Consider the following 288,358-nt stretch of genomic DNA (forward strand, 5'->3'; position numbering starts at 1 on the left):
AAATGTATCTTGTACAAAATGTAGAAACACACACTACAGCATGATTTATTTATTTATTCGATCTGACAAAGATTCTGCTTCATGTGTAGAGATCTATCAAAATAAACCACATTTCTCCAAAACTGATTATACTGTAAAAGAAAAAAGAAATGCAGTGTACTGTGCAGAACTACATTCAAAGATGATTATTACAGTGAAAAGCACTTAGACATGACTCTTAGTTCAAAGCAAAAGATTAAAATACTGCATTATTAATACTGTTCTTCATGCTGTGCTTCCTGCTGTAATGTTTTAAACAAACATTAAGTGTCAAGCTTTAAAGAAAACAGAAAAGCAAAGAAATGCATCATCTTGAGGCTACGACAGATTTATGATGTGACAGTTTGTTTTTACCAGTAACTACTTCATTGTTAACGGTCTGAGACTGTTTTCATTCAGGGTCACGTACAGCTGAAGCAAAACTGCTGGAGTTTGAAAGTTGAAACATGGTTTGCTAATAAATGATCAAACATTGTGAAAGAAGTCTCTCTTTATAACTGGACCTATATAAGTAGATCTCAGTGTTTCAGAGAACATGCAGTGAAATGAGTCACACTACCAAATTATAACACAATTTATATGTTGTTCTACTTGTGTATTTATGTGATACAGGATTTGTACAATTTACTTTTTAGTATTTGTGATTGTATCTAACTTTTGTATTTATGGTTGTTATTCCCATTTCCATAATTCCATTTTACTTACAGTAAAAGTACTGCAGTATTATGAGTGATGTAGTATGTAGTATTACAGTAAAAGTACTGCAGTAATATGAGTGATGTAGTATGTAGTATTACAGTAAAAGTACTGCAGTAATATGAGTGATGTAGTATGTAGTATTACAGTAAAAGTACTGCAGTATTATGAGTGATGTAGTATGCAGTATTACAGTAAAGTAGTGGTTTGGTCCTCTGACTGATATATTATTATTATGACATCATTAGATTAATAATAGTGAAGCATCAGTGTTAGAGCAGCATGTTACTGTTACTGTAGTTTAGTCCAGTGGTTCCCAACCTAGGGGTTGGTCCCCTTTAAAGGTCAGCAGATAAATGTGAGAGATGATTAATGGGAGAGGAAAGAATTGTATTTACATAGCACCAAATCACAACAAAACTTATATCAAGCACTTTGCACATAGAGCAGGTATCGACTGTACTCTTTAATCTCATTCCCCCATGAGCAGCACTTGGTGACAGCAACAAGGAAAAACTACTGGAATCAGAAGTATGATGTAGAAGTGTAATTGTTGCCCAGGAATAGTTTCAAAGTGTTGACTCTTGAATCTGATATAATATCTGATCTGTGGTTGCTGACTGAAATGCAAGTTGTGAATTTCATCAATGGGCTCCATTTAGTTCCATCTTGTACCTACAGTGTGTTTACACTGGAACACTCACAGATGAAACTGATACCGACTCTAAACATACTGTTCCAATATGAATGTTATATGTTGTGATGACCCCTGGTGTCATCTTCGTTTGGGCTTGTTATTTACCTGTCTGCTCTGTTTCTGCTGGTGGTCGTTCAACCGGTGACACCTAAGGGCCGACAGGGTTGCTGAGTTGTTAAAGTCTGAGCTGCAGCTGCAGCAGTTTCTCTCCTTCCTCTGCCTGCTTTTCCCCTCAGGTAGCAGTTTGGTTTAGTTATGTTGTCTTAGTTTTGTTTTGCTTTACTTTCTTGTACCCTACAACACACAAACACATCTTACACTCATGCACACCATACACCACTGATGCTACGGATATTCACACCCTATGGCCCATATAATAATTGAATTAGTTCATTTGGTTTAATTTGGGTCTAATATCTTTGGTTTAAACTTAGACATGGTGTGTCACTTTAAACTATTATATCTCATTTGAAGTAATTAGATGGAATGTCATGTTTTAGTCTTTGCATATTCTGTTTTTAATAATGTTATTGTTTCCACTGAAAAATGAAAGCATTGATGAACTGTCCGCATAATACATCCTAACTTTGCGGGCGTTTTGTATTGTGAAGTCAGGATTTGATGTTGACGAGAATAAGCTAGTGTGAGTTGACAGTGTCTGTTGTTTCCTCTGACTCATCTCCTCAGAGCCAGTGCAGCTCCACTCCTCCTCAGCCACGCAGGAGATGAGCTGCGCTGCATGACAGGCCGCTCGGCACAGTCAGAACTCAGCCCCTCATAAAGACCATTAGCGCAATGTTGCTTTGACGCTAGAATTACACTAGTGTTGTATTTGACAGCAGCACTACTATGCTGCAGCAGGGTTACTATCAGAGAGCCTAGAGCTGCTGCTGTATTATGTATTAATAAAGATTTTCCGGTTTGTGCAGATGTGGAATGAATTTTCCCCAAAATCATAACTACAGTTTGGATTAACAGTTTGTATTAAAGGTAGTCGTATTACCTTGCAACATGCAGAAGGCAGTGCTGCCTCCTCCCACTGCACACTCTGCAGTCATGTACAGCAGCAACATGTAGGTGATACTGGGGGGTTAAGCTGTGGTTTGACTGAACAGTGGAATGTGAGGAGGGCTGCTAGTGTGTGCAGGAGTGTGTTTTTTAAATAATAACCACAGCTGAGTTCTCTCTGATGCATCCCCTGCAGGGAAGCTGCTCCACTCGCAGCATTACAAAGTAATTCAATTATTTTCATCAGGTCCTGCGCCTGCAGCACCAGCCTAACAGCAGCATCGCAGCATTCAATTATGTGTGAAACAATGCTATTTTGATTGATTCTATGGTGCTTGCTCCCTGGTAAATGAATAAGTCAACACTCATTTCAGTGAACACTCTGCTATCTCCCTAAACTTTCAGACTCTTCATTTGAACCAGTGTTACAAGTTATTGTTCACAAATTTCTATTCTTATGATTTACATTTACAGTTCAACAGTTGGAACATTTTTGTTTTTCTTCTGACTTTTCATTCAGAATACTAAAATCCAAATAGTTTTTATTGTACATATGTTGTGTATCAGTTAGTTTTTAACATTTTGGTTTTGACACAGGGCCCAAGACATGGACACAAAATTAGGATTGATGCCGAACCCTCTTCACGTGTAAATTCCCCTGCAATTTTGCCATTACTGCCGTTGTTGCAGTAATTGCAGTTTTGCCAGAAGAAAGACATAAGTTGACTTGTTTGTCCATTCACAGCCAACAAGTCCTCCAACCATGTCATTCCATTACAAAACAACCTGTGCAATCTATCTTACAGTGCTACGGCTTGCTGTACATTTTTAAGTTAAAACGTTTCCAGAAAAAATTGCTAGTCAAGTTGCCTTTGACTTAGCATGTCTAGATATCTTATGGCTGGGATAACAGAATCTGTACAGAATCACATCTTCGGTTTTGACTGAAACAAATGTCTCAACAAATGGATGGATTACTGAAGTTTGGTCCAGACATTCATGTTCCCCACAGGATGAAATGTAATAATGTAATAATGATTTTATGACTTTTTATCTAGCGCCTTCATCAGGTCAAATTTTTAAGTTCAATACTTACTGATTTATGACCAAACACCTTCAAAGCTAATGTTGAAGCTAATCAGTAGCTCTACTGTGCTTAGTGTTAAATGCAAGCGTTAGGAAGCTAACATTTAGTGAAACTCAGATGGTAACCATATTAAACATTATACAACCAAAAAAATCAGCATGTTAGCATTGTCACTGTAAGCATGTAAGTATGCTCATATTAGCATTTAGCTCAAAGCACCACTGTGCATAAGTATATCCTCACAGAACTGATAGCATGGCTGTAGGCTCTGTGTTGCTATAATCCTTTTCTATTGTGCCACACTTCCACTAAACGTTCCACTTTCATCCCTTTTGAATTTGGTGAGCTTCAGTTTCAATGTGACACATCATCCTCAGTTTAAACTTTATAGTTTCCTACTGGCAATAGTATATAACTGTATAATGATAGTGGCCCTAGTACCTGCTAGTCAAGCTTGTAGTCTTGTTAAAAATGGATGTATGGCGTAACTTCTACTCTAATAATAATTTTAGTACCACTATTTACTGTATGTTCTCTTTCAGTAAGATCAAAGAGACCATTAAGGGAAAAGAGCTGACACATCAAGAAGTTTGTGCTCCTTAATTAGTGGAAGTAGTTTGAAACATTTGCTTTGCCTGTCACTTAATATAACAGTCCAATCAGCATCCACTCTCTGCATTTCTCCTTTTCCCACTGATGGGTTTGTAGGATTTAGTTCCTCTCTTTGATCCAGCACTGTGTCTTCCTACCAGTAGATGAGAAGTAAAGGCAAGCAAAGGAAGAAGGCCCTCACAGTCATATCTTTTTCCTCTCTAAGGACTTGGCACTCTAAGGACGTGGTTCTCACATTAATAAAGGAACACAAGAAGATTATATGTGTCAGAGGCAAGAGGAATTGAGATATCGCTAAAGAGTTGTTGCTGTTGTTACATAGCAAACTGGTGTTGTAGGGGCTAAAAATACTGCCAGACTTCCTCAGTGTCTGCCTAATGTCAGAGTGAGACCATATCTAAGTGTTGTGCTTTATTTTAACTGCTGATTGTTTGGCCACAAAATGCTCAGGCTCCACTTGGACATCTCACTCCTCAGTATCCACAAAGCCTTGTTTCAAACTATCAAATGATGTGCACATTCCTCTACTGTTTACCTCTCTAAAGTTTCAGCACTCCCATAGGAATTACAGTACAATCCAGTGATTATGTGGCTTGTATTCATTGCTCATTGCGTGACTGCACATCATCACTGCTGACTGCAGGCTGATCAGGGAGTGAAATCCAGTGGACGTTGCGTAGTCGCAACAGTCAAACGCAATCTGACATATCGGCATGAGCATCTATGAACGGGTGAACCTAGTCTGTGTAAATGACAATGCATACACTCATGTATCACATCACACAGTCGGTTGTGCTGTAATGCCTGACTATGAATATCAGGACACTGTTTGGGTCTCGCAGAAGGAACAAAGAAATGCACCGTTGCAACTACTGTATGCTCTGAAAAGAGAGATTATAGTTCAGCTGATGTACAAGCAAAAATTCAAATACTGTAATAAATGAGTATTACTTAAATCATCCTTCACTTTAAGCTGTACATCTTTGCTCCTCCATGTCCCCATGTAAGTGAAGGGGTTTCAGTTTATATTTCCACCTGTTCAGCAGTTTTATAGCTCTTTTCGCAGTTTGCTCAGCTTGTAGAAGCAAGGCGAAAAGGGAAGCTATTAAAGATGCTTGAGAATTGAGTTTATTCTTATAAGAGAAGAGGAGTGTGCATGGGAGTTCTCTGATTCACAATACAACTGATTGAAAGCTGTGTTCTAATTCAAGCATCTTCCATTTGTATTTGGGTGAGATTTTGACCTTATGTGATAGCACTCAAACACAGTTTCGCTTTCATTCACAAGTTACAAAGAGTTCACAACACTGACACTACAACACTGCTGAACCCAGCTCACTGTTAAAGGTAGGTCTGCACTGGATTCACAAGTTACTGCTGGTTTTGGATGGATTGGGTTGCTAATATGTGCAATCTCTGTTTTAAATGAATGGACTGCATTTATATAGCGCATTTCTAGTCTTTCAACTACTCAAAGCAATTTTATACCACAAGCCACATTCACCAATTCACACACTGATGGTGCCACAACAGTGGCACAGCCTTCATAAGCAATTTGGGGTTTTAGTGTCTTGCCCAAGGAAACTTCAACATGTGGACTAAGAGCCAGGAATCGAACCACAAATCTTCCATTTAGTGGACATCCACTAAATGATGAAGGAGGTATCCTTCATCAACAAAGAGAAGACAAGGCCGCCATTGCCATTGCTGCAGTTCTCCAACTCCTTCACCTATCCTCATAAGTGAAATAGTTGACCCACCACCATCATCCTGACAATCTCAAAATTTGCAGTTTGTGGTGTTACCACACTCCAGCAAAGTCCCCAGAAAGCCTTCTTCAAAAACCTCAGACTGGACTGTAGCCACACAGACAACAAAGCAAAGCTTTTTAACAATCTCATTTTAGCCTAATCATGCACATCCCAAAAACACTCCTCTTGTTAAAGGGACAGTACAACTATATTCTCCAGCTCAAGACAACAAAAAGTGCAGCAACAAAAGCACAGATATGGATGATCAGCCAGACCAAATAGCACCTCAGAAACCACCTCCCATCAATATTTTACACTTCAGATGGAGCACCTACCACCAGAATTCCACCCACTGCTAGCTACTTCCAGCAACCACAGTGGCTGGCCTTAGCTGGGACCTGTGGCACCAGGATGCCAGTGCCCACTGCTGCCTACTTCTAGCAACTGCAGCAGCATTTTGCTTTAGCCTGGACTCCTTGCACTGGTATGCTAGGATGGTCTCCCAATTCCACCAGTCCCAGCAGCTCTGCAGCTCATTGGCACCAGGGTACCAACTCCCAGCTTTGCACCATAGCCCTTGCAGGAGCAAGTTCCCTCTGCACTTAACTCCAGTCTTCCCTTTCAAACCATTGCAGCCAAGAAGGCAAATGCTGATTTCACCTTATCACCGCTAATCCTTACATTATTCATCCTAATACTTTCATGTCCAGTCCCTCGAGTTCCCACAAATTTACATAAACAAATCATCAATAGTAATCACTGTGATTGTGTACTCCTTCTCATGCCTTCCCTCCACCATAGATTCCTTAAAGGACATGAAGGATGCCTCCACCTGAAAGTCACATCTTCATGGCCTGGCCCTTACATGCTCCCTATGTGGCATCTCATCCAGTCACTTTCTGCTTCATTCCACACTGATCCACATCAAAAATCAGTTTCAGTTTCTGCCTCTTCTTCAATCTCTCACTTGTCATCAGCAGCCCCACCAGCACCAATACCTCCAAAGCTAGCATCATCTACACCATCTGTCATCTTTCCCAAAACCAACAGCAGGCCATCATGTAAAAAGAGGTCACACCATATGCAACGACTTCACCAATGCTGGATGCAGGATGTGTTCGTTTCTCGTTTCAGAAGTTCAGAAGCTTGGCCCCTCATGCAGATACCTGCAATACACCAGTTCCTCCATATTCAGCACTGACGTTCAACTTGTAAATCATGCTCTAATACCCTTGATCTTCGACTCAGCCCATTACCCTTAACCCTCTCATCCTACTGGACAGCTTAGAAAAGTTTCCATTACTTTCATAACCAGCATAACATAACCTTCCTATTGTTTGATCTTATCACCTTGACTTCTTTCATTACCTATGTCATGATGGCTATTAAAACTCATACCATCAAAGTTTATAATCAGCTTCCTCTCCAAACCAGTAACCGGCAGACTGGGCTTGGCCTCCAGCCATCCTCGGATAACCTCGAAGGATTCCAATGTAAGATCTTAGATCTGCTCAGTCTCAGCTTAAATAACTGAAGGTTTTAGGGGTCTGTTGTTACCAAGCTGCTACAATGGATTCCTTACAAAGCTTCCCTACAACACAGCCAGCAAGTGGATTAACTATATATATCAATATATATCTATTCTGTAATAAATCATTGAAACACATCTTGTTGTGGTTCTGGCTAGTGAATTGAAGCTAATGTAGCAAAGTTTCAGTATCATGGCCACATCTCAACTGCACTTCTGGCGTTCCTATAAATATCCATCTAGCCCTCTCCTCCTCTCTCACTCTAGTATAATGAATACAGTATATGAATATAATCTGTTTAATCTGTACAAAGATGATGTGTAATACAACATGTTGTGGTATCACCGTGGTTACCACATATCTACAACTGGTTGTTTTTATACTTACATTTTTTTTTTGTAAACAAACCTGTGAGAATAGCTGCATGTAACTGATGTTTCATACTAATATTTCATAAAGTTCCTGCAGTGGAAAGGAGCTAAATGAGGCTATATGAAAACAACAAAGCAGACCTGTGTTGGGTCTTTGTGGGATTAGGTTCATGGCTGCTGAGAGAAGCCTCACACAGTATCAAAATACAAAGTAATACTCTGGGCTCACATGTAAATGAAATCAAGAAGCAGAGAGAAGAGCAAAGAGCAGATAACACATAATAATCATCCTGTGCAGGCTGACAACTGTTTAATCCAGAACTGAGGAGAGCACATATGGGAATTACTGATAGTGTCATCTTGGGACTACAGAGGCAGCTTTACCAGAAGAAGTTCTCTTTTTTTAAACAGGAGCACACAGTGATGGGAACAACTTTCTAATGAAATGATTATGACTTTAAAGATTATTATTGGTTGTAGGGTTTACATGTCAACAGCATCAGCTGCAATTTAGGAAAAGTGACTTTCACTGAACGAGCACAAGGTCAGAACTACAACGAGATTTGTGAATTATAGGAAAAAACAGACAAATAAAACTCTGAACCTTACCCTTAAACAGAGTAACAGTAGCACAATTGGAGACAAGTTATAAAGTCGAGTATCTCAAATGCTTCAACGTTAAAAATATATAATATATATCATAAAGAAAATAACAAGAGTTAAGATGAAAAAGCCTGTTTTAAAAGAGTCTAGGTTCTGTGCTGCTCTCAGATGGTTAGGAATGCTTTTCCACAAGCGTGGTGCAACAGAACAGAAGGTTCTGTCTCCCATGGTGCAGAGTTTGATACTGGGGGCCCAGAAGAGCAAGCTGCTGGCAGATCTAAGGGTGCAGGTGGAGGTTTGTGGTATGATTAGTTCCTGTAGGTAGGGATGCGCAAGTCTGTCGATCGGGTTGTATGTGAGTAGCAGGACTTTGTAGTCAACCTTGACAGAGACAGCAATGAACAGAATTGGTGTTATGTGTTTATGTTTTTGCACTTATCAGGATGTTGGCTGCACTGTTCTAAATGCACTGGAGTTTCTCGATGCTCCTGCCAGGGATCATTGTGAAGAGCACAGAGCAGCAGTCATGAGGAGATAAAGGTACGGGCTAGTTTCTCTGTGTATGACAGGGTTAGGCTGTACTTTGAACAAATAAAAAACACCAGTCCTCCCATTCATTTGAATGAGGGTAGTGTGTTTTGGCTGCAGAGGTTTTGGCTGCAGGGACACCACACTGGCCTACAGCAAGAAAGTTGATCCAGTCAACTTCTGGAGAAATGCAACCTGATGTCATGCTGCAGTGACCAATCACAGCCAGCAATCAGGCTGATCAGAAATGTACAAAGACATTACTAGGAGGACAGGAGGACATTTCTCTTTGTTTGATAATGACTTTGATGTCAGCTCTGACTCATTTTTAAAAAGACAAGAGAAAGACAAAGAGAGCAGATGTGGTCAAGAGAGCTACCGAGTGAATAAAGGAGCAGCAGCAACAAGAATGTCAGTGAATCCGATCAATAAAACATTATTTTCTGATTGTTTCACAGCAGTTACATTCTAGAGAACAAATAAATATGACCTTAGAGAGGGGCAGAGTTTTTTTGAGTTGGTAGAAAAAGGTTTTACACAGATGTCTTACATGGTCAAAAGGGTATAACCTAACAACCAGACTAGTGAATGAGGAGGACATGGCTGGAACAAAAGTTGAGAGCTCTATAGAAGTATAGTGTGATCCACAGTGTCAAATGCAGGGCTCAGGTCCAAGGAGAATCAGAAGAGAAAGGGACCCTACATCATCTGCCATCAGCAGGTCATTAGCTGTTTCAGTGCTGTGTGCAGAACCAAAATCTGACAGAAATTTTTCAAATAGGTTGTTGTGTTTATGGTGGTTCTGAAGCTCAGAAGCAACCACCTCCTCCAACACCTGGGACAGGAAATGGAGGTTGGAGATAGGCCTGCACCTTGCAAGAACTTCTGGGTCCAGGGTGTACTTTTTGAAGAGAGGGTGGATGACTGCGACCTTGAGGGAAGACGGAACACTATCGATTTGAAGGGAGGGGTTGACGATTTGGGTAATAAGGGGGCTCAGAATTGGGATGTATGATTTGAGCAGAACTATGGGAATGGGATTTCAATGATGTCCATAAGATTTCACAAATGAGCTGGACATACCAGCAGATGTTGTTTACCTTGGATCTGAAAATGTCATTGAAGATGTTATATTCCTCTTCTGTAGCTTCAACTGGGGAAGGTGCATGTGGCTCCAGGAGAAGATTCATGGTGTAAAAAGGTGCTTAGGGTTGCCAGGATTGTTATTATTTAGGTTGAACTACAACTGTGACTGAATATCTTTAAGGGACTTCGAGTAAGTCCTCTGATGTTCACAGAAGGCCACTTTGGCAACGTTCCAGCGGACGTCCATCTGTTGGTGAACCAGGGAGCAGAGTGTGAAAATCTGACACTGCTCAGAGATTTATTGAGGAGCTCCACTGGTTCATCCACTGATGCAGAAGCTGGACAGGTGAAGTGTTGGAGGTGTGTGGTCATAACGGCTGAGACAATGCTTTTCCAGTTTCAGAAAAGCACCTGACACTTAGGTTTAGAAGGAGGCAACAGGAACATCAAATCCATTGAGACCACCCAGATCATAGACCTATTGGTTATTGATGGGGGTGGAATCAGAGATAACCAGGTCAAATGTTTGCCCCCTAGTGTGGGTAGGGGGCATCACCATATTGCTACACGACACTCAGGAACTCTACTGTAAAATGACAGGGGCGGTTGTTGACATGTATATTCATATCACCTGACAATGACAATATTGGTTGACATGGAGCAGAGTGAGGTGAGGAGGTCAAGAAGATGAGAAAAGATGAGATTGGTTTGGGGGGGGTAGATGAGAAGTACTTTCATGGAGTATGGCAAGTCATTCAATAGAAGAAACATTAGGCATTGTCAGGAGAGACTTTTTCCATGTAACTATACACAAGAGGGCAGGCCTCATTAAGCACAGGGTAGCCCCCTGGTGTATGCCAGGTTTCAGTAAGGCACATGAAATCCAGTCTCTCCTCCTCCTCCTCATCCATGTGGCCGGATTTATTGGTAACAGATTGTATATTATATATTTCTATGGTGGCAGGAGAAAGAGCTGAGGATGGCAGTATATGCAAAATGGACAGTACAGTGTGATCCACTCCATATTTTGCATCTGGCCTGGTATAGGGTAGTCTATGATGTCTTCAACAATGATGTCCAAGTTTGTTTTGCTTCCACATTTAATTTTGAAACCACGGTGCAAGCCACTATTGATGTAACAAGGTCTGTTTCTTAAAATCCCAAAGTCTTGGCAGCAGGTTAAAAGCCCTTTCTGGGGTGTAATTGAAAAGCTGCGTAAACTCTGTAGCTGCGGGGCGGTGTAGGACATCATAATTAAAGTGGCTGATAAAAGCAAAATCCAAAACAAACCACATGGTTTTGGCAGAGTGGCGGCGTTGGTAACAGCCACAGTCTGGAGATCATTACAGCAAAATGAGGGGAGCTCGAATTGAAGTAAAAATCCCTGTCACTAGAGCCTGTCCATGACAGCCCAGCTCAGATAACAGGGACCCCAGCAGAGCAGGTAGGTAGCACTTTACGTTGATTAATCCAAAAAGTGCCAGTTTGATAGAATGTATTCCAATTCAGGGAGTGATCAAAACACACACAAGGAAACCTGAAAAGCTTGAGTTAAAATGCAAGAAAGCGTTTTACATCAATTGTAATTTGGGAAAGAGGAATGACAGCCAGTGTGCAACATCATTTCCTCAGGATGCAGAGTACCCTCATACACTAGGAAAGTTCATGTTTTCCTTGACAGTCTTCTGCATCTACTTTGGGTAAATACCAGTTGCTATTACATACTATTTTGACCCAGTTCTCTATGTGGTCAGGTTAAAATATTCAGTCATCTACAGGACACACTATATATATTATTTACTAAGTCTGTTGGAAATTACCAACAGTGGCGCAAACTTTTGCCTCCAAAGCCACAGCCCATATGCCACAATTTTTGTAAATGAGCACAGGCCCTGTTTATCTGATCTACATAGTATAGGGTGCAAATGAAAGCATTGTCCACTGCTAAATTGTTGGAATATTAGTAACACATTTTCATCAAGATGAAGGCAGTGAGGAAATTTGAGTTCAAGTTGCTGATGTTAACAGTTCAACAACAACATGTTATGATAAATCAGCTAAACATTTAAACTCATTTGACAAGAATATTTAAGATAATATGAAGGCTTATTTAACTACAGCTGGTTGCTTCGATCATATTGGGCTGGACTGAAGCTGCTTGGAGCCATTAAAAGTCAGGAAAATTAGGCAGGAAGGATCTGAGGGAAACAAAAGTTAAAATAAAGTTGGTGACCTTTAACAAATCTTTAGTAAATGTGCACCACTGTCAACAGTTTTCAAATATTTCTTCAGTAGAAAGGAGGTGCAGTAAAAATAGTGAGATTTGTGGATTTCTCAGTGTAATTGGGACATTGCTTTTGGAATGACATTGTTGCTGAGTTAGTCAAATGTAGTTTTTCAGTGTTTTGAGTAGCATAAACAGAAATCCATTCATCTCCATTATGTGAGGGTTGATGCATTCTGTATATCTCAGAAAGATATTTCAAAACCTTGGCACATAAAACCAGAGCTTCTCCGTGGCTACATACAAAAATGTCTGTTTGCAATTTGGTTGAAGTGACCCTTTAAGGTTAGGTTGAGGTTTTGGCCTTTGATTGATTCCACACAGTCAACAATCTTTTTTAACACACTGTGGTGTAATAATGGTGCTCAATTTAGTGTAAATAGAATCTTGCACACACACACACACACACACACACACACACACACACACACACACACACACACACACACACACACACACACACACACACACACACACACTTGTGGCTACCTCCTCTTTCCCTCAAGTATTTCTTTTGTAGTTGGCTCCAGATTGGTCTGATGTCAACGACGTACACTTAATATGCTGATGAAGATTGTTGGAACTGGGGGAAAATTATTTTCTTTCAAGCTCTCATGCTATCTTTATATGATCCATCCAAAATTGATAGTCTTATGTAAGGTGGGTGAGGGAGAGACTGCATGGCGCAGAGATAAAGTGTGGCTTGGAGGGCAAACTGGAGAGAGATCCAGCTTGATTATTCTGTTTGAATAGCAGAGAGACTGCCTCTCCTCTCCCCTCACCTCCCCCCGTCCTGCCTTGGCAGCTCCGGAGCAGATTCATGACTGCAACCCTGAGATGAGTGGTAAACAAGTCAGGGAATCTGGGGAGCTCCTCATTGCCTTTTCACACTGGCCACACACACACACACACACACACACACACACACACACACACACACACACACACACACACACACACACACACACACACACACACAAACTACAGCCTATAAATGGACAGACATTCTCAGCTGTAAACATCAACTCCAGCTCACCAGTTGCAAACATAAACACAGATCAGCACATAATCTTCCCATTAATAAAACTTCCACATGTTATGAAGAGCTCGATGTTTGTAGCCAGACCCAGAAGAGCTGTTCTGTCACAGGATACTGATCTGTAAGAGGCTAGTATCAGCTAGTGTATGACTATACAAATGAAGGTCACACACACACACACAGATTCCCACACATAATGTAGGAATGCAGCAAATTAATAATCCAGCACAGAGCTGCTTTCAGACCAGAATGTTAAAGGGTCGGTTCACCCAAATTACAGTACTGACTTGCCATAAAAATGGCTCCATTTTATTTTTCCATGATATATATATTTGATATATCATCCAAACCAGTTTAATGGAGTTTGGGTTTGTATTACTTTATATATTCATTTGTATTAATTCAGCCGTAACATCTCAGGAAGAATGTCCCAGTTACTCTGGATTATCTACAGATCCCTCTACTACAAAGACGAAAAACTAAGGGCGTACTCACACTAGGTAATCGTACCGTGCCCAAGCACGTTAGCCCCTTAAAATCTGGATTAGTTGGTTAGTGTGAGTGCAAGTGTACCGTGCTTGAGTACGGTACACTTCCCTGGTACGGTACGGTTGGAAGAGGTGTGCTTGAGCATGGTACACTTGGTCATGCATGCGCAGTAGGGATAAATATTTTTCGCGAATATAAGACATTTTAAATCCCGGGAAAAGAAGCCAATTTTCCCAGGGAATCCTGGGAAATCTACGATTTTTAAAATCAACACTAGCTGAGCCCTGGTCATTTAGTGCAACACTAAATGCAACGTGGAGACATTATGCATATATGGGTTCCCAATCAAACCATTTTTTGTGTATTATTTTATCATTATTAAGGCAAAAGAACTCAATTTATGTCCATCAACATTATAATGAAAAGACTAAAGGCTTAATATTAGTTTGCATCCAGCGTGCTGCGTGGACTTCATTACATCTGCTGCACCGCTGCTACCACAATTATGAAATGCTAAGTTTATTATCTGTGACTGTGACCTTCATAAAAGTCATATTTTACTAATCTGCATTATATAAACTAACGAAGTTCATTAAAGTCATCTGGCGACTTCTAAGTCATTAAACTAAGTCTTACTTTTACTGGAGTAAAGAGTTGAATCAGGACGTCTGCTTTTACACTAGTATGTAGTACTGCATACTACACAGGCATGACTCAGAAGAACAAGCTTGCACTTTTTAATCATAGTGTGTTGTGTTAATTGATCGGCTGTGTTGTGTTTTACCGGCACACAGCACGCTAACACACACCTGTTCATGTTTTATGAGAGTAAACTGTCTATATGTTTTTGCGCAATGTGTCGGAGGCAACCGTGCTTGAGTACGGTACGGTTGGGATAATGTGAGTGCAGGCTAGCGGGGGACAGGGGAGGGGGGACATCCGTGCTTCAGCACGGTACGGAACAACTGGCCCTAGTGTGAGTGCGCCCTCAGACTAAACATTTTAAACTTACACAACTAACGGAACCAAAATGATGTATCGCAACAATTTTATTTATATTTGACAGAAACAGAAATTTGAAGATTGTTAGAGAAAATATGGTCTTCACTGTTTTTCAGTGTATAATATAAAAAGTGAGTGATTATAAAATACATATGAAATATGTTGGTAGTACATTCATGATGATTAACTTAAAAACCGTGTAAAGTGAATTCAGACATTTTCTTCTAAACACATTAAATAGGTCATAAATGTATTTCTAAAAAAGGTGTAAAAAGCATTTCAACCATTTAGATTTGAATTGTGGAGCTAGGCTTCACAAACTGTTTCAACATTTCTGTGTCTGGATTTAATGGGCGGGTCTGAAAATCTGTGATTTAGCATAAACCCGCCCCTGCTGCTGTAGAGGTATAAATACATTCAGCGCACACTACTACTACTACAGTCTACAGTTAGCCAGTTAGCTGAGTTAGCCGCTGAGCTAACCGTCACGCTAGCAGCCGAGTTAGTCACCGAGCTAGCAGCTGAGTTAGCAGCAGAAAGCTCTCAGGCCTATTGTCCATGTTTCTGGTAGAGGTGGTGACTTTGATTGACAGGTGACACTTGCTGGGGGGCGGGGCTTCAGTGGATTCAGCGGCCACTCCCACAGCGTTTGGGAGCAGAGAAAGAGGCTGATTTTTGAACTTTGAAGCCTAATTTCATGTATTTGGCGATTTTTTTAATCATTCAAATTTGGCAGGGTGGTTAACAACACACTTTTCTGTGGTATGTCAAACTCAGAACAAATATTTATTTTTACTTTACACAGACTTTAAGCTTAACTTTATCTTTCAATCTTTTTGAAAGAAAATAGTTTGGTTTTACAGCTCAGTTAGAGACTAGCTGGTGAACATAGTGGAGCATTCAGCAGCTAATGAAACATCTTTCTCAGGAGTTGGTGGAGATCAAATAGAGCTAAAAGCGTGAATATTGGGGTTAGATTCATCAGTTGAACACAATCATGACTCCAAATGAATGCTGATGTTGTTTTGTGTCTCTGTGTGTATGTATGAACAAGAATTTTTTATTACGTGATAATATGTCGAGATTGTGCTTACAGTCTTTGCTTTGCCCCAGAGTTGCCAAAAAATAAATGAGTGCAGTTTTGCAGTGCTGAATGTAACAGCTGGTCAAACTGGACACTTGTTGCATAAATAATTGGTGTAGTGAAGGATAATGTACACACGGAATGACAGGCTCATAGGTTTAATTACTTGGATTTGTTTATTAAAATCTGCTAGATGGATGAACTAGTAAACCTTTTTTGTCTGTCTACAATTTGAAGCTCCACAGTGAGAATTTAATATTTATATAATATTAGCAGTTTTTAGCAGCTCATGTAAAGGGAAAATCTCACCAGATTTGTAAATCAGCAGACACACACATATATCAAAACCATTAGGATTTGAAATGAGGTCAGATATTGCTATTTATCTACACTAGAGGTCTTTAGTCTGTCTCAGAGTGCATTTTATCCCCTTGCAGCCCAGCGCCCTTGTAGACTTGACCTGATGATGAGCAGGTCCCAGTAGGTACAACCGAAGCCCTCAAAGGCCGACTTCTCAAGTCCAGTGGGTGGACATTTGGATTCAGCCTGAGGATGTGGAGGAAGGGCCATTTTTTAGGTTGCTCAGCAACCAGTGATTGGACAGGACTAATGATTGTGTCAGCTCCCTGAAACAAAGGGCAGATACACAGAACACACACACACACACACACACACACACACACACACACACACACAGGATGTAACAGGACTAATTGGGATCAGGGACATCATGGGGTGAAAAGTTTGGACAATTTTAAGGGTCTGTGACTGACAGGGATATAACATATTATAACAGTTATTTTTTTATGAACATATCATCATGAATAGACATTAATGGTAATTAATTATTTACAATTAAACATTAAAATAAAGCTTTATTTGTATGGAGAATGTTGCATGCATGTCTACACAGTGTTATATTATCACAGCTCAATGTCAGTAAATATTGTTCAGTTAGTATTGGACTACAAGAGAGTTGCAAACCTTAACAGGTAGAGGTGTGGTTACACAAATTGTGCATGGTTGGAGGGACCTGTGTGTGGTGGTGGGGTTATATCAATGTGATATCTTTTCATGGGGCCCCTGATTGGGAAACTTGAGACGGGTCAAAAGTGTCAGGATATGAGGATTATGTAAGGGTTAATGGTAGAGTGCGTGACCTCAGTAAATTTGGCAATCTACACTACTTATTGTATGTAACTGAATATACTGGTCTGAGGTTGCCACTAATGGAAAGGTCAGGAGGTCATTCATAAATCTTCAATATATATATATTTATACATATATATACACCGTCACCTATAAAGTTGTTTTTTACCTCTTTCCATGAAATGATTGTGACAATGTGATTCATTCTTGACAGATAAAGTGTATATCTTCCCAAAACTGTATTAATCAATCTCTTCCAAACATATCACAATGAAAATTTAAATAGGAATAAACAGAGGATTGTGTCTGAAAACAAAATTATTCCAACTTCATGGGCGACAGTGTATACATATACATATAGATAGATACATAGATAGATGGATAGATGGATATATATATTTATTTCAATCAGGAGAGACAAGTGAAGTGAAGATATTTATTGTAAATATGTAATGAACAAAATCTTAGTAATGACAAAGTCTTTGGCGCTTGAACCCCATGAGGAATCATCTCTGAACGGCTGCATATATATCTAGATCTCCCATGAAGTCCAGACACTGGTGATGGTGATTGCTGATGAGACTGAAGAGAAGATGGCAGATGGGAATAGACTGCAGATCCTGTAGAGAATGGCGGAGATGTGGAGGTGGTGGGGCGCAGGAACAGCTGTATGACAGGACTGAAGCAAAGAGAGAGAGGCACATTTAAACGGACCGCTACAGGATGATAGGCTAAGGCTGAAGTGTGGCGATTTGCTATTGGTTGCTGAGATTGACAGGTGACTAGCAACAATTGAGATAACACCCTAGACATGGAAATCTAGGTAATAGATGAGCATGCTTGAAGAAGGCAGAAGTTACCAGTTATGCCTGTATGTTTTATATATATAAATATATATTAAACATATATATAAAACAAACCCCTGAAGCAGCAGAAAAATTGGAATTACTTTTCTTTTCGGCCATATGTTTGACACCTCTGATCTAAAGTAACAGGAACATTGTTTCAGGAGATGTTACTGTTGATTTTTTCAAGTTTAGTCTTTAAATGCTACCAAAAATTTGATTCCATTCCAGTAGATTGTTTGCAGACAGAAATCCGAGACAATGTCAAAACCTGATCACATGAGACCAAAGCAATCTGCATGACTGGATACAGCCAGGAGGAGCAATAATGGGGTGGGGGAGTATTTTGTTGTATGGGTGAACCAAATCTTTCAACTTCATACCTGAGGCTCCTTTCAGGTTGCCAAGTATGACTCCTGTGGTTTTACAGATTTGCTGGGTGGAGAAGGAGGAAGCAGAACAGACAGTTTAAGCGCTTCAGTAATTCCAACATTCCAGTTGACAACTTGTGACAGTTTTGTCTTGGTTTGGTGTTTCGCATTCTGATTGGAAAAAAACACCCAATTCACTTCTCTCTAACAAGCACACATGCACACACACGCACACACTTCTGCGTGGCCATCATACAGAATCTTAAAAGATCTCCTCAGAGAGTCACACACATTCTTTATCCGGAAGATTGAAAACTTTACAACAGTGCAGAGTCCACAGGAAGAGAGAAGCATTGTGGTTCCAGACGATGTGTAAGCAAGGACAATCTTCATGTTGTTATCTGTGTGTGACTGTAAGAGCTCAGTCATCTTCTGGAGGCTGAACTATCAGTAGTATCAGACTCAGGGGAATGATGTATCTGCTGTGTGGAAGACAGCTCTACTGATAAAGTCCAACATGAGTTTGTCAAATGTTCAGTAAGAAGTATTTACATTTCATAGCACAGCTAGAGACATACGTGAACTGATTTTACAATCCTATGACAAAATACCATGCACACCATCTTACAGTGTTAGCATGAACCAGAGTCTGTGTAATGATGATCAGTTTAACCCTCCTTTTAAAAACAGTCTTGGCACATTGAATTAAGCTCTGCAAGTGCAAGTTGAGCCAAGTTTTAGGATTTTAAATGAGTAATTGTTGCACTGCTTTAATTAGATCATAAATCCTGGGAGGCTTCTTTTTTTTTGTTTACATTCCATTTTATGACAAACTAATGGCTGTTAAAATACATGTAATAATACCACTAATGTTAAACATTAAAGTTTTGTACAGGGTGGAGTGAAAAACTAAATCCTCATGACGTATGTCTATTGATTTAAGTTCATTCTTTAAACCAAAACAGTCTTTTAAGGTAATATAAAAAATGACAATTTGAGCATCTGTATTTCATTGTGATTATATTGTTTAGTCAAGAGGTCAGAAATGGACTCTGAACTGCAGGAACAAAGATGTTTCTGTCAGAGTACACATGTATCATATGAACCATAGTACAAACCTGTAATATTCAGGAGATACATGCCTCTTATTTATTCAGTTTTTGTTTTAATGTACATAAAGATGTCTCCATGATACACATGTATGATATATGTAAATCATTTATTCAGTTTTCTTTTCATTTTCTTTTCATTTCTCTTAATTTTTTGTCCATTGATCTTTTTACTATTCATATGTTTGGATGCATCTGTTATTTTATCATTTAACCCTCCTGTTGTCCTCGAGTTAAGGTAGGAAGGAAGGGAGGAAGAAGGAAGGAAAGTAGGAAGGAAATGAGGAAGAAGGAAGGCAAGGAGGGAGGGAGGGAGGAAGGAAGGAGGTAAGGAAGGAAGGAAGGAAAGGAAGGAAGGAAGGACAGAGGAAATAAGGAAGGAGGAAGGGAGAAAGGAAAAGACGAAGGGAGGAAGGAAGGAAAGAAGGACAGAGGAAAGAAGGAAGGGAGGAAGGTGGGGGGTGGAAAGAAAGAGAGAAGGAGGAAGGGAGGAAGGAAAGAAGGAGGGAGGAAGGAAAGAAGGAAGGGAGGAAAGAGAGAGGAAGGAAATAAAGAGATAAGGAGGGATGGAGGAAGGACAGAATGAAGGAAGAAAGGGGATGAGGAAGGAAAGAAGGAAGGGAGGAAAGAGAGAGGAAGGAAAGAAAGAGAGAAGGAGGGAGGGAGGGAGGACAGACGGAAGGAAGGAAGGGAGGAAAGAAGGAACAGTCAAAACAGACGGGGTCAATTTGACCCGGGAGGACGACACAAAGGTTAAATAACTGTGTGTGTTCTGTGGATCTGCACTGAAACCTACAGTAAATATATCAAGCTGTAAAATTGTTGTCCATTTCTGCCAACAAGTACACACACTGAGGAGATAAGGAGGCAGAAGGTTAAAGTTTATCTCCTGAATGTCAACAGCGACTGGTCTGGACTAAACAGACTCAGCCCTTCATTTGACCACATGTGATGCCAACATCACAGATACTATCAACTTAATAATATATAATATATATATACTACCATTATACATTCTCTATTGGATGTGGGAGCACACACTGGGGTAAAAAGGTTGTTTTGAAGATTGTAAATGTCATGCAAATTTAATCAAAGTTTTTCCAGAGTACTGCATGAAATTCACAAAATCAAAAGCATATGTAATATTGCAAATATTCTACACATCACACACAAAGGGTCCATAGAAACCTAATGTTAACAAACTGTTTATTTGGTCTTGTGCAAAATGACTTCTTCAGTTTGCTTTATAGGAGAAAAGTAATTATTTATGGGTTTTCCATAAATTAGTTGTCTTTGTTCTTAGATTTGGATCATAAATCATCCACAAACCCCATTTGGCTTTGCCTGCATGCCACATGTTACATACTGTAGTAGCAAGCCTTTGGAAAACAGCTGATCAGTGGCAGGTGGTATGGCTGATGATTTGGCCAAATTCACTGCTGAGGAGTTGTGCTTGGGTGAACAGGAAGAAGGTGAACCAATGGTTGTGTAGCTATGCCACCGATATTCAGGCCAAACTGTAAATCCACCATGGGGCACCTTGTACTTGTTGGCAAAGTCATGACAGTATCTTTCCCAGTTGGATTCATCCATACCATGTGAGAGATGAGGTACTGTTTCTCCATTGTTTGCTATGCTGTTGGTGCATATGTGCTGTGTCCCAAATGCACACTACAAACTAACTGTATAAACCATATATTATTATTATTATTATTATTATTAAATTATATGATTAATTCATGGTATACTGTTTTGCAGTTAGTATACAATAAACCAACAAACTTCTTTGTGCATTCTGGGAAAAGAGTGTCCATCAACTGATGCTGATAAATCAGCAGCTTCTAAAATGCATACATACTGTTTTGAGTATACTTAAAGATCCTCTCCAGATACGTTATAAATGTATAAAAATACTCTGCTTGGTAAATTAATTTGTGTCTGATTTTTTTTTCTCCCAAAAAGCCCTATTGCCTCATTAAAATCCTTAAAATTACACCTCTTTATCTCCCTCATTAAAAATATGTAAACATTTTAACTGCTGGGCACAAGACGTCTCATGAGATGGACTCCCAGCTGGACCTGAACCAACACTAGTCTGAACCCAGCCGCAACCAAGAAACAGCAGCAGTCCAGAGGTTGAGCACCACCTCTGCCTGAGGTTCTTACACCACACTGCAAAAAGCCAGCGACACAGAGACAGAGGGACCCCTGAAAGTTACCATGCGCTTCCCATAACAGCAGAGCATGCTTACGGGGCACAGAGTGTAAAGGTACACCTCCTCCCCCGTGGGCGGAAAAGCTCCATCAAATTCCTAAACAATGCTGCTTGAGGCCGAAGATTGCGCAATAATTTTATAGTGCTTTTATTATGGTGATCTTTTAGCATGTGTTTTTCCCATTGGTGTATGTATGTGTTGTGTGCAAGGTTATGGGATATGTGCAATACTGTTATGTAATAGTTGTTGGGATGGTATGGCTGGTGATGTAATGTTTGTTATCTTTGTGGCTGACAAGACAAATTTCCCTAAGCAGGACAATAAAGTCTATTGTATTGTACTGTATTGTATTGTATTTCAGACAAATGACCCTAGACCTGAATGAGTAGGTAATGAGCATGACCACTATCGAATGAGCCCTGCAGGAAATCTAAGATACCCTGTTTAAAGCAAAGTACAGTCACATCTGTAACTCAACAACATTGTAACATGTAAGAAATATACAGTCCAGACCACTTTCAGCTAGTGACTCAAAACATTGGGGGGGGCAAAAAGATAACCAACCCATGGTGTCATGTCATACCATACTAAAAAAAAATCTATGTACCCAACAAAATACATTTTTCTCATAGATGGATTCTGTCATTTTAGGTAGTTCTCATCCTGCTGATGTTTGTTCAAGTGCTCATTTTTCTGATAAGTTTGTTTTAATTCGTTTTTTATTATAAACCTCCATCAAACAGTGGGACAACTGAGGGACACTGTGCAGTCTCTGGTTCCAAATGATGTCACACAAGCAAGATGGCAGCTCCAGCAAAGAAGATATGTTGGCTTCACTTTTGCTTAGCAGTATGAAGTAAAGACCATTGACCGTCTTTATATACAGTGAATTGCACCTTGAGCCTTGAGCTGACAGCTTCTTCATCGTACCATAGACTGGATATAGCTGAGACTTACACTGACAATAATTCATTTTAGGAATTTCACTTGCAAGTGTCACATTTAACACTTGTAACTCAATAACTTACACTTTGACATTTCATCTCCTTTCCTACGTGAACATAGAGGAATGTCAGTGTCTGGGAGTCTAATCATTATTACAATTACATTTGTACAACAAATGTATGTTGACATGGGATTATAGAATCGTGCCATGTCATAATGTACTTGCATTAGGATTAAAGTAAATAAATAGATTGTTTTTATGTAATAAAGTATTATGTTACAAGCTAGTCTCAGTCTGTTTTTGGATGTAATAGCTGAAGCTTTGCATAACTGAAGGTGAATATGTTAAAGGAAATAAAGGTGTACCTAAAAACTGAGAAACATGGAGAATCATGTTCTTTATAATGGTTAATAACCTTCAGCTTCTTCAGGTTGAATTAACAGTTCAACCCAACCTCTGTTTCACACACACAATGATGTGAAATGACCAAAACCTCTAACACACAATGTAGTGATGGCATGTAATGTGTTAAAAGAACTCGCCTGCAGGTCAAAATAAAAACAGATAGAGAACATAATGGATGTAGTATTAGTATTATAGTTGCAGAAGCCAGATGTTTCCTTAATCTCTGATAACATATCATGGTCATTTAATTTACAGTCAATATATATTATATATTATTATATATTACATACCGGTCCCTTGTTATAAAATTCCTTCTTGGATTTCTTTCATAGCTTTCTATACAGTTTGCATCCATCTTTCCTTTCCAACTTTTCCAACTATTCCTTCTGCTTCAGCAGTTTTTTCCATGCTGATTCACACTCCATTCAAACCTTAAAATGTTTCACATCTTTCATATATCGGGAGTTTTAGACCCTTTCCTACTTTTCCAAATCATTCATACACCTTCAGTTTCTTCCTCCGAATTAAAGCCGGCAATCCAGTTTACCATCAGCCTTTCAATAACCAGCATTCACAGCACAATTTCTTCGGAAACTGTATTTTCTAGTTTTAATTTCAACTGTAAAAAAAAAAAAAAAAAAAAAGTAAAGGTACACCTTTAATTATTTTAACATCTTCAACTTCAGTTAAGCAAAGCTTCAGCTTTTACATCCAAAAACATTTGAATAAATAAAAAATAACATACATTTTGAAAAATGTAATTGTAATAATAATTAGGCTGTAATCTTTTCTCTCCCAGACACTCTATGTTGGAAATCCATAATAACAAAACTGCTCTTTTGTTGCCTCTGAGGAAAGAAGCTGGAGCAGTCAGTCATCTCTGAAAGAGAATGTGAAGCCAGTTTTTGAAGACCTGAAAAATAACAGCTAATGTCAAATCAAGCTCACTCAGTTATCCGTAGAGGATGAACGGGGTGAGCAGTGTGCTGGCTGCATTTTAGAGTATGTGCTGTATTACAGTGTGACGTGGTAAAAGAACAGCTGACTAGTGACATGCGGAGAGTAAATATGTTATCTGTTTGAAAACTCTTTTACCAGTGATAGAAGAAGTGAATGTTGCAGCCATTGTTTCATTTATTAAAAAAAACACAAAAAACAATCATTTAAAGCAGAAGAATAAGTCTGGCATTATTCTGTTTCTCCTATTGTCAACAATTCCCATGAAAAGACCAAATCCAACAATGTCTTTAAAAAGTCAGGCAGCAGGACGGTGTGTGTGTGGGATTGAGTCAAAATAAACTACAATGTGTGTGTTCATGGTAATGAAGGTACATGATGGCTCATTGATGTCTTTTTAATAGTTTTGGATAACAGTGGAGGTGTGTGACACAGAGGAATGAGCTTTACAAGGTTTTGATACACACACAATACTTGTTGGTACATCAATCGATCACTGTTGGTTTGGCTCTGCAATGATAAGAGGATAGAATACTGCCAGCCTTCTCCTTTAAAGTGACAATACATACAAAAAAATGACAATAAATAGTGTTGCACACCAAGCTTCTAAGGAGTTTATATCCACAATCCATGAATGTTTTAATGTTTTTGTTATTGACACAGACATTCCCTCTGGTTTGTACCTCAGTGTGTGTGTCATTCCCATCTTGGAAAATAAGAGAAGCTCAACCCTTAAACAGTCCAGAGACACTTCAATAGAACACACACATCTGAAAGGTTTCACTGCAGCTGCAGTCTGTATCCAAAATCACAGGATCTGGAATGTGTAAGAAATGAATCCACATTGATCAAATCTATGTAATGAATGCCATGTTGCTGTAGGTTGTTTTCTTCACTGCAGGTGGTGCTGTCCTTATATGTAACAGCTCTGGTCTGAGGGTCATATGCAGGGTTAGGGTTTCAAGTTTTGAGGCACTGCATAAAGTTTGGAAAGAGGGAGAAATGATTTAAGGGCAACCGAGGTAACAAAGAAAAGCTCTTGTTAATGTTCATAGACAATGTCAGACGCAGTGACAAGTGAAGCTCTTCAAGGACATGAAACGCTGGCTGAGCCATCAGTACAAAGGAAAAGCTACTCTGTTAGAAAATATCTGGTTCTTTGATCAAAAGTCAAAGTCACCTACGACTGTTGAATTGCATTTCAGTCAAAACATGCAATCTACAAGCTTCAAATTCTTCCGTGTACATCTAACCCTGAATAGAAACTACACCGATAGCACAAGCTCCAGCTTCAGTCCGCTCACAGGTCAGTTTTGGATAACGTTGTGTAATTGCAACAACTCTGATTTGGGCCTCTGGCTGGCTTCTTCTTCACAGCAACAGCAGCTGAGCCTCCTGGGTATTGTAGTATTTACAGCTAGTCACAATGTCATATTGAGGAGAAAACGCTTTTGATATTCACTGAGAGGGCACTTATTTGATTCATTTAAGTACACCGGTCTGCCAGTGTATCAACCTTTATTGAACAAGTTACAATAAACATCCACCTGAGTGGAACCTGAGTCAAACCAAGAACATTGAAGTAATGCTGCCTTGTAACCATTCAGCTACCAGAGTGCTCCATCTGCTGTATTGTATTAGAGATACTTGAACAATTATACCTATAACATTATATGACTCAATATATGGATGACAAAAAGCTCCCTTATTCTTTTCCATTGCTTTCTATGTCATTAGTAAATTATTAGCTCAGTGGAAACAGAAAATCTTTGTGGTTTATTTAATGAATGTATTATAAATCTGGAAGCATTTTGGACATCATGTACAGTGTATTCAAATACCCCATCAATTAATATGAGCTTAATTCAACTATAACTCTTGAAAGTCATTGTAAGATGATTTCTACGGTACCAAAGAGAAGATTTAAAGAGTCCTCTCATACAGGCCAATGAGACCGTGCCTATGAGAGTGACTGCAGTAAAAAAAACTATTACAACCAGCTTTAAGCAACATTTATCCTGCCCTCATTGCCTCTCATACACTAATTGCATAGCTCAGTTGGGTGACATCTCATCCTTTCACCCTCAAGCAATGAATTTAATGTCCCTTGGAACTCACATTATGAATGTTGCATATAAAGTCAGTGAAGACACGCTGAAAGCTGAGGCTGTGGTGCACTCAGTCAAGACTAGTTACTTTTATCCATAATATATTCATGATGAGCTGCAGTCATCGCTCGTTTGACACTCACAGCGAGGTACGAGATATACTGGAGCATTTAAAGGACCATGCTGCTGGTTTACATCATTTTAAACCTTTTCACTACAAATCATGTTCAATGCAAACCAAGCAAGTATACCATAACTCTGTATTTTGTATATCTACTAAATGGTTTTACCAAATACATTCAATACAACTATAATGGTTGCGTGCATTGATTCCAGAGACTGAGGTCAGAGGAGGACGGTGGTTTTTTGTTGAATTTTGCTAAATGAAACTTGTCCTGTCTCGTGCTTCATGCAAGCATTTACCTCTTTAATATTTAACAAAGACCACCATCTTTCCCTTAAATTAAACAAGTGCTTACAGAGCCATACAAATTTGAATCATGTTTTAGTTGACACAGCGGATATACTGTATATATAGGTAATCAAATAAAATGTGTTGTAGACATTATTTTGAAAAACATTTGGGAAACCTTGCATATGTTTCATAAAAATGTTTCCTTATTACATTGATAAAAAATCATAAACCAGACTGTAATGACTTTCTTTCAGAATGTATTTGCTTTAGTAGCAGTAGTATAATGTGGTCATCATTTTTAAGAGACAGGGTTGATCAAATGCACCTCTTCTCCTTTTTCATAAGTTTCAGTTTAATTTAGTCTCCAAAATCTCTGAAAATGTTTCCTCCTAACTGTCCAACTATCAACATCCAGATAACAGAAGGGAATGTTAGCTTGTAAGGCTGCACTAACCGAGTGATTGGTGGAGCTGAAAAACTAAAATGACCACATCTTTCACCACACATTTTTCAGGGAAAGAAACATTTCATATAATTATTTACTAGGGACAATTTGTGGTTATAAAATCCTCATAAAAAGAGGCTTCAACATCAATCAAAGATAAGGCCATAGAAGACAGCACTCTTTCTAGCATAAATCCAAATACAACCAAAACCTGTTTTCTAATAATGATTGGTCCTACAAGTTAAGAGCGTTTCTACAAATGCTATTAAATGTCTCTTAAAACAGTACTTTACAGCAAGTGCATGCTCTTAAGAGCCTCAAGTTTTGTTATATCAAATGTCACTTAACAAAGAACACCAGTGTTCATGATAAAAGTAGCCTATACAGTAGACATATCAATAAATAAGTCAAAGCATGGTCCACACACGTATGCAAACACTTCAAGCTACATAGGATCAGTTCCATGTGTCGATGCATGTGTCAGCCTTAAGATGGGAAACTGTTTATAGAACTCAATATGAATTTAAATAGGGTTTATGCATTAAATGATGCAATTGAATTTGTACTTTAATACAATACTCAATGTGGAAATGGTTCTTGGTCACTGTAACAATTTCTTCTCCCAAAACTGATGTTCCAGCTGTTTAAAGATGGAGGACTAAATCCACTGCCCTCGTTCTTTGCAAAAAATACATTTGATATGCAGCTAAAATGAGGTTATGGCAGTTACAGTTAGCTAAATTGTGTAGGTATCTTCCAAATGTAATGTCTCTTTAGACGCTTTTTGTTTTCCTGGAATGTTGTTTCTCACCAAGCTGCAACAGATTGATACACTGTCATTACTAGTCTTCACATAGTCAGTGTTTTAATGCCACGACATGAAGTGCTGTGTAGCTGCCTCACATCATGTAGGTTTATGTAGTTGAATGACCTCACATAAGTCCCACAATGATCCACCCAACTTCAACCTTAGCTGAGGTCTAATCAGAGTGATTGGAAACACCTGTGAGCCTATGTCCTATAGTCAACAGCATTGTTCATACTTTTGGTAGACCACTCTTATCTTATGCATATATCCAATTTCATCATGTTGTATTTGCTACAGTCATTTCAATAATAGGAAATAGCAACAGTTTCCATTTTTATTTGTATGTTTTTAATGTATGTATATGTATCTATTTATTTATCCCATGTGATGGAATGAGCCCAAACTTCACATACATTATGCCTGTTTTTACTGTTCTCAGTTACATTCTTGTTCTTGCAACTGTACGTTCAGATTGGTTAATAGTAGTGAAGTCTGTATTATATCACCACACTATAATAACTTTGACAAGTTGATTTCCATACAATGGTGACATCAATCAAATCAAATGGCTGCTGGAAGGTTGGAAAACACATTAGAAACCATAAAACACCCACACAGGTGTTTGAGAAATGTCAGCAGTAAAGTACACCTGATTTGTAGGGTGATGATTTGTATGGGCTACAACATGACAAACACTGATGCGACGCTTTCAATTTGTTGAAATGGATTTGGATGTTGTCTTAACGTCTCCTGATGAATGGGTTGAAATTACAACCCTCAGACGACGTGCTAATAATTACCCTGCTCTTACCTCATTTTGCAGATGCCACTGTTTTACTAATCCCTGCCTGCCAAATACTCATGCACTGGGTATATTAGCTAATGGACAGCATCTTGAATAAATAGAACCATTCATTACTCTTTTTCCTAGTTTTGCTCTATTTTGGTAGGCAGTGTGGTGAAAGGAACAGATCAGCTGAGAAGATGGAACAAGAGCTGATGCCAAGCACAAAAGCTGTGAATTATTAACCCTGATTTTTCATATCTGCACCTCTGTGCCCTCTTACAGCCATGTAATCTTCTACCTTCCTGTGCCTTTGCCACAGAGGGCAGGAGGTCCTGCCTGCTAGGTTTACGAGTTGTTAGAAACCCAGGAGCCATCCTGTAAATGACCTATTAAATGAAAAGAGATTGTGAGGGACTGCATACCTGCCCGGAAGGAACCATAAAATCTAATAAGAAGGGTAAAATTTGGGGCATGCAGGAGGCTCTACTGAGGATAATTGCAGCTGAGGAATTTATCCTTGCCACTCCATCCCATCCCTGCTCAGGACCCCTTCAAAATACTGAGCTGGCAGTGTAAGCAGGAGAGGGGGAAAAAATTCCATTTCCCAAATTTTCATTCACCAGGCGATAAAATGAACATGGCCTCGCTGGTCCAGCTGGATGTGTTCAGCCTGAGGAATATGGATGAAATGCTAAGTCTATTCAGGGTGAGGGATGGGGTCGTCAGCAGCGAGCGAGGAGAGTTGATTATATGTTGCATACATATACAACCAGGTGCCATTACCTTGACAGCATGAATAAATGAGACTGCAGCAAACAAGAGGTGCTTTTGCTTTGCCTTATATTTGCAACACAGGCATGGCAATGTTGTTTTAATGCGATGGTCGACACAGGGCAAGACACAGCCAGTGATTGTTCTCTAGGACCACTCATATTGCTTGGTATACATTTAGAACACAAAGTGTCACACAAGGCATACACAACAGGCAGCACAGACAGAAAGAAAATCAGAGTAATACTGTTGGTTCAGACATGGAGGGTCGCCTCTGCACATCTGCAAGTAGAGTAAAAGGAGAAGGAGGAGGGGGAGGAGCAGATGGGTGGTGGGAGTGGGGTGAGGCACAGGACTCTGATTCATATTCTCTTCCCTCTATGACACACACCCAGCTGTATGCAGTAACACTGATCGCCTCACTAAATCTAACCGGGGCTACAGCCGCGCCTCGTCTGCACAATCCATTCTGTCCATTTGACCAAACAGGCAGTGAGGGAAGCAGGAGGGAGCAGGGGGAGGGGAAGTGTGTGTGTGTGTGTGTGTGTGTGTGTGTGTGTGTGTGTGTGTGTGTGTGCGTGCGTGTGTGTGTGTGTGTGTGTGCGTGTGTGTATGTGTGTGTGTGTGTGTGTGTGTGTGGGCGGGGGAGGACCCTCCTCATAAATACTGGGTGCATTCTGAAAGGAGACGATCAACAGGAGACCAGAGGGAGGGGAAGGTCTAACACTGCCTCAACCAGGAGAAAGACAACAAACAGAAACAGTTAAAGGATCGTTCCGCTTCATTACAAATTGGGTGTCATTGGCACGGTTTTAGCCATCCTTCCTATTAGTAATAACAACATTGTAATCAGTTAATTGCTGCAGTGTGGGAACATGGTGACATCACAAATTTGGACAGTTTTGATAGTGACAGAGGAAACACTCGTTCCTCTGATTTGGATACAGGCAATATTACCTCACGTGCATTTACTGCTATGCCATCAATTTGCATGGGAGTTGTACTATGTTAATGTAATGTACTGTGTTTTAGAGTTTTATAGGGTTTTTTAAGAGTTTTAGTGTTTTTTTATGAAAAAATAGTTTTGTGCATTTTAAAATGGTTTGTGTCCACATATTTTTATCATATATCTGCATATGAATAAAATATCAGTGCTCCAGGGATAAATGAACCATGTTGACATTCTCAGCTTTAGTAATGTCAAAAGAAAGGGAATAAAATAATAAAAAGATCATATTAATAGATTGAGTCACTCCTACTGTTATTCTGTGTCTTTTATTGAGGATAATCTAGTGCTAAGATTTGGAACTACCACTGGAGTCAGTGTGAGTTAAGCTATATTTGATCTATACATTCTGGCAGATTGTCAGCATGAAAAGTCCTGCTGAATGAACTATTAGCACTGTGTTCATGCATGTACAGAAAATGTTCACTGATTAGTGGAGCACTGAAGCAAAGCGTTCTGCAGTTATGAGGAGCGTCTTTTTTACACAGACTTCTGTATTTTAATGTGATCACAACATTTCAAATAGTGTAAATCACTGTGCCTAACATGATGTCATCATGTCATTATGAAGGTTGTTAAATGGATGACACCTGAGTGTGCCATCACTTATGGTCACTGAGTCACACAATGTCCAGGAGTTAAGTCCAGCCACTGATCTACAGAACATGTATCTGTGCCACACAGCTCTGAACTACACTTGATCTTAATTTATCCACACAGTATCCATATGTGGTGTTTGTTTTATCCTTATAAATGATGTATGTAAATAATACATTGAGCAAACCAGAACTAAATTATGCTTAATGTAAATTACCTCAATAATGAATTCAAACATAGTTCAAACATTGTGTGTATTTAGTTACTTGTCCCTGTGCTGTTGTGTGCTGGAGTCCTGCAGGCTGGGAGGAGGTGTGCTGATAAGGGTCTTTATCAAACATAAAGCCCAGGGCCCACGGTCTGTGTAATCTGTCCATAAGAAAACAAAGGTGAACTGCAAACTGACGACTCAAACTGTCCCTTTTAAACCCAGTTTAAGCATAAACTTTAGAGACAGACAGTTGCAGCAATGTCACTGTGTTCCCAGTTGTCAGAAATGAACTGATACAGTAGATCTGATGGCCAAAGCTCTGAAAATAAGACCCAAGCTGAAATAAACTGGAATTATCTTATGACTAGAATTACTTCCTCTACAGATAAAACCAACATAGACATTGCTCTGCATAAGTATTAAGATGTAACATACTGTATATCACTACCATGCATTGCATTTGGAGTATGGGACCTCAGCTGAGGAAAAAGTCCCGTTTTTATATACTATTTGCATTTGTCAAGAGCTGTTAGCACTTTATGGGCTCAGGAGTCCAGGTAGTTTGATTCAAAATTGTTTGCACAGTGAAAACAATTCCCCATCCTCCTGCGTCCATCTATCTCTCCTCCGCTGAGTTGAACACACTGTGTCCTGGAAAACAGGCAAACCCTTTTTGGCATCGAGATATGAGTTGATTTCTCGCATTGCTGCCAACCCAACCTGCAGAGGTAAACAGTCTGTCAAATTGCTTCGCTCATCTGTGACAGTGTAGGGTCTGTGTTTTGTTCCTCTCCTTCAATTATATAAAACATCTGCCAAATCCACCCGAGCAAAGAGCATAACCACTGTGTATCAGTATTCCACTGAAGATTGAGAACAGGCTCAAGTTTTGAAAGATCCTTGCAGAGAAATACTGTAGCTCCAAATGGTTCGAGGATCGGTTTCTGGAAGACAAACTGAATTTAAAACCAAAAACATAGTGCCGTTATAGAATCCAGGGGAAGTATCATTACTCCTTGGTTGTCATTGTGTCTGTATCCAGGAGTATCCTCGGGACTGTGAAGCTGAAGCAGCCGTCACTGGAAAGGCCCCGAGCCAAAACTCTTATCCCACTGAGAACACTGCTGCTCTAACCGGTCCAGCAGTTTGTCCACTGAGTCCTCTTTGTTCTCCAGTTTCAGGTACCGTCTCCCGCTGCCCAGGTCTAGCCGAGGCCAGCTTCGATGTGTCTGCTCCTCCGCTGCATCCACAACCTGCCCAGGAATGTTCACACAGACCTGTGAACCAGGCTCTCTCCTTGAGACTGCTGATTGATTTGTTTGACCCTCCTGTCTGGGAATGTGGAAGCCTTCCTCCAGACACACTGAAGTTTGGGCTACGTAAGGTTTAGTCCTGTAGCTCATACTGTGGCAGCGCCTTGGCTGAGCAGCTGGGATGTCCACCTCATCCACCTCCAAGGTGGACATAGAGCTGGCAGACACCAGGCAGTTATTGTGATTGATGAGTGGGGCAGGCTGGGGGTTGAAGCTGGCACTGCCCCCGTGCTCAGCACCAGACTGTGTGTTAAAGTCTGTCTGACTGGAGTTACATGAGTTGGTGTGGATGGAGTTACATGAGTTAGTGTGGTTGGAAGGTGGAACCTCTGACTCCTGGTGATGCAGGGCCTCTGTCTGGACGACAGCTTGTTGGTAGATGCCCTCCACACTGTCCTCCTGCTGTCTGGTCTGCAGCAGGGGCTCAGAGCAGGTCAGCTGCTGCAGACAAAGTATGTTGAGGTGGGCAGCTGGCAGACTGCTCACCCACTGGTAGTGTTTGGCCATGGAGTTGGCTACTGCTATTTCTTTAAGGTCCGCTGAGGGCACAGCAGCAGACACAGAGCAGATAACACTGCGCATCTGAGCCAGCAGCATCTGAGTCTCTCTGTCCCTGTTCTCGTACAGGACTGTATTGGCACAGATGAGGATGAAGAGTCCGACCCCCATGATAACGGGACCGAGCAGCTTCATCCGCTCACTATGGATGAGGCTGGCTGTGGACAGAAGGCCCTTGGCACCAAGACTCCAGCCTGCAGGCTGTGACTCCCCCCCAGCGGCTCCCAGGATAGATGACCTTGATATCCGGTATGGCCAGTATCCTGCCACAGCCAGAGCAGTGCCAACAACCACCACAATCACCCCCAGCACCAGGAAGGCTCCTGGCATGGAGCGGATACGAAGCTTGCCTTGAACAACACCATCTTTCTTCTTTCTGCTTCGTAAGGTGAAGCGAGACTTCCGCCTGCGGGAGGGTGACGATGGTGAACCACCTTGGGTCTTCATGGCACCAATCAGTCCAGAGCTGTGGCTCCTGGTCACACCCTGTCAGAAGGCTGTGGGAGTGGAGAAGTTAATGAATAGGAGTTAATATAAAAATAATAATGTACGCATTACATCCACTCATTCACTCATCAATAATTTCTTTTTTTATTCAATAATAATCTATTTCCAATGAAATGAGTCACCAGTAAACCAATCTTGAATATATTTGAAGGAATGGTACAGAATCACATTTATTAGCTTTCTTTCAGAGAGTGAGATGTTCAGATGGATATCAGTGTTGTGTGTGTGTGTGTGTGTGTGTGTGTGTGTGTGTGTGTGTGTGTGTGTGTGTGTGTGTGTGTGTGTGTGTGTTCAGTATGGAGCTGTAGCTCCTCAGGTTATTACACTTCAACACAATTTCACCTGTGTGACAGAATCACCTCAATTTAGAAACTCTGTTTAAATCACATCTACCATGAGATGCAGTCCACAGACAGACCTGTTATACAGTATGTATATATACACTAGTATACTGTATGTCATACACCACACTGCCTTTGTTTCATTTATGTATTCATTTGAATGTAAGTGTGTACCTTCTCCTGTAACAAGCCTTATGTTCACTTGTGTGAAACATAGGGTAGACAGGTATCCCAGCATGCATTTCACAACAAACAGTGACGATGGGAGTTACCGAACAGCCAAACCCACAACTGTTATTTGATTTGCAGCTGTTAGCTACTGAGATGAGCGGCTGGTTGATACAGTAATATATTCAGTAATCACTTTTGGAAGACAAACTTTGTCTGAGAGTTTAAATCTGTTGCAGTCAGATTGGTGAGTCTGAAGATAAAGTTCAGGTTCATACTTCATAATGAGTAATGATATCTATTATAGCGCTATTATTACAAAAATGAATGATGAAAGAACATTAATGAATTTTACATAATGTAAAAGTTTGATTTTCACATATTATTATTATTATTCATATATACATGGACAGCATACTTAAAATTTAAATCTTCATTTCTCACCTAAAAATTCTCAAAACTACATTTGGTTGGCAACACATTGTTAAAGATGATTCTTCTCTCAGAACTTCTCACATGCTTTCATTTCAATACATTTTAAAATGATCCAATATTTCGGCAAAGATCAAATATTTATCTGGTGACCATTTGGAGGGGCCTGACCCCTAGGTTGGGAACCACTGGACTAAACTAGCTAACTGTATATGAAGCAGTTTATATTAGCTCACTGATACACATATACTGATGCTTCAGTCTTATTACTGTAATTCAATTGAATAATATAACAGAGTGTCTATTTGCACCCCTGGTACAAATAGCCTCGGCCACACAGCTGAGCTATTTGCACCCTAGACGTGCAACAACGTGAAAACGTGGTGGACATTCATCTTCCACGCCAACAGAAAAAGGCGAATTTAGAAAGGTTTCATCTCTAATGTTTGTTCTAAAGACATTTCTGGCGGGAAAGTTGTATTTCACTTTCCTCAGTGAATGCATACAAGCGTCAGTTTGTCAGTTAGACATTATTTGTCGCCAATATCTATCTTCTGTATTAGCAAACATGTGGGCTGTCACATTAGTCATTAGTTCAGGAGACTCTGGTTTGAGTCTTTTTGCAGCAGCAGTTATTTATTGATAATGTTTTCAGCGGAAAAAATTTGCTGCATTTTCATTCTTCATTTTCACTTGTTAAGTAAATGCATACAACCCGAAAATATCTGAATTTACAACCTTCAGTTTGTTATATGATGGAAATAAAATTTTGACAGATCTATGGTTGCCATGGATACCAAATACATTTTCAGACTTCTGAAGTCTCAGGCCGTGAGACACGCATTTCAAGCTGCTCTCACGCTCACACGCCACACCTGACATTTCTCACGCCGAGAAGTGATAGATCTCACCGGACACAAATGATTATATGATATACAGAAGAGAACAGCGACGTATATTTATCCTGCTGTCCCGGTGGGATACGGGAGTCTTCCGCAGATCTCCAGACGCTCCCATCCGACAGCATGCACTCCTGTACTGGGGTGCAAATAGCATACATTGATATTTGCACCAAGACAGGTGCAAAAAGCCTTTGCCATAATATAATAATATAATTGATCTAGAATATGTTGATATAGTGGTATTGGTACTTTTACTTAAATAACAGATCTGAAAACGTCTGCCACCACTGGTTGCAAAATAACACTTGTATAAAATGATAATAGTGATACATCAATCATCACTGTTTGTTGCAAAATACATGTTGGTGTCTACCACAAGGTCACATGCACAAGTCAGCTCCAGAGCATCACAGATGAAATAGGGCAAAGCAAGAACTGATGACATTTCACAAGAACATAAGAACAGACAGGAGCGCAGATTTAATAAAGGACTTTTGTGATAGAGATGAGAGCGACTTGGAAATGGCTATGTTACATCTTACAGCCTCCACAGCTCTGACATAGAAGCACATATCTGGCTTTAGTGTACATACTAGTAAAAACTTTCTTTCAGAAATGCATGTTATCTGTCATCATGATGGAGACATTACACCTCAGTGGATGTCTGGAATCCAGCCTTATTTTACACACTTAAAGCTTACTTTAGTCAGTGGTTGTTTACCACACACCACACATATAACATTAATCAATGCTGAAAATAATTAGGGTAAAACTTCTCCTGCTGTTCCAAACCTTCCATGTCTGTGGGGAGCTTGTAAATTCAGCAAGATACAAGCAAAAGCTGAGAAACACTTGCACATGTGCTGTTCTTCTTGAGTGCCCACATGGTCATAAACAAAGTGGAAAGAAATGGAAAAACTGCTTCAAACGCTTTCACTGCAATTACTGTACGGTCCTGAGCACGTTACCACAAGTGTAAAGTAAGTTCTCACCATGCTGTCTAACAAATAGCTCACTGCTAACTTATTTCTCCTTGTGTAAATATTCATGCACAGATGGGACCAGGCCTCATCACACTTCTTTGCACTCCCAGGGTTGAATGGAGATCAGCTGTCCAGCTCCCTGGGTTCAAAACAGAACACTGGCTGTTTTTTGGTGTCATGAAATATCATATGGGACACTACAAATTGAGAGATGGTACAACTGTCTTTAATTAAATAATTTCTTTGACTAAGCCGAGAGAAATGACAGTATCAGCAGTTATTGCCTGTGCCCCAAAATGACATCAGCACCCACACAGCTGTAGAGATGATGACAAAAGAGGAAGTCAGGCAACGTTATTATGTAATGATAAAGTGAGTGCAGGGAGCAGGTCGTCGGGGTTGGATGGATCGGTTAACAAAACATTGGATTTTAATATGAAAGACCACTGTTTGTTTCCTGTTTCTAACCACAAGTCAAACAATAACCATAGTGTTCCTAACAGAGGAAGAATGTATTTTGTCATTTGATTTGGAGGACTTGTTTCATTTAACTCAAATTTGTTATGAATAGAAACGTAATGAAAACAGTACAATGAATTATGTAGATGGTGAAAAAAAGCTTTTCCTTATGCAGCCAGTGTTGGGTTGAGTGTGTTTCAAATAGTTTTGACACCAGTGCCAATACAATACCAGGAGCGTGACTTACATTCACCAGGTGAACAGAAATCTGACTCCAAATGAATGATAATATTAACTCTGTGTGTAAATAAATGTGTTTTGAGAAACTACACTTTTTTTTAAATATTTGTCCACGAATAAAACTGGCTTTCTAACACCTCCACTGATCACTGAGGACCTGTTTTAAGCTCTTAAAGATGAATAAATCAATCTTAAATCAAGATTATTTTCCCAAACAAACAGTTCAATTTAAAATGACAAAGGTTTAACATGTATCAGAATTCATTCAAATCATTTTGGATGTCCCTCTATGCCCTTGGAAACAGAATAAGCATAATTAATATATTAAAAAGCCATACTGAAATTCACTTTGTACAGAGTCTAATGACTGAGCAGGAGCATGAATAGAATACCATCAAGTACTTACTCAAAGTCTGACTGAATTCTGACCTATGTGTTGGTCAGAGTCTTTCTTCCTTATTCTTTGATACAAACTGATTTATAATTCACTTTACTGTAAACCCCCATATTTAGCATTTATCATCAGTATGTTAACAGCAGCTATAAGCACAGTCAACCTGTGTATAGACATAATGAATGACAATAGAAGATAACACAGTTGTTATAATACATAATATATCCTCATAGGACACTGTACATAGACACATAAAGTGTCCTTATATCTGCTTAGAACTACATTATAGTGAGTTATAAACGATGTATTAAATAAGTGTCAATTTAAAGTAAAGTGTTACCAGTTCATTTCATTAGAGTGGGAATAAAGAAGAAAATTGTTCTTGTTTAACCTAACCTGTTAAACTAATGAACACAGCCTGATCCCCCCCCCCCCCCCCCCCCCCCCCATTGATTGACATATGGGCTACTGTTACAACAAGCATTGCTGCTGTTTGCACCGTTTTATATTCCATATTGCACTTTATTACCCTTATAGAATATCAATGTTTCATTTATGTCTTAAATTGTTTGTAATTGTCTTAAATGTTCTTATGGCTCAGGGAGTGCTTTATAAATCTTGTTATATTGTTGTCTGGCCCTCAATGTAATGAAAATAAAGCTACTAACTAACTACGTTGTGTTCTATAATGGTAAAGTAAATAACTGGGTTTAGGACTATTGGTCAGACAAAGCGTGAACATCACCTTGGAGTGTGGGACTCTATGATGGCCATTTTTTTGCAATTTTCAGTTGACATTTTGTGGACCAAATAATAAAAAAGAGAAAACGATGGGCAGACTGGTCCATAATAAAACAATCACTGTAGTGGCAGCACCTCACGTTACACTGTAAAGCTGCTTGTGAGCTGAATGTCAGGTATCATATTATCTCCTGTTACAATCACACAGAACACACTGCATTATTCCTGCAACAGCTCATCGTGTGTATCAGGACTCAGACTGCAGTAACACACACAGAGAGGCTGATTCACTGTGGATTGTAATCACCAGCTCTGACACAAGTTTCTGTTGGCAGAAGCACAGCGGGACTGTACCTGAGTGTAAACACACATCTGATCCTCAAGATATTCTGATGAACTCATCCAGTCGCAGAGGAATCCTGGGCTTTGTGCGTGTGCGTGTGTGCGTGTGCGTGATGGAAACACTTGGATTCAATCTAAACTCGACCGAAGCATCACAGGCTACTGTTCATGTGGAAGCTGGACTGCAGCCAGATCACTCCGGGGAAGCTACAAGTTGTGCCTGATGATGGGAGCAGACAAAGTATATGGAGATAACAACACCGTGTGATAAGCTTCCAGCAGGGTGTGGAGGGGTGGAACCATGCCAACAACAAAAAATCATTTTCTCTAATGCCAGTGCAGCAACGCGCCGTTATTTAGTAGAGCATGAAGCAGAGAGCTGAATGAATGTTGCTATAATAAAAGCAGCATGAACCTTCTCCAGTCCACAGAATAAAAGAGGTTATTTACCTTACTGACTGACCAGCTACACACAGACAGGAATGTGTCTAACTGACCGTGCTGCTGCATTCCTCCACTTCCACACACCAGTGACAGTCAGCACACAGCAGCTCACTGAAACACGCTGTCATTTATTAAACATAAAGTCATAATCATAACCCCCGATCATTCTATCCAGCTGTTTGTGACTACAGCACAACCCTCCACACACTCCTGTCAGCTAACTTCTCATCCAGCAGCTGGTCACTTCTGGAAACTTGCCTGTATTTCTCGGATCCTGTTGTAGCTTGTTCATATTTTGAGGACACGTGAGATCCTGATCATTTGGGATGACTTGTCCCAGCAGGGTGGTACAAAATCCAACTGCGATCCCCTTTATCCGACAGACAAGACAGGAGAAGAACAGAGCGCAGTTCCACACAACTCCTCCGGGACGTCTGACACTAAGTTCATCTCATCATGAAGTGAGTGAAATCCAGCAGAGCTCAGCCCGCAGCCCGCAGCCCGCATCCCGCATCCTCACGCAGCTCTGTAGTGTGTCTGCAGCCGCTTCAGCTGCAAAGACGCCGTGAGCAGCAACCGACCCCTCCCATTCACAATACAGGCTGCGATTTTCAAAATAAAGTACTCACAGGGCCCACACACACAAGAAGAGGACAACAATGTCCACATTCCTGGAAAAGTCAGAACATTTTTGAAATGATGTTAACTGAACTCAGTGGTGGAAACAGGATCTGGCACCAAATTGAAGATCTGTAGGCCTAAATAGCCTATACTAATTATGTAGACTTTTCACATTTTGTTAATTACACTTAAAGGACAGATTCAAAGTTTTTCACAGTGTGTATAAAGATAACAGTCAGGAGCCCAAATGAACATCAATACCTGTTTTTCTTGCTGTAACTATTCTTCCTGACTATTAGAAGATCCCTTCATAATGTTCATAGTGTTTTTAGTGCCAAAGTCTTTTTGTTACTATACTTCCACCACAGCTCAACAGGGAAACACTAAGAGGGAATTTGATGCTAAAAAGACTGTAAATGTGTCAGATATCACTTGATATGACTAACTCACACTGATGAAGCTCAATAGAAGCTGATCATCTACTTTTAAATGACTGTGTGGACACACTGTGGAATTTCATCACTTGAAAGCACACGTGAAGGAGATCTTTTGTGAACCTATCCTTTAATACACTATTACACCTCAGTAGTAGTAGTGCAATTCTAAGGGAGTTATACTTTAATTGAGTATTTAAGTTGTGTAATGTATTCCTCTAATTCACCACATTTCACAGGGAAATATTGTTTGTTCCTCACTAGCTACATATAGTGATGTGTGCAGATTAAGAGTTTACACCTAGAATAGATACAATTGGCTCCACCTGGTCAAGAAGGTTTACCAGTTATTGAATTAAACAGCCAATAGCAATGCAATATTTTAAAATAACTGGAAATGATCAAATTAAGACATTTGGTCAAATAATATTCCATAACAGTTGTCACATGGTATTGTGCACTAACAAGATATTAACTAAACTATAAATGTTGGATAAAGAAACCTCCACTTTGTCCTACATGAAAGTATTTATGTCAGCTGAGAGAGAGAATACTCTTGAATTGTCTGAGGAAGACACATCACATTTATAGAGAGGAGTAAGCCAGACATCCGTGTTAAGAGGAAACATCTCTTAACAGTAGAATAAAGGGGATCACAGTCAGAAGAATGGAGGGACTCTCATACACACTTCAACAGTGTCTGCTGTTTGTTTACAGAGGATGGATAGTTCATTCAGACTTTAGCTCTCGGTATGTCTTGTATTTGATTCCCTTCAGTCTACTTCTCAGTAGGCACTGATATATTCTGTCACCTCCATCACTTGCACCAGCTTAGAGTTCTTGACATTCTGATGAGTCACTGTGAGTAATTTAACAGTTTATCAGCATATTAAATCCATGCTTCATCTTACATAAGAATTCTTTTCTCTTACTACAGCCTGTGTGACAGAAGACATCAGTACAGTAGAGACACTTTAAGGCAAAACTTGTATCCATACAAAAAGCAGATGAGAAGTAAGCTTCAGATACTCTATGCATCAAGTGGGACATCATAATTAGGGGCTAAAAAGATGAAGTGTTTCCTCTACAGTTGGCTGCAGATATACAGATGGGACAAATTAAGGAAAAATCTGAATAAAAGAGTGTATAAGCATATTAAATGCAGACACTTCTGTGCAGCAACGCTCAATGAATGATTAGTGAGTATTAAAATGATGTGAATAAAATGTCACCACATTTCAACCCAGAACACCTATATGGAAGATTTTGGATCAACTTGCAAGACACCAGTCCACCACCATCTCCACAAGAACAATGATATAATATAAACTGTGACCTTCAAATGTGTTCAGTGATGTCTGTGATTGTCACTGATGCTATATGTCCTGTTATATCTGACTGTCTTTGTTTTTCTTTATATCTGCTGTACTTTGGTCTTTCTTGCAAAGGATATCTCGAGCTCAGTGAGATTACCTTATGGAATAAAGCTTGTATATATATGTATATGAGGGAATATATTGTAGTGAAATGGTGTTCATTCCTCCAATAGAATTACACAAACTGGGCAAGGAGCACTTGAAGCTGTTCTGGAGGCTCGTGCATAATAAACACGTGTACTTTTGTTATTTTACTGATACATTTTTTTACATTTATTCATACACATACCTAACCCTTACATATTGTTTGGGTCAATTTTGACCAGTTTTGACATTAGACAGCTGTAAAAACACCACAAATCTCTTTTACTCTGAAATTTGATGACTTTTTCTGAAGTGGCCCAAAATGCACAAAGATGTAAATATTATAAAATATTATACTTTTGTATAGGTGCTACACATTTTTGTCCATTGAGGCTGTTCTGGGTCAAATTTGAGCCGTACTATCTATTGACATGTGTTTATGTTAAATGAATAGTTAATAGTTTTAATCATTCTTTTTATGATGTAGCAGTGAAGACTGATGGCTCTAATGGTTATACAATAAATTCCACAGTTCCATAAAGTTCTTGTCATTTTCACTTTACATAAAATACATTTACATCATTATTGCTATGTTATATTTTCATGTCTTAGGTAAAATGGGACATGATGATATTGTGTGATAGTGGTGCAAAAATGAGTGGTGTAAAAGCTTCAAAATACACTCTCTCTGCTCTCTGAAACATGAATCATTTAATCACACATTTATTGATCAGTCAGATCCACTATTGATGCTTTCTAAACACATCTGTGATTTAAAATTGGGCATAGACACTTTTTATGAGGAGATTCTTAGACAACATACTGCAAGGGTGTAGAATATGAACAGTATGTAAGGGTTAAATAACATTTTTCAAGAAGGACTCGTACTTATCACATTTTTAAGTTGTTGTATTGCTTTTGCTGAAGTCTCAAAAATGTAGTTTGTCCTGAGGGTGCTATGTATGATTATTGTCTGACCTGACTCAGATTGCATCTAAACTCTCCCAAGTTCCTAAAACCTCACTAATTCACCATAAAATAAAACGATGACCTCAATGTCCACATTTTTGGCTACAGTTGAACATGTTCACAGCTGGTTGTTCAGCTTGAGATGATGGCATAGTTCAGTAGGAATCCCATTTGGTTTTCCTTTTCTGCCTCTTATCTTATTCAGCCACCAAAGGTCCACATCCTGACAGTGTCAGTACAACTTTACACTGTCAGTGAAACGGTGACCCTTTGCAATTGATCCTGTGTATCATCTAATTTTGTACTATTTTTGTGTTTCGGGGCTCATGCTCTTCATCTCTGTGTTATTTAATATGAGGAGTCTCTGGAAAGGATTTGATACAAACATCTGACTCCTTTTACATTTAGCCTTCATATATAATTTGATATAATATACTGATAGTTATAAGGTGAATAAAAAACAAACAACTATGAACAGTTTAACATTCACACTGACTGTTTTCAGTAAACTAACTCTGTTTAGCTTCTCAACTTATGTGTTGCTAATGTATGAAAACAACTAATACCAAAGAGTCAGCAGAAACAGAGAAGGCCTTTGTCTCCATCTATGGATGAAATAACTTTATTACAGACTAACTGGATTTAAAGTAATTCAATCATTACCTGTTTTCATCTATGCTGTCCACATCTGATGGTTAAAAAAACAAACAAACAAAAGAATTAAAGTCCAATCCAAATGTTATTGAACACACTTAGCTTTGTGTGGATATTTAGATCCAGACTGTAGATCTAGCTGGATGTTTCTGGAGGGAGGAATGTGGAGCAGCCAGAAAAAAAACCCCACTGAAAACTCTACATAGCCAAAGTCTCTATTCATTTGTCCAGAAGGGAAGAAGCTCTCTAAGTGTTCTCATGGCAAGACCTTTTTAATTATGCTAAGTTTGGGATGATTTAGATTAGAGCAGACATTTATTGACTATGTGCTCAGAACAATGAAAATCTGTTCAGCAGCTTCTTCAGCAGAGTGCAGCAAAAAATAACAGCAAAGTTAAACATTTCAGATTTTTACTATTTTATTCTGTTGTTCACAACATATAACATACAGTACCCTTTCCTACCTCGTTACACCAACAAATTGAAAATTGATCTCATTCATGTAGATGCAGCTGTGAAAGCAGTGTGATTGTCAGCTTGTTGGTTTCAGCCACAGCCTCCCCCGCCGTGTTCTCAGAACTGCTGTTCAGACATTCAGAAAGCTTCAGAAACCTGCCCCCTACATACATTTCCAGTGTTGGATTATGGGCTTGGGTTGTCCCACCATTGCTGTAACTTTCTAAAACTGACAATCTGGAATGTACATCTGCATCAGGCCAGTTTCGGTCAGCTGTGTGGATGTGAGAAAGGAGCCAATGTCTGAATTTGTCTATGCTCTCTTTCTTCCATCCTTTACACAACTGGTTCTGTCACTGTTTATTTTAACTACTGAATTTAATGTAGTTCTGTTATGATTTGCAATGTGGACCCAAATGCAGACACAGGCCAGAATTGAGATGTATGAAAAAAAGGCTTTATTGCCAGGGAAGCAGAGAATGGAGGTGAATGTAACAGGGATGAAACAGGCTGAGGCAGAGGACAGCAGGGCAGAGATGACTGAAAGAGTATGGTGAGGGCTGGCAAAGTGGATTAGGTGGTAGTGGGTTGGAGAGCAGGAGAGCAGGCATGTGGTCTAGCAGGTGAGTGGTAGACCAGGAACACTGGAGAGTGAAACAGCAGTTAGCACAAATCCAAAACTTGGAAATGTAACTAGAATGCAAGTGAGATGGCTGAAGTGTAAGCTACCACTGATGTAGGAAAGACAGTCTGGCAAAGAAGAGAAAGAGAAAGAGAGAGAGAGAGAGACAGACAGACAGACAGACAGACGGACGGACGGACGGACAGACAGACAGACAGACAGACAGACAGACAGACAGACAGACAGACAGACAGACAGATAGGGAAGGGGGAAACACTTGAGTATCTTCTGGCACAGTCACGGTATTCCCCGCCCCTCTCAACAGGTGCCTCCAGGCCACCCACCAGGTTTGTCAGAGTGCTCACAGTGAGTCCCATACCAGGGATGAGTTTAGGTTGAGCCAGCACTGCTCCTCAGAGCCAGACCCATCCCAAATGACAAGTTATTGGAACACACTGCCACAGCAGCGCACGTCCAACAGCCGCCGGACAGTAGAAGCAGGAGAGCCGTGTACAGTCTGGGCAGGGCTGACTCTGCCCCTAAAGTCCTAAACTCAACTGAAATCTCAGCTACACTGTGGGAACCCTGATGAATTGACAAAAGATGCTGACTGACATCTCTACCCCTGACAGGGTGATCAAAAAGTTATCATAAGAAGAAGAAATGGAAGGTGAGTTATCCCAAACTGCTGCCCCCAACGCTTTAGCCCCCTCTGTAGGTAGTCCTAGTGTAAACTACTTCAGACATCTGTGGAGTATGTCAGAGGCTGCTGCTCAAACACAAGGAAACAAAAAGGAGATGCACATCCCCAGATCTCCATCGCTACACTCTGGTGCAGGCGTATGAAACTCTCTTGGCAGGAACATATCAGAGGGTTGAGTGGGAGCTTCTCCAAAATCTAATGTGTTGGACTTTGTCTCCCAATGTAAAGAGCATTTGCATTGTACATCTTCAGTGGCAATAGAAGCTCTCTCCTTCTCCCAGAGGAGTATGGATCAGTAGTTTGACAAGAAAGAGGTTGAAAGGCAGTTTCAACCTGGTCATCAAGTTCTGGTCCAACTGCCAATTTCTGGCTCAGCTTTTACTGCAGGTCTTTATGTTGTGGAAAGTAAAGTGTCTGACACAGATTTTGTTATCCATAGACCTGAGTGCAGAGTAGCTGCCCAGGGGAGAGCGGGAAAACACTCCTGAGACTGCTGCTCCTGAAAATATAAAAGATGAAGGACAAAATGGAGTAGATTGTAAAGCTGGTCTGGAAAAACCTAGAGAGGTCATAGTGCAACCAATGAGTCTGGTATGATCAATCAGCAAGATAGCTGTCCTTCTCCTCCTCTCCACCACTAAGAACAAATTGCAGACAAAGTAACAAGGTCCTTATGCTGTCACCAGTAACCTGAGAGCCACCATATGAAATCTCAAACCTGTCACATTGAACCCTGAACTAAAAATCCAGATCGAACTCCAGTCCAGTATCCCCCTCGAGGCTTCCAAGTTTTCATTACTCCTCAGGGCTTCTGGCAATTAACAAAGATGCCTTTTGGCCTGCAGGTGGCACCTGAAACCTTTCAGAGGCTCATAAGTCATGGTACTGACTCTACAGCAATGGTCTCCAACCCTGCTCCTGGAGAGCTTCTGTCCTGCATATTTTAGGTAACTCCTCTCTCTAACACACCTGATTCTAATAATGAACTCGTTATCAAGCCCGTTGACAAGCTTCAGCTGCTTGATAACAAGTTAGGCAGTAGGCAGCAGCACCAGCATAAGGTTTGCTACAGGTGTGAAGGGGAGCAGCACAGGGCTGGGGACTGTAGGTTCATTAAAGAAATCTGTCACAAGTGTGGTAAAGTTGGCCATATTCAGAAAGTGTGTAGGTTCAAAGACCCAGCCAGTAATTCAAAGGCTAGAGGGGGGGGGAGTTCACTCAGGAAAGCAGGGGAGAACACAGGGAGCAAATTATGTCAGACAGGGGAAAGATGAAAAAGATGGCGTTGATACAGATGAAGTCATGTTCACACTGTACAAAATAGATGAACTTGATAAACCAGCAGAGGAGCCATTTGTAGAGACATTTACAGTTAATGAGACAGACACACAGTTTGAGATGGACTCAAGGTGTGGGGTAACAGTAATAAACCACTTGGTGTTCAAAACCTTAGGGGGGAAGGAGGCACCAAAGTTACGCCCATGTCGAGTGAGACTCAGAACATACACAGGCCATAGAGTAAAAGTCTTGGGAGCAGCTGTGGTTAAGGTGCAGCACAAAGGGCTAGTACAAGACTTACCTGTGGTAGTTGTAGCGGGTTCAGGCCCCAGTCTGGTAGGCAGGTACTGGATTAGGAGGCTAGGTTTACAGTGGAGATCAGCACCCCAGGTCCATCACATCCAGGAGGAGACCTCAGAGGAGGTATAGGGGAGACCAGAATCCCAAATCCATTATCTGGGAGAAGTGACATTGGAAGATTTACTGGGGGAGTATGGGGAGGTTTTCAAAGATGAACTTGGGAGATTCAAAGGCCCCCCAGCAAAAATATATGTGGACAAAGAAGCAGCCCCCAGGTTTTTTAAAGCCCGGCCCGTCCCATATGCCATGAGAGGAAGTTGAGGAGGAGCTCAACCGTCTCCTCGCCCAAGAGATCATTGAACCTGTTAAACATGCTGAGTGGGCAGCGCCTGTGGTCCCGGTGCTGAAACCCGATGACACCGCAAGACTGTGCAGAGATTACAAACTGACGGTAAATCAGATCTCAAAGCTTGAACAGTACCCGATTCCCAGAATTGAGGACTTGTTTGCCACGCTTTCAGGTGGACAGAAATTCACAAAATTAGATCTGAGTCACGCTTATCACCAGATTCCCTTGAAGGAGGAAGCAAAGAAGTACGTGACCTTAAATACCCATACAGGTTTGTTCACATACAGAGTGCTACCTTTTGGAGTTTCATCAAGCCCAGCGATATTCCAACGGACCATGGAGGGACTGCTGCAGGGCATTCCTCGTGTGACCATCTTCCTGGATGACATCCTCCTCACAGGGAAAGACGAGCACCTGCAGACTCTGGCCATGGTGCTTAAACGGCTACAGGAAGCCGGTCTCAGACTAAAGAGGGCCAAGTGCTTATTCATGAATGAGGAAGTGATGTTTCTTGGTCATAAAGTGGATGCAATAGGGCTGCACCCAGTCCATGAGAAGGTTGCGAGCAATCAAAGAGGCACCCACACCTTCAAATGTAACAGAGTTGAAGGCATACTTAGGACTGTTAAACTATTATAACAAGTTTCTGCCAAATCTGTCAACTGTCCTCTCCCCAGTGCACAAACTGTTACAAAAAGAGACAAAATGGCAGTGGGGAGAGGCACAACAAGCTGATTTTGAAAGATCAAAAGAAATGATGCAGTCTGCTGAAGTGCTTGTTCATTACAACCCAGAGAAAGACATTGTGCTGTCATGTGACGCATCACCCTATGTAGTAGGTGCCGTACTGTCCCATCACATGCCAGATGGAACGGAGAGACCCAGAGGATTCACCTCACGAACATTGAACCCAGCTGAGAAGAACTATTCACAACTAGATAAGGAAGGACTAGCAGTGATGTTTGGAATAAAACGTTTCCATAAGTACATTTATGGACGGAAATTCACAATAGTGAGAGATCACAAGCCCTTGTTGTCACTTTTCAGTGAGATGCGAGCCGTACCACAGATGGCCTCACCCTGAATCCAACGATGGGCGGTAACCTTGAGAGCCTATGAATACACAATAGTGTATAAAGAAGGGAAGTATCACTGCAATGCAGATGCCCTGAGCCGCCTTCCTTTACCGGAGGAAGCGGAAGTTGAGAGGCTGGAAGAGAGGGTTAAAAGGGGAGGAGTTTGCCCCATATGAGGTGAGGAAACATGAACTCAGTATCCAGAATGGATGTGTGTTATGGGGCTGGAGAGTGATTGTGCCAAAACCAGGCTGAGAAAAAGTTATGAGACAGCTTCATGAATGCCACCCAGGAGTGTCCAGAATGAAAGCACTGGCTAGGAGTTATGTGTCGTGGCCAAAGTTGGACAAAGAGTTGGAGGATATGGTCAAGGGCTGTACAACATGTCAAGAGCACCGTAATATCCCTGCACCAGCTCCATTACACCCCTGGGAGTGGCCGGACAAACCGTGGAGCCGTCTCCATGTAGATTATGCCGGACCATTTATGGAAAAGAAAAAAAATTTCAGCCCATTGATGCACATTCAAAATGGATGGACGTGTATCCAGTGAACTCTGCCACTTCAGCCACTACAATTGAATGTCTGCGTACCAGTTTCAGTAATCATGGACTGACTGAGTTGTTGGTGTCTGATAATGGCACTTGTTTCACCAGCACAGAGTTCAAAGACTTTCTGAGTAAAAATGGTATCCGTCATGTGACCTTTGCACCCTACCACGCTGCCAGTAACGGGTTAGCAGAGAGAGGGGTACAAAACATTCAAGAGAATGATGAAAAAATGTCCAGAGGGCACACTCACAGCTAAGGTAGCCAGAGTGTTATTTAGCTACAGAGTGACTCCTCACACCACTACAGAACTATCCCCAGCAGAGTTGCTTCTAGGAAGGAAGCTACGTTTCACACTCGATTCAATCCATCCAGACCTGAGCAGGAAAGTGAAGGAAAGACAAGAAAGACAGATAAATGATCACAACAAAAGGGCGAAAGAACGCTGGTTCAAAACAGGAGACTCAGTGCTGACCCAGAACTTCAGTCTAGAAGTTGAACAACAACAGAAGAATGCAACACCAACCAACAAGCTGCTGCTATTCAGCTAAGTCAGGCCAACGAAAAAAACGAAGCATGGCTGGAAGCTGAGCAGGTGGTACTCAGTGGTGACAAGTTGGAGGAGCCAGCAGCTACGGAAGCTGTTGAGACAGAACGAAAAACTGTAACAAATACAACTCCAGTAAGGAGACAGTCAAGAAGAGAAACTAAGTTGCCCAGTTACCTTAAAGACTTTCAGTTGAAGAGAGAGACTGATTAACACTGTTGTGGGAAATTGGACAGAGTAAAACAGTTATAATGTTGCGGAGATATGTATAGAAAATGCTTAAGGGGGAAGGGATGTTGTAACTGTGTAATTGAAATACTATGTAGATGTCTGACAGTCCACTAGGTGGCGTTGGCTCGAGTTGTTACCTGTTGGGTAGTCCGACAGATAATAGAAGAAGAATAATTCATACTGAAGACTGTGGAGAAATGTGGTAAGTGAGAGATGTAGTTGTGTTCGTCAGGAATAAAATAAACCTCCATTGTTCAGTAAGAAGCCTCCCGTTGAGTTACTACAGTGTGTAAATGTGTAATGTGTAAATATAAACACCTTCCACAAATACAAAAAAAAGATTTGTATACTCACAAAAATATTTTGCAAATATAAAACGAATCTGCAAATACACAAACAAATTCCACAAATAAAAAAAAATATCTGTGAATACATTAAATGAATTTACAAATAAATGAAAAGCATTTGTGAATATCTTCCAACATTTACAACTTTCAAACAGACATTTGTGAACTCAGTTTTTATTTGTGGATCTCAGTTCTACGCTTGTGGATTTGCTTTTTACACACACACACAGAGTTTTGAAACAAACTTTCCGACGGTCCAAACGAAAATCCACTCGTATCACTCGGCCATTTTCGGATAGCAAGTGATCGCCTACTGATGACGTCATTTCCGCATTTCAAAGTAAGAGCACGCAGTCTTTCTATGCGCGTTTTTTGTTTTTTAAACAATCAGCGATAAGTATGAGTATGAAAGGCTCCAGGATGCTTGTGGGCCTGCTTCAGCTCTCTAAAGCGGTGGCTTGGCTGCTTCTTCAGTTAACAGTTATCAACACTACTAATAAGATGTGAAGTGCTTTGTGACTTTTACTCATCTGAAAGAATAAATGAAACATATAAAGGATGAGGTTGATAACTGCTAACTGACTGACAGACAGACCCATATTTTAGCACTTCAGAAAGGAACCACTACAGAAAATGAAAACAGTCTGTAGTCTAAAGACAGATCTCCAGTCTGCCAGACTACATGTTTTATGTAACCTGGCAGATGAACAGGGAGCTCCAGCTCGGTGGAAAAGGGGTAATGGAGGGAAGGAACTTTGTTCATTTGCATAAACTACCCATATTGTAATGATATAGTGCTGGTTGAAAATTGGCAAAATTCTCCTTTAAATGTTAAAGTTTGTCTAGACCTGATCGATAAGTGCCTTGAGATGACTTTTGTTGTGAATATAAATATTTGTGTTGTTAGTTTTCTTTTGCTCAGTGTCCCAAACTATAATCAAGAATTTGGAATTTAGGGATTTTATTTTAACGGCCACTGTTATTCAGTAACTGAATCATTCATGAATAGATAAAATGTTTATTATGATCAATTTGGATCAAGATTTTGATGATATTAGTCATTTTCACACTACTATAAAAATCATTTTGTGCACAGGAACATTACTAAGTGTTGATCATGATCCAGCTAACTGTGAATAATGTTTATCTGAAGGCTTGCTGTTCTGGAAGCAGATCAACTTAAAGCCAGCTTTGAAGAACAGAACAATCACATCATGCTGACTCCATTTTTGTCTGAAGAATAAATAAAAGCCTGGAAACAAAGTGATATTTAGCACAGCTGATTTTCTGCCAGCAGTTAATAGTACTGAAGCTTAGAGCATATTTCACTTACCATAAAACTAAACACTGCCACATTATTCAACACTTCTGTGATGATGAGAATTGTGCTCATTAATACATTAAATCTCCAACTGAAAATGTTTGCTTTTATTTTTTTAAATGTTCTGTAGCAAAAGACATCAGCAGGAACAGAATGAATTCACTGAAAGCAACACACACTGCAGCAGTTCTCACCAATGATTCATTTCATTAGAAAAAATGCATATTATCAGAACAGCTGTTAGATGTTATAATCATATTGTACACAGGTGGATTTTGATGGCAGCGCAGTGTATTAGGGTGTACTGTACCAACAGCCAGGGGTGTCATGCATAGGCTGTTTAACACTGACACAATTCATTATGTACAACATACACTTTATTTGTGTCTCTTAACATTTTGGGACCATGTGTGCAATAAGTTTTCTCACTTAAACATATTTCCATTTTGTTTCAGTGTGTTTTGTACATTCATAAATCAAAAATGTATTTAAAAAATCTCTGAGGAAGGTAATTACATAAAAATGTCAACACTTTCATTTGCTGCTCCCTGGTCTTGTGTACACCAGCAGTACACTTCTACAGGTTTACACTTGAAGAACAATGACCATAACTTAGTTCCTTTACGTTCTTAAAAAAATAATCCATACTGTCAGACTTTGAGCAGACAGCTGTAAACAGAGTTCAGTTTCAGCAGTAAATAGGTTCTGGTAGACTTGATGTGATACATTCCTGTTCTGTGGAGAACTCTGCTGGCTGCCAGTGACACTCTATCATAGCGTCATACAGTTCCTCACTGAGCTCCATGTATTTCCTGTTGGCTTCCACCACGTCCAGCTCGGGAGTGGGATCTGCAACACAGGACAGCTGGTTAATAATAATATCTGAGTCATTACAGGTTAAGATGCTGGTGCCTCTGTTTCATCTCTCTACTGTCTGAAAGAAGGTACAAAATACTTTAAAAAATAAGAAAGTCAGTAGTGTTACATGTTGGCTTGCATGTTTTCGCCTATAAACTACCAGGCGTGTGTAGTCTATAGTAGTTCTAGTTTCAACATTTTTTCACAGCATGAGCTTTGAGGTTGATTTCCTAAATTCCAGACACACACATTTCAATGTGCGATGAAACGAGGTCACAAAGACAACACCTTTTTGAGATGCATCATAAGGAACATTTCACCACTTGTTTCCACTAAAGTTATATTGTGTGTGTGTGATAATGCAGGAGAAAACAAGGACTGTTAAAACTCTTGATTGAAATGCTCCACTAAAAGGCACTGCCCCCCCCAAAACCACTGCTTTGTTGAGCTAAGTGGATTTTTTTTTTTTTAAATGAACCATGTGAAAAGAAACATGTGAATTAGATCCTCTAATTATTGTCCAGCAGCTCACTTTCTAACTCTTGAGAATAATCTTAAGAGTTTCCAAACAGTCCTAACTTACCACTGCGTTATTATGCCACAATATGTATGGAATATGTCTGACAAGGAAAAAAAGCAGCTGCAACTTGGACATACGTCACTTTTTACTCTCCAAGTTGTTTTTATACTGACACTGCTGCAGAGTGAAAATCCCTCTAAAACATCCTCCTCAAAATATTCAGCAGTGAGGTGTTTCACATTTCTGATTTTCCTTTAAAGCAATAGGAGATGTAGTAGTATATCTAATGTTGTAATCACATTCTTAGATGTGCATTCTTTGCTAAATTGTCTTTGTTGTATTTAGTTCAGCGCTGACATTCGGAATGCTTTGGTAGCTGAGTGGTGACTGCACATGCCGCTGCCGTAGCAGCAACCCCCCTCTCTCTTTCTCTCTCTGTCGGCCTCTATGCCATGGTACTTTCAAAAGAAACGAAAAAAAATGAAGCTTTAAAACATTTTTTTTTTAAATTAAAAAAAACATCCAAATCAAAACACCTTGACTCTAGTCAATTAATTACAAATAGAATCAACAGATAAGTCAGAAGTGAAAATAACAGAAACATCCCCCAATCCCCATACACACCTTCAACTCCATCTTCTGCCACAGCTTCAGTTTCCTAAAAAGAGAAGAACATGGTTGAATGATCCACGTCTGCTAATAATGATCAATGATGATCAATGATCAACTGTGGCTGCTTACCTGTGGCGGGGGATACTGTGAGTAATCATACTGCTGATAGTTGTAGCCATAGCCTCCAGTCTGGTCGTAGCCCCAGGAGGGGTAATAACCAGGATATCCCTGCTGCTGGTACTGGTTGTACTGGTCGTAGTTGGGTCTGTACCCAGAGTTCGACTGCCACGACTTCTGCTCTGACTGCTGCTGCTGTCTGTTCCTTAAACTCCAGAGGGGGACACACACTGTTAAACTCTAGCAGCCATGAGGCTTCAGGCTGCAGGTAGACATGACTTCAAGAGGAACTCACTTGTTAGCAGCCAGGCTCAGTCTCAGAGGTTTACCACCCAGTCCCACAGCACCCTGACACTCCTCCAACGCCCGCTTCTGCAGCCGCTCATCTGGGAACTGAACAAAGCCACAGCCCCTGCACACACACTCATAAGGGTGAGATCTAAGAACACACTTCACTTGGATAACTAACAGATTTTCTCCATATTGTGTGCTGACATGTTGAAACACTCACTTGGAGTTGCCCATGCTGTCCAGCACTACTTTTCCACCCCGACAGGAAGGGTAGCGGTTATAGAAGAACTCATAAAGCATCCCATCATCCACCTCTGGAGTTAGATCTCCCACAAACAGAGAATACATCTGCCTACAACAACAGAGGAGAAGACATGTGTTGTGTAAATAAAAGAGGGGAGCAGTGAATTTAGTTGGATACCCTGCCGCACCGCTCACTGAACTCACCCGCTGTCTTGTTTCCCAAAAGTGGCTCGGTTTAACTTGAATCTTGTGGGCTGCGACAAAGAGAGACATTTAAATCAACACCATTTCACAGGAGTCTTCAGATGAGAAGTTAAATGTATCTACTGTGAATAATAAGTGCTCTTCATACTGGATTGGCTCCTGGTAGTGCTTTTCCATTGATTTTGCGGAGACACCTCTCAGCTGTAGCCTCATCCGTCATCTCCACGAAACAATAACCCAGAGCCCCCCTGGGTGATGACACACTGTTTAATGTCAGAATACAGTCACTTCAAAATGAATAGCTTTTTGTGAACGTGTTACTCACCCTGTCATCTTGTTGCGTATGATCCTCACGTTGACCACCTGCTCCCCCATGGTGGAAAAGGATCTGGTGATGAACTTCTCATCCATGTAAGCCTCCAGCTACAGAGCAGCAGAACAACAGCATTGAGTCAGACTGGGAGTCTACAGGGTGAGCTCATAATCTGGTTTGGGTTGGAAAGATCTAAATAGAACCTGGTCTGTGAAATAACCCGTTTCCTGTTTTCACTAAGATTACCTGTTTCACAAATAGGGTTGTACAGGGGCGGAACATTTCCAATACATTTCCAGAAAGTTTCTGGAAACTTTCCATGGGAAGATAAAGCTGGGGAATTTGGGAAATATTCCAAGGTGGAAACTTGTCATGGGAATTTTGGGAATATATGGGAATACATGGGAATTAATTTAATTTGGGGTAATTTATACAAACTGTATAAACTGTATACACACATAAATATAAACATTTCATTTTGTCATAAACTACTTAAAAAAAAACAACAACATTTTGACTGATTTATTTGTGATAAGAACTTTAATCAATTCTTTCATTGAACAACAAAAACATGAATGTTGACTAAAATAAACATATTCCCTATGATCCCACCCCCCCAAAAAAAGTCCCATTCAAAATGTAAAATGAAAGGAACCCCCTTCCCTACCAAAACAGTCCCATGTGATGGAAGAATGTACAGTGCATGTAGGGGATAGTAATGTGTTATGTGCATCGGACTGAGGAAAAGAAGAGATATTCAACTGGATTTGCATTAAATGTGGTTGTTTTAACTAAGAAAAAAACATTTTGTAGCATAATCTAACTACATTTAAGTTCCCTGTTATAGGCTAACATACAATTTAGTAGATTTCCAGTTTATTTCTGTTAATTCCCATATATTCTGATTAATTCCCATATATTCTGATAAATTCCCATGCAAAGTTTCCAACTTAGAAAATTCCCAGAATTTTGCAACCCTCATCACAAACATCTTCAGAGTGTCTATGTCAATCTAGTCCAGGTTTGACTTATCTAAGAACACTGGGGTTTAATGTAGACCTGGTCTACTGGGGTCAAGATGGAGGCAAAAACTGTGACATCACCTTTTTTCCCTTTTCACAAGTTTCCTTTGACCAGAGGTCAGTGTTTAGATTCAATCATGGGACACTTTTTTCATCTTTGTGCAAAGGCAATGTGGTGAGACAGGTCTCAGGCTATTAAAGGACTGTAACTAATGATTAGTTTCATTATAGTTCCAACTGCTGATTCTTTTTTACTTGAATAAGTTGATTGGTTGGTTATGTAAAATAATCAGAAAATAATGATAATAATGATAAATAACATACACTGAACAAATATAATTACACTCATTCACTCTGCACCAGCTCACATCTAATGTAACACCTTAACTCCTACAGTTACACACATTTAAACACATTTTAGGACTGTGTAATCATTTGTTTCATTATTTCTATTAATTAATTACAGAATATAAATGATAGATGAAATTGTTCCTTTAAAGACTGTATCCAAAAGCAAAAGTCATTATTTTCATTAGTAAGTGAGGAACAACAGAAATAGAGCAGCTTATGTTAACACAAGTTTAACAAACATAGTTTTTGATGTAAACTATTAAAGCGACTAAACCAACTTTCTTCAGGAGCCAAATGTTTGTGCTGCAGGGCCATACTGAGCCCACGGGCCTCCCATTGACCTCCTATTGTGTTAGATCAGTTAGAGCTGCTAGTTAATAACACACTGCAGAGCAGAGCAGCGTCACATGACTGTTCACACTGCAGCTCAATGAGAGCTACATGTTACATCAGTGATACACTAACTAGCAGTAGCTCACTCTGTATAAAGTCTGATATAACTAAACATGTAATGTTAAAGTGAGACTTCTCTACAGAGAGTTGTAGTGTCATTCATACAGCGTTGTTAGGACAGCTCAGTGTGTTCACATTAAATGATTTATCACCGTAAAAACTAGACAATAACTCACGTTCCCCATCCATAACGTGCTCATGGTGTCGCAGTAGATGTGTAGATTCCAAACACAATTTATAAAGCAGAGTAAACTTTAAATTAAGTAGAACTTTCAGATCTCCACATGCTAGCTAGCAGAGTAGCTCAGGAAACTACACTAACATTACGTGCTTACGTCACTAAAACGAGAGCCTAACGTTCTTCTTATTTCCGTTTTTTGACGGGTTGCAAAATCAACTTATACCGCCACCTACTGTACCGGAGTTATATTACATGATTCTGGAAAATAAATGTTTGCCTATAATAATGACGTTTGTATATTAATACATAAATGGCTGCTTGTGAAAATTCGCTGTGCATATGCTAAGTGATGTAAGGGCAATACATTAATTGTATTCTTATTGGAAATGGAGGTATGATAAAATGATGAATTGGTACAATTTTCCAGTTTTTTTAAAGTATCCTAACAGAAAACATACAGATGTTTAAATCTCCTTTTGTGGACAAACTAATAAAACTCTTATTCATCTATTAATCTGTGCTTCACAGAACTATAAACTCTTCATATTGTTGTCATGTTTAATTACTGGGCTCTCTGCTTTATTACTGATACACATTCTCTTACAAATGATTTAAACAATTACAGATTTGTATAGCATTCCATTAGATATATAAAACTAAACCACTTTGACGACAAATTAACTGATTTCCATCTGTGTGTGTCCCTTTTTATTATGACCTGATTTGCATCCTCTATTTTTTTATTTTCATTCATTATCATTTATTCTGTTTTCAGCTCATAATGGACAAATGTGTCTTTTTAGCTTTATTTACTGTGGGAGGCCAGAGCCAAGAGCTTGCTCAAAAATACAGACTTGCATTTGTCATCCTTTATTTGTTAAGTGAACGATTTATTGTATAGCCCTGTATGATGGTTTAAATGCTGTCTAAAAACATTGGACTCAGCCTATAAAATAATCACCATGTGTGTAAACTCTCACCAGAATTCCCAGAGACAACACAGAGGAATGACCTCAGTGGCAGTTCCGGCCCTGGTTGTGGACCTGATACAGCATGCACATGCACTGTGAACGTTCCATATTAAAAAAAAAAAAAAAAAAAAAAGTGACCAAAAAGGAAAAAAAAACATTATGTGTGTGTGTTCACTGGAGTTTATTGACAATTACAGAAACCACTGGTAGAAGTCTGGTTCTGGAAGGAGAGCATTGAAGACTGCTGAGGAGAAACACAAGATCATTTACATGTTCCACCACAAACTAAATAACTGACTCTGGCTTCATACCACTGTTAGGACTGATAGAATGTTCTTTATAACTTTAAAATGATACATTTATACCTTTACAATCCCAATGTTCCTAATATATGACACTAGAGGGGAACCTACACACATAAAAACACCAACATCAGCTGTACTGGACGAAGTTGTAACATCATTTGCAAGACACACATGTGTTTCACAGCTGGAATATTGTTTTCCTTTTTAAATCATTAACATGTGCATTGCATTCAAAACAGGGCCGTAGACAGGATTTTATAAATACTGAGGTTGTGATTGGAAGGCCCCCCTCTAATGTCCCACTCCCTCTCAGGAACACTTAAAAAAATGGATTCTTATTATTTGGATTTTTCATGTTTCCCTTTTAGGTTCCCCAAATCCCCCACCAAAAAAAATGATCAAAAGCACGACCTCAGTGTCATCACTGGAAGCTACGACCCTGGTTCCAAATGTAAGTAGTGTGTTGTTAAAGCATAGATACGTTTGCAAATCATGTTATACCTCACACACATCATTCTACACATGTTTTTTATGTCACAGTAACATGCCGTTGGCTCCATTCTTGATTACGGTTACAAGCAAAACAGATGCAAAAACTGTAGTATAGATATAATGAGCACACTCAAAAATAAACTGAAGTATACTGCATGACTGTGGAACCTTCAGGTTACTTTAAACCTGCAGCTTCACCAACATGATGGAAAGGAAACATCTGATCTTTGACTGTATCGTCTCTTTCACCCTGTTTCATAACATAAAGAGTAGAATGCATTTTTAAAACATACTTCAAATAAGGTGCCGCTGACTGTCACTGCTTGTCCAGATACAACCATCAGTTCCACCCCCAAATTATATTACATCTATAAATACAAATATCCTTTTCAAATGTACAGGCATTACAAGGATATGTTCATGAGACAGATTTCACCTACACTGTACAGTTACAGTTACAGTTACATGTGGGCATGAAAAGTAATTATTGATGTTGTGAATAAGCAATTTGACAAAAACAAGTCTTAATTCAAGCTCCCCTTGCTATCAACCCCATGACATCTGAGATAATAAATCAATTTACTAATAAAATCATGAGATTCATCCGAAAACTGTTGTTGTTGTTGTTGTTGTTGTTGTTGTTGTTGTTGTACTGGAGTGCATTATATTGAAAAATGTCCCTAATATTTTGCTCCCCTCATGTATGTTAATATTGTAGGGATGACTTTTGATGCTTTCACAAAATATTTACACAATGAGAGTTTGATAAATAATCATCAGTAATGTGGATATAATGAAAAATTGGGTAAAGGCAAATAATAGAACAGCTACAACAGTCTGGTAAGTTCAGAAAATTACATCATTTTACTGTAACGCCGCCTTTAAAACCAGGAAAAGACAACAGTTCTGTCTTATCACGATATTACCATATCCACATTCTAAGACGATATCTAGTCACATATCAAAATATCCATTTAATTTCAATATCTTAACCAGCCCTAATGGAGTGGACAAAATATTAGGAACACTTTTCAATATAATGCAATCCTGTACCAGCACCATCACCCACTAAGACCTCAATAATAATCACAAAGTAGAATTATCACCTTTCTGACAATGTCAACAATAACTGAAAATGTATAAGCTTGTAAAAGTAGAATTGATGGCAGAGCTGTTGTATTGGATTGAATTAGATAACACAGGTCTTCTAAATGAAGTGGCCAGGAAGGTTTCATGTCTTGTTCACACATTATTTCATCTTGTGTTTAATTGATCCTATTTCCACAAGTTATTACTTTGTTCAGTTTTTGTTCCCGAGTTATAATATACACAATACCTTGTTTCCAAAAGTTGTCTTTTTCATACAAGTTATCTTTATTTGTGTGCATTTCATCTAATATCTTCTTATTTGTCAGACGATGTTATATAGTTAAGATAGACGTTGTCCATCAAAGATCCAACATAGTGTTTGAAAAGCTAACAATGATCAGAGTACATTTAGATAAATGCTTCACTAAATTAACAAGAGTTTAATCCTCATTTACTCACTCACTCATTGGCTTGTGCTACTTGGTATGACCTGATACACCAGAGACTGAAAACTAACACCACACAACCTGAATGCAGCTGAAAGTCAAATCATAAACAGTACAAGAAGGCATGATGAGTGATTCCCCTTAACAAAAAAAAAAACTAAACTAAAATCACCATGAGAGGAGGAAGGTGTTTAAAGCCCAACCAGATCTGAAATGATCATAGGAAAGGTTCAACATGTCCGTGCCCTCTGCACTGAGGGGCAGGGGTCAGAGTAAGGCAGTGATCCAAGAGTGGATTTGGACTCATTTTCTTCTAGACTGGAGCAACTTTATCCTCAAAAACCTCTGTGAGAAAACAGAACCCAACTGAAAGCCCTGATGAACAGATGCATGGTGGACTACAGAACTCCAGAGCCTCTGTGGTTGCTGAGTTTTTAGGTCTGAAATCCCAATTTAATGAAACATTATTTTGAAATCTCATAATTTTAACATAGATATTTTTTTTTGTGCTTCTGTAGATTTTGAAAGGATGCTGACTGAATGATCTTGTAGATATATGGTGGAGGTTTCTGCCACAACCTACTTCCAAGGTGCACGGAGGAGGAAAGAAGCATGTAGTATAGCAGGCCAATGCCTTTCAGTGAAGCAATACTTCACTGAAGCTGGAGCTTTGACTTTCTTCTGATAATTACACATTTAAAAAGTCCTGATGATCACAAAACTGTAACCACAAAACTAATTAATGACCATAAAAATAATGACAATCTTTGATAGGATGGATGCAGCTGTACACATTATTGTGAGTCAACTAAATGAGCGGATTTCTTATATTATTGGGAAAAAGTTACCAGCTCCTAACAGCTGCTGCTGCAGCAGTAAATGACAGTTGGTTACTTGCCACTAATTGGTTAAAGCAAAACTAAACTAAATTAAAGCTGCAAGCAGTGATGAACGAGCCCTCGCTCCCCCGCCCCAAATTTTCCGCAATCAATATCATTCACACTCAATTTTGTGGCCATTTTTCTATCAGTAGGGCTGTTTCCACTGCAGGAACTTTGTCCTTCAGGGATGGTTCCTGCTATGGAGACATGTGCCAACGGTGAGGGCCCCGTAAAATTACCCCAATCTTCCAGAACTTTTTACAGGGGTAAAACGAGTCCCTGCCTTTGGGTTTGTACCGTGTGCGGCCCAAAAATTCCTGGGTGAGGCTTGAGGTTGACTTGGTGCTGATTGGGTATACTCAAAGTGGGATGTGACAGAAATGTCAACAGAAAATGCCAAAAATAATCACCATTTTTAAAAACCCAGCAGAAGAAGAGTAGTAATAGAAGATGGAGATGGACAAGAAGATGTATGATAAGTGGACTGATGATGAGTTGCAGGCCCTGTTGGCATACTACGGCACCAAGGAGATTCAGAGGGGTTTTGAGTCCTCACGGCAAACTGTCGCACAACGATTACACGACAATGGAAACTGTAGCAGAATGATTAGGTCACCTCCAGAGTCTGGTGGGTCTTATCAAAGTCCTACTCTGCAATGGAGACACAACGGCTGTAAAGTTCCCACCTCCTAAATTTTACCCAGAACTTCCTTAATGGAAACTGGACTACTCTTTTATAAATGTATTTAAGTAGCTATGCAGAGGGAATCCCATTCTAATCCCACCTACAAAGCTCCAATTGGTCAATTGTTTCCCAAACCACTGAACACACTGTCAATGAGCACCACACTGGACCTGTTTTAATCACTGAACATATCAGAGACATGTGTGGTGGAAGCAACCACAGACCCTCAATACATCATCGACACATCAATATGCAGGCAGATCATCTCATAGTTCTCCAAAGTGCAAAAAAACAAAACATGATGGTGAAGAAAGCACTACGCCCCTGCTACAACAGAATCATCATGCATACTCTCCCAAGTTAGATTCATAGGAAGACATATTATTCACTCTAACTCCACCTGTTACATACAGATTAGCCAAATATTTATACTTCAAACGAATGTTTGTAAGGCCTGGTACATTCATATTCATAATCTACATGTACATACTATAGAGAGAGCTCCATTCATCAGTTAGACACAGTACAGACAGTATATGGTTCAATATGCGCATGTTTAAATGCCACATCTGACTGAGACTGTTTACGGTTCATTGACATTAATTAATCATCAGTTTGGGATGGATACAATTACAGTAAGTTTATTTAAAGCTGCACTAATCAATATATTTAAATGAATGAATCTAATGACTGTGTGTAATGTGAAAAGGGTCATTCATGGTGTCCAACTAACAGAGCACCATCACCCAACTGGTTTTTAAGCCTCTTTAAGGTCATTGTTTTGGTTTGCAAATGTGCTCTCATCAACTCTGTCTCCAGCAGCGGCAGCGGCAGCGGCAGCGGCAGCGGCAGCGGCAGCGGCAGCGGCAGCGGCAGCGGCAGCGGCAGCGGCAGCGGCAGCGGCAGCGGCAGCGGCAGCAGCTCTGATACACACACTGAACACAATCTGCTCAGCATCCAACACACAAAGTTAGAGACTAGCTGAGATAGATCTTTTCCTCAGGCATTGATGGAGACCAAAATAAAACGATGAATGGGATGATAATGTTGCTCTGTGTTTGCTAACATGTTCTCAATATCAACTTCAATATGTTCCTGTTGCCTCCCTGTAGCCAATTCAATTAATTAATGCAGCTTTAACTAGAAGATGTGTAACAAAGAAGAACAGAAAGATACTTTAAACGAATAGGATCATTAGCAGTAGAGTATAAAAATTACAATTGTTGTGGAAACTGTAAAACGCTGTAACAGTTGCGTTAAGTGACATCACTGAACCTCACACTGACAACACCAACGCAGAGATACAGTCTGAGGAATGTGGGAAATTAAATGTAAACCTTGTGCAGGAGTGTGTGCGAGTGAAACATGTCGCAGACAAATGAACCAAAAACTGTTTGAAGCCTGGGGGAGGTATGGAGGCAGCAGATCAGTCTTAGAGTCCAGACCTGGAGAAGAAGATGGTGAAGATGACGAGGTATATGAGCCTGCTGGGCCCAGCTGCTCCTCACACACACATACACGATATTCAGTCCATCTTCTCCTTGTGAACCAGTTTTGGGGCGTCCACAAAGTCTTGGCCGTTAAACAGGATGATGGTGGCTGTAATGGTACTGGCGGCCCCCCAGAACATCACGTAAGCCAGAGTCTCCGTCCATGTGTCACCTGGAGGACAACAAACACTCAGTGACTCAGAGGCAGCATATACACTCACATCAAGGCCAACAATTCCAACAGAGGACAGTCTTTAGAGACACAAGCAGCTTTTTCACCACTTTTTTCTGCTGTCATCTCAATCCTTTGATTTGGCAATGCCCATGTTTACTGGTGGAAACTGCAAATAGGTCTAAACCAGAGGTAGGCAAATAGCGGCCCGTGGACCAAATTCAGCCCTGCAGCAAATATATTTGGCCCTCCGATGAAAATTCTGACTTTCATAGTTCATGTCAAAACTTAAACATCATTTTTCACAAATCTAAACGTAACAAAATAAACATAAGGCTCCTTTTAATCCCAATTATTGTCATATATCATGTTACATCTAATCCTGCCCCGACCCCAGCAGAGACATTCAAACTGTCATACTATCTTAAGTCCAATAAACCTTCCAGAAATCAAAGTTTAATACGTGAATTCAACAACTTTTAGCAGTGGAAGAGAAATGCTGTGTTGATGCTAGTTTCCCCTTTAGTGTGTTGTAAATCTGATTTATTCTTGAATGAATTAGAAGAAATAAACATATAAACCTGCATTTCCACTGCATCGATTAACATGCATGCTTCTCATGCATGCTTGTGTTTCACTCACAGTTTATGAATGTAACTATGACCAGAAGCATCTTCTAAGCCTTCAGCTCCATATTCTTCAGTTTTATGAGTGTAGTTTCATAAATGTACTGCCAAAATGTGACCTACACAGCAGCACTGTGGCTGAATAAACCCACAGATCACTGATGGAGGACTCACGCTGCTTTAACTACATCTCCTGTGTAGACTCATAGCAAGGCTTGCTGGAACTGACTCTCACACTTCCCTCATTTGTCATAATTTGCTTGGAAATTTTAATGGAACTAAATCCATCCAAACTGTCCTGGCATTGTTATAAAAGTCAAAGAGTCATCATTCTCTAAATTGGCAACTGTTAAGATTGTATACATGAAATAATCTAAACTAAATCTTTAGGAATTTAATATTGACCAAATTTAGGAAAATAAGAGCTGCTTTGTTAAAAAAAACATAGATCCTGAGTGTAGATGGATGAAAAGAGAAGAACTTACCAGCCATGAGAAGACATACGATGCACATGGAAAACGCCACCAGCATAATGATGGGCAGCTGCAAAAAGAACAGATTCCAATGATTATACTGACAGTCTAATTCACTGCTGCTGCTGCTGGGAACAGAGAAAACATCACCATACTGACCGTGAGGAACTTCCAGTCCTTCTGCACACGAAGAGGAGTGGGTCCTTCGGACTCATCGACAGCAAAGTTACCCAGAAACAGGTCAATGGAATCCTAAAACACACAAAAGCACACTGACTCATGGAGCCGGTACCACAAAGCAAGTTCAACTTAGTCTGGCTCTCTCTGGGTGATCTGCTTCACTGAGCCTAACACTGCAGATCCTGGAAAACCAGCATCATGAAGTCTGTTAACTTTGGGTTTTCCTTTCCAGTTATGAGCACATTCACATGAAAAGGTGGAGCTCTTTATACCTCACTTTTAAAGCTCTTAATGGTCAGGCTCCATCATATCTTAAAGAGCTTATAGTACCTTATGTACCTACTAGAACACTGTGCTCCCAGCATGCAGGCCTACTTGTGGTTCATAGTATCTCTAAAAGTAGAATGGGAGGCAGAGCCTTCAGTTATCAGGCTCCTCTCCTGTGGAACCATCTCCCAGATTCGGTCCGGAGGGCAGACACCCTCTCTATGTTAAAGAGTAGGCTTAAAACTTTCCTTTTTGATAAAGCTTATAGTTAGCCAGCTCCTAGTTTATACTGCTATAGGCTTAGACTGCCCAGGGGACTCCCATGATGCACTGAGCTCCTCTCTCCTCCTCTCTCTCTCTATCCATCCATCTATATCCAATAACATTCATGTATTATTAATGCATTCAGTAACCTACACTTCTTCCCCGGAGTTGTCTGTGCTTTCTCGTCTCACAGGTAATCTGGGCCTGTAGACGTCCGGATGACAGATTCCAGTCCCGGACCTTCTAGCTTCAATGTTTATTTTCTATGTGCTTCTCTCTCTCTCCTATTCTTCCTCTCTCTCCTCTCTACCCCAACCGGTCGAGGCAGATGTTCTCCCACTTTGAGCCTGGTTCTGGTTCTGAGGTTTCTTCCTGTTAAAAGGGAGTTTTTTCTTGCCATTGTCACTAAGTGCTGCTCATGTGGGAATGTTGGGTCTCTTTAAAATTAAACCTGAAGAGTTCGGTTTAGAACCTGCTCTATGTGTAAAGTGCCTTGAGATAATTTTGTTGTGATTTGGCGCTATACAAATAAAGATTGATTGATTGATTGATTGAACAAAAGAACCATTAGTGCAGTATTTAATATGAAATGAGATTCAGTTATAGTGGCAGCAAAAAGTGACCAGGTTAACCAGAATAAAAATTAACTACCTAATCTGGCTTTGTGGTTGTTATACATGGCAGCATATGCATATGGATGAGTAAAGATAGAGATACATGAAATGTATCCTTGTCTTAGGTCCGAGGCATGCTCTACTCAAGTATGCAAATGTCAGATCGATTTCACACACAGTTGTGTCCTGAGTGTGTCACCTGAAAAGCTATAGAACATCTGTGTTTTCAGAAGTACACATTCCTCCAGAGATGCCATGTTTGTTTACTACTATGGTCATTGAAACAGTCTGATGATCTTTTACTAGCCTATATTGCCTCCCAGAGAAATGAAACTGATCCCTTCCACCTGTGCACAATGAGTATGTTCATGGGGGTTGTATTTTTGTGTTGGCTGGGCCATATGTGTACTGGAGCATGTTTATGGCCTCAATCTCCAAAAGATTAGGATGCAACTTGATCACTTGAAGTGCTCTGTTATAAAGAAATGTGTAGTTATTAAATCAGGTGATATCTTGTCTTCTTTGCTGCTAAATCCAACAAAAGGTTTATGATGTTTAAGGCACCTTTAGATGTGTGATCATGTAACTTTAGTGCATTTCACACTGTTTGAAATGGGGCTTATAGCTTCTGTATTTGTACATGATCAATATTAGGCTGTCAGCAGCAGTCACATTATGAGAATTTGGTCCTGCATTTCTGACACTATATTTCTGAATTTTGCAACAGGTTGTCCTTGGTCTCTAAAGCTCCAAATCGGTCATAAGTGGATGTTGTTCTGCACTGATTACCAAAGATTTCACCACGTTTCTCTCCCACTTGTAAAATTTCGTCTCAGACCACCCAAAATCACACCGAGTGATTGGGTCAGAGCTGTCTGAGCACACTGTGATGGAGTTTTAAATGATGACGTAGCTAAAACAACTCCTGTCATGGACATCATACTTGTCTGAAGCCATCAGAGAAGTTGTTTTTGTAATAGCGGATCATGGAGTTCCAGCCATCCATCAGCAGCCCCCACCGGGTCCTCTTCCCCGTCCTGAAGGAGGAGACATGAACTTTAATAAAATAACAGCCATGATAATAATATTCACAATAATAAGACTGGAGGGGAAGTACAGAAGATAACATGTCAGTTGACTGATGTGTGGTGTGAGGTGTTACAGTACCTTGTGAAGTCTGTTTTCAAGGCTCCAGTTCCTGCGTACTGCACAGCGCATGCATTGGCATTGTCAGCCCATGCTGGTTAGAGAGCACACACAGAAGAGTGAGGACACAGTTGCTGCTAGGGCTGGGCGATATGGATAAAATCAAATATCACAATATTTTTGACCTAATACCTCGATATTGATATCGCAACAATATTGTAGGGATGACTGTATGTGCTTTCACAAAATATTTACACAATGCGAGTTTTGATAAATAATCATCAGTAATGTGGATATAATGACTAAGTGGGTAAAAGGCAAATAATGGCGCTTTTCCACTACACGGTTCCAGCACGACTCGACTCGTTTTTTTTGCGCTTCCACTAGGGATAGTACCTGGTACCTGGTACTTTTTTAGTACCTGCTCTGGTGAGGTTCCAAGCGAGCCAAGCCGGTACTAAATGTGACAGACTGCCGGCCACTGATTGGTCAGAAGAGTTGTCGCTGGAAGAGTCATGAGCCATGACTCATGAGTTGAGAATCAAACCGTCAGCGTTACAGCCATACGGCTCAATTTTCTTGCTTTGTGTGTGATAAAAAGCCTCATACAGCAGCAAGTTCACCACTGCCTCAATGTCCTCCATTGTTTATGTGTTTTGTGTCGCGTATAAAACAAAGTCAAGGCAGTTTCGCGGAGCCGTGCTATGACGACCCCTCCCACATTGAGAAGTTACCTTTTTGTAATGGAAAAGGTCGTTCCTGGAACCGTACTGAGTCGAGTCGAGCAGTGCTAGAACTGTATAGTGGAAAAGCGCCATAATAGAACAGCTAGAACAATCTGGTAAGTTCAGAAAATTACATCATTTTACTGTAACGCCACCTTTAAAACCAGGAAAAAACGACTGTTATGCCATATAATGATATTACAATATGCCAAACCAGCCAGTCAGTTAAACCTAGGGAGGGCAGAATAATAACAAAGTGGGTAAAAGGCAATTTACAGCACAGCTAGAACACTAGTTAAAAACACCTATGCTATATCACGATATTACGATATCCAAATTCTAAGACAATATCTAGTCTCATATCACAATATCGATATAATATCGATGTATTGCCCAGCCCTAGTTGCTGCAGTTACTAATCACACAACACACGCTAACAGTCAACAATACAGCAATATTACCGTTCTTGTAGATCTTTTCAAAGTCAGCCTGCTCTTCAACCCGCTGCCCCACATTCAGAACCCCCATCCTCTGTGGACACACAGGGAGAAACACACGGCTCAGTACAGGTCTGCCTTGTCAATATGAGCACAACGTGGAAATCCATCCTTGGATGCTTCCCATAGAAAAGTTCAGTGAAGCAGCTTTATTGGAGGTGGGAAGTACAACATGTGTTTGTGTGGGTGAGCTGCAGTGTGTCTCATTATGTGTGTACCTGCAGCTGAGACTGTAGGGAGCGTCGGGCCAACAGGCTCTGGATGACGTTGGTCCTGTCCAGGCAGTCCATGCAGTTACTGCGGAACACTCCTTTCTGCTGGACCAGCGACTTCCCCTCAGAGTTCACCATGAAGAAACTACAGACACACACAGACATAGAGACAGAGAGAGAACAGATTTGACTTGTCCTTCATTAGGCCTAGACTGGGGATTTCCCATGATGCACTGAGCTCCTCTCTGCTCCTGTCCCTCTCCATCTCTACGCATTGATGTCCCATTAAAGCATGTTATTAAGTTAGTATCTTCCCTGTAGTTTTGTGCTTTCATGTCTGGCAAGTATCTCTGGATCTGTTGAGAACCACTTGCTGCCCCTGTGGTCCTGCTTGACACCCACTGCTACTAGTATTATTATATCTATTATATCTATATATATCTATTACTATTCTTCTTATTGTTTATATTGCTATTGCTGTTCATTTCTGTGTTTCTCTCACTCTCTCACTCCTCTCTCTCTTTCTCTCTCAACCAAACCGATCAAGGCAGATGGTTGCACACCTAGAGTCTGGTTCTGCTCGATATTTCTTCCCTTTAAAGGAGAGTTTCTCCTTGCTGCTGCTGGGTCTCTGTAGATTAAAGAGTACAGTCCAAACCTGCTCCATGTGAGAAGTTCCCTCAGATAACTCCTGTTGTGATTTGGTGCTATATAAATCAAACTGATGTGACCTGACTTCATGGTATACAACTAGATATCAGCCTGAGTGCAGCAGCCGGTGAAGTTACCTGTAATCATCCTGTGTGTCAGCGACATCATCCACCAGGATCTGGAGACGGTCCCATCTCATGTGGCTGCACTCTTTGTGGAAGTCGAAGGCGATGTAACTGAGGATAGAAGAGACAATATGACAAAAGTGTTTTACAACTCTCATTTGTAAACTGGGTCAAATTTGACCCTGAACAGTATGTAAGGGTTAGGTGGATTAATAAAATGTCGCCCAAAAATAGATACGACACAGTGAATGTAAAACTCAGGAGGATACTGAGTGACACTTACTGCAGCATTCCATTGTTCATACCAGACACCATCTTGGCAAAGGCCTGTTCTAGTGGCTTTTCTGAGCCCTTCTGATTCACCTGTAAAAAAGAATACACACATTGGCTTCAATTGTTTTTGCTTGCATTTGCTTTTAGAAGAATCATGTAAAAAAGGAGTCTTACCAGGTTCAGAATGGTTTGCTTCCCATAGATGAGGAGCTGAGATTCAAAATGCCTCTGGAAACCATCCAACTGTACAATTTGTAAGAGTGGTTAGTATCATAACGGTCACTGTTAAAACAAGCACACAGAAACTAGAAAGATGCTCTTACGTGATTGATGGTTTTGCTGATTATGGGTTTGGGTTTGTATTTGAGGTTGGGCCTCTGACTCCAGTAAAAAGGCATGGACCCTCGTGTCTATGGGACCAGAAAACATGTTATTTCTTACACTTCTCAAACTTAGATACATCTGAAGCCACTGCACAGAGAAGAGCAGAAGCCGGGTATACATTGAAATTTGTGCCAGCTCTCATAATCACCTGTACAAACGAAGCCTTTGCTCCCTCATACAAAACAATCTGCTCAGTCTCCACAAAGTTAGCAGCGTGGCCTTCAGAGTCGATGCCTGTGGGGCAGACAGAAGAGCAAATATTTCATATTTTTATTTGATCAATATAATGCAACAAATAATGCATCTTTAGAATTGTTCATTCATTTTCAGTCAATCAAGTAATCAATTAATCAACTCATTGTTTTAGCACTTAGTTCAAATCCCTGAATCTTAATAAAACAAACTGAATGAAACTATTCCAACACGCCCACACCCAACTTCAAACTTACATTGACACAATGGGGATGGTGTTGAATTGTTAGTAAAGCAGGCACCAGGTTTAAAATGTATCTTTCTGGTTATACTGCATCAACTTTGATGCTGTTTTAAACTGTCAGTCATGACCATGTTATAGTAGTGAAATGCTAAATCTGTGGAATGCTCTTTTAGGAAATAACCTTTAGATGCTATGCTGTTGAAGCTTGACCTGATGTGGACCAAAGGTACCAAAGACATTTGTGTTTGGTTCCTCTTCTTCTCTCAGGTTGGGTTTAGTATAATAATTGAAAACACTACAACATTATCCTCCTTTTCTGTCAGCAGTGAGGGAGTGGACGTAAAGGGTATTTTTAAATGTAACCACAGATACAGTACACTGTTCATCAGAGCTAGAGATATCAATCTTGACTCACACACCACCACAGAAACTGTCTGTGAAGCCTGAGTAACTCCAGACTGCTTTGTGCAGTTAGAGAAGCGACTGTTTTCTTTACCTCTGACGTAGTATCTGACACCAGCCCGGAAGCAGCTTCTCCTGGATATGAGGATCCACTCAAAGATCTTCCCATTTATACGGCATGGCTTCATGACAATGACTGGACCAGGTGGGTCAAGGAAATCATTTCCTCAAGAGTTTAACCAAAGCACAAGAGTGAGAATTATCATATTGTATCTTTTAAAAGGCAACTTTTAACATGCTTTAACTTATTAAAATGGTTGCTGTTGTTTTCATGCTTCTTTGCACAATTGTCAGTTGTTGTATGTTTTTTATGTTGTGTAATGTTGGTGTATGTTTTTAATGTCGTCATCATATGGTGTGTATTGTTTGTATTTTTAATGTATTGGACAAAGTCGAAGACAAATATCCACTAAGGTGAACAATAAAGTCAATTCAATTCAATTCAGTTCAGTTCAAGGATACAGCCATGGACAACAGGTAGCGCAAACTTGTGAAGCTGTGGAAAAATAGAGACAGTTAATGTAAGATAAACAGAATAATAACACCAATATTAATAATAGTAATAATAATAATAATAATAAGTACAAAAAGCATGACTGATACATAAAAGAAGCAAGATGCTTGAACAGTTGACAGTTCTATATGTTTACCTCTGGCTGTGCAGCCAGTTCTCTCAGCAGATTTCCATTCCACATAAACCTCTGATCCGCCTGAAAATAACAATATGACTGATTCATCAACAGGTTATCATCAGTGGAAGAGGCAACACACATGTAGTGGTCACTCAGATATTAAGAAGTTACCGACAAAAAATTCATAAGGTCTTCTGTAAGGCAGAATATTAGATCCCTCACCCTCTCCAGCAGCGTCATCTCCTGGAAGTCAGGGCTGGTGTTGGCCAGCCGCTGCAGTGAGTGTGTCAGGTCGTAGTCAGTGCAGAAGTAGAAGCCGTCTGTAGTCAGCACATTGTTAATCATGGACAGGAAGGTCTTATTCTCTTGAGACTAGAGAAGGACGGGAAAAAAAACAGCCTTTTGAGTTGTCTGGAAAAGTCATGACAATGCACTTTACAGAATACCAGGAACTGCACACTCATATGTTGTACTGTTGTGTTAATGATACACAGATCCAACTTTTCCCACAACATTCTGATGCAAAAGAGGTAAATACTTTGAATACGTTTTGCATGTAAAATATGTTTTCATTTAAAGAAAACAAACACACATTTCTCTGTGTTCTACTTTGTTCCCTTTCATTAATACTTTGTTCTTTTTTTATATTCTTCCTCTTCTCATTTATAACCATTGTGTATGCACAGTGTGGGGCCTGAAAGAGGCGTACACTACTTCTCATGAAAAAGTTGTTATCTATAAAACAACCTTGTGCAAACCTGTATGTAAACTCTGACCTATGCATACAAACATTTTGGAGACAGGGAACACTGGTGAAGCAGATGGTGAGGTGTTGAATTGAAGCCAGATTGTTTAATAATCCTCACACATTTCATTTAACTTCATATCAAACTTTTCTAACTAACAAAGATCCACAATATCATAAACACTGATACCAGCAGTGTTAGCTGGACTTGCACTGTACATTTTATTGGCACCACGTCTTTCGATACCAGCACACTCCATATTTGTTTACCATCATTTTAAGCTACTACCTCTAGTGACTCCTCGTACAGCTGCTCATGATTTCAATGTTACTGATATTCTAAGTGTAATATCTTAAATATTATAATTGTGATTTATATGTTTTATTATTGTCCTTTTTATTTTCATTAGTTTTTTTATTGTATTTATTTTGTACTTTTACAATTATTTTATTTAAAATATGGAAATATAGGCTTCTCATTTTAAGACTCACAGATCTAGTGCTAATCAGCTAGCCGCAGCTGATAACATCTGGTAACCAGTTGTCATTTCAGCAGAGAAAACTGATGATTGAAGAAGCTGTTTGAACACAAATTGTTTCAAAGATGACAATGATGAGGCATTCTTTTTTTCTTTTAAAAAAAAAAAGATTTTGTTTGGCATAGAAGCCTTTATCTGACAGTAGAGAGACAGGAAATTACGGGACAGAGAGGGGGGTGTGACATACAGAAAGGTCCGCCGGCCGGGACTCGAACCGGGGTCGGCTGCGTATATGGCAGTGCTCTTAACCTCTTGACCACCTGCGCGCCTGTTGTATCTGAATGAGCTGAATGCTTTCTGAGCTTTGTGCATCTCTGCTGGGTTAATAGGATCAGACTGCTAAGCCTGATGTGACACCTCCATCCTTTTCTTTGACTGATTCCATCTGCTTTCTTACATTCTTCTCACTTGATCAGATCTTTACCTTCCTGGTTTACCAGTGACTGAACTTCTAGACTAGTTTGTATTTGCTGCTAGTGTATAAAATGATTGAAAATGGATTGTTTCCATGATATTTCTACTCAGCATGATTCATACAGTTTCCAGTAAAGGCTCTTTGAATTAGTGTACCATGAATTGAGGCAGCAGCAGATTAATAATGCACTGTCTACTTCACTGAAATCAGATAGCAGTGTGGTTACAAACAAAGATCTTGAAACATGAGGTTTCACTCAGAGCCACTGGACGCCAGTCACACACACACACACACACACACACACAGTCTAAAGTTCCACTCAACAGTACTGAGCATGACAGTCTTATCTATGAGCCTATTAGACTGGAGCAGTGGCCTGATAGTATGTATAACCAACCTTTGACTAACATTTTTTACTCTGTCAGAGTCTTGGGAGGTTTTGTTATTATAGTTCATTTTTTATACATCTGAACTTGAACTTGAACTTGCATTACTAAGTGTAACTTACACAAGCCAGCTGATTGAGTCTACCCTCTGTGCAGTCAGTTTACACTGTGTTCATATGAGAAAACACCTTGAGGCCAGATGGCTTGAGGTCAATCCATCCAGTTCAACAGACACAGCAGACATGTTAACCAGCAGGAAGAGCACCAGTGGAACTGATAACATTAACAATTACTGTTTTCTTCAAGTGTCAGAGGAAGCCATACTGGTGAAGCATCATGCACCACACCTGGGTCAGAAATTTGGAAAAACTACTTCAAAGCAGTATTCAGAGCCAAGTGTATCCTACAATCCAGTTGTTGGCATTACTGTGTCTATAGGTTCAAAATATCATATCATTAAAATAATAGTCTTTCATGTACAGTAAACCTGTGTGTTTCTCCATCCCTCCATTGAACTGCTTTATAGTGCTGTGTTTCTCCTCTCACCTCGTGAACGTTTGTTTTATTTGTAATGTACTGTTATCTGATTGTAACTGTAACACTGTTTGGTTTGTTAAGACAAAGTGTGCCATGTACATGTTCCAGTCAGCTCTGATAGGTCTCATATTCTTGTGGTCTGAACAGCTACTTTAGCATTGTGGGACAAATACTGTAAGTGTGGACATTAGGATGGACCCAATGTGTGCTGTGAACAAGGTCTATATCACCACTGACCCACATACACAGTTGGCCCAACCTCACTGTAGACACAAAATAAAGACAGCTGTTGCCATGGCAACCTGCTACAGTGAGGTCCCTGAAAGGAACTTGTCAATATAGATATGTAACAGTGATAGCTGCTCAGAGCCTGTAGCAAAGAGATATGTTGCTTTGGTTTGGGCAAGCAGAAAAATCAGAGAGAAACAACTGTCTGACCAATCACAAGCTGACATCAGTCAAATCAATATCCCTGTAATACATTCATCACACGATTCTGACTTTCTTCTGTATCCATCATTTAATTTTAACTTCTGTTATGATTTGGCATTATATAAATAAAAATGGATTGATTGATCATTTTCTGTTTTTTTGTTGCTACATTTCCTCACTGGCTCCTTGTTGCATGTAGGAGCCAGTTCAGAATTCTCATTCTTACTTACAGAGCATTGCATGGTCAGACTACATATGTGGCTGGTGTTGTTTTACCCTACCCCCATTCATCAGCTCACTCTCTTAGGTCAAATATGCTAACGACTGCACTAATATGCTGTCTGTCCCATGCACCTGCCTACATACTACTGTCGGTATAGTTTTAAAAAATTATGATACCACTACCAATCCAAGTACCCTTAAAGTGATACTAATACCAACTGAGTACTTCATTAGATACCTATTCCACATTTAGGTCTTTGTCTTTTATCAGGTGTAACAGGTGTGTAGTGTAGACACACTTCAGAGCGTTTAGGTGGTATCTTGGCTGCTGAACTGCTAAGCGTGCTAACTCAAATTCACCACGACTTCACCACCACAGACAGGTTGTATTTCGGTCGATACCTTAAAAGTATTGGGTACTGATACCCATACCTACTAAACACCCATCATGATGGAGCTTTTTGAGGTGTAGCCCCTCATCTATGGAATGCTCTGCCTGCACCCTCACAGTCTGCTGATTCTGTAGATTCATTTAAAAAGCAAACTTAACACCTGCAGCATTCTATATTTTTTATTATGTATCGTGCTTTTCATTGTGCATTGTGTGTTTCAGTTTAACACTTTTTAATCATATGTCTTTGGTGTTCTCTTCATCTACTGTGTTTTCTTTCTTTTTTGTATGTTGTTATATAGCTTGTGACCATACTACTATCTTGTAAAGCACTTTGCGGCTAATGTTTATGATAAGTGCTACAGTGTTTAAATCAAATGTACTTACTTCTTTATAAGGAACAAGGCAACATTTAAAAAACACTCGTCTTCATGAACAGATCAAAATGAATATAAAACTCTGTGTCTGGTACAGAGACAGGTGTAGGAGGTGTTTAGATTTGCTGACCTGGATCTCAGACAGATGCAGCACGGTCTTCTTGTAAGAGATGATGTCAAAGTCCACTGCCTTCCACACAGCATGACCCATGAGGCTGCCCACGTTCCTCTTCCTGGTGATGACGATCAGGTACATCCCTGTGTGGTGTGGAGAGGTCAGTCACAGCTGCTGTCTGTTACACTGTTCCACTGTTCCATGCTTTAACACTGCAGTACCTACCTGCTACCATACGGATGGTTCCCATGATGCCACAGATAGGCCTGGTGACCGCTGAGGGAGGAACATCCTTTTTCCCTGACAAAACAAAAAAAACACAATTCAAGCTGGATTCTCCACTTCCTGCTGTGTCCTTTAACTGAAATATCAATATTCCACATGAACTGAAACCACATTTATTCCTTCTTTTCTAGTCAAATATAGTGTCGCTGTGTTATTTAAATGTATTGTTTGTAGTTTAGTATCATTAAAAGGGGAAATATCAGAGAGGAGTGTGTTGGTGTCTGTGTTTGATTGACAGCAGGTTTGGTGTAACACTATAGAATGACAGACAAAGTAAACTAAGTGTATCTACATGTCATGGATATAGTGTTGTTAGCAGTGGTGTTAAAGAGTAAGAACCATACCAGCATCGAAGGACTCAGAAAACATAGGATTGCATACACACATCTTCTTTGTAGTGTCAATGGTGCAAAGTCATGGTCAAGGTTTTCTACCTGTGAGGGTCATCTCATTGGAGACCCTGTCAATTGCCAGGACAGCATCAGCCCCCTCATCACAGGCCTCGATGAAGAACTTCTCTGGGGTTGTGTGCCTGGGAGAGAACGAAGGAGTTACAGTTTTAATTAGGGCCCAAGCAATACTGGATTCTTGGGTCCGATGCCGATATTAGGGAGTAAAAAAATTCCGATATTGATATATTGGACGATGTGCTTACATATACATAAACACATATTTATTGCAGTGATCCCTCAAATTTGGTTACCAAACACTTTCGACAAAGATATGTAATAGAGGAATGATGTTTTACAGTTTAAGAATAAATGTAATAATGTAACTGTAAACTTCACTTGGAATTTAATATGTATATATTAAACATGAATTAAGAAAAGGGATCAAATATACATAAAGTGAAGTCTATATATCTTTACACACATATATATCGGTACATATCAGACAGCATAAACAACACTACCAATATATCATTGGTAGGCCAATATCGGCCGATAATATTGGTTGATCGATATAATGGTTGGGTTCCAGCTCTGATCCCAGACTGTGCCACAGATACAGCTTTGTGAAGTTACTCTTCTCCAGCTGTGAGAGCAGCTGGCAGCAAACAGAGCGAGAGGTCAAATGATGCAATGAGCGTTACATCACTGCGTCTGCTTTGTTAGACAAAGTTCCACCATTTGCAAACTGTTGAGTGTGATAGGAATAAAATATGGACAATATAGATAAACTCTCAAATACGGTCTTGGCCATTAATCCTCCTCAAATGCATAGAGACTAAGACCTGTAATATTTATTTCTTCATGTGTTAGATCATATTTGAATAAGAACCGCACCTGTATTCTGATGTGTTCCTAGCTTTATTTGCTTTTAATTCAAGCTCAATAGTTCCTCCATGTTTACATGTTGTCTTGCTGACTTGAAAATAATTCCCTCCCAACTATTTCTCTTTTAATACACAAATACTTCCTGTTGCCTCCACTTTGCAGGTTTTTAAAAAGGACCTTTTAAGCTGCCCTGAATGATACTCAGCACTTCCTGCACAGATGAAAGACCTCAAGAGGCTCAATCTGATGATATCTCCCTTTCCTAGAAATCACTGTAGTACATCTGCAGGAAGTTTTACTGATAGTAACTTGACAAGGATCCAAAAAACAGCAAAGTACAATTTAATTAGTGAATGAAAACAGTAAATGTATTAAAGGACAAGTTCACCATTTTTAAAGTGTTTTTCTAAACCAGCAGCCAGGTGTTCATATGAACAGTGAAGAGGTTTTCCTCTCTGTAATCATTCCATTATTTACACAATGACACACACACACACACACACACACACACACACACACACACACACACACACACACACACACACACACACACACACACACACACACACACACACACACACACACACACACACACACACACACACACACACACACACACACACACACACACACACACACACAGAGAAAATAAAGAGTACATGGTGGCAGAACACCTGGAAATGGACAGACTGACAGTGTTCCCTTGTCATGAAAGAGAGGTGGAGACAGAATGTCACCTTTATTATATAGTATTTAATATGATTGATGATATTTGTATAATATTGCATATGTATCACTAATCATCTGTCAAAATACATTTTCTGTACTGCTTTGGCAATATAGATTTCTGATCTGTCCTATCAGTGAAGCTTATTTAAATCTGAAGTTGAATTTGAGAAGAGGAGAAAGAGAGAAGGACGGGAGGGGGTAGTAGAGAGAGTGGTATTGGAGGGGGGGGTGCTTACTTCTTAAGCATCAATGACATATGTGTCTTTATAAATAGAGAGCTTGTTCCTCTTCTTATCTGCCATATTTCCTGCTGTACTGAAAGGCTCGTTATTTACACTTGTGCTCAGAGGTGTACAGAGGTGCACAGAGGTGTACAGAGGTGCACAGAGGTGTACAGAGGTGTACAGAGGTGTACAGAGGTGCACAGAGGTGCACAGAAGTGGATGTTGATATGTGTAAGTAGGACCTGAGTTGTCTGAACCCTTTGTCTTCCATGTAGACAGTGGCTGGTGATTAAAGGCATATAAATTCCATTATTTTAGCTAATATTTCTTTGGGTTTGAGTTGCTAAATGGTCCTGCTCTCTCTCTCTCTGCTTTAGTGCTAGCTAGCTTTACCTTCGAAAGTCTGATGAGGTTTGTGTGTTGAATGTTTTTCCTCCATGAGGTGTTTTCTTAGAACACACCTTGTTGTTTTGCACCTGATAAAACTGCCAGACCAATGAATTCATTTTAGCAGCATGTGGATAAACTGACTTGTATGTTTTGTGTCATGTGATCAGCTCTTCTGACATGCCTTTATACAGGCCGCTGATCAAACTATTCAGAACAAATGTCGGCCAATAATGATTGGTGGCTGATCAATTGGAGCACCCATAGGTAACAGTACAGGTCACCCTCATCAGTGACATTTGCTCCTGGCTTGTATGAGCACCTTCAGGTTCATCGTGATGTCCAAGAGCTCACTTCTTCCAGCAGCTGTTTTAAACTGACTTCAAACTGCTCCAAGCTGAGACATGCTCCTCAAACACAACAACACTCCCAGAATCCTCCTCTGTGATGAGCACACAGCTACAAAGCTACCACACCTGTTAACACTTCAACAACTCCTGATGGGATTACAGAGGATCAAAATACAACACCACTATGTGATGTTTCATAGCAAATGAAGATGTAGGCACACAGACAACTGTTTAACTCAGCCTATGAAACACAACACAACTCAAGCAAGTACAGAAATGTCCCTGTTGCCTCGGGTGGATTTCATGTAATCACCTGAGCCCCAGTATAACTCCAGCTGGGGACCTTTTTTCATGCTCTCCTCTTCATCTTTCTCCATAGTTCCTTTCTGTGTCTCTTTCAAACTATTGACCAGTTGAGTTGTAACTAAAGGTTATTTTCACTATCCATACATCTGTCAATTATTGATTAATCGCTTGGCCCATAAAATGTCATAAAAGTCCAAGATGACATCCTCAAATGTCTTGTTTTGTCCTGACTAACAGTCCACAAATAAAAGATGTTCATTTAATGTCACAGAGGACTAAAGAAACCAGGAAATCACATTTAAGAAGCTGGAATCTGAGAATAGTTACATTTTCTTTAACCCTTACATACTGTTCATATTCTACACCCTTGCAGTATGTTGTCTAAGAATCTCCTCATAAAAAGTGTCTATACCCAATTTTAAATCACAGATGTGTTTAGAAAGCATCAATAGTGGATCTGACTGATCAATAAATGTGTGATTAAATGATTCATGTTTCAGAGAGCAGAGAGAGTGTATTTTTTTAGCTTTTACACCACTCATTTTTGCACCACTATCACACAATATCATGTCCTATTTGACCTAAGACATGAAAATATATCATAGCAATAATGATGTAAATGTATTTAATGTAAAGTGAAAATGACAAGAACTTTATGGAACTGTGGGGCTTATTGTAGAACCATTAGAGCCATCAGTCTTCACTGCTACATCATAAAAAGAATGATTAAAACTATTAACTATTCATTTAACATAAACACATTTCAATAGATAGTACGGCTCAAATTTGACCCAGAACAGACTCAATGGACAAACATTGTAGCACCTATACAAAAGTATAATATTTTAAAATATTTTCATTTTAGTGCATTTTGGGCCACTTTAAGAAAAGTCATCAAATTTCAGAGTAAAAGACATTTGGGGTGTTTTTACAGCTGTCTAATGTCAAATCGGGCCAAATATGACCCGAATAGTATGTAAGGGTTAAAAAAAGAAGACTCAAACCGATCAATTATCAAAATAGTTAGTGAATAATTTAGTAGTCGGCAACCAATCGATTCATTGTCTAATCGTTGCAGGTCTAGAAAAAAGGTAAAATGTACAAGATGTCATTACAAAGCAAGCACGGAAAAAATGTAAGGTCATCTGAGAGAATGTATTGATTATTAAGCGTTAGCAGGTGTGGCAGCAGCTTTCCTTCATTCACTATGTTACATGGAGCAGACATCATGGCAGCAGCTTGAGTAACACTCAGCTTTAAATCCCTGCGGCAGAAAAATGTGACCTCCTGTTTGGAGCTCAGGGTGATGTAGGGAAACACTCAGCTGCTGTTGCAACACAGCCACACAGACATGCTATTGTTGCTCATAATCTAGACCACACCAAAACTGCCTGTGATACATCAACACACAATGTACCATTACTGAGTAGTACAACTGTTAAAGAGCCACACTTAAGTTTAGGACGTTTTAACCCATTTACTACAAACTGTGTGCACTTTACATTACTTATTATTTTCCAGAGTATGCTTAAATGTCTCCAACTTTTGGTTCATCCAACATTTAAAGAAACAACTGGGTTTAATGTATCTGTCTGTGGAGACCTGAAATGTTCTTAAATTCATCACAGTAATCAGTTGTGTCAGTGCAGGGTGATTGAAAAACTTCATATGCAACATAGGGCTGGGTGATATGGGCAGAATCAAATATCACAATATTTTTGACCAAACACCTCGATATAAATATTTTGACAATATTGTAGAGATAACTATCAATGCTTTCACTATTTACACACTGTTTACACACACTTTCACTATTTACACACTGAGATTTATGATAAATAATCATCAGTAATGTGGATATAATGACTAAGTGGATGAAGGCAGACAATAGAACAGTCTCTAATAATCCTGAGTATCTATGAGATGTAACTGTAAGTGTATTCTACTGAACTATCACAATCTGGACCATGACAGTCCAGTAGAATACACATACAGTTACATCTGTAATGTGTACTCAGGATTATTGAACTATTTTCCATGTAAAATAATTAAATAATCCTTCACTTACTCCAACCTGCAGAAAGATTATTCTAGAGCGCAAGTTCCACCCAGAACCTGTGAGCAGCATGTTACTGTTGTAGCTGCTGGAGGTGAAGCTATATTTATATACAGATAGACCATAAATCAGCATTAAACAGCTGTCAGCAGCTGTCTTGACTTTTTGAAAGGTTATTTTTCTATTTCACTGAACCAACTAAACTGTTTCAGTGATGGAGATATAGACTATCTTTAGTTCTGTTTCTCACATCTCTCACACATGCTCACTCATAATTTCCTACGCTGTCATTATCTGTAGATGTCAATTAAATATCAGCTGGTCGTATTTATCCAATAGCACAGCAACACCTTCATTGTCAGTGTATATCCCTCTCTGTCTGTAGTGCTTTCATGCTGCTGTTATTCTTGCCCCTCCATCTCTCCATCACTGCCAGTCTTCACAGATTCATCAATCTCATCAGCCACCACACCACCAGTGTCTGGACTCCACGGGGGGGATTTATTTTAGTGCTGCTCAGGACTGATGTCTCCCCAAAATCTCCCTGTAGAGTCTCTGTGCCACAGACTTTTGACAAGACTAATCGTCAATTATCAATCATCAATCTGTACAATGAATAATTATCTTTGCTTCAAACACTTGTCTCTCCTGACTGAAATAGTTTTGGACAATCAGGACCAAACTGTTATTTTCTACTTAAACACATTGAATTGTGACCCCTAAGCAAAGGCACACACCAAACCTTGAACTGTGTGTACCGTCGCCCTCTCAGTACATATTGCTTTTAAGCAGGGTTTCAGGCAGAGCTGTTGCTAAATAAATCAATCCTATGACCACATTATGTCTTCATATGTTAAATAGTCATTCATTTTTTAGATCCTGTTTTCCATACATTTAATTTCAGGCATAATGGTCTAAACGTTTCAAAGCATCTCGGCGATGCCAGAAGTGCGTTCAAGTGAAGAAATACAAAACCCCATTATTTAAAACTTATGTTTTAGTGCTTAGAAGTGACTGTAGAAACATACAGAATCAGTCTTACAAACACCCATGTGAACGTTTATATAACAGGATCACTGCATCCTTTAGAGAGAGAGAGTGTGTGTGAGGAGCTCTCTCCATCCTAACACACTGTCAAAACCCTGAAGCTCCACAGTCACAGGACAGGTGGTGTGAAGAACTGGTTCAACTGGGTAGTTCACACTTAAATGAATTCCAGTGTGTTTACCAGGGTGTGTCTGCAGGAGTACAGGGCGCTGCCAACTTTCATAAAAGTTATAGCTAACGTTTAATTACACCAAGTCAGTGTTGTCTTGAATGAGTCTTAATGAGAGTAAACTTAACACCTTACGTTTCAAAAATGGTCGTCATAAAACAACAGTGATATTGTAACCCTGCATAGAGCTGACGACAGTTCCTTTCTAGCATGATAAAGCTGACGTCAAACCCATAAACAATTAACCCTCTATTGCTAGCTAACTAACTTACTGCCACCATGTTAGCACTAACCGGCTCAACTCCTCATTTCGGCTTTAAGTGAGCAGAGACATAAACACCGTGTACAGTGTCTACATAATGATGCAATAAAGACATATTCTTCATATGAATGAGTGTGGAGTGAAACTTGACTGGTTGCTGCTGCTCCAGCCGCTGTGTCATCTAACAGTTAGCTCATCGTTGCTTCTTAACTCCAGCTCCTGTTTCTCTCTCTACCTTAACGCTGCCTCCTGTTTAGACTTACAAATGACAAGACGGCTTTGGAAAAACGATTAACTATATTATATGTACTTACAAATTGTATCTCTCGTAGGCGGTCGCCATCTTCGCTCGGTCTACCTGACCTCAGTGACGGCAGCAGAGTGTGTTGAGGTTGCCAGATAGAAGTTAGAGAACTGGTTTAAAAGCAGTGGAGCTTCAAATGCAGCTTTTCTTTCCAACCTGGCAACCATGAAAGGCGTGACGCTGCCTGCTATTTGTTGTTCGGTCCGGTGGTTTAGTGCTTCCGTGTGTGTTTGGAATATGGCTATTATCCAGGATTTTTTATTTGTTTCAAATTAGATGCGAGAGATCTCTCAGAAGATATCGCACAGGTGTTTTCTGTTTATTACATTTAGTGAAACAATTTGTTCCTTCTTTCTCCACACAGAAACCCAAACTTCATGTCTTCATTTCCCACTTAAATCCTGACTAACTAGACATACTTATATTCAAATCTTTGAAAACTCGACTTTCATGTAATGAATGAATACGATTTTGTAGTATTTATTATCTGTAAATATTATGTGTTTAATTTTGTTTATGTTTGCTTCTTCTTTTTTTTTAAATCTTGATTTCTTTATTGATGAATTATGATCTGAACATACACTGTATGTAACAATTGCTTTGTTACTATTGCTGGTAAAACTGTTGTAAATGTCATTGTGTAAATAAAGTTTAAATAAAATAAATAACTACGCAACTACGCCACCCATCGTTTGCTTGTGGTAAGTTCAAGTACCCTTAAAATAATTGAATAAAAACGAACGTGGAATATACATATTAAAGACAATTGTTTGTTTGAAAGTGTTGCAATACTTTCCTTGTCTTGTATGTATATTTAATTGGTGGTATTTACTGTATTTGGAACACAGTTTGTGATACAGTGGTTGATGTTGGTGTGCGTCAGAAACAGGCAGTAGTTAGGACACACCTGAAGCACGCGGTGCATTAGAGGAGGACCCTGGTATATAAACCATGGACAGACTCGTGTTCAGTCTCTGTGTGGCGCCTCACTCTGTAGAAGGAGACAATCATCGACCTGCTGCCATTTTTAATGACTTCTAATACCTCGTGGGCTATAGTAGAAGGTAAATTGAATGTATGTTGAATTGAGTCAGTGTGCGTGTAATGGGACGAACAGCAGTAGTGCTAACCTTAGCATGTGGTTTGGCGCTCAGACTGCGCTGTAATGGAGGAAACCTGACGTGTGTGTGTCCATTTTCTTCGCTCCACAGAGAGTAGAATGAGGCCCCATGAGTCTGCTGCGCCAAGAGAGTCCTGGAGAAGCAGATTCAGACACAGCTGAACAAAGTGAGTTATTAAACTGTGAGGAAACTAGCAGTTTTCAAAAACGGCACAACGGTTTGATTAGATGCATCTTTAAATATGAGTTTTTAATAGAGCTGGACAATGCTATAATCTTTAACCACATTATAATTTCTTAGAATAGAAAAAATGTATAAACTAACTTAGGTCAGTCTAGTTCAAACTGACTGCATGACACAGATTGGGTACCAAAATGCCTTCATTACAACATTAATAGAAATAAAATTGAACAAACGGGTCTAGATATGTATGTGTAATTGTACAATTTTTAAAAACTGAATATTTAACACCCTTCGATAATCGTTTGTTTGTATATGTGCAGTTTACTTTCAGATTTAAGTGAATTAACACCAATTTATCTATTGAAGTGTAACTTGGCTGTGTAATGAGAATAACCCACCCCTGTGTTTCAGGATCACACATGGGCACAGCTGCTACCTCAGACCCTTGGATCACTGAGAGGACATGTGGTCTTATGCACTGGGTGCTGCTCTCCTACCATGCATGGCTGCATTTGGAGCTGCAGCCATGACTTTAATAGTGAGTGTTGTGTGATTGGATGCAACTGAAATGTTAACAGTATGCTACAATGATGATTTACTAGACTAGAGTCTCTGATTATACCATGAAGCTCTTTCACAGTGCACTGAACCTGCAACATGCATACATACTGATTATCAATACAGGCTGAAAAGATGGAAGTTGGAACCTATTGTGATGTTGTTTTTGTCCTCATCAGGTGTGTGTAGCGGGATGACTGGAGACAAACTGAGCATTTGGCGCTACAGTCATGACTTGAAGGTGAGTGTTTTGCGATTGCAACTGAAATGTTAACGGAATGCTACAATGATGATTCACTAGACTAGAGTCTCTGATATACCATGAAGCTCTTTCACAGTGCACTGAACCTGCAGCATGCATACATACTGATTCATACAGAATGAAAAGACGGAACCTGTAACATTATGTTTTTGTCCTCCTCAGGTGTGTGTAGCAGGGTGACTGGATACACACGGAGCTTTTGGAGCTGCAGCGATGACTTGATGGTAGGTGTGTGTGATGGGATGCAACTGAAAGTTTGTCAGTATGCTACAATGATGATTCACTAGACTAGAGTCTCTGATTATACCATGAAGCTCTTTCACAGTGCACTGAACATGCATATTACTGATTCTTAATACTGGCTGAAAAGATCCTGTTGTAACACGTTTTTGTCCTCATCAGGTGTGTGACGTGGGATGACTAGAGACGCAATGCTCTAAGTAAGTCCTGAACTCATAATCAGCTGTTCCGTCTCATGTGGAATGATGATTCATAGACTAGAGTCTCTGAACAAAGCATGAAGATGTCTTCACAGTGCACTGACCACACAGAGATCACAACAGTACTCTTGTATGTTTTAATCCACTTAATGCAGACTGTCTTCAGCATGTATTGCTGGAGAGCATCTTTTATTTCACATCAATTAAACAATCCATCTTAGCCCCTTATTCCCTGGTGTGTAGCTGATTAGTGCTGCCTCATGTACAGTTGAAGGGCATGACTTATTCCTTAAACTCTACATAACCAACCTCCTTCCATAATGTGAAGTCTAACTATTAAATGGGCTAAAACATTCGAAAGCCTGTGTGGTTCCTGAACTGTGGTGTTTTGTCATGTGGTGATATTGATATCATTTTGTCTTGTAGCTCCTGTGCACACTGACAGAAGCGGCCTCAGTCCTATAGCTGTAAGTATGAAGTCATCTGCATCTCTAAAGTGTCCCAAATATACACTTTAATACTGGTAGCCATCGCCCAGCTACCTCCACAGAGGAATATATTCCATAAGAATAAGGCTTTGATGTCTGAGTTTGGTCGATGATGAGTCATGTTTTCGGTTCGACTGATGTTAACTGAAGTTTTACTCGCAGCGCACTGAGACCCTCAGTAAGAGCTTCTGTGGAAGAACTTGTAGAACTTTCAGATTACTGATGGACTCTGAATTTTCTTTGTCAGGTGTGACTGTGCCAGGCCAAGCTGGATGACACTGAGAATGCAATGAATCACCCAGGTTGGTATTGACATGTGACAGTTGGCTGAATGGAGTTTCCTCACAGAACTCCTGTTTGTTAGACTGAGTGACGCTGAGATGTTAACCTGAAGATTCAATGTCTCCTCACAGGTGCTGAGTCAGGACTACAAGCTTCCAACTTTACAAAGTCATCCAGGAAATTAAAGCGTTTCTAACTTGGAGGCAGGATTTATTTTTAATGTCAGCCTCTGAAAAAAGACTCTTGCTTTCATGAACTGTTCTTTTGCTCTTGAAAGCTTTTCCCCACCTATTAAATGTTTTTACACTCATGAAAATGTATTTATGGAAATAAATTAATGGTTGACAACACTGAGTGAGTTTTTATTGATAGCATTTGTTTACAATAAAATACCAGGTGGTCTATGTGAGTGTGGATGTTGTACAGTGTTACAGGTGAATGGGACTTTGGGGTTGTGTCTAATGTAATTGTAAGCAGCTGGTTACATGTAGTAAAGGTTATGGTGAGTAAAGTGAATGAAACTTTAGGTTAGTTCCATTTGAAGTTTTAACTTGCAGTACATATTCTCAGATCAGGTTTTCAAAGTCTGAGACTGAGGGCCTACCTTCAGACTGAGACAGCCCCACCCTTTGGTCTAGGATCGGTTTTTCATTTCTGGATTCCATTGGGTTATCACTCGTTTTGATCTCAGACACTTACTGGCCTATTCTTGTTTGACATAACTCCATACTACACACAATTCTGTCTGAGGGCATGTATTAGTTTGACTCTGGGAAAGAAGGAAAAACTATCACCAAAACTTATCTATACCTGAATCACACTTGCCAAAAAAAAATACTCTGATTTGTAGAAATGTGTAAAACTGGCTTGACCTGAGCCAGTTGCTTCTTACAGAGCATCAATATGAATCCAGATGTGCTTTCACTTTGTTTTTGTTTTTTTGAATGATTTTAAAGACTGTTCAAATTAAGTAAAGGCTCAGATTACTGATTCCACTAGTTAGGTGTATTTCACTATGGTAAAGTTGTATGTGTCTAACATGATCAGGAACGGGTTGGTGTACGGTTATTAAATCCTTCACTTGCAGCTAAAGCAGTACAGTCAGTATGAGGCCGATTAGATGACTATAAAATGACTTGTACACGTGGCTAGATGTAACTATGAGTCCAACAGCTGAACCATATGTTCACACACTAGAGGCCTGTACTGTAGTAATGCCACTGACGTCAATTAAAGACTATACACGTAAGTTTAAGAATAAGGTCAGTACTAGTGAACTTTACAGCTACATTATACATCGACAGTGATTCGAATATTACACACATACAAATGATCAGCCATGGTTTTATTTTGAAGGTTGGAATTGAACCGGTAGTCTGTCTTCTTTGTTCTTGTGTTTAGGTAAACGTTTCAGGAACCTGTAAGGAGGACCTCTCATTGCTACTCTGCGGGCTAACAGTCTCACAGCTGGCTGAGGCTGGAAGTGGACTTATATTCAGATGTAAGGTATGAAATATCATTGTGAGCTTTTTACACGGGGACCCGAACTTCCAGAACCCGGTCTGTGTGTGGAGTTAACATTATCTTACGCTAACAAGGAGAGCTAGCCGCAGGCTGACTAACAGTAGCTAACGTTAAGAAGCTGAGCATACAGACCTCTATATTATCATTATTATTAGAGTAGTCACCATACCTTAAAGATACATGTATTATCTTAATGATGTAGTTAACGTTAAATAGGCTGTCTAGTGATAAGCTGCAGGTTAGCTCTGATAACTAATAGACTGTGACAGCAGCTAACTCTGTGATGTTGACGTGGAAGTAGAAAGATGTCATTCTGAAACTAACTGTCATGTGTTTCCTTTTGTTTTCAGTGGGAACAGTAAAGCAGAGAGACTGACGAAACTCTGAAAAAGTTCGACAAGTTTGTGAAGCAGCAACGATAGCTAGCTGACGGCATTAAGTTGAAGCTTTGCCCTTGGTCAACTCTCTTCTCTTACTTTAGCTAGCCTGTGCTAACTGCTCAACGACGCTACCTAATGTTAAATGAGTGAAAGTAACAGAGGTAGCACCAGATGTTGCCAAGCTAATCCAAAGACATGTAGACCAGAGACATGTCTTATCACTGCTGTCATTTCATTTAGGGAGTTGTGAGTAATGTAAGGGGGGGTCACCCCTTGTTCCTGTTGATCTGCTGTAACACACCCACAGGTGTGTCTGTGGCCTCATGACTGATTTTGCCCTGGCCTGAATCTTTGTGAACAAGTATTACAACTTGAGTGAGCTGGCAGTGCATGCATGCTTTCCCACTGAGCTCACTAAGGCAGAGGAGCTGAGAAGTGACTGTGATTTTAATTCAACTGCAAAGAAGCCTGGTGAGAAACCATGACAGCTGTGGTAGGCAAAGCGTGGGGGTGGGTGCGATCCTGGGGGGGCGGGAGCATTCACTCAGAGGAAACCACCACAGCGATAGCCCAGAGCCAGAAGCCCAGTGGCATTAGTTTGGGCTTCAGAGGGTGGAGTTCTTGGATCTGGGGAGGGCAGAAACGGCAAAGTGACCAAAGCAGTCCAGTAGAGGAGTACTGGGAGGCACAGGAGAAGCTTCAGCCCATGGAAATCGATGATCTTGGTGCAGGGAAGCAGGAGAGAAAGGCAAACACACAACAGATTCCTAGATGGTGGAATAAATATCTTCCAACTGCCTACCTGTCCTGGCCAATACAAACGGAGCCAAGCAGACTAATACGAAGGAAACGTGATGGTCGCAGTGGAGATGTTTGGGATCGTGATGTTGATGGGGACTATTCAGACTACGGAACGCCTCCTCCATCACCTACGCCTCCCTCTCCTCTGACATCTCCTTTTCGATTCTTTGCAGAAAGCTGGAAGCTGGAAGTTGTACCAGAGCACTACGACATCTGCTTCAACTTCTTGCGCCATCTGTTTGACCTGTTTGTAGTGGGCTTCCTGTGGACTGTGTCCCCTCCCACCAAGCTGGTCCTGGAGGTTTTGGGGGTCCAGGGGGCACTGAGGCTGTGGTTCCATGGTATGGCCATGTTCTTTGTCTCCACAGTAGGAATGGCAGGATTACTCTGGCTGATCCAGGAGTATCTCCCTCAGTTTGCTTTGATCTATGGCATCGTGCAGGCGCTGGTGATCTCTGTGAGTGTGAAACAGAGTGTGTTGCTCGGAATGGAGGAAGAGAAAGAAGAAAAGGGAGAGGAGGACGAGGACGCACGTGAAGCGAATGACAGTAAAGAGAATCTTGTGTCTGCAAAGGACAAGATAAAGACAAGTTAAAGTTTAGGTAAGCTCTTTATTCATATGATTTAATGTTACATTCTGCTGCCTGCTAAAAGCAACCAAAGTCTGTATTCATGTTTTGTTTCTATGACAACATAAGTTGAGTGAACATACACTCCCACATGAAAAAAACTTAAGAACATTATCTCATTATGACAAACTGCAGAGCAGAAGTACAGAGAGCTGAAGCTGTAGATCAGTGACTTTAACCAAGATCTCAATCAGTTATTTTATTATGATATCATAAATGATCAGAAGGTTTTTCCAATAGCCCATGGGGACATCTTTAGTTGCTTTATTTATCCAATCAACAGTCCAAAAACTTAAAGCTTTTTATTTGGAGAGCTGGTTCGACTTTGTAAATTAAAAATAACTTAAATGATTTATCAGTGAATTTACCAAGTAGTATCCAAAACGTCTCCCATCAAATGATACCTGCAATCTATCCTTTTTGCACCCAGAGCTAGAAAATATGACTATTTGTATGGATTTGCTCACAGCCAATCAAAGCAAGCATTCTTTGATTTAAAGCAACATGTGATTGGCCCACTGCCACATTAGCTGTAGCCCGAGTTGAGTTAGCACGCTTAGTAGTTCAGCAGCCAAGATACCACCTAAACGCTCTAAAGTCTGTCTATACTACACACCTGTTACACCTGATAAAAGACACAGACCTAAATGTGGAATAGGTATATAATGAAGTACTCAGTTGGTATCAGTATCACTTTAAGGGTACTTGGATTGGTACTGGTATCATCATTTAAAAAAAAAATAAAATACCAGCCCTACTGTTGATCAACTCACTGACTCCTCTTTGCTGCTGTAGTCTGTATCCATGTCTAGACTTTAGTTGAAGTGAGGTAAAGCTCTTTAATCTGCAGGATACATAATGAAGCTGGAGGAGCTCTGTAGGCTCTTCATCACCATACACATAAAGCTCTGCACCCACAGTTACTATAATACAATAACCAATATTTCAAGTATCTGCATGTCTTTAAAATCCTGCTGTTTTCTTGATTGTGTCCATAAGAGATTTGATGTAAATTAGAGGTAGATGGAATCAGGTTGCAGATGTTCAGTATGTGTGCACATGTGTCAGCTTTACACAGTTTGATGTGAAATGTTCTGCTTTTGTTTATCTTGGTCACAGTTCTCTACAAAAGAAAAAACACATTTAAGGGAGCCCAAACAATATAGTTTTATAAGGTAAGGTACACTTTAGTGATTCCCCTTAGAGGACATTCAGAATTGACAAACAGTAGTCTTGTAATGGTGAAGTGATTATAAAAATAAAATATACAATAAACAATCTCTAAAATAATCTGTTATGATATAAATCTACAATATACATACATTCCTGATTCTATAAACAAGTGTGCAATGTTCCTGGGATTAAACAGTAAGGACAGCATCAGTCTTATTAGTGGGAGTTACTGGGAGCTGTGCTGTTCTACAGTCTGATGGCTGATGGTATGAAAGAGAATTACTATCGGCTACTATCGAGCTAAACAGAAATGTGAATACATTTAAGGTATATTTTACATTTTGAAATAGAGTTTGTGATAAGTCAGCTGTTTACAGTCTGTCTGTGAGGACTGTTGGACATCAGAGGACAGCAGCTCATTACAGTACTTAAGTGGAGTGTTTCCTGTTTGTGCTGCTTTACTACACTGCACACATTGTACTCTTCACTCTACAGCTACAATGAAGAGAGGATGTTATCGATTAGTTTCAATCTATTGAATTATTCACTCTGAGTCATTCAAGAGAAAAATGTCCAAATTCTTTGCTTCAAGTTCCAGCTTCTCAAATGTGAATCAGTCTTTATTTATATAGCGCCAAATCACTACAAAAGTCATCTCAAGGCACTTATGATCAGTATGTTTAAGTTGTGGGTAGAATGAGACATTTGAGGATCTTTGGCTTTGAGAAATAAACATTTTATAAACCATTTAATGAAGTAAAGAATTGTTAGTTGCAGCCCTGATTTACGGCTACACTTACAACTTCCATTTAATATGATTATAGACTGAACTACTCGACACTATATACATTCATCTAAAAGCTCTTTGTTAGCCAGCCCTGTGCAATTCTGTATATCCAGTTGATCTGAAGAGCTTTTCCACTTCATCTCATTCATCTTATGAGTGAAGAAGTGACAGTGACATTTGCAATCAGGGGTTAACTTTGTGCTGAGGGCATGGTTGACATTTGTGTGACTGACAGGGTTGTGGTGATGTGGAGGTTAGACACACAGCACACTGTGACATGGACATTCTGGTACAACATGTGGCTTTGCATGTCAGGACACGTTAAAGTCCTTAGTAACAACCATTTGAGTGCAGGGATGACCTGATATGATAAAGTGGTTTAATGTGTGGCTTTTTAAAATAATCTAATGTGAGCTGCTCTCCCCCCTGGAACACAGTGAGGCTTTCTTGAAGCTGGTCTGATGGTGTAACCGTAGAGAAAGAAGTGTGACATTCTGTGAGTGGTGTGAAGCTGCTGAACCACTGACAGAGGAGAAGCATTCCTCTGAGAGACACACATAATTCAGTTGATTTGCCTTTGGCCTCTGATATCTCACATCTTCCTGCTTCCACACACAAATCCAGCATTAGTCACATATTAGTCACATATCAGAGATAATCAACATTCCATCCATACATGTGGAAGGTTACTGGTTTTTATACCATATCATTGTCACTTTTCAATCAAGTATAGATCAAAATGAGCATTCGATTTCAATCAGAATCAAAAGAAAGATGTTGTTGTCCCTGTATTTATTCTCTCCACCCCCGCCAACCTGCATCCGGTGTGCATCTGAAGGGAAAACAAATCCTCCTGCTTCCCTGAAGTCTCCAGTGTGGAAACATTTATCCTTTCCTGTGAGCTGTGTAAACAACAAAGCTGACATGGATAGAAAGACTTCAGTTTATAGTCTATGCTACTTTGGTAAAGTTGGAAATAAATAACAAAAAATAAAAGTTAAAAAAACACATTTTAACTTCCTGGATCAATATCTCATAAGTAAAACAACTCTTCTTTACTACTGTAATAGTAGACAATGAACTACAACTTGATTTACAACTTGATCTCTATGTACAACTGGCTGAGAGATGAGTGTGCAGGGACAAAGTGCAACACAACTTCAGTCATTATTCAATTATGAAAAAAATAAACATTTAAAATGATTTTTTTAAAAATGTTTTAATTCAGTCCATTATGATGAAATGTTTTCCATTATTATGAAATACTTTTTGGTTTTATGAAGTTTAATTGTAGATGGAAAAACAGCATTCTGAAAGATGGCTGTTCTAATATGAACTGTTATTGTACAAACAAGCAAGATTCAATTATTTCATAATAATGGACTGTTTTATTATTTAAAATGGTTATTTATTTCATAATATCTCATTTGATAATTGAATAATGAATAATGTTGTAAAGTACACTCTGCTTTCTAGTGGCTCTTCTTTTTGTTTTTGTATTTAAACACTTTGTTCTCATCTGACTACTGAAAGAAGTTATTGTTATTACACTAAATAATCTGACCATGTGACCTTTAGTGTGTTACATTTCACACACTATCTTTTCAAAGAAATGTAAATGACAGCTGTTGTCAGGGCATCAAACCAATAGTCTGTTGATCTGAATCAAGACACAGTCATCTAACAGCTGTCAGTGCTGATCAACAAATGTTTAAATCCAATCAAATCCTCACCCTAAAACTGAAACACTAATAGAGACTCATAACACACCCACTAACTCATTATTTTTATTATCAACAAATCTGCTGATTATTTTCAGTCACGATTAGAAAGCATAGGAGACTGTTTTCTTACTAAACACACACATATTCAGTTGATTGTAATGTTCCAACAACAGCAGCCAGTTCTGAGTTGATAAGAAACAGCTGTTAAATGATCACATCAACTGATCATTGCAGCTCTACTTGTATTTGAACAGAAGACTTAAACAATAGAATGAATAGAGAGAAGTAACTGTATGAGTTGAAGTGATGTGTGTGTCTGGAAGAGATGCAGATGTTGGCTTTGTTCTGTTTTCAAGCCAATAATGTTTGTTAAACTATAGAATGATGACACTGTCTTTTCTTTCCTTTTCTATTTTGCACTGTATTCTAACATATAGGCAGATATATATTTACACACTGACTGGTCACAAACCAGTTTGTCCAGATGATGTCAACCACTCTATATTCTCTCTGTATGCTCACTTTCACTCTGTTTGGAAGTGAAAGTGAGCGTGTCTGAAATGTTGCTGATATCATCATCTTCTATTTCTTGGTTGAGCAGGAAGTGCATCTGCAGGCTTTGATAGATCACCTTTGTTTTCTCTGCTGAATATGTTTTTGGAGGTTTGTTTCCAACATGCCTGATCTGTCATATTGTATTTGATAAAACTGGGTTTTGACCACATCCATGATAAAACCCTGCAGGCAAACTGTGGCAGTGTACAGAGTTTAAATGGTAAATGGACTGCGCTGATGTAGCACTTCTCTAGTATACCAAGCACTCAAAGTGCTTTACAACACACACACACACACACACACACACACACACACACACACACACACACACACACACACACACACACACACACAGCCGTATGAGTCAGTGAGGTTTATTTGTGTCCATGTGGTTTAGTTTAAATTTAAAGGGTTAAAATGTGAAAATAAACGTATGAATAACTTGCACACATTCTTTTTTTGTGGACCCAGCATCAAATTTCTGCTTTTAATCCATTTTGAGAGAATATCTTACTATTATGTCTAAGTGGTGTAACCATAAAAACTTTTTGTAAACAAAAAAAAAAAATTCAACTTGCTTAAAAACACTAAATTGACAATAAAACACCATATCAACTAGTTTGGCATGATCTTACATTATAATTTTTATATTAAATAAAGGTAATGGAATACAATTGTTCTAAATATTACATTTCATCTGGAGAAGAATGGAGATCAGGAACATCTTTTAAAATGAAGTTATTATTTGAATAAGTCCACTTAAATACACTGTAGGTGATAAAATATGTAATATGTATCATTCTTTTGTGGTTGCACCATTTGACATTTTCAGGAGCATTGAGTCTTACTTTTGGTTAAAAATGGTGCAAATGTCATTTCAAATGATATAAAACCAACAAAAATACTAAATGTACATTTTAACAAACCTGATGCTGCTTTTAAAACTAGTTTTAACTGATTTTTAATTGCTCATCTTGCCAACACTTAACACACACACACATACACACACACACACACACACACACACACACACACACACACACACACACACACACACACACACAGGGTTTAGTATTTTGTCACTTTGAAATGCAGACTTTAGGAGCCGGGGATTGGACCACCAACCCTCTAATAGGTGGATGACCTGCGCTACCTTCTGTCCTGAGCCACAGTTTAAATGTTCAAAAGTATGTTTGTGTGTAGTGTTTAGGTGACTCCAGAATGTGTACTCTGCTGTAGTTTAGTTTAGCATTGATAAATCTAATTTGAGTCCACACTGATGAGCTGATTACTAAGCATGTTTTCTCCTCCACAGGTGGTGAACTGTTGCTCTCTCTTCAGGAATCCAGCTGCAGGTCATGACATCACTGCAGCAGGACACACAGACACTGTTTTGACTCCACCACTCTGTTCTGCAGCGTGACTACAGAACTCTATTGCATATTCATTAGCAACTCCTACAAGTTGTACTTCTGTCACTTTATGTTCAACACTATTGATCTGCATTATATATATATATATACATCTTTCCTACTCGATCTTACTGTTCTGTTCCTAATGATAGTTCAGTATGGAAAGTAAAGTACAGTAATACTATAATCAGGGTGAGAAATAATGGGGACCCAAACAATCAGGAAATGATCCTGTTTACATGTTATATTCTCTCATGATAAACCATGAGACAACTGTTCCTCTGAGAAATACACAATAAACTTGGCCCCAGATAACCAAAGACAGAATGAGCAGAAAATAAGCATTCAGAAGGAGGCAATAAGTGCAAAACATTAAAAACCACTTCATCAAATCAACTAAATCATCTGTAGAATTCAAAGAAAACATTGTAAGAGGACAGAAGAGGCTTCAGATAGGCTTGCAGCCAGTGATCAGACAATCCTTAGTACCACAAATCCCATTATATTGCTCCTGATAGCTCCAGCTATATAAGAAATGATCTATAAATAAACAAAATATTCAGCCTGTGAATAGTGTTCATGTTAGAAAGTAATGTACCATGTATGTGAGCATGTTGTCAGATGAAGTCATGTTAACCTTTTTTTTGTGGGGCAACCCTGTATGGTTTTGATGGAGCCTCTGTGTGGTGTCCCCATTGAAATGAATGAGAGGTGTGCAGACTTACTGTGATTAATGACACCACAGTAAAGTAACCACTGTGCTTTACTGAAGCAAACTGCTCCCACATGAATGAGCATAGTGATGGTTCAGGTGTTGCTTCTGGCCATGAGTCCAGTCCAAAGGGAGGTGAAGAGTTAGACTCTGAAGTACACACTGTATTAAGTGAATTTTGGAATCTTAAGTTTTATCTACATAAAGTGCAATTCTTCTTAAAGGCTGAAGTGTCTTAGAGGCATGCTCATCTTTTAATTCAACTAAAGCTTATATGTTGGACGAATTCAAGTTTCCTGTTTCTTAGTTCTTGAATGTGTCCATCAGACAGGAAATGTTCAACTTGAAACTGTTAATATATCACACAGTGGACCACTACACACTCTGATGCACTGTGTTTGGAAACAGAAGCACTTATTCCAGCACTGTGTCATCCCCTAGTTTTGTACAATATTATAAAATGCAATATAGCTCCCATACACTGTCTGCAGTCTGTGATTGCTCCAATTAATATTGTTACAGTGGGGTCCACAAGTCTGAGAGCACTGTTCAATTCAAGTGGATGGACTTTTGGACACCACTGTATGTAACCCACATCAGACCTGTGACATCACCTTCCTCTCCAGGGCAGAGAGGTGGAAGGAGAGATGAGCAAGCAGCAACCAGCACTGCTATCATTTAAGACATCTGTCAATCAAGCACACACACACACACACACACACACTACAAAATATGCTGTTCTAGAAGCCATAACTCTAGCAGCAGCAGCAGCTCTCTAATTGAACCTGTGTATTTTAGGCTTCTTTTTTAGGACAGTGGCTTCAGCAGTGATGGTTACAGCTTGTTCTCAAGTATGACTCATCATTTGTTCTGGTGAAACAGTTTTGTACTATATATATATATTTTCACATATTGAAGTGAAGCTAGCAGCCGTGTCTGACCTGTGGAATGGAAGAGGCCTTTCCTGCAAACCTCCCCACGTAAAGTTGCATTAAGATTCTTCAAATATGAACATGATGATATTGTTGTTTGTCTGTTTTGATGTATTGTTGACACATAATACCAGCAGCACATTCTGATGTGTTCTCTGTACGAACCTTTTGTTTTTTTTGCCTTATGTCATTTTTTTGTGCCACGATAAAACATGTTTGACACTTTATTCTTACTGTAGGCCTCTCGCTCTCCCTCTCTCTCTTTTTTCCACTAGGACTCATTTTGGTGGAATTCTCCTTTTAGACCCAGAGGCACAAATTCAGAAGACCAAACATGTTGTTTGGTTTTAGCATGCAGTAGCCTGTTTTGCACTCCACACTCTCTTTGTATGTAACCACACTTGACTTGCATCAGATTTATTCTCTATAGCATGTGTTCAGAAATATATGAACCTTCAGTTTGCTTCTCTGTCACAGCCTGTGAGATGTAGACATCAGTGGCTGATCACATTCAAATGAAATCACTTGAAATGCCATTTTCCATTCATGTGCACATGATGTTTTACGACATTAGAATTAACAATAGAATGAATTCTGGTAGTAATGATTCACTTTCAAACATGCGAGTCAGTTTGATTGTAGGATTTGATTTTATTACTGGCAGCCAAACAATGTAGAAACTATCTTGGGCTTTTTTTTTTGTTTTGAACCAGATTTCTATGAACAGTCCCAAAAAAAGTCTTTGTTGCCTTTATTCATTGTTTGCTTAAACAGAGCTTTAATGGCAGTGCTATTGATAATCCCACATAAGGGAGCTATTTTTATATAAGCAGCCTAACAAGTGCTGGATCACTGTTGCTACACACACTCCTGTCCTGCTTCCTTAAATAAGGACGGAGCACACAGATACCCGAGGTGTAATTAGAACTGGGAAGAAGTAAAGGAAGGAAGGAAGGAAGTATCTGCTGTGACCTTTCACTGTACTTCTCGTTTATGGCTACTTAAAACCCAACAACTACACTGAGGTTGTAATGTCCCCACTGGCTCAATAAAATGGATTCTCTTTTATTAATCTGTCTGAGTTTTGATTTCCTGCACATTTGCCTGTTTTTTTACACTGAATGAAAAAGAATGTGGTTCTCATGTTATTTGTTGAGGGAGACCTCTGGAAACACTGTGACTCCAGTCAGTCAGGGATATCACAGTGTCACATGTTTCCATTATGTAAGGGTGTGTGTGTGTGTGTGTAGATGTATATGTATGTATGAATGAAGTATCATAATAAAATCATATTGCTTACAGTTTAACAACTAAATTGGCAAATAAGTAACAAAATCAACATTACAAGGTAATTAAACTAGCACACGGCCATAAATGGTGGCTAGAAAAACATTTTTTAGTTAACGCCATAATATGGAAAGTGATTGTGAAGTATCAAGAATATTGAGTAGTTATGTTGTCCACACACACACACACACACACACACACACACACACACACACACACACACACACACACACACACACACACACACAAGAGGAAACAACACACAGCTTAGCTGAAGTGACTGACCAGCAGTGGAACGCTGACTGATTGGGTCTTGCCTAATTACCAATTAAAGGACAGGTTCACAATTTTTCAAGCTTGTGTTAAAGCAGCAGTCAGGTGATCATATGAACAGTGAAGAGTTTTTCCTCTCTGTAATCATTCCTCCTGTTCATACTGACTATTAAAAGATCTCCTTCACATGTGCTTTCAATGTAAAGTGATGGAAGACAAAATCCACAGTGTGTCCACACAGTCATTATAAAGTAGATGATCAGCTTCTATTGAGCTTCATCAGTGTGAGTTAGTCATATCAAGTGATATCTGACACATTTACAGTCTTTTTAGCATCAGATTCCCTCTTAGTGTTTCCCTGTTGAGCTGTGGTGGAAGTATAGTAACAAAAAGACTTTGACACTAAAAACACTGTAACGTTGAAACATAGAAGATGAAGATTTGACTCATTTGGACACTTTTTCTTTTTTATAAAAAGAGCCCAGGAGCAGCCATGGTGATAAAAATAACCAGTTAGTACTCTTTCGTTCCTCCCAGGCTCCTTATATTTTTGAGTGTAGGGGGACTTTAAATAGATCCTAAATTGAAAGTGGTCTCTGGGGAGCTGGCAGCTTCAGGCTGGTCTGTGCTACCAGGTCACTAATGTACAACACACATAAAGCAGTTTAATCACAGTTCAAAACTTTATTTTCACATTAAATCTGCTCTCATTATGCTTAATAGTATATACAGAAAGGTGCATTACCAGTACAAGAACAATGTACATATGTAACAATGTAAATGTGTGTCAACAATACAGAAAATGGTGGCTTAACTGAACTGTTAATGAAGTGTAATCTACAGTACTGACACATATCAAACATGAAACTGTTGAGGATGAGGATGATTGATTCTGTTTCAGGTGAGTTTTGGTCATAGCTGAGACATGAGTACAAAGCCTGAGCCAGCAGTCATGCACCTTCACCTCTTCTCTCCTCTGATCCAGATCCAGTGTAATGTCTGGTCAGTAATGGACTCACCTCACAGCAAGAACACACACATCAGTCACTCTGCAGAGCACAGCAGGAAAAGCACAAACACTCACTGTCTTTGAAAAGAGTTCACAGAGTCGAACTGTAGATTTTTTATTTTTATTTTTTATGACCGACATGCAGCTGAATTAATGAGCACCTTTGGGTGCTTCATCCAATGAGATCAGTGAATGTGTGCATGTGAACAGGAATGAACTTTTCTTATTCGTCCAATCACCTTCCACTCTCACTTCCCTCATATGTAGGATTGTCCACAGTGGAATCTATTTATCTAAAAACCCAAATCAATCAAGCAAATGAAAGCCACAGTGACAGCAGAGGATTTAGAGGTTCAAAATAAAAACACTCATTCTGCTATTGAGCTTTTTTTTTTTTTAAATGTATTTATCTAATGCTGTCAGAAAGAATTGACCAAATGTGTAGTGATTAGAGCAGACTGAAAGTGACAGCTCTACCTGTTTGAAAGGTTTAAAAGGAGAAGCTTTGGGTGAGGGAGAGAGGTCTTTAACCCAGAACCCCATTCTTCATACACAGTTGATCTAATCCAGGTTTACATGTTAACTAGATTTAATGATCTTATTACTATTCATCATTTTTCCCTTTTGCTCATATTGCTATATTATTTTTGTCCTCCACTAGAATGTTGAAGGTATTTGTATTTGAGAAAGATCGAGCCTTGAACTTGATCTTACTTCATTACTTTTACTCTTAACATCTCCGGTTTTACTCACTTTATTCTATAGTGATTTATTTTATTCATTCTTTTTATATATAATCTTTTATTAGCTATTTATTGTATTCATTTTATTTTATTTTTTTTTTACATTTTTGTGATGTTTCCTCATTGCAGATTCTTGACAGTTATGTTAGCATTAAAGTTGTTGACTGACTGATTGATTGATTGATTGATTGATTGATTGATTGAACATTTGAACTCATCACCATCACATCAACAGATACATTCAGCCAACTGCATGTATGAAGAACTGGGCCCAGTGCTGTGGACTGTATATATGTAATACTGAGTACATTATAGTGATGCTGCCTGACAGCATGTGTAGTAATAATGTAATTACACTCACAGCGGGCATCACACAGGTTAGCATTAGCTGTAAACCAGTCCACTCTATTCTCATTCTCACACATGTTGTGTAATGACATTGTTACTACACACACTGTGATCAGCTGCATGCCAAGTATGAGCAAGTTAGGCTTAAGACTGGCAAATAAATTAAAACAAATAAAAACATTGCTGTATTATATACAATTATGTCAAAAGCAGAATACACAGTTGGACATTTTATGTCTCCATCGCCATCTCTTCAAAGCTCCTTACACAAACACACACACACACACTGCTGTATGCTGTCCTCCACACACACACACATACACATACACCTACACACACCTACACCGTGCTGCTGGAGAGAGCCATGACACTACATGTTCATCTGGAACTACACACATGGAGTCTGAGCAGATATTTGTAGTGTTGTCATGTTTCAGCCACTTTATGATAAATCACACACACTGAACACGACCCTGCTGCTGACTCATCCTCACTATTCACTGCTTTACTGCTTTTAATATCAGCCATTGGTTTGCAGTTAACAACAGTATGAAAATCACACTTTCACACTACACATGCTTGAAGATGTTGATGGAAGCAGTCAGCAGTCATGTATATGTGACTTATGATAAAACTTCATCTCCAACATCCACAGCTGCTGTCACCCTGTAAAGTAGGTCAGCTGACACAATGTCAGGAGACAGTTTCAATTAAGCTAATTTTATAATCCATTACACTCAGCTTTTTTTCCCTCCATCATGGTGACATCAATATGCAGCCGACACGTGTACAATCTGTGTTTTGACACATCTAAGTTAATTTATTTATAATATGAAATAGTGTCCACATCAGTGCTCATTTTTCCTGCCTTCCAGCCAGACACGGCTTGCTTCACTTTGTTTTGTTGTTGTTGAAGCTGAGTCGTCATTTGTGCTCATGCAGATGTACGCTCACACTGAAGAAACAGAATAAAACATTAATCAGTGTTGATTTTGATGATTAAAAGAGCGGGTCACTTCATCAAGTTCATCTGGTAATATACTGACATACATGTGAAACTATACAGCCTGACTGAAACTGGATTTTTAAAAAGGCTTTTCAATGCTCTGAACATTGACTGCTTCACTGCTTCTAAACAGTAGTTTACTGAGATGCTGATATATGTGCAGTAAGCTGCAGCTGTAATAGAAATAATCCTTAGTTGAAACCCTTATTGCATCACCACAAAACAACTCTGACAACAATCAAAGCAAACAGGATTTTCACCAAAGTCTAACCAGCTGACTGATTTTCATTACATGATGAACAGAATGAAAACTAATGGCTGCCTGGAAGGAAAGAAAGCATTACAGCATGTCTTTGGACGCAGCCATCTATGAAGTGAGTGATTTATAGTAGAAGGGCTAAAAGATGTAAAAACACTGGTATGGCCCTTTAAATGCTCTTTCAGCATTTTTGATAGAGGCTGATGATGGAGAGATGCACAATGAGCTTCTAGCTGTTATTTTATAGATGGCAGTCGGCACATAGAGCCTGCTTTTAGCTGTTGAAAGAGGAACACCATGTCCAATTAGGCTAATTCAATAATCCATGTTGCTTTGTGTTTTGTGCAGAGGCTGTAATCCTGCTCCAGCAGAGTGTGTGTGTGTGTGTGTGTGTGTGTGTGTGTGTGTGTGTGTGTGTGTGTGTGTGTGTGTGTGTGTGTGTGGAACACAGCATTAGGTCAGTCTGTACCTCAGTGATGGAACTAATCTAAAAAACAGAGTGCAGGTTTGTACTGTGTCATTGTCATGGTGAGAAACCCCCCCCCCTCCCACAATCAGCCTGCAGTGCTCATTAGTGGGTGTGTGACCCTCCAGAGTTTGGGGGCTCTGTGGTCCCCCCGCCCCCCCTCTGTCCAAGATCTCTCCTGCCGTGACCCAGGATGCAGTGAGCGCTGCCACACCCTTCATCGTCGTCGTCTCCCTCGCTTTCAGAGGACGATTCTCCGAACTGCCGCGGCTTCTCATAAATACAGCAGCCTGAAACACAACATGCTGGATTAGACTGGATCCTGTAGCGAGTCCTCGTTCTCTGTGTGAAAATCAAAAAATCATCTTCTCACATTTGCTCAGAAATAGTAGCTGAAGGGAGCCTTTGATAAAAATAGCTTCTTGGTGTCTGATTGTATAAATCAGGCTGAGCAGCAGCAAGATGAAAAGGCTCAGATGGGAAACAGGAAGCTTATTAACATGTTCATGAGCAGAAATATGGAAGAACATCAGGGTCATATTTTACAGGTCTGTCATTCTTAATAATGGAATAAATAACATGGTAAAACAATCTGAATGTGATCCTGATTGGGTTTTTCTCTGTATACACTGCCTGTATATACAGACCTATGTGCTCTCATTAACACTCTCTAAAAGACACTAGTGAAACTCTGCCCCTACTTTCTGTTTAATTACTACAAAATGACATCATTCTTTTCAGGATAACTTCTTGATAATCAAATTCTGAGGTGAGATGATCATGTGGTCTGATTCCTCTTCCATAAAACATCATAAGAATAAGTCTGGTGTTATTCCACATTTTTAATCCCATAAAAAGACCAAACCCCACACTGTCTATATCTCAATACTGACTGATCAGCTGATCTCAGCACATTAGTTCCTCTTAAAATGTAAATCTCTACAAACAGTTTGATTTCATACATGTGTGAACTGTTCAGTAAATTCCTTAAACGGCTGCTCACTGTGGTTTTGTATCAAATGTTACTCAAACGGGAGGAAATAGTGCATTTGTTAGGAACTGTTTTCAGTGGCAGATGAATCCACATTTGAGTGTATGTGGCAGCAGGATGGTGTGTTTGGGATTGAGTCAAAATAAACTGCAGTGTGTGTGTTCATGGTAATGAAGCAACATGTCACCTAACAACAGAGCTGTATGACACAGAAAAGAAGATGCTGTGATATAGACACAGATCAGAACCCTGCACACTGTAGAAACAGCCGTCCTGCAGGTTCACTGCGTGTCACACAGTGCCAGATGAGTCTCATATATATATATATATATATATATATATATTTAAAAAGAATGCACATCTGTACACCATACTGACTCTGATTGGGTTTTTTTCCATCTTATGAAAAAAAATGATTGGTTGGTTTTGGAAGTGGATTGTTTCAGCATTTCTAACCCTGGCAGGATTTTGACTCATTTTGGCCTCAGAGCTTAAAGCGGGTTGTTGTTGGACGTGTCTCACAGTGAGATCTGGGACAACTGTGATGGACTGATGATTGAAAATTTCACGTTTATTTCAGAACTGTCGTATTTCTTGTGAATACAGTGTGTGGAGGCCTTCAGGGCTGAGCAGAGAATTAGACAACTATCTGATGAGATTTAATAATCAGATGTGTATCAGCAGCTTCATAGTGTCTACTGACACATCTACTCACACTTTGAAGACCTCCTCCCCAGGTGCTCGTTGTCCACTGTGTCACTGGACCACTCCACCTTCTTCTCAGTCTTCCTCTTCCTCAGTTTGATTGTCAGGCTGCGTCCCTCCTGCAACATGTCAGGACTGATGTGAGACACTGAGTTTCAAACGTAGATGAGCTCTGCTGCATCACATTCTCCTCTACAAGTACTGCATGTCAGGAAGTACACACTCCTAAGTAGGGCTGGGTATCATGGCCAATTTCCTAAATCGATTCGATTTCGATTCATAAGGTTCTGAATCGATTAATCACGATTCGATTCGATTCGATTCAATCTGCTCTTAAATAATGAAAATGGCTCAACTGTGTTACAAAATACAAATGCACTTTATTTTTTCTCTTCACATTAAACAACAGGTTTTAAGTGCAAACTTGTAAATTGGACAGTTTAAACTTGAGCTGTAAACAAAACTGTCTCAAGTCTCAAAAGTGCAATTTTGAAATTAGAAAGGAATTGCAAGTGAAAGTGTTTGAACTACAACATTCCATCACTGCAAATTGCATTAAGGCATTGTTTATTAAAGTAACCCCTGACGTTGTATATCTGTTTGTTTCCCTATGTTCATATTACTACTGCTGTTTCAAAACATATTGTTTCTGTAAATGATGCCAACCAATAAAGCTTTATAAAAAAAAACTTCATGGGGAAAATTCGATCTCATGCCCTATGAATCGATAATGCAACATTTAAATGAAATCGATCCAAAATCGATTAAATCGATTTTTTTTACCCAGCCCTACTTTTAAGTAAATGCACATACACAGTATAACTTCACTTAAACTGCACAGTGTGGTATAAAGTTGTAAATGCTAAATTATGTCAAGTCACTCATGAATCATCTGGAACATGTGCTGTCATAACATTCTGTCATCAGTACACCATTAAGTCCTTACAAGGCTAACCGCTATAAGTGGATATGTACAGATTAGTGGTAAATAATGGACTATAAGCCTCAAGTATGTGAACACCTGAACATTAGAAAAACATGATCATTTTTCTGTTGCTATAACAACCTCCACTCTTGTGCTTTCAGGCTTACCATCAGATGTTGGCACCTGTCTGCAGTGAGCTCCAACACTGATGATAATGACATGATGAGGCTGAGGTCAGCAAAGCAGCCAGTTTAATGATCAGGTTCACTGTCATATAGAAACACTGCTCACACATCAGCTAGTCTGATGTGCCTGCTAACACACACACACACACACACACACACACACACACACACACACACACACACACACACACACACACACACACACACACACACACTGTGAAATAACATCAACCAGTCAGTTTGGTGTATTCTGGCTTTCAGATGTGATGCCCCTTCTTATGTCACTTGGGGCTTCATTGAACCTGTACCTCCCTATACATGCCTCTATCTAAGTCTGCACACACTGAATGTCCTGAGGTCCGCCAAGTGCTAGCTGGGCCCCCGTTAAACTAAACTAAGCTTAATTAAGCTGAGGACTGACTGGTCCTGTGTGTTTGCTGCACCCCTCATGGGCACCACTACATTTTCTCCTGCAGCCATGTTTCTGTGGGGTTCACGCTCAACAGTTGCCACAGTAACCAGCACACCCTGCGGAAGAGGAGGGTGATGTGGTGGGACTCAAACCGGCTGTTCTGAACAGGGTTGTTTAAACAGGATGAGAGCCGTGGGGCTTCATCCTTGTTCTATTCTGACTGAAGCATGTCATTTTATTAAGACCTCAGGGAGGTCAGTCTCAATCCATCAATCAATCTTTATTTATATAGCACCAAATCACAACAATATTCATCTCAAGGCACTTTACACATAGAGCAGGTCTAAACTGCATTCTTTGATTTAATTTAAAGAGACCCAACATTCCCACATGAGCAGCACTTGGTGACAGCAACAAGGAAAAACTCCCCTTTAATGGGAAGAAAGCTCAGACAGAACAGAGCTCTCTAGGTGGGTGACCATCTGCCATTCTTACAGGAAAAAGTTTGAATATGGCTCCTTTAAGGAAAACCGCCCCAGATCAAAAGTATGTGCACACCTCAGATCAAGAGCTATATAGAGTAATATAGTGTATTAGATGCATGGTTAAATATAAAATATATATGATTTAAAACTGGGTGTGACTGTGTTAAATGCTATTGATGTTCTTATTGCTGTAATGCCTGGCAGGTGAGCTGAGGAATAACTCGTTTGTGTCTGGACCCAAAACTGTATGTGAAGCCACCACAGAGAGCAGCAGGCCCCTCAGAGGAGACCTTCTCAGAGGAGACCCTCTCAGATGAGACCCTCTCAGATGAGACCCTCTCAGAGGAGACCCTCTCAGGTGAGACCTTCTCAGAGGAGAACTTCTCAGATGAGACCCTCTCAGAGGAGACCCTCTCAGAGGAGACCTTCTCAGATGAGACCCTCTCAGAGGAGAACTTCTCAGATGAGACCTTCTCAGATGAGACCCTCTCAGAGGAGACCCTCTCAGGTGAGACCTTCTCAGAGGAGAACTTCTCAGATGAGATCTTCTCAGATGAGACCCTCTCAGAGGAGACCCTCTCAGGTGAGACCTTCTCAGAGGAGAACTTCTCAGATGAGACCCTCTCAGAGGAGACCCTCTCAGAGGAGACCTTCTCAGATGAGACCCTCTCAGAGGAGAACTTCTCAGATGAGACCTTCTCAGATGAGACCCTCTCAGAGGAGAACTTCTCAGTGCATCATCACAAAACAGCTACTGTTATACCATCTGCACTTAGCTAACCTCCAAACCAGCACTGTCCCTCTTAAGGAGCTTAAGTAGTGTTAATTCATTACACCCACATATCATTTCAGACTAATGATAACAGCTCCTACGGCAGAAACCCTTTTCTACTAATCCTACAGGAATGCTAGAAGAAAAGGTTTAAGGATTTGTTTTCAGACTTATTGCAAATCTGTTTTTTCCTGTTGGTTCCAATTAAATCTTCCACTAAACCTCAGAATTCTTACACATTTCTAAAAAAAAAAAATCCTGGAAGACTTTTTAAAACCCTTTAAAAGAAAATATGTTTGGTTCTTTTGGAGTTTTCACATTCCTACTGCAAACCTGTGCTTTCTTTTCTATTGATCTTACATATGTTTTAAACATCTTATAAGACTTTTATTAATTTTTTACAAGAATTAGCAACAGGACACTTATTCCTTATTTATAATCTAACTTGGTTCCACTGATCAGAATGAAACATCTCCTTCATTTTAGAACAGATGCATATACGTTAGTGGCTGTTAATAACTGTGAACCAAATTGAAGAGTCTTTCCTAAAACCTTCTGATTATAGTCGATTTCTTTGATTAGTTAAAGATGATTAGATCCTACTGTTTAATAGATTTCACTAGAGGCTGAACATTAGAACTATTTAATACTAACAATAAATGAAGCAGGCTTAAAGACAGCGCGGCCTTCATGTAACTGTAAGCTACAGTAAGAGTGAACAAACATGTCCTCTAGCAGCTCTGTGCGTGTGTGTGTGTGTGTGCGTGTGTGTGTATTTTACCTGCTGGGGCGGCGGCGGGGTGCTCGTCTCAACAGTCTCCGTTATCGTCTCACTTGACGTCCCGGGAACCTCCGCCATCCCTGCAGCTGCCTTGCTAACGCTAACGTTAGCTAGCTCTTAAGATGTAATAGAAGCGGAGTCAACCGTCAGCGAACCACTGCGTCTTTAATAAAGCCTTATATGATCTACAGTAACCGAGCCCGGCTCTTTACAGCACCAACTGAGAGTAAAGTGAAGGCTGTAGGCCAGAGGGATGAGAGATGTTCAGCACTGTGATGAGATGTGTCCAACACAAAGTCAAGCTGCAACACGAGTTAGACTGACACAAAACGGAAATGGGATATTTTCACCTCAAAACGAATATCAGCTGTGTGAATCGTAGTGTCGCACAAACTAAAAAAAGATGACGTTTAATCACAGTGTTGTATCATAGCACCATGTGTGCGATGACAGGCACGTCAGATATTAATGTAGCAGTTTGTGGGTAACGTTTTTTTTTTTTTTCCATAAGTGGTTTTATTTTGAAATGTAAAAAAAGGAAGCTTTATTTCTTTTTCAGTTTAGCTTGACCGCTTTGGCGTTGAGGGGAAGATATTTCCAGTAGGACCACGATCATTTCCTGTTGTCCTATAAGTTACTATGGTCCGTCAACAAACAGTATCCTCACGCCGAGAATACATGAAAGTATAAGATAGTAACAACATCACCACACATGGTATTAATTTTGTATCAGGTTAGAAAATGATGTAGCGTTAACACGTCATTAACAACATTACAGAAATGCACTTTGTCAAGGTGTGCCTGGAAGAAGCAGCAGGAAGGTCGTGTCTGTCATGTCACAGCAGTGTGTACTTAGAGCACAGTGAGTAAACCTGTTCACTGTTACATTATTATAGCAGATATAGAACATATTAACGTGTAGCTCATTTATTAGCTTCATTGACACTGCTGACTTCATGTCATATATGATGCCCCTGTGTGTGTGTGTGTGTGTGTGTGTGTGTGTGTGTGTGTGTGTGTGTGTGTGTGTGTGTGTGTGTGTGTGTGTGTGTGTGTGTGTTCCTGCTGTAGTGGCTTATTGAGGATGTGGAGGGCAGGTCGTGTCCTGAGTGGGAAGTTGCCAGGGAGACTCTACTCCAGCAAACCTCCAAAACCTTCATCCTCCTCCTCCTCCTCCTCATCATCATCATCGCTGTCAAACTCTCCTCTGCGGCCTCAGGCAGAGAAACACAGGCGGAGAAAAGAGAGAGAGAGGGCCATACTGTCAGGTCAACACAATGTGAGTTCATGTATTCATATCTGTGTGTATGTGTTGCTTTATGTCTAATTTCCATGCAACATAGTCCAGACACACATTTACCAAAACCACAAATACAGAAGAGAAGAACTTGTTCTTGTAGCTCATTTTTATGTGTCTGCAGTTTTTATTTCAGCTGTGATGTTTCTGTTTTCAGACCAGTGAAGAGGACAGTGTGAAATGGAGCGAGAAACAGAGGATAGAGTATACTGCTCAAACACCTGCTGGGACAAAGAAAGGTGAATGACTTCCCATTATTGGTTTTGTTCTCTTCCAGCACCAGCTTGTGTATCTGTTGTCTCTCTCTGCACACTGGGTAAAGTATTTGGGTTTTCCTTTTGCAGACACCAGCCTGCCGTTCCCGTCCTCGTACAGCCCAGAGTACGTAGAGCCCAGCTGGTATCAGTGGTGGGAGAAGGAAGGAATGTTCAGCCCCGAACAGCATGTGAGACATTTTAAACAGAACAATACTGATATAAAACTACAACTGTTTCTCAGATGAAGCTGTCTCAAATGATAGATTAGGAAATAACTGTTGACCAGCCGCCACTCTCATCAAAAAATTAAAATATCCAGAAAGCTCAGTCACTGTATAGCATATTTTATAACTAGTAAACTCACTGAGCTTCATGCAAGGAGAACTTGTATGACCTTGTATGAACTGTGATTATGTGATTTAAGAACATTTGTGGAGTTAAACAATTTTACATACTCCAAATTTTTGTTAACAAATTCAGATCTGTCATATGAGTCATAAACAGACAGTCTGACTTTCTCCACAAAGGAAAAATACCAATTTGACCAGAAATCATGATATCTTCATCTAAATGAATTTGGAGTTTAGTCGTAGCTGTAAAAAGTATAACATCACCTACTGTAGGCTGTAAATATTCTCTAATATCTCTGTGACAGTCACATGACTGCCTCTCATATTAGTCACGTGCTTTACTTTAGAAAGATGAGTTTCCCTCTTTATTTTTGACACAGAACAGTTGCTCTGATTGATTTATATTTCCCTTTTCTTTTTTTAAAGATTTATTTTGGGCTTTAGCCTTTATTGAGACAGTACTTTGCAAACAGGGTGACAGGAATCAGTGAGTGAGAGAGAGGAATGATCTGCAGCATAGGTCTCTGACCCGATTCAAACCGGGGACGCTGCAATTTTGTGGCATGCACTCTACCCACTCAACCACCAGGACACTGATTCATATTTTTTTAATTGTTTCAGCTTCGCTGCTTATCAATGTGTCTGCTGAATTCTGACCAGGAACTGACCGATACTAGATTTTTGTCTATACCGATATTAGGGAGTAAACAAATTCCAATATCGATATACTGGCCAATAATAAATGTGGCGTATATATCTTAAAAAAAAAAAAAATCGGCACATATCGAGCGGCATAAACACCGAAACTGATATATCTGTGATAGGCCAATATCGGCTGATAATATCGGTCAACCAATATATCGTCGGGCTCTAATTTTGACAGCAGGACTTGAAGGTCTGTATTGTCAAATTCTTCTTTTTAGTCTTAGGGAAGGTTTTTGTGAATAAAATTCCTCCACATATGGAGTGGATCATGCAGCCTTATATGGACATTTTAGGGATGTTGATTATGCTAATGATCAAAGCTCAGGAATGTTCACCTCCTCATGAACAGGTGCACTGAAACCAGACATTTACGACACGTTTGTGCAGTTAATAGTTTGTTTAGTCTCACTTGGAATATTTATATGAGCAAACTTCACAGAAAAGACTATGTAAAGGTACTTGCTTTAGGCCAAGTCTTCTTTAATTTAAAAATGAATATGCAAACAACCCCAGTGACAGAAATAAACCAAACACAAACACATACATAATCATGAGCCCAAGAAAAAATGAGGTTTTCAGTTGTGAAAGTTGGGGCAGAGCATCATGCTTCCACACAACAGGAACAAAAGAACTACCAGCACTGTCAGCACATCTGGATCTCAGCAGTCAGTCAGAGTGAAATCAGCCTTGTGTTAAAACACTACAGGAGACTGTCACTCTCTGAAGTGACACAGTGAAAGAGCCCTGTGTACTGTTTGAATGCTGGTTACAGCTCAGAAACCTATCAGAGAGCCTATCAGAGAGCCTATCAGAGAGCCTATCAGAGAGCCTATCAGAGAGCCTATCAGAGAGCCTATCAGAGAGCCTATCAGAGAGCCTATCCATCAGTTTCATTCAGTTCAGTGTAGCAGTTAAGAATGGAGAGAGAGAGAGAGATTCACTTTACTAGTTTGAAGCTGAAGAATGACTTCACTAATAACCAATAGTATTAATATATTATTAATATTAATGTTTATATTATTATCTGACATTAACATTCAAACCTATAGGTATGTATTGCATTCAAAAGATTAATAAGCTCTGTTTTCCTGAATTACAGGAAACAGGAAAAATATTCAGGGAAAAACAGGGAAATGGCCTTGTTAATTCAGAAAAACTGAAAAAATATTTAGGAAAACAGGAAGAATGATCCCGTTAATTTAGAAAAACAGGAACAATTATCCACAAAAACAGGGAAATGATCTCTATTCAGAAAAACAGAAGAAATATTCAGGGAAACAGGAAAAATAATCTTATCAATTCAGAAAAACTGAAAATATTATTCAGAAAAACAGGAAAATGATCATATAATTCAGAAAATGATGCATTATTTTTTGAATGCAATATGCTTCTGTACAAATCATATAAATCTCAGTCCATTTTTTAGTTTTATCTTCTCAATAAGAAAGTACATTTCCCAGCATTCAGTCAAACCATTTTCACAGCTTTACCTATAGAATCAATATGAAAGTAATGTCTTGATGATACATTTATTCATCCCACAGAGGGGGAAATGAATCATTACAGCAGCTCAAATAAGCTCTTAATAAGGTTTAAATATATGCTTCTGCTTCCACTGAGCACATGAATGATTATTAATAATTAACATCATTAACATTTTTATACTGTTTAGAAATGCATTGCAGACAAATCTATTGATGCCAAACTGTACATATAAAAAAAAAAGAAAAGATTTACATCAAGAAAATATGTGCAGCCATTTAGTTCTTTGCATGTTTGTAACAGCTGCTAACACCTTCTTTTAATACAATTGCAGCTTTTTTAGTCAGTTTTTACATATGATGACGATTTTTTGGAGTGTCTGATATAAAGTGTGTGACGTCTGAGTTGTTCTATGTGTTCAGGAGACGTTATCTCACGCTGTGGATCGGACCTTTTCCCTGTGTATCCCTCCACCAAATGTGACTGGTACTCTGCACCTGGGCCACGCTCTGACTGTAGCTGTAGAAGATGCTCTGGTTCGATGGTAACTGCCAACAACACATGCAGCATTCTGTGGGAAACGGGCTGTTTGAGAGGGCTTGTCTGCTGATGGAGCAGTAATATAAAGCATGTTTTGTGTCATCTATCAGGAGAAGGATGCAGGGCCACAGAGTGCTGTGGGTTCCTGGATGTGACCATGCAGGTATCGCCACACAGGTACCACAGTGATATCTAGTGGTGAAGTTGCAGATTACAACCAACAGAATACCCCTCATCCGCAACCCTTCCCTATACTACCGTTCCAAGTGTTTAGGAGAATCTACAGTAGCTGTGAAACTCACAAAAACCATGTGACATGTGTTTGTGTTAGACGGTGGTGGAGAGGATGCTACTGAGGGACAAAGGGAAGCGCAGACAGGATTTCACCAGAGAAGAGTTTCTACAGGAGGTGTGGAAATGGAAGAACGAGTGAGTCTTCACATCCATCCTCCATATCACTGCTCTATGATGTGTGTGTGTATTACTATATTTATATTAAATGCTTTTGTTTGTGTGTGTGTGTGGCAGGAAGGGAGGAGAGATCTATCACCAGCTGAGGAGGCTCGGAGCTTCTTTGGACTGGAGCAGAGCCTGTTTCACCATGGATCCAGTAAGACAGCAGGCCCATGTGTTACTCACTCAGTTTTAGCTTATATATTCAAAAAATGCAGTCTGCTTCAGATCCCCCCCCCCAGTCACACATCTGACAGATAGTTGCTCCAGCATCTTTCTATCATTACCTGTGTCAACATCACACACTGTCAGCCATGTTTCTCAGTGGTGTCTCTGTCTCTGGTAACTGTGACACAACTACTTCATTTTTTTCAAATTATAACTCCTAATCAGTTACATATGTAACGATGGTTCTGTAGAATTGTGAATGACAGTGTAATGAAGCCTAACATTGTGTTAATGTTGTTTGCTTGTTCCTTCAGGGTTTCAGCAGGGCTGTAACTGAAGCGTTTGTCAGGCTGTGTGACTCTGGTCTGATCTATCGTTCAGAAGGAATGGTCAACTGGAGCTGTGCTCTGGAATCTGCCATCTCTGACATTGAGGTAATCCAGTATTACATTTACACTACTATACACTATATGGAATGGGAGGACAGAATAATGGGTACATTATATAGAAGACATTCAACTTTGAAATAATTGTAATAACTGTCATGTGACACTGTGTATTATCATCTGACATACCAATAGGTCTGTCATGATAAATACATTTGTTGGACGATATATTGTCTCAGAAATAATCATGATAAACAATAATATTGATCATTTTATACCACTGATATAATGATAATGTAATAGTGTAATAATGTAAGGGGGATGGGAGGTACTTGTGTTAAAACACAGAGTGCCATTATGGTTGGGGACATAGGTTATTTACCTTTAATTCTTCTACAGTCTCCACTCAGAACGTACACAGTGAGGAATGGAGGACACTACTAGTTTAGTCAATGTGACATGAATAGCCTCTTAGCTGCTAATGTGAAGTGTGACAATACTGAGGTCAACAAATGATCAAGGTCATGTCCATGTATCATATGATAAGTCCATTATACACATGATGATGTTGATAATTATCTTATTGTACAATAAGTCCATAAAGTAACTATTTTGACAGGCCTACCTGCCAATGGTAAGAACTTACTTTCTAACTTTAGCTAACTTAAAGCTAACCAAAGTGTTCATTTCTGAATATTAGTCCATTAAATATAGCTTTTAAAATTACCATCCAGATTTTTATAATTTCACTGATCTATAGAAAGACATTTCAATGTCAAATTCTAAAGGAATCCATCATCAACACAGATTTTGTAATACACTCAAAAACTGCCAGGATTTAATATCACTGAAAAAAACACATTTTGAAATAAATTCCTTTTGAAGGCTTAACTCAAAGTCTCTTTACTAGCTTTTCACAGAACCTTCAACTTCATGGGCTTCATAAATACAGACACTGGTCTGAAGCCCTTTTTTCAGTCAGAACAGGATCCTTCAGTTCACTGTTTCATAGCTGCTAGTAAAACAGTAGAGAATCCTATTTAAATGTGTGCATTTGTTGTCAGGTTGACTCAAAGGAGCTGTCTGGACCGACCATGTTGTCTGTTCCTGGTTATGAACAGCAGGTGGAGTTTGGAACAATGCTCACCTTTGCGTACCCTTTAGAAGGCTGCAGTGAGTACTACTGTCAGTCTGGAAATGTGAAACATATTCTGCTTTGCCTCTTTCTGTTTTTGTGTGTGTTTATTTTGTGAGGTTTTCTCTTACTCCCACTGTTCAGATGGAGAGGTGGCCGTGTCCACCACCCGTCCTGAGACTATGCTGGGAGATGTAGCTGTAGCTGTTCACCCTGACGACCCTCGATACCAGGCCAGTCATTGATTTTTGAATATCTCTGAATCCAGATCCAGAGAGGTGTGCAGCTGGTCAGAGAGTAGGATTATTGGCAAATATTATATAATAACACTATCAGGTCTGCCTTTTAAATATGAAGCTACAGCCAGCAAGGGGTGTGCTTAGTTGAGCATAAAAACTGGACAGGAGGAAACAGCTGCTCTGGCTCTGTCCACAGCTAAAGAGGTTTGCCTGCCAGCATCTCTAATGAACACATTATAACTCTTTTAATCTGTACACAAACCAAAATATTAATAATAATAATAACTGTATTTATATTAGAGCCTGACCAATATATCTATCAACCAATATTATCAGCCAATGTTGACCTATCACAGATATATCGGTATCAGCAAATATGTTGTCAGATATGTGCCAATATTTTTTTATTTTTTTATTACATTTTTTAAAGTTATATAAGCAGCATTTTCTATATATCTTATCATTTTACTTAATTCAAGTTTAATATGTGTGTGTTTCTTTGAACTAATTAGGTAATTATAATTATTTAATTGTTAAACTGTAAAATATCACAGCCTCCATTACATATCTTTGTCACAAGTGTTTGATAATCACATTTGAGGGCTCATTGCTAAAAAATGTGTGTTTATGTATATATTCTGTACATATAACATTATCAGCCAATATATCGATATCATAATGTTTTTGCTCCCTAATATCGATATCTGCATCGGCCCCTAAAATCCAGTATCAGTCGGGCAAGTAAAACATTGAAATAGCAAAACGCATAGTCCTGACATGGAAAACAAGCAGCTATGATAAAAAGTACAGGCAATCAAGATTATAATACATCATATCATAAAACAGTAAGACCAACAAAAGACAAAACCATGAAATAGAGTTAAAATATAGAATTAAAAACATAAAAAAGGATGAGGAATACATTCAGTAAAAAAAGTGAAAGAACAACACGTTGTGGGGTCAGGTACTGCACTGTTTCTTGGTCAGGAGCAGTGACTCCTTAAAGTCTCAGCTTGTTTCCTGGTGTCCACACTGTGATGATCCGGCTACTATTTACTGTCTGAATAGGAGAGTGGTTATTGATGTTGTCATCTGTAACTGCTGGCAAAACAGCAAAACATAGTATTTCTCCAAATGTCAGGACTGTTAATGCATTGTTTTTCTTTTTTGGAGATGTAAAAAGAAATGTACTCACACACTCACCAAGCACTTTATTAGGAACACCAGTGCAATCTAATGTAATCTAATACAGCAACTCTTCCATAAATTCTACTTTTACAAAGCTCATACATGTTCAGTTTTTGTTGACATCATCAGAAATGTGACAAATCTTTGTTCTGTTTATTAATTAGGGTAGTGGGTTGTGGTGTACACTGGGGGGGGGGGCCTCATGTGATCTGCCTGTAGTGCTTTAATGCAAACAGCTGTAAACCTCATTTTGATCATATAGGGGATATGACATAAGAAACCTGGTTATTCATAGCCCTGTATACACGATCCACAGTATCCTGGTTCCTACTGGACAACTGCAGATAACATATCCAGGTCCATCTGAAACCAGGATATGATGTGTCACATTAACAGGTGTGTGTGTGTGTAAACACACTCAAACACAAAGAGCTCTTTGTTGCTCTTGTACTCACGCCCATCAGTAATGTCATGTGGTTCTACATCACTGCAGCAGAGTGACAAGTGAGACCTCTGGAGGTCAGGTACAACAAGATTTAATATCTTTAAAGTCTTTAATACAGGGGTGTCAAACATATGGCCCGCATGCCAGAACCGGCCCACCATGGGGTCCAATCTGACCCACAGGATAACTTTGCAAGGTATAAAAATTGCATAAAAGTAACTTCAATTTTTCTGTTGCTTCAGAGGTTTTTCTCACACTGACCAGGTTACAATTCTCTGAAAAAACAATGAATACATATTTATGAGTGGTTATGCAATGATTATACTGGTGTGGCCCTTGAGATCAAACTAGGCCCTCTATGAGGCCCTTGAACTAAAATGAGTTTGAAACCCCTGCCTTAAAGGATAATCACAACCGTATAAATGATACAGCAATATGTTTGATGGTTAATAAATGTACCCTGTTATACATGTCATCATATTACTCAGTCCTGCAATACGTCAAACAAAGGTACTAGAATACAACAGGACATTTGTTAAAATACCTTTGCTCATATGTTCCCACTTTTTGATGTAATCTGTGTTGCCAATTTGATCCAGGCTGTTCATGGGAAGCAGTGCCTTCACCCCTTCACTAACAGACTGCTGCCCATCATCACTGATACAATGGTGGACATGGAGTTAGGAACAGGTGACAGCAACACTTGTGTCTTCTCTGAGCATTAGAAGCCTCACAGCATGTTAACCTCAGACATACTGTATTGTGTTATACATTTCCTGAGAGTGAGTGCTGTTGTTTTCATGTTTTCTCTGTTTGTGATTTCAGGTGCAGTGAAGGTGACTCCTGCTCATGACCACTCTGACTTTCTGCTGTCACAGAGACACTCACTGCCACGTCTCACTGTGATTGGAGAAGATGGGATGATGACTCCACTGTGTGGACACTGGCTGGAGGTGCATGAACACCGCTGTCATTATCTAGAAACTCTGTATTGTCATATCAAGTGTGGGATGGAGTTTTTCTGGACATGTCAGCTATCTTTGGTTACAGCTGACAAAAGCCACACTGCACCTTCAATCAATCAATCAATCAATCTTTATTTATAAAGCGCCAAATCACAACAAAAGTCATCTCAAGTCACTTTCCACATAGAGCAGGTCTAAACCTTACTCGTCACCTTGTAAAACATACTGTTGTAAGTGGTCAGTGATGGAAAATGCAGGCTTGATGTAGCTTCATCAAAGCTGTTGTTAACATTCTGTGTCTCTTCATGTCTTTTAAGGGAGTGAAGCGTTTTGATGCCAGACAGCTGGTCACAGACGCTCTGGCTGAGAGGAAGCTGCTCAGAGACAAGAAGGATCACGCCATGACTTTACCCATCTGCAGGTAGAGGAACACACATTTAACCTGCATTTTAAATCTTTGTTAATGTTCATACAGAGGGTTCTTTTGTTGTGCAGCTATCATTCATCTTGTAAACACAAACAGCTTCTTCTCTAAAGGCAGCACAGGATAACTTTAAAAAACTGAACTCCAATACCCAGAAATGCTATATTTGATATGATTTCAGTCAACTGTACACAAACCAGTCTATCCAATAAGTACCATGCTATAATGTACTAATATGAGGTCTCTCTTTCTTCTCTCCTTCCACACTGTCTCAGCCGCTCGGGCGATATCATCGAGCCTCTTCTAAAGAAGCAGTGGTTCGTCCACTGTCAGGAAATGGCTCAAAAAGCTGTACAGGTAAGTGTGAGATATCTCGTCAGACACAGTGAATATAGTAACTGAGTGATATCATCTCCTCCTTGAACGCTGTGACAACATTTATTAAAGTGTAACTCGTTCTGTCTCTGTCAGGCTGTGGAGGATGGACAGCTGGAAATCATCCCTCACTATTACAGCAAGACATGGAAGAACTGGCTGTCCAACATCAGGTAGACTGCCCTGAACTCTGACTTGGATAACCTTCATGTGTTTGAACAATGGTGTGAGGAGAAACAATGGCAGTGTGTGTTGTCATTAGTGGTGTGATATGTTTGCAAAATGACACCATTTTGATGATGAAGGAGTCCTTGTTTCATCGTGTGGGTTGTCAACAATGTACCTCTTGTTGCTCCGCAGTGATTGGTGTATTTCCAGGCAGCTTTGGTGGGGTCATCAGATCCCTGCTTACAGAGTGGAGCTTGCTAATTCCACTGACAAACAAGAGGTTGATCCCCTGTGGATATTCATGTCTTCACAATAATACTGACACGTTGAATGTCATGTGTCAGTTAGTATCAGTGTTCCAGACAGTGGTGTAACATGCAGTGTGTGTGTGTGTGTGTGTGTGTGTGTGTGTGTGTGTGTGTTGTTTGTGTGTTGTTTGTGGTAGGAGCACTGGGTTTGGGGAAGGAGTGAGGATGAGGCCCGACAGAGAGCTGCTGTCAAATATGGAGTGAAGCCAGAGGACATCAGTCTGACTCAGGGTGACTCACCTCCATCAGCTGTCATTGACCCACTGATCACAGTGTTTGATCACACAGCTACATGGATTAAATTCATTCATTTTACTATTTAAACCTACTTTAAACCTGAACTACAACTTACAAGCTTCTGCTGCTACTACTTGTGTTAATGCTACTGCCACTACTAATTCTACTCACACTGCTTCTACTGCTAGTGTTACTGCTATACTACTTCTGCTACTTCAGTTGTTAGTGGTCTTGCTACTTTAAAGTCTGTGTAAAGCAATAAGAAAAATGTGCTCTGAGTTTATCACACCACAGAAATATGTTATTAACCACCCAGTTGAATTTGAAACATTAAAACAGCATAAATAAAAAAAGGAAATGAACATAAATCAGCAAACAGGACTTGAAACAGGTTTTTATTTTTATGAGTACACACAGTATATAGCAGTATATAAAATAAGGTTTCAAAGTCGTGGAAAAATAAGCTTTGAAATGCTGGAGGTGTGTGTCTGCTAAAAGCCCAAATGAACAGCCTCTGAGTTAATGCTCAAGCCAAACTCTGGTAAAGAAATACAAAATTTAAAATAGGCTTTATTTTTTGGTGTAAGGCAGGCAACATGGATATCTAAAAAAATTAAGAAATATGGGAGCCACTGTTTAATTCAGCACATATATTTTGTAGGTACAGGTAAAAATATAACTTAAATGAATAAGCGATTCATCACCAGTCAGCATTATGTTAAATTCAAAACCCATTCACCAGTAACATGGACTATCCAAAAGGGAATCTCAGTTATCTCCAATGAAAGTAGATTGTTCTATACACAGACTTTAACTGCTACTGCTACTACTCCTGCTGTTAGTACCACTGCTGCTTGAACTGTTTCTGTTACTACTTCTGCTGCTAGTGGTATGGTTACTATACTTGGTACCAGAAGATCTGGCAGCAAATATAACAGCTGCTATATTTGCCGTTATATCTACTACTGCTACTAGTACCATTTTTAGTGCTGGTGCTACTTCTTTTGGCACTGTTATAACTACTGCTGCTTCTACTGGTGCCACTGCCATGTTTCTACTTAGTAGTACAGACAGTGAAGTATGTGATATGTGGTTTAGAATCTATGTAATCAGTGTAGCTCATTTTACTAAACAGCTAGATAACAAACTAGATGAAAGCTTCCCTCTACATTTATAGTTTTATCATTGCCATGCCAGTTATGTAAATGTATAGATTTGTTTCTGAATGATGTACATGTCTATCCTCCTTGTGTCAGACTCTGATGTTCTGGATACATGGTTCTCCTCTGGGCTGTTTCCATTTGCCATGCTGGGCTGGCCTCAGCAGGTACTACACTGCCTCCAGCAGCACACAGTCCTCAATACACAGCCCTGTCCACCTCTTAATATACTGTAATCACAACCTCTGTTCCCACAGACCACAGACCTCCAGCGCTTCTACCCCAACAACATCCTGGAGACAGGAAGTGACCTAATCTTCTTCTGGGTGGCAAGGATGGTGATGCTGGGCACAGAGCTGACTGGCCAGCTGCCATTTAAACAGGTACTGTTAGGTAGATAACGAGAAATCCAAAAATAAAACAGTATTATAGATTACAAACCTTAATGATGAATCACAATTTGAACCCATCCTGTTTTTCTATCACTCCTTCCTGTTCCCCTCATGCCTCTCAGGTTCTGCTTCACTCTTTGGTGAGAGATAAACACGGCAGGAAAATGAGTAAATCTCTGGGAAACGTCATTGATCCTTTAGATGTTATACACGGAGTCTCTTTGGAGGTATGTGCAGTGTATTGTAATATATCATATCCTATGTGATCTCTTCTATCCTGTCACATGTGTGAAAGAGAGACTGCATATTTAACGATTGTCAGAAACTGAATGCTTTATCATGCTTGTACCTAAAAAATCCATCTCTCTGTTTTGTGCTGTAAAGCAGTTTTACATTTTAAAGTATGAGTCTGGCAGTGTTCTGTGTTTGTCTTAATGTCAAAAAAACATGAAATAGGAACAGGAACAGGACATTTGTCAGCAGACAGCAGCCTGAGACATTACACCAAACAACCCACATAACAGAACCTCCTGCTGTAGTCTCCTTCTAATCTAGGCAAGACATGTTTATATTATAGCACATTCCAACAACAAGGCAAAGTGATTCATATAGAACACTAAAGGCATCAAGACAGAATATAATAGCAACACAAGACAATTTAAAAATACATTTAAATGCGATAAAAAAGTGTTAAAGAGTTTAAGTGTATGTATGTAGTTTTCAGGACCTGTGGAAAGACACAGTGAGAAGAGATGATCTGTGGCAGAATATCAAGGCAGGCAGCAAGAGGAGGATTTCAGATCTTGTATTATGTCCTCCATGTTTTTATAGTTGATTAGATAAAATTGTGTCATAGTGCTTGAACTGATTTTGAGTGGACACAGGGACACATACCGGAATTGAATCAGTGAGCAGGAGGCACATTCATTGCACATCGGTGGCACGAATCTAACTCGCAAACATAGACTGCAAGTGTCAGTTCAATTTGCAGGTTAGATAGCTAATTAGATTGTCAGATGTAGCACTTTGAACAGCTTCAAACTGACCTGCACACATCAACACCAGTCAGTTTAGATCAGGGGGATTCAATAACAATTCACTGAGGTCCAATTTGTGTTCCTCCTGAACATCATAATGTTTGTGTTATTTTTCAGTAGCTTGAAGTAGCATTGTAGTTCCATCAGTATCTGTGTCTAGTGACTAGATTGTAGACTGTCAAATAAATACAATGGAATTCATTTATTAGTATTTATACTGAACTTGTGGGATTCAAATAAATAATAAAATATATAAAATAAAATAAAATAAATAGAATAAGATAAACAAAATATTTCTTATATCAAATAAAGATGGCATTTTAAAATAAAGCTTTTGATTGTGTTTCTTAAATAAAGTGCTTATACACATGAACTCATTCCTCCATGTGTCTCTCACTGACAGTCGAGTCTTTCCGTGTGTCTGAATGCACGGATTTGATTGGCTAATTAGCATCACATGAGAAGATTGGCTATGCACAGTGGTCCGTCGCTCCACTTTTACCGTAATAGCTGGAGAAGCTGCTCCCATTAAATTAGAAAACGCTCACACAAAATTGAACAATCCTCAATATTTCATCAGTTACAGGTCCAGGTCCAGATAGGACGGCGTCTGGGTCTGGATCCGGATCCGGACCACAGTCCACCTATTTGTGACCTCTAGTTTAGATGCTATCTGCCATTGGCATGTAGACTAATGTTACCACCAGTTTGTTAACATTGCTACAGATCTTTATTTAGTTAATTCATTTTAATACCATATATAGAATGCAAAAAGAATTGGTGCTCTGTGCATTTTCTTCTTTTAATAATTAAAACAATATTAACAATAAATGTATGTAATTCTTTGACATGATATGACTGATTGTGATTTCAGCTGGACACCAATCTTGGTCCCATGAAATTTGTTGACAATAAGAATATTATAAAATTACACCAGTCTTTTTATTTTAGATTTTACGTCACCTTTAAAACCTGCTTTACAAGATTCACCTGATTGACATCTCCCCTCTTTTCAACCAATAATGAGGTTGCTAGGTGATGAAATGTACAGTCCAGCTGACAGTAGTAAGTTGGATCCATCAGTCCATTTTCTTTTCCCTCCAGAGGCTTCAAGAGAAAGTGAAGGAGGGAAACCTCGACCCTAGGGAGCAGATGGTTGCCATGGAAGCACAGGTCAGCTCCCCTCTTTCCTATCTCTGTTTCTTTCTGGCAGACTGAGCGTGCCCATTACTTCCTCTCTTATCTGTGTGCTCCATCTGCTTCCCCACAGAGGAAAGACTTCCCCAAGGGAATCCCTCAGTGTGGGACTGACGCTCTGAGATTTGCCCTTTGCTCTCACAAGATGCAGGGTGAGTGACTCGCATCTCTGCTCGCTTTATCTGACTCAGACGACCATTTGTCAGTCAATGAATGTGTGGCGCTGTGTGAATGGGAAACACTGTGAAGCAGGAAAAGAGGATGTGGTGCAGTGTTACCTTAAGATGAGGCGACAGGGTTACTGCAGTCACTGCAGTGAAAAAGTTATCAGTGATACAGATTGGGGTTTTTTTCATATTGCTTGTCGCTCACTGGTTGCTCTTCCAGTTTTAGAGGTGGACTGCACTGTCTCTCCATCCTGTGTGCTGCAAAGGAATGCAGCACCTGCACTGCAAGGATGCTACAATTTCTCCTTCTTCCATGAAGTACTTTCTATACAACACATGCTATGCTTGAAATGTAGGACATGTCTGTTGGCATTAGTACTGAACAGTTTGGTCCATAACCCTACTGTAGCCTAATTACTGGAAGGACGTAGAGACCAACTGATGAACAGACTGACATGGCTATCATTAAAGGTATATTCTGCAGTATTTTGCTAAAAAAGTAATCCCTCAATCATCACTTATGACCCACTGGAAGTGTGTTACGATGTATTTATCAGTAGAGACTCTACCCTCTGCTTGATAAGATAAGATATTCCTTTATTAGTCCAACAATGGAGAAATGTACAGTATTACAGCATCAAAGTGGACAGTAAAAATATAAGAACATCAATAAAAAAGAATAAGAACAATAAATATCAATCAATCTTTATTTGTATAGCGCCAAATCTTGAGCAAACACTTAGCGAATGGCAAGAAAAAACTCCCTTTTAACAGGAAGAAACTTCAGACAGAACCAGGCTCAAAGTGGGAGAACATCTGCCTCGACCGGTTGGGGTAGAGAGGAGAGAGAGGAAGAATAGGAGAGAGAGAGAAGCACATAGAAAATAAACATTGAAGCTAGAAGGTCCCGGGACTGGAATCTGTCATCCGGACGTCTACAGGCCCAGATTGCCTGTGAGATGAGAAAGCACAGACAACTCCGGGGAAGAAGTTTAGGTTATTGATGCATTAATAATACATGAATGTTAATGGATATAGATGGATGGATAGAGAGAGAGAGGAGGAGAGAGGAGCTCAGTGCATCATGGAGGTAGGAGTCCCCCGGCAGTCTAAGCCTATAGCAGCATAAACTAGGAGCTGGCTAACTATAAGCTTTATCAAAAAGGAAAGTTTTAAGCCTACTCTTAAAAGTAGAGAGGGTGTCTGCCCTCCGGACCGAATCTGGGAGATGGTTCCACAGGAGAGGAGCCTGATAACTGAAGGCTCTGCCTCACATTCTACTTTTAGAGATACTAAATAATGAGCAGAAAAGCAATAAAAAAAACAATAGAAGTAAAAATCTAATAAAAATAATCGTGACATTATGTAGAGAGACAGCAGACAGGATGAAGCTCTGCATCACTGCATAAAGCAAGAAATCATTAGAATGACTCTACACTTGGAGGGTATATTGCTGGGGGAAAAGGGTTGAGTGTTGAATGTGGTGCAATAGTACATGTGATGTGTTTAATATTAACCAACTCTATATATACTCTCTTTATATATATAATACACTGCCACTCCTCTTAGCACAGGGGCAGGATGGAACTTGAGGGCTGTGCTGACTGACTCCAGCATGTCAGGGAGACAGCAGACGAGTCAGACAAATAGATAACAGAGCTTCTAATCAGGAATGGACGGTCTGAGTCGCTGTCTAGACACAAATTGTAGTGTTAGCAGCACATTTATCAGATCAGCAGTGAGTGACTACACAGGAGGCGTTCAGGTACATGGTTGAGCATAGGTCACCTGCTTTCCGGAAGCGCTCAGAGCCCAATACACAATTTTTTTCCCCCAACATTATATTTATTGAAAGTTTTTCAAGATAAGTAAGCTTACATCACATACATACATACACATTATATCAACATCTACAAACTGAACCAACATTACAAAGAACATCTTCTCAGACAAATACAATTATAGATATGAAGGACAATTAGGGTTTCTTTTCCTTTCTCAATATCAGCACAAATTAAACTATCACGTACATCAGTTTTATCCACTCTCTACATCCTCTGTTGGATCTAAACTTTTTATAAATACAGTAAAAGATTCCCATATTTTTTCAAACAAACCTCGCCTCCCTTTTTGTATGTATGTTATTTTTTCAAGAGGAAAGGTGAAGAGCATTTGCCTGGCCCAAAAAGTAATACGTTGTAAAATGTTTTTTTCCAAAACATTGCAATTGATCTCTTAGCATGCAGAAGACAAATATTTATCAGCGTTCTCTTAAAGAACCTCCTAAAATAAAGAAACCAGGGTCCATATGAATATCCTTTGATGTAATCTTCTGTATTACTCTTTTAACCTCCCTCCAAAAAGAACTTACTGTACAACATTGCCAAACACAATGAAAAAACGAACATTTTACACATAAATCTGGAATGTTACCATCATATTTATTTACTATATTTTACTGGCGTAGTATACGCCAGTAAAATTGTCTTCATTAACCATTTGTATGGTTAATGTCCTCATTAACCATTTATATTGTAGCAATCTTAATCTGGAGTTAATTGTTTGGGTGTGGGCCTTAGTACAGATTGATTCCCAATCTTTTAGTGAAATATCCAATTCCAGGTCTTCCCTCCATGCATTTCTTTTGTAATCAGTGTTCTCGGATGAATTGGATAATAACAAATTATATAATTCCGAAATGGCACCTTTACTTAGGCTTTAGATGTCAATATAAGTTTGATGTGAAGGGTTTAGTTAGGAGACCATCTTGACTCTTTCTAATAAAGCTTCTGAGTTGAAGGAACTTTAAAAAGTATTTTTTTTATCTATATCATACTTTACCTACCTACATACCTTATTTCTTCAAATGACATCATATTGTCTGATTACTGTATTTAATCCTGTAAAATGCAGCAAATACTTGTACTGGCAGATCAAAACCAGTTTATCTCGTATACTCTGAGACGTGGTGATTGTGAAGCGCCAGTACAGACAAAGCATGAATGTTTGGAGCAAACATGCCCACTCAAAAATAAATGATCTAAGAGCCCAATATTATCAACTACTTTATTTTAGGATGCATTTATTTTATTTTTAAATGCAGCCCTGATTTTACTTGAAATGAGAAAAAAACAAACATTTATTCACTAGTACTTATTATTCACTTATTAACATCTGTGTATAATAGAATTCGTTCATGTTGTTGGTGTATATATTCATTCATACCTCACATCAGCTGTATTCATTTGACTATGTGTTAAAGTAGTGGCTGGAGGTCAAGCACACTGTTTCAAACAGGCAGGTGTTGAACAGACACTGCACTAGTTCACACTAGATGTAGCAGTGCAGCACCTGGCTGCAGGCTGTGTGGAGGAGCTGTGTGGAGGAGCTGTGTGGAGGAGCTGTGTGGAAGAGCTGTGTGGAGGAGCTGTGTGGAGGAGCTGTGTGGGCGCTGAGGAACATAACCACTGTGAAACTATCAGAAAATATTCTTCTTTTTTTTATTCACTCTCTACCTCACTCAATTCAATTCAGTTCAATTCAGATAAACTTCATTGACATGTCAGATTAGAAATCTATATTGCCAAAGCAGTACAGAAGATTACTAACATTAACAGATGATTACAGGTAAATATACAATATGCAAATATCAACAAACATCAAATACAAATACTGTCTTTCTCATTGAACCAGGGAGGAGGAACCAATTTGAATGCTGTTTGTTTACCTACACCAACCAAAATGTTTCAATATTTAACCCAAAGAGGAAGAAAAAAGAGAGTCATAGAGAGGTAGAGGACCCAATGAATCATACAAACTCTCAGTCAGACTGTCTCTCCTCAAAGCATTAGTAATATTATACAGTAGTGCATTGATTCTGTAGAAGCATGCTGTTCACCTTATCAGTGTACTTAACTCAGCACTCTTTTTTCTGCCTCTTCATCAGGAGAAGACATCAGTCTGTCCATCTCTCAGGTCCTGAGCTGCAGACACTTCTGTAATAAAATGTGGCAGACACTGAGATTCACACTGGGAGTGTTGGGTGACAGCACAACAGCAGTGGGAGCACTGGAGGAGGTACAACAAAGAAACTGAGAAAATAGGTCTTGTTACGTTCAGTATGTAGTTGTACTGTTGTCTAGTGATCAGTGATCTTTACAGCCATCAGATATTAGAACATCTTTTCAGAGGTTAATACAGTTTCCACAAACAAAGAATAACATCAGTGATAAAGACCTGCCAGCCTCTACAGTAAAGGCCAGTGTGTCACTGGGGCGTGTTTGGCCAGAAATCTGCTGAATTGCTCCACCACACAAAAAGAGATGACTTTGTGGCACATAACAGGAAGACAGAACTGTTGATCCTGCACAAAGGACAGAGTTTAACTTGTGGCTGTAATAGATGGTGGAAGGAAGGAGAGGAGAGCTGAACAAATAATGTTGAATACTGTACAGAAAATGTTTCTCATTGTAACCAACAAATAAAATAGTGTATCAAGGATTTTAATCAGCACTGACACATGAAACCCATAAATCACAATTTGTTTGACTGTGGTGAATTGAAGTTTAAAGGAATAGTTCAGCATTTTGGGGGAAAACAGTGGCAAGTCCATTTTATTTGTATCGCCCTATATCACAAATCACATTAGCTTTAGGGGGCTTTACAGTCTGTACAGCAATATAACATCTTCTGTTCCTAGAAACTCAATTTGAATAATGAAACAACTCAAACAAGTCATTTAACAGGGATAAAATGGAAGGGAGACGTGCAATAGATGTGAGTACAGAATAGAAGGAAATACAGCATGGACAAACAGGATGAATAAAAGCAGAGCGGTCCCAGGATGGATGGATGATGATTCAGCAAAGAGACGCCTGAGAGGAAAGAGAGAACAAGGAGGAGAGAGGGAGAAAAGAGAGGAGAGCACAGAGCTTGGACGCTCATGTGCTTGTGGACAACAAACAGAAACACTGTACTTGTTTTTTTTCCAAGAGTAAGATTAGAGGATTGATATAATCACATGTCTGTTAAAGGAGAATAAGCAGTATAAAGTCTTTTTGTGGCTCCAGAGAGAGCTGTGTGACTCAACTGATTTCACTTACATCAGCCCTGGTTGGACACATGTGGAACAGCCAGTCTGATCATATCCAAAGTTCAAAAATACACCTAATAACATCTGTAATGCTAATGAATCATGTCTGTTTGTTTTAATCTGTACATTAAATGTAAAAATGACAATGTGTGGATTTACATGCTGGATGATTATGTCAAAAAGTCTCTGTATACATAGCAAAATAAATACATACAGTAGCACAGTAATACATACATACAAGTTAAATGAAATACACACACACACACACACACACACACACACACACACCCACACACACACACACACACACAGACACACACAGACACACACAGACACACACACACACACAGTCAGTATGATGACGATGCCAGTAGTTTCCGTCAGAGAAGAAGATCACCACCACACCAGCAGTAAAACAGGTTTTTTCTTTCTCTCTCCTCTTGCAGACGACTCCTCTGAGCAGCATGGACCGCTGGGTTTGCTCCAGACTCTACAGCACAGTGGCACAGTGTGAGCACAGCTTTGAAGCCTACGAGCTGCACACTGTCACATCTGCCCTGTACTCCTTCTGGGTCCACAGCCTGTGTGATGTTTACTTGGTGAGGAGAGGAAGTCATTCATTCATTCAACTTTATTGTCCACATTGTGGAAAGTTGCCTTTGGCTTCACCACAATCAACATGATTTACAAAGCAGTCAAAAACAGCACACTGGGAGAGGTTGGAGTCTTTAAATTCACGACAACCAACATCCATTACACAATTAGGGCAATATTAAAAATAAATTAAAATCAATAAATAGATTAAAATAAATGGAGTTGTAAGATGTGCTATATATCTAATTTTTTCAATGCTTTCTTTATTGATTATTTAAAACTGAGACCAAACACACCATATAACATCCTCCATAACAGTCTCAGCAATTAAAAATAATAATTTAATGTAATAGTAAAGAAGAGTTATAGTCCATATGCCTCATAAACCTTTTATGTATGGGCACACCTACTTCCACCCATACATACACATACACTCATATAAAACAATATGCACATACTCATTCACACTTGCACCTATAAAGAGTGTATCAACATCATTTAGTAGTTAGTATTCCTAAAATGCTCCTAATTAACCATACAAGTACTAATATATATACAATTAATACACATATGTACACCCATACCTACACTTTTATACACACATTTATACATATATACATACATTCAAATATATATAAATTCAGCATTAAAAAAACTATTATTGCTATGTATCTATTCATTTAATAACTGAATTGTACTTGGGATGAATGATCTCTTGTATATATTTGTGTTGGCTCGTGGTCTTCCTGAGGAGAGCACTTCACATTGTTAGTACAGTGGATGACAGGTCATGTATTATGTCAAGAGCTTTCTGTTTAGTACTTGCCTGTGATTCTACTGGCTATATTAACCACTGTTGTCAGTTTCCCTTTACATTTAACATCAAACTGTCCGTACTACCACGCAGCCATGTTAAAACACTAAATACTTTCCACCAGATTGTTGTACAACATTTCAAGAATATTCTGGCTCACCCTGAAGTCACTGAGCTACCAGTAGGTGTTTAAAACATAATCTGTGTTATATAAAATCCTAAACTGACTATCAATAGAAGGGAGCCCTGTGATTGTTAAAAGGTTGACATGAGTCTGAATGTCTTATTTACTGGATATGAAAGTTATAAATACATATTTCACATGGCATTCTGACTACAATTTGAAGTCACTGAAGCCCAGATTAGACATTTAGACATAGGATCTTTGTAGTTGCATTGATCTTCTTACTGCTCAGTCTAAAAAAATAGGGTGATATGTTTACCTGTGTTATTCATGGAAACAGGTAGAACCAATCACAGGGCTTCAAAGATTGATGTAAACAGATTAACCTAAATAAGAGCAGAGAGGTTGAGTTGAGCTGACAATGAAAATATATAATTGCCTGTTTGTCATTTTGTTTCTCTCTGTGTGTGTGTGTGTGTTGTAGGAGTGTGTGAAGCCTGTGCTGGTGCAGCAGGATGACACAGAGCACAGTAGCAGAGGCAGGCAGGTAGCCAGCAGCAGCGTCCTCTATCACTGCGTGTCTGTGTCTCTGGCCCTTCTCTCCCCCTTCATGCCCTTCCTCACTGAGGAGCTGTGGCAGAGACTCCAGCCATTCAGACCTGGAGCTGCAGCCCCAATGAGCCTGTGTCTCCAGCCATACCCCCGCTCCTCTCAACTGGTACCTCCACAACCACATCACCACACTTACATATGAACACATTTACACAGGGGCTTAACCTTATCTGAAAAAACAACACAATCCTGATATTCTGGGGCTATTTCCTACATATATTTAAAAAAGTATAACCTATTAAAAGGTCAGTTCACCCAAATTACAAAAGAAGAAAAATATGTTCTCACTTCTTCTCTATTGGTATGTAGTCCCACATATAGTTTTGGTCTTATTTGTCCAGATTGCCTCTAAGATTTCTGTGTTCAACACAGTACAACAGAGATCAATGCGATTTCATTTGTGCTTCAAAAAAGATTACATTTCAAAAACTCATTTTAACCCTTACATACTGTTCAGGGTCTAATGTGACCCAGCTTTACATTTGAAAGACGAAATCACACCTTAAAAATTTTAGCTAGAAATGTGATAACTTTTCCTAATGTGACCCAGATTATAGAAAAATGGAAATATTTTAACTTGTGAAAAAAAAAGTTGTGCAGCTGATACACATTTATGTCGAGTGTTCGCATCATATTTTTTTTTAATTCTAAAACTACCATTCAAAAATACTGTTTATTCACATTTAATATTATTAATTGAAATCATTATGTTCTCCTGTGTAAATGAACATTGGACCAATATACAGTGTGATTGTGAATGCTTATTCTGCATCAACAAAAAGCGTAAAAACTGAAGAATAAACTCTCTCTGCTCTCTGAAAGCATCATTAAGAAATACTCACACATTCATTATTGATTGATAAGGTATTCATGAATGATATGTGGTTCAGAAATGATGCACAGAGAGTCATTATTCAGGGGATATTGTGAAATGCCAGAATATGAACAGTATGTAAGGGTTAAAGAGGTATTGTGTATGTGAGACTGTAATCACCCCTGCTCATTTTCAAATATATGCTGATGGAGGCAGTCAACAGCAGCACTGACCTACTGGAGGAGATCTCTCCATCTGTGACTGTCCACTGCTGACAACCATTCAAACGACAGAAATCCTTTTCACATTTCATCCTGTAGCTTTTAACTCTCCGGCTGTCTGTTACTGAGGTTTTCACCACGGTGGACGTGTTCTGCACATTTACAGTTGTTTGCATGATTAAAGTTAAAAAACAAGTTGTTTTTTAACCCTTTATCCAGCACAGTTCAGCCACCATCTGACACAAGCCGGTTTCGCTCCTGTTAGCTCACTTTGTCATTTTCTGGAAGTTTCATTTCGGCCAATTTCTGGCAGCTAAAGAGACAACATCAACAAACCATGAAACAAACTCCAGTAGAACTTCTCATTCTTTACTCAATATGTCAGCTTCTTTTTTTTATATATATCATTTAGATTTTTATTGGTTGCCAGAGATTTTACAATATAGCTTCATGACAATTTTTACAGTTTTACGTCACAGCACCAACAGCTGACTAAGGGCTGGTAACAGTCAAAAAAGAAATAATTGAATGAAAATGAATAACAAATTAAAAAAATAAATAAATAATAACGCCGACATGAAACATAGACCAAAATTTGATAGCACCCAGGTTTAAATCAATTTCCATCAGAGTCATCATCAATCAGAAGTCTCCATTATCAAGAAGAGTCTTTTACTTTTCCTGTCCTTTACAGTCTCAGAGCTTCTTTGTCCACTTGAATTGCAAATATAGAGGAAAATTAATAAAAACAATGGGTAATATAAAATACACCAAACACAGGAGAATATAATGAAATTCCTGATATTCAATATCCTTTCCCATTAGTCAGATTATGTAGGTGTTAACTTCTGGTAGCAACCTTAACTATATACAACACAGATCAAAACATCTGGGAGGAATGGTAATATGTAAGTTATACACATGTATCTCATGTAAAGTCTTGTCTTTGGAGGCAGATAAAGTCAATCCACCTTGACCATATATTAATACATTTATCTTGGTGTATTCTGATGGAATATGTTAATTTCTCCATTATATATATTTGATGGACTATGTCTATCCAGTCTTTAATCAAGGAGGCTTGGGGCTTTGATATGTCTATATGTGTTTTTAAATACATTGTTACATGTTCAAGAATGAATCTGATCTGACAGCAACCATGTTCTGTTTATAGACTGATATGACCACAAAAATATATGTTGTATGATATATATATATATATATATGAGAGACCGAGACGTTTTTACTAAAACTAACACCAGTAGGCAAGGCAGTTTTTGATTGCACAAACAAAAGTCTGAAATTTTGTTCTGTGTGGTATTAAAAAGGTTTTAAAAGTCTTTCTCTATAGCAGTGCTTCTCAAAGTGGGGTCCTTGAGTGGGTTAGGGTTAGGGAAGTCCCCAGCAGAAAGGGGAATCATTTATTTTCACTATAATTCAATGTAATTTATGCCTATCTGGTCATGAGTGTATACACTTTCTGTGATAAAAGATGGGAGACCCTGAGAAGTATTATGTTACCAATTGGGGGTCCGTGGTCTAATTAGTGTCAGTTTAGGGGTCCTTGATGTGTACAAACCAATGCTGTCTACTGAACCACAGTCTGTCTGTGATGTTGCTGTTTATTCAGGTGTATTTTGTATTGGACATTTAGATACAACATAAACCTGGATTAGAAGTGATATACTGCTCAGCTATACAGACAAACACATGGTTCCTGACCACACCTGACATCACCTGCTGCTTTTTACACCTTTAAATGTTCTTTTTTTTGGCTTGATGTTTTAGCTGATCTGTGCTTTTTATTTTTACCGCTCCATCCTGCCAGGCACACTGGCATTTCCCTGAAGAGGAAAGGGATTTCTTACTGGTCCAGGAAGTGATCCGTGTGGCCCGCTCTCTGAGAGCTCAGTGTGGTATGACCAAAGAAAAACCTGCCAGTAAGTCATTGACTGTTATATAACCTACAACCAGTGTTTAAAACAAAAACACTGCCAGTTGGTTATTAAAGTTATGCTTGATACAAAAGCCAAATGGATTAGCCTTATTGATAAATGAATAAATGCATGGCTAATTAAAATGTTCATGTGTTTCAGTGTGGGCCGTGTGTTCACCCAGCCAGGCTCAGACCCTCCTTCACTTTGGCTCTGCAGTTTGGACTTTAAGTCGAATCTCCAGCCTCCATATCTACTGTCCTCAGGCAGGAGAAGGTGTCCTCTCTGTCTCCTCCACTCCTCCACCTGAAGGAAGCCTTGTTGGTGTGGTGGACCACACATGTCAGCTGCACCTTCATGTTCAGGTATGTATCATACACATCTTTCTGCTGCAGCATCATTTCCAGGTAGACAGGACTGCCAACATTATTTGATCTAACTCAGAATTTATGTTCATGTGATGTATGACTCAACTCAAATTAAAATGAAAAGTCACATGTATCATTACTGAAGCTGAAAGCTAAAAATGAAAACTCAGATTAGAATGATATGGAATGAGGGTCTGTGGGAGTATACAACACCTTATTATTGTCACTTGTGTCAGGACTTCCTGCATTTTTTATGTGTCGAGCCTATTTCATGAAGGTGATAAGGACATTGATCCTGTATCATCCAGTATTTATGAAATGATTTCCTCTCCCAGAATGGAATGAGAGTTGACAAACAGATCGCTCAGCTCACTCAGCGCAGAGTCAAGCTTCTTCCCAAACTGGAGGAGATCCTCTGCAGAATGCAGTCACCACACTACATGAGCAAGGTCCCAGCTCAGGTCAGGCAGCAGATGGACAGTAAGGTGAGCATTGAGCAGTAAGGTGCAGGGGAACCTTCCTCAACTGATGAGTATCATCACACTTTTTAATAGGTTCTTCTTGATCTGAACCAGTGGAAAGGTGTGATTCACATGAGTTCAGTAGAAGTAAGGTGTAAATTGATATTTGTTGTTGGGACTACAGCACATCAGTAGTTTTAACTCCACTGTTAGCATTTACTACAGTGTGTGTGTGTGTGTGTGTGTGTGTGTGTGTGTGTGTGTGTGTGTGTGTGTGTGTGTGTGTGTGTGTGTGTGTGTGTGTGTGTGTGTGTGTGTGTGTGTGTGTGTGTGTGTGTGTGTGTGTGTGAGAGAGAGAGAGAGAGAGTATTGAATGTCTTCATTATTGATTTAATTGTAACCATTTCTGAGTTGTATATGTCGGAGATTCTTACTTATATTGAATTTTCTCGTGCCGGAAAATGAGGCTTCAACGGACTTATGGAATTGCACAAAAAAAGGACTGAAACAACACCACCAAATCCATCTAGGCTGTCTATTGTATGATATTTAGATGTCAACATGTTCTGTGTATTTCTGATTTTGAATCCTTCTTCTCGTGTCTGTGTTCAGATGTCAGCCGTGCAGCAGGAACTGAAGAACATTGAGGATCAGCTGAAGTTGCTGCAAGAGACACAAACAACAGAGTAAATACAAGCAGGAGGTGTTAGAGTAACTGTGAGGACTGCTGGACATCAGAACCACACCTGATGATAATAACTGAACACTTGATGAACTGTTAATGTTGTCTGAGCAGAGAATCATTGTTGTAGGAATTACATATTGCAGCACATCACTGTCACTGCAGGATTTTAATGTATAATGAATAACTCAGAAGGATTTGTAGAGGTTGCAGACGTCCATGGAAAGGGAAATCAATGCATTGTACTAGTGCACAGGTGGAATAATGGAAGTTTTCAGCAGTCTGTTGGTTTCTCCTGATCATGTAGTGGTTGTGTCATTTCTCTTAAAAATCCTCCATATTGTTACCTGTATTTAATATGAATGTGTTTTCTCAAACAGATGTTACTTTGTTGTGACTAAAAATTTGAAAGGACGGAGGAATCTGGGTTTTTTGCTTTAATACTCAACATGTATGTAGAAAACTCAGTGTCAGTCTGTTGGCACTTATTACTTCTGTTTAAAAAAATAATTTGTCAGTTATATTTAATAATTTAAATTGATACAATTAGCTTTATTCACATGATTGAACAATGCCTGCTACAGTTTTTTATGGTTTTTTTTTAAAGGAGCACACCACCAATTTCACAGTTCTCATTAAAATAAAAAGTTGTCATGTGAAATACTATCCAGTCTCTGAAAACATCTGTACTGTTATATATAATATATATATAATATCAGACCTTCCATAACACTGGAGGAAGATATTGAATACAGTGTACAAAAGATAAGAGTTCAATATTACACAACATCAGGACTTTTAGTTTAGTTTAAGGTTGTCACAAGTTCATTTAGAGTATGGAGACAGTAATAAAGCCCTTCTGTGGTTCTTCATGTGGTGTTCTCAGTGCAAGAAAATATTGGACTTGGGCAGCAAACCAGGGTGTAGATTTATTTTATTTATTTTTTTAAATACATTGTTACATTCTGTCAAATGTAACAATCAAGATATAGAAACTGTGAATGCACTGACAATAATTATGTTTGTGTTGGAAAAATACAATGATGTAATTAAAGTAAAGATGTAAGTCTCAGAAGAGGATTAGGGCAGGTGAAAGTTTTATTTAAATTCTGAATTTAAGTCTGGCTTTACAATGAATCAATTCAGAATTCGGACTTTATTCCCAGAATTTGGACTTTAAACTCAGATTCTGAGAATCAAGTCAGAATTGTTGGTACCTGTAAGGAATCTCAGATATGTGGCTTTAAACTCAGAACTCAAATTTGACATGTGGCCCTAATTCTCTTCCGTAGGTTCAGCTGCGATTTAACGTTTTGAAACAAGATTTTACCAGCTGAAAACTACAGGATCAGACAGCCTGAGAGTTATTCTTTATACATCCTTGCAGATGACAGGTTGAGCCATTTTCAACCCATAACATGCTGATTTAGCAGAAAAAATATGTTGAAGTCTGCCGTTATAATTGTTAATATATTGTTAAATAGATTTTTGTATGGATACCCTGCAGCCCTGTCTTCCTTTATGTGCAAGAGAAGCAAGAATTTCAGTGAATGTAATTCTGAGGTGAAAATAAAATTCTTTGGTGTCTGTGTGAATCTGAAGTTGGTGGGCTGTAAGAGACTCAGGATGAATATATAGTAAATTAACTTGTGCACACAAGATAATAACTCATTCACACAAGATAAACAAGGTTTAAACTATTTATAATTGAATATTTTATTGGAAGCCAAAAAAACTGACATTGACTCACATTCCATTCGAAGTTATGTCCAGCTCTCTAAAGATATTTTTAAATGTAATTGTTTTAACCACAGTAAAGAACATGGTGTGATATTTCTAAATCCATTGGCCACATAAATCATCTTTCTAACCAACTATTTTATTTTATTTTTGACCTTACCAGGGAAAGATGTTTTTGTTCATGTACATGTATGTTATGGAAATCGATTAAAAAGAATATCTTATCTTTCATTATTATTATTTCTTTTACGTTGTGTTAATAATACTGTAGCAGTAAAGTGCAGTCAATTATTATTATTGTTAAATCTGCACAGCAGTGTGAGGTTAAGTAGTAGCAAATCAATTGCAAAAAAAGTATATAAGAATATATATATATTCACATGATTACAGGAGAAGAATTCGGTTTGGCTCGGCTCAAATCGGTTCTTAACGATTCAATAATCCGGAAGTGCACAGTGGTGTAGTGGTGTTCATACATCACAGGACTGTAGAAGGCTGTGGAGCCAGCTGACAGACAGACACCCTGACACCGTGGATACACACACACAGACAGCTCGCTGCTCCTGCGGGACAACAGAGCAGAGCCGCGGGGAGAATGGGACACAGAGGTGGAGGTGCAGGCTGTGCACCAACACCGGGATGTGCTGGCAGTGTGACACTAGCTAACGTTAGCTAGCTAACCAAGTAGCCGATCAGTGCTGCAGCTGGAGGTGAGCCTTGTTCCGTTTCAACATGAACCGACTCGCCCTGAAAGGCGTGTGAGAGGTGAGTGATTCCATCTGCTCCATCCTCTCATCACTGCGGCGTCTCAATGACAATACAGCCGCTGGTGCTGTTCGGCGTTAGCCAGCATGCTAACGGCATGTCAGCAGAAGGGGTTAGCTTGCTGTGCTGTGTGGACTTTGTTTATAATAAAGACAGACATGGCGGAACACTGACTCTATCCCTGCTGCATGTAACCTACACCGTGTCCTGTGTGCTAACTTATTAGCTTATTAGCTTGAAAGAAGTATGTGAAGCTAACAGCTGGCTTGATGTGAACACAGCTGCAGCGCTGCTGAGCTGCTGCTGGCAACGTGGACACTTGATGAGCTGAAAGAGGAGAGCGTTAGTATTCAGTGTTAGCTAACTCAGTCCTAGTCGCCTTCCTCTGTGCAGTCATGTGGAGCATTAGCTGGATGGTACACTGGTGCCGCAGGCTCTTCTGTCCTACCAGTCAGCTCCACGTTGTCTGTCGGAGGGAGGAGGGGGTTAAAGAAGAACAGTTTCAGCTGGTACAGTTTGTGTGAAGAGCAACAGTTCCCTCCCTGCTCACATTCAGCCTCCTCTTCTCTACAAAGTCTAACTCGCTGCGGTATTGTAAAGGAGCTATGACAGATCTGTAGGCTGCTCCGAGGTCAGGTATGCTTAGTTTGACACTTTCTGTTCTCTAGCAGTTACATTTCTCCTCTTAATCTCTTTAGACATCTTATTTTCTAATGTTCCTGACATGTCTGTACTCACTGCAGGGACTTCAACTAGTCTGTGTCTGACTCATTTCATTTCCTCATTTTATTACTTTTTTGTATTATTTTAAATGATGTATTGCTGCCCAGTGTTTTTGTGTGTTTCTGTGTAAGTTTGTAAGTGTGCGTGTGTGTTTTCAGTATGAAGACAACACTTTAGATCAGCTGCAAGTCTGCCACAAAATGTTCGTTCCCCTTTTTATTGACTTTACAGGACATTCCCTTTTTTTCTTTCTCTGTGAGTGTGAAGCTGAAACAATTAGCTGATTCATCACTCAGAAGTCAATTATTTGGTAACGATTTTGATGATAAGTTAAAGTTTAAATTCAATTCCAGAACAATCTGGTTTCAGTTCCTCAAATGTGAATAATGTTCAGGTTCATCTGTGATAATGAACTGAATGACTGTGGGACAAGACATTTAAATATTTTAACATTGTGATAATTAAAATAATAGATGGCTACCACAGATTTTTGTGACATGATTTATATCAATCCTCTTTTCTTAGAATGAAAGTGGGGAAACTTGTTTTTCAGGATATAAAGAACAATTTACAGCTTCAGTGTGCAACATGAAGTTTGGTGTAACCAGCAATACACAAAGCCAGACTTAAAGAAAGATGGAATTTTAAGCTCAATTGACAGGATACTGTAGCTGACTATAACGGGCCTGTAAAAGGTGAAAATATTACAGAGAACCTTGTGTTTGAAACCGGTTTCTTAAAGTTTTTTCAATATCAGGAAAATCCTTAAAGAAATAAAAGCGGTGATCGTGCTGTATGAAGCGTGTGTAGATGTGGATTCTTTTTGGATAGATCTAGAACCTGAATAGACCCTTAACCCTAACCCTCTGTCACTGCTCAAACATGTAACGTGTCTCTGTACTTTAAACCCTTTACAAACAAATGATGGGGTGAGTTGGTGCGTGCGTGTGTGTGCGTGTGCGTGTGTGTGTGTGTGTGTGTGTGTGTGTAACATGAAACACAGGAGGGCAGGGCATCTTTTGAATGTTATGGTAATGAGGAGATGAACAGGTCTGACATGTTACAGAGGTGAGTTAGTCCTCTCATGGAGCAGTGCAGCATGGCCACAGATCCATTACTGATCACAGTGTGTGTTCCTTCTACTCAAACATCTATCCTTACAAGATTATCCTGTGTCTATATTTATCAGCACTAATTGGTTTAGGCTTTTCTAATGCTGAGGAGGTCCTGTGGAGGAGTTAATGTGACCTTCATCCTCCTCACTCAGAATGTCTTTACCATCACACACACTCTCTGTTGACACTCAGTACTAGTTGTATTTGAGTGGAGAGCTCAGTGTAAGCATTTCAACATTTGTACAGGAGCCTATTTGTTTGTTCATGGGAAATTGGACTTTGACTGTACAGCAGTTTAATTTAAAGGGTCATTTCGATATTCAGATATTTCTGCCTTTTCCCTGTGTGTGTGTGTGTGTGTGTGTGTGTGTGTGTGTGTGTGTGTGTGTGTGTGTGTGTGTGTGTGTGTGTGTGTGTGTGTGTGTGTGTGTGTGTGTGTGTGTGTGTGTGTGTGTGTGTGTGTGTGTGTGTGTGTGTGTGTGTGTGTGTGTGTGTGTGTGTGTGTGTGTCACCCTGTACTGCAGATTAACTGGGGCTTGATTTTGAAATGACACTAAAGTTGAGATTTCACCTTTGATTTTCTTTGCTCAGTAAAGTCCAGTCAGCATGTTTGGTACCAGAGTTAAATCAGATGTCATCAAGATGTGCTATCACTATTAATAATCTAATGATGTCATAATAATAATATATCAGTCAGAGGACCAAACCACTACTTTTACTGTAATACTGCATACTACATCACTCATAATACTGTAGTACTTTTACTGTAATACTGCATACTACATCACTCATAATACTGCAGTACTTTTACTGTAATACTGCATACTACATCACTCATAATACTGCAGTACTTTACTGTAATACTGCATACTACATCACTATAATACTGCAGTACTTTACTGTAATACTGCATACTACATCACTCATAATACTGCAGTACTTTACTGTAATACTGCATACTACATCACTCATAATACTGCAGTACTTTTACTGTAATACTGCATACTACATCACTCATAATACTGCAGTACTTTTACTGTAATACTGCATACTACATCACTCATAATACTGCAGTACTTTAACGTCAATAAAGGATGTGAATACTGTTTCCAGCCACTGGATTAACATGAATCTGTGGGAAAATGTTCACTGATGTATGTGTGATGAAAGCAGACTTAGACTGATCAGGCAGCCTGTGGGATTCACATAGTGTCACTCAGCTGTGACATGATACAGATGTATACACTTCACCCTTAACAGAGAGAGCTGTAAAGCCTGTTTGATATTTATAATCTATACATTACAGAGTGATTAGTATAATTCATGATGTGAGAGATTGCAGTATGCTGTTACTGTGTAGTCATGTGTGGGGCTGCTGGGTAATGCTTGACTTCACCATGCAAATGCAGGAATTTTCCATCATACATCAGAACAAGAAAATGAGTTAAATCAGAAGTGTGTTGAATGAGTTTCCTACTGTGTGTATTTGAGCAGTTCTCTAATACAAAGTGAGTGAAAAGTAATGAAAACACACAGTAACTATCATCCTGTAATGTGCTACAAAATACCTCTTTCTGTTTTCCCCAACTAACAATGCTCTTATCAGTGGTATTTGTGACAGAAGATAAATCATGGTCATTGAAGCAATCTCAGCTGTTATTTTAAGAGAAAAAGAGTTCAGCTCTTTCTCATGATAAGTAAGAATGGTTTGTATGGAGCAGGAAGCCTCTCTTGAACTTTGACATGTTTGTTCACATGAGTTATTGAGTAAATTGCTGAAGATCACATGAAGAAGAGCAGGACATCCTGTCAGATAAAGTGACAGTTAGGGTTAGTGAGCCTCCAGAAATACCATGTCACTGTGCTGATGTGGCATCTAACAGTGCTGACTCCATCTGTGTGATAAACTGATTGCTTCTTGGTCTCTGTGATGGAAAAAATTCCATGTTGATCCTTCTCAAACCTCACAGGAACATTAATAGAAGGAGCTGCAACGCCTGTTTGATATTTACACGTCTAGTCAAGTTATGTCCTCCAAGGCTTTGCTTTAATTTATTGGTTCTTCAGTTTGATCAGTTATTACATGTATTTGTCATGACGGAGAAGAGATACTGTCACTCCATATAAAGAGCAGTGGAAACTTTAACGTGGATGTTGAAGAAGCAGGTCTATAGACAGTAGAATGTATGTATACCATCTCCTTCACAACATGTTACCCTTCTTAACTCTACTTGACAGTGTCTAGTGTCTCTTTGCTTGAAGCACCTAATGATACATGACTGATTGAGCAGATGATGAACATCACAAACACGTATTATCACAGCGGGACTGAAGCCCTTCAACATGTCAAACACAAACTACTCAACTGAAACGTAGAAGATAAGATATTACTTTATTAGTCCCATCATGGGGAAATGTACAGTATTGTCAATAAAAACAGTAAAGAGCAATAAATAATAAGTAAGTAACAATAGTAGTAAAAAAAAACAATATAGTAAATAATAGTAACATTATGTACATGTGTACTTGAGAAATGAGATGGGAGCCTGATCAGAGCTCAGGGCTGTAAATGTGAATTATTTTCATTATTTGTTTTTTCTGTTGAGGTGATGAATCATTTTGTCTTGAACATTGTGAAAAAACAGCCATCACAGTTTCCCAGAACTAGAGATTTTGCCCAATCAACACAATCTACTCATCATCCATCCACTTTTACAAAAACGTCCTCAGAGTCACATCTGTTGCATTAAAAGCATCTCTGTGAGAGAGGTGCAGCATCTAAAGCAGCACACACTTTTTCATGCTATAAACATGTGCAACATATGTCAGAAGGTCATAACCTAGTTGGTGCTTTTACTGATGGTGGGAGAGAAGTTATTCACATGTGTAGTTCATGTGAAGGTTGTGTACAGCACATGTCTGAATGTCTGAAAGGGCCTTTTGTTTCTGCTTCATCATTTCAATGTTGAGATGAGCTGCATTCATTCTGCTGATTTATTTGTTTTTCCTGCTTTGTTTTCAGGATGATGGCTGAAGGATAACATCCAAGGAGTCACGTTCCCTCAACCCAAAGTGACCCCGCTCTCCCCCCTCTTTTTTTTTCTTTCATCTGCACGTCTGCAACCCCTTGCTGAACTTCTGCGAGTCCCGTCTCCACTCACTGGCCCATCTGTATGGGATTTCATGGAGTTGATGCATTCCACAGTAAGATCATGTAAATTGATTTTAAATTGGCCAGTCCTCTTCCTCCTGACACCCTCCTGACCACAAGGCAGGATGATTGTAGAATTTTTAATAATGTGATTGGATATTAACTTCCTGTCCGTCTAACATTTTGACCTGGATCCGTAGAATTCTCACTCTGCTTCTATCTTTTTTTCCCTTTTCCTTTTCCACAACCCCATCCCTTTCTAGTGTCTTTGGGCCATGGTTCGAAAGAAAGGTTCTCTTATACTATGTGGTGCTTTCCTGTTTGTCGCCTGGAATGCTTTGCTGCTTCTTTATCTTTGGGGTCGACCTCCAATCGGCCGCCTTGGGGAAGGCGGTGGAGCTGAACCAGGAGGAAAGGAGGAGTGGGGAGTGGGCAGAGGAAAAGGGAGCAGCGTCAACCTGGCCGGGGAGGTGATTCGGCTGGCAGAGGAAGTCGAAATTCAGCTTGAGACTCAGAAAAAGCTGCTGAAGCAGATTGAAAGTCACAGGGCGGTGTGGGCTCGGCAGAAAGATGTTGGAAAAAGAGAAACGGACTATACAAAAGAAGTCAAAGTAGAGGTCGTCCACCAGCCACCGAAGCCTCCACTTCCTCTAAAAGACAAAGTGGACGACAGGGACCAATCTGAAGACAAACATACAGAACAGAAGCTTGTCCCCACAGCTGCTCCCAACATTAAATTAGAACAAAACCAGGCCAATGAAATCAAGGAGGAAGTTGTTGACAACAGTGAATTAGTGACTTCAGCTGCAAGTCCACAAGTTGTCATTCCTATTCTAGTCATCGCCTGTGATAGAGTGACGGTAAAACGGAGCCTCGACAGACTCATACAGTACCGTCCCTCTCCAGAACTCTACCCAATCATAGTCAGCCAGGACTGTGGCCACGCCGAGACAGCTCGTGTGATTGGCTCCTACGGCGACCAAGTGACTCACATAAGCCAACCGGACTTGTCGGACATCAGAGTCCGGCCAGAGCACAGGAAGTTCCAGGGCTACTACAAAATCTCTCGACACTACCGCTGGGCACTCAACCAAGTGTTCAACACCTTCTCCCAATCCACTGTGGTCATAGTGGAGGATGACCTGGAGGTGAGCGCTCTCATCACATCCACACATGACAGGAGTCATTATCATACCTGATGGCTGGCTGATTGTGGCATTTTGGTATGACTGGGTAGTTAGACAGTAGAGGAAACATTGGATAAGAAAGGGACATGGTTCCTCAGATGGACTTGACTTTGTGTTACAATGTATTTCATGGTGTTTTTCATTTCTAGGACTAATACAAAATCAAGTTACAATCCAGGCACTCACTGAGAGAGAGGGGTGGGGGGGTGGGGGGTAGGTGTTTGCAGGGCTGTTGAACTAAATGGAAATGGTAAATGGACTGTATTTATATAGCACTTTTCTAGTCTTTATGACTTTTACACGTACCACCAATCTTACAATTGGTGGAAGACCGCTCTACCTCCTGAGCCACAGCTGTCCTTAATCTAACAGCAACTCTAAAGCTAAAAAGTGTTATCTTGGTTGGTTTTTTTTTATCTGTAAAAGAACAGAAATTAGGAAAAAATTCCTGGGTGGGGATGGATGTGATGTCAACAAAAAGTGACAAAATTAGCACCATTTTTAAAAAGCCAGCAGAAGAAGAGTAGTAGAAGATGGAGATGGACAAGAAGATGTATGTTGACCTCCTCATTGTTGTTATGGTCATGCTTTTGATGCATCGACTCAAAACTCAAAACTGTCGCACAATGATTCTGCGTCAATGGAAACTGTAGCAGAATGATTAGGTCATCTCCAGAGTCCGGTGGGTCCTACTCTGCAATGGAGACACAACAGCTGACAGCACGTTCCTGTAAAGTTCCCACCTCCTAGAAACAGGATTATTGTTAAGCTTCTAACCATGTCCTCACCCCAGCTCTGTACTGAACACAGACATCTGCTCATCTCACTGCCATAGGGATTTAAGTGTATTTCCCAAACTGTGTGAGCCTCTGCACTGAGTAACACATTGTAAAAAGATGCATTGGTTGTTATGGCTGCACCGTTCCAACAAATGGAAATGTCATAGATGTCTTGTGCTTTAATTGGTGAAAGTCTGTGGGTTTAACGGTGCCTATACACACAGCATATGTTTGTAATTATGGTCCCACTGGTAGGTCTGGCAGGTTTGAGGAGAGTAGATAGCCTTTCAATAGTAAAAGTGTAATTATAGATTCCTTTCAAATGTGGGTTAATGATGATGAGCTGGTCCCACTGGTTTCATATTTGTCCCAAGTATTCATCACTGAACTTCTTAAACGTGCAGCCACAGCTTATTCAACTTAACACTCTGCAGTATCCATCTCTAGACTGGAGAGCCACTGTACATATGTACATCATATTTTAAAATCATGCAGGATGTTTTGATCACAGCAGAAATTTTGACCAATACTTGGGAGAGAAAACAGAAGAGATTGTGAATGAACAGCTGTAACCCCAGTTAGCATGTTGAGACTGGCACATTGAAGTTATTATTGGATTATCTGTGATAGCACAGAAAACCTGTATGTGTGAATCTGTGAAACTCCTTCCAGCTTTTAGAAGTGGATGAGAAAACATTTGGCTGGTTAAAAAGTGCCACAGCAGCAGGAAAAAAACGTTCAGGATATTCAGAGTGTCTTTGACTTCAACCCACAGCATGATGGAGAAAGTGTGCCCTGTAAATCTGCAGTTATGTTTCCAGTGAGAGGAGGAAGTCTGAGTTTGCTGACACTATGTAATTGTTTTCCACTGGTTTCCTCTCTTGTCACTCACAATTCAGGGACTAGTTCCCCTAGTTTGGTTTAGTTCATTTAACCTCTTATACCCTATAAGACCTAGTATGTGTTTCAGATGTTTTAGATATTTTTTTAAACTTCTAATTTCCATTATGCAATCAATCAATCTTTATTTATATAGCAACAAATCACAACAAAAGTCATCTCAAGGCACTTTACACATAGAGCAGGGTTTAGACTGTACTATTTAATTTAAAGAGACCTAACATTCCCTCATGAGCAGCACTTGGCGACAGCAGCAAGAAAAATGTATTTTGACTAATATTGCAATATGATGTGATATAAGAGGGAATTATCATTGTTGTATCAAAAGTTGTTTTCTTAAGTAACAAATACTTAAACTCCTGTGATTTGATGATGATTTGATTGAAATTACATGGTCACGCCATAAAACTCTCTTTTAAAAAGGTTAGTTTTATAGGAGATTTTTTACTGTAGCACCTGAAGAGTAACTTGACACTCCCTGAAAATCGTGTTTTTGCTGACCTCCAATGGTCTTACTCGCTAACCTTGCTGCACTGATGTACACGTGTACTCCAGGACATGGTGACATGACTCTCGGGTGTGGTTACAGGTACAACAAAGCAAACAGATGTAGTGAAACACAGTTGAGGTTCTCTCTAAAGGAAGTAAGGCAGGTTAAACATGGTTTCTAAATAGAACAAGTTTTATTTACATGCATTCTGTCAACGTCCTTACTTGCATTACATTCATTTACTTCTATGAATAAAGGGTCAGAGAACCATTCACCAGGTAAAATTGATAAATTAGCAGCCAGGTTGCAGAGTAGCCAACCAGCGCATCAGGCTGGTTGATTGGTTCACTCCACGTTCCTACATGTATGTGTAGCCTGGCGAAGCATAATTCCATCCTGTGTGGCAGTGTATGAATGTGTGTGTGAATGTGACATGTAGTGTAAAAGTGCTTTGAATGGTCATAACATTAGAAAAGCACTATATAAGTACAGTCTATTTAGCATTTATCCTCACCCATATTGTTATCTATCCATGCAGTGAGTTCTGAGGTATCTGCTAGTATTGGACTGACTATTGTGTGCTGAGCTTGCACTAATTCTTCCGCCCTGTTTGTACTCTGTTCCTCTTCTATGTTTAGGTGGCACCAGACTTCTTTGAGTATTTTCGAGCCCTGTACCCAATCCTACACTCTGACCCGACCTTGTGGTGTGTTTCGGCCTGGAACGATAACGGCAGAGATGCCTTGGTGGATCCATCCAAAGCCGAGCTGCTCTACAGGACAGACTTTTTCCCCGGTCTGGGCTGGATGCTGCTGAAGGAGGTGTGGGACGAACTGGAACCCAAATGGCCCTCTGCATTCTGGGACGACTGGATGCGTCAACCAGAACAGCGCAAGGAACGTTCCTGCATCCGGCCTGAAATCTCCCGGACTATCACCTTTGGCCGAAAAGGCGTCAGTTTAGGTCAATTCTTTGACCAGTACCTTCGCTATATTAAGCTAAACACTGAATTTGTGCCTTTTACCAAACAGGATTTGTCTTACCTGCTAAAAGAGAAGTATGATGACACGTTTATCAAAGAGGTTTACAGTGCCCCTCTGGTGAAGATTGAGGACCTGCAACAGGGGGGGAGCTTAAAAGGAGCCGGTCCATACCGGGTGCAGTATTCTAGCCGCGACAGTTTTAAAGTCTTTGCTCGAAATCTCGGGGTGATGGATGACTTGAAATCTGGAGTCCCTCGTACAGGTTACAGGGGCGTCGTCAGTTTCTTGCACCGGGGTCGAAGGGTGTTCCTGGCTCTACCAGAGGGTTCAATGAAGTATGACATCAGCTGGAGCTGAGAGACTGATTCAGACTCTACAATGTGAATGGTGTTGAAGAGGGGAGAGAGCCTTACACAGAGGAACACCCTCTCAGACCAAAGAGTATTATCTGACACAAAGGATCATGAAGGAATTAGAGCAGCACAGACGGGGCTGCACATCAGTGGAGCTGGGAGATCAAGGAGTGTTGAACCAGGCCTGTTTGTCAGGAAGCTTCTAAAATCGGGTGCTTATTCAGGATCAGCAAGTTCAACAGCCACATGGACTTCACAAAGAGTTCAAACTTTTATGAAAGGAAAATTCCAACCCTAAACACTGTTTAAAAACAACTACTGGCAATGTGCCTTGCTTTCTGGGCCCATTTTGTTTGGTGTGTTTTTTACTCCTGTGAATAACTGGCCAAATGTAGAGTTCACATCATGTCCAGACATATTCAGCAGCTGTAAATGATGGTAACAGAAAATGATGACAATGGTTTCAGTGTCAGTGATAATGCACTGGAGGCCAAGCAGCAGCACAGTGGTCATGTCTTGAACTTGGGGGAAGAACATTGCTAAATGTTTAAAAAAAAAAAAGAAAGAAGATGATCCAAGATTTTTACACACCGCAATATTTTTTTCAATGTTAGGCATAAAAAAAAAAATCTCAAGTTGAAATTGAACCAACTCTTGAGATCATGTTACTGTTTAAGTCTATAAAACTAATCAGAAGCAGAGTTGCGTGCAAAGGAAAACTAAAAGCTTCTACAAAGTTTTAGGTGGTAAACAAAGGCCATATTCAGTGCTGAACAGTCATTACATGATGATAGAGGCCTGATGGTTACCATTAACAATGAAAGGCTTCTTCACCAATGATACAGAGAGAAAGAATTACAGAAGAAGACGGAACACCCCTGTCTCCACCTACAGCAGTCCTGATCCAGGACCATCAAACTCCGTATCACAGTCCTGCTTTGATATGTGCTGGAACTTGAACAGTCCCTGAGCAGCTCATACACAGCAAGAATATTGAAAATGTACACACAACAAATGATGAGACAGATGCAAATTAACCAGAAACATGATTTAGTCAAACCAAAAAAAGGTCTCATTTATTGAAGTCAGTACAAGCCATGTAACATCAAATATAGAACAGGAAGTCTTTTCCACTGTCTGACTGGAGTGCTCACGGCTATTTGAAAGAGATTACCACTTTAGTATTAATGTAACATATGATCTGGCCACTAGTGGCAGCACTGAGCGAGGATGACATCTCTTACATTCTCTAATGAATTTCATGAGCTGCTCAATGACACAAATGACAGTCCTGGATCAGTGCCACGCCTACCGTAGCATCATAAGAACACTTGTATTCCCACAGATCTTGAAGTACATAAAGACCCCAAAAAGAAAGTAATACTATGATACAATAATCCTGAGAGTGTATATGTGTAAGTGTGTGAGAATCAAGGGTGGAGTTTTTCTTGAATTACCAGCACTGCTGTCCTTAGATCAGTTTCTGAACATGGCCTTGAAAGCAGTGTGTTGACGCCACACAACACTAAAAAAGCAGAGAGATGATTCTCACTGATGGTCTCAGTCTGCTTCAAACGCTCTCGTTTGTCTTGTCCAACCATGTCTAAATGCCAAAGTGCTTGTAGCTGTTCCAAGTGTCTTTGAAGTCCAGCACAATGAATTGATAACAGTGCACACTTTGTCTCTCCTAAAAGGCATCGATATGATGGTTGAAGGAACGTTTCCCCTCTGCTCTCTGAGGGTTAAAGAAACAGCGTTTCCATCACACCGTGCACTGTGGCTCAACATGGTTTCTAAATGTGAAGGAAAATGTGTCTATATGAAGGATAAATCTATAATGTGGAAGGCTATTTTGAAGTTATTACTGTTGTGAACTTGAAGTTCTAACATGTTTGCCCACCTGCATCGGAGAGTCAAACTAAGTCTGATTTGACTGATGATCACCCTGAAGGCCTGTTACAGGGAAGATGTAATTACATGACATCCAAACCATGGTTTGGTCAGCTTAGGTTTGTTGAAAAACCAATGATTGTCTAATAGTTTCTATTTGTTTCTGCAATGAGAAGGCAGGCGAGTGGCTAGAGAAATGATTATCACTGTACTGTATTTAGCTTTGGGAGATTATCCACGAGATTGATTGATTGATTGATTGATTCCCATGTCTGTATGGTGATGTGTAAAACCACTGCCTGATGTGTTTATAACTTTAATACATTATAAATAAAATCAACTATTTTGATATTTGTCCACATGCTGAAGGGCTCACTTTCATTGACAGCAGTTATTTACAGTTGTTATACTAATGTGATAGAAATGTAGAATTGTTCTTTTCCTGTTTATCATTCATTCTGAATGAAGAATCCAGCCACTGTGTGATTAACGGTGAGTTTGTAGGTGACAGAGTTTTACTTTGGCACCAACACTTCTTCCACATCCTTGAAGATTTGAAAAGTAGCAGAGTCAGCCTCCCTCTCATGTCCTGGTGTATCTTTCTCATCTGTGGTAGCAGCTCCTGATTTTCTGACATTCTCACACTAACCATGACACAGAGATGTTATTTGGACCTCAGCAAGGAGTTTGACTCATGGGCACCTGGGTGTTTCCACACGCAGGTGGAGCCTCGGGGCATATTCTAGCTGCTTTGCTCTGGTCTGAATCAGTGGAGTAGTTGGTTTCTTTTAACACAGAAAAAATTCACGAGAACCACAATGCATCATTAAAAGCCACATGAGAATGTTTACCTCATACTTGGTTTCTAGTCCAGGTTGGACCTCGATTCACTCTCTGGCTCTAACTGCTAACTGTTAGCAAGTGTTGATTTCTTTGATCCACATCCCAGCATGCAAAGCACACCAGAACTAAATGAGTGCTGTTGCCAGTTACAGAGCGTTTGTAGTGGGGACAGACAGATGGAGGTCAGGTCATGTTTCCACCACAAATAAACTGCTTTACAATTAGTTTGTGACCAGACTGAGACCACTTACTCTAAAAGGTCTGTTCGTGGTGGTTTTGGTCTGCACTCAAACATGAGTGCTGTGTTCACATCCATCCAAATAGATCATACCTGCGAGACAAACCCAGCAAAGTCTGGTGCAACCGGTCTAAAAAAAGGCATGTTGAAAATCTCCTAGTGCCACATGTCCAATGACTGGACCATCACTGAGTCCCCTGGAGTGTAGCCAGATGGGGCAGTCAGGATCCAAGGGGAAAGCAGGCCAGTTGAAAAGTGCCAAATATAAAAAATCTAATTCAAACAAATTAAAATGAAAACTGTTGCAATACAGTCTGGTTAGTGATTTTAAAGTGAAATAAAATTCAATGTGATTATTAGGCCAGTAACAGATGACCTCAGAGAACTGTTGGTACTGTTACTGTGATTGTAACCTTTAGTATTGTTTTTCCATCTACAGTATCGTGTTAAATCTAAAACGCCTCCATAAATGGACTGTATTTATATGGCGCTTTTTTAATGTACAGGTCACCCATTCACACACCATAGGTACAGCCATCGGGAGTAATCTGGGGTGAGGCGTCTTGCCCAAGGACACATCAACACATGGACTAGAGGAGCCAGGAATCAAACCGCTGCTTTTCCGATTGGTGGACGACTGCTCTACCTCCTGAGCCACAGCCACCGTACATGACCTATAAGGTGATTTGGCGTCATGACTATCTGCTCAGCATGGCTCGCTAGTTTCATTCACTTTACAGAAAACTAGAGCACGGCCTGTTAAACTTGCAAACTGTATTTTAACAAATCTTTACTGATCAGATGATCATACAGTGGTTTGAATTTGAGATAAATGACAACTGTAAGAGGCACTACTGAGTGTTAGCTGGTGGAGATACTATGTTTTGGCTGGGAAAGGTTTACCCAGTCAGATTAGACAGAATAAAACCTAAAGGAAAAAAACACTGTGCTTGTGTGTCCTGTAAAGTGAGCTGTGATCAACAGTGATCTCTCTGCTTCCTCTCTGTTCATCCTGTTTGAGTCCTGCTCTGCTTCCTGTTTCACAACCATGTTGAAGATAGCTGTTCCAACGTCTTTCATCTATATGAGAAGCAACAGCAATACCAGTAAATACACGTATGGTGGGAAATATTTCAGTATGTGTCATAAAGACGTTCTCAGTCAGGAGCGCTTTGTATCTTCCAAGCTTATCAACACTTCCACTTTATAAGACTGGTGATCTTCTATAAACTAACCTGCTACCACAAATACTCATTATAGTATTACATGTGTATTCATCCACAGTTGAAAGTAGTCTCTAACCAATGCACTATTTTCTACTGTTTTAGTGATGTTAGCTTAGAAACACAGCAGCCAGCTGTTATAGAAAATTCAACTTTTTTTCAATTAAATTATATTCATGAGCCTTTTTTCATTGTGTCCACTAAAGTATACATATCTGCTCTGTAAAGAACTTCCTGTGGTCTCCTTCGAGAAAAAAAAAAAATCAGAAAGCAAAAAGGAGAAATGTGTATTTTAAATCCATTGGCTCCTAGTTTTACATTCACTCCATGAAATCCTATAAATCTTTACATCAAGCCATAAAGACCATGACATGCACGCTCCTCTAGCCATCTGAGACAAAAGGGAACATTCTGATATTCTCCACACCTTTCTTCTTCCCTTTAATAATAAAAAACTATTAAAAATATATTTCGAAAACATGCTGACGGTATGTTTGACTAAAAAAGGATGAATACATGTGTTTTCAGTTATTCAGGGCTTCATGGGGCTTGTGTCTGAGACTCACAGGCAGAGTGAGAGGTGGATTAACACACTGTTTGTGGTGAGTATAATATAGAACACACAGGTAGATGAAGGATAAGAAACCAGATTTATTTCTCCACACAGCAGTGAACAGTGTTTAGTCATCGTCTCTACTGTCCTGTGGTATCAAGTCAACTTATCTCATCTAGAAAAGCAGGTCTCCCTCATGAAGCTCAATATCAAAATGAAATATCCATTGACAAATACTGACATTAGAAACTCAAAACAAACTATTTAATAATCAAACAGTCTGTGATGTCCCCACAGAGGGAGCTGTACCACTGCTCAACTTCTTTCATTCTTTCAACAAAGCAAATGTGACAGGATAGGAAAAGATCTGCTAACATGCCCACTATATATATATATATATATATATAAAGAGTCTGCATCTACCATCAACATGACCACATCCAGGAGCATCTGGTTCATCTATCGTGCTGGTTCAACTGCAGGGACACACACACACAAGCACAGACACACACACACAGACACACACACACACACACACACACACACACACACACACACACACACACACACACACACACACACACACACACACACACACACACACACACACACACACACACACACACACGGGAGGTTAGTGGTCGGGTATATTTGAATGTATGCAAACCTGACTGGATGAATGGACACTCACTGTAAGAAGAAATGTCTATCTCGTCTGGCAGCTCGTCGATGTTCACCTCGAAGCGGTCCTGGACGTCGTTGAGCGTGCGGGCGTCGCCCTCATCAGACACAAAGGTGATAGCCAGGCCCTTTGTGCCAAACCTGCCTGCTCGGGCCACCTGCCAACAACACACTGCTTACTTCTACCTGCTCACCAGTGTGGGTGAGGACATGTGACACATTACATTTTTACCCTGTGAAGAGGCTCAGACATCAGCCGTTTGTTGTTGAGCTGGTTAACATTGAATCTCTTCATGTGATTTGTTGACAATGAGTAACACAGAGAATATCATTTATCAGCCTTATTCTTCTTACTTTCAATGTGCAAAAGATTATTCATAAGTCCACAGCTGATACCAATTTCATCTGGAAAAACAGAAGGATTCTAGAGCCAAGTTTTTATGGATATTCTCTCCAGAGAGCAATATATCTGCTTTATCTGGTATGACTAAATATGGCTTACAAAGTCAGTGTGAACACAGCCTCACCCTGTGTAGGTAAGTGTCAGAGTCTTCTGGCATGTCATAATTAAAGGCAATGTTGACTCTCTCGATGTCCATCCCCCGTCCAAACAGGTTGGTAGCCACCAGGATTCTCCTCTGAAAGTCTTTGAACTGCTGGTAGCGAGACAAACTGAAGACACAGAGAAGAGGAGAGAAGAGTGAAGCATGGTGAGTTTCCATATGAGTGGACAATAAAAATGTCTATTCTAAAAAAACTGAGCACACCGCTGAGTAATATCACTACAATGATCTTATTTCTAATTAAAAACAAGCAGATAAAATATACTAGATTGAAAATACAGGCCTGAAAGTACAAACTTCCAATTAAGACTACTTTCCTGAAAAAGGTTCTAAAAGAGCCTTTGTACACCACAACTGTCTCAGCTTTGGGCTGGCTTGTGTTTAATACAACACAGCTTCATATGGTAAAAAAAAGTGCCTGTAATGCCTGATCACAACACACATAACAGATTTAATCACTTTTTAATATATGAATTGTAAGAATGCATAAACCGGACTGTTCATTACAGATGAAGCAGCGTGGTCATTCTACTAACAGGATCTCACAGAAACTCTCATGATCAAACAGGATTTCAGAAAAAACACACAGAGGCAGACTGTCATCGTCAGCGTTTGTACTTGTGTGTGTTATGTTTTGCACCTAAAAATAAAAAAATGTGGTGAAGTCACGGCGGAGAAGATGGAATCTGCACAGCTTAAACATTTTGCAGTGCAAGATGGAGGTGGAGGCTGGATGGAGGCTCGCTCTCATTGGCTATGGAGGGTTTCTCTGTTCCATCACTGTTCCTTTCACACTACACATATATCAAACATGTCGGATATTTAGGATTGGGAATCAAGAAGACTCAAATCCAGTTGGTAACATCAGGATTATGTCTGTTAACTCCTCACACTGCAGATAATCGGTTCAGACCAGTCTTAAATCAGGACCACCAACACAATTGACAGGAGGGGTGAATCAGACCTAAAACCTGCCCAATTATCCTCTAGTGAGACTTCATCAAGATAGGAGAGGGTACAAGATGATCAGCAGGCTACTGAAGAAGCCAAACGCAGTTGCAGCAGTGGTTATGAGGTAGAGAAAGACCTGTACTACCAATAACAGAAGGAAAAGGACCATACACACAATTCACTATTTACACAACTTAGCATTGAACAATAGACGAAAAAACACTTCTGTCTTAACAGAGAGTGTGAAGCACATTGCATGAAGTTAACATCCATCTCCAAACCTCTCCAAAAAGTAAACAGTTGCTCATGAAAGGGCACAAAAAGAGCAGATTAAACTCTACTAAAGTACATGAAAAGAAGCCTCATGAATGTTAGCAGCACATTCTTTGTTTAGCTGAAACCAAAATAAATTAGTTTAGGATTCCAAAATGTTGTAATGGAGCTCAGGATTCCTTAATGAGAGCTGCTTTACTACAAACAATTGCATCTTCAGGTCCGGGTCTTGATGAACGGGGCCATGTGTGCCACTGCTGTCACCTCTCCTATTATTTTCAATGTTTATTGTCACTGTGCCTATCTCTCCTTCTCTCTCTATCCTCTTTCTTTCTCCCTCTTCTCCTTCTCTCCCTCTCCCATCTCTGTTAATTAAAGACATGTCATTTGAGGTTTTTGTGCTCAGTCTGTGTGCTGCATTGTGGAGGAAAGCCTGAACCACTAGAAACATTAAGCTCTGTATTTCTTCCCTAAAAACAAATCAAACTGTACTAAATGGAAAGTATTTGTAATTACGTAATATGTTAGTGATTCTGACCAGGGCTGTACTCAGTTTGTTATATTCTGTGTATTGTCATGTGAACTGAGGCAGAGATTGGTGCACTGCAACAAGAGGAATTCAGTTCCCTCACCTTCACACCACTGTTCTTAATAACAGATTCCATCATCAGTTATTACCATAGTTTGTGTAGTGATTATAAGTGACGTCAGAAAGACATTTGCTACTGAGTGGTTATAGTAAAACAACAGAAACTATTCACACAAAGTCAGGCTGAAGTAAACTAAATGGTAACTCAGTGTGATTATCAGTAGAGCCAGACCGATATATGAGTCAGCCAATATTATGGGCTGATATTGGCCTATCACAGATATATCGGTATAGACGTATGTTGTTCAATATGTACGATTTTTTTTTTAACGCTATATAGGCAGTGTTTTATGTAAATTTGATCCTATTTCTTAATTCAAGTTTAATACATTCATGTGTTTGTTGTTTTATTATTTATAGGGATTTATAATGATTACATTCCCAGTGAAGTTTACAGTTTCAGTGCCCTGTGTCAGTGAGTAGAGTCTCACTCAGAAACCGGGGGAAACTCTGAAAGGAAGAGGTCTGGCAGAGCCAAAGCCACAACAGAGTCAGAAGACGAGTTGCAACAGCTTGCGTGATAGACGGCTCACAGGACAACAGCTTCAAGCTTCATAGTGGTCGTAGTAAGCAAGTCTCAGTTTCTACTGTGAAGAGAAAAATTCCAGTTGCAGGTTTGACAGGTGGAGTTGCAGCTAGAAAGCCATTTCTAAGATGTCATAAGAAAAAGAGACTTGCCTGGGCCATGAAACACCACCAATGGACTACTGAAGACTGGAAGAAGCTGTTATGGACTGATGAATCAACATTTAAAATATTCTGTTCATTACGCAGGAGTTTTGTACGGAGTAGAAAGGATGGTTCCTCAGTGTGTGACATTAACTGTTAAACATGGAGTAGAAAGGATGGTTCCTCAGTGTGTGACATTAACTGTTAAACATGGAGTAGAAAGGATGGTTCCTCAGTGTGTGACATTAACTGTTAAACATGGAGTAGAAAGGATGGTTCCTCAGTGTGTGATATTAACTGTTAAACATGGAGTAGAAAGGATGGTTCCTCAGTGTGTGACATTAACTGTTAAACATGGAGTAGAAAGGATTGTTCCTCAGTGTGTGACATTAACTGTTAAACATGGAGGAGGAAGGATGGTTCCTCAGTGTGTGACATTAACTGTTAAACATGGAGGAGGAAGGATGGTTCCTCAGTGTGTGACATTAACTGTTAAACATGGAGGAGGAAGCATGATGGTCTGGGGCTGTTTTTCTGGATCCAGGGTCGGCTACCACAGCATTCTGCAGCGATGCCATGCAGTACCCTCTGGTATGCTCGTGGTTGGTCAGGGGTTCATCCTACAGAAAGATAATGACCCAAAACATAAGTCCAAGCTATGCCAGAACTACCTTGGGGAAAAAGACCAAGATGGTGAGCTTGAAAAGATTTTTTCAATAAAAAACTGGAAAAATTGGGGTGTTCTAAAACATTTGACCGGTAGTGTAGATATTCTGTATGTATAAGATTATCAGCTGATATATTGATATCAGATTTTGTTTTTATTCCCTAATATCGGTATCAGCACTGGCCCCAAAAATCTAGTATGGGTCAGGCCCTAATTATCAGTATTATTGTGATGGTTCAGGTACCGTTCCTCCTGAGGCATCCCTCTGTGGATGGCGATGGCAGGGAAGTTCTGCTCCACCAGCAGCTGAGCCAGAGCTACACACCGCTGCACCGACTTCACAAAGATCACCACCTGTACAACACAGTAACACACACATTCAGCTGCTGTCAGCACTTCTATTCTCCACCTGCACATCCACATTAGATAAATGAAGGCCTCAGTGCGTGTAAGATGGTTTAGCTGTGTCTGAAACATCCTCTCTGATGTGGAGAGGGGCAGGGATGTATCTCAGAAGAGACAATCCAACAACCATGCCCATTTCATACAGTGATTGGGCAGGTGTGTGATGATGAGAAAGTACTGTTACTCTTTCTTCAAATCACTACTGCTCAGTGGTGTGCAGTCAGGGGCAGCAAGGCTAGCACTGCTAGCCCTGCTGTCAAAAATGTATTTTTTCAGTTTTTTCCATAATTAAAAGGTCATTCTGAAATGTATCTGTCACAACAAGCCTTTTAGGGAGTTGTTTTTACCATATCGATAACCCAAAAGGAGATCAGGAAGCCAGCACTTACGAGTAAAAATTGTTTATGCTTCCAGGAAATCGAATCTTGGCTGAACACGTCGGGTCAGGTTGACCTGCCACACACACACTAACGAATGATGCCCACACGCAAAACAGTAGTATCAAAGTGTTTGGAATGGCGTAGGTCGCTGCTGTCTTTCACTGTTTTGGTTGTTCTACTATTGTCACCGGTTCGTTGGTGTCTGTTGTGTTTGCTGCATCATCAATAAAGTCCCAGTTGGCTGTTGACGGCTTCTGTTCTCAGTCTCTCATCTTTAGGGTTACTGAAGTTAAGTAATCAAGTAATAATCTTACATATTGGCGTCACGAACAGGAGAAAACTAATATAACAATTATTTTCGGTTAATCTGGTGATTATGATATTGATTCATTCATATTTCATTCAGTCTACCAAATGTGAAAAAAATGTCATTTACGATGTGAAAAGCTTGTTTTTGTCTGACCAACTGTCCAAAAACCTGCAATACATATTCAATTTACTTTCATGTGCATTAAGAGAAGCCGCAAATCCTCACATCTGAGCAGCTGTAACCAGAAACATTTGGTACTTGTGCATGAAAAATGATTGAGACATATGAAACAGACTATCTGCACAAATGTAATGACTTTTAAGACCTTTTTATTTCTCTTCAAGGAAAAAATAAAACCACTGCAGCCACAAAAGAATACTTAAACAGTTATGAGTTTTCATTGATAAAGGCAAGAAATACGAAACACAATAACAAACTTATTTCTGATACAATAATGATAAGCACAACAGTGATCCGAGTGTCAGGTGCCAGGTGATGACGATGTCATCAATCGCACCGCTACAAGACTTCAAAGACATGCAAAAGAGCAGAAAGCTGTAGCAGGAGCCGTGGCTGCATGCTCGTCATGTTGGAAACATCAAATAAAAGCGTCAGTATCATGAACAGAGAGAGAGAGTGTCAGTACCTGGTTGAACTCCAGAGCGTCCAGAAGGTCAAAGAGCTTTCTGTTTTTCTCATTGTCCTTCAGCTTGACGTAGTACTGCTGCAGACCATGCAGGGTCAGTTTGGTTTCGTCATCAACAAAGATTTCCATCGGCTGGAGCAGGCAGGAGTTGTACAGGGTTAGGACGGGGGGGGGGGGGGGGGGGGGGGGGGGGGGGGTTGAAGGGGGGGTGTTGGAATAAGGGAATGTGGAAGTGGAGTTTATTAAAGCAGCTCAGACAGAATGTGGCAGTGTGAGGGGAGAGACTGGCAGAATTATACAACAGTTTGAAGGGTTGGGATACAGAGGGGAGGCGAGGAAATGTATCAATAAGGAAAGCATCATGTGACAGAGAGAGGAGGTAGAAAGAGGAGACAGAGAGAGGAGGTAGAGAGAGGAGACAGAGAGAGAAGGTAGAGAGAGCAGACAGAGAGGAGGCAGAGAGAGGAGACAGAGAAAGGAGGTAGAGAGAGGAGACAGAAAGAGGAGACAGAAAGAGGAGACAGAGAGGAGACAGAAAGAGGAGGTAGAGAGAGGAGACAGAGAGAGGAGGCAGAGAGAGGAGGCAGCAAGAGGAGGTAGAAAGAGGAGGTAGAAAGAGGAGGTAGAAGGAGGAGGCAGAGAGAGGAGGCAGAGAGAGGAGACAGAGAGGAGACAGAAAGAGGAGGTAGAGAGAGGAGGCAGAGAGAGGAGACAGAGAGGAGACAGAAAGAGGAGGTAGAAAGAGCAGACAGAGAGAGGAGGTAGAGGGAGGAGACAGAAAGAGGAGACAGAGAGGAGACAGAAAGAGGAGGTAGAGGGAGGAGACAGAAAGAGGAGACAGAGAGAGGAGACAGAGAGAGGAGGCAGCGAGAGGAGGTAGAAAGAGGAGGTAGAGAGAGGAGGTAGAAAGAGGAGGTAGAAAGAGGAGGTAGAGAGAGGAGGCAGAGAGAGGAGGTAGAGAGAGGAGACAGAGAGGAGACAGAAAGAGGAGACAGAGAGAGGAGGTAGAGAGAGGAGACAGAGAAAGGTTACAGAGAGAGGAGGCAGCGAGAGGAGGTAGAAAGAGGAGGTAGAAAGAGGAGGTAGAGAGAGGAGGCAGAGAGAGGAGACAGAGAGGAGACAGAAAGAGGAGGTAGAGAGTCTCCACTCCCTCCGCAGACTCAGGAAAGCTCAACAGACTGGTCAAGACAGCCAGCAAAATCATCGGTGCCCCCCTCCCCTGCCTGATGGAGCTATACCAGCAACGCTGCATCAGCAGAGCCACCTCCATCATCATGGACACACTCCATCCCTCCCACCACATCTTCTCCCTTTTGCCATCAGGGAGAAGATACAGAAGCATCAGCAGCAAAACCAGCAGGAAGCTGAACAGCTTCTTTCCCCAGGCTGTAAGGCTTACTAATGGACTGTCCCCTCTCCCCATATACACAACCACACACACTCTAATCCTTGACAGCTAGTCACCTGTCAGGTCAAGAGACTGAACGCACTACCTGCACTTTTGTGAGAATGGACTATTTCAACTAGTGATTTTCTTTTTAGTGTTTTTATTCCTATTTATTATTGTTATTAGGATGTTGATTATTCTGTTGATGTTTTTACATACCACACATATGCACAGGTTGTAAGCAGAGCAATCCCCAACTCTTCACCTGAGATATGAGCATACACCAGATGCTCAGTGAGCTCTACACAACCATAGTCCAGGTCTAAACCCTCTGGAACAACTGCACCGTGAAACATGGAACGAAAATCCTCTTATGTGCCACCTACATTCCCCCAAATGAATCCCCATATTTTAAAGAGGACATGTTCTCCATCATGGAGGAAGAAATTAACCACTTCCAGGCTTATGGTCACATTGTAGTTTGTGGAGACCTGAATGCCAGGACAGGCCGAGAACCAGACACCCTGAGCACCCAGGTGGACAAACACCTACCAGGAGATAGAAACATCCTCTTTTTTTCCCTACTTTTTTAGTACCTGCTCTGGTGAGGTTCCAAGCGAGCCAAGCCGATTAAATGTGACGTCACCAGACTGCCGGCCACTGATTGGTCAGAAGAGTTGTCGCTGGAAGCGTCATGAGCCGTCCCACACAAGAATCAAACCCGGCATTTTTAAATACCGGCAGCAGCGTTACCATAGTTACAGCCATACGGCTCAATTTTCTTGCTTTGTGTGAGACAAAAAGCCTCATACAGCAGCAAGTACACCACTGCCTCAATGTCCTCCATTGTTTATGTGTTTTGTGTCGCGTATAAAACGAAGTCACGGCAGTTTCGTGGAGCTGTGCTATGACGACCCCGCCCACGTTGAGTAGGTACTTTTTTGTAATGGAAAAGGTCTGTTCTGGAACCGTACCGAGGCGAGGCGAGTCGTGCTGGAACTGTGTAGTTCGCCATAACACCCCTATCAGACCACAGCAAAATCACACTTTATTTGAACAGATCAACACGCAATCTGGAGGTATCACAGCAAACCACATTACACCCTATTAAAACATGCTACAAATGGAAAGAAAATAGTGCAGAAATATACCAAAACGCTTTTGGGCAACACCAAGTACAAGTAATTTTAGACAAATTTCTGGAAAAAGCAATCCAACATAACATTGAGGGTTTACACAAGGCCGTAGAATAAGATACTTGACCTTGCAGCATCCCTATAAAACCTAAAGGCCTCAAACAGAAAAGCCAAAAACAACAAAAAACATGACAAATGGTTTGACAATGAATGTAAAAATCTCAGAAAGACATTAAGGAACCTATCAAACCAAAAACACAGAGACAACCACAACACACGCCTTCACTATCATGAAACATTAAAACTGTATAAAAACACAGTAAGGAAAAAAAGAGACCAACATGTTAGAAACCAGCTACACACCATTGAAGAATCCATAAAAACAAATAAATTCTGGGAAAACTGGAACACTCTAAATAAACAAAAACATGAGGATCTTCCCATTCAAAATGGAGATGTATGGGTAAACCACTTCACCAATCTATTTGGCCCAATAGAGAAAAATGAACAGCAAAAACACATACAAGATAAACTAGAAAGCTTAGAGTCAACCATAAAAGACTACCAGAAACCACTAGACTCCCCAATTACACTAAAAGAACTACAGGACAAAATAAAATCAATTGAAACCAAGAAAGCCTGTGGGGTCGATGGCATCTTAAATGAAATGATAAAGTTCACAGACCTCAAATTCCAATTGGCCATATTAAAACTCCTTAACACTGTCCTTAGCACTGGGATTTTCCCCAATATTTGGAACCTAGGACTGATAACACCACTCCACAAAAGTGTCGACAAACTTGACCCCAATAACTGCTGTGGAATCTGTGTCAACAGCAACCTCGGGAAAATCCTGTGTATGATCATCAACCACAGACTCCTTCATTTCCTCACTGAGAATAATGTCCTGAGCAAATCCCAAATTGGTTTCCTACCAAATTATCGCACAACAGACCATATTTTTACCCTCAGCACCCTGATTGACAACCAAATAAACACAAATAAAGGCAAATTATTCTCCTGTTTTGTTGATTTCAAAAAGGTATTTGATTCTATTTGGCACGAGGGTCTGTTGTACAAGCTTTTGGAAAGTGGGGTTGGAGGAAAAACACATGACATCATAAATTCAATGTACACAAACAACAAGTGCGCCATTAAGATTGGCAAAAAAAAACACAGACTTCTTCCCCCAAAGATAGGGATGCAGTTTGAGCCCAACCCTCTTCAACATATACATTAATGAATTGGCAAAGTCACTAGAGCAGTCTGTAGCACCTGGTATCACTCTAGTAGACACATAAATCAAATACCTACTGTTCGCAGATGACCTGGGGGGTATTCCAGAAAGCGGGTTATGTGAAAACTCAGAGTAAATTAACCCTGAGATGAGGGAAACTCCGTGTTATCCGTTCCAGAAAGAGAGGTAACTGAAACTCTGAGTCAGTCACCATGGTAACTGACTCTGTGAACATAACCTGATCGCTGGCAGGTTTTCTGTAAGAAACCCTGAGTTTCTACCTGTCTCCTCCCACCTGAAGCAAGCTGACAGACATGGGTTGTCCGTTTCTTCGCAATCCGATAGATATCGAGGCAGAATTAATTAGCAATGCCTTATGTCGGGAGATGTACTCAGGGCTCAATTGGATGTGCTTTCATTCTGAGATGAATATCTGTTAGAACGGTATCATGTTCATTACACTCAATCCTTTCTTAACATTGTCCGGCCATATCTGCCTTCTTATTAAGTATTTTATTTAATATTCATGTACACATCGTCACATGTTAGTCTTATAATCAATGACTCCAATATGTATTATATGTAAAATTGTGTTAAATAAAAGTGTTAAAATAGTGTAAAATGTTAATCTACTAAGCAGGATATTAGATGAGAGGACATATGTGTTAAGCAGCTTTCAGTTGGGGGTTTAAATTACTACATGTTGAAGTAGAAACTGAATTAATATTGACTTTGTTTAATAGCCTACGTCAACTATGAATAAAATCAAAGCGAGGTACAATCATAGCCCAGCAAAATGTGCCTTACTTTTCTGAATTATGTTTTTTTATTTTATTTTTAGCTGCTTCCAAATACGTTACACCACTTTTTCACTTGTATGCAACAATTTTAAGTGAGGTAAGTTAAGTCAGTGGAGTGGTGCATTAAAACTGAAGCATTGACTCAGCAATTTTCTCCCATGCTGCTTCTCTCTCCTTAGCGTCTGCAGCAGTGTTACTTTTTGTGAAATATATGATCATATTCGCCACAGGCCTGCAGGGGGAGCTCCAGTTACAGTGAGGTGACGTAACTCGAGCTTTTTTTCTCAGTAGTTGCCATGGTGAATCAAGGTATCGGGGCACCATTGATGATGGCTTTGTATAGTGGTCGCGCACGCGCTAAACTCAAGGTTAACATACTCAGAGTTGATTGAACTAATTCAGATCAGCTGTTCTGGAACCGGATACTCAGAGTTTCCCATCTCAGAGTAAGTCAACTCAGAGTTCTGGGTTAGACTCAGAGTTTGTTGAACCTCCTACCTGGAATACCCCCCAGGTGTTGCTGTCTCCCACTAAAGAAGGATTACAACAACACCTTGATCTTCTGCACAACTTCTCCCAAACCTGGGCCTTAACAGTGAACCTGACCAAGACAAAAATTATGATATTCGAAAAAGGACCCAGCCTCCACCACCACAAATACAAACTCTTCCAAGATAAGACGGCATTAGAACAGACAAAAAACTACATCTACCTCAGCCTAAACATCAGCACGACAGGTAAATTCAACAAAGCTGTGAACGACCTGAGAGACAAGGCGAGACTTTACGCTTTTTACGCCATCAAAAAGAACATCAAATTAGACATACCAATTCAAATCTGGCTCAAAATGGACAGCGTAATAGAACCCATTTCTCTTTACGGTTGCGAGGTCTGGGGTCCACCTGCCAACCAAGATTTTACGAAATGGGATAAACACCAAATTGAGACTCTGCATGCAGAATTCTGCAAATCCATCCTCCGTGTCCAACGGAAAACACCGAACAATGCATGCAGAGCAGAATTAGGACGATACCCACTAATCATCAAAATTCAAAAGAGAGCAATTCAATTTTATGATCACCTTAAAGAAAGTGACCACAATACGCTCCATAAAAAAGCCCTGACCCAGAGAGAGACTGTAGAGAGATGCCCCCTCAGCCAACTGGTTCTGGGACTCCGCCCACAAACACAAGCAGAGCCACCAAACAGAAATCCCATCAGACTAAACCAAATTATAAGAATAATAAAATACACTGTGGCAGAATACCTGAGCACTGTGACCGATCCAAAGCTCAGGAAATCATTGACTATGTACAGACTCAGTGAGCAGAAAGGCCGCCACAGACAGACCCGGCTCCCCAGAGAAGACAGACTGTTCATCCACTGCACACAACACCAGGTGGAGACCGAGCTGCACTTTCTTACCACCTGCCAACTGTACCAAGACATCAGAGACGCGTACTTCCCACAAATCACAAACATCCACGAACAATTTGAGACCTTAAACAACAACAGAAAGCTTCCATACCTGCTGGGTGAAGTACAGCAATGTGCAAACATAGCAGCCAGATTTATAAACTGCTGTGACCACAGAAGGACGTCCAGCAGGTAGGAAGGACAGACCTAGACCATCTCCTCCTGCTGGACAGTCCCTAACCCTAACCCTGTAAGTCATTTACTTTGTATATATGTTCTTTTTCTTAAGCCTTTGTACAGTGAAAGCACAATTTTCCAATTTAATTATAATTATTTTATTCCTGTATTTTCTCTTTAGACATTTATCTACTGTTTAGTTTTTTTTTTTGCTTTATGTCACACTTGTTTTGGCAATGTAAACTTATGTTTCCCATGCCAATAAAGCGCTGTTGAATTGAATTGAATTGAGAGGAGACACAGAGAGGGAAGGTTGTGGGCTAGTTAACACACACACACACACACACACACACACACACACACACACACACACACACACACACACACACACACACACACACACACACACACACACAAAAATCTAACAGCCAACATCCAAAAGACACAACAGATGAGATCACCCTGCACTGTTTAGAAGATGAATATGACAACAGATCCACTCTGTTCCTCACTAAACTAAACTACACATCCTGATCTGTGGCTGCTCCCACTAAAAGTCCCAGTCCATCTATCCAGGTTCACAGCAGACACACATCCATCATTCATGTCTCAAGTAAGAACAGAGCAACTCATCCCATCAATACAACAAACTAACTGAAATGAATTGCTTCTTCTATTCCACAACACCAAATCCAGACACATACTCCACTCTGCCATTCTGAGTGAAGTCAACCACTTTCTGCCATCTATGCGTTCCTAAACCTACAAATGTTTAAGGGACTATTTTCAGAGACAAGAAGGTTTTTGTGTGACTAATCCTGCAGCAGAGACACTGATGCTCCCACATGAGTAACAACAGAAACTAACTGCTACTAACACATTCTGTTGTGTGTTTTCATATTAACTTAAAAACAGCATGTATTTATGGTTTCTGCCAGTGACAACAGAACAAGCTCAAAAACTATTAGACCATACAAAACTGTTATTCTTAACATATTAGAACAGCTGCCTGTTTACACATGAGGCAGATAAAGAGCAACATGATCATTCATCTAGAGTCATGTTTCTGTCCACCTGTTGAATGTTTTTGCTCTCTAGCAACTCCTGAGGTAAATATCTGACTCTTTAGCTGCTAAATGCTCCACTATGTTCACCAGTTAGTCTACAGCAGGGGTGTCAAACATACGGCCCGTGGGCCAGAACCAGCTTGCCAAAGGGTCCAATCTGGCCAACTGGATAACTTTTGCAAAGTATGAAAATTGCAGAAAAATAATTCAAAATGTTCTGCTGCTTCAGACATTTTTACATCCTGACCAGAATATAATTCAACACAATACATTTAACAGCTGTAAAAACAGCCCTGAAATCTAAGGACTTTTCCTTAAAGTCCGTGTAAAGTAAGAATAAATATATGTTCTGAGTTTGACATACCACAGAAAAGTGTGTTGTTAACCACCCTGCCAAATATGAATGATTAAAAAAATCGCCAAATATATGAAATTAGGCTTCAAAGTTATGTAAAAATCAACCTTTTTCTCTGCTCCCAAACGCTGTGGGAGTGCCGGCCAAGTCCGCTGAAGCCCCGCCCCCTAGCAAGTGTCACCTGTCAATCAAAGTCACCACGTCTACCAGAAACATGGGCACTAGGTCTGAGAGCTTTCTACTGCTGCTAACTCAGCTGCTAGCTCGACGGCTAACTCGGCGGCTAACTCAGCTAACTGGCTAACTGTAGACTGTAGTAGTAGTAGTGTGCGCTGAATGTATTTATACCTCTACAGCAGCAGGGCGGGTTTATGCTAAATCAGATTTTCAGACCCGCCCATTAAATCCAGACACAGAAATGTTGAAACAGTTTGTGAAGCCTAGCTCCACAATTCAAATCTAATTGGTTGAAATGCTTTTTACACCTTTTTAGAAATACATTTATGACCTATTTAATGTGTTTAGAAGAAAATGTCTGAATTCACTTTACATGGTCTTTAAGTGGTCCAAAATGCACAAAAATGAAAATATTTTAAAATGTTATACTTTTGTGTATAGGTGCTACACATTTTTGGCTTTTTGTTAAATTAATAGTTAATAGTTTTAATAAAACTGTTGTTATAAATAGCCAAAACTTTTTATGTTTTATGGTGATCTTGTAATTTTCTGTTTGAATAAAATACATTTAAATCATTATTGCTGTTATATTTTTATGTCTATTGTAAAATAGGACATGATATTGTGTGATAGCAGTAGTGTTAAACCACACTCTACTCTCCAAATGTTATCAAGCAGCTTCTATACAAAATAGTCTGAAAAAACAGACATAATATTGTTGAAACTGTTCCTTTTTCACAGTAAACAGATGGTTTATTATAGTAAAGATATAATACATATATATATAATATATGAATAAATAATAATGAATAATTATAAATAATATTATTTATAAGTTATAATGGAATGGTTTTACTGGTTCGGCCCACTTGAGATCAAATTGGGCTTCATGTGACCCTTGAACTAAAATGAGTTTGACACCTCTGGTCTGCAGCTAACTGTGTGTGCTGTTTGGTGCTGAGCAGGTAGTGTACACTGACTTTATCAGAGCTCTGTCACTGACACCATACTGATGACTGAACTAAAATAGTAACATTTCAGGATAAAAAGCTTAAATATCTGCTGTGGAGCAGAGAGGACGTGCAGAGTTGATCATTTTCTGAAGGTTCATCACTACGATCAACACCTAAAGAAATCTGATCTATTGTTAATGTCAAACTTTTCCCTTCCCACACAGTCATTGTTGCTCAGTCCTCGTCATTTTTAAAATATCTGGGGAGGGAGGAAGCTATCTGAGTGTGTAGTAAATCCTGTCTGTCAGTTCAGAGATGAAGACTAAATGTTTGCTTTTCTTTGACTGTATTATTTCATTAATGCTACCGGCTGGCCCTGTTCATTCTGTCTTTCAGATCTATAAACTACACTATATTTTAAGTGAGTAATGTTTTTTGTATATGATATTTTTCATCAGTGGGGGCTGACAGTGCTGAACATACAGAGCAGCAGGTCTTCTAACCAGCTTTGCATCATGATGAATTTAGTCTCCTGAGCCTGTATTTATCAAAGTGCTACAACTCTAATTTTACTTGAATAAAACGTCACTAACAATTAATTTCTTCTACTTGCAAACTGAGAAAAAATTACCTCCTGATAATTGAGCTCAGACCCTGTGACAGATGTTGTGGAATGAAAACAAAGCATTAGTCATGATGAGCAATGTGTGTGATACAGAACAGGGTGTTTTTAGCTGCCTAGTTGCTGCCTTTTTCCACTTCTTGTGCTCGTCATGGTAACACTGGTTTTATCTACAACATCTTTCCATATATGTTCTTTTCTGTTTTTATCCAGTGGTACTACATTCATTTTATTGTTTGATTTCTCTGTTTCTTATTGTTTTGTTTTGAGTTTCTTTTGGGGAAAATGTAGACAAAGACTGTTTTAAGACTCAACAATAGGATTGTATTGGTTGTGTGAATCCTTGAGTCTGAGCATACATGGGATTAATCATGTGATGACTTTTTTGGAAATGATAATAGAGGAAAATAAAGACTGCAATTGGTATATTTCCAATAAATGAATAAACTGCTGCAGCAGATCAGCTGAGCATTCAAACATGTGAAATCTCTCTTCAGACAAAAATGAAGAGTTTTTCTTTTTCGATGACATTGCAGTTTTCTTATGATTACCACTAAATGACAGACTTCTGTCAGGGAACGTCTTGGAAATGATTAGAGACAATCTGTAAATGAAAGGTCTGAGTAATTATCTCAAGAATAATGAAGGTTAAGAGTGTTTGTCAGAGCTTTGATAAATATAGGCTTTGTGTTTGGAGATGGGCTCATGGTTGCATCTTGCACTGTGGCTACCAAAGAGGTAAAACTGCAGCCCATTAAAAAATCCAAAGCTTAAAACTAAAGGAGTGTAGTGATGCCAGATCAGACTAAAGTGCCAATTTGTAAAGCAAATGGTCAATAATAAGATTTGAGCTTAAAACTACAGTATGCAACATGTCTTAACATTAAAACACAACTGAAGCAAAGACAGGAGATTTATATTGATGTAACACTACCAGACTGTGTATGCCTGTGATTCTCTGCTGGCTTGGCACTATCATTTGAATAACTGTGAGTGTGTGGACTCTTTGACACTGGCATGTAGCTCTGTGACCTCTGTGATGCTGATTAACCTGTTTTTTAAGCAGCTTCACTGTCACTACTTCTCTGTCTGTGGTGGCTTCAGACTTAATGCTGCCTAACTCTAGACAACAAGTTGCATATTGTAGCTTTAAGTCTAGTGAGCAGCATGTTTACAGGCTGTGTCAGAGGCACAGCAGTAAAGAGCTCTGACACGACAGCGCATGGGGTTAGATTTGTCTCCCCACACCGGCCCCCCCACGCACTGAAGGGGCTGCTCGGAGTTAAACTTCTTTCTTGCTTGTAACTTGGATTCATGGAGGTTGTAGGACAACATGGACTCTGAGGCCTGCCGCTCCAGCAGGCGTGGCACAACAGGGGGAGGAGTAGTGGAGGTGTGGAGGGAGCAAGAGGAGGCATGGTGGATGCGAGTGGAGAGACGTATTTACATCTTGCATGAACTTTCTGCAGACAGGACGGATCTCTTTGCTCAGGGTGGCGCTGAACATCATCACCTGCTTCTCATGGGGAGTCATACGGAAGATCTCCTGGACGTCTCTGCGCATGTCTGAAGAAGAGAATAGTGACTTACATCAGTATCAGTAGAAATCATGTCACCTAGACAGTAGATGTTGAGACTGATATTTCAGACTGTATGTGGTTTCATCCACTGGACTGTTTGTTTTTGCTTTCTGTCAATTAGTAAGATGCAAGGGAGTTAAAGGGGATCAAAATGTGAAAAAACAGGGGTCAAGATGTAGCTCATTGAATCAATGTCAATGATTAGCAACAACACTGATTTTGATACATTATTATGCTTTTTTTGTGCAATGTCAGATTTTTAAAAAATCCCTCTGGGTTCCTTTGGGACAAAAATGTCCCCATTAAAACAACATTTTTTGATACCCCTTCAAAAATATGACTCTTTCATGCATTCCTGTGTTCTGGGCTGTCATTGTGGAGCCCCAGCTTCAAAATTAGGTAGGTAGCAGGTAGCTAGGGGGAACAATAAAGTTTCCTACCTACCTACCTACGAGCAGGACTAGGGAACACGGCATAACACATGTATGTCCCGTAGTCAAAATACAGTTAAATTATGTTTATATCTGGTGAAAAAAGGCTCTAAAATGACAGCCCAGAGCACAGGAATGGATGAAACAGTCATATTTTGGCAGGGGGGGACAACAAATGTAGTGTTAATGGGGACATTTTTGAGTCTTAGAGGAACAATTTTGTCTATACAGTGTATTATAGACCTATTACAAGTGATTAATGTCCTTAGTGAGGTACAAAGGGTTAAGAACAGGCGGGGAGTTCCGGTCCACTGAGCGGAGGCCAACGCGGAAGTAACTTAAAACTGCATTCTATCAAAAGGCCACCAGGGGTCGACCGTTTTAGTGTCAAAAGGACTTCCGTCTCTATACAAGTCAATGGAGAATTCACCAACTTCTCACTTGATTTCTAACCTCAGTAAACGTTTTCAATATGTGTTTATGGTCTCGCTAGTTTAAAGCCTTCTTCAATGCAGTATGATGTTCATTTGTGAAATTTTGCCCTCACTGATTTTATATTTTTCTCCGGAGTTTTGTGGTTATAGTTAGTCGTAACAGCTAACTTGGTTAGCATCACCAAGTTGCCGGTGTAGACTGTGGTAGATCCAGCCCTCGCAACCTCCCCCGCTCCGTCCTCTTGCTCCTCCTGATGCCCATATAAGTAGAATCCATGTTTTTATTTTTCCCGGCATGCACCTGAAATTTTCAAGATGGCACTGCTCAGATCCGAAACTATTGGCCTCCGAGGTGACGTCACGGATGTTACGTCCATTTCTTATATACAGTCTATGGTCAAGAAGAATAAACTGTACATAATTACACACTCTTAACTAAATAGTAAAAAGTAAATCAGACTGCAATTGTAAAATTCAGAGGTATAAAGTGGGATTTTGGATAGTCATACACCACCAAATATAATGGTGCATCATCAGCAACTTGGATCATTTTATCCCAATTCAGTGTAAATTGTTTTGGAGTGGATTATTCCTTTAAATATGAGGCTGTGTATTTACTGACCGAGCTGCTCCAGCATTTTGTCACACTCATCCAGGATGAAATGTTTAATGTGACGCAGGTTGAGAGTCTTGTTGCGTGTCAGTGCCAGGATCCGGCCCGGTGTTCCAACCACAATGTGAGGAGAGTCCTTCTTCAGCACCTCTTCATCTTTCTTTATGGACAGCCCTCCAAAAAACACTGCCACCTGCAGGCAAAGACACACACACACACAGTTTATCAAGACACAGGGACAGACAATCATCATTTGGACTGCTGAGAACAATCAGCTCACACTGTTTACCTTGACAGTGGGCATGTACTTGGAGAATCTCTCATACTCCTTGCTGATCTGAAAGGCCAGCTCTCTGGTATGACACATTACCAACACCGACACCTGCAGCAAAACAATGACACTCACAATTACAAAATCCCCTCATGGCTTCTGTGACTGTAATCTAATGTAATATGTGTCACGACTGATGGGTTTTAATTTTAATAGCCCGACACAAACATTTCCTGCCTGTATTTGCTAATTCAAGACAGCTGGTACATCACACTGAGCAGGTTTTACAGTCTGTCACACAAAGCTTCAATCATTCATTCCACCATTTATTTTCAGTCATTTTAAATCAACATCTCCAATACTGTGGTCTGCATATAACATATATAAAATGATATTATAATGAGATGTGGTTAAAAGCATTACATTATAACTGTCCTCTGCTATTGGCTGTTTAAACTTGCACAACTATGTCGTACACGTTTCCATGGTAACTAGCTTATTTAAACTGATCTTTCTGTATTTGTCTGTATTTTCTGGTCTGTGATTGTATAAAATCCTGATTGGAGTGTAGTTAAGTAGTTAACGTCTTTTTCTCCACTGGCTTCATGTTTGAACTGAAGATTGAATTCTTCAAACACATTCTTGACTCACATTCAGTGTGATACTGTACGTAGATTAAAAGAGTGCTCCACTGATTTAGCATTGCACTCTCACATAATGTCAGACTCACAATGGGACAGTTAAAAAAGTGTCAAACTAGCATCAGAAGAATAGTGTGGCGGTCTTTCTATGGGTTTCGGCCGCCTTCCTTAGTTAAGAGGAGACCTGCAGTCCTGACGCGCTCCAATATAACAATCACTGCATGGCTTGGATCGAACAGAGGTTTTATTATACTGTAGATGGTGCAGTGTCCACAACAAAACATAAGCCCAATTAGGAGATAATGAAAAAAAGAGAGCGGTCCAAAAACAATACACCTGTCCCTCGCTCCTCTATATGTCATTTCCTGGGAGGATGACCTCATCATATAAACATTTACACAGTTAAACTAAAACATAAACTTAGAGCCATTAATTATTTAATTGTCCATAATGCCATATTATTAAACATAACAATAATCAAACTAAATATGCAGAAATGGCTCTAATAAATAGTCTTATTTATTTTATGCAATCTTCTTCCTTGTCTAATCTTGTTGCCTACATTACAAACAAAGCAACGTGACCCACCACAGTTCAGTCAGACATTCAGGTGTGTTATGCTTGCCTCAAAGTACTTGGGGGGCTCTTCCATACCATCAGCCATCAGACTGTACAACACCACAGCTCCCAGTACCTCCCACTCACACTAATGTATTGTCACTATGTATTGTTTATTGTACAGTATATAGTGTTTGGAGATTGTTTTATTGTTTTTATCACTTTTCAAGAATACTGTTGTGTCAATTTTGAATTTCCTCCAGGGGGATCAATAAAGTGACCCTACCTACCTACCTAGTGACTAATGCATCCGGGAGCAGCTAGCCTCCAGCAGAGATGTTAACCTCACTTCTGTCTTACTCCACACCACCACATTTTTTGTCATTTTCAAACTTGTAGTGTCTTTTCTCTAACACATGCAGTAGTTCTCCCCAACACCTGTAAACACACACTGATGTGAAAAATAGGTGGAGTTCCCCCTTAAACCTGAACCCAACCAGTTTCCTGATAACAGGTCATGAAATGTAATGGTATATATGGTTCAATATGATGCTGTGCTACAGTATGGATGGAACTTAGTGGGTATCAGTCAGCAGGGAGGGTTACCTGTCCTGTGACTGGCTCCAGCTGCTGCAGAGTAGCCAGAACAAACACTGCAGTCTTTCCCATGCCCGACTTTGCCTGACAGAGCACATCCATACCCAGGATGGCCTGAGGGATGCATTCATGCTGAACTGCAAGAGAAGTACATCCAATAACTTTCTCCATTAACGTCAATCTTTTTCTTTATCAGGAAAATCTCAAGCAAGACATCTAAGTTTGTTTTAACTTGTACATTTATCCCAGACATTCCTAAAATACTTTCTTTTTCTTTTTAAACTTTTAAAAAGTGCAAATCCATGCCTCACAGATGACTCACCCTCAGACGGATGCTCAAACCCACAGTCCACTATGGCTCTGAGCAGCTCTGGTTTCAGCAGGAAGTCTCTGAATCCAGAAGAGTGAATGGACACATAGGAGCCCTTCACTCCTTCCTTCCTCATGGACATGTCACCTGTGCCCCCGACATCCCCGACCCCCGCAGCCTCCACCTCGTCATCCTCATAGTCCAACAGCTCGTTGTCTACGTCGTTCTCAGTCATCTCGACACAGCTGCAAAACAAAAAAAAATGCTTTTTAAAAGGAGCTATTTATGTTTGATGTTAGATGTTAGATTTTAGAGGGCTTCAACTTTTCTCACATTTGTAGTTTTTCAAGAGCAGAGGTAACTTTCACAGTGTTACTTATTTGCTATAAGAAAATCCTGTGTGTGTGTTTTGTTTTTGTTGTTGTTGTTTTGTTTTTTTTTGGGGGGGGGGGTATTTTTATTAATTTACTGATTTAAAAAAATAATAATTATAAAATCAAGAAAACAACACAGGACAAAATGAAAAGGATATCCCGCTTCTTAATAACCGCTTCACAAACATACACATGAAAATGAGCTTTTGCTCATTTTATCACATTTACATCACATTGATGTTCATTCATTTGTGCTGTCCCTGATTTAAGTAAGCAGCAAGAAAAAAAAGGCAAAAGTTCACTGTCATAAGCTGTGTTTCCTCATCTAAAGGCATATTGTTTTGGTAATATAGTTGCATGCAATAGCACTTCAGTTTTTTGCAACATGGCAATAAAATGCAGATTTCACAAATATTTTTCTTTTTTTATTTATTTATAGAGATCTTCAACCAGTTAGGAAAAACGAGCTTCATAAAATTATGGTTATTTTTTAGAAGACATTTATTTGTGCCTTTTTCTTTGTAAAATGCAGAATAGTTTGAACTCTTCTAGTCTTGGAAATGTGTTCAAATTATCTATATCTATATGAGAAAGTGGGACTGATGTGAAAATCCATTTATATAGCAGAAATGTCAGAAAGAGCTGTCCCATTCTGACAGCGTATGTGAGACTGAACAGAGGTGTTTATGAGATGATGGTGGTGTCTCAGGTTCATTTATTTGAATAGTAAATCCTGCGGCTGTGGCTGTGACATCCATCACTTGGATCACATGTGTTCACAACAATAAAAGTACACTGGCCTCCTACATCACAGCGCTGTCACAGTTCTATACATGGATTTAAAGTATGAGGAATGGTTGTAGAATTCTGCCTTATGTTCATGTGATCGTATTATGTATGTAGGCGCTCCTCTCCAATATCACTGTTGCTATAAAGACACACGGTCATTGGTTTAGTGACTAACGTTACATATCAAACACACTTAAAGTGTATAATATTAAATATTCTGGCATCTTTCCTTTCATTAAATGACAGGTAACAAACCATATAGACTACACTCTCTAACAGTAACTTTAACGTTCCCTGTCTGACGGTGACTCAGTGTGACAGTAGATGTTTTTACGTGAATACATGTACGTTAATGTTCTGTGTATAGAAAACATTTCAACAGCTAGCTGCACTTAGCTCCGCGGCTAACAAACCACTCAACAGTTCACGCTCTAGAGCAATAAACAGTTTACATTTTAACTTGATACGTGTGGCTGATATATTGCTGCATGTAGTACTGCTGCTGCTGCTGCTTTGCAATGACTGGAAGCACTACATACCTTAGACTAGAGACAGAGACAGTGAAGCAACGCGTCTGTTCAAAACACAGCGTATGCATGCAACGTCATCAGCATGCGACAGGTGATAAACAGAAGACTCGGTAGTGTCCATCCTTTTCTGCGCTAGTGACGAACACGTTTTTGTATGAAAACTGCTTATATTTGTAGGTAGTAACGTTATTCACACATCAAACAGGTGAGTGAGTACATTTTGGTCCAAAACTTAATGTCTAATGATGCCGTTTTTCCTTTGAATCACGTGCTGAAGTGTCTACTGTTCGTTAACTCAGATTACACGTTACTCGTTAAATTCCACACGCTGTCCCGTTAACTATTTAATGTTAGTTGGAAATCAAGTCCTTAAGTGTAACTTTTAAAACTCAAGCCGTGAAGGAGACGTAAACAAAAATGCAGCCACCAAACTAGAAACACGTGTACAGCTGCCAGAAGTGATCAAAGAAGGAAACTTTTCATACAGGCTAGTGTAGTTCAGTGCTTTACAGTTAGTTGATTGACAAGTTGATAATAAGACAGAACAAGTGACAACATAAAGAAAAAGAAAGAACAAATTAAAAGACAAAAATTGAGAGGAATGCGTGCAAGAGAAAATAAGAGAGATAAAAATGTAAATAAAATAAGTAAAGGAAGAGAGAATAAGAGAAAGGGTTTATTCAAACTTAGAGTAAAATAAAAGATGTAGTTAAATAAAAACTGGACTAAAACTGTGTTTCAAAAGAAGAGATTAGCTATACCACAATGAAGAAAATATTCAATTACCAAGCGAACTTCCAAAAAAAAATCTTACTTAAGTAAAAGTTGTCAGCAAAATACTCATTATATAAAATGAGTGTTGTATTTATCATACATTTATATATTTGAGTATTAAAGCTGATTCATTAATGTGTGCATGTATGAGGCATTTTGATGTTGTCAACTAAAGTAGACCATATTATACTGCTGAATAGTCTGTCTGGTCTGTAACAATGCACATTTTATGAACTGATCATATGTTTTATGTATAAAGTATTGATCTGAAAGGTAACAAGTAACTATAGCAGTGGAATAACTGCAGTGGAATAGAAAGTACAATATTTCCCTTTTGAAATGTAGTGATATGATAAGATATTCCTTTATTAGTCCCACAGTGATGAACATTTACATTAGTAGTGGGCTGGAAGTATAAAGTTGCTCAAAATTGGAAATAATCAAGTAAAGTCCAAGTACCTCAAAATGATATTTAATTACAGTACTTTAGTAAATGTACTTTGTTAGTTTCCACCACTGCGGTTAGTTTTTCTGCTACAGTGCAGTAATGAAGCTGCTTGTCTTTACACAGTGATGTCATGTTTTGGTGCTGATCCCAACTTCTGCCCAGAGTGTGGGAACGTCCTTCCTCTCCCAGGGATACAGGAAACCGTCTGCTGCCCTCGCTGCTCCTTTTGCATCCCTGTAGCAGGTAAAAGCTCTCTGCTGTAGCTAAGCTCTGTATGCATCTGACCTCCTCAATCACACACAGAGTCAGATATTACATTCTAATCCTTTACACCCCATGTAAGTGTCTCTGTAGCATAGAAACCTCCACACTGCACTGATTCCAATCTAACCAGCTTAATACCATGATAGGGAAACATGTTCCTCTTCACCTTTTGAAATGAAGCTTCCTAGAGGCCTTCTGTAGAATTTCAACAACATTTTATTTGAGTTGTAGTCGAGCAAATGTATTTTATTTCTTACTCCCACTGGTATCTATCCATGCAGGTAGTTTTGGTTTGTAGTTGAGATTTGTATCTGTCTCTAGGTTTTTTACCACCACCACAGTACAGTAGATGTGGATGATGGAGTTTTGTCTGTGCTATTCACAGCACTGAACAATTAAAAAAAAAAAAATCCTTTAAAGAACTTAAATGGTAAAGTTTACTTCCTGAAACAATGTTCATGTTCCTTTTGATAACCAACAGACCTCACTGTGAGCTGTTATTATCAGAAAAATAATCCTATGAAAATGTATGACTTCATACATCATGTCTGATATCTGCACATATCTCTGACATACATACATGTATGTGTTTTACTGTCCAGAGTTCTCAGGCCAGGAAATTCGCTCTACAGTCACCTTTAACCCAGTGGAACAGTCATTGATGGCTCTGGAGGATGAGGAGGACTCAGAACTGAAGGGACCTGTGGTAAGATGTGCTTTCACTGTACAAAGGCTTAAGAAAAAGAAAATATATACAAAGTAAATGACTTAGAGGGTTATGGTTAGGGACTGTCCAGCAGGAGGAGATGGTCTAGGTCTGTCCTTCCTACCTGCTGGACGTCCTTCTATGGTCACAGCAGTTTATAAATCTGGCTGCTATGTTTGCACATTGCTGTACTGTGTGTGTGTGTGTGTGTGTGTGTGTGTGTGTGATGGTGATGGTAATGGTAATGGTAATGGTAACAACTGTACACTGTGTTAATGTTGTCTGTGATGGTTGCTCTCACAGATCGACAGACGCTGCTCTCGCTGCAATAAAGAGGGAATGATTTACCACACCAGACAGATGAGATCTGCAGACGAAGGCCAGACTGTCTTCTTCACATGTATACACTGCAGGTGATCAATATCAACAGATGATTCTCACGTCTGGTGCTACTGTGTGATCTTGTGCTGATCATTTTGATTTTGGTGTTACAGGTATCAAGAGAAGGAGGACTCATAAGTGGACATCTCACTCAGATTCTCCATTCCTCTCTATGCGTCTGCTTTCCTGTTATCCACTGTTGCTTTCAGTTGGTTGGATGTCTTCTCAACAAACTGATTGTAAATATAAATTACAATTAGAGCAAACAGCATCACCTTCAGCTCTGGTTTATCTAATGCAGCTGTGCATTGCAGGACATCTCAGTGACTGTCTGAATTTACAGTTTGAAAAGAATCGTCACTCAAGATCCACTTACTAGCTTTCTATGGAGCTCTCCTTTGATGCATCTTATGGTCTTCATCAGTGGAAGGAGTTTGCCCAGTTGACATGGAGATAGGCTGCTGAGGAACACCATGATTCTGATTCCAATGTCAAGAATTAACTTTAGCACAAAGTAAAATTAGTTTACTTCAAAAATGATGTTTCTACAGCTATAGTTGTTTTAATAAAATGTTCATGTGAAATAAACACCACTCTTTTTTTTTTTGGCACTTCAGACAGCATCGTTGACATATCAGCATTTTCTAGAATTGATATGGCTGATATGTTAGCAAACAGTCCTCTGTTTCCACATCCAGCAGACAGAGCAACATTATCATTATTTGAAGTCATGTTTGTGTCCACTTGAGTCCAATATTAACTCTCCTTTAAAGGTAAGGTATGGTCAACTTTATTGATTCCCGTAGGGCGATATTCAAAATTGACACAACAGTAGTCTTGTAATGGTGAAGTGATCAAAAAATAAAACAAAATTATATAAACAATTTCTAAAATACTATATTCAATAAACAAATAAATAATCTGCAATTATATAAATTCCTGATTCTATAAACAAGTTTGCAATGTTCCTGGGGTTAAACAGTAAGGACAGCCTCAGTCTTATTAGTCTTATGGGAGTTACTGGGAGCTGTGCTGTTCTACAGTCTGATGGTTGATGGTATGAAAGAGTTCCTCCTGTTGAGCACCTTTGATCACACCTGGCGAAAGCAATGCAGAGAAATGACTCCCTGTCTGTGTCTGAGTCTTCACAGATGAATTCATTTACATTTAGTGGCTCAATGGTTCCAAGTTTGTGTTTGTAAGTGAAAATAGCAGCATTGTCTTCAGTCTTTACCCAGAGAGAGCAAGTGTGGGTCATGACTTAGGATGAGTGCTGTTTTAGACATGAAGATATAACATTGGCTGCAAGGTATGTTCTTATAATAACCAGTAAGAAACAGGAGAGATACTGTATGCATATCATCAGGGCAGACCTAGAGTCATCTCAGCCATTGGTAACGCTTTAGATTACAGGAGTTCAGGCAACATAGTGTTACTATTCCTAGTTTACAGTCTCATTATTGTAATGATGGTGTGCCAGTTCGGTATACATTTGTTACGTACCTGTACAGCACAGACGGTTAAAACAAACCATGTAGAATTAAGGAAAAAGAGGGACAGTAGGTATTTTGTATGTAACAGTACCCATTCTAATATTACAGTGTACATATAAATTACAGCATTACTGAGCAACACAGCTAATGTCATGACAGACATTGGGTCTCCAGCATCTGCTTTGGCCAATGTATGGAAAGCTAGGTATGGTAAGGTAAAGTAAGGTCTCTTTATTGATCCCCCAGTGAGACATTCAAAATTGACACAACGGTGGCCCCTTGATGATGAAAGTAAATAAAATACTACATACAATAAACAATCTCTGTGTAAATCTACAATATATGAGATCAGAGATTTCTGCTCCCTGTTCTCCATAACAACAGTGAACAGCATCCTGTGTGTCAGTCCACATCAACAAGACTCCTGTATATGTTGTGAGTAGGTGTACTTTACATACACAGTGACATATAGGCCACAGTAGGACTACAATGTGTTCCTGACAATACTCCTTTCCCTGGACTTCTGTTTGTTCCAAGGTAAAAACACAAATGTAGTAATGTAAGTTGGCCAAACCTAAAAAGGAAATGCTTTTCCCTTTGTGTCATTGTCTGTACCCTCCAGAGTCATTTTCAAATAAGTCACAGTAGATGTATAAAGTTCTACAGAGCTCTGTCCCCAAACTTCCAATGTGGAGTCACTAACGGTGAACACATCTCGGGGTTTGATTTGAGATCAGTTGTGCTGATCAGTTACTTGGATGTGCACTGAGGAGGCAGTGCAAGGAAAAGATAGAAACCTGGCAAAAATGTTGCTCATAGGCTGACCTGACAATCAGGAAAAGTGATTGTTTCAGACTGTCCAAGAAATGTATTCATACCTGCTGAGAGTTAAAGGAAATATTTCTGGAAAAGGTTAATAATTTACAGGAAACATTATTCTGACCAGTAACTGAACTGTTTAAATGTGAAACATCTGGGAAAAAGAATGTTTATAAACATGTCTGAACAGTCTTTATGTACCTGTGTTACCAGATCTAAAGACTCAATAAAAAGAAACATTTAAAAGCAGAAATAGGAGAGATAGAAATAAGAAAGAAATACAGAATTTGAGCAGAATGATGAGATAGTCCCATTAAAGGAGATCAAACATGTAGTTTTGAATTGAGAATGAACCGTACCAGGAAAATATCAAGTGTGTTCCACTCTGTTAGAGCATGCTAGTGATGCTGCATTAAAGGTTTCATCAGAATCATATACAGGATGCCAGCTACAAGGAATTCATTAAGATTACAAGATCAGTGAATGCTGTGGAACCACACAAAGGTAAAGCTTTTTTTAGTTGATCCCGAGATGAGAGCTGGTAGAGGTTTGCATCTTGACTTTCAAATGTGATATTGCTCCTTCATCATTCTCTGCTATGACTGATGGTATCTATGCATCTATTGATGTAGATGCAGGGGAGATATTTGCAAATTAGACAGAAATCTCAATGAAAAAGAGAGAAAAGTATAAAGCTCTGGTAGCAACCTTCTAGAGGTCACAATGTTTAATACATTTCCACAAACAGGGTTTATCCCATAGGGAGCAGGACAGGTATAAACCTGGAGTGCATCCAAACTAAAAAACACTAGATAAGGTAATGACTGACCTGACCATGGAGCTGTAGAGGAGTTTAAAACCAGCTGAGCTTTTGAAGGAGAGGCAGTTATTACTGAATTGTGCTCCGTGGCTGGCTTAGTTCAGACTGAAATATCTGGCACTATTGTTATTGTTATGGAATTTGGTACATAGCCCTGTCACAATAATTATCAACTTATCATACAATAACATACTTATCAACATCATCATGTGTATAATGGACTTATCATATGATACATGGACATGACCATGATCATTTGTTGACCTCAGTATTGCCACAATTCACATTAGCAGCTAAGAGGCTATTCATGTCACATTGGCTAAACTAGTAGTGTCCTCCATTCCTCACTGTGTACGTCCTGAGTGGAGACTGTAGAAGAATTAAAGGTAAATAACTCAAAACAACTGTCTTACAGTTTGATTCTCTTTACAATAAACATCGCAGCCTCACAGAGCTGCTAGTAGAGGTGTTCAAAATATACTAATGAGTCTATAACACTGAATACTCAAAGTCATTTTCACTGATTGAGTCACAACTCAACATTGATGTACAGTACGTTACTTCATGGCAAAAAATAATAATACTGCGAGATGGTGAAAACCACTAGAAATGATCATAATGTAATAACTCAGTTTAACAGTTTAAACCAGCCATATGAACATAATGCTGGAGACAGAACTAGTGAGACTGACACACAGTGATTGCTATCAGATGATTTTGAATGGGAGGAATTGGAATGGATCAGGTAGATGAACAGAGCAGCTTTGAAAGCAGTAAGAACTGATGAGATCAGTTATGGATTATGGATGAAGGTCTGTGGGTCAGCTTTGAGGATTGCTGTGCTTTAACACACAACCAGTGTATCAGCCTGGATTTAAACCAATACCAGTTAAAAAAGGAAATAAATAAAAAGTACCCCACAAAAAATTAAGAAAAATTTAAGAAAAACTCATGAGAACAAAGTTTTTCCTTTGCTTTTTTTAATTTGGAAATTGCTTAAGAACATTGTCATTGCAATTCTATTAATACAAATATAAAACATCGAAGGACACCATTAACAAAGTTGAAGGAGAGTTTCTGGTTGTTTCATTTACACGATGAACCATAATAATGATGATTATATTTACAATGTGATATTTCATTTCAGTGATTTTCTGTATAGCAAAACATCTAAAATGATGGAATATTGCTTTTAACATTTAACCAACTATGTGGATTCTGCTAAAACTGTAATGCAATGGAACATAGAGAAAAAAATGCTTAGTAGTTTGTGGCTCTTAAGATTTCAGCAGTTGGATAATTTTAAAATGATTTTTAGATTATACTTAGAAGGAACTGGGTTTCTTAAATATTCTTAATACTTATTTGTTCAATTTAATTTTTCCAATTCAATTTTATATGTGTAATACTGAATCACAACAGAAGTTATCTCAAAGCACTTTTCACATAGATCGGGTCTAGACTGTACTCTTTATCTAAAGATTCCCCCATGAGCAGCACTTGATAGAGAATGTTGTCTGTTCCTGAAGACTGTATTATATATTATTACTCTTATTATATTATTATTATTATATATTATATTATTATAGTAAAAAGCTCCAGAACAAATGAGTAAGTGGACTGTGAGTGGAGGTTGTTTTAACAGCTGCTGTTTCCAACACCAATAATACACTGTGAAGCTCAGTTACACTAAAAATGTTTTACCAGTCATTTTGTTGGTCATCAAGCAGCAGTCCAATTTATTAACCCTGCAATAATAGAGATGCATTTGAATGAAAGACAGTATTTTTGTATCAGCTGCATCAATGGAAGTGGAGGCACTTTATATATAATTCAGTACACACTAAAAGGTATATCACATAACTTTTTTCTCTCATACCAATGTTCATTAAAATATTATTAATTGACGTAATTGTAATAATTATGTTAGTCTCTCTCTCTTAATATTTATTCATTTCATAAATCCACACTCATGTCAGCAGGTGGCAGTACTCCGCTCTTTAAGCTGTACAACGACCACCATTGACAGCTGAAGAAGGACACGACCAATAAGGACCCGCTAATTAAGGTCAGGTGACATGGCTGCGTAGAAGAACATGTAGGGAAACAACCGGATAACAACAATGGTGTTAATATTGTAATATAGGGTGCTATAAACTAATATAATAGCCAGGAGTTCGTCGATACTTTATATCCGTCTTTCGGTAAATAAAAGGTTTAATATAAATATGTTAATTCTAATCTCATTTCAACCAGTGTGGCTTCTGTGCTGGCTGTGATATAACTGCTGTGGGAGTGAACATCGTTTCTGAATAATGTTCCACTCCGAAATACACGTTTTAATTTGAGCTTTGTTTTAAACGTTACTGTCCGATACTGCCATGATACTGCATTAATACTGCATTAATACTGCCATATGTTCTAACAGCATCGTTTACTTTTCACAGACTTCCTGTCTGTGTGTTCAGGAATAACCAAAGCAAGACTAAATGGTTAGTTTATCCTATTTTCAAGCAGGATCTGGTGGGAGCTTTGGGGTGTGTCATCGGTTAATCAGGTGCATCTCATATAATTCCTCTTTGTTTGTGTAGATGATGAAACTGCGTGTCCAGCTGCACTGTAAGAATCTGCATGAATACCTGAGAGAGCTCAGTCCTGAGATTTTGGACAGACTCTTCAACCATCCAGCAACCTGTCTGGCTGTCTACAGGTAAGACAGACTTCAACACATGCTCATGGATGTTCTGTTGTTGTGGGCGTATAAGTCCAGAGATGACTGGATGATAACTTAATATGTGATCTCTGCAGGGAGCTCCCCGATCTGGCCAAGAATTATGTGATGCGCATGCTGTTCCTGGAGCAGCCTCTCCCACAGGCTGCAGTGGCATTATGGGTGAAAAAAGACAGTCAAAAGTGAGTCACTTTCTTTCTCATGTAAAGCAAAGGCATCATTTGTCTCTTTATTTGCATCGACATGAGTTTGCTACTGATCTTTATAATTGAAGGATGGGTTCAGTCACGTGTCCATATGAATTATTCCTCCTGTTCATACTGACTATTAAAAGATCTCCTTCATAATGTACTTACAATGTAAGTGATGGAGGACAAGATCTTCTAATGGTCAGTATGAACAGGAGAAATAATAACAGCAAGAAAATCATATTTCAATGTTCATTTGGGCACAAATGATGACATTATTGAAAAACCCATCCTTTATTGCATATTTTATCACATGTTGTTACTATGAAGGCAGACAGTCTCTTGAAAGGTGGGGGCAGCAGAGACTGTCATCCACTCAATAACAATTGACTTTACATTGAAACAGAAAACATGAAGCCAGTTACAGTGGAGCTACTCCACACTTTGCCTATGTTAGACTGACTGAAACTACCCAGACCTGCAGTATGAGACAAGTTCCACCCATAAGACATGATAGAGCATCCAGGCATCCAGTGTCTGGATCTTAAGTTATCAGAGAAACAAGCTGAGCAGCTCAGCTCTTTTTTGGTACTTTTTTAGTACCTGCTCTGGTGAGGTTCCAAGCGAGCCAAGCCGATACTAAAATGTGACGTTGACACACTGCTGGCCGCTGATTGGTCAGAAGAGTTGTCGCTGGAAGCTTCATGAGCCGTCCCACACAAGAATCAAACCCGGCATTTTTAAATACCAGCAGCAGCGTTACAACCATAGTTACAGCCATACGGTGTTACCATAGTTACAGCTATACGGCTCAATTTTCTTGCTTTGTGTGAGACAAAAAGCCTCATACAGCAGCAAGTACACCACTGCCTCAATGTCCTCCATTGTTTATGTGTTTGTGTCGCGTATAAAACGAAGTCACTATGACGACCCCGCCCACGTTGAGTAGGTACTTTTTTGTAATGGAATAGGTCGTTACTGGAACCGTACAGAGGCGAGGCGAGTCGTGCTGGAACTGTGTAGTGGAAAAGTGCCAAAAGTGGGAGAACATCTGCCTCGACTAGGAGCTGGTCCAGGACAAGCCTGGTCAGCCCTAACTATAAGCTTTATCAAAAAGGAAAGTGTTAAGCCTACTCTTAAAAGTAGAGAGGGTGTCTGCCCCCCGGACCCAATCTGGGACATGGTTCCACAGGAGAGGAGCCTGATAACTGAAGGCTCTGCCTCCCATTCTACTTTTAGAGATACTAGGAACCACAAGTAGGTCTGCATGCTGGGAGCACAGTGTTCTAGTAGGTACATAAGGTACTATGAGCTCTATGATGGAGCCTGACCATTGAGAGCTTTGAACGTGAGGAGAAGGATTTTAAATTCAATTCTGATTTATCCTGACCAACAGTCCACAGCCCAAATATATTCAGTTTACAGTCATAGAGGTCTGAAGAAACAGGAAAATGTAATCCATTTTGGAATAAGGCTGTAACATAACAAAATGTGGAGGAAGTGAAGGGGTGTGAATACTTTCCGGATGCGCTGTGTGTGTGTGTGTGTGTATACTGTATATACACAGTCCCCTCCAAAAGTATTGGATCAGTGAGGTCAATTCCTTTATTTTTGCTGTAGACTGAAAACATTTGGGTTTGACATCAAAAGATGAATATGAGACAAGAGATCAACATCTCAGCTTTTATATCCAGGTATTTACATCTAGATCTGATACACAACTTAAAAGATAGCATTATTTGTAACGGAACACCACATTTTTAGGTGAGCAAAAGTATCACCAAACTTTTGCATTCTTTTTTTGTGATGCTTTTCCGGGCTTTCACCACATCCTCTTTCGGTTGTTGTTTGTTTTGGGGGGTTACTCCCTTCAGTCTCCTCCTTTAGCAGGTAAGGTATATATATATATATATATATATTGAGTGGATATATGTGTATATATATATATATATATGTATATATATATATATAAAGCATAGCACAAAATGTAAAGAAGTGTGTGTTTGGTAGATTATTTCTTTGTTGTAACAATGCTTCTTGGCAATAAATTTTATACCATTGGAAAGCCTGTTTATTTCCCTTTTTAAATAGTGCCTCATTTGTAAGGAACATTTGTGGGATGAGCAGCAGAGCTGAGTCAACGTGGTTGTGTTGGTCACTCTGGCATGAACCGCACACCCAAGCTGATTCCACAAGATTTGACACATTTTTCATGGATGAAACACACATACTCAGCTCTGCTGCTCATCCCACAGATGCATGTTCCTTACAAATGTGGCTCCATTTAAAAGGGAAATAAACAGGCTTTCCAATGATATAAGATTGCCAAGGAGCATTGTTAAAACAAAGAAATACTCTACCAAACACATATTTCCTTACTTTTTGTGCTATGTTTATATACATTTTATATATTAATCTTCATTTTTGCACTTAGTATAGTAGAAATGAACTTGCTGTGGAGATCATATCCATCCAGACCCTGTTCTTCCCAATGTTGACCATATTGTATAGATGACATATGTGACATAAGCTCTATCCACATAGTTTAATGTATTGTTGGTCTGAGACAGTTTTTCATATGTTAGTGTCAGTGATATTTTAGATAACAGAGTGCTTTTATCTGATAATGCCTCTGAGTTGTGTGTGTTGTCCTACACACTGTTGGCTGTTCAGACCACCTGATTCGACAGCACTGCAATTCTTGCATCTGTGTTTTGAGTCTTATCTTGGTTTTGATCAGATTTGTACGGTGGCCACTAAGGACAAAACACATACAAAAGCACAAACATGAAATGCTACAAGATACTAAAACTTTTTTCATAAGGTTTGTGCTTTCACTTACTATGTCTTTTGTCCTTTTGGACAACCATAGATCTTGGGATATGACATGACATGATTAAAACAGCAGCATGTGTGACATGATTCCTTAATATCTCAAACACAGAACCAACTTAAACAGCATCGAGGAGAGAGTAGAACAGTCAATGAAATGTCTTCAGCAGCAGTTAGCAGCTTTTTACAACCTTTTCATTGGGGGAAAATGGGGGACTACACATTTCAGAGTGATAACCAATTCAGTTTATTTGTTTCTTTTTCTTGGTTTCCACCTGCAGGGACCATGATGAATGTGTCTCAGTGTTGGCAGGACTCCGCCTTTGGCACATTCAGCAGCTGCAGGGTGGTCTACAGGGATACATTTTAAATCCAGTGTTCAAAGACAACCTGAGGATAGCACTGCTCGGCGGGTAGGTCTACTCCCAGTGAACACACCGTTTAATCATAGGACTGCAGCACTCCTCTTACACTGTGTGTTCAGAGATTGTTCATTTCACAATGAAAATCCAGATATTGTGTGCACACCTTTATGTCAGCGATAATTCCACTGAGCTTTAATTTGTACAAAACCAAATACTGCTGTGTTTACTATCTTCCAGTTCTTCTTTCTCAGCCTTTGTCAGCAATGACCTGCTTGGAGTTCCAAGTGAATCTGACATGTTAAAGGATATGTTCACATTTATTCAAGTCTGTCCTCAAACCACTGTACACTACCTGCACCAAACAAACACACACACACACACACACACACACACACACACACACACACACACACACACACACACACACACACACACACACACACACACACACACACACACACACACACACACACACAATCAGAGACTAGTTGGTGAACATAGTGGAGTGTGTAAGGTAAAGAGCCAGCTGTTTCTCTCAGTAGTTGGTGGAGACTAAAACAGAGTTTAAAGAGAGTGAACATTCACCAGGTAAACATGAACATTTTCATGTTGTGTTCTCAGTTTGTTCTGCTGCCTCCAAGAGGCCATCCATGGATTAGCTTCCTTTTTCAACAAGTAAACATCTGATATTGTCAATTGTCATGTTGTCAATTGTCCAGTCCACTGCTTGGTTACTTTTTATGTGTGACTGAATTATTCATTCTAATTTCCATCTTCATCATTATGATTACTTATTTTTTGGCTCATATATTACAAGCTCTTTGTCCCGTACTGTTACATATACACATATACAGTCGTGCCCAAAACTTTTGAGACTGACACAAATTTAGTTTTTCACAAAGTTTGCTGCTTCAGTTTTTATGGTGACAATATGCATTGACTTGAGATTGTTATGAAGAGTGATCAAATGAATTGCAATTAATTGCAAAGTCATTGAAAATGAACTTAATCACAAAAACCCCATTTCCACTTTTACCCCTGCTACAAACTGACTTTTGCTTTATGCCCCTGTCATAAAGCAAAAGGGATAACTAAGTGAGTCGGGGGAACAAAACAATGAATTTTTGGGTTCATGGCCAGGAAACTCCCCAGATCTTAATACCATTGAGAACCTGTGGTCAATCCTCAAAAAGCAGGTTAACAAACAAAAACCCAAAAATTGTGATAAACTCTTTGCACTGATTATGCAAGAAGGAGTTGCCATCAGTCAGGATTTGGCCCAGAAGCTGATATCCAGCATGCCAGCCTTGAAAAATAAGGGTCAACTCTGTAAATATTGACTCTTGATGTATTTGTCAATAAAAGCCTTTGAAACTTATGAAATTCTTACTGTGTAATAGTACTTCAGTGTACCATAGAGACATCTGACAAACATATTAAAAAACACTGAAGCAGCAAACTTCGTGAAAACCAAAATTGTGTCAGTCTCAAAACCTTTGGCCATGACTGTACATATTCATTAAGAATAGCCTGCTATAACCTTTGTCTATGTGAGTAGCTGCAGGGCTACATGACTTCATTACAGATTTAACACAAATTTTCATTGTTTCCTATTTCAGTTACACACTACTGATATTCACAGAAATTTAAAAATGAACCATTTTTACCTTTTACAATGAGTAATTAAGTCAAATTAAGGTGAAATATTGTGAGTCATTAAGAGAAATATGGCATTTTAATTTCATCTAATTTTATTCTCAGCCAGGAAGACTTGACACTTGTTTGATGCACAGATGAATGTCCTTACTTAAAGGTATAATATGTTACTTTTCAGCAGAAGCTGGCATAAATTGACTGATTATCCAGTTTTTTTTTTATGATACAATTTTATAGATCTTGGTTGTTGTTAACTATATCTTATAACTGTGTGTAAGGATTTTAGACATCCAGTGTCTGGATCTTAAGTTATCAGAGAAACAAGCTGAGCAGCTCAGCTCATTCATCCTGTGGATGTAACAAACACTGAAATTAAATGCGAAACTGCTTTATTCAGTGTGTTTACTGATTTGAATTACTGGGAGGACTGATGATTCGGGTCCAGATAAAAACCTCTTGAACAACTATCACTGAAGGTTCCTTACTGGGAGAAACCGACTACGATGAAGACAAGAACAGCCATGATCTTGTGTTACTTTATGTCATCAAACTCTCTCTTTTATTGTTTTGAAGAAGAGACAGAAAATTAAATATTGTGCATTTAAGTGTCTTTCTAAAAGATTTCACTTCTGTGACCACCCATAGGGGCAAAGCATGGGCAGATGAGGGCAGCTCTCTGGGTCCTGACCGCCACGCCCGGGACATCGAGAGCCTGGACCGCTACGCCATGGAACGCTGGGAGGTCATCCTGCACTTCATGGTGGGCTCTCCCAGTGCTGCTGTGAGTCAGGACCTGGCTCAGCTGCTGGTTCAAGCAGGACTCATGAAAAGGTCTGTAACAGCAACAGTAAAGAGCACTAATGAGTTTGTTTTTACCATGTAATATAAATTATCTTGGTCATAATTCTTTAATGACCATGTCCAAGGAGATGAGTTTAGGTCTGCCCAAAAAAGTCACTAGATTTGTCACTAGCTGCTTAAAAAAAAAAAAGCATGTTGTTTTTAAAGTCACCAAATCTAGTGATAAAATGGCTAAATTTGAAACAGTGGAACAAACACACTGTTTATTTTGCTTGTGTGTTTTTGGCTGTTGAAAGGCTAAAAGAAAGACACCATGCATTCTCCAGACTCTTTGTGTCTGTCTTGTAACTGATGCTACATTCAGATTGGACAAGTACAATTTAAAGTTGGGGTAAAGTGAACCGTCAATACAGTTAAGAAAGAACTTTTCAATGTTAACAAGATTGCTGAGTCATCATGTGTCATAAATGTCAGTGAAACATCAATGGATGCCAGCTTCACGTTTTAACTTAAATTACATCCCTGATGGCAATATCCACCCAAAGATCAGGCTGCACCACAGCACCTCCCCATTAATGAAGACAAACCCATTGCTGCAGCCTGTGCATGAACAGAATCCATGTAGGGCTGGATACATAATAAAAATGAATATGGACAGGGTATGTATAGGCTGACTAAGATTTTCATGAAGATCTCAGATTATAACTACCTCATGTGGTCCTTCCATCTTCCCTGTTTGTCAGTGAGTCCGGGGAGGCACCCTACATCACCTCAGCTGGTTTCCAGTTCCTGCTGCTGGACACAGCCTCCCAGCTGTGGTACTTCACCCTACAGTATCTCAAAACTGCTCAGGTACCTGTGCATCATCTATTCTGACCTGGTTAGATTTAAAGATGTTAGGAAGGAGTAAAGTAATGTTATCAGCTACGTGCCATTGACGCTCTAGATCAGTGGTCTCCAACTCTGCTCCTGGAGAGCTACTGCCCTGCATGTTTTAGGAATCTCCCCACTCTAACACACCTGATTGTAATTATTTAGGACAAAGCAACAGTGAACTGTATAAAACATGCAGTATGTGGATACTCATTCTCTGCAGTTATGCAGCGACAGTTAAATGAATCTGCTCCTTTTTGTTCTTTCAGCTCTGAATAACCAATAATTTAGAAAATGAAAAGTAGAAAATGAAAAAGGCCTAATATGGGAACTATATTTCCAGCTGACCCCTTCAGCGTTAATTCTCCTCTCCTGATGAGGCCCATTTAAATGTAATCATTCAGTCACGCTCCACTTCCAGCAAAGACAGGACATGAATGTAGAGGAAGAATCCATAGAGCTCTGAAATACTGTGGAATGTACATTAAAAGTATACACTTGCACAATGGCACAAATTATATCATTATATCAGATATCAGTGTCATTATCCATTTGTGAAGCTTAAATGTGCCACAGAGGTTTTCATTCACCAACCATTTCTGTTGTCAGTTGACAAGCAGCTAGGACCAGAACTGCCACTGAGGTGGTTATGACCTATATTTGGAGGGACGTTTGGGTTTTTTTGGAGTGGTGGACAGTCTATATTTCAGAATAACACTTGGAATCATCATCATTGAATCAACAGCTTTTTTCTAAACTGTTGAGCCGCCCTGAAACCCTGAACTCCTCCCAACACCCTCACACACACACTGGGACTAAGCACAATATATATGGCTCTACTGTTACACTGTAATATTTACATATCTATATATTTAGTTATCTGTAATACATTTATATATTTATTTTCATGTATGTTGCTGGGATCAGGATGCGAAACGAAGGATTGTCTATTATGTGCAATGACAATTAAGTATATCTAATCTATCTACAGTGACTATAAAAAGTATTCACCCCCTTGGATGTTTTACGCTTTTGTTTTATAAATGGAATCATGGTCAGTATATGAATTTACAAAAAACAACTCTTTAATGGCAAAGTGAAAGCAGATTTCTACAAAGTAATGTCAATTCATTAAAAATGTATAATGTAAATGAAGTGATTGTATAAATATTCACCCCCTTTAAAGTGACTGATCTAATTCACAAATAGTGAAAGAGAGATCACCTGAGTACAGTGAATGTGTCTCAAGTGATTGTAGTATAAAGACACCTGTGTCTGGAAGGTCCAGTCACTGGTTAATCAGTACTCTGACTACTATGATTACACCATGAAGACAAAACAAACCTCTAAGAAACTCCAAGAAAAGGTTATTGAAAAGTAGAAGTGAGGGGATGGATACAAAAACATTTCCAAGTCACAGAACATCCCCTGGGGTTGAGTTAAATCCATCATTAAGAAATGGAAGGAGTATGGCACATGTGTAAATCTGAAAGCAGGCCGTCCTCACAAACTGAGTGACCATGCAAGAAGGAGACTGGTGAGGGAGGCCACCAACACACCTATGACTACTCTGAAAGAGTTCAAAGCTTCAGCAGCTGAGATGGGAAACAGGGAGAGAGAGAGAAGAGAATGACCTGCAGCATACAGTAGGTCTCTGGCCGGATTCAAACCAGGGACGCTGCGATTATTTGGCATGCACTCCAACCACTCAACCACTCAACCACTAGGGTGCTCCAAACTCAGATTCAATCTTGACTAGACTTCACCCAAAGGCATGTGGGAGACTCCAAGGTCAACTGGAAGAAGGTTCTCTGGTCTGATGAGACCAAAATGGAGCTTTTTGGCATCAGACTGCACATGACCACAAACACACCATCCCCACTGTGAAGCATGGTGGTGGCAGCATCATGCTGTGGGGATGCTTTGCAGCAGCAGGCCCTAGAAGGCTTGTAAAGGTAGAGAGTAAAATGAATACAGCAAAATATAGAGACATCCTGGAGGACAATCTGATTCAGTCTGAAGAGAGCTATTACTTGGGAGAAGATTTATTTTCCAGCAAGACGATGACCTGAAGCAGTGAAAGCTACACAGAAATGGAGAAGAAAAAATGCCAAAAATGCAATTATGTTGACCATGATTCCATTTATAAAAGCAATAAAAAGGGGAAACATCCAAGGGTGTGAATACTAGGCACTGTATATGATATGTAGAGGTAAAATCGGCAAAACTGGCAAAAGTGCCGTGTTGGAGACTGTGAGGCTCTTTTGATGTAAAACCCCTCCCAGACAGAGATGGTTGGTGGACTCGATGTCAGGTATAACTGTGGACAGCTTCAACTGCCTTGGAGTTAACGTAACAAAGAACTTTACAGACCTATTCAAGGAAAACTGATACTACAAACCAAACCATATCTGGCTAATTGGAGTGCTTCTTTCATCTCACTCAGAGGCAGAGTTAATGTGATTAAGATGGCTATGTTCCCAAAGTATTTTTATCTGTTCCAATGTTTGTAAAAGTACCTATTTCAAAAAGCTAGACTTAATAGTAACATCATATATCAAACAGCCACTTTTGCGTATAGATTACCTGCAAAGAACAAAGCAGGATTGAGTTATAGCACTTACTAATCAATTCTATTGTTGCACAGACAATGTAATGATTTTTTTTTTGCTCAAGCAATTCAAAAACCAACACAGCTTAGTAGTCAGCAGTGCAGTGTAGTTAAAGCATTTCAGCAGTCAGCAATCCCACCGCAGTTTATTCAGAAATCACATTCATTAGTTAGTTTCTAAAGTTTAAACAGAGACAGTGTTGTCAGCTGTGGAAATGTACTTTATATACTTACTTTATCAAGAGCTGCTAGAGCACAGATCATTCCATCCCACCTGAATGTTTGTATCCTTTTATCCAGTCTTTATCAGTGACCTTCATTTGTTTGTGATAGCTTAGATGTGAAACTGGCACATTGTCTGAATACCTGGATTTATGGTATGTTTATATCTATCATATGTTTCTTGCAGTCCAGAGGGATGGAACTGGTGGAGATCTTATCATTCTTATTCCAGCTCAGTTTCTCAACTCTGGGCAGAGTGAGTAAAGTGTGTGTGTGTCTGTGTGTCTGTGTGTGTGTGTGTGTGTGTGTGTGTGTGTGTGTGTGTGTGTGTGTCTGTGTCTGTGTGTGTGTGTGTGTGTCTGTGTGTGTGTGTCTGTGTGTGTCTGTGTCTGTGTCTGTGTGTGTCCTTAAAAGAAACAGTGTCACTATGCTTTGGTCTGAGGTTTTGAAATCCTTCCTCAGTATAACTTTTCTTTGTTGTGATTGATGTGTGTGCATCAGGACTACTCAGTGGAGGGTATGAGTGAGTCATTACTCACCTTCCTGCAGCATCTGCGGGAGTTTGGACTGGTCTTCCAGAGGAAGGTAAGGCTGAGGCCGAGAGGAAAGATTCAATAACACTTTAAATATTATCATCCCCACTTCTGTATCACCTCCTTAAGATGAGAAGAAACTGTAATGACCCTCATGGGAAAGCTGTGTCACTGCAGCAGCATTAGTGCTGGTTTACAACAGGCCGTACTTTTAATCACTGTTAGAACATTTTAAAAAAAAAAACAAAGAATCACTAAATTCAAATAAGGGATTATATGTAGAGCCTGACCAATATATCAGACAGCCGATATTATCAGCCGATTTTGGCCTATCACAGATATATCATTATCGGTGTTAACGCTGTCCGATATGTGCCGTTATTTTTTCAAAGATATAGAGGCCACATTTTATGTATATTTATCCCTTTTTCCTATTAAATTCCCAGTGAAGTTTACAGTTTCAGTTCACTGATGTCATTTTAGTTATTCTTAAACTGTATAATATCACCAATGTCTCCATTACATATCTTGTGTTTATGTATATATTCTATAACATTATCGGCTGATAAATTGGTATTGGAATTTTTTTATTTCCTAATATCGGTATCAGTAACGGCCCCAAAAATCCAATATGGGTTGGGCTCTATTTATATGTATTTATTCATATAGATTTATCCATGTCAGTGTATATATCAGAGGTAAGAAACTGCAGTTTAGAAATATCTGTTTACTGTATGTTTGAGTTAAGCATGAAAGTCCATTCTTGACCTATGTATAACATTTTAAAGTGACTGTAATCCATATTTTTAAAAGAACAATGTCAGAGTCGTGGCTTGTAGTAATGAATCTATAGACACTCAGTGACTGTGCAGCTTCCCAATGCTTACAGAGCTTTATAGTGAGTTTCATAGCCAACAATGCATTTAGCTTTAACATAGCTATTGTTACTGGTCAATCCACAGACACACACAGAGCACTTCTTATGGTGACTGATAACTGACAGCCAAATGTAAAAGACAAACAGGCTTACAAAATGCAAGTGTAATGAGGCAAAGACATGAGTCTGTTTAGGTGATATATAAATTCTTCTGTCTTCTATCATCAGAGGAAATCGAGGCGGTACTACCCCACCAGACTGGCCATCACTCTGGCTGCAGGAGTCACTACCAACTCCTCCTCTTCCTCCTCCTCCTCTTCCTCCTCTTCTTCTAACATGGGTTCCACTCCTGGTACTGGAGATGCTGGTTTCATTGTGGTAGAAACCAATTATCGTATCTACGCCTACACAAGTATGTGTGAACACTGGAAGCAGTCTGTGCTATATGTTAACATTAATAAATACATTTTATCCTTGTTCACATGAGAGCTGAGGAGGCTGGCAGACTCGTCAGCAGCTGGCTGTTGCTCATTCTTGTCTGTTCTGATGAAGATCATTTGAAATATACTACACTACACAGCTGTACAGTCTTAGCATAAAGACTGGAAGCAGGAGGAAACCGCTAGCCTGCTTCTGTTAAAAAAGTACACCAACCAACATCTCTAAAGCACACTATCATGTATCCAATGTTTCTCAATGAATACAATCATATTTTCATGTCAAAAAAAGCTTCATGTTGCACATTTTGAACATATGAAAATATTAAGTTGGCAGTATCTGAACAAGCCTTCACTGACCTGTTTGTGTGTTTCTTCCAGGCTCAGAACTTCAGATCGCTCTGGTGGCTCTCTTCAGTGAAATGTTGTATCGCTTCCCAAATGTAGTAGTTGCTCAGGTCACAAGAGAGTCAGTCCAGCAGGCCATCGCCAACGGCATCACTGCACAACAGGTAGTCAGCTGCTGCACACACTGCACATGTATGGGACATAAGCTGCACCAGGACATCACGTTATAGCCACCTCTTATTAATATTCTACTGAATAATACAAAATAAATGTTTTCTCACTGCACAGTTCAGTAACACACTGCAGTCTCGTCGTTAATAATATTTAATCTAATTTGACCAAATTCCCTCATAATAATTACACAAAGGGGCACACAACCAAACATATGAAAGCAGCAGCCAGATATAACACATAAAGACCATAGTGCCACTTCTAGATTCATGATATGTCTATTTACAAAAGATAAAGTCACACATGGTTAGAAACTGAAAGGACAGCAAGGCACTGTACTGACATCAGACTGTCAGACAGTCTTTGTAATGTTATACTGAGAAAAAACATCAACTCACTGTTGAGTAGTCCACAGTTGAGTTCTGATGGATAAGTACAAGGTTAAAGTAATGAATAATAGAGAAATGATTGTAGTTATTGTATGATAATTATTGTAAAAGACAAGGCTCACTGTAAAATGACTAAACTCCAGCAGAATATATTATACAGGGAATAAAAAAGTGTAGTGTTCTGGATTTAACATTTTATTTCAGCATATTTCATTTAGATGTGTCGTTATGTTTTTATTTTAGTTTTACATTCAGTCATTGAATAATATGACCCATGTCCTGGAAAGCACCACACAGAAGTCATAATCCATCAATTTCTCTTTCTACTAAACACTGTCTTTATCACCAAAATAACCTATGTTAGCTAAGTAAGTCATTTCTGAAAAGTTTCAGCATTTTTAATAGCTCCATTCTCATTGGTACCTGCAAACACCTACATGTTCTCCCAGGTAACTGTTGATGTCCTAAAATATTCATATTTGTAGACACAATAACAAAATCAGGGGCATTCTCGTGTACACCAAATCTGTATATAGGCACACATGTACACTATGTTCACTTTACTGTATGATTTAGTTTAGTAGAAGCAGTGAGGTGAGATCTACTTTGCATTAACTTCACTGAATTGATTCCATTGAACTGGTATAACAAGGTAAACAACGTTAGTTATGACATATTCATTCATTCAGCACAGCGAGCAAGCTGCTTATACATATGTGACCACAGCTACAGCTACACTAGTACAGCTGTGTGTTCTACTTATTCAGTTAACAGCAATAAACATACAATCAGTTTGTAAGTTTATTTGTTTCTAAGCTCCATGACATCCCAACAAAGGAACCATGCTGCCCCTCACTAAATCCTGGTTTGCAAAATGTTCCCCTTGTGATGCAAAAAAAAGTGGAAAAAAACGTCCTTCATTGTTCATTGCTGATATATTTATTTATTTATCTGTGATGGTTTTAGTGTTTTAAAATACGTGTTCAATAGACGTGGCACATATTTGTTTCATATCATATGGAATATTTTATTAGTTTTCTGGTATAGTTAGTAATCCACTCTAATATAATAATTTTTTTTTCCTTTTTCAGATTATCCACTTCCTGAGAACCAGAGCACACCCTGTCATGCTCAGACAGGTACATGAAATCCATCCTTTCTTTTCACTCTGTTAATTCTTATTATTCAAATATTTTATTGAATTTTCAGTTACATTGATTATGAATAACAAACATCACCATTACAAACATTATGTTATATATACACAACCACATAAACAAAACAGAAGAAAAAAACAAAAAACAACAAAAAAAAGAAGCAAAAAACATTACCTATTACTTCTACATAGAATGGGACGGGGGGGGGGGGGGGGGGGGTTAAGGTTATGGTTATCCTGTGCAGGCGTAGAGAATTCTTTGAAATAGTCCATAAATGGCTGCCAGACATTTCTAAAATGTCTTAGTACAGTCTTGAGAGGAGTATCTCAATTTCTCTAGCTTTAAATAGGCTAGTACAACCGTGTTAGAGCCTTAGGGCTTCTCCAATTAAGAAGAATTAATTTCCTGGCGAGGAGTGTGACAATAGCAACCACATTTGCTTGATTCGTTGAAAGTGTAACCAAAATGCACCAAATCTTTCCATAATTGGATTGGGGCTGATCCTTTTCTTACAAACACAAGAGATGCCATCAAAGATAGACAGCCAGAAAGAGCTCAACCTCGAGCACGACCAAAACATGTGGCTGAGGGTCACTCTGTTAATTCTAACAATCATGACTTGTTGGCCTGTCATGGGTGTGCAGTGTCTTCATCCTTCATGTGTTCGCTGCAGACCCCAGTGCTGCCTTCAACCATAACAGATCAGATCCGACTGTGGGAGCTGGAGAGAGATCGACTGCAGTTCACAGAAGGTGAGTGAGCTTATTTATCTGTTTTAATAAGATTCTAAAAAAACATAGCTTTATGTTATAGCCAGTGTTGTATGTGTGAAACAGTGTCAAGTAATATGGAAGCAAATAGCTGAAAGAAAACTTAATAGAGAGCTGAAGCTGTGTGAGGTGTGTGAAGAGCTGCTGTGAACTGATTGAATTCATTCGTCCTGCCTGAAGGTTATGACTGACAGATGCTGGCTCAGACTCGGTCAATAGAGCTAAGCTGTAACCATGCTGTTGTACACTGTAATAAAGAGGATGAGTATTGATGTTTTGCTGGCCTTCAACTTCATTTCTCACCTGTCTGATGATATCTGCAGGAGTGCTCTATAACCAGTTCCTCTCCCAGGCTGACTTTGAGGTGCTGCGAGACAGAGCTCAGGTTTGGATTTTGTTTCTTATCTTCATAATTGAATAATATGATATTCTATGATGATGATTTTTAGATCATTGTACATTCTGCTGCCAGTTTTACACCCTGTTAATTCTACAATAGTGTATTTTATTCATAGATTTCCAAGGATCACAGTAGTCGTTTCTCATGTTTTTACAAACTTACATTACTGAAATAAATGATAAGCTATATGGCCAATAGCACATAATGTACAAGAGTACAACACCTCCATTGTGGCCCAAACACGATGAAAAGTCAAAAAAGCTTTTGCACAATCTTTCTTTTTATGAACTTACACATGTGCTCTGACTGTACCTGGATGCACTTGATTTAAAACTTTCTCATCCAAATACTAATATAAGCACATCAATAAGTCACGCTGTAGCACTGGGTGGTATGTTCATTATGAAGAGTTTGGTCATGTTAGTTTGTTTAGAAACCAGAGAGTAGTTCTGTGTAAGGCAGACGCCACTGAGCATGTGCAGGAATGCAACTTTTGAGTTATTACTAAATAGTACACTGTACATTTCTCAAAGACTTTTAGTACTGCTGTCAGTACTACTGATCCTGCAACAAACTAATGAGACCTAACTCTTCATGATAAAGGAACATCGTTTTTCGTTCTCTTCCTTTGGTACCTATTTCATGAATTCACTGTGAGTGAAGTGTCTGTTGTGTCAGTAGCATGTGGTTGTGGTGCAGGGTCTGGACTGTCTGGTGTGGCAGGATGTGGCTCACAGGACGATGGTGGTGACACCACAGGGACACAGCGAGGTCAAGAGGTTCTGGAAACGACAGAAGTCTCACACATAACTAGAGGATGAGGAGACACAAGTGATGACATCACACCTAATGAAGCCAGCACTTCCTGCTGCACAGAAAGTTGAGAGGACATAGTTTTTTTGTATTTTTCATAAAAGGTTGACTTCCATGTATTTTGGATTAAAGGATTATATGAAGAAAACCTCTGTTCATGTTTGAATCATTGTGTATTTGCAGATAAACAGATAATGATTGCATGTCTTAAATACATCATTAAGGACTAGATATGGATTTTGATGATAATATTCTTTCTATCTGTTTCAGGCTAAGTGGAGATTTCATTGATTGTCTAAGGAAACTGGAAAATGTTACAAATGGGTCACTTTACAGTAGCACTACAAAAAGGGAAATATTTCTGAACTTTGTTCATGTTTTGATTGGATTAGATGGTTTTCAGTCCATCTGAAGTTGAAACATTTTACTCTGCTGTAGAGGAGAGTATCTGACCAATGCAGTGGTTTCTTTTTACCCTCAGTCAAGGATGCTCATCAACTTCAAACCACATTTCCACTGTCACACACCATCCACCTAGCATTACTGAGTGAGTGAATAACTTATGTGATCACAGCCCCAGCTGAAGGGCCTGTCATAAAGAAGAACTGGTGATCAGGGTGCAGTAATTCAGCAGATCTTGCACAGTCCAGGACAATACTAATAATCTGTGGCCAGTATTAACAGCACATATGAATTTATCATGGCAACATTGGTATGTTGGCCAATAAAAAAATAAAATACATGTAAAAAATATTAATTGGCACAGTCATATTTGAACACAAATCCAGCATCAGCAAGGCTCCATTTGAAAACCATACAGCTCATGTTGGATACAAAATAGTGACCAGGCTACCTGATATTACACCTGATGGAGAAATGTAAAGTGTATAAACCAAAGAGCCTGTTTGGTTTACACTGTACAATAACTGGCTCAACAGGGTAAATCTATTCAATGCTAACAAAAATGAAACAGAGAAACATTAGTTAAACAAAATGTATTTATTTGGTTTTTGGTGTATTGGAATGTGATCAGGGAAGGAGAGAAGGAATCTGATCAGTCTGTGTAACACTTATCACTTACATTTTCAAGTTCCTGTGTATTTTTTGTTTGTAAGATCAGGGTATAATAAATAAATAAAGAGTTTCCTATTTATGGAGTGTTAGATTGAAAGAACAACAAAAATGGGAGTACTCATTGAAATATTAACTGATATCTGTTTACACCATCTATTCACGAGCAGGCCCCACTTAAACTGGGTGGAATGCCTGCTTGGACTGATAGAGTTAAAGGTCTGTATGTATGTGTCCAATTAATTTTCCAAAAAGAATGCACAGAGAAATAAATGACAATTAGGCAAACATCTAAAGGAAATCAAAAAATATGCTACATTTATTTTAATTACATTTGACTTAGGAACACTGCCTCAACTGAAATGTCTTCAGAAGTTTCACTCCTTATTACAATTGTTATAAACTCACTTAGATTCAGTCAGCAGCTGCTTCAAATCACTGTCTGGAAAAAGTGAATCCAAACCATTTTTTATAAAAAAAAAAAATAAAAAAAATAGATTTGGGGCTTTTGAGAAAACATTCAGGGCTGCAGCCCAAGAAGCCACCTTCTAGCTCCACCCCTGACTGGGTGCATAGAAATATTTATTGTGACCTGTTGGTAGTTGAACAGATTCAACCATCACTTCTATAATTTGCACACATCTCTCCTAATTGCAATCTTTACAGTCCTGCTGTCTGTTTTCTGCTAAATTCTACATCCTTCAATAGACCAGTAACTGGCCTTCTCAGCTTCACCTAACTGGAATGTTCCATCTCAGGTTACCACAGGTTGAGTTACATTAATACTACTCTTTCAAAACATAAACAACATAAGTAACAATTTCTGTTACTGCTGACATCTGTTTCCTGTGCTTAAACACACACACACACACACACACACACACACACACACACACACACACACACACACACACACACACACACACACACACACAAAGCTATGAGTGGACCAAATTATACAGAATGTAATTTACTACAAAACAGTTTTATTCTTCCTACCTCAACTTGACAGAGTAGTGACTCACTACTGAGTACAGCTAATGATGCACACATGTTGCAGCTACTTATGATTAAGCAGATGTTCTGCCCCACTATCACAACTCTCATAAAGGCCAGGACTGAAGCCCTTTAATAAAACACCTGTACTACATCCATGCAAAAGTTACAGGACGGAAACCAACACAAACACCAGACTAAAATCAGTGATTAACACCAGCGATGTTGGAACCATAGACTAGTGAAAGGGTAGAGAGCAACCTTTCCACAAGCTGCGGTAAGTAGCTTTTAAACTTATTGCATGATTTTCATCAGTGATGGTGTTTTCCTAATTGTCAAATATCTATTTTTTTCTGATTACTCAATGACTTCTTGTCGAGGTTGGCTCAAATGGGTTTTTTTTCTCCATGGCAACTTGAGGAACTGGCTGCTGTACCCAAAACCATGAGATGATCAAGTTGTGTAGTCAGCATGTTGATGATCTTCTAGAAACATACATTTATAGATTTGATGTTGTCTTTTATGGTTAAGTACCTATGATTTTAATTTCTCCTTTTCTTTTCCTTTAACTTATTTCTGTGGGGATCATTGTATTTTGTTTTAATGCTTTGGTGCTGATTATTTATATGTGCTTTTGCTGTGTTTTGTTCATAAATGTGCAGTCACTGTATGTAAGCATTTTTTTTAAAGTGCTATATGAATATATATAGGCTACTAATATTTGTTCATATTGCACTTGTTATTATTATATTATTGGGGCAACACACAGATTTAATGTGTAGTTCAATGCCTTATAAGTTTTCCACAACTTCCTCTTCTTCCTTAAATGAATATTGGCTTTATGTAAGGCACATTTATTTATAGCACATTTAAACAAAAAGGCAATTTAAAGTGCTTTACATTATAAAAAATAAAATTAAACTAAAATAGAATAAGACAGATAAAACAAGAGAATAAAAAGTTGCAGTGCAGTATATTAACCCTAAAATTTGGATTTAATAAAAAGCAGTCGCAAACAAATACGTCTTCAGCTGTGATTTAAAAGTTTCCTGTCATATTGTAATCTTGAGATCTCTTGTATTCTATGCAATCATCTGGATTCTTTTCATTTTGCAACATACAGTACAATTATTACTAGTTATTATGAGGGACTCTCAAGGAGTTTTGTCTCATTTGTGGGGGAGAACTTACTGTTTAGGGCCCCAAAAAGACTTGGACTGGCCCTGGTAACAATAACAAGCATTCAGTTTAATGGATCGAATTTAAATAAATACATAAAACTGTCAGAAAAAAACTAAAGAAATAGAATTACACAAGTTGTCAGCGGATTAAAAAAAACAAAAACCAAACCAGAGTGAGGAAGAGTTGATGAGGACTCTGTTGTCATGTGCAGTCTGGATATAGCAGCCGGCTACTATTAGCACAACAGTGGTGTCTGCACTGCAGGCACAGCGGGGCATTTTAACGCCTCAATATCTGCTTTCACAGCAGCACTTCTCCTGTGCCACAGACGCTGACGTTATACTGACCGGGAAACCTAACAAAACTAAAACGGGAAACTAACCACAGGCCGTAAATGGAGCCAGGGACCTCGCGTGAATGCCTGACCGGCGCGGGGTGCCCTGAACCGACCGGTCCGCGGGAGGAGACCCCGGGGGAAGAGGCTAAATGTGGAGAGGGGAGCACCGTGATGTTAAAGCGAAGAGGAGGAGACGAACAAGACTCTGCGGAGGAGGTGAAAGCTGAGTGTGAGGATGATGGAGATGCTGGGATCAAGATTCAAGCCGGAGATGAAGAGGACGGAGGCAAATACGAGGAGGAGTTGGACCCTAGAATTCAGGCATGATGCAACATTTCAATGATTTTAATAACGTTAACCTGTTATCTTTAGACACATTCGACAGTTTTAAATGGTTATATACCACATTCCCTAAACTTAGATGAAATAAACATGTTTATGTATTGCACCAAGTCTGCTCCTTCCACAGACTGGTACCCGGGATGATCAGCAGCATCACTGGGCTGCAACTATCCTCCAACTGAACACATCATTGTCTTATTTCTAATATGTGCCCAGCCTCTCTTTTCCTTTTTTGCTTACAATACAGATCATATTTCCTCTATGTTACCAGGAAGAGCTGGAGCACCTCAACCAAGCCAGCGATGAGATCAACAAGCTGGAGCTGCAGCTGGATGTGAGAAAGTTGTTTATGTTTATATGAGCTGTCACCCAATACTGGCTATTCACCTCTCATTTCAGAGTGTGGTGACAGGGCTAGCTGAACATGATTGTGTGTGTGTGTGTGTGTGTGTGTGTGTGTGTGTGTGTGTGTGTGTGTGTGTGTGTGTGTGTGTGTGTGCGTGCGTGCGTGTGTGTGTGTGTGTTCCCTTCAGGATGCCAGGTCCAGCTACAGGAGGATCCTCACTGATTCTGCCAGGAAGTTGAATGCTCAGGGCTCCCAGCTTGGTGCCTGCATTGAGAAAGCGAGGCCGTACTATGAAGCCCGTAGACTTGCCAAAGAGGTGAGTGTGTCTTTGTAACTTCATGCCACTCTGCTGTGTATGTGCTTGAATTAGAATAAAGGAGATCTGTATTTGGAGCCTGTGTGTCATGCTGAAACCTGTGTGGATAATAATGTGATCCCAGCTTGTACAGATACGTGTGGGCATGTTTCACAGGTGGCAGGAACACGGTTCAGTGGGTGATTTGGTCAGCTTGCTTCATGAGATGTTCCCTCCACAAACAAAAAAATAGTTCATTCCAGGGTATATGTATTGTACTATAGTTTAACAATTATTCCTTGTCTAAAGACCACTGTATATATTACAGTTTACAAACCCACTTCCTGCTTCACCTTTGACTGAGTTTTTTGCACCATTTCAGATGTGTCTACTTTCAATTTGACCTCCAGATGAAGTGGTATAGATCATCTAAATTAATTCCTGACAGCGTTTCTGACATTATCATTATTATTATTAATTATTAAATATTTAATATTTTTGAGCTGTATGCCAATATTTGAGATATTTAAAAAAAAGTTTTTGGTGGATGCACACATCCAGAAGAGGAATAAAGCAGGTGCTGGACCAAACAACAAATAAGAAACAAGTTCTTATGTGCGATGGATCTATTTATCATGTGGATTGATATGTGTAAAAACATTTAAATGAGGAATATCTTGTTTAGAATATAGAGGCGCCTCTATTTTTGAGAAAGGAAAAAAAAGAGATATTATGACGGATGCTCTACTATTGAGTCCCATCGATATCTTTTTTACATTAAGATATAATATTAACAAATATTTTTGATTGAAAAATGTAATTGTGTTCCCATAAATTTGTTAAGGAATTATGACCAATAAGTGTAGTGAACAGAACATTTTACAAAAATGAAGGTCTGTGTTCTCAGGTGGACAGACTATGTAATGGAGACACTGTTTCTAAATGATATCAAACATATCTTTGATATTTCTGTACTGATGTGTTTTTATTTATTAGCTGACACTGATACCAATTTATCGGAAATCAAAATATCCCCCCAGCTGTTTAATCCGTTAATCTAAATACAACTGAATTTAAATCAACCCAAGATTCCAACTTGAAAAACTATTTCAAAATTCCAAAAATAAATCCTCATGTTCATTTGTGGATCAGAAGTTAAACTTGTTTTTATTAACAGTATACCTGTGTGTGATATGAAAGGAGTCGATGATGTCCCTCACATCTCCACAGAACTTCTTCACGTTTTTGAGCTCATTGTTTTGGTTCTACAACCGGTTTTATTCAGCATCATGGCTCTCAGGTTTAAAAAGTCTCAAACTAACACTCCTAGATGTAACCCGAACCACACACATCAGGTGATCAATGCAGTCTGTCAAATACATGCAAAAAAAAGTGTTTTAATCAATTGTTATGCATTATTATAGTTAACTTTGATTTATATAGCGTCTTTCATGAAACCCGAGCTTTACATAGAAATATCATAAAAGGAAAAACTGAGAAATGACAGTTATTAAAGGCAAAAGGCTTTATTGAACAGCTGGGTTTGAGAAGTTTTTTAAAAGTGGATTTCTGCTGGGAGAGAGTTCCAGAGTTTGGGGGCCGGCTCAGAGAAGGCTCTATTAAAGTTTGCAGGCTGGTGTAGGGGAGGGATGTAGGACTTGACTGGGAGTCAGTGAAGGTGGATGAGGGTCGGGGGTGATGTGCTGCCAGGGCTTGTTGTATGTGTTGTGGTTAATGCGCTGAATGCATTATAAATTATGCATACAAATCATTAAATACAATGCACTGAATTCATTATTAAGAAGCCTTTTAATATAAAAATGATATTAAATTGAGTACTTGACATTTTTATATAAAGCATAGCAAAAAAATAAGCTGTTCGGCATTGGCAGAGAAGATTTGACACATTTTTCATGGGTGCAGCCTACATACTCAGCTCTGATGCTCATCCCACAAATGTATGTTCCTTACAAATGTGGCTCCATTTAAAAGGGAAATAAACAGGTTTTCCAACGGTATAAGATTTATTACAAGGGTCATTTATGTACATGTCCTCATTTAATCCATGTTACTAATATTGCCACTTCTTTCTCTCCATAGTTATCCGTAATAAATGTAGTACACTGGAACAAAACCAAAGAGTTGTGTAAATAACAGAACTCATGTTTATTCTACAAAGTCATTCTAAATAGCCTGGACAAAATGATTGGTACTCCTTTTAGAAGTTGTAAGAAATAATTGATTTGTAGTGTTTAATTTGTTTGAATTAGTATCACAGGAGGGACAGCAGCTGGATTTGGTTGCAAGAGGAAAATTGGCCCGAGATTGAATAGAAGGATTGCTCAAATGGTCAAGAAAGAACCAAGGAAACATCCGAACAGATTTTAAAAAAAAAAAAAAAAAAAAAAAAAGATACAAATATTTTCATCCATATCTTTATTTATGAATATTACATTCCATTTCTGCTAAGTCGGTTCTGCTGGATGCCACTAAATACTACACATTGCACCTTTAATGAAACTGAATTATTTATGTAAAACTTTTAACCCTTGAAGGAACAGGACATTAGTCGCAGTCATGTTTAATCAACATGATGAGGAGTCATTTGAAAGTGTAATTGAACTAATGAAAATTGCATGGAGAAAGAGCAGAGGTCTAATTGAAAGCAATAACGCAAATAATAAATAACTAATTTGAACTGTAAAGCAGTGAAGTCATTTGCAGTTTAAAAAACTATTTAGTATCACATCAAAGGTGTTCATATGTGGATTTGGACAGTGTTTGAATGTGTTGTATCATACAAACTACCTCATTTGAAGACTCCATAGCCCAAAAACTGTTCACAGTGATGCAGTCATCAATCTTTAAACAGCAACCTGATGTTTTTTTGGTATCCTCCTCCATCCATCCATCCATGCAGGGATTCCTGCTGCGTCCTCATGCAGACAGTCCACCAGTCCCTCCCATGTGATTAGAGTAACCTTGACTTTAACAGCCTCCTCCAAAACCACTACAGATGCACCTCTCTCTCTCCAGGCTCTGACAGAACTCACTGAGCTGCGTGTCTAGAATGACTTTGTTTATAAATCATTAGAACTCGAGGGAGTTCCTAAACATATAAATATTCTAGCAAACAACCTTAAAACTATGTACGAAGAAGAGATAGCACAATTAAAAAGTGGAAGCTAATAACAATAACATATAGCTTACATATAGAGACAAACAACCAGTCACGTTCACACTCACACCTACAGGGAATTTAGAATCTCCAGTGAACTTAACCTGCATGTTTTTGGTCAGTGGGAGGAAGCTGGAGTAGACACACTGGCACGAGGAGAACATACAAACTCCACACAAAAGAAAATGATCCCAGACTTAAAAAATCAATATTGTCATTTTCACAACTTTATTTATTTTATTCCATCTTGGTATAAAAATGAAATCACTTCAGTGCACCACCCTATAGGTGTGTGACCCTGCACACAAACGGTGTATGCTGCACTACACACATACACCAGCCTTTGCCACATTTGTCTCAAAAAATCGATGGAAAATCCTGTTAAAATGATTGTTTTACTTTTACTTCTAGTCAGTAGAGTGGCAAAATGATATGAGAGAGAGAGAGAGAGAGAGAGAGAGAGAGAGAGAGAGAGAGAGAGAGACGGAGAGAGAGAGAGACGGAGAGAGAGAGAGAGAGAGAGAGAGATCTTCACCTGCAGTTCATTGTCACAGAGAGTCATCGTGACAGAGAAACAACACCTACATGTGAAATGAATTGAACTGCTTGTGAATAGTTGATTATGAAATCTAAATTCTAGACTAAATAAGTGACATTGAAAAATTGTTCTTTTGTATTTTTTAATATTTTATAGAAATATATTCATTCATTATTCTATGTGCTATTACTAGATTATTAAAGACTTACTCCCACCAAAAAAATCTTGTCTTGCGTGTATTTAAGGCATGTAATATGACAGGACAGAGGTCTGATCATTGCAGTTCAGGGTCAGTTGCTCTGTTGAATTGCTCTGCTTTACGTTTAGTGCCTGAATGATCTAATGTGAAGAACCTGACTCGATTTTTTTTGACATAACTTGAATATTTTTTTACCACAATTTGACTGATTTAATGATAAATGATTAATTAAGTCCCATAACCTGAGTTACCTTGAATTACCTTCTAGACATTTCAACATGAAGTAATGAATAATATTTTAATTTCACAGTTATGTGAAACACAGCTGCAGTTGGTGAAGGATCAAGGACCTATAGCACAATTAACAATAAATAGAGCAAAACAATAAAATGTTACTACAGAATTGAAATCTTAAACCCACCTCAACCCACCTACAGAGATGTGCAAAAAGCATCCTCAGAGACCCAACCCAGGCCCATCCCAGCAGGCACAAACAGACCCAGAAGCAGTTTTTCCCTCAGGTGGTGGACTGCCTTTTGAAGTTCTAAGCTCTTAGGAAATACAATGCAAAATGCAAACTAGTGCAATATTCTCTTTATTTTTCTATTTTTCTATAACTGAATTATTAAAAGAATCACTATTTTATATGACAGTGATTATTTATTCTGACTATTTAAAGCAATTATTTATTTTAGGACACATTGATTTTAAGACATTATTTTAAGAGGTCAGGATGTTGCTATATGGAATACTGCTGAACTAAGTTTCGTTGTATTGTTTTATCAGTGCAATGATAATAAAATCTATTCTATATTAAAATTTTTGGTGTGTATTAAAATTCATAAGGACTTGATATGTCTTGATGCAGTTGGTTGTGTGATTGGTTGAATAGTTTTCATTTAGCTGCCTCTGTGTGCTTCCTCCTCCAGGCCCAACAAGAGACCCAGAAGGCTGCTCTGAGGTATGAGAGGGCCGTGTCCATGCACACTGCTGCCAGAGAGATGGTGTATGTGGCGGAGCAGGGCCTTCTGGCTGACAAGAACACCATGGACCCAACCTGGCAGGAGATGCTCAACCATGCCACGTCCAAGGTAAACACCTGCTGCTGGAACCTTGATTTCTACAAAGGGAACGTGGAAATATATTAGATTCTCTGAGGAGGGAAGGGAGCATGTGGAACTATTTTAGCTCGTCACAGATTTATCAGTGTCGATGTATGTGTGAATAAGTAACACTAAATGTCAGCACAGGATTACCATATGTGATGATTTAAAGACAGTGTCCATTACATAGTTCGGCTCACACATTAGTTTGAAAAATCTCTATTTTGTGTCTGAAATAACTGAAATGGTTGTTAAGATTTACTGTAGTTTAATGTTTAATATCGTTATTGTTTGTTAGATTTTATAGCAGGTATCAATAGAGGTTAACAGTGGCCGCCCACTTTTTTAACAGCTCTGGTTTAGGAAGTGAATTTCCCATTCGTTGACATTCCAGAAAATCCTCATTAAGCACATAAAGAGTTTGAGCCTGTAACTTAGCCAACCAGCTATGAGATGAACTGTGACCATAAAACATTGATTTGGAGCAAAAATAAGGAAAATGAAAAAAAGGCCATGGTAAAAGTCTGTATACATACAGTAATTATGCTTCCAATAACCCACTGCAATTGATACCTTTACCAACAACTTCCACCCTTATGATACTTAAGCATGCTTCTTATTGAATTTAACTATTGTCATTATTATAGTGTTTATATTGTTTGTGTGTGTGTGTGTGTGTGTGTGTGTGTGTGTGTATATAGTGTGTGTGTATATAGTGTTTGGTATAGTATAGTATAGTATAGTATAGATTAGTATAGTATAGTACAGTATGGTGTATAGGGTTGTCGACATGATCGATGCTTCGTTCCTGACTGCAATCACTGATCGGGTATACATCAATGCCGGTTTCATGGATTCTACACAAGTGTATCAGTGAAGAAGTGGTGGATCAGATACATAAGGTAATAACATTACTCATTTTTAATAAATGTAAATTTGTGATCCCGTTGCATTCACATAGCTAATATTACATGAGTTAGTCACAGCTGCATAGGATAACCAGCTAGCTAGATACATTAGTAACTAGGGGTGTAACGGTAGACAAAGTGCACAGTTTGATGAGTGCCTTGGTTTTGGGGTCATGGTTTGGTACATTTTTGGTACAGCTGAAAAAAAAGAAAAGGTAGAAATAACATTTTGGTCTTTTATTTAAAAAATGTAAGCATCTAACAATTGCTGATTGTCCAAAACTATTTCAGTCAGGAGAAACAAGTGTATGAAGCAAAGATAATTATTCATTGTACAGATTGATGATTGACTAATTGACGATTAGTCTTGTCAAAAGTCTGTGGCACAGAGACTCTACAGGGAGATTTTGGGGAGACATCAGTCCTGAGCAGCAATGAAATAAATCCCCCTGTGGAGTCCAGACACTGGTGGTGTGGTGGCTGATGAGATTGATGAAGTGATGAATCTGTGAAGGTGGAGGGGCAAGAATAACAGCAGCATGAAAGCATTAAAGACAGAGAGGGAGAAAAACATATTTAAAAAGACAAGATGCCAATGTTGCTTTGCTATTAGATAAATATGACCAGCTGATGTGAACAGCTGATGCTCAGTTGACATCTACAGATAATGACAGCGAAGGAAATGATGAGTGAAAACATGTGAGAGATGTGAGAAACAGAACTATAGACTTCTGCATGCAAAGATCTTCCTGACAGAACGTTCACTATGTCATTATCAAACTATTTCCAGTCTATTGTTTATACAACTGCATGCACCAAACTGTAATGTCTGTACTGTGATGGTTCAGGACAAATACATTATATCATATATTTTGCATGTTGGATGTAAGTACAATATTTCCCTTTTAAAGCAAGGTGAAGTGTAGGTATAAATTACAAGTCCATTAAACAAGTTTTCATCTATGGTATTTATGGTTCTGTTCCTGTTCTCAAATGAAGAAAAATGTGAGCATAATCATATAAATGCCAAAATGTGTATTAACTACGGAGCCCGTAAAGGATCATGCAATATATTTTTTTATGTTGACAGAATCGAGCGCACGTTTTATTAACTCGTGCTAACGTTTTATTAAATTGTGGCCACAATATAGCTATAACGTGCGCACGAAATACTAATTTGTGGCCACGAAATAGGTATAACGTGCGCACGAAATACTAATTAATAATATTAATATCATTCCTGGACAGCTGGGTAAGCAAATGGAGCGCACCTTCTCTAGAACCTGCAATAGCCTACGTCCGGACCAAATTCTGTTCAGTTTCAGCTTGAAATGATCTTAAAAAGCTTTTTTCACTGATGATCTCCTTTGAAAGTAGCATCATGTGTGTCAGACTCTCAGCTGAGGGAACACATAGGTTATATGAACCGCAGCGTTTAATGATGCAGTTACAGTAGCGCTCACTGTATGTATCACGTTGCCAAGGGAACCTATCAGCCTATCAGTGATCAGAATCTAGTTTGTATTGATTTGCAGGTTGTTGTTGCTCTGACTGAACTACTGAATGTGTCTGTAGTGTTCTCTGGACATCACAGAAGATTAAAAGTTCACTAAATTATTGATCAGTCTGATGAAATGTGCTCTAATTTTTATAAACCATTATGTTAACACTTTGATGATCTTTATGCTTGGTCCTGATTTGCTGAAGTCAGTTTTACACTGCTATATTACAGCTAATAGAACCCTGATTAGAAAATTGCGCAATCCTTTATTACCACAGATAATATCTGATCAATAAAAATCATTCCATTTGATTTGCCAAAGACTAAAGTGATTTCATAGGACAGTGTCAGAGCTTGAGCTTAATGTTTAAATCAGCTGCATCAAGTTTAAAGTTTCAGAGCTCTACAATGTGCAGCTGTCACCAGAAATACGGGAGGCATTGAGAGTGCACCGAGCACCCAGGAATGATATTAATATTAACATTATTAACTAGTATTTCGTGCGTACGTTATACCTATTTCGTGACCACGAAATAAGTAGTAAGCTATAACGTGCGCACGCATTAGTATCTCGTTGGCACGAATTAGTACTTCATGCGCACGTTATAGCTATATTGTGGCCACAATTACATTTTTTTACCGTGATCCTTTACGGGCTCTGTAATTAACAAAATGTATATTAAATAATAAAATATTAAAAACATTTCCAGGTTATCTACAATGAAGCAGGCTAATCCCTTCCTCAGTCATTTCTCAGCATACCTGAAAACAGTGATGCCAATGAAAACTGTTATGTTAAAAATGAAAGCTTTTATATTGTATTCCCTACAGTAGTGTTGTAACCGCTGGTGTGTTTAATTCATTCCAGTTTAATTTTCACTGCAAACAAAAAACTAAATGCACACCACATATTTTAAAAGCTCTTTTGTTACAGAACCGTAACACCCAACCTATTTCTTTTCCCTGAATGTTAGCACCTGTTTGTCTTTTGAGTTAAAACCTCAATATGATGATGGGTTACTTTGACTAATAGCATTTGGATGGTGGCAGATTATCCTTCCACTTTGTCTTAAATGGCTTAATACTCAATTTTTATTGTTATCAGCTGTTAAATAGCGAGACATGTAATTTGCTATACTATCATTACTATACTTATCATGCCTACCCGCTATACAGTAGACCATATATATAATCATCATTTTCTTCTTTCAGGTGTGCAGACGGGAGGTCCGGTGACAGAAGCATCTTCTTTTCTTCATTGGCCATACAAGGAGATTTAAAGAGTCCATCATTTATCATACTGGCTGGAAGGTAGAATCTCTGTCACTTGATGACCAGATCATTCCCATGAAGTTCCATCATATAGTAACTACACTAATGTGGATCTTGCTTAGTTCTTCCAGTGCAGCTCCACTTGTGTGAGGAAGGTTATATTTACAGTCATCCATGTTCTCCAAGAGTGGTGGACATTGTGCCAGAAGGAGTCAGTGTGAACATCCCACCATTTTTGCAACATGGCAGGTGGACAAATGAGATTAAACTTATTAAAGACATTGCATCGACCAGGATCCAAGTTGAAATGGAAAATGCCCGTTTGAAAGGATATAAAATTTCATTCCTCACACCTTGCATTTTTGTCCCTAATTTAACTTCCCCTTTGATCTTTTTTTTTATACAATGTACAAAATGAAGCACAGCATTAGTTCATGCAAGACATGGAAGTCATACTCCCCAGCTGTAATCAGCTGACAGCCAATGATTGAATCAGCATACCTTATCAGTCACACACCAATCACAACCATTCTCACCACAAGGCAGTCTATTTAAATAAGACTCCCACCTACACTGGTTTTGCTACACCAACACTCATTCTGCTGCTGGCAAAGCTTGCCTCCACCTTTCTGGTTCAGGGTCCCATCATGGCTCTAGGATCAATCTGCAATTCATGTCTTGTTTTCGGCCCACTCTGCAGGGTAGTTTTGCATTGCGCTCCCTGTTTTTAGCTCAGCATGCTGCTGGCTAATCCCGAGAGTATCTTAGAGTGGAGCCTTCAGAGTCAAGTAAAACTGTATTACCATTTGTTACAATAAATGGTTTGATCTATGACGAGAGTGTTCCTGGCTGAATTTTGTTTAAATGTTAGTAGTGTGGCTATTCTTTTCTTTAGGGATTACAGGTTGTGCCTTTCAAATAATGATACCACAACAGTTATTCTTGTACATACAGCTGAAAGGCCTTGCCAGTTTTTCTGCCTTCTCAAGATGTGGTGCAGGTGTATTTACTTGAATGTACTGGCCTCCCCTTTCAGTGCAACAGGTCTGAATTACTGCTCACCTGGTTAACAATTAGCATGCGGTATAAGAACTGTGATCAAATCATTAATAATAATAATGATACTCATTCAGAAACATTAAAGTATGTAAATGAGAACAGCTAAATTATAAGTTAGACACAGTCTGAGTGACTGCAAGGTTTAACCAGCTGACACTCAGCAGACTAACTGGGCATCACTGTCACATCCTCACCACATGTCGGCAGTGATGCACAGATTTGCTGACTAAAAGAAGAATGAGAGGAACCACGCAGGGTTACGCCACACCAGAGTTGCGGTTAACAGTATGATGGTGAAATTTAACACTGCGGTCAAGTGAGCCGGCGTTCGTCTTTTCGTGGTCAAACCAGCCGCACCAACATTTCAAGTGCGCTCGTATTCCATAATGTATGGCAAATGCACGTAGTTCACGGATACGGAGCGAGTTTTCAAAATAAGACATCGGTTATTCCAAGGCATAAAAAACAGACATGCCAATGTGATAGGCCACATAGTCTAGAATTTATTGATTTAAAATGCTAATTATTTTATTATGAAAAGGCTTGATGCTTTCATACCAATTTTGCACCTCAAGACTATGTTTACTCTCACTGACTTAGTATCAAACATGTATCATTTGAGAGGAATTCATCCTCAAAGTTCCTTCTTTTGCATTGGAAAACGGCACTATGTGCAATATTTACTTTACTGTAAAATCCCTTTGATCCATAATTTCTGACAAAGGTTAATACACTTGACCCCAGGACCATCCTGACTGTTCACTCACTCAGTATCAAGCATATTTACTGTATCATTTTTGAGAAATTCTGCCTCAAAGTTCTTTCTTTTGCATTGAAAAAAGGCCTCATGCTCTATATTTACTCTACTGTAAAATCCCTTTGATCCATAATTTCTGAAAAAGGTTAATACTATTGACCCCAGGGCCATCCTAACTGTTCACTCACTCAGTATCAAGCATATTTACTGTATCATTTTTGAAAAATTCAGCCTCAAAGTTACTTCTTTTGCATTGGAAAAAGGCACTATGTGCAATATTTACTCTACTGTAAAATCCCGTTGATCCATAATTTCTGACAAAGGTTAATACAATTGATCTCAGGACCATCCTGACTGTTCACTCACTCAGTATCAAGCATATTTACTGTATCATTTTTGAGAAATTCAGCTTCAAATTTCCTTTCTTTGCATTGAAAAAAGGCACTATGTGCAATCATGCCTCATGCTCTATATTTATTCTACTGTAAAAACCCTTTGATCCATAATTTCTGACAAAGGTTAATACACATGATCTCAGGACCATCCTGACTGTTCACTCACTCAGTATCAAGCATATTTACTGTATCATTTTTGAGAAATTCAGCTTCAAATTTCCTTTCTTTGCATTGAAAAAAGGCACTATGTGCAATCATGCCTCATGCTCTATATTTATTCTACTGTAAAATCCATTTGATCCATAATTTCTGACAAAGGTTAATACACATGATCTCATGACCATCCTGACTGTTCACTCACTCAGTATCAAGCATATTTACTGTATCATTTTTGAGAAATTCAGCTTTAAAGTTACTTCTTTTGCATTGAAAAAAGGCCTTATGCTCTATATTTACGCTACTGTAAAATCCCTTTGATCAATAATTTCTGAAAAAGGTTAATACTATTGACCCCAGGGCCATCCTGACTGTTCACTCACTCAGTATCAAGCATATTTACTGTATCATTTTTGAGAAATTCAGCTTCAAAAGTCCTTCTTTTGCATTGAAAAAAGGCACTATGTGCAATCATGCCTCATGCTCTATATTTGTTCTACTGTAAAATCCCTTTGATCCATAATTTCTGAAAAAGGTTAATACACTTGACCCCAGGACTATCCTAACTGTTCACTCACTCTGTATCAAGCATATTTACTGTATCATTTTTGAGAAATTCAGCCTCAAAGTTCATTTTTTTGCATTGGAAAACGGCACTATGTGCTATATTTACTCTACTGTAAAATCCCTTTGATCCATAATTTCTGACAAAGGTTAATACAATTGATCTCAGGACCATTCTGACTGTTCACTCACTCAGTTTCAAATATATTTACTGTATCATTTTTGAGAAATTCACCCTCAAAAGTCCTTCTTTTGCATTGAAAAAAGTTACTATGTGCAATCATGCCTCATGCTCTATATTTATTCTACTGTAAAATCCATTTGATCCATAATTTCTGACAAAGGTTAATACACCTGACCCCAGGACCATCCTGACTGTTCACTCACTCAGTATCAAGCATATTTACTGTATCATTTTTGAGAAATTCAGCTTCAAAAGTCCTTCTTTTGCATTGAAAAAAGGCACTATGTGCAATCATGCCTCATGCTCTATATTTGTTCTACTGTAAAATCCCTTTGATCCATAATTTCTGAAAAAGGTTAATACACTTGACCCCAGGACTATCCTAACTGTTCACTCACTCTGTATCAAGCATATTTACTGTATCATTTTTGAGAAATTCAGCCTCAAAGTTCATTTTTTTGCATTGGAAAACGGCACTATGTGCTATATTTACTCTACTGTAAAATCCCTTTGATCCATAATTTCTGACAAAGGTTAATACAATTGATCTCAGGACCATTCTGACTGTTCACTCACTCAGTTTCAAATATATTTACTGTATCATTTTTGAGAAATTCACCCTCAAAAGTCCTTCTTTTGCATTGAAAAAAGGCACTATGTGCAATCATGCCTCATGCTCTATATTTATTCTACTGTAAAATCCATTTGATCCATAATTTCTGAAAAAGGTTAATACAATTGATCTCAGGACCATCCTGACTGTTCACTCACTCAGTTTCAAATATATTTACTGTATCACTTTTGAGAAATTCACCCTCAAAGTTCCTTTTTTTGCATTGAAAAAGGCACTATGTGAAATATTTACTCTACTGTAAAATCCATTTGATCAAAAATTTCTGACAAAGGTTTATACACTTGACCTAACCCTCACTCCTTTAACCCATATATCACTTACATGCAATATTGTGTGTATTTCTTTTGATCATTTTGAGTAAATAAAAATCCCCATTTCCCCTGCTAATTTCCGTGTGTTCTCTCTATGCCCTTGTCAGATTGCAAACGTCAGCCAGGTATGCAAGAACTGATTCCATATCAAACACTGTCACTGTAGCTTTGACAATGCTCTTGATGCTTCTAAAATAATTGTGTTCTATTTTTCAAGAATGCCAAATTAAAAGTCAAAACAGAAATTTTGACTGATTGACTAGCTTAGTGAATTTATTTATAGTTACTGTAGATTAAAATTAATACTGTTAATGGTGATGCCTTTACGCAATAAAAATACAAACAGTAAGCTACTGACTATCTTGAATATGTTTTTTGTTTAAGTCCGTCCACAACTCATATGAGCAACATGTTGCATCAGGTCCCACCACCTCATTTAGCACAGTCAGCACAGAAAATCATACAATGGGCAAAAACATATTCAAGATAGTCAGTAGCTTACTGTTTGTATTTTTATTGCGTAAAGGCATCACCATTAACAGTATTAATTTTAATCTACAGTAACTATAAATAAATTCACTAAGCTAGTCAATCAGTCAAAATTTCTGTTTTGACTTTTAATTTGGCATTCTTGAAAAATAGAACACAATTATTTTAGAAGCATCAAGAGCATTGTCAAAGCTACAGTGACAGTGTTTGATATGGAATCAGTTCTTGCATACCTGGCTGACGTTTGCAATCTGACAAGGGCATAGAGAGAACACACGGAAATTAGCAGGGGAAATGGGGATTTTTATTTACTCAAAATGATCAAAAGAAATACACACAATATTGCATGTAAGTGATATATGGGTTAAAGGAGTGAGGGTTAGGTCAAGTGTATAAACCTTTGTCAGAAATTTTTGATCAAATGGATTTTACAGTAGAGTAAATATTTCACATAGTGCCTTTTTCAATGCAAAAAAAGGAACTTTGAGGGTGAATTTCTCAAAAGTGATACAGTAAATATATTTGAAACTGAGTGAGTGAACAGTCAGGATGGTCCTGAGATCAATTGTATTAACCTTTTTCAGAAATTATGGATCAAATGGATTTTACAGTAGAATAAATATAGAGCATGAGGCATGATTGCACATAGTGCCTTTTTTCAATGCAAAAGAAGGACTTTTGAGGGTGAATTTCTCAAAAATGATACAGTAAATATATTTGAAACTGAGTGAGTGAACAGTCAGGATGGTCCTGAGATCAATTGTATTAACCTTTTTCAGAAATTATGGATCAAAGGGATTTTACAGTAGAGTAAATATTGCACATAGGGCCTTTTTCCAATGCAAAAGAAAGAACTTTGAAGCTGAATTTCTCAAAAGTGATACAGTAAATATATATGAAACTGAGTGAGTGAACAGTCAGGATGGTCCTGAGATCAATTGTATTAACCTTTGTCAGAAATTATGGATCAAAGGGATTTTACAGTAAAGTAAATATTGCACATAGTGCCTTTTTCCAATGCAAAAGAAGTAACTTTGAGGCTGAATTTCTCAAAAATGATACAGTAAATATGCTTGATACTGACTGAGTGAACAGTTAGGATAGCCCTGGGGTCAATAGTATTAACCTTTTTCAGAAATTATGGATCAAAGGGATTTTACAGTAGCGTAAATATAGAGCATAAGGCCTTTTTTCAATGCAAAAGAAGTAACTTTGAAGCTGAACTTCTCAAAAATGATACAGTAAATATGCTTGATACTGAGTGAGTGAACAGTTAGGATGGTCCTGAGATCATGTGTATTAACCTTTGTCAGAAATTATGGATCAAATGGATTTTACAGTAGAATAAATATAGAGCATGAGGCATGATTGCACATAGTGCCTTTTTTCAATGCAAAAGAAGGACTTTTGAGGCAGAATTTCTCAAAAATGATACAGTAAATATGCTTGATACAGAGTGAGTGAACAGTTAGGATAGCCTGGGGTCAAGTGTATTAACCTTTTTCAGAAATTATGGATCAAAGGGATTTTACAGTAGAACAAATATAGAGCATGAGGCATGATTGCACATAGTGCCTTTTTTCAATGCAAAAGAAGGACTTTTGAGGCAGAATTTCTCAAAAATGATACAGTAAATATATTTGAAACTGAGTGAGTGAACAGTCAGGATGGTCCTGAGATCAATTGTATTAACCTTTGTCAGAAATTATGGATCAAAGGGATTTTACAGTAGAGTAAATATTGCACATAGTGCCTTTTTCCAATGCAAAAGAAGTAACTTTGAGGCTGAATTTCTCAAAAATGATACAGTAAATATGCTTGATACAGAGTGAGTGAACAGTTAGGATAGTCCTGGGGTCAAGTGTATTAACCTTTTTCAGAAATTATGGATCAAAGGGATTTTACAGTAGAACAAATATAGAGCATGAGGCATGATTGCACATAGTGCCTTTTTTCAATGCAAAAGAAGGACTTTTGAGGCAGAATTTCTCAAAAATGATACAGTAAATATATTTGAAACTGAGTGAGTGAACAGTCAGGATGGTCCTGAGATCAATTGTATTAACCTTTGTCAGAAATTATGGATCAAAGGGATTTTACAGTAGAGTAAATATTGCACATAGTGCCTTTTTCCAATGCAAAAGAAGTAACTTTGAGGCTGAATTTCTCAAAAATGATACAGTAAATATGCTTGATACTGACTGAGTGAACAGTTAGGATGGCCCTGGGGTCAATAGTATTAACCTTTTTCAGAAATTATGGATTAAAGGGATTTTACAGTAGAGTAAATATTGCACATAGTGCCTTTTTTCAATGCAAAGAAAGGAACTTTGAAGCTGAATTTCTCAAAAATGATACAGTAAATATGCTTGATACTGAGTGAGTGAACAGTTAGGATGGTCCTGGGGTCAGGTGTATTAACCTTTGTCAGAAATTATGGATCAAATGGATTTTACAGTAGAATAAATATAGAGCATGAGGCATGATTGCACATAGTGCCTTTTTTCAATGCAAAAGAAGGACTTTTGAGGCAGAATTTCTCAAAAATGATACAGTAAATATGCTTGATACAGAGTGAGTGAACAGTTAGGATAGTCCTGGGGTCAAGTGTATTAACCTTTTTCAGAAATTATGGATCAAAGGGATTTTACAGTAGAACAAATATAGAGCATGAGGCATGATTGCACATAGTGCCTTTTTTCAATGCAAAAGAAGGACTTTTGAGGCAGAATTTCTCAAAAATGATACAGTAAATATATTTGAAACTGAGTGAGTGAACAGTCAGGATGGTCCTGAGATCAATTGTATTAACCTTTGTCAGAAATTATGGATCAAAGGGATTTTACAGTAGAGTAAATATTGCACATAGTGCCTTTTTCCAATGCAAAAGAAGTAACTTTGAGGCTGAATTTCTCAAAAATGATACAGTAAATATGCTTGATACTGACTGAGTGAACTGTTAGGATGGCCCTGGGGTCAATAGTATTAACCTTTTTCAGAAATTATGGATCAAAGGGATTTTACAGTAGCGTAAATATAGAGCATAAGGCCTTTTTTCAATGCAAAAGAAGTAACTTTGAAGCTGAATTTCTCAAAAATGATACAGTAAATATGCTTGATACTGAGTGAGTGAACAGTCAGGATGATCCTGAGATCACGTGTATGAACCTTTGTCAGAAATTATGGATCAAAGGGATTTTACAGTAGCGTAAATATAGAGCATAATGCCGTTTTTCAATGCAAAAGAAGAAACTTTGAGGCTGACTTTCTCTCAAATGATACATGTTTGATACTAAGTCAGTGAGAGTAAACATAGTCTTGAGGTGCAAAATGTCAAAAATTGGTATGAAAGCATCAAGCCTTTTCATAATAAAATAATTAGCATTTTAGATCAATAGCTTCTAGACTATGTGGCCTATCACATTGGCATGTCTGTTTTTACTGCCTTGGAATAACCGACGTTTTATTTTGAAAACTCGCTCCGTATCAGTGAACTACGTGCATTTGCCATACATTATAGAATACGAGCGCACTTGAAATTTTGGTGCGGCTGGCTTGACCACGAAAAGACGAACGCCGGCTCACTTGACCGCAGTAATTTAACAGGGACACCAAAATGGTGTTGAACAAAGCTGAGCTTCTCTGTTGCTTAGCAATATGTGTCTGATTACAGAGTAAAGTGTGTGAGTGTTGAAACATGTGAGGTTAGTAGAGAAAAGAGGGTAAGAAGCACCAAAGAACTAAAGATCTCAGCAATCGGAGAAGTGGCTCTTGCTTTTATTTTCACAGAGATGTGATGGGTGAACGTCCTTATTAGCCAGCCACAGTCTGACTTTAACAAATAAAAAGAATCCCTTTATACTTTTAAACTTAACTTAAACCATAAACTTCATTTCACATAATAACTTTATAACACAACATCTCAACACATATGAACTCTTTTCTCCGTGTGTATCTCACTGACAGTTGAGTCTCTCCACATGCCCGAATGCACGGATTTGATTGGCTGATTAGCATCACATGAGAAGATTGGCTATGCACAGTGGTCCGTCGCTCCACTTTTACCGTAAAAGCTGGAGAAGCTGCTCCCATTAAATTAGAAACGCTCACACAAAATTTAACAATCCTCAATATTTCATCAGTTACAGGTCCAGGTCCAGATAGGAAGGCGTCTGGGTCTGGATCCGGACCACAGTCCGCTTATCAGTGACCTCTGGCCTAGACTTTAGCCTCTTACTTGTTTTGCTTAAGGAAGGGAGGAGGGTGTATTCCAGGTCCAGCTAGGTTCCTCAGCTCACATGGTGACAGGTGCCATCTTCAAACCTGTATTGGTGGGTTTCATGGCTGCCCCAGTGGGGTTGCAAGAGTTGACTCAGATGAAGAAAAGCAGGGTTATCCTTCTTCACTCCTGCAGGAAAAGGAGAGAGCACTGGTTGCACAGCAGTCTTGTCCGGATCCAGTCATATGCTCGGTTGAACACAGAGAGAATCTCTGCTCATCCAGCAAGGTTGAGATTGTGTGGCCATGTTACTTTAATGCATGGAGGTTACTTCCTCATTGCCTTGGTAACAGCTGGAAGCACAGTCTAATGGGGCGTTCAGACCAAAAGCATCTGACGCGAATTGAGCAGCAAGTCTACATAGAAAATCAATGTAACTGGTGCGATAACACGCAATTTCATATCAGGCGGCGCGAATGAATGAATAAATGAATGAATCAAGCATCTGAAGCGGCGCGAATAAAGTTGGAAAAATTGAACTTTTCAGGTGACATCGCACGCTGCGACATCCAATCAGCGGCGAGTTTCTCCCGACGTCACAAGCACGAATGAAGCGATGATCCAAAAATTGATATTTATGATCAAGCTGCGCGATAGAAGCGATTCAAGCGATTTTTAAGGTGTTTTGTAACTGGAGAGATGTCACAGCTAGGGAGGGGTAATACATGTACATTCCAGCAGATTTCATTGCAGGGAGTTTGACACCTGGGTGTGAATTGAACAAAGCATGAAGTCAGGGAGCTGAAGTCTGTTTGGACTCCTTTTGTTTGACTTGGCATCATGTCTTAGTTATCAGGCTTCAGTCAGCCTTTATGACTGCATGCAGGCCTGTCTTTGTCTCATACACAGCACCCAACAGCATTGTTACAGATAATGTTTGTTGAGGCCCAACAAACATTATCTGTAACAGTGCCATCTGGCTGTACATGTTGAACTGCTTCATTATATTTAATGTGTTGCTGATCACTTGTCCCAACAAGTGAACTTCCATTTAAAGTAGAAGGCGTTTTACTTATGTTCCTATTACCTATCATGTGTAAAGTAGATCAGTCTAGAATACACAAATGCACACAGACAGAATTGCACAACCAGTATATACAGTGTATATATAGTAATTCTAGTATAGAATAATAGAATAATTGTTGTAAATTATTTTTGCTCTAAGAAAGATGTAGTTATAATTAGCTGGGTTTATTTTCTATTTGTTCAGTATATTTCAAACAAACAGTAGTTCATTTAAAAGCTTAATTTTGGTATAGTTAAAAAAAGATTTGCTTTGTTAAGGTCAGTACAGAACAAGAACATCTACTGCCAGAATGGTCAGGTAGAAACTAACTGAACAAAGGCACTGAAATAACTAAATAACTGAAAACGAGGCAGAACCAACTGGAGGAGAGGAACCTTAGCATCTCCAAAATTCAGTAGTCAGGATCTAGAAGATATATTTATCAGTCAAAGCAAACTATTGGCCATCAGTCCCTGCCAGAGGAACACTCAGGGCAGCACCAGATTCAGCACCCTGGACAGCGGTCATGACACTTGAAGCATAAAAAAATGCCTCATGGTCACTAGGTTTCCATCTGAATGTAGCATTATTCCAAACAGAATTTCCTGTAAATCATCAAAAACAATGTGAATGAATGTGTGTTTTCATTCATTACTGTTGTGTAATGTAAATATTAGGAGAAAAAAAAGGAGAAAAAGTTGGCGGCAGTAATGTGTTGAACCACAACAGAAGTAGATTAGGAGAGGATGTCATTTAAGTAGCGGAAGTCAAAACTCAAATGATGGAAAAGTATGTGGAAAACATGGTGGAAATTGGACCTTTCTGTTTGTTTCATGTATTCATTAAGGGACACTGCAGTCTCCTTATTGCCCCACACAGAGCTGATGTGTCTCCTCAGTGGAAGCTTTGCTGATGTCAATTTATTCACCAAGTCTGTTTCTATTGCACCTTGTTGCATTTTGTTCATATCGATACACCAACTTTTCCACCAAGTGTTCAAACGTTTCTGTGATATTTCAAGATGTTTTTCCACTCAGGTATTTTAATGTGCAAAGTGAAAATGTGAATAAAAACTGGTGGATTTAAATACTTCTTGTTATGAGTGCAAAGCAGCCTCTGTATGTATCTTCTGTCAGACTGAATGACTGAATGCAGACGACCCCTAGACAACTACTGCTCACACTCACACTGATGATTCATATACACTTAAATCAAAGTTGACTGTACTAATCTCCGAAGCAGCCATTATGCTGTACATCTCTGCTCTGCATTATGATTAACCACTTAATTGGAATTACTTTAGAGTATGGGTAACATTGTAAAGTGTTTGAAGAGATTCTTAGCTCAGTTACTCATCAGGACAAGCACCTCCTTGAATGAATATCCAGTATTCCATCATTGCCAGGGGGAAGGTTTGAATAGCACGGATGAAAGTGTGAGTCTCTTTTTCTGTTAGTATTGAACTTTAAAGGTCATTGTGCTGTTGCAATGTTAATGATTGATGGTGACTGCTAAAGGTGCCTGCAGTGTTCAGCTGGAGCTGCAGTCTGTTCTGCAGTCAGGCCTCCCCGCCATGTTGGAAACGATGAAACTGGAAAACTATGGAAAAGGCAGCGTGTGAGCTAAATATGAGCAGTGCCACATCGAATCTATGTACCTCGCTTTTGAGGTGAAGGTTCGATACAGTGCATGCGAGATAGAAAAGAAATGCTGAAAATATATTTGTTGATTTTGAAAATCAGTGCTCAGTGAGAATTATGACAAATGTCAATATGTCAATAATGCACCATTGCTATTGTTAAATATAAAGTACATTTTTATAAATGTACACATTAAGACAGGTGTAGTGTGTTAAAATTGAACATCCAGGTCAACTATTGAATAAAGATTACTCATTACTTTCACCAAAGAGGAAAAATTGGAGACATTTACTCGTAATTATGAGGGAATTTGTCATAGTTATAAGATTTGCATCTCATTATCATGACTTCATATCAGTTATAATTACCAGATGACATGTCATAACTATGAGGTCTGATTTCATAACCGATAATCTGTCAATCATATCATCATGCAGTCAGTGCCTCCCTCCAGAGAGGTTTAAACATATTAAATATTCTTTATAAAAATAAACAAATAATGGTATCGAGAATATCATAGAATAAAATACCATAAATATAGTCAATCCAATATAAAGAAATGCCATAATTATCTATATGATGTGTGAACACATTGTGTTTACTATAAAAATACCTAATATATAAATATATCTTACATGAACCTACTTCATGTTAGATTCATTTATTTAGTTTGATTTTATTTAGCAGTTGGCGAGTAACTGTGATGATCGTAGTATACATGTGCACTTTTATACCAGTCCAGTGTTGGCAGAGGGTCATGTGTGCTGTATGTGATGATGCAATGTAACCTCTGTGAGTTTTGTTTTTTGTGTTGGGCAGGTGAACGAGGCAGAGGAGGAGCGTCTTCGCAGTGAGCGGGAGCACCAGAGAGTCACGCAGCTCTGCCAGGAAGCCGAGGCTCGCGTACAGACCCTCCAGAAAACACTGAAGAAGGTCATCCTCAAGTCCAAACCTTACTTTGAACTGAAGGCTCAATTCAATCACATTCTGGAGGTGTGTACCAGCAGTGATTTTTCTTTACAGTGTGTTCATACCGTGAGAAACTTCGCTGATGATTTAAGCCTTTGTGACCAGGCGAGAGCAGGGACACTGACTGTGAACAATACTACACATGACTTAGCATCTTTTCTGCTGATGTACCTTACCTGTGGCTAGTTTCAGCTGCAGTGATTTACTTTACATGCAGACATTTGTTCCTCAGAGGCATTCAAAACTGCTAGCCAAAGCATTCAACCTTCACTGAGTGTAGTTTAGATTGTCAGAATAACCCACATGTCCTGAAGCTTTGCCCTGTGAAGCTCAGCTGCTTTCACTTGCTTTATTTATTTTTTCTATAATGTTTAGCGAGAGCCAGGTTGAAATCTGAACAAATTTCCATTTCTGCTATTCTGCTGGCTAGGAGAGCAGTAAGTTCTTACAGTAATTCAGGTCATCTACTATTGTTCTGATTAATGGGCTGAAGTTCAGATAATATCATTCTGACACTAGTAGAGTGGGTGATATAGATAATACCCTCCATCATGGATATGTATGTCATTTAATGATAAATATTATGATATACTTTCTACTAAAGCAATCAGAGTAGCTGTTAATACATACAAGAATCAGATGGGAATGAAATGATGGAAAAAACATCCAACAAATCCAATATTCCAATAAAGCAGTGCTGCTGACTGGTTGACTCGCCCACAATGAATACAACCAGAGATATGAAAGAGAAGCTACCATGGTGTAAACAGTATGGGAAAATCTATTATGGTTAACAAACTGACATTCCTGTTAACTGTGAAATGTCTTCTTTGCATCAAGTAATTAGTGTTAGAGTATTTAGATTTTGAGTGGTTGAAAACTGCATAAAGTATTTTTGAATGTATTTCAGTAATAGCCCACATTAACTTTATTCTATTTTTTATTAGGATCCCATTAGCTGATACAAAGCATCAGCATCAGGTCCACACAAAACATAAACAAAATAAAACTGAATATGAAAACATGACAAAATCAATCACATGAAGTTAGAAAAAAAGAACATTAGAATTCATTTATATGCATATACACACATATACACTAACTTGCTAACTTCTAAGTTCATGAGCATACATAGTTAAGTCTTGCATCGTGTTTCTGTACTTAATGATTTCACCATACATAAAAAAAAAAAACTATTTACACAATATGAATACAGCTGTAGGGCCATTAGGTGCTTGACTTGTTTTTTTAAAGCTTTCTTATGGCATTTCTGGTGGGATGTGTATGTGTGTTTGAACTAAGTGAAAGTTGACTGTACAAACAATTAGTTTTTTTTTAAGTACATTGATGTTTTTAACAAGTACTAGGAGTGATGCTGTCAGCCTCTCCTCAACTCTCGAGGGACTGACATGCATGTTGTCTACATTAGACCTTAATGTGCATCCTAGGGAGAGATGAGCTGCGTTGTTCTGAGCCAGCTGCAATTTTCCAGGGTCGTTCTTTGCAGCACTTGACCTTATCACTGGGCAATAGTCAAGATGTGATAGAACTAGAGTCTGCAGGACCTGTCTAGTGTGAGAAAAGCAGAGCACCTTTTTTATAACAGATACTTTACTGGTAGTATTTAAAATCTAATTTGCAGACTTGCATGTAACATCTGTTCATGGAGCTTGTCTTGTTGAGGGTTAATAATCTATCTAGTTAGCTATTAGCTATCTAACCTGCAGTTTAGGTTTCAAAATCACTTTGACATGATTGTAGTACTAAATGGATAACACATTGTGATTTCAGTGAGACATTAGCAGTAGATTGATGAAATCAAAGATTAATGAGCTTCAGTTTAGTTTCAACGAGTTTAGTGCTCAAAACAAACTTTAATGAAATAGAAGTGAAAAAGACTTCTCCATTGGTGTCTATGGAGACAGTTGAAGTTACCATGGGTCTTGCTGACTTCCTGTCACCTGTCTTTCAGGAACATAAGGCTAAAGTAGTACAGCTGGAGGAGCAAGTGGCCAAAGTAAAAACACGGTACTCTGTGGCTCTGCGGAACCTGGAACAGATCAGCGAGCAGATCCATGCACAGAGGGGCCGAATCCGAGCGAGCAGCAGGGGGCGGCCTGCTGTCTGTGGTGGACGGAGTCCCCCTGTTGGTGCTGAGGCTGAGGTCCGAGCTGCTGTCGGGATTCAAGTCAGCAGTTGCATTGAAGTCGGTGGGATAGAGAGTGACTGGGCTGACGGTGAGAAAACTAGGTTGTGGGTGGAGAGGCACCGGGAGAGCGGCTGGGGCCAGAGGGAGCGGCTGCAGGCGGAGCAGGCCAGCTCAGACTGCATGTCCGTCATTAGCCTGCAGACCATAGCTTCTGACCTGGAGAAGTGCGACTCTGTGGAACACCTGGGTGACCTCAGCGACGGCGGGAGCGCGCTGGGTGAGGAGTGGAACCGGGACGGCAAGACCCAGCAAAAGCTAGTCAGCAGGGAGGCAGTGACTGACGGGCCCCAGCAGGGAGGGGCCCTCCAGGAGAAGGGAGAGGTTAGTAAAGAGAAGCAGGAGAGCTTCCTCAAGCAGCACCACAGAAGTGTTAGTCTATGATAGTCAGAAGGAGGAGGAAGCTGATGACTGATGATGAATGAGGATTATGGCAAGCGTACGAAGAGGGATCAGAGAGGAAATTAGAGAGAAGAGAGAAGAGAGAAAGTACCCTGACTGAGAGCTGGATCAGGAGCCAGCAGGACTGTGAATGGAGAGGGCTGACAGTGATTGACACTGCAGTTAGGAATAGCAGGGAGGTTTGGCAGGTACATCGACCGCACACTAATGATTCCTTATGTGACAGCAATAAACAGAGAGAGCTGAGAGCACTGACCTTCCATCAGACCTGTGACAGTGTCTGGTCCTGTCTGTCTAGAAAGTGCATGAAACAAAGTCAATTACTGTAGTGTACAAACGTAATACATGCAATTTGATTCATGTGTCTGGTTCTTAATCTGCCCGTAGACCAAAGTCTATCTCTATGTTGACATGGTATCAGCTTGTTTTTCTTCTCTACACATGGACACACATGCTTCTAGTTTAATTCCACTTTGTTATGACTTTGGTCTCATTTTTAAAATTATCCGTTGTCATAACTTTGTACTTCCAAAGCAATTGTTGAAATCTAACATGCTTTGATTTTAATGTGACAAGTAAAATTCATGTCACAATAAAAAACACATCCAGGTACCTGTCCCTTTAACCCTAACCCTAACCCTACTTGGATAATGCAAACTGAGATAAATCCTTATTTACTCTATGATGCTCATCTCAATGCATCAGAACACCTGTGCTAATTGTTTTCTATGTAAAATCCCATAAAGCTGGAACAATGTGATGCACATCTGCTGATGTCTGTATCAGACTGCCAGCTGCAGCACTTGAACTCCTGCTTCAGTCCAAAAAGCAGAAGAAATCATGCTTTTGGCCTTAATACATTTCAATTGAAGAGTTTCTTTGACTTACCCACAGCAAATAACTGAAAAGAAAATCTTATATTTCTCTCTGAATCTCATTGTGGACCAGAATGTTTGATTTTTAAGTTATAATATAAAAAAACCTTTAGAGGGTTGGTGTAGGAAATGTCACCTTTTTCATCACATTTGTAGTTTGGCCTCATTTGTAAGGAATGAAGGTATGAAACTATGAAAATAAGACCCAAGTTGTAATAAACTGGATCATGTTTTTGTGTAAGCAGTATGGTGTATCCAATGAGAGATCATTAAGGACACAAACATTTGTAATGGCAAAAAAAACGGTTCAAATAAAAATGAGAGAGGTCCTTGTCTTCTATCACTATACATTGTTCTTTAAAACAATGTGGCCAAATACCACTTATTCATTGCCTTATGAAATGACTATAGCCATATGGGGTCAGTAATATGTAATACATGGATAAGATCATGTGTCTGCAAAGACATTAATTGCCAATAGTATAAAATGAACGTCTGGTTTTCATACGGCCTTAAAATATACACAAAGCATCTTTGTTGGCCTTGAATGATTTAGAGGGTTAGCACAAAACTGCTTAAATAGTTAACTTAGCTGAAGATATAACTAACCAAGACTCAAGCTTAATGCAAGATCTGAACAAATCTATCTGCTGTTACAGCAGGGCTTCTAGCTCCACAGTGATATAGCATGTTGTTATGTGTTTGCAGAAAGAGAAGTGATGGAAGGGCTGAATTACTAATCATTAGACAAATGGTTATTGTAGCCGGAAGCAGACAAGCTGCCATCATTACTGTGGCACCTCACATGTAAACATTTATAAACACTAATGTTTTTAGAGGATTTCACTTTTTTTGGTGTTTATTCCAAGAAATATATCTCAGCGGTCCCATCAAAATAAATACAAATCTAAAAAGTTAAACTGGTTCTAAAACATAATGGGTCTCCTTTAAGTGCAGAACTGTCCAAAGCATTATTCAGGGTTGTGAGTCAGATATGAAATTCAGTCACATATGACTTTCTATTTTCAAACACATACAGAGAACACATTTGTATAGACCAGTTTGTCAATATTACTAAAACTGGCTAACTGTGTAGCTGCTACCAATAAGTAACCCCCACCCCCACCCCCACCCATTGCAATTTGATGTTGTCCTAAAATCCTACTTTAAAGTATTCCTCCAGTTCTGTTTATTTTTCTGTCATCAGTTTTTTTACATACTACACATTTTTCATTTGTCATATCATACAGTAACGTGTTGTAGCTAGTCAACAGTGAATGTCCATTTGTGCATTTTGTCAGTCTGTACAGATAACAGGGACAGTAGGTCCGCTATTTGTAGCACACTGCTAAACTGTTATTAGCCATTACCGCCAGTTTTCTGCCATGTAACAAAACCAAATGTTTGATGAGATGGTGAATTCATTATTTTTATTCTGTCTAACAATTTATTTCAAGTGCCTTTGGGTTCTGAATTGGTTCCGTTCCAAAAACAATGTTACTATCAATTGATCCAAAGGGTGGATGCCACTTATTTACAGTTACATTGAATTAAACATAATTAAAATCAGTATCAGTCAATGGACATTCTGTTTCAACTGGAGAGAGCTAATGGTCCTCCAGTTTGAAAAGGTAGATTCAAGCTGTATGACTTTATATGTTTGAAACTGCTCATACTGACTGGCTAATGTCTGACTGTCAATAAAAGCCCAATATAAGCTTGATATATTAGGGAACCATGTCAGTGTTATACTAATTTGAATAATGTAACATTAAATATGAAATAAAGATAGTTTGTTGTTGAACTTGAACTTCATATTTGTTGTGACCCAGTGGGAACTAATGTGTTTGTTTTACAGTTTGCTCATTTCAAATCACACATTTACATCAGTTACTACTGTTCATTTAGAGGCAGTGAAGGCTGAAAGAGAAAGACTTCAACTTGTGATCCAAACAGTTGAGGGTTTGCACATCTGGTTGCGTTTTTGCACTTGGTTTCTTTGTTTTATTTAATGATGTCAGTCTAAACACTGGTTTACAGCTTTGCTGTAGAACATATTGTATTAACTGCTGTATTTGTTTAGAATGAATGTAAAATCTTGAAAGTAACAGATGTATAATACTGCTGAACATCAGATACTGTATGTACCTTACTGAACTTGCACATTTTATTTTATGGAACTTCATTATTAAAAGACTACAGTACTGAACCTGCTTACTGTGTCATTCTGAGCTCAGACAGGAAGCTAACAGGATGCACACACTCACATAAATAGTAGTTTGAGCAAAAAAAGGGTCCACTTACTAGGTTCTTCTGGTGCTTTCATGGTCGTCCTCAGTAGATGTATACATGACCATAGGTGACCATGTCCACGGTTATGCAGAGACAACAAGCAGGTGTTAAAATAATGTTTTATTTGCCAGATTGTGATTACTGGCAGATTAAGACAAACTGGCGGACTTGAAACACTAGCAAAAAATAACAGCTGCAATCACTGAGATACATCAACCATGAACTGACAAGAAGGTGTAACTACACAAGGAACTAATCACAGAACAAGACACAAGTGGAGTGGAGCAGGCACTGAATCAATTACCAGGTGTGCAGGACTACAGTAACACATGTAACAAGGTTACAGAGAGAACACTAAAGAAAACAAGAGCCATGGTCTCTAAAGAAAAACAATACTAAGCTTAAGCATCACACTAAGAAACACAAATGGTAAATGCAATAATCAAACAATTTGTAACCTGGAGCACATTCAAAACACACACAAAGCCCAGAAACAGAGTCCATGAAAGACCCACCTCTTTATCACATAACTAAAGTTCCATACCTGGATCACTTTGTGACAAGAGTCATCTGTGGTTAAAATAGAAGTTTACCTTGAGTCAAGATAATTTGTCAAACCACTTTCCCAAAATTTGAACATTACATGTCATGAATATATTTTACCAGGAAAATGATGTGTCATCTTCTGCCATTACTCACTTTGTACACAGCTTCATTGTGTTGTGTTTTCACGTTGTATAATCCGAAGTAACATTCATATGAAGTGTACTTAACACGGTGGCAGCAAAAGTGCTCTGTATATAATGAATATAAATGAGATGAGTCACTCTCAGATAGATGTCAGAAGTGAGCAGTAGGCTACATCTTTTTTTTCTTTTTGATGAAAAATGATCTAAAAAAAAAGCTTACAGGATGCACTCCCTCACTCACACATGACTCTGCAGGTATCCAGATGACTTCACATGACCCCTTTGGCTTCTTTGGGTGCCCTCAGCAAATGGCATCACAGGCTGCTGAAGTTTCAAACCTGCTTAGTGTGAGTGCTGTATAATCCTAAGGCAGCATTATGTATGCCCAAACCAGCACTATACACACCTTAAAGAGCACTCTACCTGTGGCATTATGCAAAATATAATTTTGGTTGGAAAAGCCAACATTATGTCTTTAACAATCACTTTAATCTGTTGTCCTAGATCTTGTATATTCAGCAACATGAATATATAAATAGTAAATATGTGTGTACAGTAAGCTTGGCAGCGACAGCTAACCCAGCCCCCCCCCTTTGTTTTTTCGTTTTGTTTTTTAAACAATTATTTTGATTACATTTTTTTTGCGTATGCTTTTTATTTGCTTACTTCTTTTTGTTTTTGGTCAATGGTGTAAATGGACAGCAACATTTACTACTTTACTACCCAGCACTTTTTAACCTTAATGGACAAAGTGTTTTACTTTTTTGTCTCTTGGCGCTGGTCTTTGTGAGTTAGACAGTTTTTGCAGCAATGCTTATTGTGCATAGAAAGGAGCCAATTTTTTTATATACATGCAAATAGAACAGTTACACCATGATGCTATGTGGTGGTTGTGCAGTTTGCAGTGAATTTCAGACTTTCAGACTAGGGGACTTGTGTGGATTTGGCCCATTTGTTTCTAAACAAAGATGTGCTCAAAACATTTGCAAACTGTCACTGGGCCAATGTGATGTAAATATTATATTCTGTCTATTGATTTATTAAGGAGGGTGTCATCCTTTGAAGCATTACATTGTAAATTACATTGATACAAGAGATCCCTAAGGAGGACAGCAGGAGCCCATCCTCTGCTATCCTCTTACTGCTTCACATAAACCCCTTTTGCTGTCTTGCCTGCCCTGCAGGTGTCACTGTTGGGGGCATTTTAATCCGAATTTCAATACTGAACTTTTTCCAAAGAAGAGAGAAAAATATTTTATAAACGATACTGAGATTTGGTGGTTTATTTCAGTCAGTTCGTCTTTTTTGGGATCTCCCTCTTGCCTCTCAAAAATAGAGGAGGAGCAACCTCCTCTGCCTCTGCGGACCAGTTTCCTCTGCAGTGCAAACCATAAATCACCTGGCTCTCTTGTTGTGGAATACTACCTGGCCCCAGGTTTTATGTGAGGTTATTTAAGGAAACACAACTTTATTTAGAAGTACACATCATGTGAGAAAACTATAAACTAAGTAGTTCAGCTCTTAAAACGACACATATTTAGTGTCATGACAGTAAAGCATCTCTAACAGCATTTGAACTACAGAGACTTTAAAGTGGAATCACAATTAGTTTGGTTTCTCTACTCAGAACCACAGTTGAAGTTTACCTTTGCTAATGGTTGTATTTGACTGGGTAATAACACACCATACTAAAACTTAAAAATACAATTCACAATTTGCATGGTTGGAGGCCAGGAATAGCAGTGTCTATCTTCTCTAACATCTGCCTGTCTTTGGTCCAGAGTAAGATATTTCAACAACGATTTCCCACATTACAAGAACATTTATTAAGATGATCATGGTTTCCAGAAGATGAATTGTTGTGACCTCCTGACCTGTGATCTTGCCCTGGAGTAATTCTTGATCCATAAAATACAGAAAACACATATTACCGTTGGATTTCCCCAAATTCTTGGCTGAGTGCAACAAACACATTTGGCAGGGTTCCGATTGACCAGACCCTAGAGGAAACTGTCAATCGGGACACTCAGACAGCTGGAGGCACAAAAGGGTTCAGCTTGAACCCAGCAGCTGTCTCAAGATATTACCTTACTGCTGAGTACAAAAGCACTTACCTGTCTATATTGAAAAGCTCCCTGGGACTCCAACAAAGTGACTGTTCTCACAAGGACCTTGGGCAAAGCAGAATTGCCAAAGATGAAGAACACATTACAAGCACTGTGGATCTGTTGGATTCTAGTTGGATAAATCCATTTGCAGGTGGTGAGTCCCTTGTTTCTCTGTCTACTGGAAGTACAGCACCAGCAGATGTTGCTGAAGACCTTCTGAATGCACACACCATTGGCGAGAATGCCTACAGAACCTTCTCTGCTGAGCGTGTTGAGAGTAATCCTCCTGCAGAGCAGTTCCATGCACCACTCTCCAAGAAGAAACTGAAAACATTCTCCTCAATGCAGGGAAAGGCAAAGACATGCAAAACTGGGAATAAAGAAGTTATCCTCAAAGCTGATAATCGAATATTTGCCCACATGGTACTGATTGCACAGAGTAGACAGCTCAACCTGAAGGAGGTGTTATCTCATCCCCTTGGACCACTTCCGTGGGCTCTTGCTTCACCAGATGGCAATGTGAGGAAGACTTGCAAATCCTCACTTGCCAAGCAACTGCTCAAGTTCCCATGTGTTGCTGAATCATTGCCATTAAATTCCACCTGCGTAATAGATGGCATGGCACTTGTTCAGAAGCTGAACGGTGATGGCAAGACATTTGCTGATATTGCAGACTATGTCTTGTCCACTGTGCTAGCTGAAGCAAGTCACAGCATCCGTGTTGACATTGTTTTTGATGTATATAATGAGGCTTCTATCAAACACATGGAGAGAGTGGCCAGAGGTGCAGACTCAGGCACAGAGGTCAGACAGATCACTGCAGGGCACAGAGTTCAGCAATGGAAGAAATTCCTACAAAGCAACAACAACAAAACAAATCTTGCTACCTTCTTGCTCAAAGAGTGGGGCAAAGAACAGTCTGTGAAAAGGTTCTGTACACTACAACCAAAGATCAGTGTTACAAGCTGACCCAACAGGGAGTGCACAAGGTAGCAGACTTGTCGTCCACTCAGGAAGAGGCTGACCCCCGTATGCTACTCCATGCTTGCCATGCTTCAAGGACTGGTCACAAATCTGTCATCCTTGTGTCTGATGACACTGATGTCTTGGTGATAAGCCTGGCTACCAGTGACGCACTCACATGTGACCTGTTCCTGAAGACAGGGACAAAGAATCACACCAGTTACGTAAACATCTCACAACTCGCTCGTGGTCTGGGTTCACAGTTGTGTCAGGCTTTGCCTGGTTTACACGCATACACAGGCTGCGACACTGTAAGTGCATTTGCAGGTCGTGGTAAAGTGTCAGCCCTAAAACTTCTTCAGAAGAATGAAAACTTCTGTGAGACCTTTCAGAAGGTTGGGGCAGACTGGACAATGACACCTGAGTTGTATGCAGTCTAACAGGAGTTCACATGTCAAATGTACAGCTCCAAGTCCAGAATCACCAACATCAATGAAATGAGGTATGCACTTTTTTGTGCAAAGAAAGGCGTAGAATCCTGGCAGTTACCTCCATGCTCAGATTCTCTCAGGAAGCACTGTCTCAGAGCTAACTATCAAGGTGCTATCTGGAGAAGATGCCTCGAGAACAACCCTGAAGTTCCTTCCCCAGTTGAGCATGGGTGGTCGAGAGTGGACCAAGATGGTGACTTGCAGCTCTCCATAGACTGGTTCAATATCTCCATTGGTCCACAAGCAGTACTTGAGTTTCTGTCCTGCTCATGCAAGAGGGACTGTGTCACTCCATCATGTCAGTGTGTTGCCAACAACTTGGCCTACACTGACCTATGCCATGCAAGACAGTGCAAAAACCAGAAGGATGACTTTGCTGATGAGAAACAATCCTATTCCTCTGATGAGGATTCCGACGAGGAGTTTGATTAGTGTCGTGGCCTTGAATGATGCAATCTGTGCCAAAATGTCATAAAATGTCATTGACCATGCCTAAAAGTCATGACCTTGACCTTTTACAGTAATGGCAATGTCATAATTGGGTTTACCACACCTTAAAACATAGGAATCCATGTCTCATTTGTTATTTGTTATACCGTTTTTTAGATTTTCAGCTATGTCAGTGTTCTGCTTAATTTATAGGCATTATTTTCTCAAACGCCATGTCTGATATAACACTAAAAATCACCCCCTCCAAATCAGATAATATGGGTAAATGATACATTTTCTGAATCATTAGGGTCATGCCAGTATTTCAGTGTTTGGATTTTGTTTCTCTGATGCTCCCTGGTGCCACAGGATTAAAAGACAAAAGATGACTTATGGCAGGAAAATGTGTGTGATTAAAAGTTTGAAGAGCTCCAGGGTTGGCTGTACTTATCCAAAATGTTCACAAAAGGATTTAAATGGAAGTTCAGAGTCTCCCCTTTAAAATGATACCAAACATCATAACAAAATAAAATATTCCAATATGTCCAATATAGATTTTCAGCTGTCAGTGTTCTGCTTGATTTATACGCATTATTTTTCTCAACCTTAGTTTACATTATGTGTGATAACTCAAAACAGCTACTCTTGTCAGATGGCCATCATACATCATTGAAAAGCTGAGATTCCAGGCTTTCAGAAAAGGTATGGTAACCTTTGCCACTTTTTCGGTAACGACCAACCCCTCTGGCTCACGGACTAAGTGTAGGATTTAGCAAGTAGAAATAGCTCAGACTCCAACAATCTGAAGCTTCACCAACTCAGCTAATACCTCCTCCGAGGACTGGATTCTGGTCTCGACTGTGTTTATACGCTCCTCCGCTTCTTACACTCTTGTGTAGATCTTATTAATGTCTTCCCGAATGTCATTTAGTTTCTGGCTGGAGTCCTTTCTGAACTCTCGTAGCTGTTTCAGGATAATTTCAAGGTTAGCATCATGGCTCTGCTCCAAGTCAGTCGGTTGCATGTCCGCTAGCATGTTGTCACTAGCTTGCGATAGTTGATCTTCTTCCATGTTGTCGTGTTCCTTCCTTTGTGCAACACTTTTCTTAACTTTTCTGGGCATAAACTTTGGCCCGTATCATCTACGTTTGCACTTGCACTTCTACGAGAGATTTCGAGTTGTGTCGGGCTATATTTAATTTTTACTGTCAGGAGCCTGCTGCTCTATGCTGCCATCCCTTAACCAGCCAGACCGGAAGTGGTCACATTATATTTTTATAAGGACTTAGCATTAAATTTGAATAAGTACAACTTTCAGATCCCTCCCCCTCCCTCTCTGCTGCACTCCTGCCCTGCCTCCAAAGTCCCTCCCCCAGAGGAGGCTGACGTGCGCGAGACGGCACGCGACCGTGTATGCTGTTGTTGGTAACGGAGGTATCGGTAGTTTTGTCCTCGCTGATAGTTGTTGCTGCGCCATTACTTTCTCTACGCTCCTGAAGCCGCTCTCCCGAGCTGAGGAGGAAGGGGGAGGGGGCTGTGTGCGTGAGCATTGATTGACAGCTGTCAGACACTCCATCAGACACCATCCTGGATCTGATTGGTTCTTCTTTTTCCGGTCACGGTGGATTCTGGCAATTTGCCAATTTGCAGTAGGAGCAGTAGGTGGGGCTAAATGAGCCTGGTTACTAGTTTCATGTAATGCTGTCTTTACATAGTGACAGTCTTAGCAAATATGACAAAAAGTTACTTTTATAAGACTTACCAACTGCAGCTTTAAGCAAAGTAAGCAAAGCTAACCTTCAATGAAAATGCATGATACACATGAAAGGGAAAGCCTCTGATGAAGCAGCGCTTCCCACTGGCTGTGTGAATCACACTGTCACACAGGCATACAGTACGTCGCACGCGGTGGGGGTTATTCTTACCTCCTGGGTATTATGCCCACACTAAACAAGCTTGGTCCTTCTCTACAACTATTCTCAAATGAATGACAGCAGCAGACAGATGTGAAGTGACATCATGGGCTTTACCATGCTCTTTTATTTGGTTCTATCTATATGATACGTACATTCAGTATTGAACCGGTGACAGTAAAAGCAGTCATTTGTTTAGTGGGACCATGCACAGTGTTAAACATAAATGTTACCATTTGATGTACTGTACCAGAGTTAGCTTATAGCTAATTTTCATCTGCAGTCTCTTCAGTTGGTCAGTATTTAAACAGGTAACAGCACAATAACAAACAGTACAAAGCATGTAGGCTATATGTGACACACTGGCAGCTGTGGGTATGTTACACACACACAGTCATCTCTGTGTAGAGCAGTGATGTGTGCTATAAACTGTAATATACTCTAGCTCTCTTTAACTTACATGTACGAATCAGTGCATTAAGACCATCCATGTCTACTATCCCAACATAAATTCAATGTGTGAAGCGTGTAGCCTACACTTGTGCATGCCATGTGGTGTGATCCTCTACTCACACCATTGTGGATCAGTGAGTTACTTTGCCCTTATGACATTTGGGTGCATAGTATATTGTTCATAACTGTAATCCTGCTAATAATCCCCCATTTTTACTCAACATCATTTTTCATTCTTCAACTTTAATGGAATACAGTTACCTTTTTTTAAATCCTAATTACGTTCCATGTATTTTGTTACCCTTCTCAGTCTGATTATGTATAATGTGTGCTGTGTGGAGGGTAATGGTGAAGAAATAGAGACAACAAATAATTATCTTCTTGTCCTGAGCTTCACTTACTCAGCAGTGATGATAATACTCCCAGACAGCCCAGAGAGAGACAGAGAGATGAGCTGGAGAGCTGAGAAGTGAAAGGTGATGGAAAACGTGATAATTAATTGTGATAGTATACAGGGAGTAAAGGGATAGAGTGGGGGCAAGTCGAGATGGGGACAAATTGGCCATGGACTGTAATTTTAGGGCTGTAGTGGGTGAAGGTGACACATGATGGAGGGTGGCGCAGTCACACAGGGACTGATGGGGAAACAGGGGAGGAGATGGATGATAGCTCTGAAGATGGAGAGCAGCCAGGATGCCCTTTGTCAAGCTCAGCTCCTCAGTCATTTCCCACTTCAACAAAGTGAAAATGGAGCGTTCATATGCACAATAATGAAGCTGATCCATTTATAATCCATTTATAATTGCAGCATGAAAATGGCAAACAGGGCCAGCCTGATGGAGAAACATTGCTGAGGGGAGAGAAACAGACAGCAGCATCTCCTTACTGTGTGTATATATAACCTTGAAAGAGAGAGAGAGAGGTGTTGTGTGGATGTGTGTGCACATCAGAATGTGGCAGATATAGATAGATATAGATATATATATTGTTCCAGACTTTTCTATTTCCACTCTTGTTTTAAAACAGAGCCTGTAACAAACAGAGAGATTCTTCACAACACTAAACACATAAAGATGATCAATCAATCAATCAATCATCTGTCATCAATGATCTTAGCTGCATTTTAAATGTGCAGAATTTATTTCATCCCTGGAGTGATAACCACCAGTGTGGGTGATTTTACACGCTGCACCATGACATCTATCTAACCACCCGCTCCGCTATTTTTTTTCATTTTGTCACAAACTGGTGGAGTTATAGCCATCAGCCGAATGTCTTAGTACAGGCGCTAACGGACCCACCAGTGTATCTCGTAGATTACTCCACTAATAATGCCTGGATTGTTACCAAACTTGTACAGTAGTACAAATAGGGTCTTTACTCATAAATCGATGCATTGGAAAGTTTGCATGCTTCTCTGAGTGTCATTATAAATATGAACACATGAAACGCATCAGAATATTCCCAAATGTGATTTTTTTTTTCTTATGATGGGATTACAAGACTCTTCTAGCTAAGATATGTGTTAATGGTAAGACATTTATTGCTGCAATTGCAATTATCTTAGTTAAAGGCAGTTATTACCCAAATAACTGGCTGATGCAGTGGAACAGGAGCCTTTCCAGGTGAATTCCATCACTGCAGCTCAGAATGATAACTGGGAACAAAAAACAAAGATTGTCTTTTACTAGAAATATCAACCACACAGCTCATCATTAACTATTTTTCCACTCTTTGCTTCAATAGCAGTAACAGCAGCTTCTTAGATGAAGTTCAATCTTTTTATTTTGCACACTACAGTGTACAGATTAATATTATTCTTATGTTTGTGTGTTAAGTACAGAGCTGGAATAAGGATGTGGTAAGCCTTGCTTAGCATAGAGACTGGAGGCATCCAGCTGTAGCCAGGCTCTATTCAAAGTTCAGAACTGCACCTACCAACAACTCCAAAGCTCACAGATTTTTTTTTTTAATCTTGTGTCTTATTTGTTTAATCTGTACACAAAAGGTTATGAGCTGGAACTATTTATTGATGGATAACAGTTTCTGTGCAGCATCTGCAACCATAGCTCAGGTTTGCCAGATACTTGGTTTGACCTCTGCAAAGGCACAACAGCTCCAAACCTGTCAAGCCAACATGTACTGTAACCATCGATCTACAGCCATTTTCCATTTCTGTTGTTTACAGATTCAACAAAGGAGTTACAATGTGATCTCAGTGAGTGTGAGCTTTAGTTGGTACCGTTAGTGTACTTTTTACTTTGGACAGAGCTAGGCTAGGTGTTTCCCTCTGCTTCCAATCTAAGCTTTACCATATCATGACTCTGTTCTTTAATACTGATTATCATTCAGATTCTCATTTCACTCATAAGAGAGCAAATCATTTTCTTCCACTAAATGTTGGGCTCTTTCTTTAAGGCATGATGAGGAAGGTTTACCTACAGGCTGTAGAAGCACAGCTTGCTGTTAAAAAAGAAAGAAACATCCATCAAGATTTAATTCTTAATAAACAGTGTACTGGTAAAATGGCAAGTCAGATCTGGTGCACCTGTTCCATACCAAATTTCATTTGTATGAACCAGTCAGTTCATCCTTATCTGTTAGTGTGAGTGTGGAAGGCAGGATTACAAATCCTCTCCTCCCACGCATGATAAAACAGGAGATGAGCAGGAGACGGAGGCTGTGATACTGTGAGGCATCTGGAGACATGAGCTCACACAGGTCTGCCATTCTGTCTGCAATGGGAATCCCAGGCTCTCTCTAACTGGCTTAAAGCTGATTAGAATAGGATACAAATCACCTGAGGAATGGATAACCTGCTGTCAGACGGATGGTTTGCACAGGCAGATTTTGTCAGAGGGAACACAGCAGTCACATAATGGCTTTTATGATTGTTTTTATGCACTAATAAGTTATGACTTATACTAATGTGAGTCAATGCAATGCAAAATAAATAAATAAAGGATACTATCTTAGTCTTACGAATTAAAAGTTGAATTGAAAAATACAGTTGCTCAGTTCAACAGACACAGGGGTTTTTCTGCTATAGTTTTACCTGGTCTGATATGACTTATAATTGATACATTATAGATGTTATACTCTCAGTTCTCTATATATATATCACAGTTGAAGTTAAAACAGGGTGGGACTGAATGTCTGAGTGAGCAGTGGGCAATTAAACATCCTACCCTGCCAAACAGGTGTAGAAGGGTTCACACGTATCACAAATGTTTTGGCAGTTAGCAATTAGTTCAATTCAGTCCTAATCAGTATCTGTCAAGCATGGGCTGCTACAGTTTATAAAATGAAAACGGAACAATCTCGGGCAACTGACACTATTTAAATATTATCTGAGACCTTCAGGAGAGCAGTTTTGGTGGAGATACAGTTTATGGAAACCAGATTGAAATTTAGTTTTTAAATGGGCCTTGGCAAAATGTCCTTTGGCACAGAGGGGTCCAGGTTTGGTTTCTTCAACCAAGGCTGAACTATAACCTTGTTAAAGTAACTGAGAAGACACCCCGATACAGGAGGGGTGTGTATGTGTGTGTGTGCGTGCGTGCGTGCGTGCGTGTGTGCGTGTGAATGCTAAAGTCACTGTGAGTGTCCTCAGAAATGAATCTGATTTCAGCTGGGTAGTAGCTGCAGAATCTGGTTCAGGTTCAAGGTAGAAGGTAGGTAGTTGTTGTCCCAGTCCATACAGACCTCCTGGGTGGTGCTGTGTTTGTGTTGTGAAGCCTGCTGTCTGTCAGACACTCTGTTACAGGAGATGAACCTGAGCACGACTTCAGGTGGTACAGAATGGCAGCAACATGCATCAATTGTTGTTGAGCAGTCACGAAACAGGGATGTATGACCTGAGGCAAGAGACAAACAAATACAAGTGCAATACACACAAACATGCATTAAGGACATAAAGGCCTGGATGAGCTGTAACTTCCTGTTATTAAACTCAGAAATAAGTTATTGTGCTTGGCCCTAAACACCTTAGAAACACATTATCTAATGATATAACTACTCTGGATGGCATTACTCTGGCCTCCAGCACCACTGTAAGGAACCTAGGAGTTATATTTGATCAGGATTTGTCCTTTAATTCACACATAAAACACATTTCAAGGACTGCCTTTTTTCATCTGCGTAATATTGCAAAAATCAGACACATTCTGTCTCAAAATAATGCTGAAAAACTAGTCCACGATTTTGTTACTTGTAGACTGGATTATTGTAATTCATTATTATCAGGCTGTCCTAACAAGACTCTAAAGACTCTCCAGCTGGTCCAGAATGCAGCTGCACGCGTTCTGACAAAAACTAGAAAGAATAGAATAGAATATTACTCTCATTTTAGTTTCACTGCATTGGCTTCCTGTAAAATCTAGAATAGAATTTAAAATCCTTCTCCTCACTTTTAAAGCTCTTAATGATCAGGCTCCATCATACCTTAAAGAGCTTATAGTACCTCATGTACCTACTAGAACACTGTGTTCCCAGCATGCAGGCCTACTTGTGGTACCTAGTATCTCTAAAAGTAGAATGGGAGGCAGAGCCTTCAGTTATCAGGCTCCTCTCCTGTGGAACCATCTCCCAGATTCGGTCCGGAGGGCAGACACCCTCTCTACATTTAAGAGTAGGCTTAAAACTTTCCTTTTTGATAAAGCTTACGTCCGGATGACAGATTCCAGTCCCGGACCTTCTAGCTTCAATGTTTATTTTCAATTTGCTTCTCTCTCTCTCCTATCCTTCCTCTCTCTCCTCTCTCTCACTTTGAGCCTGGTTCTGAGGTTTCTTCCTGTTAAAAGGGAGTTTTTTCTTTCCACTGTCGCCAAGTGCTGCTCATGTGGGAATGTTGGGTCTCTTTAAAATTAAAACCTGAAGAGTACGGTTTAGAACCTGCTCTATGTGTAAAGTGCCTTGAGATGACTTTTGTTATGATTTGGCGATATACAAATAAAGATTAATTGATTGATTGATTGATTGATTGATAACAAACAAAAAGACACATATGATTATGTACTGAGCTGATCATATACACCAATCAGCCAAAACATTAAACCCACTGACAGGCAAAGTGAATAACATTGATTATCTCATTAAAATAGCTCCTGTCAAGGGGTGCTGATATATTAGGCAGCAACTGAACAGTCAGTCCTGGAAGTTGATGTAATCAAAGTAGGAAAAATGGGCAAGTATTAGGATCTGAGTGACTTTGAAAAAGGCCAAATTGAAATGGCTAGATGACTGGGTCAGAGCATCTCCAAAACATGAGGGGATTGGAGGGGTCTTCCCGATATGCAAGTGGTCAGTATATATCAAAAGTGGTAAAAGGAGGAACACCATGTCCTCCATTGTCCTCCATTGTTTTTGTGTATGTGTCTCGTATAAAATGAAGTCACGCAGTTTTGCACAGCTTTGCTATCACGACCCCGCCCACGTTGAGTAGGTACTATAGTAATGGAAAAGGTTGTTCCTGGTACCGTACTGAGTCGAGCCGAGTAGTGCTAGAACTGTATAGTGGAAAAGTGCCACTAGAGAACCTGCAACACGGGTGCTCAAAGCTCATTTATGCACATGAGAAGCAAAGGCTAGTCCATCTGGTCCGATCCCTCAGAGGACCTACTGTAGTACAAATTGCTGACAAAATGAATGCTGGCTATGATAGACAGATGGAACACACAGAGAACAAGTAGACCCCTTCATGGCAATGGGATGGGTCTCTTTCAGCAGGATAATACAAACATAACAATGAGTTCAAGCTATTGCCTCGGCCTCCAAATTCCCCAGATCTGAATCTGCAACATACATGCAGCATTGCCTGCCCACATGTGTTAAAATAAAATCTGTGTATGCCTACAAACAATCAAACCATAGACATAACATGACAGCCTGTACTTCACAGAGCTTTTATCATGATAACCAGGAGCCACTCACAGAATGGGGGCTTCAAGGGGGAACCCTAAAGCATTGCAGTGTGCAGTGTGTTGTTTGAACAGTGCAGAGACCAAAGTGCCATGGAAAGGCTAAATGGAAATGCAAATGGGAAAGGTATTTGTCCTTTTAAGATAAGATATTCCTTTATTAGTCCCACGATGGGGAAATGTACAGTATGTATACTTAGTTCAGTTAGCAAATTCAGTTATTTCCCTTTTTAAAACTGCATTTTAAAATTGATTTCCACATTCAATTATTTATTTAGGAATTCATGAATGCATTGCTAAAGCTACTCTTACCTTTCTTGCATTTCACACAGCACTTTGAAAAAACTTGAACAGCAACAACCGCTCCTCCCTCCTATATCCCACCCCTGAACTCCCTTCCCCTCCGCGAACGAGCACTATATATATATATAGTTTTATTTTTCCCCGTGGTAGCGGCTGGAGGTGGAAGCAGTGGCCCGCTTTTGTCGGTCATTGTCAGTCTACTGTCTGTTTACGGCTATCTCCGTGGATCATGGATGTATTGTAATGCTGTGGACCCACAACGGACTCTCTTCCAGGTAGGGGTGCACTCGATTACGTAATGCGGAAGGGGAAAATCATATCATTCGGTCCGAATGATATGATTGGCCGAGCGACCTGGTCAGAGTTTTCACAGAATATTATGAGAATGGAATAATGATGAGTTTCTATGCCTGGTGGATCTCTAACATTTTAGAGTGCCATTACCTTATTAATAGCATTTTAACCTAAACATAAAAAATTGTAAAAATGTAACAAAGGTAAGGGTAGCTTTAAATGAGCAACTCATTGACTATTTGAAAGTTATTTTTGTAAAATCTCTTTTTAATTTGAACAATATTTTTTAAATGTATATATTCTTTTTATAATTTCTCTTTTTATCGCCCATTAAAATATCAAATAATGATTTACTTTGTATTTGTGTCTATTTCTTATTTATTTATTTATTTGTAAACTAAATTATTAATTCCTGTTTTTATTGGTCAATTTGTTATTAATTAATGAATTGCTTTATTACTATTTCCATGACCCGTGTGGTCTGTGAACTTTGTCACTTCCACAAGCGCTCAGTCTATAATTACATCAGGTTCAGTAGTACAGCGTAACTTGATGATGGTAATGTTACCTGTCGTTCAGTATGACTTCATGTTTACAGTTCTTGATTCTTTTTATTTTCCTGGGTCTAAACTACAGAAGTGAAACAGATGTGAAATAAAGATGCAGGCTCAATCTGGGCACCCACAGCCAGATGTTTTGGACTTATCTGCAGCTGGAGAATTTTTGGACAGAGTTATGTAATACCCTTTCGAATTTATGTGTCAACGTTATTGATCCAAACCCTCTGACTGCCATGTTCAGGCTGTCCCCTGAGGACTTTAAGATCACTGCTGACCAAGCTGCAGTTGCGGAGCTCTCTACACTGTTTGCTTGACAATGATGAAAATAGACTGCACCAGAATCTCAGAAATGCTGGCCCCCCTCCAACAGCTAAAGCATACATAGTCAATGCATGGCAATGTATGGAGCAGATGGCATGTATGGAGCAGATGCAGGCTGATGTTAATGTTTGTACATCTTATTCAACAACGAAAACAAGTTAAATAAAATAAAAAATAAACATCAAAATAGAGAATTATGACAAAATGTATTGAAGTTTTCGGCAATGAATAAAACTAAATGAAAGAAGGACAAATGAACTAACTAGAAGAGTGCACTCAGAGTACAGATCTATGCCAGGTGTGTACAGACAATGTATTCATCTTGTATGTGCCTAACTATGGCATTAATCTGCAGATGCTGCAGATGATGAGACTTCTCCACAGACGTCTGTTCTTGAGCCACAACAAAGGCTGAAATGTGACCAGGTAAGCCTTGCTTTTAGCTTTGTTGTAATGCACAAATGATGAGGACTGCTGAAAAGATGAAAGTGTAAATACAATAGGTTTATAAGGACTCGTGTTATGAATACCACAAGAAGTCCTTCAGCATACAGTCATAAATGTACAATATCAGGCTGATGGGTACAGTAGAATGTGAGATTAGCTGCAGACAGATACATAGACACACATACACACACACACACACACAACCAAACACATGATCCCCTTCAGGGTTACGCCTGGCAGGCATAATAACTGCAGGCTAAATCTTACTGAAAAAGCTGCAGCATCTACAGAATCACACACTGGAACTCCTGATTGGTCAAACCCTCCAGCAACCAATAATATAGCCAATAATATCGTTAAGCACTTGATTTATTTGATTGACATGTTTCACAAATGGTAATAAGAAGCAGCTTGCATTCAGTAATGTGCTGTCTCTGTCAGCAGTGTTATCTGTGGTTACTGCTTCTTGTAAGAAACAGATTAATGGACTTAATTAATGTACAATGCAATGAGAAATAGACTAAAAACAGCAACAAAACAGCCAGGAAGCACAGCAACGTTTATATGAAAAATGAACATTTGCCTTGCAAAGACAAAGGTTTACATTAGAACTGGAACAGCTCTGTGTAGAATAAAAACAGTAATAATCTTTCCACTCTGTTAAGCATAATATTAGGAGGCAACACTATAGGGTTTTTTGCCCAATTGCTCAAATTTAAAGATAATGACGATGGACGCAAAGCATTGCCTATTGGCAGCTTCTTCTTCTTCTTTTACTCTGGTGATAAAAGCAGGCAGGCTAATAGGATTTTTCACAAAGGTGTGATGAAGCAGAGAAAATCGAGCAGCATTTGAAGCTGAATTGGACTGTGGACTCTGATAAATGAATATCCATTTTCCACCTGTGTGACTCAGCCCCGTCTCTGCAGCCTTTTCTCTACAAATAGCAAGAAAACAAATGATAAAGCAGATCATCCGCAGTGACAGTGTGGGGCTGCTGGCTGCTGGCTGCTGCAGCGGGTACAGCAGCCTGGCAGCACGATGACTGTATTATAGCCATGCAGAGACTACATACATCACCGGCAGAGCGAGCTGACTGGTCAGCTGTTGGAGGTCTCAACTATTTATATAGCACGTAGTGAGCCATCTGTCTTTCTGTCAACCAATCAGCGCACTAATTTTCCCCGCTCTGCCGACTGCAGCGAGAGGGACAGTTCTGCTGCCTTCAGGTGCACGGGACAAATGGAAATTGTAACAAGGTTTAATTTGATGTCTATAAAACTATTCAATAAAGTGAATTTAAAAATGAGCAGTGGTGAATCTGAAAAAGAAAGGCCAATCTAGTGAACAAAGAATGCACTAGATTGCTGTTCTATTATAACCTTTATTCAATATGAAAAATAACCAGCATTGTCACCTTATCCCACACACAGGCCCAAATCTAGAATGAATTTCTCTATTAACAAGTATTGTGTGTGTCATGAATCTTATTCCTCTGTGTCAGAGGAATTAGATATATCACATGAATGAGCAACACTGCTGCTCTGGGTGACATGTTCCATCATTATCATGAACACACACACACACACACACACACACACACACACACACACACACACACACACACACACACACACACACACACACACACACACACACACATTGCTGCTACCAGAAATGCTCACTAGAGCATGTGGATTAATCTACTGCTGAAAATATTCCCTAACATATGCACCGTTTCCTGACCAATTTATTTTAGTCACTGAGATTTTTTTTTACATGGAAAAGCTGTATTTTTTATTTATTCATTTATTTTTTACACCTCTTCAGTAGCAACCAAGGGGTGAGTCCCACAGACAAGGTTAGGACGTCAGAAATGATTTAGAGATGTTTTTGGTCTCTCGTTTTGGAATCATTGATAATGAACTAGCCTGAATGTGGTGACATTTATTCAGATAGATCCAGACCTCTGAGAACAATCAAAGTCAGCTTTTACAGTCAGCTGTGGTTCCCTCCACCTCCACTGTAGTTGAATTCTTCTGATGTAATGTAACGAGATTTTATCATGTTTTAATGGTTAAAATGAATATTGAAGTTGTATGTCTCTTCAAGATAAGCCACTTTAGCATAGCACTATACAGCTCACATTTCCCTAGTCTCTAAGATCCCATTCCACCTGCTATTACCTGCATCTCACTATCTGGTTATCTTCTGTAGATCAGGAAACATGCAGGTTCATGCAGTGTTGGCAAAGGTAAACCAGACCTTATCTGGTGGTGTAAATTTGCAATCTGTGCAGCTTGGACATAACATCTGCCCAACCCATTAAAAAGTCAGTCTTCCTGCTATTTAAAGCTGTTTGTCAAAAAACTATAGAGTGGGCAACAGGTGGCCCAGAGGTTTGAGGGACTGCCCATGAAGTGCTATGTCCACCAGGATATTTTGTTGCATGATGTTCCCAGTTGCGCTTTCTTGTCATCTCTTAACTGATGCTGTCTAATAAAGACATGAAATACCTTAAAATATATTTTAAAAACCTACAGACAAGTCCATACAGCAGCAATGCCTCGTGGGACTACAACATGCAAGATGAGGGTCATATGACTGACGGGGATAGCCAAGCAAGCCATCACAAGTACCACCTGGCTTCAAGAACACTACAAGGCAAAGTTTAGACAGTGCACCAGTGCATACAAAGTCAATGGAACAACAGGAGAGAGTGTAATTAGAAGCAAATCTGCTGGGGGGCAGCATGAACTGAAGCCAAGAGTTACAATTTGGCAGACATGTGGACCCAAGTGCAGGGACTGCAGCAAAGCTGGAGAAACTTCTTTATTCTGGAATTGTGCAAGCAAAAACAAAATCTGGCTGATCTGAGTGAGACACACAACAAGATTGAAAAAACAGAGTAGGTGAACAGATGAATGGACAGGGGAACAGGCAGGAAGCTGATTGGGTGGAAGAAACACAGGGAGCAGGGCTGCATTGACAAGGCTAGATGCATGGCAGGTGTGGATGGAAGAGTGGAGGGAAAGGCAGGCTGGGGACACAGGGGATAAACACAGGGAAAAAAGAAAAAACAAAACCACAATAAACAATATTCATCCCAACAAACTGACACACACAACCCTTATCAGAACACACATGAAACAGAACAATACCCAATGGGTCAATACCCAGAGCTCATGACCAGGCGAAGGCTGGAACCTATATCGAATGATAAACCAAAACCTTTGCCTTCAGACTCATCATTTCAACAACATAAAACAAAAATGTGCTGCAAATACAGGAAGCACAAGTAAATACAGTCACTGCATGTCTCACACAATACAACTCCTCAATGAAAGTTTGGTTCTTTTTGGAATAAGTCAAGTGACTTAAGTTTCAGGGAAACTGATTGTTGCCCTGTTGCATTTTAAACTTGAGGTATAGAAGTGCAAACAAAGATTGTGAATTACTTATGAATCATTTTCTTAACAGAAGAATACAAAATTCTTAAAACTGCAATGACATTTAAATTATTTTTAATGAACCTCAAATGTTCAATACAATTCATGAAGACAACTGAAAACTAAATATAGATTTAAAAAACTGTTTTAAACGTTATTTTTGTTTGTAAACTCACTAGGGACAAGAGGTTAAGTCACAAAAAATATGAGGTAGCTTTCTGGCATTCTGAGGTTGATATTTTTGGTTTTGTATGAAATGTCTCAACAGTGCTAGATGGATGACAATAAATTCAGTACAGAGCGCCACCAGCAGGTCAAAGTTTTCAGTTCTCTAGTGAAATATCTTAAAGTCTACTAAATGTATTCAGGGTGTCATGTATCTAAAATGAAGGCCTTAAAATGTCTTAAATTCATAAGAAATGTTATATGTTGTTATAAATACATTACTCAAAGGTCTTAAATTTGTCGGGGCAGGAATAATTACTTTTATATATTTTTTCTTTTTCTCGCAGGACTTTTCGGTCGAGCAAAACTTTAATTTCATTGAGCCGCGCAAGGTCCTTGCGTTCTGACCGACTTTGACTCGAGGCCATAGAGGCTACTTTCTACTAGCTGCTGATATATATGGTTATCTGCTTGCTAGCTAGCTAGTCTGCGACTTATTTATGGGGAAGTGCAAATTCATAGAGAGTTGGCTGGACGACGTCCGTTTTTGCAACTGGCTCACGTCTGTTGCCAATCCACAAGGGCAGAAGAGGAAAGCTGCAGAAGACCACATCGCTGATCTTAAAAAGAAGAAGCAAACTCTCCTGGAGGTATGTGGCTCTCTGGAGAAGGATGCAGACATGTTTGCTGAGCAAGCTGAGGGTAAGTCTGGCACCTTGATGGCTCAGCTCATCACAAAGTCAAACGTCCTCAGGAAGAGATACAAAGAAAAATTTAGTGAGCTGAAAAAAATAGTGGCAGAACTGGAGATTAAGGCCACAGAACTGAGGCTCATCTAAGGCTCATCATGACATGCCATGAGTGTGTGTTCAGTAGATTCAGTAGGTCCAGTAGTTTTTTTGGTAAGATGTTTCCAACTGCACTTGTAATTCTGTGAACCACAGAGCACACTACTGGTTGACCAAATGTACTATGCTTTTTTGTTTTGTATTGATTATCCTTGTGTATAAAGGCAAAACTGGAGATTAAGGCCACACAACTGAGGCTCATGCCATGTATGTGTTCAGTAGATGTCTTTTTTTGTTGGATGCACTTGTACATACAGGTATTGAACCAGAGAGCACTGAGTATCACTTTATGTTCAATAAACAAACAAAAAGTAAACTTGAATGAGTCTCATTGAGTGACAAACATGCTATACTTGGGTTGTAATACAGCGGGATCCCCCAACCATCGCCTATATTTATAGTTTTTTTTGTCTTAAATTTCATTCCAGGTGGCATTAAAAAGGTCTTAAGAAGTCTTAAATGTGACTTGCTGAAACCTGCAGATACCCATTGGCACAACATTTGGTTCATACATTAATGCTTTCCCAATGACTGTAAAAAATTGTTTATACTTTTTTTTGCTACCTGTGGTTTTTCCCGCAGGACCTGAATGCACCATCTCAGGCTGCACCTCTCAGTGACGTCACCAGAGAGTGAGGGACTGTGTGTGTGTGTGTGTGTGTGTGTGTGTGTGTGTGTGTGTGTGTGTGTGTGTGTGTGTGTGTGTGTGTGTGTGTGTGTGTGTGTGTGTGTGTGTGTGTGTGTGTGTGTGTGTGTGTGTGTGTGTGTGTGCAGTGCTTCTCAAACAGCTCTACAACCATCAGTGAGCTGACAGGATTTAATTTGGGCCACAGTAAAGGCGTGTTAGGAGCTCGGCTCAACGCTTTCCGGACTAATTGTCTCCAGAAAACACTTTTCCACTCAGCGCTGCAGACAGCGGCGCTTCATTTTGTGCCCGACCAGCGGCGGTCGATGGGAAGCTGCTAATCCAGCTGTCGTCTAGTATGTGTGAGTATGACTCTGATACAGTATGTGATTCATGTTGAACTTTGCTTTTAATGCTGTGACGTTCATTCACACTGATCGAAATATCAGCGCTGTTTTGGCATCATGTGGGCTTTAAAAAAACATTTTTTTTATCATTATGAATTGACAATTATGTCAGACAGTTAGTTTGAATTGAATATTGCTGCACTGTTTGCTGATCACGGGGCAGTGCCAGGCTGCCATGTTTTCATACTTCCTAAATGCTGTTAAGGGGATTTTCATTCATTTTAACGTCAAACATTTGCTAGGAAGGTAATCCCTGCCTCAGAGCAATGCTAGTGGGCATATTGATGCGCTTGCACGTGCGCTCTCCGAACGCGCGCACACGAACTTGGAAGCGCTGTCACGCACGCGGAGCCTGTATCTGTATGCGTGTATCTGTATGGATGCATGCATGTGTGTGTGTGTGTGTGTGTGTGTGTGTGTGTGTGTGTGTGTGTGTGTGTGTGTGTGTGTGTGTGTGTGTGTGTGTGTGTGTGCTGATACTTCAAAGCTCCACTGTACAGTAGGTGTAGACGCGCTGGTGTTGCAGTGTGGTCCATTTATCTCACTGTGTCATCAGCACACAGGCTGGAGGTCTGCATCTAACGGCTCTGATGCCAACAGTTTGTGGAGATGAAGTGAAGGGATGACTGCCAAGATATCATTCGGTCAATGTGACAGATTACAACTTGGCAGTGATTAACAACAAGTCAGCTAAAGTGTGACCTCCAGGGTAATGACCTGCTATAAGATAAGGCGTGATGGAGTGATGATCAATTTTCTGATATTGATCAGGCGATATATAACAAATACTGATGAATCAGTAACAGTGGTTTATCTGCAGTAATGACATAGTATGTTTATTTGAGGGAAAGGAACTGTTTAGATTTGATTAATTAATTAATTAATTAATTTATGAGATCTTGAGTTTGTCATTTGAATAAGAAAAGAAACCAAAGTATGTTGAAAGCATATTGATTGTATATTAGCCAGTTTCCAGAGCAGGGACTTTGACAGGAGCTATTTTCTGATCTCTGACACCAGAGAACAAGGTTCACATTCAGAGTCATGTGTGTTTAGATTTAGGCAACAGAAGCAATGTGGTGGAGGTTGGTCAAGTTCTTGGTTTCATTAAATGTTAATACATATTTTGTGTTTTGTGCTTCAAGTCGCTGCTGGATTTCTGTGTTAAACCGTTATCTTTCCTTAAATGATAGGTTTACAATTGTTCCAGCGTGTCATGTGTCCATATGAACAATAAAAGAGGTTTTCATTGCTGTAATCATTCCTCCTGTTCATACCGACTATGAAAAGATCTCCTTCAAATGTGCATTTTAAGGGGATCTTTTAATAGTCAGTATGAGTGTAGGTGATAGGTACCTCTTTCTGAGAAAAAAATATTTTAAAGTAGATGTGAGTCTATATGAGTCTTCATTAGTGTGAGTTAGTCATATCAAGTGATATCTGACACATTTACAGTCTTTTTAGTATCAGATTCCCTCTTAGTGTTTCCCTGTTGAGCTGTGGTGGAAGTATAGTAACAAAAAGACTTTGACACTCACTCATTTGGCCGGCTGAAGCTTCATATTAGCTTCAGATCAACTTTTAAATATAAGTTTGGAACTGAAGGGGGCCTGTGGATTTTGTCCTCCATCACTTCCATTTGAACTGCAATGCTCATTTGGACACTTGACTGTTGTTTTTGGGCAAGCTTTAACATTGTGAACCTGTCCTTTAACTTTAACCAAAAACTTTTAGAATGTAATTAATAACCCAACATTTTTACTTGCCAGATACCCTGGTTAACATTTTCTCATGATGTTGACAGAGAACATAATACAGGTGACATTTCAAATGTCTGTTGCAGTTTAGTCAAGTATGAACATAATTTGTAGGAGAGGGTCGACCTGTCATGTGTGGTAGAAACACAGTTAGGAATGCTCTGCTGGGGAACTTTTAGTTAGTTCTTGCATCTGATTTGTTCCGGTAACTATTCAGTCAGAGAGGAATATATGATGAGTTATGAGGCAGTTTTTAGAGGGGTGGGTAAAAGTAAAATCATGTCAATAAAGTCTCTTGCAGTCTTTAGTTGTGTTTCCATTCTTTCTGATTATGATCACCAGGTACCAATTGATGCTACTAAAGCTGCTGTTGGAAAGTAATCAAAGTAATCAGTGCTGGAAATCTTCTAAATTTTACAAGCTACCATTTTGCAATCTCACTTGTGTGTATAACTAACTTTTGTGTAATGCTAGTGTTGCTTTGAAAAAAAACCCAAACACAACTGTTACACATTTACCCATAAAAGTATAAAAGTATTAATTTAGTGTGTACTCACTTATGGTTATCCATTTTTAATTATCTCTCTCCAACACACACACACACACACACACAAACACACACACACACACACACACACACACACACACACACACACACACACACACACACACACACACACACACACACACACACACACACACTTGCACAATGCAGATCACCTGCTTACATAAAGTTGTTGATGCATCGATCAATGAGCCACTGAAAAAGTTTGATTTTCAGTTGACAGCATGTCGGCCATCATGGCTAGTAGGTTGAGAATTTAGCATGTTCAAATTTCCATTGTATTCCTCCCCCATACTCTGTTGTGTAAGTTATAGCAGTAAGTTACAATAGTGACACCACAACTCTGATCCAACATTCTATTGTAAAGTTGTTTTTTGCATTAGATTTGGCCTTACTGTGCACATGAGGTTTAACATTCTCTGTTATTCTCTGTTCTCTGCATCACACAGTTTATCAAAAGAAACTCAGGACCTTGAACTTGGTTGCAGTTTTCAGTTCTGACTCTATCGTGGTGCATCTTCCACAGACACCACACCAGCCATCAGAGGACACTGGTTGATACTGCTAAGTGTCTCAGCTCCTGTGTTTCAGCTGCAGCTGGAACGTAGCTCCAATGACTGCCTGTTCTTTCTTAGTTTGTTGTATCTGATTCCCCAGCAGGATATTCAGCCTTGTAATATATCTGATGCCAACATTAACATACCTCTAACATCATGAAACTAGTTTTGTCTAGCAAGAAAATATCATGGACAGAGTGTCTTGGGAGACCTCCCCCCTAAATTGACAGTCCTTAAAGGCACCACTACAAGAAATGAGGAAGACTAGTTTGTAGTTCAAGGCAGATCTCCAAAATACTTTTGCTGCTTGATGAATAGAGATATATTAATACAGAGTAGATAGAGGGAAGTTTAATGGCATTCATATATTTCAGATACTACCCACATCAGCACCATAGGAATAAAGCTGAAAATCATTTAAGTCACCCTTCAAGTGAGAAATCTTTATTTTGTAATTTGTGTGAACCTACCCTTTAAAACATCCCTTTAGAAATCAGTGGCTGATATCAAACCATGGCCATATTATCATTCTATGGTAATGAGCATGCTATGGTAATCAACATGTCATAGTACCTTATTTCCTCATATAGTGGCCAGGTCTGTACAGGGTACCAGGCCTTTAATTGAAGCAGGCTTGTATTACATAGAGGCCATTCATTCTCTCTGTTAGATGTGTATCATATTTTAGTGTGAAGCCTCAGTGATGGTCAGCTAGAGGACTTTGCATGTACTCATAGAGTTACATCCAGGTAACTACTATTATATAACAGGCACCAGCAGTTTTTGGAGCTGGTTTTATTCGTCCATGTCGACCATGCCCTTCACCATTGTCGCAAACCTGGCTTTTAATTGACTACCATCTTTTATTTGAGGAAATATAGTATATATGGAACAGAATTTTCCTTTGGATTAAAGGAATGTTGTGGCTGTTGAACCTTCTTTATGCTGGACTGTTAAACACAAAGAGCTGAAAATACAACCTGCTAGCTTGGAGCTGTGACTGAAACACAACAGTATAGATGGATTCCTTTAGTAACTAATCTGTGCAGTCACTTAATTATTCCCTCATTTGATCCTGGACTCAGTCTATAGTATTCACAGTAGTTTTTTTTTCAAGGGGAAATCAAGTTATTCTGTCCTTTAGATTAAAATACTACTACTACCACTACTACTACTTCTACTGCTAAAGTGCCAATTGAATAAATGATGCTTTTACTTGTGGTGGTCTGAATTACTTTATTCGTTTCAGGAGTCTCCTTGTCTTACACCCAACCAACAACATGAGAGCTAAAAAAGAAACCAAAAAACCCAGAAAGCCATCAATCCATGCAGCTATCATTGGCTTATAGCATTTAGCTTTAATTTACGTAAAATGAACTTCAAATTTCAACACAAACATAAATGTATCATAAACCCTTTACCTTTTTGCCACTTTTAACTGAAATGTTGCCTTGTACATGCTTACGTACAAGGTAACATCACATAGTTCGTGTTTACATCCATGAAAATAGCAACATAGAAATAGCAACTAACAGGGGTGACACTGACAACAGCTGTTTGGGTTGTCGTAAGTCACCTTACAAGAATAACAACTCTTAAATCATCCACAGCTTCTGTGTCGATTGATTATTACGTTGGTGGGATGTAAATGTCACTCACTGATTGGTCTGGGCAAAAAATCATTAAATAACAAGTATGCAGGCTGTCAGGCTGAGTCAGCAGTATAGTAACAGTGTTACAGTGAACAGTGTATTTACAGACTCTCCAACATTCATTCACAGCCTGTATTGTGTCAGTCTGTTGCCTCTGCTGCAGCTGTATGTTGTTCTTTCTGTTCCTTAAGTTGCATGTTTGCATGTGCAGTTTGACTCTAGCATTCATTCTATTGAAGGGAGAAAGTTTCTCAGTGCTCACCTTAAATCTAGGCATGTATATATGCGCTGTGGTGTAAAATTAACTTCATTTTCAATGTATCTGTTGATTTTCTCAATTAAGTGATTGGTTATTCAATAAAATGTCAGCAATTGGTGAAAAGTGTCACTGTTTCCCAAATGTCTTGTTTTGCCCACAACAATCCACAAACCAAGATGTGCAGATCACAGCCATAGAGGCCTAAAGAAAACATAACATATTCACATTTGAGAAGCTGCAATCAGAGCATTCAGAGAAACATTTTCTCCTTAAGACTCAAAATGGGTAATCGATCAATCCATCTATCAAAATAGCTGGCAACTCATTTAATACTTTACAACAAATCGATTAATTGTTGCAACTCTAGTCTAAGTACATGGTATAACCTCACAACTAGTTTGGAGACAATTGTGGTTCAATATTCAACTCATACAAGTGTGATGTGGAACCGTCCAGTGAGAAGGAGCTTAACAGTGAAGTTGGAGACATATTGGGACCAGTATTTAAAATTTTAAATGAAAAGTATTTGCATGTTCATGGATTTGGGAGGAGGAGATAGGAGATAGAGTTCTGAGTTACTGTTGAAAATTAGAGCAGCTGGTTCTTATGTGAACTTGCAATGACAGGTTCAGCTATGTGTCGCTGTCCATGGTGCTGATGACATGACCATGGCTAATGGGCCATTCTGTTTTATGGAAAAAGCATACACAGTCAAACTGCTTGTATCCAACCAATAATCTGTGTATGTCTGTATATGTATGTAAGAGGTGGAACATTTTTAGTTTGCATATATTTGCCTCACATTTCCATTTCCTGTAGAGATTTGGCCACCACTGTCAAAGACTGAGACTTATGAGAGAGCAGGTAGGGGGTTTCAGTGTCTGGCCAAAGGACACACAACTCTGGTTGGGATCAAACATGACACTGTGTGGTGATGGTAGGGCCTCTGGAAAGGTTCATGCAATAGAAATCAAACACCTTCTAGCACTCATCCACCATACCAACAACCCGCCTTCACTAAAAAGATTATCTGTGTGCTGAGGAGAGATGCAGTCTGTGTGGGGAATTGTGGCTCCTACTGTTCAGCAGGCCTAGACTCAGCTTGTTCTGTCTGTACTGTGGTACAGTGTTTAGTATCATAACTTCACAGCCTCAGTGTACTGTACAGGGATTTCATTCCTATTCTTTTCTATGTGGAAAAGACATTTGTGTTGAATGACATTAGATGTGCTTGATATTGAAAGAAACTGACTTTGCAGTATTTTTCTGTCAAGGCTCCACTGGGAACCAGGTGTAGCTCATTTAGCTTTGTCATAAAAGGCCAACTTTAGGGCGGGCTTCCTTCACTTTAATTAGCAGGTGGCAAGCAAGGCACAAGAGCCTGGCTTGGGTCTTGAGGAGATGTAGCATTAATTTGCTGACAAATACCTAGACTTATACATATACTGCACTTCTATATTCACAGTGATACTGCTAACATTAGGGCACGGACCAGTGTTGTTCTTTTAAACAGCACTTGGAGAAAGTGCTGCTTATAATGGGAATACAGTATATGCACATAAAAGCCGCCTTTAGAGCAACATCTGTGTGTGTTATCTGTGACATTAGCCGTGCTGCATGTGTGTTTACAGGCAGGTGATACTCCAGAGTTTTACAGTTCTCCCTGGTGACAAATAGTTCCAACTGACTGAAATCATATTTTCTAAATGGACATTTCTTGTTATTTTTCAGGCAACATACAGTATATGCGGTATATAAAAAGCCTTATATATTATAGAGAGGAGAGATACAAAAGAAAGTTAAACTTGTTTCTGTTCTGTCATAGTGTGAAATTATCTATATTAGATTTATCAGACAGAGTATGTTCACATGAGCAGAGAGAGCAGCTTCATGTGATCAGAAAGTGTTGTAGTGATATCCCAGCATTCCCAGATGTCAACACTGACTTTGGTGAAAGCACAATTTTATAACATAAAAATTATCACCAAATGACAAAAGTAAGACCATAATAAGTTTTAATAAACTGGAGTTTCCCATCCTGTCATTAATGTGAATCAGTCAGCTAGTGTAATACACTGAACATACCCATTAGTTTGTTTTCTGTGTGTGTCAGCCCTCTGGTGTCGTGGTGATCACGGTGTCTCAGTGCATGTTGGGACAGACTCCAGCCCCTAAGCTTGAATAGATCTGGCTCATCACGTAGTAGTGCTGTTTAACAAATGATTTTCCCCATGTTTGCCACTTGTCCATCTTTATTATGTTCATTGTTGTTGATTACAGCTCATCTGTTTCAAGTAGGCTTATTATCTTCTACAGGCCTCTATTATCTGACTGCAATCATCAGTGATGCGGTTGAAATATAAAACTGATTTTTTTCCTGCCATCAGACACTTCTGTGACCATGACACCAACTGCAGCACTGTCTTTGTAAGAATTGTATTTTACAGCTGCATAAAAATCTGCTGTTGGTTACACTTAATTAAAAGTAATTAAGATCAGGCTTTTAATCATATCTGTTTGATGTGTGTCTTTATGGCTACTACGTTTCATGTTCCCTTTTGGAAGGAGCTTTAAAAGATGTGTTTTGACATGACAGTGTGTTAAGTCAAGTTGGTTCTCTGTGATGTTTGGAGATACAGAAGGATCAATGACGTGATGAGTTTCTTTCTGGAGCTCATACTTGTTCTTGGTGTTAAGCAGGTAGTGTATGCTGCTTTTCTTTTTTTTTAGCTTTTTCTATAAAAAAAAAATAGTGCCTACCGCTGCTGGAAATTATGCTGTGAGATAGGGTTTCCACAATCATGGAAAACCTGGAAAAGTCATGGAATTTTCAAATCTCATTTTCTAAAATAACTGATAACTGATTTTTAGAAAAGTCGTGGAATTAAATTTTGTTGACTGTGATGGCAGTAATCTTCCATTTTAATGTGCAATACTGAATTCCTGTAGCTTTTGACATGTCAGACGCCTTAGTGTGTGATTGTGTTACACTCTTTCAATTTGACCCTACTGTCCAGTAATCCAACATGAGCAGACTACGCGAGTTGTCTGAGTCATTTTTTAAGTCGACAGAAGTATGGCACAGCCAGCAAGTGGACAAAAACTGAATGTGCACGCACAACTAAAAATAATTGAACAGGTGCTGGGTGAAAATAACTGCAGCTGTGATAAAAAGGAAGACACCCGCACACTGTTTTATGCGCTCATGTGATTTAACTACAAACCAACACAACGTTTCGACCCCGAAAGGTCTTCAACAGGTACAAACAGAATGGTTGGGTGGGTGGAGATATATATATACTAGGGGTGGGAATCTTTAGGCACCTCACGATTCGATTACGATTCAGGGGCTACGATTCGATTATAAAACGATTATTTATGCATCTTTAATTTATGTATATTGATACATTTCTTTTTGTCTCACTGAATAAGTGGCTATCTGCAGAGAGCAAGCAATAGTCTGCGCGTGCTTGTGTGTGTTTGTGTGACTATCAATGTAGCACGTGTGAGAGCAAAGCGTCCTGGGAGCTCTGTGTTGCTGCTTATTAGACCAATTGCATTTTTTTGCATGTTCTCTGTGTTCTGTATGTTCTCTATTCTGTAGGCTATTGCTGCTGGTTTTGATACACTGCTGTTTTTATTATGATGATTATGACAGTTTGTTATGAATTTTATTTTATATTGGTTCATTTATTTCTTAGTCTTAGTTGTATTTATATTATGTAGGATTGTATAACTGACAATTAAAGGAAAGGTTTCTGTTAGGGGCATTTGAATTGAGCTGCTGATCTTCTGATTAATGGACGGCCCGCTCTATCTCCTGAGTCCACACATTTTATCTATCAAAATGTGTAAGTACCCTGTATGAGAGCGCTGACAGTGTACCAAAACTGTAAAGTTGCAGCCAGACAGCTAAACAAGCTGAAACTCACTTTAAAGTTCTATAACGTCGAGAGGAGCTGAATTCTCTGTACGATATAGATTATAGCTGCTTAAATGTTGTGTTAAATTTGTAATACTGGTTCCAGCTGCTATTTATTCTGTTTTGTGGACTTTTGACAAGTGGTCAAATAAAAATAGACACTGAATAACAACACCTTGGATTCTGGGGACTTGTGATTGGGTATTTGTCCCCATTTTGCATTTGATTTTATAGATTCATTTAGGGTTGCAGCTAATAATTATTTTCGTTATTAATTATTTGATAATTTGGTCTGTGAAATATAAAAACGTAGTGAAAATTGCCTTTCATCTTTTCTTAGAGCCCATAGTGATGCCTTCAGTTAGCTTGTTTTGTCTAACCAACAGTTCAGAAACTTAAGATATCCAGTTGACTGTTATACGTGTCAAAGAAAAACATCAAGGTGCAGTTTGTCAGACAGAGTTTAAGACGAGTCCTAGACTAAAGACAAGATTCTATGAAAAAAAGTCCACGCTGTTAAATATTTAGGGGTCTGGAAGATTTTTTATTTAATTTAATGTGTTTCTTTAAAGATATTAAGGCTGATATCTGATATATTTAAATTCATACAAGTTTGCGCAGTTAAAGCTTGTTGTTTGTTATGAATATTGAAACTTATATTTTGATGCTTTATCTATTTAGACCTTGTGAATGTCGGCATGCAGCAAATATTCGATTGGTCGACAGTTATACCCACACATTTGTCAACCATGAAAAAATGGGTTCATACACATCCCTAATACATAGTAGTTAAACACACAGGAATATCACCCCAAACATGTAAAATCTACACAGGTTTGAAAAAACCTTAAAACAGAAATGTAAGCCCACCTATCAATGTAAACTTTCTCTATGGACAGTTTGTTAGATAAAAAGGAATTCGTACAAAAGAGTCAGACATTAAAGACAAGGACGTGTGAATGTGCTTTAAAATGAGAGGCTATGATAACAAAACTCTTGGTGAAGCAGTCAAAGTTATAAAAAGCAGTTATAATCACCTTCACGGAAAAGATTAGAAAAGAGAAACTCTTTTATATCAGAATATAATGACATCTCTGGAGAGATTAAAGACACCATAAGAACACTGGGTGCTTTTGAAATGCATACAAGTTTGCAACATCTAGCCTGTTCCTCTCCTTGTGTTTGCTGTGAAAGGGTAAAAATATTAATGATTTAGTGGTTCAGTATACATACAAAACCCAGTTTTAAAAAGACCAGTTGGCTCTCTCATGAAATGCATTAATCATCACAAATGTTGTCATTGCACACACTGTTCAAATACTGTCAATAGAGATCACATATGTTATCATTATGCTGAAATGCCCATGTGTCCATGCATACACAGCATCTTAAACTGAGAGTTGCTAAGCTAAATGGAAATGTACACCATGCTATTGCCAGACACTAAATGACACAGGACAAGAAACGTGGGTCAGCTTCAGGTTTGGAATCTTACCTAATCCAACGAGATGTCATCAAATACCTACTGAAGAGAGAGGAATACTGAATAGAAACTTATGTTTTAAAACAAGTTCTGGATTTTAATCTTTTTTTTATTGGAATAACATGTCCTCTTTCTCCGACATCTCCAGGTAAGCCGTCCTGTAGGGAGAGCTGAGGCACAGTCCCTCCCCTTGCTGTCAAGATCAGATAGAAGGTAGAGCTTAGTCTTTTGAAACCTGTATATATATTGCTTGTTTTGGGTGTTGTTGTATCCTTAACTACTATTGTAAGTGGCTTTCCACTGTCACTTACTGCAGGTGCGTGTCGGTGCAATTAATCGACGCGCGCCAGGCTTGGCTCTCAAAACACAATGTCCAAACAATTCCCGTTGCTTTGCTCCATTTATTGATTCCACACATAAGCACAAGAAGGTACAGCACCTCGGATTTGACAATCAGGTAGCCTATTATTTAATACTGCTCCTATCTCCAGACTCGAGCCGTGCCTCAGCCACGGTCAAAAAACTGTTTGCCTCAGTTCACACACACACCTGGCCTCATTAGCCTGGCTGTATAAATGAACTCCCGCAGGAAGTTGCCACAGCACCACCCCCAGTACCAACAATGTTTGCAATAACAAAAATAAACACACACATAAATAAATGGCTGTTACAACTATGTATATCTAAGAAGTATATCTAAGAATTATACATGATATGTGATATGTGTATTATAGATTGAGAACTGTGTTTGTGTCACGTGATCTTTCATTAACCAGTAGACACAAGAATCTTTAAACATACTCACCTGTTGCTGATCATGTGATGAGCGAGCCTGAGGAAGCTACAATGTGTTGTTTGACACATATTTGTGATCATGTATGACTAATAGAATCCAGAGGCTGTTTTTAACCAGTGTTGCCAACCATCTTTCAAGTAAAGCAGGAATCACCTGGTCCAATATGTACATTGGGCCACATGGGAACCATGATATAGTAATTGATCTAAATATGCCAAAATGTTCCTCTTTAAACAGTTGAGAATGTAATTAATGCTGTCAATATAATCAAGCTCTATGCAGCTGCTGTGATGAACACTGGCACAGTTAATGTGACTGCAGGACTGAATGAATGCAAACCTGGAGAGTGTCAGAGGTGTAACATATTCATGAGCTTACCAAAAAGCAACATGTGTCATGATAACAAAACATACAGAGTATTAAGAGGAGAATTCAGAATTGGAGATAAATGAGGGGAAACAGGTTGAAGCACTTCACCAGTTTTTTTTTTAGTTCCATTCAGTACTTTGGTGTGCTACATGTGCCTTTTCAATAGAGTAGGGCAATGATAACAGTAAATGGTGCTCGAGTTGCTCTGTAATGGTGAGTGTGAGTACTTGGAGAACAGATGTTACAGCTGGCTGCCGAGAGATTCAATTTAGATTTAAAGGCAGACTGACTGATGTGTTGAATACAGTGATGATAACAATCTGCACAGTGTTGAGTCAGAGGTTAGTCAGATCAGGAATCAGTGTACTCCAGCTAACTTAACTATATTGGATTCATTATTGCACATATATCTTATCGTTGATGATGATAATAGTTTTCTGAAGCTCAGTAAGCTTATTATATTCAAATGTCTTTGTTTCAGACAAGGCAAGGCACCTCCACTATAAAATTCTGCTTGTGCCCTGAATTCTAAAAATGTATATTTCCCATGTAAATACAGATATCACAATATGCTGAATGTACTCCAAATAACAAGGAATGAATTACAATGCAATTAACTGTGATCGAATAATGAGTATGCCCAGATACTTTACTTTTTCATGAATAAATGTGTATTTGTTTTGAATAACATTCAAAAAGAAATATCAGTATTTCCTTAATTTTGTACTTATTTATTTATGGGCTTTTTGCCTTTATTTACATAGTAACTGGCAGAGATGTCGTCAGGACTAGGGAGAGAGAGAGAGAGGGAAATGACCTGCAGCATAGGTCACTGACCAGATTCAAACCAGGGATGCTGTGATAATGTGGCATGCACTCTAACCACTGGACCGCCAGGGCGCTCCAATTTTGTACTTTTTAAATTAGGAATACCTCAGAAATGTCTGCCTGCTGCCACACCAACAGCACTTCAGATGGCAGTGATACACTGGTTACATTTGTTGGCATTTACCAATGAGGAGGGGTGTTTTTATGAAGCAGGGCTGGGTTGTGGGTTCAAAGTTCAAGACAAATGTTCAAGTCAGTCTTAGAACAAAGGTTGAGTATCCATATGAACATTGAAACAAGTTTTGCTTTCTGTAATCATTCCTCCTGTGCATTTTAGCCACTGAGAGATCATGTCATAGTTCCATTGGTCCACAGTGAATACGTATTGGTTTCACAATGACAGCTTTAAAAGTGAAATGCCTACATTTCTTTTCTATTGGTCTGCGTCCGGGTCGTGTGTGTCTGTCTACTCAAACAAAAAGTGGCTGCCATTCCTTTTATTCTCAGTGCATAATACAATATTTTAAAATAGTTTGGCGTTATTTGTTTTGATAATATTTCAAACATTAAATGCACATGTTATCATCTTTGTTCAGTGAATGTATCTAAAGTTTAGTTTGACAATTTGAAAACAAATGTACAGCATTTAGAAAATCTGCCGCAAATACCACACACATTAACAAAACACTTGAATAATTCCTAACCTTTTCTTCAAACATGTGTTGTAGCATAACCAACGGGAGACCATTGATGTGTGAGGTATACACTGTATAAGAGAAAAGTTGTTCAATATGTCTTTTCAGTGTTGCACTTCTTACGGTCCCTGCAGCTTCGTCTCACAGCCAGCTGTACTTAGAGAAGGTTATTTGTCCAGCTCTGATGATGGCTCATTTTGGTATAAATAAGGTTGTAGCTTGTAGTCTACAGTGGGAAATGGGCTTTGTTTGTGTTTGAACAGTGTTTCGCTTATGAGTTATTGACGTGTTCATCACTATTACGTGTCCTCTGGAAACACTTCAGTTGTCATTTCTGAAGATGTTATGACGTTGATGATGTATGTGTTCCTAAAGCTGCAGCGTGTTTTCCATTGTTGGCCACTGTAAAAGGGGCTGTAGTTTGTGTTGTTTTGCCTGGAGGAATCTGATGGGACGTTTATTCTTATAATTCCTTCCCCCCCCCCCCTTCTTCCTTCTTTGTCCCATGTCTATAACATAGAACCTCAGGAGTCTCCCAGAACATGTATGATCCTGTAGGTGTATGTTATAAACATTAGAAGGTTTATGCTATGAACCAGTTGCCTCTGTTTTCCTCTCAATGTGTTTCAACCCTAAATATATATATGACGATCTTGCAGGGAGTGAATGAACAACAGGAGTATATATACTGGCTAGATTACAGATTAGGTGCAGCTGAGTGCCTAGGTGAACAGAGTTAACTGATGAGGTGGGTGTGGCTGACTGGCAGGAGTGGAGCAGAGGTGGGGTGAGTGGAAATTTACCAGAGTTGCAGGAAAAGAGCAGAACTGTGACACACAGAAGAAAATCTGAAATCCTGGTGGTAACTAATACATCTCAATAAAATAATAAAATAACACAATAACTTAAATAAAAATTACATTTAGTTCAATTGAGTAATGACAGTGAGGCAGCAAATATCAAATCACAGTAAAATGTTGGTTTTGGATAAGAAAATAATTCTACTAGTATAAAATGAATATCAACCAAGTACATTCCAACAGTGGTGGGGCGGCACCTGGGGTAGGCCAATCAGATTCCAGGAGGGGCAGGTGCCACCCCCGGCCACCACGTGGGCTCCGCCCCTGGGAGTGTGGCTCTGTACATAGGCAAGGCAAGGCAGCTTCATTTATATAGCGCATTTCATACACAATGGCAACTCAACAGAAAAAATAGAAAGAGAGAGAAATAAAATACTAGAATAGAGCATTAAATATAAGGTTGCAGCGTAAAATAATGATTTGCTTTAAAATCATTAAAAAGACATACAGTGCAAATGAAAGATTAAAATGTAAAGTGCTTTGAAAGAGCTCAATCATAAGCACAGGAGAAGAGAAGTGTTTTTAACCTGGATTTAAACATATTCACAGTTGGGGCTGATTTCAGTTCTGCTGGTAGTTTGTTCCAGTTGTGTGCAGCATAACAGCTAAAAGCTGCTTCACCATGTTTAGTCTGAACTCTGGGCTCCACTATCTGACCTGAGTCAGTAGATCTCAGAGCCCTACTGGGTTTATATTCTACTAACATGTCATTCATGTATTCTGGACCTAAACCATTCAGTGATTGTAGACCAGTAGCATAACTTTAAAATCTATTCTATAGCTGACTGGGAGCCAGTGTAAAGACTTTAGAACTGGAGTAATGTGCTCTGATCTCTTTGTTCTGGTCAAAACTCAGGCTGCAGCGTTCTGAATGAGCTGCAGCTGTTTAATGCTTTATTTGTGGGAGTCCAGTCAGAAGACCGTTACAGTAGTCGAGTCTACTGGAGATGAAAGCATGAATCAACTTCTCCTGGTCTGTTTGAGACATAAAACCCTTCACTCTGGATATGTTCTTAAGCTGATAGAAGGCTGTTTTGGTGATTGATTTGATATGACTGCTGAAGGTCAGATCTGAGTCTATCAGCACGCCAAGGTTTCGGACTTGGTCGCTAGTTTTTAGAGAGAGTGACTCGAGATGTTTACTGATGGCAATCCTCTTCTCTTTACTGCCAAAAACAATTACCTCAGTTTTGTCCTGATTTAATTGAAGGAAATGTTGGTTCATCCAATTTGTTACTTGCTCTAAACAGTGACACAATGACTGTATTGGACTGTAGTCATCTGGGGACAGTGCTAGATATATCTGCGTGTCATCTGCATAACTGTGATAGTCTACATTAGAGTTCTGCCGAATTTGACCCAAAGGCAGTATATATAGACTGAACAGAAGGGGTCCAAGAACTGACCCCTGAGGAACTCCACATGTCATAGCCACTCGATTGGATCCATAACCTTCAATGGTCACAAAATAACTCCGCTCCTACAAGTAGGACCTGAACCATTCTAGAACTGTTCCGCTGAGTCCTGCCCAAGTTTCCAACCTGTTCAACAGTATACTGTGATCCACAGTGTCAAACGCAGCACTGAGATCCAACAGGACCAGAACTGACACCTTGCCTGAGTCAGTGTTTAACCTTATGTCATTTAACACTCTTTAAAAAACACTTTCTCAACGATCTTGGCTATAAAAGGAAGATTTGAGATAGGTCTGTAGTTGGTTAACATGGAAGCATCCAGCATTCTCTTTTTTAAGAGTGACTTAATGGCAGCTACTTTGAGGGGTTTAGGAAATGTGCCTGATTGAGCTATTTATTATTTGTCGCAAATCTGTTTGGACAGAGTTCACAATAGTTTTAAAAATGTCTGATGGCATTGTGTCAAGACAGCATGTTGATGCTTTTAGATGCTGAACTGTTTCCTCTATAGTTTTTTGGTCAACTGTATTAAATTCTGACTTTGAAAAGACTTTGTTTGTAGAGGTCATGGTGAATTTGAAGTTTAGTTTTTCTCCACTTACGCTCTACTTTCCTGCATTCTGTTTTCAAAGCCTTTACCATCATAGTGTTCCTCCATGGTGTTCTCTGTCTGATCAAGGTCGTCTTAGTTTTAATAGGTGCAACAGCATCCATGACATTTGAGATTTTTCAGTTAAATTTATCCAGGAGTTCATCAACTGACTCTGCACTCACAGTTGGTGACATAGCTATAGCCTCCATAAACTTTGCACTGGTATTCTCATTTATGTTCCTTTTCATAACAGACACAGAGGTTAACTGAACATTTGGAATGATCTGTAAGTCAAAGAACACACAGAAATGATCAGAAATAGCCAAGTCCTTAACATCAACAGAAGAAATGTCAACACCTTTAGAGATAACCAGATCCAGAGTGTGTCCACGAGTGTGTGTGGGCCCTTTCACATGTTGCAAGAGGCCAAAAGTGTCAAATAGAGCAGAGAGTTCTTTGGCATTACTGTCCATGTTATTGTCTACGTGAATGTTAAAATCCCGTTATGATAAAAAAGTTGTAGTCAGTGCAGATAACTGACGGCAGTTCAGCAAACTCATCAATGAATTTTCCTGAGTATCTTGGAGGTCTATAAATGATTAAAAAAAAGAACTTTTGGATCACCTTTTAATAAAAAAACAGAGATATTCAAAAGAGTTAAAATCACCTAATGTAATTTCCTTGCATTGAAATACAGATTTAAAGATGGCAGCAACTCCCCCGCCTTTCTTACCAGTTCGGCACTTGTTCGTAAAACAAAAATGTGTTGGTGCTGCCTCATTGAGAATAGCACAACAGCTACATTCAGTCAGCCATGTTTCACTAAGAAGTAAAAAATCTAGATCATAGGTCATAATGACGTCATTAACTAACGTGATCTGATATTGAGTAGAGCTAATCTTATGGAGATAACACTTTGAGTCTGGTTCTGCCTGAGGTTTCTTCCTGTTAAAAGGGAGTTTTTCTTGCCATTGTCGCTAAGTGCTTGCTCATGTGGGAATGTTGGGTCTCTTTAAAATGAAAACCTGAAGAGTACGGTTTAGAACCTGCTCTATGTGTAAAGTGCCTTGAGATGACTTTGTTGTGATTTGGCGCTATACAAATAAAGATTGATTGATTGATAACAGGAGACACTGGTATATTTCGAGGTTGACATGCTATACTTAATAAATTGACAGATTTAATGGAACCCTTTTTATTTCTCACTAGTTTAACCATTCTTCTGTTAGCTGTCATGACAGGGATTGAGAAGGCTATCTGAACTCCATAGGGCCCTGACTTTTCCTGGGGGAGAACATTATTGGTATCAGTATTGCAGCCTGGACCCGGCACATATCAGTCAGACTCACAGATGATCTGAGTCAAAGGAGGTGGGGGGGCTCGGTGACTTTTGGGTGATGGTGTTTTCCAGTGTGGTGGAATGGGAGGAGCTGGACGAGGAGGGAAAAAATGGGATTTGGGCGTGGTGTGAGTTGGATTCCAACATTGACAAGGTCATTCATCCTGTCGGTGAAATCCAGAAGTGGGGAGTCCAGATTGAGTGGAGAGAATGAAAGGCTGGATGGGGTCCTGGTGGGTGAAAGTTGGGAGTCTCTTGGTGGGGCTGGGGGAGACTCCACTTGTTGGGCTGTTGGGGCTGGGGGAGACTCCTACTGTTGGGTTGTTGGGGCTAGGGGAGACTCCTCATGTTGGGCTATTGGGGCTGGGGGACACTCCTCCTGTGGGGTTGTTGGGGCTGGGGGTGACTCCTCCTGTTGGGTTTTTGGGGCTGGGGGAGACTCCTCATGTTGGGCTGTTGGGGCTGGGGGAGACTCCTTGTGTTGGGGTAAGGATAATAACATTAAAGCCTCTCTCTGGATGTGCTGTCTTTCATGGTCAGTCCTTATCTCAGGCGGTAGCAATTCTTCTCCAGAAAGCTGTCTTATCTGTTGTTGTGGAATGTCTCGCCTTGTCCTTGGCAGGGGCTGCTGGTGACTGACGCACAAAATAAAAAATGTTGTAGCTTAACAGCTGTACTCCTGACTTGTTAAAGCAAAATCCATCTGCCTTAAAGAGGTGTTTGTGTTCCCAAAAAATATTAAAATAGTCAATAAAATTCACTGATTGAATGGCACACGTATCTTTGAGCCATCTGTTGAGCATCATCAGCCTGCTGAATCTCTCGTCTCCTCGCTGAACTGTCAGTAGAGGTCCACTGATAAACACCTCAGTATTCAGACATCGAGCTTTGTTCAGCAGATCATTAAAATCCTGTTTCAATACCTCTGATTGTTGCTTGACAACATCAAGTGCTCCTGTGTGTATGACAAGAGATTTCACTGTCGGATGCTCAGAGGTGATTTCCAAAATTTTCTCTGAGATATCGGACACCATGTCGTTGGTAAAACAGAGTACTTTGGTGTTTTTGTTGCTGAAAAAGTGTTTTATCTCATTCACAGCTCCGTCACCCACTATCAGCGTTTGAGGCCCAGTGGTTAGCTCTTTCTGCTGCCTTTTAGTATATGATTTAGCCTCATACCTTTCTCCGGTGCTGGAAGATGACCTTTCTTTTGGGGAATCAGGGTCTTGTAAAAGCCGTGCAAATCTGTTCTCTAGTAGAATCCCTGTGTCTTGGGTCCGTTTGCTCTTACTTTTTGTTGTTGCCACAGTCCACGGCTGTTTTCTGCTTGGTACTGGGATTGAAGAGACCCTCCTGTGCGATGGCAGTGCAGGCCACCCAGTTTCATCACGAGGCTCTGGGTGCTGAGTTCTGCCTGTTAACCGTCTTCCCATATCAGAAGGAAGCGATTTATTAGGGACCGAGCCGAAAGGCAAGAGGGCGAGGACTGCTCGTCCGGTTTGGATTTTAGAAGCCCTCAAAGGTCAAGTGCCCAAAAACCCTCGCCAAAACGCTCCCATAGACAATGAATGGGAGGAGAGTCTAATGCCACTTTGACCCTAAATTTGACCACCTAAACCATAGACTGTATATAAAATGGACGTAACATCCGTGACGTCACCCATTGGTTTGTGGACTGCTGCTTGGAAGCAAAGAGTTTCTGATCTGGGCAGCGCCATCTTGAAAATTTCCGGTGCATGCTGGGTAAAAAAACCCCACGGATTCTACTTATATGGGCATCAGGAGGAGCATGAGGCGCCCTCCTGAACCTGTGAACCAATCAACCTGTCAATCACGACGTAGCCACGCCCTAATGCATACCCTGCTTCAGGGAGGCCAAAATGTCACAAATGAACATTATACTGCATTGAAAAAGGCTTTAAACTAGCGATTGAGACCATAAACACATTTTGAAAACGTTTACTGAGGTTAGAAATCAAGTGAGAAGTTGGTGAATTCTCCATTGACTTGTATAGAGACGTAAGTCCTTTTGACACCAAAACGGTCGCCCCCTGGTGGCCTTTTGATAGAATGCAGTTTTAAGTTACTTCCGCGTTCGGAAGGACCAGAACTCCCCGCCTAACCTAAACATGCTCCAGGACAGACCAAATTCACCACGCACATCAGGCCTGGCCATAAATGTAATAAAATGGAAAAATGTACCCCAAAAGTACCAAAATGTGCTCTCTAGCGCCACCTAGAAACACTAAAACGGCCACTACGCCTGATAGGAATGTCCTAGAAAGATCAAACCAAAACTAATTTGTTTGTCTTATCAAGACCTACAAATCACACGCTGACACCACTGACCTAAATCCAACAGGAAGTGCACAGTTTGCCTTTATATGTATGATTTTTGACGATTTTTCAGGCTTTTTCAAAATATATATATTATTCCTGCATACTTTCAGTTACAGACTCCATTCAAACATCAAAATGTAACCACAAGTCTCATCTATAGATGTGTGTAAATTGGTCACACATATGCACCCTGTTCCTTTCCCATTCAATCCCGAATCTCCATTCTGTCTGTGCATGCTCTGTTGTCATGCTCTGCAGTCGTTAACTACCATGGCAACGACTGTGTGTGTGTGTGTGTGTGCAGATGGCTCAGCCAGGTTCATTTGTGGTCTTAGTGTGCCACCCAGTGGAGAAAACGTGTCATGATACCTGATAAGGAAAAGGTGCCTCAGTTTTCTGTTTCTGGTTCAAGTTTATTGACTTTATTATTATGATTTTAGATATCTGTGCAGTCTGTCAACTATTTAACTGACATTGCTGTCAAAGTCTAGATCAAACACAAATTACATGAGCATGAACTACAAACATATCTACAGGTTTCACTGCAAATAAGTTCCTCTCCTGTTTGACTCATCGAAGTGTTGGAGGTTCATTTCAGTTATTCAGTCTAAATGTCTACACAGACAGACAGAGGCAGAGAGAGAGAGAGAGTGTGAGTGTGTGTGCGCGCATTCATGTGTGAGTGTGTGTGTCTGTATGTGTGAGTGTGTGTGTTTGTGTGTGTGTATGTGTGAGTGTGTGTCTGTGTGTGAGTGTGTGTGTATATGTGTGAGTGTGTGTGTTTGTGTGTGTGATTGTCTGTGTGTGTGTGTAAGTGAGTGTGTGTATGTGTGTGTGTGTGTGACGTATATCTACTTATTGCAGTGTTCGATAAATGGCCGGGTCTGAATGCGTCCAAACGGCCCGACGTGCACAAGGGGGCGAGGTCCCGCCCAACGCTGCTCGCAGCTTTAATCTTTACATGATTTATGCTTTGGCTTTGCACCAAGAGAGTTCCAGGGAGGACTATTTGTTGATTTACTGCCGTAACCACCAGCCTCCTGCTTCTTGGTGGTGCTAATTAGTTGTCTGTTAGCCTGCTCCTGTCCACTGATTTGGGTCATCAGTAGAGTGGTTTCATTCCCATATTGACCATTTACCTCCACGTTGACTTCGAGTCACTGAATTTTCGTCTCCAGTACTGCTATCTTCTGGAGAAGTTTGTAGTAGTCATCCGTGGAAAAGGGAGGCATCTTGCTGCTAATTAGCTTAGTTTAGCTGAGCTCCTCCATCCCAGTGACTATAGTGCAGGCTTGTGCTGCTGATAGGCCACACTCACGAAGTAAACAAGTTTAAATAATAGTGGTAGCCTTCAGATACTTTCATAAATTAAGCTCCCAGTGATATAGAAGTATCCAGGACCCGCTTTCCATAAATTTTGTAGCAAAAGGACAAAAAAGAAAGTAAAGCGGAGAGCAAAGAGCGAAGTGTCTGCACTCAAACAAAGCAGGAAGCTAAGTCCTGATAAGCAGCACATAAGCAGAGAATGGTGCAAAAATGATATGCTGAGATACACAATAGATAGATCTAACATAGAACTCCTTTCTTTTGTACTGAGGCCCACATATTTGCCAGGAATTAGGACCCTCGTTTACATCCCACCAGACACATATTATAAAGTGGCCACAGAGACTATTTACCACCAACTCCAGGATATGGAAGCGGTCTCCCCAGATGCACCAAAAATAATGCTCATTAGTATCTGCACCTTCACACTATCATCAATATGTCAAATGTTTATGTTATACTAGGGCATCAAAACCTGTTGATCTGTGCTATTAGCAATATTAAGACCGGCTACAAGGCAACTAGGAAACCATCAATAGGAGCATCCAAACATGACGCTGTGTTTTTACCATCCTACAAAAAAACATTAAAAACTAAAAAACACAATCCAAGATGAGTGAAAGTGTGAGATGAGGACAGTGTGTCGACCTTCAACAGTGGAGAGTTTGCCAGTGGCTTAAATTACTTTATTACACATCATGAGACTGATAGATCATCCCTTTCAGAGCCCATAGGGGACTGGAAAGAGGATGGAACACCGATATATATCACATCGGAGCAGGTGTGGCCACCCTCTCCCAGATAAATATCAGGAAATTCACCAATCCTGATGGAATGGATGGGAATATATTACAGAAGTGATGTGAACACTTAAGTCCTGTATTGAATAAACTCTCTCAAGCATCACCAGACTCACAAATAATTCTGAGGTAATGGAAAGTGTCAAAAATAATCCCACTACCAAAAAAGACAAATCCCTCTGAATTAAATGATTTTAGATGTATAGCCTTAACTTTCATTAAATGTTTTGAATGAATTGTTTTCTCTCACTTAAAGTCTGAAACTAATAGTCACATGGATGATTTACAATTTCATATAAAGCAAAGAGGGGTTTGGAGGATGCAACAATAACACCTTTGTGACCCCATCATTTTATGTACACATACTGTTTGCTGACTTCTCATCTGCATTTAATACTGTCCAAGCAGATGTGTTAGCTGTGAAGCTGGTTATCATCGGAGTTAATAATACCCTTACAAGATGGATATAAAACATCCTTACTGACCAGTTATACAGCTGAGATTAACCCCTTCTATAACTGCTGCTCAGAAAACTCATTAATTTTAAACACAAAAGAAAACTAAAGAAATGATCATTGAGTTAAAAAGAAACTCCTCTCTGCCTCTTGTAATTATGAACAATGCAACTGTTGAAGTAGTACAGGAGTATTAGTACCTGGGCTTTGTTACTGATAACAAGCTGACATAGACTGCTAACAATAATGCTAGGTTTTCAAAAGCTCAACAGCGTATACCTTTTAAGACAACTTAAATGTGGTTTTAATGTGAACAGATCTATGCTGATACTGTTTTACGAGACCTGCATTCAGAGCATATTGACTTTATGTATTCAGTGGGGGGTTAGCACTGTCTGTATAAAACAAGAACATACTGGACAGGGTTGTTAAACTGGGTGGAAAGATAACTGGGAAGTAAGGAACTGTGAGCAGTATCACTTACATGACAGACCAGTAAGACTAAAACAGGCATCTGCTGCTTAAAAGCTTTGATCACATCACACTTTATTGAACTTGCACTTAATGTTTTTTTAATTACTCCAATGATACTTCTTTAATTGTGTGCTTAATTATGTTTCTTTTTTCATGTATTACTATTGATGCTTTGATGTTTTCTTGTGTTCTCTTTGTGAAAAGCAATCTCCATTAGGTTTCCATTCATTCATTCATTCATGTAGTCACACAATAAAACTGATTTTTGTAACGATTATGGATATTACAGAGAAATGATGTGGTCCAAGTTGTTTCTTAGAGGGTTGGGAGGCCATTGATCACAGCAATTAACTTTTCCTCCAGTGTGTTTGTTTTCATTTTCTTGGTATTTCTTGGCTGCCATACACACTGATACTGATATGTCTGTCATGAGCAAAAAGAAATGTACTACTCAGGCTCTAATCACAGGTTTGCTTTTGTAACGAGTATGTTAACACAACAGAGGGAATCTGATTTTTGGTATCACGATTTCACTCGGAATTCAAATCTTTATTCAAAAATGATTTTAGACTAAAAGAATAAAAAGGAGGCACTATTTTTAGGCTCTTACTTCAGCTCACTTTGCGCCATATAATTCAGTTGTGTCCTATAACTGGCAGTGAAGCTAAATGGTCTTGATAAAGGTCACTGCCTGATGAGCAGAAAAAAAGCAGAGAACAGTGTCTGTGAGATATTTTAGATTAACAAAAGATGACTGCATTCATTTGAAAGCATCTTACAGTCTCATGCCTGGATGGGATGAATGAAATTAAAATGTGTGTAAATGTTTTTTTTAGAAACAGAAGTTGGTGTGTTCGTTCTGTAGTAACCAGGGGAAGATAGAAATGTCTGAGTGCTCTCCTGTGTTGTCATTAACATTATGTCTCCAGCAGTGGAGAGCAGCCACTCTGCTACACCCCTTAGTACTGCGGAAAGCCACCATTGTTATCCAAAATGCTTTTCAGGCACAGGGTTTTAGAAATGAAACAGATCACCAGTTATTTTCTTCACCCCACCAGATTTGGTTCAAGTTGTTAAAAGTGCTGCAGTGTTGGTCAGCTGTTCTCATTTATTAGTCAGTTAGTCATTATTTGTTTAGTTCTGGAGTTTGGTGTTCTGCTCAGCTAACATTAATCGCTGGGTGATGGCATATGAAGTATTCACAGAATAATTCACCTTCATCTTACAAGCATATTTATTGACTTAACAAATCTGAAATGCCTCCTAACTCTTGCCATTATGTTCTTTTCCATCAACATAATGTTATTAACGACATCAAATCTGAATAATGGAGGATGAGAATCAATTCAAGCAATTGTTATAACACAACATGATGAGTCCCTTCTGAACTGTAAGGAGGCAGCAGAGAATTGAGCCTCCACTGCTTGTAATTGTTATACTGGTCATACATACATACTGTCGTGGTAATTCACCTCACCTTCAATGAGGAATGAAACAATTTTTCAATACGGTATTGTCACACTTTCTTTAATGCTCTGTTCATGACTCCCTAACACTCCATACAGACATACAAGCTGCTGCAGAGGAATGAGCCCTGAAGAGTGTGGTGAATTCTCCTTTATGTCTTTCACACCAACCTGTAGAAGAAGACCACTTGATGAATGGCTAAACGCATATAGATATGACAGGATGTGCTTCAGTATGAACAGATGTTTTTTGTTTCTCTTTCACACAGGAAGATACTGTTCAGATCAACAAACATAGTTTTCTATGACTGTCACAAAGCAATTTTAACCTTTCAGTAGTTCACACAAGCATATATAAATATTCATACAATAACGTCCCTCATTATACTTGTTATTTGCCTTTCGTTTATTCCGCCTCTCTCTTTTTTCTCTCTTATCTGTCCTTTCTATTGATTCACTAACTCACACACACACAAACACAGTGTGTCCCATTCCTGGCATTGTACTCTCCCCATCTGAAATGGTGTCAACTCCTCATGGCAGGCTGGCAAAACCAAAATTCTATTCATGTGTGGTATGTTTTTACTGTTCATAGAAAGCTACCCATTTGAGCAGCTTCAATAGATTTTAGTAATAATGTAAATGCTTAATTGTTTATGTGAATGGGGCTGTCTCTGCTGTGCCAAAAATGTTGTAGAAATCTCTTCTAGAATGGGAACATGTCTAGTTCAAAGTGAAGGTGTAAGGAGATACATACTGGGAAAGAAAAATGAAATCTACCCACAGTGATGAAGAACAAAACAACACTTGAGGGAGAATTCATTGGATTCTGTTGACAGGTTTAATTGTACGTGATGGGACTATTTCTGGCCTGGCAGATTAGACTAAATCCTGACTTTATCTCAGAGCTGTCTCCCTCAGAAGGAGAAAGGGCTGCAGTATTTTCTCATCTTTCATTGGCTGTAAGCCTCAGATACTTGCAGGTATTTCAGGAGATACAATTTGGCCTTGGATCTGACTTCTGTCCTTCTTCCATGCCAGCAAGAAGATCCCTCCTACATCAGCTTTGGACAATGACGCGCCAAGATACAGTCTTATCACATCAATGTTTTTCTGCTCATGGCAGCAGTTAGCTTTAAGATTTGCTGCGCTACCATAATTAGAATGCATGTTCACAATGGCTACAGCCCTCCTGGCAGTGGTAATGGTCATTCTCATTGACTTATGGTCTCACAGTAACACAGAACAGAGCTGATTTATTTTAGAGTTATTCACATTTGACACTGAAGAGTTAAGTGTTAAAAAAATAACATTTCTTCCAGTGTTAAGCCTACTTAACACTACATGTTGAAGAAATTACTCTAAAGAGTGTTGATTTTTAACTAACTCCTGCCAGTGTTACACATAATCAAATCTTTTATAGCTCACTGTGTAGAGATATAACACAAAACCTAAAATGTTTGCAGGGGGAAAAACACAAACACAATTATATCCATACATTAATACCAATTTATTGATATTAAACAATTACATTAAAAGTAAACATAAAAAAGCATGTAAAAGCTCCCTTTAACACACACTCCATAGTAAAATTGTATTTTCAGTTAGAAAAATGGAGTAAATTTCTCAAAACACATGTTAAAATGTAAAATCCTGACATTTATAACCTTGAAAACATTTAAAGTGCATTTCACAAGCAACACAGAATCATTACAGATGACATAAAAATAGCTAAGGTTGGATAACAATAACAATTTAACTACTGCTTTAAGCAGTAAGCAGGATGACCTCAGCCAGACAACAACAACAAACTGGTTAAGGCTGCATCATATGGCAATATGGCAGAGGTGTTCACAAGTCATGTTTTACAAGTCCAAGTCAAGTCTCAAGTCTTTGAGCTAAAGTCTAAGTCAAGTCCCAAGTCTTTGAGGGTCAAGTCCAAGTCAATTCTCAAGTCTCTGGTCAAGAGTCCAAGTCAAGTCTCAAGTCTCTCGCCAACACTAAATCAAATTCAAATTCTGACCTTAGAGCTGTACAGTCCTTCATCCTGATCAGTTAGCCTTGTGAGCACCTGCCCATGTCTGTTTTTGTGGTGTTTTAACTGTCTGCTTTCACTATGTATGTATGTTGAGATGCCCTCTCCTGAAACTGTGACCAAATCTACCTTCAGGTATTAATAAAGTTACCTTGATATAGGACAGTATGAAAATTGAACAATTGTAGGTTCACTATAGAGAATCTATTGCAATGTGATGTGAAGAAACATACACTAAGAATTATTTCAATTCCATAACTGTATTTTCTTAAACAAAAAATAATTATTTTAACAACGTTGTAAAATACAACAAAATGAACAAAACATGAACATCACAGAAACACTGCACTGCAGTTTAACACTGTGGTACAAACACACCTTTTATCTGCTGCTTAACACAACACACAGCAGGAAATGTGTGGGGTTATTATAAAATATATACATAAATGATCATAGTTAACGCAACGTTGTGTTTTTTAATAATTAGTAGCGGAGCCACTAAGTTAGTGGCATTAACTAAGAGGAGGAGTCGCGGTGGTTTCCTGTCTGAGCTTTCAAAATAAAACCTTTGCTATTGTGCGCTTCTTATTGTTATTAACAAACAAATTTTGGGCTTGTCAATTACGGGAGAAATGACGGGAGGGCGGCGGGAGATGGGTTCGATATATGGGAGAACCAGGGAAAAACAGGAGTGTGAAGGCATTGTATCCAAACGTAATGATCTGAGGCTCCTGCTGAACTTGTCGCACTCGCCATTGTCAATGTCTGATACTGAAGATGCGCGCTTCACACACGGCGCATGCGCGTGTCATAACGTTGGTGTTTACATCTAGCTCAGAGCCAGAGATCATACAAAAAAATGAATGACAGATAAATAATGAGAATAATAATAATAACATGAAATAAAGGTTGTTCACTAGTCTTGGGTCAGCCTCGAGTCGAAGTCAAGTCTGAAGTCTTTTGAGGTTGAGTCCAAGTCGAGTCTGAAGTCACAGTTTAGTGAGACTTAAGTGCAACTTGAGTCCAAGTCGCGAGTCCAAGTCCCCAGCTCTGACCCAATCTCACACAACAGACTTCAGTGATGGAGTGATACTGATGGAGTGAGCTGCTCAGCTGGATACATAAATACAGTCGCTCTGACTTTATCAGTCTAGGACAAATTTGAACATTTACTGCCACCTCTTAAATGAATCAAGGCCTTTGAGTTAGTTCATGCAGCCTAACTAAAACTGCAAAGCCACTCACATGCTATACTCTCCTCACTGTAACATACAATATATTCAATGCACCCTTATAATCATGGTCATCAATGCTCTGCTCACACTTTGCTGCATGCTTGCTGCCACACCACTCACACAAGCTATAATGTTGCTTGCTGCTATGGCTGCTGCTGTTCAAATGTGTTTCAAAAGCCCCACCTCCACCCAGCATCCACCTTCAGGCTCTGAGTCTACATTTCTACTCAACATGCTTGTTTGGAATTAGTATGGGCCTAAGATAGATAAATCAGGCACCTGTCTGACAACAACTCAAACCTGAAGCGGGTACTACAGCTAATCTACAGACATAAATAGAATAATTGATACAATTCTTAACAGCAGTTAATCTACCATTCACTGACATCCCGAGCTGGTTAGAAAATGATATAACCAGTTTCAGTTAAGTGACAAGGGCCGTAGAACCAGGTGAAATTTGAATCAGCCTAAAGACACCCCTTTCTTTTCAGCTGCCAATTGTGTATGTGTGTACGGATGCTGTGTGTGTCTTCATTCTGTCCCCCCATACCTCTCTCTCTCACAAAGAAGAGTTCATTTTAGCAAGTGTGTTTGTGTAAGTACTGTTTAGTGTGTGTGTGTGTGTGTGTGTGTGTGTGTGTGTGTGTGTGTGTGTGTGTGTGTGTGTGGTGGCATGTTTAAGCTCCAATCAGAGAAACAGAGATGCTTGTAAATGGCCCTTGATGTACAGAATGCTGCTGTTGACATGCAGCCAGGACTCAAGGCTGGTCACTATGGGCTAGATGAACAATACTGAAGGGGATATACCTGTGTTACAGTAGCTTGTATGGTAAATTTAAATGAAATGTAATAATAAATTGTGTTGATTCACTAATGTTTTACAAATCTACTACTTTCATTATATCCAGTTGCCTCTACATCAACATTTTGTAATTGCTTGTAAGCCACCATCAGTGAAAATCAACACTTAGATGTATTTATTTTCATTCAAAAGCTGCAATAATTAATCGATTAGCTGTTGCTTTTTAAGGAAAATACTGTACACTGCTCATTTGTAATTGCTCCTACTGTACTGTTTTTTTTGTTTTTTTAAAGATTTTTTTCTGGCATATACAACTTTATTAGCGGTAGAGAGACAGAAAACCTCCGGCCGGGAAAATCGCGTCTGTCGCTACCCGATGTGAGTCGCTGTCACTGCCCGATTTACTGTACGGCCCGTCTGCACATGCACGAACGAGCCGCCATCTTTTTCCTTTTAGTTTTTAATGTTATTGTTGTATATACTATATACAACAATAACTGCAGTTTAAGGCCCTTTTTTTAGTTTTTAATATTTATTATGGTATACATTTGTTTTGTTTTTTTCCATATCACTATCTTATTGAGCTGCTGTAGCTGTGAATTTTCCCCCACTGTGGGTTCAATAAAAGTTTGATCTTAACTTATCTTAATACTTTACACCACTTTAACCTATAGAAGCTGTTTTCTCCTTCAATTTTTCCTCATTTTTTAATACATCATACACATCATTGTCCAAGTGGAGTTACCGTACAAAATGGAGGCTTGTTTGCACATGTGCAGATGGGCCGTACAGCAAATCGGGCAGCTACGGAAATCGGGCAGTGACAGTCGCTACCCGATGTGAGTCACACATGCGCAGTAGCGTCCACCATCTTGGACAGCTACTTACGGCAACACCACTTGGACAAACTACTGTTATAGGTTGGATAGATGTATTTCATACACGTTTCAGCAGTTGGATGCTAGTCCACACAAAGTATATAAACAATAGAAGTTCAACACAAGTTTGTACATCTGTATGTAACCGGGGAAGTATAATACACAAGTGTGTTTTTCGCGTATGCGCAATGTCGCTACCCAATGTGAGTCCGACCAAGCGGCCAATGTGAGTTGCGCATGCGCAGTGTTCATTAGTTTTTTTTAAAATATAAACTTTATTGATATATCCTGATCTGAGTTAGCGGCTGATGTGAGTGGGACTTTTTTCTTTTTACTTAGACTCTATATATTTTTTAAAAAGCCCTTAAAGGAAGTATTTATGAGTATTAATGTGAAAAATAAACAGACACGCAAACTTTCCTCGGGTCACGTGTGTAATGACTGACAGCTCTACACTCTCTCTGCTCGAGCCCTGCAGTTACTACACAACACTACTGCTGCTGTTAGATTAACATTATACACATAAAACATGAGGAAACACAGAAATAACTCTTCTCACAGTGCTGCAGCTAAGATATATAAGATAAACTATAACCTTAGAGATGTAACAAGTACTCAAACGTTCATATTTCTCACAAATCGCAATTGAGTCGGGTGAATAATGTGTTTTTTCCAAGCGGAGTTGCCGTACATAACTGCCAAAGATGGCGGACGCTACTGCGCATGTGTGACTCACATCGGGTAGCGACTCACATCAGGTAGTGACAGCGTCAATGCGCAAGTGAAAATGTTGAACTTTTGCAGCGAATTTGCGTGACGCCGTGCTGCGACAGTCTATCAACGTTGAGATTCTCCCGACGTCACTGACATATAGCCCCAGTTAGCATAGCTGGCTTTCCCTTATACATTTTTGAAGAAAAAAAAAAAAGCTGGCTTTCCCGGCATAAAGTTACTGGTTTACTAGATTCAACAGTTAATTTACGTGCGTTTTTGTCAGTTGATGTGTGTCGCAGGTAATGGAAGAGCCTCAGGGACACATATGAGAGAAAAGGTAAGTGATCTCAGCCATGGTTGATGATTGAAGAAGCAATGTTGTTGTTATCTAGTGAAAATGGACGGGCACCTACTGTACTATTTTTGTATCACTGTTGAAATACTGTCAGTGAAACTCAACTCTTACTGTATTAATTTTATATTAAAGGTTAAAGGCCATTAATGTAAATCATCTGTGCGTTTCTATTGATGGGAGCTTAACAGTGATTAAAAAAGGCAAAGTGAAAGCAGCTGGAAATAATTAATGACTGATCTGTATCCAAAAAACAAAAACTGTCCAAACAGCCGAGTGACATGACTCTGACTCATGTCTCAGTAATATGCTGTTTTACTGATGGAACAAGACAGCAGCAGGTACACATGGAGCAAGTGTAGATATTGTGTGGATTTTTTATTTTGAATTCAATTAGCAAACTGAATGAAATGAAACAAAACGGCATTTCTGTCTGATCATCAGGTTAACAGCATATACAGCATTGCTAGCAGCAAATTAAAATGGGAGCAGATCATAAACAGACAGGTATCTAACTTTTATATTAATATAAAGATAAAGTGATTAACAGATTAATTTAGAAATAAAAACCTGCCTCCTGTAGAAGTGTGTTTCAGATGTTTCAATACAATAATATGAGAAAGAACCTTAGCATACTCTCTCTATATATAAAATATAGACATAGGATAATGTACTGTTTATATTAGACAAGTGTGCAAAGTCCTGGGTTTCTCTCTTTTGTAGGAGCTTCACAGACCTGATTCTCCCATAGCCATCACATATATCTAATCTTTAATGTTAATAAAGTGACAGTCCTGAGCTTGGCTGTCAGTGGTTAGTTTGTTCAGTAACTGGCCAAGCTTCACATTTCCATAGTCCTACAATATGGCTGATTGGCTTGCAGGAGTGTTTGTAGTGAATTGTAAACAAGCTGTTTATGTCTTAGTGTAATGGGAGGCTCTCAGTAGCATTTTTTAAAACCTTTTTTACAATAGCTCTATATGGCTACCAGAGATGCTGCTCTAATTTAATTCACCATGACCAAATGATTGTCATATCTACCTCCCTGGTCTACACCTTCCTTTCTGTCTCTGTTATGCACAGAAGCAGTTCGAGCTTTTTCCACATCCAACACAACCACCGTTTCAAATCCCAAACCACACCCCTGGAGTGTCACAAAGTGTAAACTTTTCAAGCCCTCTTAAGGAGGGCCTCTTTTGGAGCGCCCTGGTGGTCCAGTGGGTAGAGTGCATGCCTCATAATTGCAGCGTCCCTGGTTCGAATCCGTCTAGGGACCCATGCTGCAGATCATTCCCCTCTCTCTCTTCCAGTCAGTATCTCTGCCAGTTACTGTATGAATAAAGGCAAGAAAAGCCCCCCCCCCCCCCCCCCCCCCAAAAAAAAGGAGAGCCTCTTTCTTCAGAGACCACCCAATGAGGTATGTCTTCCTCCTGCTATAAAACTGCAGCATCCACCCAGTGAGGATCAAGACACATCGAATGGTGTTTTTGCTCATGTAGAGAGAGCACTTATCGCTCGTCCTTGTTCTGTGTGTTGGAAACAGAGCTGGCTTTGCTGTGACCCAGCCTGCTCTGGCTCAGGGTCCTGTGGAGACTGTGATGGCTTTAAAGTCTTCAGTGCTGCCTCAGGCCAGCTCTCAGCTCTCAGCTGCCAAGCCAAGTGTGCTGCCTTGAAAGGAGCAGATTACACTCCACACAGCGTGCCGGTAGAAATTCCAGCAAATGTCAAGACAGAAAATAAAACATGGAATAGGTGATAACCACACATTTTGTCTGATGTTAATCTTAATTTTTTTTGTTTAATTTAGAGTAATATCTGAAATGATAAAGAAAGATGTATTATTTCACTTATTTAACCTTATCTATTTGATAGGGCTGTTTCTTTCTCTAGATGATTCCATATCTAGAAACAGAGGCTATGATCCTCTATGAAAATGATGGAGATCGATGTGTAACAGTACAATCCACTGAGATTCAAAGCTGATTTGATATCAGCTGCAATTATTCACATTTTCACTTTTTAATAATAAAAGTATAGCTATGATAAACCAATGATTTCCTTGATTTTTAGTTCAATTAGTGAGTGAAATTCACAGCAGGTTCTGTCCTCTACCACACAAACAACAGTATACATGGACGGTGATGCACTGGTGAAGTTTTTTTTTAGTTATTCACTAAAATGCTGCTGACCGCCGGTTGTTTACCTTGGTTCCTGGTATAGTGTCATCCTTCTGAATCTGGTATTTTCAATAACACCTCAGGGACTCATGTCTCACAAACAGCAACTGTGCACTTGGGAGCAGTAAGAGGCAAGTTGCAGGTAGCATTAGTCGCTAATGTTAGTGTTAGTCACTTGGTGCTGACCACTCCACTTGGTAACTTTACTTTGCATATGTTAAATATGTGTCATATTTTATGATACTGCTGTGCATTTGCCAGACTGCAAATGGAAAGTTAAGATTGTGTTGTACATGGTAGTCGGACATTGTGGGAATGTTGTGGATGCCTTGAGGCTAGCATGTATGTGATTAGGGGAACATAGTTAGTGAGAGGTGTGGGTCACACACGATGGAAAACAGGAGTGAAGAGAGACAGCTTTCTTGAAAGATCAAGTTTCATGCAAAATCTGTGGTTCTGTTTTGATGTAGCTTAATCTATGTTTCTGGTTTATCTTTACACACCTGGTTATTGAACTTCTGATATGGATTTACTGCATAAGTATGTGCACAACAGCTGAGTTGTGTGTATTTGCAATGGGGAACCTCACAAACTGGAATGCCAGACTGTGTTACTCATCTAGGAGAGGTGGGTAATCAGAGGACCAAAGGGCCAAATCCCCAAGGAGGTAAAGGGAGGATGGGGGTGGTGTGAAGTTAAAACAGTGTCTGCAGGCATTCACAAACACAGGAAAGCAGAGATGACAGGAGCAAGGTTATAAAATTTAAAAAAAAAAAAAGTAATTTCCCTGGCAAACTCAAAGCTCTTCAGAATTCTTGACTTACACCTCTGTTAGTTATTGGAGTCATGACTCACGCAGTTGAAGCGGAAGAATTGTGGGAATGAGCTCCAGCATGGCCAAACCATCAAATAATACTCATAATATGTGTCATCTTTAATACCAAATATGTGTCCAGATTAAGGCTGCACCATTATTGAAATTAGATGATGATCTGCATTCAGGATTGTGATCTGTTTTGTATTTCTAGTTTTTTTAATGTGACAATTAGGAGGGGGCAAATAAATCTGTGTGTGTGTGTGTGTGTGTGTGTGTGTGTGTGTGTGTGTGTGTGTGTGTGTGTGTGTGTGTGTGTGTGTGTGTGTGTGTGTTAGAGAGAGATGCACACAGCAGAGTAAAGTGTGGGGACAGAAAAAGCTTTTTCGCAACAATAAATATGTCCTCAGTGTAAAAATTCATGTTGATGGAGAGGAGGAACAAATAAATGTTGCTAAACAAGTTCTTACAATGGTGATGAAACCTATCACGTGTTTAGTTCACAGTATACCAGTATACCTACAGTATACAGTATAACTTGAACGTATGAATGCAGCAAGTCGGCTAACATCCGGTTAGCTCTCTGCTAACTTGAAGGCGGATAAAATGATTTAATTGTGTTGCTCTTTATTGGACCCAACGGATCAAATTATGATAGTGACATGAGTCATTTTGTGAAGGTTGTAACGTTCAAAACAATTTATACACTGCTGCATCAGAGGCTAGGGTGGAGCCTGTGACATAAGCATGTGTCGACTGTGTTTTTGTAATGACTTCAGTTTTCACCACTACAGGAAGGTGAAGCTTATGTATAAGCAGCAGTTTTTCCAATGGCTACTAGATGCTGCACCAAAAATAACTGACTCATTTGGATTGCTGGCTCCAGTAACTGTCTAGACTGGGATGAGTGATAAAACTAAATTCAGTCTTCAAAATGACTTATACTGTATACAGATGTACAGTGTATAATGTCAGCTGGTAAGTTGTTAATCATTTGTTCACTAAAGAGCACTGACAAGTGTAATTAGACACTGTAACATGCCAGAATTCTTTATTCATTCATGAAAAAGTCCCCCTCCACTCATATACTCGAAGATGTGTTGTTTCTTGTTCTTACTGTAATTGAATGTTTGAGCTACATTGTGCAGACTGATGTATGTGCAGAGTTGGTTTTCACATCTATCTGCTGAGTGAGGAAAGTCCCTCTGTGCTCATTGAAAATTCACTTTTAAAGGACAGAACTACAAGGATGATTTTTCACATCACAACTAGTTTGGAAGCCAGTCCTGGTCCAAAATGCAACTGACACAACTGTGAAACCAGTGCACATACACTGACGTTACAGTGAAGGAGGTATTTTGTGTACAGCTGGTTAACTTCTGATATGAACAATATTTTTATATTTATAGGTTCTGTATTTTTTTTTGTGTGGGAGAAGGAGAAGATGATATTTTAAGGATTTTAATGTGGTAATTTATCATTTTTTCATGGAAAAAACATAATTTTTCTAGGCAGAATATTTTATATGTCTTAACACATGTCTGGTGGGGATCTAATCAAAAATGTGTTCATGGATAGATTTGTGTATTCTATTAGTAGTGTAAGCAGAACAAATGTAGTGACATGTAAAATGCTAAACACTTGTAAACGCTGTAATGTGTGTGTCTTCTTCTCCTCTCACACGGCTCGCAGCAGAAACAGGCATGCATGTTCTGGCAGCTCTGATCACTGTGTTCATGGTGTTCATCAGTAAGGTTGATTAATTGGCACCGGAGTAGTATTCTATCCCTGCTCTATTCTCTCCTCCAGTCAATGTAAAATACAGAGCCTTTTTCTCCTCCTGCTCCTTTTCTCCTTGCATTTCCCATCATCCTCTGCCAGTTTGGAATCCCATGGATTCAAGTTCTCCGTCGCTATGACGGATTTCCGTCAGTTTGACTACCGAAAGGTCATATATGAGATCAATGCAGATCCGATGACAATTACAAAGGTATGTTAATAATATATAACGTGATACATTACATTATTATCACAACAAACACAGAGCAGGCATGGGCAGCCCGCGAGTCAATTTCCAAATATCAATAAATTGTTAAAATGATGTTGAAAGCAAACAGACCATTACTACATCTAAATGACTGAGTTAAGTTGTCACAACTCTCCACCGCTGTGTGTGTGTGTGTCTGCTGCTCCTCCCCCGAGACGGAGCAGCAGCTAACATTAGCCTCTGCTGCTGTTAGCTGTCATCACGCTGCTCTCCTTTGAGAGTCTGTTCACGGCAGGAATACTACTACTTTATTCCTCCTCACTGTTCTGTATAAAAGGTCCGGACACTGAATGAGGGACAGAGTTGCTCCACCAATAAGTGGCTGCATAGGTAGCGGCTGTAGGACGCTGTTGTGTTAGCTGTTAGCTTCCCCACACACCTCCACCCAACCCTGCAAACTCAGCCTCAAACACCTGCGTGCTGTTTAAAAAAACATGACAGCGACATTATGCTGGTTTTGGTTGGTTCAATGTAAGAAAGCAAAGTCTTAATAGGGATCTTCTTCATGGCTATGATGATAATCTCTGTTTCACCTGGTGGAGCTGAGTCCTCAGTGTGTGCTGCTCACACAGAGAGTGAAACTGGAGGTGACAGCTACTCTCCCTACGTTACTGAAAGTGCAATAAAATCTACCAGAGTAAAAAAAAAAGAAGAGTAATATAATTTAATCCACCCAAAAAACGAGTGATTACTTGATTTTTGTTTTAAAATACAAAATGTTAAATTGAAATTTTCTTTTTCTTTTTCCTGGTCAAACAGTGATGAACAGAAATTTAAAAATGGTTTGATTTTCTTTTCATATTTAGAATAATAAAAGATCAAATCACTGGCAAACCAACGAAAAAATGACCTGTTTTCTCATATTCTGAGACTGGATGTTGTCATCAAGGCAAGAGAGCAATAAAGTTAAATAAAAAATAAAAATCCTCTCTGTGTCACCACAAAGGTCTGACGGACCGTTTGAGTTTTTATAATGTTAATAACAATTTTCTGAAGCCCATATGGAGCTGAAATAAAACACACACCATTTCTGAACATTTATACCTCCGACCCCCATTGTGGTTAAACAGACTGCAGTATGCCTTATTATTGCCTGTAAGCTTTTCCATTTCATTTAGAAAAGAGCAGCAATGGTTAGATGATCAAATATAATCTTGTTTTCTCAGCTGTTTCCACCTTGTTTTACCTTAAATCCTAGGAAGCGACTGTAAAAGGGTTTCTGTGACAAGGTAGATGGTGAACAGTTTATGACTTGGTCGGAAAAAAAATGTCTCTTGCTGTTTCCCTCTTACCTTTTTCCTGTCTGCCATCCTCTGATGTGCACTACAGTTGATGCCAGCAGCGTCAGTGTGAGATCTCCTACTACCAGTCATAATCAACTAACCCCCACTAAACCGCACCCTGCACTCCTTTCTGATGTGCAGCAGGGCAAGCACTCATTTATTTTCCATACTCCTCAGTGTTATTACTCTTATCTCTACTACTCTCTCCATCTCTCCAGCACCCCTCCTCCACTTCCCTCTCTTTCACCTGCTCTCATTTGCATAACATTGTTGCAGGAGATGTTTTTCATCTCTTCAGTATCAGATTGGAAGGAGGGAAAATGAGATCACCTTTCCTGTCGTATTACAAAGTGCTCTATCTCAGAGTTGAGCAGCTGGGAGTGCTGGGCCCTCAAACAGCAGAATCAGGGGATTTGGAAACCATTAAAAAAAAAGAGAAGTATATTGATGAAAAGTCAAGGGTCAAGATAACCTATTTAGTCAAACATATTAGCTGTAATGGAAATTTAAATGAGAGAGAACTTGGATTTTGGCTCGTCTTGTAATGCACGCTTGTGTGTGAGGTTCAGAATGCAGTGTGCATGTCTGGTGTGGGTGGACAGGGAGAGCTGAATCTGTGTGAACACATTATCATCTGGCTAATGTGCAGAGTCTTATTGGATTCACGTTGAGGCCATTTCCCCTCCATTGCCTCATGTCTAGTCATATCCTGGAGCCGCTCCTTCCCTCTGAACTCTCACATCTGTGGTGATTTTGGCCGAATAAGAATTGACATTTTGGATTTTTCCTCAGAATCCAGAGATTTATCTTCAGTGGGAAGGACGGAAGCTGTTTGAGCAGGGCTCCAGATAAAAACTGTGCTGATAGGGGAGGAGAGGTGTTGCTTAGCTCTGAATATTTAAAGCTGTTCTACAGGATTCTGTATGCACAGCATCCTTCCATGTGGCTGCTTATTTAGAAGGGAGTCAACACAGACCTCTGTTCACAAGTCAATTAGTTCTTGATGGTTATATCTATGCAATATAACTAGATAATGGTTGGTCAGCCATGAATTCACAAATAAAAGCCAGTATGTCAGAGTCTGAAACAATAACAATAGCCAGCACAAACAAAGGCCTGTCACCATTAAATGTAAACAACACTGAGGGGGTATAGAATTGCCTCCACTAATAATAGTGGTAAATGGTAAATGGACTGTATGCTCAATTTGCGTCAGACGCTTTTGGTCTGAACGCAGCGTAAAAGTGCAGCGCTGCAGCAGTGACACATGTTGTGAGCCCAGATCCGCTTACTAAGATCTAATAACTTTGTTGTTTTTTTTACATTATAACAGAGAACATCTTTGTTATAATAAGGACCTGTCTAAATAAATCTCCTCTGGTCTCCGTGGTGATAGAGGAGCAAAGCCACATTAAAAAAAAAAAATACATAAGTCACCAAAATTAAAAGGTTGATGTTTCATGTGGATAGCAGCATTCTGATATAATATAAATGTTTTGTTTGATGCACTGTGGTCTCCGTTTTGACATTTCCTCCCAATGCAATGTTTTAAATGAGTTACTGAAAGCAGTGTTTTGAAAATGGGATCCATACATAATTCTTAAACCCTTGTTGTAAATCAGGCATGTCCAAAGTCCGGCCCGGGGGCCAATCACGGCCCGCGGTCAGATTTCATACGGCCCGCAGCTTCGGTCTTATAATGTATTATTTATGGCCCGCCTGCACTGTCAAACAGAATAAATAAATCATAAAACTTGAAACTGTAATTCCTCCTTTCACCAAATGGTGGAAGCACCACTTTAATACTATCAGTCTCTGCATCCGTGCCGCGAAACCCCTCTCCGCTCATCTCTGCTATGGCCACTGCAAAGAAAACAAGGAAAGTTGACAGTGAGGGCCGCCGCTTTCAAAAGAGATGGGAATTACAATACTTCTTCACTGAGAATAAAGGCAATTGTGTTTGTCTAATTTGTAAAGAGACGGTTGCCTTGTTTAAGGATTTCAACGTAAAGAGACACTACCAGACTAAACATGCTAACACATACGACAAGCTAACAGGGAGTGACCGTGCTGAAAAAGTGAAGCAGCTCCAAGATGCACTGGCATCACAACAGCGATTCTTCACACGGGCCTGTGAGTCAAAAGAAAATATCACCAAAGCAAGCTACGAAGTGGCCATGTTAATAGCTAAACATGGCAAACCTTTTACTGAAGGTACATTTATCAAAGACTGTGTTATGAAAATGGTGGAGAACATTTGCCCTGAGAAGAAGCAAGAATTTGCGAATGTTTGCCTGGCACGTAACACTGTGGCACGGAGAGTTGAGGACATATCGTCGGATATTCAGAGACAGCTGGGAGACAGGGGAGAGGCTTTTGATTATTTCTCATTAGCCTGCGATGAAAGCACAGATGCGTCTGACACTGCACAGCTACTAATTTTTTTAAGAGGAGTTGACAACAACATGAACATAACAGACCTGCTGGACCTCCAAAGCATGAAAGGCCAAACCAGAGGATCGGATTTATTCGCTTCTGTTTGTGAAACTGTTGATGATATGAAACTACAATGGAGTAAAGTTTCTGGGATCATTACCGATGGTGTGCCTTCCATGGCTGGTCAGCGAAGTGGATTGTCCACACTGATCTGCAATAAAGTCAGCGAAGAAGGAGGTAACGCCATTAAACTTCACTGTATAATTCACCAGCAGGCTCTCTGCGCTAAACATCTCAAATCTGATCATGTAATGAAACCAGTGGTAAAGGCAATCAATTCTATCCGTTCTAAAGCACTATACCACCGACAGTTTCAGCAGTTCTTGCTTGACATCCAGGCTGAATACGGAGACGTAATATATCACAACGATGTGAGGTGGCTAAGTCGGGGGTCCGCACTGCAGCGATTTTTCGCTCTCAGAGAGGAAATTGGACAGTTTTTGAGTGAAAAGTGGCAGCCAATGGAAGAACTGTCCGATCCTGTATGGCTGGCAGATTTGGCTTTTTTGGTTGATATAACGAAGCATCTGAATGCGCTGAATGTTAATCTTCAAGGACGAGATGCAGTGGTGAGCCAGCTATACACTCACATCAAGGCCTTTGGAACCAAGCTGCAACTTTTCCTAAGACACTTGTCCCAAACAGAGCCCTGCACCGCGCACTTCCCGGCTTTGAAAGAGGTCATTGACAGTTTCCCACAGGACAACATCGGTGCACAAATGAAGAGTTATGCAACAGCTATCGCATCTCTTTCTGTGGAATTTAACCAACGCTTTCGGGATTTTGCAGTTATTGAAAAGGACATGCTGCTTTTCTCTTCTCCCTTCTCCGTGGAC

General features: G+C 39.4%; 11 protein-coding genes, 2 long non-coding RNA genes, 1 other non-coding gene and 1 pseudogene across 23 annotated transcripts; 10 read left to right on the forward strand and 5 right to left on the reverse strand.

Moving 5' to 3' along the window:
• Positions 1 to 31,842: 31,842 nt before the first annotated feature.
• tmem200b (transmembrane protein 200B) lies at positions 31,843 to 33,372 on the reverse strand. The gene has a single exon (XM_062435620.1). It carries the CDS (start codon positions 33,367 to 33,369, stop codon positions 32,128 to 32,130), a length of 1,242 nt encoding a protein of 413 aa, XP_062291604.1. The 5' UTR covers positions 33,370 to 33,372; the 3' UTR covers positions 31,843 to 32,127.
• Positions 33,373 to 43,873: 10,501 nt separating this feature from the next.
• LOC133995975 (uncharacterized protein K02A2.6-like) lies at positions 43,874 to 48,895 on the forward strand (annotated as a pseudogene).
• A 1,997-nt stretch (positions 48,896 to 50,892) lies between these two features.
• On the reverse strand, positions 50,893 to 56,086 carry LOC133996077 (tRNA selenocysteine 1-associated protein 1-like). 2 transcript variants are annotated; one of them, XM_062435636.1, is made up of 9 exons: positions 55,951 to 56,086; positions 53,961 to 54,058; positions 53,784 to 53,883; positions 53,636 to 53,685; positions 53,409 to 53,540; positions 53,193 to 53,309; positions 52,910 to 53,108; positions 52,793 to 52,826; positions 50,893 to 51,639 (listed from the first exon to the last, which is right to left on the reverse strand). In XM_062435636.1, exons 1-9 carry the CDS (start codon positions 55,972 to 55,974, stop codon positions 51,479 to 51,481), a joined length of 915 nt encoding a protein of 304 aa, XP_062291620.1. In that variant the 5' UTR covers positions 55,975 to 56,086; the 3' UTR covers positions 50,893 to 51,478. The 2 variants fall into 2 exon arrangements, with proteins under 2 accessions (XP_062291620.1, XP_062291619.1); XM_062435635.1 differs by having other exon boundaries at positions 53,784 to 53,898.
• Positions 56,087 to 60,973: 4,887 nt separating this feature from the next.
• sacm1la (SAC1 like phosphatidylinositide phosphatase a) lies at positions 60,974 to 82,151 on the reverse strand. The gene is made up of 20 exons (XM_062435622.1): positions 82,019 to 82,151; positions 75,332 to 75,429; positions 74,838 to 74,912; positions 74,628 to 74,755; positions 70,676 to 70,825; positions 70,472 to 70,531; positions 70,284 to 70,317; positions 69,856 to 69,957; positions 69,072 to 69,157; positions 68,863 to 68,949; positions 68,714 to 68,782; positions 68,550 to 68,629; positions 68,279 to 68,377; positions 67,497 to 67,635; positions 67,243 to 67,312; positions 66,078 to 66,150; positions 65,854 to 65,947; positions 63,745 to 63,837; positions 63,598 to 63,655; positions 60,974 to 62,486 (listed from the first exon to the last, which is right to left on the reverse strand). Exons 1-20 carry the CDS (start codon positions 82,045 to 82,047, stop codon positions 62,350 to 62,352), a joined length of 1,761 nt encoding a protein of 586 aa, XP_062291606.1. The 5' UTR covers positions 82,048 to 82,151; the 3' UTR covers positions 60,974 to 62,349.
• An 807-nt stretch (positions 82,152 to 82,958) lies between these two features.
• LOC133996178 (uncharacterized) lies at positions 82,959 to 85,692 on the forward strand. The gene is made up of 9 exons (XR_009927197.1): positions 82,959 to 83,072; positions 83,220 to 83,295; positions 83,724 to 83,850; positions 84,050 to 84,111; positions 84,295 to 84,356; positions 84,535 to 84,572; positions 84,999 to 85,039; positions 85,308 to 85,362; positions 85,474 to 85,692. It is a non-coding gene; the product is annotated as an uncharacterized LOC133996178 (long non-coding RNA).
• LOC133997108 (small nucleolar RNA SNORD52) lies at positions 84,611 to 84,678 on the forward strand. Its single transcript, XR_009927261.1, has one exon. It is a non-coding gene; the product is annotated as a small nucleolar RNA SNORD52 (small nucleolar RNA).
• A 2,098-nt stretch (positions 85,693 to 87,790) lies between the features above and the next one.
• On the forward strand, positions 87,791 to 97,039 carry c16h6orf47 (chromosome 16 C6orf47 homolog; the record flags this gene model as incomplete). The annotated part of the gene is made up of 2 exons (XM_062435482.1): positions 87,791 to 88,649; positions 94,231 to 97,039. A coding segment is annotated over one exon (852 nt), but the record flags the coding sequence as incomplete, so codon positions are not given.
• A 1,162-nt stretch (positions 97,040 to 98,201) lies between these two features.
• On the reverse strand, positions 98,202 to 106,936 carry ppp1r11 (protein phosphatase 1, regulatory (inhibitor) subunit 11). Its single transcript, XM_062436471.1, has 3 exons — positions 106,619 to 106,936; positions 103,069 to 103,177; positions 98,202 to 101,652 (listed from the first exon to the last, which is right to left on the reverse strand). The coding sequence occupies exons 1-3, from the start codon at positions 106,694 to 106,696 to the stop codon at positions 101,468 to 101,470; spliced, it is 372 nt and encodes a 123-aa protein (XP_062292455.1). The 5' UTR covers positions 106,697 to 106,936; the 3' UTR covers positions 98,202 to 101,467.
• Positions 106,937 to 107,268: 332 nt separating this feature from the next.
• vars2 (valyl-tRNA synthetase 2, mitochondrial) lies at positions 107,269 to 134,212 on the forward strand. 2 transcript variants are annotated; one of them, XM_062435687.1, is made up of 30 exons: positions 107,269 to 107,480; positions 107,690 to 107,897; positions 108,073 to 108,154; positions 108,260 to 108,360; positions 111,132 to 111,253; positions 111,360 to 111,426; positions 111,581 to 111,678; positions 111,778 to 111,859; positions 112,185 to 112,304; positions 113,321 to 113,429; positions 113,536 to 113,624; positions 115,863 to 115,953; positions 116,089 to 116,216; positions 116,546 to 116,649; positions 116,928 to 117,009; positions 117,124 to 117,200; positions 117,388 to 117,475; positions 117,641 to 117,734; positions 118,997 to 119,067; positions 119,158 to 119,283; positions 119,415 to 119,519; positions 121,434 to 121,502; positions 121,600 to 121,678; positions 125,640 to 125,770; positions 127,232 to 127,384; positions 128,802 to 129,035; positions 131,793 to 131,904; positions 132,061 to 132,263; positions 132,602 to 132,751; positions 133,340 to 134,212. In XM_062435687.1, the coding sequence occupies exons 1-30, from the start codon at positions 107,452 to 107,454 to the stop codon at positions 133,415 to 133,417; spliced, it is 3,282 nt and encodes a 1,093-aa protein (XP_062291671.1). In that variant the 5' UTR covers positions 107,269 to 107,451; the 3' UTR covers positions 133,418 to 134,212. The 2 variants fall into 2 exon arrangements, with proteins under 2 accessions (XP_062291671.1, XP_062291672.1); XM_062435688.1 differs by lacking the exons at positions 107,269 to 107,480; positions 107,690 to 107,897; positions 108,073 to 108,154; positions 108,260 to 108,360; positions 111,360 to 111,426 and having other exon boundaries at positions 111,246 to 111,253.
• Positions 134,213 to 135,660: 1,448 nt separating this feature from the next.
• On the forward strand, positions 135,661 to 147,844 carry mgat1b (alpha-1,3-mannosyl-glycoprotein 2-beta-N-acetylglucosaminyltransferase b). 5 transcript variants are annotated; one of them, XM_062435624.1, is made up of 4 exons: positions 135,661 to 135,914; positions 140,775 to 140,956; positions 141,167 to 142,051; positions 144,898 to 147,844. In XM_062435624.1, the coding sequence occupies exons 2-4, from the start codon at positions 140,936 to 140,938 to the stop codon at positions 145,597 to 145,599; spliced, it is 1,608 nt and encodes a 535-aa protein (XP_062291608.1). In that variant the 5' UTR covers positions 135,661 to 135,914; positions 140,775 to 140,935; the 3' UTR covers positions 145,600 to 147,844. The 5 variants fall into 5 exon arrangements, with proteins under 5 accessions (XP_062291608.1, XP_062291610.1, XP_062291612.1 ...); XM_062435626.1 differs by having other exon boundaries at positions 135,661 to 135,859; XM_062435628.1 differs by lacking the exon at positions 135,661 to 135,914 and adding an exon at positions 136,353 to 136,550 and having other exon boundaries at positions 140,775 to 140,966.
• A 1,644-nt stretch (positions 147,845 to 149,488) lies between these two features.
• On the reverse strand, positions 149,489 to 171,533 carry ddx39b (DEAD (Asp-Glu-Ala-Asp) box polypeptide 39B). Of its 2 annotated transcripts, XM_062435632.1 has the most exons (11): positions 171,311 to 171,533; positions 170,998 to 171,125; positions 169,211 to 169,303; positions 168,931 to 169,114; positions 167,311 to 167,429; positions 156,537 to 156,668; positions 155,040 to 155,149; positions 151,551 to 151,695; positions 151,034 to 151,181; positions 150,766 to 150,818; positions 149,489 to 149,646 (listed from the first exon to the last, which is right to left on the reverse strand). In XM_062435632.1, exons 1-10 carry the CDS (start codon positions 171,531 to 171,533, stop codon positions 150,802 to 150,804), a joined length of 1,299 nt encoding a protein of 432 aa, XP_062291616.1. In that variant the 3' UTR covers positions 149,489 to 149,646; positions 150,766 to 150,801. The 2 variants fall into 2 exon arrangements, with proteins under 2 accessions (XP_062291616.1, XP_062291615.1); XM_062435631.1 differs by lacking the exon at positions 149,489 to 149,646 and having other exon boundaries at positions 150,436 to 150,818.
• LOC133996081 (uncharacterized) lies at positions 156,698 to 160,206 on the forward strand. Its single transcript, XR_009927189.1, has 3 exons — positions 156,698 to 156,967; positions 157,005 to 157,297; positions 157,348 to 160,206. It is a non-coding gene; the product is annotated as an uncharacterized LOC133996081 (long non-coding RNA).
• Positions 171,534 to 173,075: 1,542 nt separating the features above from the next.
• On the forward strand, positions 173,076 to 176,146 carry polr1h (RNA polymerase I subunit H). Of its 2 annotated transcripts, none has more exons than XM_062435638.1 (5): positions 173,076 to 173,196; positions 174,337 to 174,456; positions 175,080 to 175,183; positions 175,487 to 175,596; positions 175,678 to 176,146. In XM_062435638.1, the coding sequence occupies exons 2-5, from the start codon at positions 174,339 to 174,341 to the stop codon at positions 175,700 to 175,702; spliced, it is 357 nt and encodes a 118-aa protein (XP_062291622.1). In that variant the 5' UTR covers positions 173,076 to 173,196; positions 174,337 to 174,338; the 3' UTR covers positions 175,703 to 176,146. The 2 variants fall into 2 exon arrangements, with proteins under 2 accessions (XP_062291622.1, XP_062291621.1); XM_062435637.1 differs by lacking the exon at positions 173,076 to 173,196 and adding an exon at positions 174,206 to 174,267 and having other exon boundaries at positions 174,319 to 174,456.
• Positions 176,147 to 180,768: 4,622 nt separating this feature from the next.
• Positions 180,769 to 197,012, forward strand: gtf2h4 (general transcription factor IIH, polypeptide 4). 2 transcript variants are annotated; one of them, XM_062435629.1, is made up of 15 exons: positions 180,775 to 180,900; positions 181,144 to 181,188; positions 181,288 to 181,406; positions 181,505 to 181,609; positions 184,729 to 184,860; positions 187,114 to 187,299; positions 188,013 to 188,121; positions 191,163 to 191,231; positions 191,477 to 191,560; positions 192,614 to 192,797; positions 193,204 to 193,334; positions 194,822 to 194,869; positions 195,561 to 195,639; positions 195,981 to 196,042; positions 196,757 to 197,012. In XM_062435629.1, the coding sequence occupies exons 2-15, from the start codon at positions 181,186 to 181,188 to the stop codon at positions 196,865 to 196,867; spliced, it is 1,422 nt and encodes a 473-aa protein (XP_062291613.1). In that variant the 5' UTR covers positions 180,775 to 180,900; positions 181,144 to 181,185; the 3' UTR covers positions 196,868 to 197,012. The 2 variants fall into 2 exon arrangements, with proteins under 2 accessions (XP_062291614.1, XP_062291613.1); XM_062435630.1 differs by lacking the exon at positions 181,144 to 181,188 and having other exon boundaries at positions 180,769 to 180,900.
• A 3,501-nt stretch (positions 197,013 to 200,513) lies between these two features.
• Positions 200,514 to 225,252, forward strand: sh3bp5lb (SH3-binding domain protein 5-like, b). The gene is made up of 6 exons (XM_062436251.1): positions 200,514 to 200,777; positions 201,070 to 201,132; positions 201,332 to 201,460; positions 206,284 to 206,445; positions 222,432 to 222,605; positions 224,554 to 225,252. The coding sequence occupies exons 1-6, from the start codon at positions 200,514 to 200,516 to the stop codon at positions 225,169 to 225,171; spliced, it is 1,410 nt and encodes a 469-aa protein (XP_062292235.1). The 3' UTR covers positions 225,172 to 225,252.
• The last annotated feature ends 63,106 nt before the right edge of the window (positions 225,253 to 288,358 follow it).

This window comes from Scomber scombrus, chromosome 16 (genome assembly GCF_963691925.1).
Source record: "Scomber scombrus chromosome 16, fScoSco1.1, whole genome shotgun sequence".
NCBI classification, from domain to species: domain Eukaryota; kingdom Metazoa; phylum Chordata; class Actinopteri; order Scombriformes; family Scombridae; genus Scomber; species Scomber scombrus.

Coding starts and splice junctions, on each gene's coding strand:
- tmem200b (XM_062435620.1), bottom strand. CDS start 33,369: ATGAAGACCCAAGGTGGTTCACCATCGTCACCCTCCCGCAGGCGGAAG.
- LOC133996077 (XM_062435635.1), bottom strand. CDS start 55,974: ATGAGCACGTTATGGATGGGGAAC. Junction 53,109..53,192: donor CTGAGCCTGGCTGCTAACAA/GTGAGTTCCTCT, acceptor CCCCCTCTGGAG/TTTAAGGAACAGACAGCAGC. Junction 52,827..52,909: donor CACAGTATCCCCCGCCACAG/GTAAGCAGCCAC, acceptor TTCTCTTTTTAG/GAAACTGAAGCTGTGGCAGA.
- sacm1la (XM_062435622.1), bottom strand. CDS start 82,047: ATGGCGACCGCCTACGAGAGATACAATTT. Junction 67,313..67,496: donor CCCTACAGTCTCAGCTGCAG/GTACACACATAA, acceptor GTGTGTCCACAG/AGGATGGGGGTTCTGAATGT. Junction 63,656..63,744: donor AGGACTGGAAGTTCCTCACG/GTCAGTATGGTG, acceptor TTCTTTTTGCAG/CTGCCCATCATTATGCTGGT.
- ppp1r11 (XM_062436471.1), bottom strand. CDS start 106,696: ATGGCGGAGGTTCCCGGGACGTCAAGTGAGACGATAACGGAGACTGTT. Junction 103,178..106,618: donor CCCCGCCGCCGCCCCAGCAG/GTAAAATACACA, acceptor GACATGTTGCAG/GAGGGACGCAGCCTGACAAT. Junction 101,653..103,068: donor GGGGAGGAGGTCTTCAAAGT/GTGAGTAGATGT, acceptor GTTGTGTTTCAG/GCTGCTGTATTTATGAGAAG.
- vars2 (XM_062435687.1), top strand. CDS start 107,452: ATGTCACAGCAGTGTGTACTTAGAGCACA. Junction 111,254..111,359: donor GAAGATGCTCTGGTTCGATG/GTAACTGCCAAC, acceptor GTCATCTATCAG/GAGAAGGATGCAGGGCCACA. Junction 115,954..116,088: donor GGACATGGAGTTAGGAACAG/GTGACAGCAACA, acceptor TTGTGATTTCAG/GTGCAGTGAAGGTGACTCCT.
- mgat1b (XM_062435624.1), top strand. CDS start 140,936: ATGGAGTTGATGCATTCCACA. Junction 140,957..141,166: donor TGGAGTTGATGCATTCCACA/GTAAGATCATGT, acceptor ATCCCTTTCTAG/TGTCTTTGGGCCATGGTTCG. Junction 142,052..144,897: donor TAGTGGAGGATGACCTGGAG/GTGAGCGCTCTC, acceptor TTCTATGTTTAG/GTGGCACCAGACTTCTTTGA.
- ddx39b (XM_062435632.1), bottom strand. CDS start 171,533: ATGACTGAGAACGACGTAGACAACGAGCTGTTGGACTATGAGGATGAC. Junction 171,126..171,310: donor GTTTGAGCATCCGTCTGAGG/GTGAGTCATCTG, acceptor CTTCTCTTGCAG/TTCAGCATGAATGCATCCCT. Junction 169,304..170,997: donor TGGAGCCAGTCACAGGACAG/GTAACCCTCCCT, acceptor GTTTTGCTGCAG/GTGTCGGTGTTGGTAATGTG.
- polr1h (XM_062435637.1), top strand. CDS start 174,231: ATGATATTTAATTACAGTACTTTAGTAAATGTACTTT. Junction 174,457..175,079: donor CTTTTGCATCCCTGTAGCAG/GTAAAAGCTCTC, acceptor TTTACTGTCCAG/AGTTCTCAGGCCAGGAAATT. Junction 175,597..175,677: donor TTCACATGTATACACTGCAG/GTGATCAATATC, acceptor TTGGTGTTACAG/GTATCAAGAGAAGGAGGACT.
- gtf2h4 (XM_062435629.1), top strand. Junction 188,122..191,162: donor AGTATCTCAAAACTGCTCAG/GTACCTGTGCAT, acceptor TGTTTCTTGCAG/TCCAGAGGGATGGAACTGGT. Junction 195,640..195,980: donor TCGACTGCAGTTCACAGAAG/GTGAGTGAGCTT, acceptor TGATATCTGCAG/GAGTGCTCTATAACCAGTTC.
- sh3bp5lb (XM_062436251.1), top strand. CDS start 200,514: ATGGAGCCAGGGACCTCGCGTGAATGCCTGACCGGCGCGGGGTGCCCT. Junction 201,461..206,283: donor CCCGTAGACTTGCCAAAGAG/GTGAGTGTGTCT, acceptor TTCCTCCTCCAG/GCCCAACAAGAGACCCAGAA. Junction 222,606..224,553: donor AATTCAATCACATTCTGGAG/GTGTGTACCAGC, acceptor CCTGTCTTTCAG/GAACATAAGGCTAAAGTAGT.